The sequence below is a fragment of the Elephas maximus genome, chromosome 1 (assembly GCF_024166365.1).
Source record: "Elephas maximus indicus isolate mEleMax1 chromosome 1, mEleMax1 primary haplotype, whole genome shotgun sequence".
In the NCBI taxonomy this organism is placed as follows: Eukaryota; Metazoa; Chordata; class Mammalia; order Proboscidea; family Elephantidae; genus Elephas; species Elephas maximus.
This window is the reverse complement of record NC_064819.1, coordinates 183,807,411-184,095,768: the sequence shown is the minus strand read 5'-3', so window position 1 is coordinate 184,095,768 and position 288,358 is coordinate 183,807,411. Positions and strand designations below refer to the sequence as shown.

At 38.0% G+C, this 288,358-nt stretch overlaps 5 protein-coding genes and 1 long non-coding RNA gene across 19 annotated transcripts; 4 read left to right on the top strand and 2 right to left on the bottom strand.

Annotated features, from left to right (window-relative positions):
- The first annotated feature begins 584 nt into the window (after positions 1-584).
- On the top strand, positions 585-24,406 carry GPRC6A (G protein-coupled receptor class C group 6 member A). The gene is given in 7 exon segments (XM_049875552.1): positions 585-778; positions 2,147-2,450; positions 6,456-7,283; positions 14,941-15,153; positions 20,531-20,654; positions 23,293-24,321; positions 24,324-24,406. Coding segments are annotated over 7 exon segments (2,775 nt in total).
- A 45,501-nt stretch (positions 24,407-69,907) lies between these two features.
- Positions 69,908-83,682, top strand: FAM162B (family with sequence similarity 162 member B). 4 transcript variants are annotated; one of them, XM_049899797.1, is made up of 5 exons: positions 69,908-70,031; positions 70,638-70,746; positions 73,869-73,894; positions 75,726-75,834; positions 83,011-83,682. In XM_049899797.1, exons 1-5 carry the CDS (start codon positions 69,964-69,966, stop codon positions 83,107-83,109), a joined length of 411 nt encoding a protein of 136 aa, XP_049755754.1. In that variant the 5' UTR covers positions 69,908-69,963; the 3' UTR covers positions 83,110-83,682. The 4 variants fall into 4 exon arrangements, with proteins under 4 accessions (XP_049755754.1, XP_049755752.1, XP_049755742.1 ...); XM_049899795.1 differs by having other exon boundaries at positions 70,635-70,746; XM_049899785.1 differs by lacking the exons at positions 69,908-70,031; positions 73,869-73,894 and adding an exon at positions 70,074-70,458 and having other exon boundaries at positions 83,011-83,666.
- Positions 83,683-89,021: 5,339 nt separating this feature from the next.
- Positions 89,022-132,443, bottom strand: KPNA5 (karyopherin subunit alpha 5). 5 transcript variants are annotated; one of them, XM_049899752.1, is made up of 14 exons: positions 132,243-132,443; positions 126,569-126,702; positions 121,599-121,700; positions 121,387-121,486; positions 115,895-115,989; positions 110,341-110,472; positions 109,259-109,347; positions 106,202-106,301; positions 102,407-102,570; positions 100,301-100,379; positions 98,370-98,495; positions 97,619-97,746; positions 94,141-94,319; positions 89,023-90,014 (listed from the first exon to the last, which is right to left on the bottom strand). In XM_049899752.1, exons 1-14 carry the CDS (start codon positions 132,415-132,417, stop codon positions 89,962-89,964), a joined length of 1,656 nt encoding a protein of 551 aa, XP_049755709.1. In that variant the 5' UTR covers positions 132,418-132,443; the 3' UTR covers positions 89,023-89,961. The 5 variants fall into 5 exon arrangements, with proteins under 5 accessions (XP_049755699.1, XP_049755718.1, XP_049755709.1 ...); XM_049899723.1 differs by having other exon boundaries at positions 89,024-90,266; XM_049899732.1 differs by lacking the exon at positions 89,023-90,014 and adding an exon at positions 90,292-91,619.
- A 4,112-nt stretch (positions 132,444-136,555) lies between these two features.
- On the top strand, positions 136,556-165,962 carry ZUP1 (zinc finger containing ubiquitin peptidase 1). Of its 5 annotated transcripts, XM_049899679.1 has the most exons (11): positions 136,570-136,610; positions 137,025-137,178; positions 138,986-139,561; positions 142,905-143,015; positions 148,528-148,649; positions 151,256-151,424; positions 153,564-153,752; positions 154,212-154,377; positions 160,671-160,822; positions 161,829-162,049; positions 165,833-165,962. In XM_049899679.1, the coding sequence occupies exons 2-11, from the start codon at positions 137,025-137,027 to the stop codon at positions 165,878-165,880; spliced, it is 1,908 nt and encodes a 635-aa protein (XP_049755636.1). In that variant the 5' UTR covers positions 136,570-136,610; the 3' UTR covers positions 165,881-165,962. The 5 variants fall into 5 exon arrangements, with proteins under 5 accessions (XP_049755657.1, XP_049755627.1, XP_049755647.1 ...); XM_049899700.1 differs by lacking the exon at positions 137,025-137,178 and having other exon boundaries at positions 136,556-136,610; XM_049899670.1 differs by having other exon boundaries at positions 136,565-137,178.
- A 3,314-nt stretch (positions 165,963-169,276) lies between these two features.
- RSPH4A (radial spoke head component 4A) lies at positions 169,277-185,403 on the bottom strand. 2 transcript variants are annotated; one of them, XM_049899646.1, is made up of 6 exons: positions 184,604-185,403; positions 179,523-179,757; positions 173,639-174,376; positions 172,207-172,360; positions 171,206-171,323; positions 169,277-169,786 (listed from the first exon to the last, which is right to left on the bottom strand). In XM_049899646.1, the coding sequence occupies exons 1-6, from the start codon at positions 185,275-185,277 to the stop codon at positions 169,552-169,554; spliced, it is 2,154 nt and encodes a 717-aa protein (XP_049755603.1). In that variant the 5' UTR covers positions 185,278-185,403; the 3' UTR covers positions 169,277-169,551. The 2 variants fall into 2 exon arrangements, with proteins under 2 accessions (XP_049755603.1, XP_049755612.1); XM_049899655.1 differs by lacking the exon at positions 172,207-172,360 and having other exon boundaries at positions 169,764-169,786.
- Positions 185,404-185,636: 233 nt separating this feature from the next.
- LOC126084799 (uncharacterized) lies at positions 185,637-205,825 on the top strand. Of its 2 annotated transcripts, none has more exons than XR_007519069.1 (3): positions 185,637-185,737; positions 187,775-187,883; positions 205,255-205,825. It is a non-coding gene; the product is annotated as an uncharacterized LOC126084799 (long non-coding RNA). The 2 variants fall into 2 exon arrangements; XR_007519070.1 differs by having other exon boundaries at positions 187,775-188,626.
- Positions 205,826-288,358: the final 82,533 nt, after the last annotated feature.

The following is a 288,358-nucleotide window of genomic DNA, read 5'->3' as shown; positions in this document are numbered from 1 at the left end:
TTATTTTTAACACATATAAACTGGAAACTATAAATTCCTGAACTTAACTATATTTCATTTTTTTAAGCAGAACTTTTCAAGAAAAGTAAAAACAGGAAGTTATTTTTCTAATAAGTTTATAAACAACATGGGAGCCTTTGGATCTTGAATGTGATAACTTTGGAAATGTGCAACTGTCTATTTCTAAAGTGGGAACATTTTCCCAAACTGTTCCCTCCTGAAGGTTCTACATTCTGCCTCAAAAGGAATGTCAACATGACTCAAATCCCTAACCTATCAGTGGAGTAAAAAGAGTGCTATCACACCGTGGTGCTTGAGCTTCTGATTCTACCAGCATTCACCTAACGTTACTATTCTCATACATCTCCAATACTAGAGTGTTCAGAGACACTCTGACGTGTTCTCACTGGTGAAAAAACTGTTTTGACTATCATCAAGTATCTGAATATTCAGTGTTTCTGGCCCTTGGCACTGTCCTATACCTTGCCTGGTGTTTACAGGTGAAATAGGAACCATCTTTTTGGCCCTCTGTGAGCTTAATGATTCCTAAGAACTCTCGTGAAGTGAGCAAATGAGACAGAAACATGGCACTATTGATTATACTGATTACCTGCTTTGTGATTATTTTTGCTACTTCCCAGCCTTGCCAGACCCCTGATGACTTTGTGGCTGCCACTTCTCCAGGACATGTCATGATTGGAGGTTTGTTTGCCATTCATGAAAAAACCCTGTCCTCAGAAGAATATCCCAGACGACCAGAAATCCAGAAGTGTGTTGGGTGAGTAAAGCCTCAGAGAACACACTTAGATTTCAAGATTTTATCAAAGGACTAGGACATGTAATATGTTTATTTATATTAGCATCTGAAGTGTTTTAATAAAATGTAAACTTCTTGAGAGAGATAATATTCATTCCACATTGAACAACTATTTACTAAATGCTTACATTACCCAGGCCCTATTCCAGGCACTGAGGTTACAGAGGTGAATACACTAGACAGCTCCTGACTTCCATATGGCTTGCATGTGGAGGGCCCTGAAAATATTATAAGACTTAATTATCAGACAAACTATTACCTTAAACTGTCCCTCTTCTTTATTTTTTTTTAACCCAAAATGTTAACACTTATTTGCCAAACTTCGTATTTAGATGATCCACAATGATATTTTTATTCAAATGGTTTTATTTATCATTACTACCAATGAACTAAAAGGAAATTTCAGACTATCAAAGCCTGATCAATAATATCCTGCTTTCTTAATTAAAAAAAAAAAAAAATTAGTGAACCATTATTATGTATTAGGCAATGTTTGTAACCCTTTGTATACAGTGGTGGATGAGATAAACTTAACAGCAAATCAGTAGTCAAACAACCAAATGTTCTGGAATAATCACAAATCAAGAAGTAAACTGGAAAAGGCCTCTGAATGTGGAAACAGCTACGCTTCAAAACTAAAATAATGCATTTAATCTAGGAGAAGGTTGTTGGGCTTTTACCCAGAGACGTTTTACATGTAATTCTTAAGAGTCTTAATTTATCTGGTTTCCAAACACAGCAGATGAGAATCAGAAAATTAAAATAATGACTTGTGAGTCATAAAATTCAGGTACTTTTGCAGTAATAAAACGCTGACATCTAACTATAAAAAGAATTTAAAAATTAGATCCCTATATTGCAGAAGGAAACTCTGCTGACACAGTGGTTAAGAGCTACAGCTGCTAACCAAAAGGTCAGCAGCTTGAATTCACCAAGCACTGTTTGGAAACCCTAGGGTCAGTTCTACTCTGTCCTATAGGGTCACTGTGAGTAGAAATCAACTTGACGGCAATGGGTTTGGTTTAGATATTGCAGAATATTCTAAACTAATTGTTCAAAATGATCCCAGAATTTATCAGGAAAATGTTTAGTCCTGTCTCATGTACTATGTTTAAGAAACTGTGGCTTTCTATACTACCCTTTACAAAGATTTCTACCAAAAATTATTTTTAAATAAATAAAATTTATAGTCTTCAACAGATGAACTTCACTTATTCAGAAATATCTAATTAGAAACAGAGATGTGAATAAATGAGACATCAGCATGTCTATAAAAGAGTTCTGATTGCAAAAATGTTCTGATTCAAAAAAATACTTGTTTCCCAACAGCTTCGAAATATCAATCTTTCTTCAAACTCTTGCTATGATACACAGCATTGAGATGATCAATAATTCAACACTGCTATCTGGAGTCACACTGGGGTATGAAATCTATGACACTTGTACAGAAGTTACAGTGGCAATGGCAGCCACTCTCAGGTTTCTTTCTAAACTCAACTGCTCCAGAGAAATCATGGAGTTTAAGTGTGATTATTCCAGCTACTTGCCAAGGGTTAAGGCTGTCATAGGTGCTGGTTACTCAGAAATAACCATTGCTGTCTCCAGGATGTTGAATTTACAGCTCATGCCACAGGTAGGTCTTTTTCTATTTCCATACAGGGGTCTTGATCATATTCCTTATTATGAAAGAATCAGGGTAATCTTAGAAAACTAGTTAGGGGGTTGCTTTTACTTCAATATTTCTTATCAGTCAAAGAAAGGATGTGCCCTATTATGAACGGTATAGTGAAAAAAGTACTCGGTAAGTAGTTACCCCTCAATCTGTCAGGTCTAGTTTCCGACAGTTTTCAGCATAATTTAGATAAGATGCAAACGTCTGAGAGTATCAACACATTATTCATTGGATAATATGAAGAAAATATCAGTTGAATGATATGCAGAAAAATGAAGGAAGTAAGGGCTACAGGAGAATGATGGTCAAGGAAGGCCTCTTAAGGAAGTGACGTTGAGCGTGAAACTTGAATGAGAAGGGCAGTCAAGGGAAAATGGAGGAAGAGTGGAGAGTCTCTAAGCAGAGGAAGCAAGAAGTGCAAAGTTTGGAATGCCCAAAGAATATTTAAAAAGGTCACTATGGCTAAATCAGTTTAAGAAGAAAGGAGTAGAGTAAGAGAAGCATTTGTAGAGACAAGCAAGGACTAGGTCATAGAGTATCTTGAACACCATAGTACATTTTGCATTTGTTCTGAATGCGATGGGAAGGTTTTCAGCAGAGACTATTGAGCTGCTTATCTCCATATGATACAAGCCAATAATCAGGTTGTAAGCCAAAAGACTTCTGAATAACCAAAACAGACATTGGAGACCCCATGCGCTAAGTTCCTGCACACCACAATCATACGTTACTTAACATCCATGAGACGTTCTATGAAATAGAACATTCTGTGATTTGGATGTTGTGCAAACACCATATTATATACAGGCAGTCTCTGGATTATGAACGAGTTCCGTTCTTAAGTCTGTCTTTAAGTAGAATTTCTACCTAAGTCAGAACACTTAGGCACAAATTGTATCTAATGTCAGCTAGTCAAATGTTTGTCTTAGTATATAGTATATAGTGTGCCTTTCTACACATAAAAAACATTAAAGAAACACTTCAGAGACACTAAAACATCTTTAATAATATGGTAATAATAATAATGTTTGATGTGTGTCATGAAGTAGCACCCATCTGTTATTTTCGACCATTGTATTACCTCAAATTTTTAATATAATAGGCTTTATGAGGTTGATTCATAACTACAGGTTGTACATAAATTGGGCATTCTTAATCTAGGGACTGCCTTACTTAGTACCTATAAGGAGCTCTGGTGGTACAGTGGTTAAGCACTCAACTGCTAACTGACAGGCCGGTGGTTCCAATTCACCAGCTGCTCTTTGGGAGAAAGATGTGATAGTCTGCTTCCACAAAGATTTACAGCCTTGGAACCCAATGGGGCAGTTCAACTCTGTCCTACAGATCCACTATGAGTCGAAATTTAACTTGAATGGCAATGGGTTTGGTTTTGATTTTAGTGTGCCCGTACTGACGAAATAGCCACCAGGAAGCTATTGTTCACGACAGCCAGTTACATTCCATTCTCCAATTGGGATTTCTGAACTCTATCCAAACTTTATGGGACCACAGGCGTCTATGTCGTCGGACATTGCATGACCATACTCAAGAGTCAGGCAAGCCCCCCTTGGCTTTTATTTTCAGCCTACTTATCTTCATACCTGGGAGAAAGATGTGGCAGTACGCTTCCATAAAGATTTACAGCCTTGGAAACCCTACGGGATCGCTATGAGTCCATCCACTTGACGGCAGTGGGTTTGGTTTTAGTTTTTGGTATCTTCGTATTCAACCATTCTGTAACTTTCTCATGTCCCTGCTACCTAAAAAAAAAAAAAAAAAGTCCAAGGAAAATTAGAAGCCAAAGTTAGAAGGGAAAAAGATTTATTGTCATACTACCAAGAAATAACTATCTGGTAGAAGTGAGAAAACAGGAAATACATGTATATATGACATAATAAATGTGCATAAGAATTCAAAATATATAACTTTCTGGAACTTGAGTAAATAAATCATATAACCATAAAAAAGCCTGGTAATTCCATTATATTATAACCCAGTGAAGTTTTGTAATCAAAACCCCAAATTATCAAGAAATGTTAAAATTATATTTAATGATCTCTATTTAAAAAGACAAGCAGATAAGAAAATTATTTTTTAAAAGGCTGAAAGCTATACATAGGCAAAAATAATACTGTAGTTACTTTTCATTATAAAATAAAGAAGGGCTAGAAGTCCAATAAGATATAAACTACCAAAAAAAAGATCATTTAAAGAGATAACTGATGACTATGGTGTGTCACAAAAAAGTATTTATGTCATAAAGTTAATTGAATTTTATTTTAAAATTTTAATTAATTAAATGGTATATATGGTGAAAGATTGAAAGAGAAGAGGAGATAAGGACAATAGTTGGCATATTAGGATTGGTGCAATTTTAGATGATTATCTTTCTTTTATTGTTTTATTATACTTATACAACTCTAACAAGTAAAATGTAGAAGGATGAGAGTATAAGAGATTTTAGAAAGGATGCATCAAAAACAAAAGAACAGGAAGTTTAAGTCTTAAATGGCAAAAGCAAAAAGAATAATTCCCCAACCATATCAGAGATAAGGCTTTGGCTCAAAATTTCTAGAGTTATGCACAATGCTAGTTAAGTGATAAGTAAGAAAAGTAGACTAATTTAGCAATAGTTGGCTAAGGCAAAAAAGTGATTTCCGTGATACACAACACGAAAGGGAAGGGGCCCCTTTAGGCATAACACTGATTTTACACAAGTCCAGTCCTTACAACGCAGCTGAGCACAGCCATGTCCATACTGGGAAGATAACTAAGGTGCAGGGAATGTCCACCATGCTCTAGTATACATTCAAATTTCCTCCTTTAACAGTTAAAAAACCCTATGACTTTACAAGTAAATATATGTTCAGTAACTCTTCCAAATTAACTGGAACCAGAATGCTAACATTGTGTCCGACTCCAAATCCAAAGCCTAATGTCCTTCTACCATACTTTGTGGCTGCTGTAAACGGTAAATAAGAAAAAAAACAAAAAACTGAGTACTGACTGACTGAGCAAGTGACATAGTGCTATTGCAGCTAGGGAAGGTAATAATTCTACCTGGAATAAAACCACCAAGGATGTAAACCTGACAAAACTTTGCACATATCACCCATCACTGTCGAGTCGATTTCGACTCATAGAGCACACATTAGGTTTCCCAAAACGCCGATGCTTATTTGACTAGATCAGGGGTCAGCAAACTGCAGTCTGTGGGCCAAATGTGGCTCTCAAGTTCTTGAGTTCTCAAGCTACACGGACGGTTTTTTTTTACGTTTTTTAAAGCGTTATAAAAACAAAACAAAACACAAAGAATTTATGACAGAGACCACAAGTGACTCGCAAAGCCTAAATATTTTCTATCTGGCTCTACAGAAAAAGTTTTCTCACCCCTGGACTAGATGATTATTTGACTGGACAGTTTATTTTACCTGGAATAAAATCACCCAAGTTCTAAATTAGACAAAATTTTGAATTTTTCTCACCCCTGGACTAGATGATTATTTGACTGGATGGTTTATTTTATCTGGAATAAAATCACCAAAGTTCTAAATTAGACAAAATTTTGAACATATTAGGTGTTCCAAAATACACTTTGCTTACTTGTCTGGCTGCATTTTTTTCCTCTATTTACCTCTAAAGTATCTACGATTGGTCCTGGCCTGAGATGTTAGATATAGATGGATATAGAGGTACAGATAGAGATATAAGATAGAACCAGAACCATCAAGGGGCTTATACTGTACACAAAATGAAATGATTAGAGACCAGTGAATCTAAACCCATGACAAAGTGGTATCATGTCTTGAGCTATTTGTAAAGTAGAAGTTCATTGAAAGAGAAGGATGGAAAGGACCAGAGAATTTAGAGAAAGATATTTACAGAAATCAAAGAGAGGAACACCTATCACGAACGGTCACTTGGAACTCATGAACGCCATAACTAAAAGATTCTGTCAATTTCCAGGTGAGTTACGAATCAACTGCAGAAATTCTAAGTGACAAAAGTCGCTTTCCTTCATTTTTCCGGACTGTGCCCAGTGACTTCTATCAAACTAAAGCAATGGCCCACCTGATTCAGAAATCTGGATGGAACTGGATTGGCATGATAACTACAGATGATGACTATGGACGTTTGGCGCTCAACACTTTTGAAATTCAGGCTGCTGCAAAAAATGTGTGCATAGCCTTCAAAGAGGTTTTTCCAGCTTTCCTTTCAGATAACACCATTGAAGTCAGGATCAATCAGACACTTGAGAAAATCATTGCAGAAGCTCAAGTTAATGTCATTGTGGTATTTCTGAGGCAATTCCATGTTTTCAATCTCTTCAATAAAGCCATTGAAAAGAATATAAATAAGATATGGATTGCTAGTGATAATTGGTCAACTGCCACTAACATTGCCACCATTCCTAACATTAAAAGGGTTGGCAAAGTTGTGGGGTTTACCTTTAGAAGAGGGAATATGTCCTCTTTCCACGCCTTCCTTCAAAATCTGCCGATGTTCCCCAAGGACAAGAACAAACCCTTAAATGAATATGTCATGCTGTTGTCTGCCTGTGCATATGCCAAGGACAGTGATTTGAGTCAATGCATTTTCAACCGTTCTCTGAGGACTTTGGCCTACAAGGCTATAGAAAGGAACTTCTCCCTGAGAAATAACTTCCTGTGGGATTATACTGAGCCAGGAGTGGTTCACAGTATTCAGCTAGCAGTGTTTGCCCTTGGTTATGCCATTCGGGATCTGTGCCAAGCTCGAGACTGTCAGAACCCCAACGCCTTTCAACCATGGGAGGTACTAACTCATACATCCAAAAAAAAAAAAACCCCTTCCATCATTTTCCCCATTTCCCTCCCTTCCTTAACTCAAAATAGATTTATATTAACTATTCTTAATCTTATCCCTTTTATAACACCTTCAGTGTTTGAGTAAGCTGCATTTCTATCATAGCTCACTGTTCTTGAGGAAATAGAATTGTCATTTTACCTTCACCTGCTACTCTGATTCCTCAAAGTTGTGTGCTTTTCCTTTCCATGCATTTACAGATTTGTATTAGACCTTGCAGGTTTTCCAATGCTTCATATGAATTATTTCTTTCAATTCTCTTAACAAACATAGGAGTTAGACTAGGCAAGTTTAATGACCCTTTTTATTATTACTAGGTCTCTGGGTGGCACGAGTGGTTTGTGATCGGCTGCTAAACAAAGGGCTGGTGGTTTGAACCCTCCCAGTGGCATCGTGGAAGAAAAGCCTGGCAATCTGCTTCTGTAAAGATTCTGGACAAGAAAACCCTATGAAGCAGTTCTATTCTGTAACACACGGGATCGTCACGAGTCACAGTTGACTCAAGGGCAACGGGTTTGGTTTTTGGTTTTTTATTATTCCTAATTATTATGGATGAGGAAACTAAAGCTAGAGAGTACCAGAAGCAAGACTCCAGTCTGAGTCTTCTAACTTCGTGCCCACTGCTTTTCACTGTGCCATTGGTGGTTTATGGTAACTGAGGGTGGTCTCCCTAGAACACCAGCCTTCTTCAATGGAATGTTGTTGGGTCAATCATAGCAATGTCAATGACATACACATTCAAATGAACTATCAGTTGTGTGTAATAGAAGTCTTTCCTTTCTTCTCTCTGATTAGCCTGTTGTTGTTGTTTTTAGGTACCCTCAAGTCTGTAGCTTGTAGAAGCTCAAAGCTTAATGTGGTCTTATTTAATGAAAATTTTTCCATTGTGCTTTTTAATGTCTGTGAGCAAGGCATTTAAAAGTAAATTGCTTCTTTAAAAGATGATAAATTCTACTCATTAGAGACAAATAAATTTCTCAATAATGTGCATTCAAAGACAAACTTACATGTCTTAAGGGAGAATCATCTTCAAAAAATATATTTATTTTAAATCTGTAAGGGGCAAGAAGGTAAAATGGAATAAGGTTCAATTTTTCTGATGGTAAAAGTAGATATCCAGTACATATTATTTCTACCTTTGTCATTTTAACTACTAAAAAAAAAAAAACCTGTTCCTGTCAAGTCAATTCCAACTCATAGCGACCTGATAGGACAGAGTAGAACTGCCCCGTAGGTTTTCTGATGAGCAGCTGGTGGATTCAAACAGCCAACCTTTTGGTTAGCAGCTAAGCTCTTAACCACTGTGCCACCAGGCTCTTTTTTTTTTTTTTAACTATAAGCACCCAAAAACACAAGCTCCAAGGTTTGAGGTGACCAGTTTGGGTGGATCAAGTAATGGCCAGAGAGTGTTTTAAATCGCTCATTTTTAAACTAGTTTTCAGCTTCTAAATACCACCCACCACCAAAAATCTAAGAGGTTGTCGTATGCTGCTGAGTCAATTCCAACTCATAGCAACTCTATATAACAGAGTATAACTGCCCCAGAAGGTTTCCTAGGCTATAATTTTTATGAGAGAAGATCTCCTGATCTTTCTCCCACAGAGCTGCTAACCCATTGACACCCATTGCCTTCGAGTCGGGTTCAAACTGCCAACCTTTTGTTCAGCAGCCAAGCACTTAACCATTGTGACACCAGGGCTCCTTGATGAAGAGGTAAGACTAGAGATTAAGATCATATTTCAATTAAAACTCTCATATACATTTGCATATAATATAGTATTTTTAAAACACTTGGTTGAAAGAATACTTTTTAGTGTAAAACTTTAATAGAAAATGAGTATAAGCTATAAATTATCTTTCTCAAATCGCCAACACTCTTCACTAGCCTCTAAATTCAGCCAGACTTTTTCTAACATATTTCAATAGTTTTTGTCTGGTACACTGCAGAAAATCATGTTTCATTTTAAAATGTGGACTACCATACTGAAACCACCATGTGGAATTTTAGAAATGAGAGCTTAGGAGGAATGGAAGAAAAAAGACAATTATAGACACTGGTGGCGTAAAGAGGAGAGGATGTAACGAGCCTCATGAGGAAAGAGAAATACAAATAGCAAGAGCTTTCTTTACTTCCTAAAGATCAGGGAAAGTGTATCAGGAATAAGTCTTGAACATTCTGAGGAAAAGACTTGAGAAAGTATAATCTAAGCCAAATCTACTAAAACTTTTTATTTAAACACCAGGCGCCTGGGGTCACTCTTTATGCCCCTGAGAGCCTGTTTATCTAGAAACAAACAGAAACAGATTGGAAAGGAGGACTGTGGGTGACTAGCTCCTTTGATCACGATGTGCATGAGCCACATCTTTGTCAGATTCAGTGGGGCAAATAATGCAAACAATGGTCTTTTTATGAAGAAACCTGCATAGACATTAAATTTCAAAGATCATCAACTCAACAGCAACTGGCTTGGTTTTTGGTTTTAATCAAAGATATGTTCTTGAGGATTATTTTGTTCCCTAACAAAATTCACAAAAATTTAAACAACATTTTCTCAATGATTATTTGGAGTCAAATTATTTTGAAGGGGTTAGTTTTTCCCAGTGCTTAAGAATAATACTGTGGCTTGAGATTTCAGTGACATCTGTAAGCAGTACTCAGGGGTATCACAGTCACACTTGTTTTACTTCAATAGATTTTTAATGTTTCTCAGGTGTGTGTGAGGATACTACCCCCTTGCCACTAGTGATTTTGGTTTTATTTTTTGCCCTTCCACTTCTGATGATATATAGGGTAGTAGGTGATGTATATGAGAGAAGAGAATGTCAAACTGCTATTCATGTAATTATTTAGCAAATATATGTTGGGCGTTTCAATGTTCTAGGCACTGTGTTGAGTGTTGAAGTTATTATGGGCAATAAGAAAGAATTCCTTCCTTAATGAAGTTTCCTTCGCACTGGAGCATGTAATTGAACAACTAAAGGAGCTGGTTACAATGCAGGATGATGCATTACAATGCTTCATTTAAACACAAGATGGCAGAGAAGCACATAATTGAAGCAGCTAATTCAAAATTAGTGGTTCAGAAAACACTTTCCAAAGAACAATGGCATCTCTGATAAATATGATGAGCTGGTAGGAGTTAGCCAGGTAGGAGTTAGACAAAAAAAAACCTCTAGCAAAGTCCCAGAGAGGAGAGAAAGCATGGCGTTCTCAAGCCAGAAAATGGCAGCATAGGGCTGGAGTCTTGTATGGAAGCTGTAGGTAAATTGAGATTGGAGGGGTTAGTGAAGGACTTATCACTAGGGTCTTGTCAACCAAAGCATCTCAAACATTGATGTGCAGTTGAATTGCCTGGGAATCTTGCTAGAATGCAGACGCTGGTTCAGTAGTTCTTGAGTGGGACCTGAGAGTCTGTATTTCTAACCAGCTCCCAGTACTGATACTGTTGCTGACACTGCTGGCATTAGGTTCATCCTTTAAACAGAAAGATCGGCTCCTAACTGAAATGAGGGAAGTTGGACTTGATAGAGCAACGGGGCCCAATTAAAGATATTTTTAAGCAGAAGAGTGGTTTTCTATTTCAGAAACAGAATTCAGACTGCAATGTGAAGTGATTAAGGGACACAAGACTGGAGGTGAAAAGATCAATTTGATAATCCAGGTTTAAGAGGAGGGTGCCTTAAACTACAAGTGTGACACAGATGATGGGAGATGTACACATGGACACTAAGAGGAAGGATGAAGAGCATTTGAACGTAGATCGGATTTAAAGGATGACTGAGAGTAGCAAAGATGTTGCCAATGATTCCAAATTTGAGCAACTGCTATCATTTGTCCAGATGGAAATAGACATAAATGGCGATCTGGTGGGGAGAAGAAATATTAAGCATTCCATTTTGGATATGTTGAGTTTGAAGAATTTATGAGACATCCAAGTGTAGCAGTCTAATACTTGAATATTAGTTCAGTAGTCAGGAGAGATGTGTGCTGAGCTAAGCTTGATTTTGGATTAGTATGGATAAAAATAGCTAACACTTTTTAAGGCCTGCTGTACTACCAGAAGTAGCAGTTGCTCTCAAGTCGACTCTAACTTATGGCCACCCAATATATGTCAGAGGAAAACTGTGCTCTGTCGGGTTTTCAACGGCTGATTTTTTGGAAGTAGGTTTTCCAAGGAGCCTCCGGAGTGGAGCATGTTAACGGTTTGCACCACTCTTCTAGTCATTATAATATTATGGTAGGTCTACAGCACTCACGTTCTTTATATTCCATCCTAAAGAAGTGGCAAGAGAGAGCGCTGTTGGTGAACCAAACTTGCAGCAGTTTAGAGATGGAAGGGATTTTAGCCAGGAAGGGTTTGGCCCACATTTGCTCACATAGCAGTAAAGCTGCCCTAGCCTTAGTTCAGGGTGCTTTCTGCTACCCCTCAGAAAGTTTCACAAAAGAAAAGAGCATAGTCTGGGCGCTAGGACAGAGATGTAAGACTGCTCTCTCTGCTATTCTCTAATTCACTAACATAAATACTTCTTTCCACAAGCACAGCTCACTTGTGAGGATAGAGTGGATAGATAGGATAGAATGGATAGATAGAGCAATTAAGGAAATGAAAAACATCAACCACAAGAACTTAAACGGCATAGCCTCCAGGCCTTGCATTCTTAGAAGCAGGACATTACCATATATAGGAGAAAAACATAATAATGGAAACGTGAATACCATTCTCTTTGTTTTTCTAGTGTCAAATTTATAACGAATTTCAGTTGTCATGAAAAAGTAATAAAAGATTGACGAAAAAAGAATTTAACAGTTTAATAACTAGAGTGTTAATGTTCAAAATTTACCTTAATCCAAAGCAAATGTTCTACCGTGTTTAATGAGTAATGAAGGCTCTGTTTATTTGCCTCCACCTTCTTTCCTGTAAGAACAAGCATAGAATTGCTCTAGTTTATTTACACTATTCAATGTTATCGTTATTTACAGAATGTGTATGTGTCAGAACTTTACCCTCTAGAACCTAATTAAATGCAGGAAAAAACAGATGGAAATTATAGTTCAAACACAAAAGTGAAAGAGGATATGTTACTGGGGCTTAAATGTGCGTAGGGCTTAAGGAAGCATCAGAAGAAAAACCGGTATACAGGTGAAGGTGGAAACATTGCAGGCAGGCCCTTACGAATTTTTTCTGTTTAATTCTACTTTTTTCTTCCAGGCGATTGCTAGGGTAAGGTTTTGTTGGTTAATTTCACCATAGATGTTAGTCCACCGAGATGTTGTCTTGCTTCTTTAACGCAATACTAATTAATTTACATTTGTTAGAAGAACTAATAAAATAAATAGGCCCATTTAGAGATTTTGCTAAAATGGTATTCAGTCATTGACATGACTGTTCTAGCTAATAGATTTACCATAAAACATTACTTCATTTTCTAATATTCTATTCACTAAAAAAAAAAAAAAAAAAAAATTAAAGGAAAGAAACATTCATAAAAGAGTAAATGTGAAGGAAGCTAAACAGAATACTTTCTGCCTCATTCTGTAGATTTTGAGCCAACAACAGTCACATAGGATCATAGGTTTCAATAATCAGTGGACCCAAAGCATTCAGAAAAAAATCATTGCCCTCGAGTCAATTCCAACTCACGCGGCCATACAGGACAGAGTAGAACTGCCCCAGAGAGTTTCCAAGGAGCTGCTGGTGGATTTGAACGGCTGACCTTTTGGTTAGCACCCAAACACTTAACCACTGCGCTATTCAACTGGTAGCACCAGAACTGAAACCTGTTTTCCTATCAGTGTTACTTCACTGCAGCACAAGTTCATTACAGCTGCGTCATTTGTAAGTAAAACATTTCCTCTCCTAGCTGTATTGCATGTACGTTCTCACTACACAAATTGGGTAGCAAGACAAATAATTGTTCATCATATTTCTTGGCTCTTGGCTCTTGAGTTAAAAAAAAAAAAAGAAAATCATTTTATGAATTCAATTAGAAGTAAAATTTAGAGGCCACTGTAGTATGCACAGAAACCCTGTTGGCATAGCGGTTAAGAGTTGGGCTGCTAACCAAAATGTCAACAGTTCGAATCCACCAGGCACTCATTGGAAACCCTTTGGAGCAGTTTTAGTCTGCCCTAAAGGGTCACTGTAAGTCGGAATCGACTTGTGGGTAACAGGCTTTTGTTTGTTTGTTTGTTCACTATGCACCGGCCCCTGTGGTGCAATGGTTAAGAGCATAGCTGCTAACCAAAAAAGGTTGCCAGTTGGAATCCACCAGCCGATTCTTAGAAATCCCATGGGGCAGTTCTACCCTGTCCTACAGGGTTGCAATGAGTCAGAATTGATTCAACGGCAACAGATTTGGTTGGTTTGGGTTTATTGCGCATACTAGGAGTCCCTGGGTGGCACTGTTCATCACCATGATTGGAACCCACTCCATGGCCACTGTTTTGGTTTTTACGATGCACTCAATCACTGAAACAGACTTGAGACCCACTGGAGACAACAAGGCTCCACCTCCCACCAAATGGGTAACAAAGTATGGTCTTAAAGGGTGGGCACCAGCAGCTGCTTTACATCTACCAACTAAACTTCTCGGGTGGAGACATTCCTCAGGGTAGGCCTGAGGAGTAGGATGCTGTTTGTAGCTGTCTCTTCTGCCTTCATTTTGGAGATGGTGAACATGATAACTGCTGGTTTGGATTACCTGCTCAGACCAAGTCGTTTGTGACTCTAGAAGGAAAGGAAGAATTTTCCTCCCTTCCATAACTCCAGAAGGCATGTTGGTGATTACTCTGGAGTCAGAAAGAAAAAATAGTGAAGAAGATTTTGAATTAATGTGTTGTTAGATGTGTTGGAAAGACCCCAGAATGAAAGTCAGGATGTGTGTCCTCAGATAAATCACTTCGCCTCTCAGTGCCTGGGGGATCTCATCTAAGAAAGAGGAAGATAATCCCTACATGCCTGCTTCACTGAGTTGTTATGGGATAAAAGGGCATCAAACATATGACTATTAATAAGTAATAGATGAATGTTATTTATTTGCACAATGTCCTTATTAGATAATAATAATACCTATTAATACCTAACTTTTAATCTGTTCCAGATACTGGGCTAAACTCTCTACGGGTATAATTATATTTAATCCTTACAATACTGTATAAGGTAATTTCTACTATCCTCATTTTACAGATGATGAAGCTGAGGCCTAGAAAAAATATAACTGTCAAGATCACACCATGAGATAGAGAGCCAGAATTGGAATCCAGGATTCTTCTTTATAGGACACATTCTGAAATGCTGCCATGTGGATAAACACAGATGCTCAGATTCTAGTATTACGGGCTAGAAAAACCACCATCCATAGAAATTAGCTTGGTTTCTCAAATTCACATAGCAAGGCTTTGGCAAAAATGAGGCCAGAACTCATTCTTGAATGGTTACCGTATCGTTAAGAACCTCTCTTAACCAGTTAGTGCACTCACTGATCCAAAATGCCTTTTTTTCCTTCTAATTTTTAAGTGATATTCCTTGTAAGACTGCTCTAATTGGGATTATGAATACACTTACAGTGTGCATTCAGTGTTCATTTCTGTTTTTATCTTTTATAGTTACTTGATGTGCTGAAAAATGTGACGTTCACTGATGGAAAGAATTCATTTCATTTTGATGCTCATGGGGATTTGAATACTGGATATGATGTTTTGCTCTGGAAGGAGATCAACGGCCATATGACTATCACCAAGATGGCAGAATATGACTTGCAGAAGGATGTCTTCATCTTTACAGACCAAGAAACAAAAAATGAGTTCAGGAATCTTAAGGTAACTTTGTGGTAGACTGCTTTGTAGCATTAAGCTTGACTCATTCAAAATCAACTGGCCCCGCAACTGCAAAAGTACTTGACCCCACCAGGACCCTCAGTGATCCTTCAACCTCTTTACTGTACAATATGTACATTACATTAAACTGGATTACATCCACAGGTATAGGAGTAAATTCCAACACATATTTTGGGGAGACACAATTCAATCCATAACATCATTTTACTTCACTTACCAGATAATTATTCTCCTCCCCATGAAATGCTTTGTTTGCTTGCTTCTATAACACTACACACTCTCTCTCTTTTTTTTTTTTAGTACACATATTGTTTTATAACATTGGTTAACAACCCCACCACATGTCAACACTCTCCCTTCTCAACCTTGGGTTCCCTATTACCAGGTTTCCTGTTCCCTCCTGCCTTCTAGTCTTTGCCCCTGGGCTGGTGTGCCCCTTTATTCTCGTTTTGTTTTATGGGCCTGTCCAATCTTTGGGTGAAGGGAGAACCTCAGGAGTGACTTCATTACTGAGCTGAAAGGGTGTCCAGGGACCATACTCCCAGGGTTTCTCCAGTCTCTGTCGGGCCAGAAAGTCTGGTCTTTCTATTCCAGTTAGAGTTTTGCTCCACATTTTCTCCAGCTCTGTCTGGGACCCTCTATTGTGATCCCTGTCAGAGCAGTTGGTGGTGGTAGCTGGGCACCATCTAGTTGTATTGGACTCAGTCTGGTAGAGGCCGTGGTAGATGTCGTCTATTAGTCCTTTGGATGAATCTTTCCCTTATGTCTTTAGTTTTCATTCTTCCTTGCTCCTGAAGGGGTGAGACCAGTGGAGTATCCTAAATGGCCACTCACAGGCTTTTAAAACCCCAGACGCTACTCACCAAAGTAGAATGTAGAACATTTTCTTTACAAACTCTGTTATGCCAACTGAGCTAGATGTTCCCAGAGACCATGGTCCCCACAGCCCTCAGCCCAGCAATTCTATCCCGCAGGGAGTTTGAATGTATCTATGGAGCGAGCTTCCATGACCTTGCCTTGTACAAGTTGTGCTGTTTTCCCCTGTATTGTGTACTGTCATACCCTTCACCAAAGTTACCACTTACCTATTGTCTATTTAGTGTTTTTCTATCCCCACCCTTCCCCTCCCTTGTAATCATCAAAGATTGTTTCTTTTTGACACGACACTCTCTTGATTTTCTTCTTTTGCTGGTTCCTTATCATTCCCTAGAAAAATAAAAACCCCATTGCTATAGAGTCGATTCTGACTCATAGCAACCCTATAGGACAGAATGGAACTGCCCCATAGGTTTTCCAAGGAGTGGCTGGTAGATTCAAACTGCTGACCTTCTGGCCAGCAGCTGAGCTCTTAACCACTGCACCACCAAGGCTCTTATCATTCTCATTGCCTCTAAATATTGGAGTTCCCCAGGGCTCATAACTGATCCTCTTTTCTGTCTGCAGTTTTCCTTAGTGATCTCATCCATTCGCATGGTTTTAAATGCCTTCTATATGCTGATGCCCCCATCCCCTAGATTTTTAGCTCCAGGATTCTATCCCAAGTAAATATACAACTGCCTATTTGGCATCTCTACTTGGATTATGGTGTTAACAAAGAATATTGAATATATCATGGACTTCCAGAAGAACAAAGGACCCTGTCTTGAAAGAAGTACAGGCAGAATGCTCTTTAGAAGCGAGGATGGCAAGACTTCATTTCACGTACTTTGGACATGTTATCAGGAGGGACTAGTCCCTGGAGAAGGATGTCATGTTTCGTAAAGTAGAGGGTCAGTGAAGAAGAGGATGACTTTCGATGAGATGGATTGGCACAGTGGCTGCAAAAATGGGACCAAGCATAGCTTGAGGATGGCCAGGACTGAGCAGTGTTCCATTTTGTTGTACATGGGGTCACTGTGAATTGGAACTGACTCAAGGGTACCTAACAAACACAACATTTAAATATCTAATAGTCATTTTAACTTAATATCTCCAAAACTGGTCGGCTGATATTCTCTCCAAAACCTACCCGATTTCAACAAATGGCAACTTCCTTCCCCTAGTTGCTCATGCAAAAGCCTGGTAGAATCCTGGCTTCCTTTCTTTCTGTCACACCCCACGTCCAATCTAGGCTGTACTTTCAAAATGTGTCCAAAATCTGACCACTTTTTACCCTCTACTCCACTGCTACCACCGCACCCCAAGCCACAATTCTCTCTCATCCCAATTATTACAGCAGGCTTTTGACTGCTCTCTGCTTCCACTTTTATTCCCTTCAGCCTGTCCTCAAAACAGCAGCCTGGATAATCCTGTAAAATACAGTATTCTCAGAAATCCTTCTATGGCATCCTATTTTCTATTTGGGTAAAAGCCAATGTCTTTAAAGACTACAAGCCCTACATGACCTGCTCTCAATACCTCTCTGACCTTATCTCCTACTATCCCCCTTACTTTTGCCCATCTCTTATAACCCCACAGGTCTTCCTGCTATTGTATACCTGCCGTCCTTGCTCCGAGCTCAAGCCCTTTGTACCTCCTGTTTCCTTTGCCTGTAATAATCTTCAACGATGTCCATATGGTTTACTTTTTCACTTTCCTTCAATTTTTCTAAAATGTCACCTTTTAAGTGAAGCCTTCCCTGGCCACCCTAATTAAAATCGCAACATCTCACCATCCTTTCATATACACTGTCCTGTCTTTATTTTATCCTTAGCACTTATCACTATCTAGCATTCTGTACATTTTGCTTATTTTTATCTTGTTGATAAAAGAGGATGACTTTCGATGAGATGGATTGGCACAGTGGCTGCAAAAATGGGACCAAGCATAGCTTGAGGATGGCCAGGACTGAGCAGTGTTCTATTTTGTTGTACATGGGGTCAAACAGCCTTGCCAACTAGAACTTAAGGTCTATGTCAGCGGGGATTTTTGTGTTTCATTTCCTGCTGTATCTCCTACAACTAGAAAGCTTTTGTTAGCTGCCATTGAGTTGTTCCAACTCTTGGTGACCTTATGGACAACCTAATAAAATCTTGCCCAGTTCTGCTCCATCTTCATGACTACTGGCATGTTTGAGTTCATTTTTGTGGCCATTGTGTAGTACCTTCCAACCTAGGGAGTTCATCTTCTAGCACCATGTGGGCCAATATTCTGTTGTTTCCATAGGCTAATTTTCAGAAGTAGATTTCCAAGCCTTTCTTCCTAGTTCGTCTTAGTCTAGAAGCTCTTCTGAAACCTCTCCACCATGGGTGAGCCTGCTCATATTTGAAATGCCAGTAGCACAGCTCCCAGCGTTTAAAAAAAAAAAAAAAACACAACAAACCACCAGAGTACAGAACAATATGATGAACAAACAACTAGAATAGGGGCTGGCACATAGTAGGCATTCAACAAATATTTATTGTGTGAAAGAATGAATTCTGTTGTAAATCACTGTCCGTAGTCTAAGTTTCCCTGTCAGAAGTTTCAGTAAAACAAAATACTTTTCCTTTGGAAGACAGAAATTTAGCTTTCCTTCTATGCTCTCAAACTTTCATCATCATCTTTATTAATTCACCATTATCCCCACAAGCACCTTATGAACCCAGTACTCTGCTTTAACTTTAACTTAAACTGAACCTTTTTGGCTACGCTGTGACTCCTTTTCTTATTAAACACAGAAAGGATTCTGTATTATTTTTGTAGAAAGAACTGTTTTTAATTATTACTGAGACTTATCTCCTGACTATAGGGAAGACACTCAATGAGAGGGAGGTGACAAAATGACTAAGAACTGAATAGAGCTTTTAATAACTACATGGAAGGGGCTGACAACCATGAAAGAGGACAAGTCCTCCTTTCTAAAGGAAACACACACATATTTCAAGAATGTAGTGGAAGCTAACAATAAACAATAAAAACCAAAAATCAAACCCATTGCTGTCAAGTCAGTTCTGACTCATAGTGACCCTACAGGACAGAGTAGAACTGCCCCCATTGGGTTTCCGAGGCTGTAAATCTTTACAGAAGCAGACTGCCACATCTTCCTCCCCAAAGAGCCACTGGTGGGTTCAAACGGCCAACCTGAGATCAATTAGGTGGAATTTCAAGATCCTCTTATCAATCTACAGGCTAAATGGGAGTATTAACATTTCTGGTAAATCACCAAAACCCACAGTCCAAAACATGTGATAAACCTAAATCTGTTGATACCTCAGAGTTATCAATACCTGACTTTAGAATGTGTTTGCTGTCTCTTGATGTGGATGGAGAAAGGATATGGTGTTGCTGGGAAAGAAGATTGCACGTTTATCCCTAATGATGTCTGGCTTTATCTAACAGTCAAATCTTTTTGTGTCCTTTGTGCACCCTTCCAGAGAGTGGGTACTTCAGATTAAAATTTTGCCCTGGAGAATCCACAAGGCAGACATTCTCCTTGCTGAAAACCCAGGTCAACAATAATTATGTTGGGAAGAAGAAAGCAACTATTTGTGGACACAGGGCCCATGATCTTGGCTGCTTTTCTCTCTCAGATCTTTCTAATCTCTCAGAGAAAAGACTGGTGAGCTTAGAGCTTTGATTGTGTTCCAGCCTCAGCCTTAGCCGTTCAGAGAGTCTTGAGAAAGCCTCATTTAACCATTCAGCCCTGGCTTCCTAGGGTAAGGGTGAAACGATGACAGCGATTCATTTCACAATATGCCACAAGAAAGGGACTATGAATGGAAAATAGTAACATAGCTGAAGTGCTAAGAATTATTAGCTAAATAGGAAGCATAGGGTTCCATACAAGTAGAATGTTGCTGTGTGTGGTTCACACTGTGACATGCAGAATTATAACCTAAATTCTCAGAAGGATTTAAATATTATTTATATCTCAAAGGTTGTCTTGTTAACTTCCACTCTAGTAGTTTTAAATTAAATGTGGTCCATTGTTATGCTTTTTAGGTTTAAACTGAACATGGTCCTTGAACTAGGACCTTTGCACAGCATGATTACTTTCTCCTAAAGAATATAAGAGCCTGATAATTTCCCATTTTCTTATAGAGTTGAACTCCTTCTAAAGTACAGAATCAGAAATTTCCATACCATCATTTCCTTCTTTCATTCCACCACTACACGTTTCTCATTCTGCTGGGGACTTCTCAAATAGCTAATTTCCATAATTTGCTTACAGAAGTTTTTAGTGTGACAAAAACTGTGTTCTTCCTAAAGCAGTTACTCCATGAGAAACATTTCATATTTCTTAAAGTCGTTCACGTTCCTCCAGATGGCAAAAAAAGTCTATTCTCTGAAAAAAGATCAAAATACTGTTTAGTAAATACACCTTTATACTGTGTCAAAGTTCGTTACGATAATTCTTTTTAAAAAATCTATTTGGGATTTCTTTCCACTTTTAACATAGCAAATTCCATCTAAATGCTCCAAGGAATGCAGCCCTGGACAGATGAAGAAAACTACAAGAAGTCAACATATTTGTTGCTATGAATGTGTGAACTGTCCTGAAAATCACTACAGTAATCAGACAGGTAATTACAGTCACTACAACACAAGGTGGTGCACCTGAAGCCTTTCTCCTAGGATTTTTTTTTTTTTTTAAATTTTCCTTGAATCCTATTTTGGTTTATTTTTTCATTTGATAAAAAAGCTTCCCATGCTCTTGATAATTTAAATTACAATGAAATTTCATTCGATCTTAGAATCTGCTCTATTATATCAATAGCACAGCCAACTAAAAAAAAAAAAGTTAAAAGTAACTTCACTTCCAGGGGAAAATGTCATTCCCCCACCATCCCTGCTCCAGCAACTCTTAAAATACAAGGCAATATCTATGTGTTTCCATACAGACATGCCTGGCTTGTAATTGGACCACAATTAATATAAATAAAAAGAATGGCGAATTAACTAAACTCAGCATAACAGAAATCCAGAGGTTAAGAAACAGGTGTGCATACCCTGGAGATCTCACTACGCCTACTTACCAAAGAGCAAAAGTTAAGCCTGAAAAGAAAGAACCTTCTTTGAGACAAGAGTACCAACTACTGACAGAGATGAGGCGCTAGTGACTGATTGTTTGCCAACCCTATCTTTAACAGTTTTACCAGATCACAGCAAAATACACAAATTAAAGAACAGGAGTGAGGTCAGCAGCCTTAGGAGCCCTAAAAGGAGCTATCAGCACTTTCCCTAGAGTTAAACCTACTTTAAAAGCATTCCTATTCATCTTCTACAAAAGCTGAGCACCCCAGAGATGAAATAGGACCCAAATGGCTCTTCTTTTTTTATTAGCTTCAAGGATGCAGAAGTTTAACAAGATTCCAATATTCATGTTCTGTCACTGTCTCACAAAATGGCATTTACTCCAACCTGAGATGGATCATGCTGCCTAAATAATTAGATAATTGCGGGGGAATGGGGGTATTTCCAGGCAATAGAGTGATTAGCAACTATCTGCCAAGTGGGATAAATAAAAACGCTGAGAAGTATATGCCATTTATTTCCCAAAAAGATGTACAATAATCTTTCAAGATCTAAGCTGGGTTGTCTTCTTATAACCGGGAAAAATTGCTTTCATAAACAAGAATTGAAAACTGAGTACACTTTAGAGGAAAAGCAGTTATGATGATCTGAAATCTTGTTCTTCTCTATGTATCCAACACCAAACATGGCTCTAGTACATAGAAAAGTTTAGTAAGTACTCACTGAATGAATGAAACAGCAGATACTGGCAGCAGTGGTCAAGGGGTAGACAGGAGAAAAATAGTTATTTGTAAAAAAGTAGGTTTTGGAGAAAGGTCCCTCCTTGTGCAAATGGTTTGAGTGCAAACAGTTGGCAAGTCACTTCCACCCATAGGTGCCTCACAAGAATGGCCTGGAAATCTACTTCTCAAAGATCAAACAAAAAAACCCATTGCCAATTCTGACTCATAGTGACCCTATAGGACAGAGTAGAACTGTCCCATAAGGTTTCCAAGGAGTGGGTGGTGAATTCAAACTGCCAACCTTTTGGTTAGCAGCCATAGCTCTTACCCACTGAACCACCAGGGTTCCACTGAAAACCCCATGGGGCACAGTTCTACTCTGATACACATAGGGTCATCGTGCGTCAGAACTGACTCAGTGGCAGTGGGTTTAGGGTTTGGAAAGGGAAGTATGCTAGAAAGGTCATGAAATTTATAAATAGAAATACAGCCTGATTGTGAGGCTAATAAGGAAGGGAACATAGAAAATTTAAAAAGTTGAATGGGCACTGGGGAGTTTAATCACATGATGCCCTGAGATAAAATTTTTGGAAGCAGTTGGGACCCACCATTTTCAGGGGGTGGAAACAGGGAGAAAATGCAATCACACCCAGCAAGGCTCCACTCTAATACCAAGTATTCATGCCACACATGCAGTCAGAATCAGCATAAATAATTTTTGAGCTGATCAATACCAGAGTGAGACACTTAATTTTACTAGCTTCCTGGGGGAAAATAAACTTTAATTCTTCATCAGCAGCCATTAATTATAATCTTGTGGTATCTCACTTTCAGGAAGAGACTTCGAGCTTTTAGTGTGGTCTAGCTGTATGGCTCTTAGTTTTAAAAGACCAGCAACCTTATTCATAACAGCAGCTCCCATGTACTGAGTGCTTACCGTGCCAAGCTCCATGCAAAGCGTCTTATATGCATTATCTTATTGAATGCAACAACCCAATCTAGCAGAGTCTTTTTTTTTTTTTAAGAGATTTGGAAAGAGGCTTGCAAAGGTCAACTAGCTGTTTCAAGATCACAGAAATAGTAAGTGGTAGAACCAGAACAAGAACCTGAGATACATCTGATTCCACAGCTCACGCTTTTAACAGAGCCACCAGTAATAAATTCATAAAAGACTAGTGTCTATCCTGAGTATGTATATTAATTTCCTAATGACTAGCAGCACAGCTAAGGTTTGGTCTTTCTCTTTCTCTCTCTTCCCCTCCACCTTTTCTCTTACCTTTGGCCTACTCTCTCACTTTCTTTGAGTTCTGTGCACGCTTTATTTTAATATGTAATCAATATGACAATAACATATATCTGTTTTCAGTCAGGTCTACTACATACAAGGAGTCTCATTTGTAGTATTGTGAGCCATCACCTAGTTTAAATGTTCACAAAGTTAACTGACTTTCCTCTGTCTTTTTAGATATGGATCACTGCCTTTTATGCAACAACGAAACTCACTGGGCCCCTGTAAGGAGCACCACGTGCTATGAAAAGGAAGTAGAGTATCTCAACTGGAATGACTCCCTGGCTATCCTACTCCTGGGCCTCTCCCTACTGGGAATCATGTTTGTTCTGGCCATTGGCATAATATTTACAAGAAATCTGAACACACCCATTGTAAAATCATCCGGGGGATTGACAGTCTGCTATGTAATCCTCCTCAGTCATTTCCTCAACTTTGCCAGCACGGGCTTTTTCATTGGAGAACCACAAAGCTTCACATGTAAAACCAGGCAGACACTGTTTGGTGTGAGTTTTACTCTCTGCATCTCCTGCATTTTGATGAAGTCCCTGAAAATTTTGCTAGCCTTCAGCTTCGATCCGAAGTTGCAGAACTTCCTGAAGCGCCTCTACAAACCCATCCCCATTATCTTCACTTGCACAGGTATCCAGGTTGTCATTTGCACTCTCTGGTTAATTTTTGCTGCACCTGTAGTGGAGGAGAATGTCTCCTTGCCTAGAGTCATTATCCTGAAATGTGAGGAAGGATCCATGGTTGCATTTGGCTCCATGCTGGGCTATATTGCCATCTTGGCCTTTATTTGCTTCATATTTGCCTTCAAAGGCAGGAAGTTACCTGAGAATTACAACGAAGCCAAATTCATAACATTTGGCATGCTCATTTACTTCATAGCTTGGATTACATTCATCCCTGTCTATGTGACCACATTTGGCAAATACCTACCTGCAATAGAGATTATTGTCATTTTGATATCAAATTATGGGATCCTGTTTTGCACATTCTTTCCCAAATGTTATGTTATTCTTTGGAAGCAAGAGACCAACACAAAATCTGCCTTCCTCAAGATGATTTATAGTTACTCTTCCCACAGTGCAGGCAGCCTTGCCATGAGCCAAGCTTCGCTGGACTCCACCAACAGCAGTCTGGGAATGACCAACCCCAATGCTGACGGCAAGTCTGCAGCCTCACAGAAAAACAAAGCCCTTCAGCACAAGCATTTGCAGATATATGCAGAGAAAATATTCCAGGAGTATCTAAAACTTTGCCTCGAAAAAGAATTTCAAGTATATGAATGAGCCCCTTGGGAGCTGCCAAGTCCCTGAATAAAATGTTTTCAGGGTCTTCACATTTAAGATGTGCACCTACTTTCCCAGCAAATATGTCCTATGTGTGTCTTCAACTGCCACTATCTTCTCCAAATTTTGCTTGAACACTTACATGGTCCAATTGCTTGCTTAACAAAGAAATTAAGCCCCTCAACCTGAAACTCTCCCCATTCCCTACCACTTATATCTGCCTCTATCTTTACCTGCTTCCTCTTAGGTTCACAGTTAAAGGTATCTCTTCTATTCAAAGTTAATTCACACTATGTTATGTTTTTACTCCGTCCCTTACTGTCTCTTCTCAAACCTCTTTACATTTGCATACCTTCTTCTTTCTTGGGCATCTTTGCTTTCTCTTTCCACTGCTCAAAGCCCTAGTGGCACAGTGGTTGAAAGCTCAGCTGCTAACCAAAAGGTCAGCAGTTGGAATCCACCTGCTGCTCCTTGGAAGCCCTTTGGGGCAGTTCTACTCTGTCCTATATGGTCGCTACGTATCAACTCAATGGCAGTGGGTTTCTTTTTTTGGTTTCCCACTGCTCAGTCCAGTTCAACAAGCCTTGGAGTAGTTACCATGTGCCAGATAATTATGCTAAATACAATGGTGTAAGAAGAAGCAAGAAAAGAAATTTAGCCTTAAGGAGCTCAAAATCCAAGGGGCAAGAGTCTTATGTAGGCATTTTCAATTAATGTGGGGAATTCTATGATTGTAATGTGTAAGCACTACAATAGTATAAGTGGCTCTTCATCACGCTGGTGTGTGATGAAGGGTTTAAGAGTAGTTAGGTGTTGTGGTAGTCTGAATAATGGCCCCCAACGATATTCAGGTCCTATTCCCTGGAACCTGTGACTGTTACCTTATATGACAAAAGAGACATTGCAGACGTAACTAAATTAAGAATCTTGAGATGGGAAGATTAACCTGAATTATTTGATTGAGCCCTATATGTAATCACAAGTGTCTTTCTAAAAGGGAAGCAGAGGGAAATGTATCACAGAGAAGAAGGCAATATGACGACTGAAGGAAGATGCTACACTGCTGGCTTTGAAGATGGAGGAAGGGACCATGAGCCAAGGAATGCAGCTCTAAAAGCTGGAAAAGACAAGGAAACGAATTCTTGCCTAGAGCCTTTGGAGGGAGCACAGCCCTGTCAGCACCTTGACTTTAGCCCAATGAATCTGATTCCAGACTTCTAGCCTCCAGAACTGAAGAGAATAAATTTGTGTTGTTTTAAGCCACCAAGTTTGTGATGCTTTATTACGGCACCCATAAAAACCTAGCACAGGTGAAGTTCTGAAAAGTCAGTAGGAGTTAGCCAAACAAACGTGTTCCAGATAGAGAAGAAAAGCAGGAACAGTAGCAGAAAGTGGGAAGAGCTATGTTCGGGGAACTGCAGTCACGCTGGTATTAGTAGAGAGAAGTCCTCTTTGGGAGTGAGAGATTAGGTCATGAATGAATGCCACAGACTGGAGATCCTTGTTCAAGAGCTTAGATAATATCTTGTGTGTAGTAGGTGGTCATCTGAGGCAGGCAGGTGAGAGCCCCAGAGTCCCATTTTAGGAAGATCACTCTGAGGCAAGTTAGAGGCTGGACACCACTTAAGAGAGGATTAGGATCTGTACTTGAGAATAGAAAGAGGATATGGAAATGTATTTCAGCTACATAGGAGGTGGTCATTTATTTGACGTGGTTGGTGAAGCATGAGTTATAGGCTTCTAGTTTGACTTATTTAGAGGTGATACAGAATACACGAGGAATACAGGAGGTTTGAGAAGATGATCAAATATTGAATTTGGGTTGCCTGGGGTAATTTCAAGATGTGTTACGCATTAGTGTGGATACAAGACTCTGAAATCAGGGAATAGGTCCGGGCTAGTGATATAGATTTGGGTGCCATACTGACATTGCTTCCTTCCTTACAAAACAGAAAAACATACAAAATAGCATTGCTCCCAACCTTGACTTTAGCTACTGTTCTGTTTCTCTCTCCTTTTAATATTTGAAGAAATAATATCATTATTTTCTTGTGACCCATTAGTTCTAGACCTACTGAAATCTGGCTTCTAGTTCACTACTCTGCTGACATAGTTCATGGAAAAGTTACCTATGACCTCTTTCTATAAAATTAAATGATCATTTTTTTCTAAATTTTATGTTCTTATTGTTGTTGAGAATATACACAGGAAAACACACCAATTCAACAGTTTCTACATGTATAATCTAGTGATATTGATTACATTCTTTTGAGCTGTGTGACCATTCTCACCCTCCTTTTCTGAGTTGTTCCTCCCTCATTAGCATAAACTTACTGCCCCCTAAGGTTCTCACCTAATCTTTCAAATCACTGTTGTCAATTTGGTCCCACATAGATAGTTCTTAAAAGGGTATAATGCAAAAGAAAAAAAAAAAACCATAATGCTCAAGGCAGACTTTTTTACTAGATAAGCTAAACTACTGTTTGGTTTTAAGAAGACATCAGGGGATACTTTTGGTTTAAAGATTATCTCAGAGCAATAGTTTCAGGGGTTTATCTACTTTCCACGGCTCCAGAAAGTCTGGAGTCCGTGAGAATTTGAAATTCTGTTCTGCATTTTCTCCCTTTTTAACAGGATACTCCTACAGACTCTTTGATCAAAATGTTCAGTAATGGAAGCTGGGCACCATCCATTTCTTCTGGTCTCATGGCAAAGGAGGCAATTAGCCACACATTCCATTTCTTCCTATTCCTGACTCTCCTTCTTCCTCTGTTGCTCCAGGTGAGTAGAGACCAATTGTTGTGCCTTGGACGGCCACTTGCAAGCTTTTAAGATCCCAGGGAATGTTTAAGGGTTTATTTCTTTTGAATCTTAAGAGTGTTTGTGGTCTAATTCCTTCTTGGAATGCTCCTTCTTTGGCTCTCTCCATGATTTTTAAAGCCTTTAATGACTCAAACTCTTCAGCCTGATGCAAAGGCTTATCTGCTTCTACTCTGATATCCCTGACCATTCAGATTTTGGTCTCCTTTGGTGGTTCTTCTTCCTCCACTTGGCACTTTGATGTAGGAATTTCCCAGAGTTCTATCCTCAATTTGAATCTTTCTCTCTAAACACTCTCTTGCTACTTTATCCATCTTTATGTCTTAAACTTCCCCTGACACACTCCCAAAACCACATTTCTGGGAAAGGTTGGAAAAAAAAACTTGATGCCATCTACCAGGTTACTACCCACAAACTCACATTCTTGTCCCACTGACAATTTAGTCATTATGCCTAAAATTAAATAAAATATTTCCTCCTCCTAACTTCCTCCTGAGGCCCTCGTGGTGAAGGGGTTAACAGCTCAGCTTCATACCAAAAGGTCAGCAGTTCACATGCACCAACCATGCCTTGGAAACCCTATGGGGCAGTTCCACTCTGTCCTATAAGGTGACTATGAGACAGAATTGATTCAATGCCAAAGGGTTTGGTTTTTTGGGTCCTCCTAGGAGCCCTGATGGAGCAGTGGTTAAGTGCTCAGCTGCTAACTGAAAGGTCAGGAGTTTAAACCCACCAGGCACTCCACAGGAGAAAGATGTGGCAGTCCGTTCCCTTACAGATTGACAGCCTTAGAAGGTGGGGCAAAGATGGCGGAGTAGCCAGACACTTCCTGTGGTCCCATTTAAAACAAACGTGAAAAAACAAGTGAATCACTTACATATATGACAGTCTAGGAGCCCTGAACATCAAAGGCAAAGCTGAGGAATTGGACCGAGCGAGGGCGGGTGGGGGAGAGACGGTTCAGAAGCAGCGAGGAGTTGCCAGATCTGATCCAGCAGGAACCAGCACCTCACAGGATGGAACTGCTGGCACAAGTGCGGTGAGGCAAGCAGTGGCATTCGGGATGCGTTTTCCACATTAAGAGAGACCAAGCCGTGAAGAACCCACTTGCGGCTCCAGAGTCAGCGAAAAGCAGCACTCTCAGCAAAAGATAAGTGCGTGCCTCTAATCTACCACAAGGACCAAAAAAACACACCTTCGGGAAAAAACTTTCTCTCATTTACCTGACCCCTTCCTGCTCTGCACTGAGTCCCAAGCTGGCTTCAGTGATTGCTGCTTTTCCCGGGCCAGAAGTAGGACCCGTCACTCACCCGGAGCCATTCTCCTGGCCTTGGAGATGGAACAAATTAACAAATGGAAAAAATAATCTGCTGGCTTCCCTGAGCCAGGAACTCAGGGCAGAAGCAGCTCCTTTGCCTAGGCTCAGGCATAAGGTGTTCATGGACTTTGAATGCCTTTCACCCTTGCATGGACCCATGTGGGCCTATTTCAACAGCATAGGCCCTCATTAGCACAGTACGACAGGGTATATCCCTGAAGCTTAACTTCAACTCTTTCAGCTATATGGTGGAGAGACAGGTTGGTGATGTTTGATACCACTCTGCCTACTAAATAGGGTCTTCACCTAACCAAATCAGGGACCTGTAGGCTGGTGGCTCCACCCACACCACCTAACCACCTGCAACAGGGGTCCAAGGATAAGTGGTGCCTCCCAGTCATTACAGCCAACAGCACTGACTGCCCATAGTCTGACTGCAAAACCCACCCACCTATGTGATCTAAGGAACAGGGACATACTTTGCTCACAGACACTCAGGGGCAGTTGTCAGCCCCCTGCTTTGCTCAGCTCATGACTCCCTACTACAGCCAGATACCTGTGCCTACACCAATCCCCCCTGCTTGTCTAAGACTGTAGGTGAGAACCTGCACCACACACTTGGTGACTGACAACCTGGACACCTGAGCTGAATCCATACAAGAAAAATAAATGACTTCCTGGGCTCATAGCCCTAGTAACAGCTCTAACCACCTGTTGACATGATGTTAGAGCTTCAAAGGTGACAATAATCAAACTAGTTCACTCGAGCAGCCTATTTGAGCATATCAAAACAAAATAAAACAAGAAGCTAGGACATATTAAGCAAACTAAAATAAATAAATACAATATTTTTTTGATGGCTCAGAGACGACAGTCAATATCAAATCATATAAAAAGGCAGACTATGATGGGTTCAGCAAGCTCCCAAAACAAAGAATCAAGAAATATTTCAGATGAAAAGAACTTCCTGGAATTGCCAGAGGTACAATACAAAAGATTAATACACAGAACTCTTCAAGAAATCAAGAAGGAGATCAGGCAAAATGTAGAACAAGCCAAAGAACACACAGACAAAACTGTAGAGGAACTTAAGAAGATTAAAGAAGAGCATAATGACAAATTTAATAGGCTGCAAGAATCCATAGAGAGACAGCAAACAGAAATTCAGAAGATTAACAAAAATTCAGTTAGACAACTCAATAGAAAGTCATAGGAGCAGAATTGAGGAAAAGGAAGTCAGGATTAGTGAGACTGAAGATAAAGCACTTGTCAACATATTTGAGGAAATATCAGATAATAGAATTTAAAAGAATGAAGAAACCCTAAGAATTATGTGGGACTCTATTAAGAGGAATAACCTATAAGTGATTGGAATACCAGAACAAGGAAGGAGAACAGAAAATACAGAGAGAATTGTTGAAGATTTGTTGGCAGAAAACTTCCCTGATATTGTGAAAGACGAGAAGATATCTATCCAAGATGCTCATCAAACCCCACACAAGGTAGATCCCAAAAGAAAGTCACCAAGACATATTATAATCAAACCTGCCAAAACCAAATATAAAGAGAGAAATTTAAGAGTGGCTAGGGATAAAAAAAAAAAGCAAAAAGTCACCTACAAAGGAGAGTCAATAAGACTAAGCTTGTACTACTCAGCAGAAACCTAGCAGGCAAGAAGGCAATGGGATGGCATGTATAAAGCCTTGAAGGAAAAAAAATTCCAGCCAAGAATTATATACCCAGCACAACGTCTCTCAAATATGAAGGTAAAATTAGGACATTTCCAGACAAAGCAAGGTTAGGGAATTTCCAAACACCAAACCAAAATTACAAGAACTACTAAAAGGAGTCCTCTGGTTAGAAAATCAATAACATCAGATAACAATCCAAGACTAGAACGCAGGAGAAGGCAACTAGATATCAACCCAGATAGGGAAATCACAAAAATAAATCAAAGCTAAAAAACTCAAAACAGGGAAACAGAGACATCATTATGTAAAAGATGACAACATTAAAACAAAAGAGGGACTAAAAAATGTAGGCATAGATCTTTCATATGAAGAGGAAGTCAAGGCTGTATAAAGAAATAAAAGATTGGTTTAAGCTTAGAAAAGCAGGGGTAAACATTAAGTTTACCACAATGGAAGCTAACAATCCTACATATCAGAATAAAAAACAAGAAAAACGTAAAGATTCAGCAAATACAAAAGCAACAACAATGAGAAAGAGGAAAAGACAATATATAAAGAAAAATGACAGCACAGAAAATTAAGGAGAAAAAAGAAAATGTCAAGAGCATAAAAAAAAAAAAAGACATCAAAATGACAACACTAAACTCATACCTATCAATGATTACGTTGAATGTAAATGGACTAAATGCACCAAGAAAGAGAGAGTGGCAGAATGGATTAAAAAACATGATCTGTCTATATGCTGCTGACAAGAGACACACCTTAGACTTAGAGACACAAACAAACTAAAACTCAAAGGATGGAAAAAATATATCAAGCAAACAACAATCAAAAAAGAGCAGGAGTGGCAATATTAATTTCTGACAAAATAGGCTTTAAAGTAAAATCTACCATAAAGGATAAGGGAGGACACTATATAATGATTAAAGGGTCAGTATACCAAGAAGATATATAACCATAATAAATATTTACACACCCAATGACAGGGCTCCAAAATACATAAAATGAATTCCAACAGCACTAAAAAGGGAGCTAGACAGCTTCACAATAATAGCAGGAAACTTCAACACATCACTTTCAGTGAGGACAGAACCAGAAAGAAGCTCAATAAAGACACAGGAGATCTAAATGCCACAATCAATCGACTTGACCTCATAGACATACAGAACACTCCACCCAACAACATTCAAGTGTACTTTCTTTTCCAATGCACATGGAACATTCTCCAGAATGGACCACATATTAGGCCATAAAGCAAGCCTTAACAGATTCCAAAACATCAAAATATTGCAAAGCATCTCTTCTGACCATACAGCCATAAAAGTAGAAATCAATAACAGAAAAAGCAAGGGAAAGAATTAAACACATGGGAACCAAACACCTTGCTCAAAAACTACTAGGTTACGGAAGGCATTAAGGACAGAATAAAGAAATTCACAGAATCAAATGAGAATAAAAACACTTCCTACCAGAACCTTTGGGACACAGCAAAAGCAGTGCTCAGAGCTCAATTGACAGCAATAAATGCACAAATCCACAAAGAAAAAAGAGCCAAAGTCAAAGAATTATCCTTACAACCTGAACAAATAGAAAAAAAGCAGCTAAAGGAGCCCTCGGGTACCAGAAGGAAGCAAATAATAAGATTTAGAGCAGAATTAAATGAAATAGAGAACAGAAAAACAATTGAAAGAGTTAACAAGAACAAAAGCTGGTTCCTTGAAAAGATCAACAAAATCAATAAATCACTGGGCAAACTGACAAAAGAAAAACAGGAGAGGAAGCAAGTAACCCAAATAAGAAATGAGATGGGCAATATCACAACACACCCAACTGAAATTAAAACAATCACGTCGGATTACTATGAAAAATTGTACTCTAACAAATTTGAAAGCCTAGAGGAAATTGAACAAATTTCTAGAAACTCACTACCTACCTAAACTAACACAAGCAGGGATAGAACAACTAAATAAACCTATAACAAAAGAACAGATGGAAAAAGTATTTAAAAAACTCTCAACAATGAAAAAAAAGCCCTGGCCCTGACGGCTTCACTGGAGAATTCTAAAACTTTCAGAGAAGAGTTAACATCACTACTACTAAAGGTATTTCAGAGCATAGAAAAGTATGGAATATTCCTAAACTCATTCTATGAAGTCAGGATAGCCCTGAAACTAAAACCAGGTAAAGACACCAGAAAAAAAAAGAAAATTACAGATCAATATTCCTCACGAACATAGATGTAAAAATCCTCAACAAAATTCTAGCCAATAGAATTCAACAACATATCAAAAAAATAATTCACTATGACCAAGAAGGATTCATATCAGGTATGCAGGGATGGTTTATCATGAGAAAAGCAATCAATGTAATCCATCGCATAAATAAAACAAAAGACAAGAACCACATGATCTTATCAATTGCTGCAGAAAAGGCATTTGGCAAAATCCAACACCTAGTCATGATAAAAACTCTCAGCAAAATGGAAATAGAAATTCCTCAACACAATAAAGGACATTTATACAAAGCCAACAGCCAACATCATCTCAAATGCAGAGTCTGAAAGCATTCCCCTTGAGAACACAAAGCAGACAAGGATGCCCTTTATCACCACTCTTATTCAGCATTGTGCTGGAGGTCCTAGCCAGAGCAATTAGACTACAAAAGAAATAAAGGGCATCCAAACTGGTAAGGAAGAAGTAAAAGTATCTCTATTGGCAGATGATATGATCTTATACACAGAAAACCCTAAATAATTCACAAGAAAACTACTGGTAATTATAGAACAATACAGCAAAGCATCAGGATACAAGATAAACATACAAAAATCAGTTGAATTCGTCTATACCAACAAAGAGAACGTAGAAGACGAAATCACCAAATCAATACTGTTTACAATAGCCCCCAAGAAGATAAAATACTTAGGAGTAAATCTAACCAGAGATATAAAAGACCTATACAAAGAAAACTACAAGACACTACTGCAAGAAATCAAAGGAGACCTACATAAGTGAAAAAACATACTTGCTCATGGATAGGGAGACTCAACATTGTGAAAATATCTGTTCTACCCAAAACAATCTATAGATATAATGCAATCCTGGTCCAAATTCCAATGACATTTTTTAATGAGATGGAGAAACAAATCACCAGCTTTATACGGAAAGGGAAGAGGTCCCAGGTAAGTAAAGCATTACTGAAAAAGAAGAACAAAGTGGGAGGCCTCACACTACCAGTAGTCAAAACAGCCTAGTACTGGTACAACAACAGATACATAGACCAGTGGGACAGAATTGAGAATCTAGATGTAAATTCATCCACTTAGGAGCAGCTGATATTTGACAAAGGCCCAAAGTCCATTAAGAGTGTATTTAACAAATGGTGCTGGCATAACTGGATATCCATCTGCAAAACAAGGAATCAAGACCCATACCTCACACCATGCACAAAAACTAACTCAAAATGGATCAAACACCTAAATATAAAATCTAAAACTATAAAGATTATGGAAGGAAAAATAGGGACAATGCTAGGAGCCTTAATACATGGCATTAACAGTATATAAAACATTACTAACAATGCACAAACACCAGAAGAGAAACTAGACAACTGGGAGCTCCTAAAAACAAAACACTTATGTTCATCAAAAGACCACCAAAAGAGTAAAAAGACAATCTACAGACTGGGAAGAAAAATTTGGCTATGACAAATCTGATCAGCGTCTAATCTCTGAAATCTACAAGGTACTGGAAAACCTCAACAACAAGAAGACAAACAACTCAAAAAGTGGGCAAAGGATATGAACAGACACTTCACCAAAGAAGACATTCAGGTGGCTAACAGACACATGAGGAAATACTCTCAATCATTAGCCGTTAGAGAAATGCAAATTAAAACTACAATGAGATACCACCTCATCCCAACAAGGCTAGCATTAATCCAAAAAACATAAAATAATAAATGTTGGAGAGGCTGTGGAGAGAACAGAACGCTTATACACTGCTGGTGGGAATGTAAAATGGTACAACCATGTTGGAAATTGAATTGGCACTTCCTTAGAAAGCTAGAAATAGAGTTTCCATACTATCCAGCGATCCCACTCCTTGGAATATATCCTAGAGAAATAAGAGCCCTCACACAGATAGATATATGCACACACATGTCCACTGCAGCACTGTTTACAATAGCAAAAAGATGGAAATGACAAAGGTACCACCAATGGGTGAACGGATAAACAAATTATGGTATATTCACACAATGGAATACTACACAATGATAAATCCACAAAACATAACAGGGAGGAATCTGGAAGGCATTATGCTGAGTGAAATTAGTCAGTGGTAAAAGGACAAATATTTTATGAGACCACTTTTATAAGAACTCAAGAAAATGTTTAAACACAGAAGAAAACATTCGTTGATGGTTAGAAGGGTAGGGTGAGAAGAATGGTATTCACTAACTAGATAGTAGACAAGAATTATTTTAGGTGAAGGGAAGGACAATACACAATACAGGGGAAGTCAGCACAACTGGACTAAATCAAAAGCTGAGAAGTTTCCTGAATATAACCAAACACCTCGATGGACAGGGTAACACGGGCAGGGGTCTGGGGACCATGGTTTCAGGGGACATCTAGGTCAATTGGCATAACAAAGTGTATTAAGAAAACATCCTGCATCCCACTTTGATGAGTGGCATCTGGGGTCTTAAAAGCTCACAAGCAGCCATCTAAGATGCATCATTTGGTTCGAACCCACCTGGAGCAAAGGAGAATAAAGAACACCAAAGACATAAGGAAAATACGAGCCCAAGAGTCAGAAAGGGCCACATAAACCAGAGGCTCCATCAGCCTGAGGCTGGAAGAACTAGATGGTACCCAGATACTACCAATGACTGCCCTGACAGGGAACACAACAGAGAATCCCTGATGGAGCAGTAGAAAAATGGGATGCAGACCTCAAATTCTAGTAAAAAGACCACACCGGAGGAACCCCAGAGGACATGCCCAGCTCCCCAGTCTCTCTGTTGGCCCAGAACTAAAACCATTCCCAAAGCCAACTTTTCAGACAAAGATTAGACTGGACTATAGGACACACAATGATGGTGGTGAGGAGTGTGCTTCTTAGCTCAAGTAGACACATGAGACTATGTAGGCAGCTCCTGTCTGGAGGTGAGATGACAAGCCAGAGGCGGACATGAGCTGGTTGAATGGACATGGGAAATACAGGGTGGAGAGGAAGAGTGTGCTGTCACATTACAGGAACAGCAACTAGGGTCACATAACAATGGGATTATAAATTTTTGTATGGGAAACTGACTTGAATTGTAAACTTTCACTTAAAGCACAATGAAAAAAAAAAAGATTTACAGCCTTGGATACCCTATGCGTTAGTTCTACTCTATCCTAAAGGGTTGCTATGAGTCGGATTCAAACAGATGGCAATGAGTTTTGTTTCATTTGGGTAACTTCCTCCTAAGGAGCCCTGGTGGCACAATGGTTAAGCACTTGGCTGCTAACCGAAAGATCTGTGGTTTGAACCCACCAGCTACTCCATGGGAGAAAAAACAGGGCAATCTGCGCCTGTAAAGATTATAGCCTAGGGAACTCTATGGGGCAGTTCTACTCCGTCATTACAGGGTGCTTAGGAGTGGAAATTGACTAGATGGCACACAACAACAACAATTTCCCCCTTCTCCTCTTCTTTTTCATTTTGCAGTCGTTGCACCACCTTTGGACACGTCAGAAGCCAAGTGTGTCCTTGTCTCCACTGTCTGTTTTACCTTTTCTACCTTTACTTCTCATCTATCTTTTATTTTATAACTCTTTTTTTTTTTTTTTTTTACATTTTCTCTAAGCCTTGCCATGATCTCTATCCCTGCCAATACTTCCTTAATCTTGGTTTTCATCACCTTTTTCATAGATTTTTGCAATAGCCTCCAAACTCGACTCTGGTCCTCCAATATTTTATTCCTCTCCACCTTGTGCTCATTGCTACTCAATATATTTCTGTAGTAAAAAAATCTGTTCTTGTTACTCAAGTATTTTAAAACCACTTTAATTAATTCACTGGGTACAATTCAACAGCTCCTTTCTGATGAAGCCTTCCTTTCTGCCTCTATTACACTTTACCACATTTACTTTCTTTTATCTTCATTTATCGAGTGCCTACTATGTACCGGACATAATTGCGTGCACAAGGAATAGAATAAAGGCAAATAACAGATGAGGTCTCTGCTTTCAAGGGGTTTACCTTCTGGTGTTTTCACTAGTTTGCGGTAGCAGTCAATTCTTTAATATCAAACAACTCTTTCCTCTCCACTACCGCTACTATCATCACAGTACTGTCAGGCCGATATAGGCTTTTACGAAGTCACACCTTCGTTGTTGAAAGATTCCAAACTAGTGACCTACCCCAGGATTCTCACTCTAACAACAGAGTACGTCATCAAAAATCAAGCTTCCTCAGATGCGTCCCAATACTATAATTCTCCTATTTGGAAAAATTTAATAACCTCTTTTTACCTTCAGAATTATGTTCAGTTTCCTTATCTTATTAAGACCTTCCACAGTCTTATCTAAACATAGACTAAATGTTTTTGGAAAAAGAAGATATTAACCCCATTGTAGCCTCTTAAGCTAAATTTATTCACATAAAATATGGTGATAATAATCTCAAAAATTTTTAAGGGGATAAAAAATTCTGACATATATGAAAGTGTTAAGAAGTTAGTATTCTGTTTATGATTTCACTTACTCATTGCTCTGTTATTATGAAAAGAGTTTCTCCTATTGACATAAGAGCAAAGCTGTAGAAAGGCTTCCGGGCCCTTGAGTGTGGTCACACAAAACAAAAATCCCAGCACTATTGTGTCAATAGAACAATAAAAGAAATATTGTTTCATAAAAGTTGCTAGTTTTACTATAGTTACATAGCTTTAGACAATTATTTCAGAGAGGGAAAAATACTATTAAACATACGAAATTAAGTTCTGAATTCCTTGAAGCCAAAACTACATCCTTGCCGTGGTAGAAAGCAAACAAGTAAGAGAATGACTATTTCACATCTCATTTTTCCTTTAACTTTTGAAGCTTTTAAATTCAATTGTGTGGAAATAAATTATTTTTTACATTTTCTTGGAATAAAGATCCCCCTGTTTTTTAAAAAATAGAGACAACTAATAAATATTATAAAGAAACAAAAAAATAAAATCAGCCAGAAGGAACACACAAAAAAGTACGTACAACTCCTCTATTATGTAAATATTCAACTCTTTACAGAATGTCTTGGTAAAGTCCAAATCATTATTCAGGCAGAAACTTTCCCATTAAAAAAAAAAAAATCAAGATAAATTTATCTAGAGGGGAAAAAGTATTTAGAATTTAGTGTGAGACTGACTCATATAGTTATCCCCTTACCCTGCCCACAGAGACATGCATAATAAAATACTTTATTGCTAAAATGGAGGATAGGAGATAATACACAATATCCCACAGGCTTTATTGGCAGGATGATATCAGGAGCCAGTCAGCCCAGGTTGGGAGCATCTCAAGATCAAAGTCCAAGCATAGTTGCTATCTGTATCCTCTGGGTTTTGTACAAGGCCAGTCCAAAATTGATATCCAATAGTCAAGGAGTAACTTCATGTTCTCACAAAAATTCTTGAAATCTTGGTCAGCACAGTGACTCAATGACTTTTTGCCAACCCTAACTTCTGATCTTAGTGTCTTTAAGCCAAAACTTTAGATGGGCCCCTACTGTCATTGTGAGTCAAATAGGACTCAGAGAAATTTAAAGTAAAAAAAAAAATTTAATTTCACAATTCTCAAAACTGGGAGTGAAGGAGGATAGAGAATAAACATGTAAACAATTAAACATGGAAATGACTGGTGGAACATCCATCGTGACATTAAAAGGAAAGGAATATGCCCTCTGCTGACTTTATTTTCCCCTTCTTGCTGGCTCCTATGCTGGACCCTGTCTTAGTTATCTAGTCCTATTATAAAAGAAATACCATACATAAGTGGATGGCTTTAACAAAGAGAAGTTTATCCTCTCACAGTTCAGGAAGCTTGAAGTCTAAATTTAGTGCACCAGCTCCAGGAGAAAGCTTTCTCTCTCTGTCATCTCTGGAGGAAGGTCCTTGTCATCAATCTTCCTCTGGTCTAGGAGCTTCTCAGCATAGGGACCTGAGTCCAAAAGACATACTTTGCTCCCAGCTCTTCTTTCTTGATGGTATGAGGTCCCTCACCTCTCTGCTTTCTTTTTTTTTCTATATCTCAAGACACAACCTAATCCTGTAGATTAAGTCCTGCATGATTAACACAACTGCCTCTAATCTTGCCTCATTCACATCATAGAGGTTAGGATTTACAACACACAGGATAATTACATCAGGTGACAAAATGGAGGACAACCACACAATACTGGAAATCATGGCCTAGCCAAGTCAACACATATTTTGGGGGGGACACAATTCAATCTAAGACAGACCCCAAGATGAAATCTGCAAGGTGAGGATGGCAGAGTTAAGAAAACTGAAGAGACCTTGGTCCCCCACACTCTGAGCTGCTTTATCAGTCTTGTATTGCTTTTGCTTAGAGCATATGAAAGAAGAGGAAACAGCCTGTTAAACTCAGGTATGGACTGCCCATCTGCTTTAATGTGCGGCCAAGCCACTCATTCACAAAAACAATGTGAAAAGCTGGAAGGCTGAACACAGCAAGTAGGTGCATTCACGTCCAAGAGCCTCTTACAGGAAAATCTCAGGTGACTGAAATTTCTTACTTTTCTTATGTTCTTCTCTTACATAATTTTCCTGGTAATCTGATATTATGTTTCTAGCCAAAATTAGATGATCAGAAAGTGAATTTTTTTGAGAATTTCAGACCTAAAAACATGTTAATCAAACAGCTTTTCATTTTCACAAAAATAATAACTATTTTCTATATTCATAAATATGTGGGCTTGTTCTGTCTCATGCTTTTTAGACATAGAAGCGTATGACTAGAAAATGTATAAGCCTAAAATATGAAATCCATTCTGCCAGTGAGTCTACGTTGGAATTTTTCACATCTAAAGAGCTATCCATTGTAAATATCCAGACTAAGGGAAAACATAGGAGCCACATCCTGGAAGTTCCCAATGTAAAACCAGTGGAATCCAGCTTATTAGAAAAATAGCTAAGTCCTTTCATGATAGTGAATAGAAGTGAGAGTAGCTAAAAAAAAAAAAAATGGAGACCCATATGTCTTTCCTTTTTCTTCTCCAAGACACAGTGTGTGCTGTGCTCTGGAGCCAACAGTAAGATACTTAAGGCACAACTCACCCAGAGTGGATTTTGGAAGGTCTTAATAGTGCTTGTAATGAAGTTCTGGAGTCCTTGGATGGTGCAAACACTTAACATGATGGGCTGCTAACTGCAAGGATGGAGGTTCCAGTCTACCCAGAGGTACCTCCAAAGAAAGGCTTGCTGATCTATTTCCAAAAAATCAGCCATTGAAAACCCTGTGGATAGGAGCCCTAATATGTGGCATAAACAGTATATAAAACATTACTAACAATGCACCAACACCAGAAAAAAAAAAACAAAAAACTGGAAGCTTCTAAAAATTAAACACTTATGCTCATCCAAAGATTTCACCAAAAGAGTAAAAAGATTACCTATAGACTGGGAAAAAAAAATCTTTAGCAGCAACAATCCCAATCAGCGTCTGATCTCTAAAATCTACATGATACTGTAAAAACTCAACTACAAAAAGACAAATAACCCAATTAAAAAATAGGCAAAGGCTATGAACAGGCACTTCACCAAAGAAGACATTCAGGCAGCTAACAGATACATGAGGAAATGCTTTCACTCACTAGCCATTAGAGAAATGCAAATCAAAACTACAATGAGATTCCATCTCACTCCAACAAGGCTGGCATTAATCCAAAAAACATAAAATAATAAATGTTGGAGAGGTTGTGGAGAGACTGGAACACTTATACACTGCTGGGAAGGTAAAATGGTACAACCACTTTGGAAATCGATTTGGCACTTTCTTAAAAAGCTAGAAATAGACTTACCATACAATCCAGCAATCCCACTTCTTGGAATATATTCTAGAGAAATAAGAACCTTCACACGAACAGATATATGCACACCCATGTTCATTGCAGCTGTTTACAATAGCAAAAAGATGGAAGCAACCAAGGTGCCCATCAACTGATGAATGGATAAATAAATTACAGTATATTCACCCATTAGAATACTATGCAATGATAAAGTAAAACCATGAATCTGTGAAACACTTCATAATGTGGAGGAATCTGGAAGGCATTATGCTGAGTGAAATTAGTCAGTTGCAAAAGGACAAATATTGTATGAGACCACTATTAGAAGAACTCAAGAATAGTTTAAATACAGAAGAAAATATTCTTTGATGGTTACAGGATGGGGAGGGAGGGAGGGGGGTATTCACTAATTAGATAGTAGACAAGAAGTGTTTTAGGTGAAGGGAAAGACAACACACAATACAGGAGAGGTCAGTACAACTGAACTAAACCAAAAGCAAAGAAGTTTCCTGAATACAACTGAATGTTTCGAAGGCCAGAGTAGCAGGGGCAGGGATCTGGGGATTGTGGTTTCAGGCAACATCTAATTCAATTGGCATAACAAAATGTATTAAGAAAACTTCCTGCATCCCAGTTTGGTGAGTAGTGCCTGGGGTCTTAAAAGCTAGCAAGCAGCCATCCAAGATGCATCAATTGGTCGCCACCCACCTGGAGCAAAGGAGAATGAGGAACACCAAAGACACAAGGTAATTAAGAGCCCAAGAGATGGAAAGGGCCACATAAATCAGAAAGTACATCAGTCTGAGACCAGAAGAACTGGATGGTGCCTGGCTACAACCGATGACTGCTCTGACAGGGAACACAACAGAGAATCCCTGATGGAGCAGGAGAACAGTGGGATGCAGACCTCAAATTCTCATAAAAAAGACCACCCTTAGTGGTCTGACTGCGATTGGAAGGGCCCCAAAGGTCATGGTCCCCAGACCGTCTGTTAGCCCAAGACTGGAATGATTCCCAAAGCCAACTCTTCAGACAGGGACTGGACTGGACTATAAGACAGAAAATGATACTGGTGAGGAGTGAGCTTCTTGGCTCAAGTAGACACGTGAGGCTATGCGTGCAGCTCCTGTCTGGAGGAGAGATGAGAAGGGAGGGGGGAACAGGAGCTGGCTGAACGGACACGGGGCATACAGGGTGGAGAGGAGGAGTGTGCTGTCTCATTAGGAGGAGAGCAACTAGGAGCACATAGCAAGGTGTATATAAATTTTTGTATGAGAGATTGACTTGAATTCTAAACTTTCACTTAAGGCACTATGTGTGTGTGTGTATATATATATACACATATATAAAGAAAACCCTGTGGAGCACAGTCCTCCTCCGACACACATGGTGTCATCATGAGTCAGAGTCAACTCTACAGCAACTGGTAACGAAGTTCTGACAGAATTTGAAGAAACAGAGATTACAAGTCAGACATATAACAAACGCTTCCAGTCGTGACAGAGGGAGAAAAAATTGGACACTCCTACTTTCATAACAAATTATGGGTAACATTGAGAAGACTGGGAATTCCAGAACATTTCATTGTGCTGTGTGGAGCATGCACGAAGGCCAAGAGGCAGTCATTCAAACAGAACAAGGGGATACTGCGTGGTTTAAAGTCAGGAAAGGTGTGCGTCAGGGTTGTATCCTTCCACCATGTTTATTCTATCTGTAGGCTGAGCAAATAATACGAGAAGTTGGACTATATGAAGAAGAACACGTCATCAGGATTGGAGGAAGACTCATCGACAACCTGAGATATGCGCATGACACAGCCTTGCTGCTGAAATTGAAGAGGACTTGAAGCACTTACTGATGAAGATCAAAGATCACAGTCTTCAGAAGTCAAAAGACACATTGCATTGGGCAAATCTGCTGCAAAAGATTTCTTTATGGTGTCCAAAAGCAAAGTTGTCATTTTGAGGACTAAGGTGCTCCTGACCCAAGCTGTGGTATTTTCAGTCGCTTCGTACGTATGCCAAAGCTGGACAGTGAATAAGGAAGACCAAAGAAGAATTGATGCCTTTGAATTGTGGTGTTTGCAAAAAATATTAGATATACCATGGACTGCCAGAAGAATGAACAAATCTGTCTTGGAAGAAGTACAGCCAGAATACTACTTAGAAGCAAGGATATCTCACATACTTTGGACATGTTATCAGAAGGGACCAGTCCCTGGAGAAGGACATCATGCTTGGCAAAGTAGAGAGTCAGCGAAAAAGAGGAAGATCCTCAACGAGATGGATAGACACTATGGCTGCAATAAGGGGATCAAACGTAGGAATGATTGTGAGGATGGTGCAGGACCAGGCAGTGTTTCATTCTGTTGGTATATATGGTTGATATGATTCAGGACCAACTTGATCACACCTAACAATAACAACAGCATTTTCAGCAGGCATGGGTGGGATGAATTGCTATACACAGATTGTTCACAAATACTCAGTATTTATAAATACTTATAAAAACTTTAAAAAAAAAACACACATATTTTAATTATTTTCTGATAATTAAACTTTTCTGTATAACCTTATACAAAGAGTTGTGGTACAAAAAGCAGGGGGAGAAGGGTTGGCCACACACCTGATTTTGTCTTTTGCTTACAGTAAATTTCCTTAGGAACACTGGAAGAAGAAATACCATACACACACAGTATTTCCTGAAGCTCTTTGCCAGGAAAAACTTATGTGTTTCCTTGTCCTTGGTGTTACGTTTCTTCAGTACCTCTAACTTCTCACAGAAACTTTTCTTGATAATGTTACCAAACCTGAACTGCTTTAGTTTTCTTATATGAAAAATGATGATAAAAATGCCTACCCCGTCTACTATGTAAAGTTATTATCATAAAGATCAAAAGAGATAATGCACATTAAAACGCTTTGAAAGCTATAAATTACTATTCAAAATATTATTACTGTCCTCATCACTGTTATTATTTGTTTTCACAACAATCTTGTGAGGTTGTTATTAGTGAGGAGGAAATGAAGAAAAGTTAAGTGTCTTGCCTAAATCACACAGCTATTTTGCGGCCAAGTTGATATAAATTCAGACACCCTGACGTGCTACTGGGCCACCCCGCTTTGTGTATACCAAAAATCAGGAGGAAACAAGATTTCTTCAATTTTATATGAGTGTTTTTTTTCCAGGCCTCTAACCTAAAATAGGAGCCCTGGTGACACAGTGGTTAATTAAGTGCTGCTAAAAGAAAGTTTTTTCTTTTTTTTAACCAAAAGGTCAGTAGTTCGAACCCATGAGTGGCTCCACAGGAAAAAGATGTTGCAGTCTGCTCCTGTAAAGATTTACAGCCTCAACAACCCTACAGGGCAGTTCTACTCTGTCCTATACGATCACTATGAGTCGGAATGAACTTCAGGGCAGGTGGTTTGGTTTTTTGGTTGTTTAACCTAAAATGTTGAAAGAGAGAAAGAGAAAAGAAGAGAGAGAGAAAGAGAAAATAATCTTAGAGACAACCAAGCCAAAATATCAGCTTAGAATCATAAACTTGTTTCTCCAGTGAATCAGTCAGAATTAGGTATGGAGCAAGAGGAAAGGGTGTGTTCCACAGGGTGTTTACTCAGTCAGAAAGAGACATATTCTCAGACCTTCAAAATGTTACAGCTGCTAGCTTGCAAATAAAAATCACTATACTATAGACACAAGCATATTTCAAAACGATTTTTGGAGGCCCATCTGTCAATATTGGTAACAATTAGCAATTCCACTGCTAGGAATTTAGGCCTCAGAAATAAATTTCAAATAAGTACACAGAGATATATTTACTTAAAGAACGTTCTTCGCAGCATTGCTTATAATGTGACAACAATTTTTTTTCTTTAACTGCAAACAACTGAAATATCCATAAAGAATCAGTTAAATAACACACGGACATTTATTCAATTTATTCAGTGAAAGACTCTTCAGCCATTTAAACAAATGAGTTAAGTTTATGTGAACTGATATGCAAAGATCCTGCCATGTATTGTGAATGAATAAAAGCAGTTGCAGACTGATAAAATTTTTGCACTTGTAACTTCCATTTTCTCAGCTTCTGCTAGACCTTCATTATAAGCACCAGCTTCATGGTTGTTTGAATTTTCATTATAGTATGTTTCATTTCAGAATGAAAACTTAACTAAAAATGCCATAAGCAGTCCATTTACCGATTTGGTGCTATTTCAATAAAAGTAATAAAAAGATGCTTTATATTATAAAAAATAAATAAATAAACATTTAAAAGTATTCTAAAAAAGAATAATGATAAAGCTGGGAGAAGTGCCAGAAGACACTAGTCTTAAAAATTTTTTTTTTCCAGATTAAGTAGCGATAATTAAAAATGCAAGACTGATGTAAAAATAAAAAAAAGTAAAATAGAATTTTTAAAACCCAAGTAAACCCATTTAGATGTTTAAATGTATGATGAAGTAAGAATTGCCAAATTCCAGGAAACTGAGCATTATTTAATGAACAAAGAGGGATAACTATAGAGTTAATACAGAGAAAATGGATTTAGGTCTAAAACTTACCATACCCACCAAATGAACTCCATGTCAATTATTTCGTCATACAGATGCTTAAAAAATAAAAATCATTAGTTACAAAAAAGGAAGATATGCTAACATCCTCAGAATTTAAATGAAGTATGAAGAAATATCTAATTACTCAATTTCATTTTTCGTTTGAACTACCTACTTAAATCAAGTTCCCAGGGTAAAATTATTAACAAACACTCATGCACACACACATATACACATTTTCATGGTTCCTGACAGGTGCTGAGAATCAAAATCAAGACTTGTGTTTTGAAAAATATAAGAGTGTTTACAAAGAGAGTTAAACAAAATATCTTAACTCAAATCCACCGAGAACATCACGAGTTCTGTAATTAATTACAACAAACAAAATTAGAAGTAAATGAAATATCCACTTACATTGGAAATACAGTAAATTATAACATATCTTCTTAAATAAACATAAGATGCCGTTTAAATAGAAATATAAAGATTATGCTGCAAAATGGACATGGTTTATGAAATAATAAGTGAAATTTTAAAAACTGTTATGGATACTCTACAGCTCTGTATAAATGTGGATAAAGATTCTCAAGAATCATAGAGAAATGAGGAGCACTGTATTTGTGTTCAGGATATGGAAATATGGGATAATTTTATATTATTTTTAATTTTATTTTAACAGTACATAATATATCTAAATAACCTAATAGAACGTATTGAAATATAAATATGATAAGAGTAAGATTGCTCCCATGAACTTCCAATTCTATTGCCACTAACTATTGGGAGAGTAGAGTATAAAACGAATGTGATAAATGTGAGCTGTATGCCCTATAAGCATAATCATTTTCAGGTAAATAAATGCCAGCTTGAATTTTCTGGAAGCTGTAAAAAAAACACAACACCTGAAACCACTTATAATTTTAGTGGAAAGTCTGTCACTTGAATGGGGTTGGAGAAGGTTGGTATACCTCACAAATCATGATCTGACTCCCGGTAGGTCAGATAACCACTTGGTAGCTCAGATGCCACAGGGGCAAAAAACAGCCTCACTTCTTCTTCTAACACTGAAAAAACAACCAAACCCTTTGCCATCGAGTGGATTCCAACTAATAGCGACCCCATAGGCCAGGGTAGAACTGGCCCGTACGGTTTTCAAGGATGGCCTGGTGAATTTGAACTGCCAACCTTTTGGTTAGCAGCTGTAGCTCTTAACCACTACGCCACCAGGGTTCTAACACTTGAGAAGAGTCTATATTTAGAATTTTTAACTGAGAGATCAGTGAAAAGAAAAAGAACACAAAGTATATATATATGAGTTGCAGAATACAGACTGTGGGCTAGCTGAGGGCAGGGACACACAGCACATCCTCTTCACTTCCCTGGGACTGACTACAGAGCACCAGCTCTGCAGGTACTAGAGCGTTTGCAGAACAATTTGAAGATACTGCTGCCACCTGGTGGGTAAATTATATTTTCGCTTTTTATTAATAGAATACCAGTACCAGCTGCTGTCAGAGTCAGTTCCAACTCATGGCGACCTCATGCGTGTCAGAGTAGACTGTGCTCCACAGGGTTTTCAGTGGATAATTTTTTGGAAATAGATTTCCGGGCCTTGCTTCCAAGACTCCGGGTGGACTCAAACCTCCAACCTGTCAGACAGCACCCTGTATTCCTAGCTTAACTATTTGTGCTAATTCAGTACTAAAATCAAATGTTTCTTTGATGCTAAAGGAGTGCTTGTGCTTTCAACATATAAATGAAAGAAAAGTTAACAGTTCACTGTCTTTAAAATATTAGAAACTTTTGCACCATCCAAATTTGGTTTCCTAGAGCAATGCCTCAGTTGCCCCACCCTAACCCTAACTGTGACCCATGTGGCTCCCGGGGATGTGAAATCCTGGGGCTTTAGAGAAAAATGAGGTACGGTCCCCACCCGGGAAAAGTTTAATGAGAAACACATGCTACTGACCATCAGGCCAATAACGCGTTACGGTTACCGTGGCATTGGCCGCAGAGGATGCACCTGTTCTTAGCTTTGAGCCAGGGGCGGATTATCCAATAGGCAAGGTAGCACAGTGCTTACCTTGCTTGCCAGGTTATCTGTAGTGAACAACTTCACATTTTTTCACCACATCAAAGATTCTGCTTCTAGGTGTGGCCGGCTGTCTCTCTTCCAACCCCATAGCACCTTCCTACAGATTCAAAGCCTCTTTTCAAATTTTACTAATGATCCAGTAAACACAGTAAGCACGAGCTTACTTGTGCTTACTTACTAATCTGTAGTGAGCAATTTCACCACAGATGATCTGGTAAGCAAGTAAGCACCGTGCTTACCTTGCCTATTGGTTAATCCACCCCTAGGTTTGACTAGGTGACTCCTGCTGGGACCAGAAGGAGTTTGCATTCCCCAGATGAACACACTGCTCTTCCTGGAGTATGAGAAGATGAGAAGGACAGGAGCATAGGGAATAACAAAATGAAGAATAGAGTTGTCTAAAGTACTGTATATTTTCTCCAATGAATTGCAGCTGGATTCTTGGTGAGTAAATATGCCCTAGCGTTTGTCCCAGACTAAAGCACTAAAATTTAAGATTAAAAATAAAGTAACAGTTGTATATTCAATGTTTGAGGGATTTCCTGCTCTATCACCATATCTCAGTGATACTCTCTGTGCAAATTGATCAACGAGCCATATTGTCAATGTTACTCTTGAAACTCAACTCTATATTTTTCTTTAAGAAAATTTATTCTTAGGTATAAAAACATTGATTTCTAAACATTTCAGTGGCCTATTTTAACAATGGAAATGTTTTGCTTTTTTAATACATGTAAGATGAAATAAATGAAATCTCAATTAAGTTACCGTGAAGATCCTCGACCAGAGAAAGCTTAGCCAAACTAGGTACGATACACATAAACAAAAATATATACATACCTATATAACTGCCTCTGAGTCCAAATGATTTTAAGTAGATATTGATCCATTTGGGCCTAGAACTTCAAACATTTTTCATAGAATGAAGAGCAAAAATGATAAAACTGATAGAGAAAGTAAAACCAGAAAATTTTAAAAACACGTCTTACTACTGAAAAGTTTTCAAAAATATTAAATTAACATCTGATTGTATAATTAAATTATAATACAGAAAAGTTGGCAGATTAAACACATATTAATCTCTGTTCATTTCCAAACACCTTAAAGTGACAATTAAGAGAGAAACAAAAAGGTATAAATCAAAAGTTAGCTAAAATAGGAGAGGAGACAATAGCAACATAATTTTAGAAGCTAGAAAGCAGACAGTCAACTAGTAACTGATAAGTAGCCCTGAGGAATGTGAATGCTAAGCTGGCAAATTCAAAGCTGCCAAGATGCTACCCAACTTACACTGCAGAACCTTTTATGTGCTCAGGAATTTGTGGCAACAGGTATCTCCAGAAGTGGAGGTATAGATAGAGCCAAAACCAAGATCAATTGAAAGTTTTGCTTATGAAAAAATTAGACGCACTCCTCCCCCTTATCACTCTCAGTATGAGTACCTAGACAACCTTCCCTCCCCTCCTGCAGATGCAGCCTGGAAGTCCATTGTCTGAAAGGGTAAAACAAAACATGTCTGGACTAAGGGTCATGGGGACAGTTGAACCTGGGGTACCAACTTCCTCCAACTTAAGTAGATGTTTCTTTTCACTCTTCTTTGCTGGTTCCTCCTGTAATCCTTGATATCCTAATGTTGGGTTGCTCAGGACTCAGTCCTTGGTCCTTTTCTCTAACTACACTCACTTTCTTGGTCGTCTCATCCAACCTTTATTGCATAAAGGATACTCCTCCCAATACCCAGACCACTGGCAGAGAAGTGACAGTCTTTTCTGGGGAATCTGACCAGCCTGAGAGAAACAACCTAAAGTTGTTGATACGGGGTTCCTCACTGAAACAACACAGACAAATCATACCCCATTGGAAGCCTATTGTCACAAAGCCCCATCCCTGCCTAGAGAGCCACCCATCAATTTTTTAGTGACCATCTCTTAAATATTAGCTGACAGCCTAGGGTCATCAGATATTTGCAAAAAAGCATTCAATGAGGAAGATGGAAATGAAAATCAAACAATGAAAACATCTTCTTCCCACAAAAACAAATATGGAGGAAACAGACTATAATGCAATAAAGAAAAAGCTTAAAAAAAAAGATATAAATAACATATCCAAAGATTGAATGATAAGACATTACACCCATGAAAAAGAGTGGAAGAGATAATATTATTTAAAGATCATTTATACAGAGAGGGGACTCTTGGAAATTAAGATATATGAAATGAAAAATTTAACTATGTTAGCTTTTGCATCCCTGTCCTCTTTCCAGTACTACTACTATAACTCTTGATAATTTATACACAAACACTGATGAGCCTTCCAACATACTGGCCTCTCAGAAGGAAGGAGTGTGGCATCCCTGAAATCAAATACAGTACCTTAAGGAGGGACGGTGATCAAGTGTGATTAAATACTGCTGTAGGTCAAGTAAAATTAGGTCTAAAATTTAAACTCTTCTCCTCCAATGATCTTGTCCTCTACTATTCCTGGGGTCACAGCGTAGTTCTTGTAAAGACTCATAAATGTGACTCCTCCATCATCTCAATTTTGTTTTCTATTTCCCATCACGAACTCCCATTTTCCATTCTACTCCCTCTGGTATCCTAACTCCAGCAACCTAGAAGCCACAATCCATCAATCCTGCCACATTTTTCTGTCCCTCACATCCTTAATGTCCTCTCCTCCCATTTTATTCAGCTAAGATTCCATGGTCAATCATAATCATTACCAACACAGGTGAAGGAAAAACTTCACCTAGTCTGACTGACTGGTCTCAGTCATAAACTTCAAGTGGGGCTTCAATGTACCTGGTCCACATAGTATTATTTCCCTAGTTCACACAGTCTCACACGGTCCTAGATGACTGTTCATATCCTCTTTCCCCTCAAACACCTCTTCCAAGCATCTCATTCTCAATTGATGATTTTGCTTCCTACTTAAACAAGAAAATACAATCAGAAGAGAACTTCCGTAGCCTAACAACACCACACTTAACCCACCGACCAGAATCCGGCGCCAAAAGACTCTGAGTTCTTCCTTGTTACCCTAGATAAATTATTCCTCCTCCTATCTAACACCAGTCACTTCACGTGTGTTCTAGATTCCATCCCCTCTTGCCTCCAGCAATTCCCCCTTCTCTTTCCTACATCAGTCTCTTGCTCCCTACTAGATCATTTATGTCAGCATGCAAACATACTGTTCTTTCTCCCATCTTAAAAAAAAGTACCTTCTCTTCACCCTACTTCCTCGTCAGCTAGCATTCCATTTTTCTGTTCTAGTTTACAGCAAATCTCATTTAAAGAGATATTTCTATTCCTTGTGTCCAATTTCTCTCCTTCAGGGTGACCATATACTTTATCTTCAAGGAGGAGCCTTTTAAAAGTGAAAGAGAGCACTAATAAGAATTATTCCAGGACAATAAGCATACCAACTTTCCCAGAAAATCTAGGATGTGTGGTCATCCCACTCTCAGCCCATTCGCTCCTAAACCCACTTCGATCAGACTCAATCCCCACCAATACACCAAAAAATGCTCTTGTTAAGGTTGTTGTGTGCCATGGAGTCAATTCTGATTCAGAGAAACCACTGCGACAGAGTAGAGCTGCGCCATAGAGTTTCCTAGCCTGTAACATTTACAGGAAGAGATCACCAGGTCTTTTCTCCCGTGGAGCCACTGATGGGTTTGAACCACCAACCATTCAATTAGTAGCCGAGCTCGTAACCATTGCTCTACCAGGGCTCCCTTTGTTAAGGTACCATGTTGTTAAATATAACCATCAATTCTTAGTCCTAATTTTACCTGACCTACAGCAGTATCTTTAAGAGACTTTCTTTACTTGGCTCGAAGGACACCACACTCCTTCTTCCTCCAACTTAAGTAGATGTTTCTTTTCACTCTTCTTTGCTGGTTCCTCCTCTAATCCTTGATATCCTAATGTTGGATTGCCCGGGACTCAGTCCTTGGTCCTCTTCTCTAACTACACTCACCTCCTTGGTCGTCTCATCCAACCTCAGACTTTTTTCAATACCTCCTATGCTGAAAAAAGCTCTCTTATTTATTTTTTTTGTATGCTGAAAGCTCTCTTATCTCTTAAACTCTAGACCTACGTATTCACGTGTCTCCTTGACATCTCCACTTGTATATCTAATAAAAAAAAAATTTTTTTTACATCCAAAATTTAAGAACAGAAAAAAAGAAAAAAAAAAAACTTTTAAACCTACAGTCTTCCCCATCTCATTTATTGCCAACTACATCTTTCAAGTTTCTTGATTCTTAAATTCCCAATTTCTCTCATGCCCCATAGCCATTTCATCTGGACATCTTATTGATACAACATTTAAAATACACATCCAAAATCTGATCACTCCTCACCACCTCCACTACTAACATCACGATCCAAGTCACTGTAATCAATTGCCTGGATTATCTGGAGATAGACGAAGTGCAAAGACCTCCTGACTGGTCTCCCTGCTTCCATCTTTACCTCACAAGTCTATTCTGAACACAATAGCCTGAGTGATTTTGCTAAAATTTAAGCCACAGCATGTCACTTTTCTCTTCAAAATCCTTCAACGTTTCTCAATTTCACTAGAGTAAAACTTATACTGGCTTGAAAGGCCCTCCATAATCTTCCTCCTTCTACCCCAGCCCTCACTCACTCTGCTGCACACACACTGGCTTCCTTGCCATTAACTGAACTCTCCAAGTACACACCCTCCTTGCACTGGCTCTTCCACACAGAACACTTTTTTCCCCAGAAATCCTCACAGCTAACTCTCTCACCTCAACTCTTTGTCCAAATGTCACTTCTTCAATGAGTCCTATCTTGATCACCCTATGTAAAAATGCAATCTACCCCCGTCCAGGCAGCCTCACTTCCCCTCAATTTGATTTTTAAAATTTATTCCATACCACTTTTAACATACTATATAATTCTCCTATTCATAATGGTTAGTGTTTACTGTCTATCTCCTATAGCCTATAAACTCCAAGATAGCAGAGATCGTGTTTTATTTAGTGATATATCACAAGTTCCTAGAATAGTGCTTTATTACATACACACTCAATAAGTATTTTAAAATAAATAGTTCAGTTGGATTACAAAGTCGAGAAAATCTCAACAAAGTAAGTCAAAGGACAAATAAATGGAAAATAGTAGAAAGGAAATGAGAAGACCTGTCTAAGACGTTTAAGAATCCACTTCCAAATAAAGTTCCCCAAAATAAAGTACAGACTATAGTCCACAGAACAGATTTAAATGGATGGTGCAGGGGTTGGAGACAGGGGAGTTAGGAGAATAGTTACTTTAATATTAAGATCCACATTTTAACCTATAATGGACACAGTGACAATTTTCATTCACTTTGATCAGAAACTCCACTTTTGGTAAGTACCTCAAGACAAACTATGTACCCATAAGATGTGTCAAGAATGCTCACAGCAGGGGAAGGATTCTTCTCCCTCACCTCAAAGCAAGGGAGAGAACTTCAGAAAGAACCACTTGGAGAATCTGATACGTGTACTCTGGAGTTTTTACCCTGAGTTTGACCCATGACTGAGAAATCTAAAGATGAAAGGCTGTGAATAAAGCGGTCTGTCCAGCAACAGAGAACAGAGATGGCTACATCAGGAAGAGATCTATCTCCACTGCCTTGGTGGTGGTGGGGCAGGAGGGATCTCCCAGGAACCCACATAAAGCACTCCCTAAGAAAAACAATCTGTTTTCAACACCCACAGAAGACAGAGAGCTCCAACACCAGGTCACCAGAGATCTTTCTTATGCCTTTCTGTCTTCCCAACCCTTTACCCATCTGTATCTGAGGGAGCCAGAGAGGGTCTAGTGAAGGGGAGAGCAGTAGAGAGGATCAGAGGATAAAGAGAAGCATAAAGGGAGGAGGTGAGTGGAAAGAAACAGACCATACATTTCTTCTCCACCGTAGGCTTCCATCTTGAAATAGACATGAGCTCAGAGAGGGAGGCAATTTAATTTTAAATAAAATTCAGACTATTTACTATTACACTGAATTAGGTATTGAATTTCTAAAATGACACTAGTCTTAGGAATAAAAACAACTGTTGTTGGTGCTGTTGAGTCAATTTTCGACTCATGTTATTGTGTGCTGTGGAGCCTATTCTGACTCACAGTGACCCTATACGATAGAGATGAATTGACCCATAGGGTCTCCTATACTGTAATCTTTACTGGAGAAGACTGCCAGATCTTTTTCCCACGAAGTGAGTGGTGGGTTCAAACTGCCGACCATTCAGTTAGCAAAGAGCTTAACCATTGCACCACCAGGGTTCCTTTTCAACTCATAGTGAAACAGAGTAGAACTGTCCCCATGAAGTTCTCTTGGCTGTAACTTTTTTTTTTTTTTTTTATTGTGCTTTAAGTGGAAGTTTACAAATCAAGTCAGTCTCTCACATAAAAAATTATATACACCTTGCTACATACTGCCAATTGCTCTCCCGCTAATAAGACAGTCTGCGCCCTCCCTCCACTCTCTCTTTTCGTGTCCATTTCGCCAGCTTCTAAACCCCTCTACCCTCTCATCTCCCTTCCAGGCAGGAGATGCCAACATAGTCTCAAGTGTCCACCTGATCCAAGATGCTAACTCCTCACCAACATCCTTCTCCAACCCATTGTCCAGTCTAATCCCTGCCTGAAGAGCTGGCTTTGGGAATGGTTCCTGTCCTGGGCCAACAGAAGGTCTGGGGGCCATGACCACCGGGGTCCTTCTAATCTCAATCAGACCATTAAGTCCAGTCTTTTTACGAGAATTTGAGGTCTGCATCCCACTGGTCTCCTTCTCCCTCAGGGGTTCTCTGTTGTGTTCCCTGTCAGAGCAGTCATCGGTTGCAGCCGGGCACCATCTAGCTCTTCTGGTTGCAGGCTGATATAGTCTCTGGTTTATGTGGCCCCTTCTGTCTCTTGGGCTAATAATTACCTTCTGTCTTTGGTATTCTTCATTCTCCTTTGATCCAGGTGGGTTGAGACCCATTGATGCATCTTAGATGGCTGCTTGCTAGCGCTTATGACCCCAGACGCCACTCTCCAAAGTGGGATGCAGAATGTTTTCTTAATAGATTTTATTATGCCAATTGACCTAGATGTCCCCTGAAACCATGGTCCCCAAACCCCTGCCCCTGCTACGCTGGCCTTCGAAGCATTCAGTTTATTCAGGAAACTTCTTTGCTTTTGGTTTAGTCCAGTTGTGCTGACCTCGCCTGTATTGTCTGTTGTCTTTCCCATCACCTAAAGTAGTTCTTATCTACTGTCTAATTAGTGGATACCCCTCTCCCACTTTCCCTCCCTTTCCCCCTCGTAACCATCAAAGAATATTTTCTTCTCTGTTTAAATTATTTATCAAGTTCTTATAATAGTGGTGTTATACAATATTTGTCCTTTTGCAACTGACTAATTTCACTCAGCACAATGCCTTCCAGATTCCCCCATGTTAAGAAATGATTCACAGATTCATCACTGTTTTTTATCATGTGTAGTATTCCACTGTGTGAATATACCATAATTTATTTATCCGTTCATCCATCGATGGGCACCTTGGTTGCTCCCATCTTTTTGCTATTGTAAACAGTGCTGCAATGAACATGGTGTGCATATATCTGTTCGTGTAAAGGCTCTTACGTCTCTAGGATATATTCCAAGGAGTGGGACTGCTGGATCGTATGGTAGTTCTATTTCTAGCTTTTTAAGGAAGCGCTAAATCGATTTCCAAAGTGGTTGTACCATTTTACATTCCCACCAGCAGTGTATAAGTGTTCCAATCTCTCCACGGCCTCACCAAGATTTATTGTTTTGTGTTTTTTGAGTTTTTTTTTTTTGTTATTGTTGGAGTGAGATGAAATCTCATTGTAGTTTTGATTTGCAGTTCTCTAATGGCTAATGATCGTGAGCATTTCCTCATGTATCTATTAGCTACCTGAATGTCTTCTTTAGTGAAGTGTCTGTTCATATCTTTTGCCCATTTTTTTAATTGGGTTATCTGACTTTTTGTAGTTGAGTTTTTGCAGTATCGTGTAGATTTTAGAGATCGGGTGCTGATCGGAAATGCCATAGCTAAAAACTTTTTCCCAGTCTGTAGGTAATCTTTTTACTGTTTCGGTGAAGTCTTTGGATGAGCATAGGTGTTTGATTTTTAGGAACTCCCAAGTATCTGGTTTCTCTTCTGCATTGTTAGCAATGTTTTGTATACCGTTTATGCCATGTATTAGGGCTCCTAACATTGTCCCTATTTTTCTTCCATGATCTTTATCATTTTAGATTTTATATTTAGGTCTTTGATCCATTTTGAGCTCATTTTTGTGCATGGAGTTAAGTATGGGTCCTGTTTCATTTTTTTGCAGATGGATATCTGGTTATGCCAGCACCATTTGTTAAAAAGACTGTCTTTTCCTCATTTAACTGTTTTGGGCCTTTGTCAAATATCAACTGCTTGTAAAAAAAAAAAAAAAAACCCAGATGGATTTACGTCTGGATTCTTAATTCTGTTCCATTGGTCTATGTATGTGTTGTTGTACCAGTACCAGGCTGTTTTGACTACTGTGGCAGTAAAAAAAAAAAAAGTGTGGCAGTAGTAGGTTCTAAAATCAGGTAGAGTAATGCCTTCCACTTTGTTCTTCTTTTTCAGTAATGCTTTACTTATCTGGGCCACTTTCCCTTCCATATGAAGTTGGTGACTTGTTTCTCCATCTTATTAAAGAATGTCATTGAAATTTGGATGGGAATTGCATTAAATGTATAGATCACTTTTGGTAGAATAGACATTTTTATAATGTTAAGTCTTCCTATCCATGAGCAAGGTATGTTTTTCCACTTATGTAGGTCTCTTTTGGTTTCTAGCACAAGTGCATTGTAGTTTCCTTTGTATAAGCCTTTTACATCTCTGCTAAGATTTATTCCCAAGTATTTTATCTTCTTGGGGGCTACTGTAAATAGTATCGATTTGGTGATTTCCTCTTTGATGTTCTTTTTGTTGGTGTAGAGGAATCCAACTGATTTTTGTATGTTTACCTTGTATCCCGATACTCTGCTGAACTCTTCTATTAGTTCCAGTAGTTTGCTTGAGGATTCCTTAGAGTTTTCTGTGTATGAGATCACGTCATCTGCAAATAGAGATACTTTTACTTCTTCCTTGCCAATGTGGATGCCCTTTATTTCTTTATCTAACCTAATTGCTCTGGCTAGGACTTCCAGCACAATGTTGAATAAAAGTGGTGATAAAGGGCATCCTTGACTGGTTCCCGATCTCAAAGGAAATGCTTTCAGGCTCTCTCCATTTAGGATGATGTTGGCTATTGGCCTTGTATAAATGCCTTTTATTATGTTGAGGAATTTTCCTTCTATTCCTATTTTGCTGAGACATTTTATCATGAATGAGTGTTGAACTTTGTCAAATGTCTTTTCTGCATCAATTGATAAAATCATGTGATTCTTGTCTTTTGGGTTTTTTTATATGATGGATTACATTAATTGTTTTTCTAATGTTGAACCATCCCTGCATACCTGGTATGAATCCCACTTGGTTATGGTGAATTATTTTTTTTGATGTGTTGTTGAATTCTACTGGCTAGAATTTTGTTGAGGATTTTTGCATCTAAGATCATGAGGGATATACGTTTGTCATTTTCTTTTTTTGTGGTGTCTTTACCCGGTTTGGGTATCAGGGATATGCTGGCTTCATAGAATGAGTTTGGGAATATTCCGTCCTTTTCTATGCTCTGAAATACCTTTAGTAGTAGTGGTGTTAACTTTTCTCCGAAAGTTTCGTAGAACTCTGCAGTGAAGCTGTCTGGGCCAGGGCTTTTTTTTTTTTTGTTGGGAGTTTTTTGATTACCTTTTCAATCTCTTCTTTTGTTATGGGTCTATTTAGTTGTTCTACCTCTGTTTGTGTTAGTTTAGGTAGGTAGTGTGTTTCTAAGAATTGATCCATTTCTTCTAGGTTTTCAAATTTGTTAGAATATAATTTTTTCATAGCAATCTGATATGATTCTTTTAATTTCAGTTGGGTCTGTTGTAATACCACCCATCTCATTTCTTATTTGGATTATTTGCTTCCTCTCCTGTTTTTCTTTTGTCAGTTTGGCCAACGGTTTATCAGTTTTGTTGAGTTTTTCAAAGAACCAGCTTTTGGTCTTGTTAATTCTTTCAATTGTTTTTCTGTTTTCTATTTCATTTAGTTCTGCTCTAATTTTTATTATTTGTTTGCTTCTGGTGCCTGAGGGTTTCTTTTGTTGCTCTCTTTCTATTTGTTCAAGTTGTAGGGATAATTCTTTGATTTTGGCCCTTTCTTCTTTTTGGATGTGTGCATTTATTGATATAAATTGGCCTCTAAGCACTGCTTTTGCTGTGTCCCAAAGGTTCTGATAGGAAATATTTTCATTCTCATTGGATTTTATGAATTTCTTTATTCCATCGTTAATGTCATTTATAATCCAGTCTTTTTTGAGCCGAGTATTAGTCAGTTTTCAAGTCTTTGATTTCTTTTCCCTGCTTTTTCTGTTATTGATTTCCACTTTTATGGCCTGCTGGTCAGAGAAGATGCTTTGCAATATTTCAGTGTTTTGGATTCTGCTAAGGCTTGCTTTATGACCTAATAAAATGTGGTCTATTCTAGAGAATGTTCCATGTGCACCAGAAAAGAAAGTACAGTTGGTTGCTGTTGGGTGGAGTGTTCTGTATATGTCTACGAGGTCAAGTTGGTTGATTGTGGCATTTAGATCTTCTGTGTCTTTACTGAGATGTCCTGTCCTTCACTGAAAGTGGTGTGTAGAAGTCTACTATCATTGTGGAGCTATGTCACTTTTCAATGCTGATAGAGTTTGTTTTATGTATCTTGCAGCCCTGTCATTGGGTGCATAAATATTTTTATGGTAATATCTTTTTGGTATATTGTCCCTTTAATCATTATATAGTGTCTTTCCTTATCCTTTATGATGGATTTAACTACAAAGTCTATTTTGTCAGAAATTAATATTGCCACTCCTTCTCTTTTTTGATTGTTGTTTGCTTGATATGTTTTTTTCCAGCCTTTCGGTTTTAGTTTGTTTGTGTCTCTATGTCTAAGGTGTGTCTCTTGTAGGCAATGTATAGAGGGATCGTGTTTTTTAATCCTTTCTGCCACTCTCTGTCTCTTTATTGGTGCATTTAGTCCATTTATACCTGCTAACCCTGCTCCCATCGAGTTGATTCCGACTCATAGTAACCCTGTAGGGCAGAGTAGAACTGCCCCATAGAGTTTCCAAGGAGTGCTTGGCGGATTCGAACTACTGACCTTTTGGTTAGCAGCCATAGCACTTAACCACTATGCCACTAGGGTTTCCAGTCCATTTATATTCAGCGTAATTATGGATAGGTATGAATTTAGTGCTATCATTTTGATGTCTTTTTTTTGTGTGTTGCTGACAGTTTCTTTTCCCACTTAATTTTATGTGCTGAGTAGATTATCTTTATATATTGTCTTTTCCTCACATTCGTTGTTGTTGATGAGTCTCTATTTTTTTCCTGTATTTTGTTTTGATGTGTAAGATAGTTTGTCTCCTTTGTGGTTACCTTATTATTTACCCCTACATTTCTACATTTAAACCTAACTTTTATTTCTTTGTATCACCTTATCTTCCTCTCCATATGGAAGATCTAAGACATTTCTTAGTCTCTCTTTATTGTTTTAATGTCTTCTTTTACGTAATAACATTGCTGTTACCATGTTTTGAGTGTTTTTTAAAATCTTGTGGGTTTTTTTTTTTTTTTTTCCCTGTCTGGGTTGATTTCTGATTGCTCTGCCTAGTGTTCTATTCTTGGGTTGATACTTGATATTACTGATTTTTTAACCAAAGAACTCCCTTTAGTATTTCTTGCAATTTTGGTTTGGTTTTTATGAATTCTCTTAACTTCTATTTATCTGGAAATGTCCTAATTTCACTTTCATATTTAAGAGAGAGTTTGTTGGATATACAATTCTTGGCAGGCAATTTCTTTCTTTCAATTTTTTAAATAAGTGATCCCATTGTCTTCTTGCCTGCATGGTTTCTGCCGAGTAGTCCGAGCTTATTCTTATTGGCTCTCCTATGTAGGTGACTTTTCGTTTATCCCTAGCTGCTCTTAAAATTCTCTGTTTATCTTTGGTTTTGGCAAAGTTGATTATGTCTTGGTGACTTTCTTTTAACATCTACCTTATGTGGAGTTTGATGAGCATCTTGGATAGATATGTTCTCATCTCTCACGATATCAGGGAAGTTTTCTGCCAACAAATCTTCAATAATTCTCTTTGTATTTTCTGTTATCCCTCCCTGTTCTGGTACTCCAATCACTCGTAGGTTATTTCTCTTGATAGAGTCCCACATGATTCTTAAAGTTTCTTCATTTTTTTAAATTCTTTTATCTGATTTTTCTTCAAAGCTATTAGTGCCAAGTGATTTATCTTCAAGTTCAGAAGTTCTGCCTTCCACTTGCTCAATTCTCCTCCTCTGACTTTCTATTGAGTTGTCTACTTCTGTGATTTTATTGTTAATCTTCTGGATTTCTGATTGCTGTCTGTCTATGGATTTTTCCAGCTTATTAAATTTTTCATTATGTTCCTGAATAACCTTTTTAATTTCTTCAATTACTTTATCTGTGTGTTCCTTGGCTTGTTCTGTGTATTGCCTCATTTCCTTCCTGATGTTTTGAAAGGTTCTGTATACTAATCTTTGTATTCTGCCTCTGGTAATTCCATCTTTCATCTAGAAGATCCCTTGATTCTTTGTTTTGAGAGTTTGTCAAGGTGATCATGGTCTGTTCCTTTATGTCACTTGATATTGACTGTTGTCTCCAGGCCATCTATAAGTTATCATATTAGTTTATTTTATGTTTGCTTACTATGTTGTAGCTTCTTGCTTTGTTTTGTTTTGGTATGCCCAAATGGGTTGCTTGAGTGAGCTAGTTTGATTATTTTTGCCTTTGGAGCTCTGATGTCCTGTCCCCAGATGGCTAGAGCTGTTACCGGGTATATCAGTCTAGGAGTCCATTCACTTTTCTTGTATGGATTCAGCTCAGGTGTCCAGGTAGCTGATCATCAAGTGTGCAGGACAGGCTCTACAGTCTTAGAGGGGCAGGGGTGATTGGTGTAGGTACCATTATCTGGTTGCAACAGGGAGTAACATTCTGAACAAGGCAGGGGGCTGAGGATCATCCCCCACATGTCTCTGAGGAAAGCATGTCCCTGATCCCTAGAGTGTACAGGTGGGTGGGTTCTGCAGATGGATCATGGGCACCCAATGTTTTTGGTTTTAAGGACTGGGAGGTACCAGTTATCCTTGGACCCCTGTTGCAGGTTGCTGGGTGACCCGAGTGGAGCTACCAGTACTTAGGCCCCTGATGTGGGTAGGTGAGGGTCCTGTTTAATAGGCAAAGCACCCACCTCTCTGCTGCACAGCTGAAATGATTGTAGTCTACTAACAAGAGCCTATTCTCCTGAAATAGGCCCACACAGGCCCATGCAGAGGGGAATGGTACTCAAAGTCCATTGACTGTTTATGCCTGGACAGGAGCCACTTCTGTCCTGAGCTCTTCTGGTTGGTGGAGCTGACAAATTATCTTTTCCTCCAATTGCAATTTTTTCCTTCTCTGAGGCCAGAAGGATGGCTCTAGGCACTCAACAGGGCCTATCTCAGGCCCAGGGAATTCAGCCACTGAAGCCAGCTTGGGGGCGGGGGCAGGGGCAGGGTAAAATATATGTAAGTACTTAGCTTTTGCTGAGAATGCTGTTCTTCTCTGGTTCTAGAGGTTTGAGTAGGCTGTGTGGCTGGCTGCTTCTCCCTGAGGAAACTGCGGCCAAACGCTAGTACCAGCCTGCCTCCACTGCTTCCGGGAATGGTGCCTGAGGGCTCCCCATGATTCAGGTCTGGTAACTCCTCTCCGCTTCTGAACCGTCTCTTCCTCCCCTTGCCCCTCAGTTCATTTTCTAAGCTTGCCTTTGATGCTCAGGTCTCCTAGCTTGTCATAAATATACTTGTTTCACTTGTTTCTTTTTTTGGGGGGAGGCGTCTTTGTTGTAAAGAGGGCTCACTGAAAGCGTCTGTCTATTCCGCCATCTTGGCTCTGCCTCTTGGCTGTAAGCTTTATGGAAGCAGATCTCCAGTCTTTCTCCCACAGAGCCACTGATTGGGTTCAAACCACCAACCTTTCAGTTAGCAAACTAGCAAGCATTTAACCATTGCACTACCAAGGCTCCTTAAAAGTAACTTACTCACTGCCATCAAGTCAATTCTGACTCATAGTGACCCTATACAAGTAACTACTGGACTCTAAAAGTAAGCAAAAAAAGTACAGAGCCTGCCCACGATTTCATCCAATGGTCAGAGAAGAGTCCAGAGAATAGATTAAAAGATGGTATGGAAATTGGGAAGAAAGGGATTAGGAGAATAAAGTCTCTTGATTACTGGTCTCTATTAAGTTCCACTTTTTAACCTATAATGGACAAAGTGAAGATTTTCATTCACTTTGATCTGGAAATTCTGCTGCTAGGTAAATACCCCAAGACAAACTATAGCACATGGACTCAATAAGAATGCTCATTGCAGCATAGTTTATAATAGCAAAAAATAAGAAAACAAGGGACTAGATAAACTGTGGATGAACAATAGAAGGCTACAGAGTAGGCAAAATGAATGAACTAGCACTACAAGGAGACAGTCAAGTAGTGCTACAAGTAAATACATTTCAGAGATGTATTGTTGAGTAACGAAAGCATCTGTTAGGAGGATATGTATTCTATGACCTCACCCCAGAGAAGGAGGAGTGACTGAGTCTAAATATTGATTCTGCCTGGTTCAACTCCTTCTTCTATGGATCATGTAGCCTGCAGAGGGCACACAGCCTGGTCTGTTCCCCACATCATACATTTCACAGGGCAGACTGGCTCAGCTGGGAGGCCTGTCAGGTCCCGGTGGCCTGGGACTTGATGCGTTAGTCTATTTAACTCTAGGGTTCACTATTAGGAAGTCCACTTCCCGGAAGACAGATGCCATACCTTCCAATCAACTTTGAAAATAATAAAGGAAAAACTTTGGTCTCCCACCTGTAGGCTCTTTTGTTTTATTTCTCAACTGGTTTAAAATTGGAAGGAAATAGAGGTGTAATTTACTGAGCTTCCTCAAATACTCTAAAATTGGAATAGCCATAATTATGTATTTAGGGATCTATTACCAACTTCAAAGTTTTAAAATATACTAGGATTCACATCTGATTCTTTCTCTAAAATTTGTCCTTTTATTACACATTGTGATAGTCATCTTGTGCTTAATTGCAGCCAATTACTATATAACCCCCCCCCCAAAAAAAATTACTATCTAAGACAGGATAATTTTCACTTATATGGAACTAAGTTTATATTTTTTATAAAAGCAACTAAGATCACATACATAAAAATGACCTTACAATTAAATTTTTTAATAAAACTTTTACACAGCTGCACAGCTGCAAGCACTTCTTTAATGATCTCTTAGAGCAGTCTAACTTTTTATGAACTAGATTTCAACATTTTTGATGACTATTAGAGGAAGCTAGGAAGCACTTCAGACTCAGAACATAACAGCTATAATAGAAATAAAGACAATTTAACAATTAGGTGCATAAGCCACCATCCCTATTTACTCTTTTGTATGAACTACTTGAGGGCAGCGGGTTGATGGGTAAACATAACTTTATTATTGAATCAATATATCTTATCCTGTCCATGTGATAAATTCTCTTTTTAGAATTAGAAATTTAGTGAAAGTACACATAAAAATAGACATGCCAATAACAATTAAGTATATATTCAAGGATACATGTGCCTTTATATTTTTAATGTTTCATTTTTGGGTAGCCTAGCTATGGAACCTTGGTGGCACTGTGGTTAAGAGCTTGGCTGCTAACATAAAGGTCGGCAGTTCAAATTCACCAGTCATTCCTTAGAAACCCTATGGGGCAGTTCTACTCTGTCCTTTAGGGTTGCTATGAGTTGGAATTGACATGATGGCAATGTTCTTTGTTTGGGGGGTGGAAGGGTAATATAACTATTAGCAGCATAGAATAATTCAGTGTGACCTGCCTACCTGTGGTTAGTGACTAAGGATAAAATATTATTTTGAAAGTCTAAAAATGGGAAAAGGGCAGAGAATTTGAATCAGGCTATGCAAACTATCAAAGCAGGAGACTTTGACATTTGATTTTTGAAAGGATCCTCCTACCTCATCCTGATATTTTTCCACAACCGTTTTTGTAGTTTGTGGGTAGGGATATAGGGTACAGAGTTAAAGGAATAGGGAAGCGGTTGTCACTATGGAAAATTATACATGATTACATCTGTGTTTTAGAAAGCTATTTCTGGAGGCTATGCAGAGAAATGATTGGACGAAGAATTGACTAGAACAGGGGGAAATGGTTTGGGGGTCATTATAATAGGATGGCTGATAGAGAATAAAGACTGCAAACTGACGAGCACTGAGCAGTGAGTATGAAGAGACAAAATGGAGGCAGTAAAAATATGCTTCTTTTTTGACAACTTGTTCAGGAAGTATCATTCATTCATTCACTCCTTCGTCCAGTGCATATTTGAGAACCTGCAAACATGCTAGCATGTTGCTATAAGATTGATGCCGAAGACAAGCAGGTCCCTCTAGTTATGGAGATCACATCCTGGGGGCAGAAAGAAATTACATATACATGTATACGGAGTGGTGATTGCCAAGAAGAAAATGAGATAATGAAACAGAGAGTGACTATGCAGGGGAGAGTGGAGCAGAGGCAGGGCTACTTTTGCTAGGATAGACAGAAAACATCTCTATGAGATACTGGCAGCTATTCTGAGACCTAAAAAATGAGAAGGAGAAGGGCACGTAAGGCAAAAGGAAATGCAGAGACCCTGAGATGACAGCAAGCTTGGCCTGTTGAAAGGAGACCATTGTGATTGCACATGTGGAAAAGGGAGAGAGTGGTTGGAGAGGAGCTTGGAGTGGTAGGCAAGGCCAGATCATATAGGGCTCCGCAGACCTTAGAAACCTGTGATCCGTTGCTGTCGAGTCAATTCTGACTCGTAGCGACTTTATAGAACAGGGTAGAACTGCCCCATGGGGTTTCCAAGGAGTGACTCATGGATTTGAACTGCCAACCTTTTGGTTAGCAGCTGAGCTCTTAACCACTGCACAACCGGGGCTCCTGACCTTGATAAAGAGCTTCAGTTTTATTCTGAGCACACTGTGAAAGCACTGAAAGACTATCAGGATAGAGAGATTATCCGATATCCAATCTACGTTTTTAAAGACCAAAGGAGGCTTTGGTCTTACCACCAGCACTGGCTGTAAAAACCCAGCCAGATTCAGATTTTTGGCATCCTCAAGCATTGAATATGTTGTGGTCTTCTGAAATTCATGTGTAAATATATATTTACCACATAAATATAGACATTCAATAAACTTCTGATTTTTCCATCAGGAGATTTTTCAAAGTTCTAAATATTAGAACAATTCCAAAATGCTCCCCCATTTTTTGGCATCCCTTCTTTTCTGGTGTCCTAAGTGAATACTTAGTCCCTAGTGGGTCCTTGGAAACTCTATGGGGCAGTTCTACTCTGTCCTACAGGGTTGCTATGAGTCAGAATCGACTTGACGACAACGGGTTTGGATTTTTTGTTAGTGGGTAATCGGAAGTCCCTGGGTGGTACAGTACACACAGTTAACATACTCAGCTGCTAGATTAATGCTCTTGACTGTAAAGGCTGCTAAGTGGAAGGTCAGAAGTTCAAGTCCACCTAGAAGCCCTTCAGAAGACAGGCCCGGACAAGCTACATCTGAAAAATCAGCCATTGCAAACCTTAGGGAGCACAATTTACCCCGACACGCTCGGGCTTCCCGTGAGAGGAAGCTAGGAAGCACTTCAGACTCAGAACATAACAGCTATAATAGAAATTTTATAAAACCAAAACCACTAAGTCAAAACTTAGACTCTAGTGAGTAATCGAGCCTTTACCTGGACTGTCCACTGATAAGGTTGCTTGAAGCACTGGAGACTACTGTGAGCTGGGTCTGTAGGTAAGCTACCACTTTAGAGCTTTACTTATGGAAAGACTAGTAGGGAATTAGAAAATAAGTTAGTTCAGGTCTATCCTCAAACCCTCATGGGATCACAGCATTTCCTAATGAGGGAGCATCATCCCAGCCAGGTTTGGAGCTTCTTAGGGGCAGCTCTGCAGCTCCACCTTTACATCCACTGCCTTAAAACCCTTCGTAGTTATAACAATCCATCTTAACAAGTAACTAAATTAACTGTAGGAAATAGAAATGTAATCCATACTAATCAAGAACAAATCTTGAAAGAACAATACTAAAAACAGTATTTTATATATATATATATATATATATATATATATATATAAAGCACATAGGCAGCAGTCAAATTAATAGTTGTTGAATGCATGAACGAATGTGCTATCCTGGTTTAAAAAGTTTATACATATAAAGGAATACGATTAGTCTTTTTCTTCTGTTAGAAGTTGGTTGTTACTGGGGAAGCCAGCACAACCTGTACAAGGCAAGGTCATGGTAGCTCCATAAACATATCCAGACTCCCCGAGGGACAGAATTGCTTGGCTGAGGGTGGTAGGGACCATTGTCTTGGGGAACATCTAGCTCAATTGGCATAAAATAGTTTATAAAGAAAATATTCTACATTCTACTTTGGTGTGTAGTATCAGAGGTCTTAAAAGCCTATGAGAGGTCATCTAGGATACTCCACTGGTCTCACCCCTTCCGGAGCAAGGAATAATGAAGAAAACTAAAGATACAAGGGAAAGATTAGTCCAAAGGACAAATGGACCACATCTACCACGGCTTCCACCAGACTGAGTCCACTACAACTAGATGGTGCCCAGCTATCACCACTGACTGCTTTGATAGGGATCACAATAGAGGGTCCCAGACAGACCTGGAAAAAAAAATATAGAACAAAATTCTAACTCAAAAAGAAAGACCAGATTTGCTGGCCTGACAGAGACTGGAGAAACCCTGAGAGTATGGCCTCTGGACACTCTTTCAGTTCAGTAATGAGGTCACTCCTGAGGTTCATCCTCCAGCCAAGGATGGAACAGCCCCATGGAACAAAACAAGACTAAAGAGGCGCACCAGCCCTGGGGAGAGTGTTGACATGCGGAGTTGTTAACCAATGTCATACAATAATGTGTGTACTGTTTGATGAGAAACTAGTTTGTTCTGTAAACCTTCATCTAAAGTACAATAAAAAGGGAAAAAAAAGTTGATTATTGTTTTTGTTAGTTGCCGTTGAGTCGATTCCAACTCATGGCGACCCCATGTGTTATACAGTAGAACTGCTCCATAGGGTTTTCTGGGCTGTAATCTTAACAGAAGCAGATAACCTGGCCTTTCCTTCCACAGTACTGCTGGGTGGGTTTGAACAGCCAACCTTTAGTTACCAGTTGAGAGAAAACCATTCGCGCCACCTAAGGACCTTCAGAACTTGGTTAGAGCTTGTTTTTTTTTCTTTTTAATTTGTTCCAATTCCAGAGCTAAAGGATACATCTCTTATGCAGCTGTAAATTATTTTATGTAGACCATTACTAAATAGTGATATCTTAATCTCATCAGGGATAGAGAATAGAATGCAGATTGTTTGTTCTCTCATGACATAAGCCCTTTATTCTCTTGTCCTGTAGTTCTGCAATACCAGAAAAGCTTGAGAGAAACTCATGTGTAGATGCATGATGTTTGGTCTTTTCCAGGGAAATGAACTTACTTAGCTAGTTTAATATTCCTTGGTGAACTATTAATGATATGTTGTTTCTCAGAGATTTTTTTTCTAGCTCCGTGGACATTCCCTCTCAGTGACATTAAGAAAAATAAAATATTAAAAGAAAAATAACACAGTTGAATAGTGGGAAAATGTTCTAGTAGCATAATGCTGGAACAAGCAAGTATTATAATCAAATATCATATAACATACTTTCTCAGGCAAGAATTCATTCAATATTTATTTGGAGGTTAGTGTGTAAGGTATCATGATAGGCACTGGAGATACAAACTTGAAGGGGACACTCTTTGTCCTCAAGCATTTCAGTCCTTTCTTAAACCATCCCAGATGGAGTCCATTCTGTTTTTGAAGACTTGCATTCATTTACTAATTAATTAAACAAAGACTTATTAAGTATCTACCAAATGCCAATTTTCCAACTATATCCTGGGGATATAGTGGCAAATAAGACGAAATCCTTAATGTCAGGGAGCTCACAGCCTCCTACAGTTCCCTATGGGAGAACCTAAAAAAACCCATTGCCATTGAGTCGATTCCGACTCATAGCGACCCTACGGGAGAGTTCATGAATTAAAATACCCTTGTACTTTGGGACTAGTTAAACAGGCTATGTGAAGGGAAAGAAACTATAACTTCTTTTGAAGTGGTATTTGCCAGGGCAGGGGCGGATTATCCAATAGGCAAGGTAAGCACAGTGCTTACCTTGTTTACCAGATCATCTGTAGTGAACACAATTTCATGTTTTTCACCACATCAAAGATTCTGCTTCTAGGTATGGCTGGCATCTCTCTCTCTCCCAACCCCATAGCACCTTCCGACAGAATCAAAGCCTCTTTTCGAATTTACAATCCCTGATAGGTATGGATGATACAGTAAGTGAGGTAAGCACGGGCTCGCTTGCGCTTACTTACTAATCTGCACTGAACAATTTCACATGTTTTTGTGATGAAATTGTTTACTACAGATTAGTAAGTAGACACAAGTAAGACCGTGCTTACCTTGCTTACTGAGTAATCTGCCCCTGTGTTGAGCACACTTTTGCAGGAGCAACCCTAAACCTCCTTTCTAAAGTAGCTTCCCCACTCCACCTCTGCTTACCTTGCTTTATTTTTCTTTATTTACTAATAGCCATCTGACATTGTTCATCACTCTATCCCTAGCTCCCAGAAATAACTGGCTAGAGTAGGTTTTTCATAAGTAGTTACTGCCTGAATGAACCTAAAACCAAACCAAACCAAACCCAGTGCCATCGAGTTGATCCCAGCTCATAGCAACCCTATAGGACAGAGTAGAACTCCCCCATAGAGTTTCCAAGGAGCACCTGGTGGATTCGAACTGTCAACCCTTTGGTTAGCAGCTGTAGCACTTAACCACTACACCACCAGGGTTTCCTGAATGAACCTAAAAGGTAGGAATTTTTGTTTTACAAATGACACCAAGGCAGAAAGCTTAAATGACATGCTCATGATTATACAACTCTTAAGTCATAAGTATTATAAAGATTAGAAGTGTGGTACAAACCGCTAACACTCTTGACTCCTGACTGAAAGGTTGGAGGTTTGAGTCTACCCAGAGGTATCTTAGAAGAAAGGACTGGTGATCTACTTCCAAATAATCAGCAACTGAATGCCCTATGGAGCACAGTTCTACTCTGACACACATGGGGTCACCATGAGTTGGAGCTGACTAGATGGCAACTGGCCACGGCAAAGCCCATGCTCTTTCCACAATCAGTCCTTTAAATGCATATTTCTTTACAGCAGTATTAATCTGTCCTCTTTTGTTAAACATCACTATGTGAAAGACAGTCAGTGTTACAAAGAAGTTTCAGCCTTCAAGAGCCTGAAAGTGTAGCTAGAATGAAAAGAAATATCTGGAAATCAAGCTAAAAGTGTAAGACAGTGTCTAAGTATGGAAGGAACCTCAGAGGCAGTAAACAAGAGAGGATGCAGTGGGCCTGTGCTGGGCCCTGAAAGCCACTTTGCCCTGGCAGGGGTCTATTGGCATAAATTAAAAAAAAAAAACAAAAAACAAACCCAGTGCCGTCGCATCAATTCCGACTCATAGCGACCCTATAGGACAAAACTGCCCCATAGAGTTTCCAAGGAGTGCTTGGTGGATTTGAACCACCGACCCTTTTTTTTTTAGCAGCTGTAGCACTTAACCACTACACCACCAGGGTTTCCCTATTAAACACCAGTGAGTAAATTCCTTCAAAGTAGACAGCTTTTGTATAACCCTTTTCTCTCCAACCATTGTGTCTGTGTCCCTGTTGCCATTTAGATGCCAGAGAATTGAAGATTCTCACCCCCGTTACCAGATGGGAGATTGTGAAAAGTGGAAGAAAGGCACATTTTGAAGGGAGTTTGGAAAGTTCCTGGGCTTCTTAAGAGATGGGGAGATGAGCTTAACTGGCCGAACACCATTTTTTAGTGCTTTCTATTCTACCTCCTAAGTTCATTGCATAGTGCCAGGGTTCTTAAAAGCTTGCAAATGGCAGTCCAAAGTACAACAGTTGGCCTCTAGTCACCTGAAGCAACAGAGGAAAAAGAGTAAGAAATAGGAGGAAAAAATGAAATGTGTGGCTAATTGCCTCCATGAACAACTTCCTCCTTTGCCATGAGACTAGAACTAGGTTATGTCTGGCTACCATAACTGAACACTTTAATCAAAGACTCTATAGAGGAATCCTGATCAAAAGGGGGAAACTGTAGACCAGAATTTCAAATTGTCAAAGAATCCAGACTTACTGGAGCCGAGGCTAGATGAACCTCCCCCCCAAAAAACTATTGCCCTGAGATAATCTTTAAGCCTTAAACCAAAATATCCCCTGAGGTCTTCTTTCAGCCAAACAATAGTTTACCTAATTAGTAAAGCATGTCTGCTTCTAGCATTGTGCTCTTTCAAAGAACTAACTATGCGGGATCAAATTCACAACAGCAACTTGGAAAGAAAAATGCGGAAGTGAGAAAAACAGTTGTAGGAGCTGAGGTTGTTTTGCCAAGAAAAAAGTGTAGGGTGGGGAGCTGTGGGGTTAGGAGCTCATTTCAAACAATCTCTGGGAACACTCCAAGTTTGTTGAATGTCCTCAGACTTATCTGATAAACATTTGAGTGTTGATAAACATTAAGTTCAGTGTCATGAACTTAAAAGACTGTTGGATCTTCCTAAAGGAGAGGGTTTAGGTTTATTCTCCTGGGCACCAAACAGTAAGATCAAAGCCTAATGGAAATGCAAATCTACTTAACACAAAAACTTGATTTTAAAACACAAGCTGCGATCCGTCTCAGGAGGTGGGTGTCTGATACCTGGAGTTTTCAAGCGGAGGCAGAGGAAATCAATCCGTAGGGCTTTGACGCCCCAGTCAGGGTCCCCGGGCAGGGGCCGGGGAGCCAAGGATGTACGTGCCAGAGCCTCCTGCTGCTCTTTCTGGGCTCCCCTGGGAGCACCGCGGGGGCGGAGACCGGGGTCTGGAGCCTGGGACCGGGAGGGGCGCAGGCGGCTCTAGGGCTCTGTAGACCAGAGCCGGCGCCGGAAAAGGGTGCAGCATGCTCGCGGCAGTCGGGAGCCTCCGGTGCCTCCGCCTGGGGTTCAGCGTCCGCTGCTTCCCGGGAGAGCCTCCAAATGCCGCGCGGCGTCTGTTCGCAGCTCTGCCGCCCGGGGGCCTCCCCCGCTACTCCAGCAGCGGGGCCCCAAGCGACTCTGGACCCGAAGGTCCCGGTGAGCACGACTCAGGGTGGCCCACGAATACGGAGGGGCGCCTCGTCCAGCCGGAATGGCCTGGGAAGGAGGGAGGCGCAGCAGGGCGGGTGAAAGGCTTGAGGTCCGGGCGGGGGGCCCAGACCTGAGCGCGCGCTGATAACGCTGTGCCGTCGGTCTGTCGGTCCGTTTCTCAGCAGGGAAGGTTCGCAGGGCTCCCGCCGAACACAGACTTTCGCAATTCGACAAGAAAATCCTGTTGTGGACCGGGCGTTTCAAATCGATGGAGGAGATCCCTCTTCGGGTCCCGTAAGCGCGCCGGGAAGAGTCGGGTCAGGGCGGCGAAGGGTGAGGGGTACATCCACCGCCGACTGCAGCTCACCCAGGAACGAAGGTGGCTGCAGTGCTCCCAGTTCTTCCCTAACACGCCCCACCTTAATAAGGAATTTACCTACGACCCCCTATCCTATCCTATCCTAGTGCGGCTAAATATCCTTGTTCCAAGTCACTGACTGCATAGTGGGCAGCTGAGCTTGGAAGGAGATTGTTGAAGTTGGGTGGAAACTCAGAAGTTCACTGGACGCTTCCATCATTGCCCAGATGCCGGTCCCCAGCGAGCTCTGAGTGGCGACGCGGTGAGACACTTAGACCAAACCCAAGGCACCCGGGTGGGTGTAGGGGCGGCAGACAAGGAGAGAGGCTCTACGCCAGGGCAACTCCCTGCTCCACGTGAGGGCTATGGCTCCTGGGGCACCTAGCGGCTCTCCTGGAAGAAGCCGCATCCAGGCAGTCTCCCCTCTGGGGGTGGGAGACTCCAGGCGGACGAGGTTCTGCAGCTCTCTCTCCACGCGGTTTACTCCAGCTGGGACCCGCGGTCTCTTCAGCGTCGCTGGCCTTTTCACCATCCTAAACCCACCAAGACAGTAGTTCCTTAAATGATAAACTCAAGCTAACAACTTCACCTCCTGGCAAGTAAACCATTAAAAAAAAAAAAAAAATCCTAGAATTTCAGTTTATTCCAAGCCTAAAAAACTTCTTAGCAACTATTACTGTTTTTAAACTGAGCTTAAAAAAATAAACCCAAACCCACTGCCATCCAGTCTATTCCAACTCATAAAACTAAAAACCCAAACCCACTGCCATCGAGTCGCTTCTGATTCATAGCGACCCTATAGGAAAGAGTAGAACTGCCCCATAGAGTTTCCCAGGAGCACCTGGTAGATTTGAACTGCCAACCTCTTGGTTTGTAGCCATAGCACTTAACCACTACACCACGAGGGTTTCCTGCCAACTCATAGCGACGCTATAGGACAGAGTAGAACTGCCCCATAGGGTTTCCAAGGTTGTGAATCTTTATGGAAGCAGACTGCCACATCTTTCTCCCGCCAGCAGCTGGTGGGTTCGAAATGACCTTTTGGTTAGCAGCCAAGCGATTTTAACCACTGTGCCATTAGGGTTCCTTAAAAAAAAAATAGGGAGACTAAAATCAGGTCAAACAACATTTTCAGATGTTCTGTGTATTACGTTTGCACAGTGTAATCGATGACTGCTTAAAAAGGATCATGGAAACTGTACCTACATTTTATTTTGCACATATTGTCTACAGTTTTATTGGTTATTAGCTTAGCAGTTACCAAAAGCATCTGAAATAAATGGCCAGGAACATGTGGTAGAAAATGTTCACTTAGTAATAAATTCTTAAACATTTTTATTGTTTTCTTGGATCAGGTTAGTTAATAAAGAATGGCATATAACGTGTAATTTAAAATCTGCTTTTGGCATTTATTCAACTACAGAGACATTTTTGAAAATTATAAAATATTTTATTTGCTTTCCTTAACATCTACAGACTCCATAGAGTTAAACCATGTATATACATGTTCCTTTCTGCATTCGCCTATTGAAGAACATCTTGTTTGCATCCAATTTTTGGAAATTATGAATAAATTGGGCTAACTTCTTAGCCTAAAGCAGAAATTAGCCTCAGAAAAACCTTCATTATTACAAGCTCTGGCTATCAAATTTTAATTGATGCCTGAGGACTTAATACTTTAAATGCAAGATAAAGAAGAGGGCCTATACAAAATGCAAGATAAAACACCACCCTCAGTTTTTTTGGATTTTGGCTTCTAGTGCTATAACAGAGTGATCAAGAATGTACAAGAACCAGCATTATTGTAAACGAATGCTTATCGAGATACACCATGCCCAGTATTGCGTTAATATAGCTGTGTGTGAGAGAAAGATATATTTTAGAGAAATAATTTAATTTTCCTAGGATCGTAGTCAACAGTTATGAGGATTTAACCATGAAAACATGCCTATAAAAAGCATTGTGGTTTAGGGTTGAAAACATAAAAGTATTTAAATATTTTTCATTTTATAATTTTCTGTAATCTTTTTTTTTTTTTTAAGAATTGCAATTTAGGAGGGATCTTCCCACCCACCTAAGTGTTAGACTTACAGTGTAAACAGCTTTCACTTTTTATGTTCTTAATGGGCATATAATTAATACCAAAACCCAAACCCATAGCCATTAAGTTGATTCCTACTCATAGTGACCCTATAGGACAGTGTAGAACTGCCCCATACAGTTTCCAAGGAGCCCCTGGTGAATTTGAACTGCCAGCCTTTTGGAGTTCTCAACCACTGTGCCACCAGGGTTTCCATATAATTAATAAGTGACCTGTAATTTTTCTACCACACACTAATGACGTTTAATAATAATTGTAATTTTTCTTGAGGTTTTTTTTTTTTTTTTTTTGGTGCTAAACTAATTTGGTATAACAGATCAACCCCAGATGGATGGATAAAAAGATCAGCTCTTTTAGGTTCCATTTAGAACCAAAGTCAATAACTAATATAATCTAATAATGTCTTCATATTCACTAATTGAACCTGTTTTCAACTAACATCTTAAAACTTAAATCATTCTGCTTAAAATCTAAGGAAAACAGGCTAGATACTGGTTTTCTGTGTTCTTTGAACTAGTGAAAAAGTTAAAGAAACAGTTTTAAATTTTTAAGAGATCTTACAACGTATCTGTCGAGTATTTTTTTATGTAATTACTCTCAACTAGACATTAGATAAGAAAGAATGCTGCTGAACACATTCTCAAAAACCAAGTACTTTAATTATGTATATTTATAAACTGACATTTCATATTGTTGCAAGTTGTTAAAGTTTATTTCAGTATAAAAGCCCCACAGGTATGATAATTTTTGTAATGTTGTTGTTAGGTGCCCTGGAGTTGGTTCCGACTCATATTGACCTTATGTACAACAAATGAAACACTGTCTGGTCTTCCACATCCTTATAACTGTTGTTATGCTTGAGCCCATTATTGCAGTCACTGTGTCAATCCATCTCATTGAGGGTCTTGCTTTTTTTCGCTGACCCCCCAATTTACCAAGCATGATGTCCTTCTCCAGGGACTGGTCCTTCCTGATACTATTTTGTAAGTAATACTACTTTGTAAGTCATATTCCTAAAGTCTTGGATGTGCATATCACTTTATTAATAAATAAGACCACCCAATACTCAAACTTTGTTGTTAGGTGCCGTTGAGTCAATTCCACTGCTATTCATAAGGTTAAAAAAAAAAAAAAAAAAACCCAGGGCCGTCGAGTCGATTCCGACTCATAGCGACCCTGTAGGACAGAGTAGAACTGCCCCACAGAGTTTCCAAGGAGCACCTGGCGGATTTGAACTGCCGACCTTTTGGTTAGCAGCCATACCACTTAACCACTACGCCACCAGGGTTTCCATTCATAAGGTTAGCACTGGCTAATTTTTTTTCAGAAGTAGACTGCCAGGTCCTTCTTCCTGGTCTGTCTTAGTCTGGAAGCTCAGCTGAAACCTGTCCACCACAGGTGACCCTGATGGTATTTGAAATGTCAGGGGCATAGCTTCCGGCCTCATGGCAACACGCAAGCCTCCACAGGACAAATTGACAGACTTGAATAAGCATATCAAATTTCAGAATAATAACAGAAAGAGTGGGTGTTTTTGTGTCTTTTTCATGACAAATAGTTTTGATTTTTAACACTTCTTTTGAAGACTTCATGTGAAATCCATGAAGGAAATACCCTTTTTCTAACAGTCATTCTTACAAAATATATAATACCATCTTTACTTGGAACAGGATGGGAGGGAGAGAGCCATTAGAAACACGAAGTGATGAATATGAGTTTAAAAAAAAACTATTCAAAACTGAAAACAAAGCCTACTTAATAATATAGGGGCTAAAGGAACACTGCAAGTTCTGGGTGGCACTCGGCTACTAACCTAAAGGTGGGCGGTTTGAATGCACCTGGCAGTGCCACAGAAGAAAGGCCTGAATATCCGCTTTCCATAAAGATTACAGCCAAGAAAACTCTTTGGAGCAGTTCTACTATGTAACACATGGGGTCACCGTAAGATGGAATCAACTCAACAGCAACAGTTTTTTTTTTTTTTAAGGAATAAAAGTCACAGATATATATATGCCGGAACCTTTATGGTCAGTTAAAAAAAGGTTGGAAAGTCAGACCACAATCACTAGTGGTGATATTTTGAGTAATTAGAAACTAAATATACTACACTATGGCTTCATAGTGGCTAAGGTGGTGGAAACAGTTAACTGATCTCTGCTGTTAACCAAAAGGTTGGAAGAAAGGTCTGGCAATCTACTTCCGAAAAATCAGCCACTGAAAGCCCTATGGAGACAGTTCTACTCTGACACACATGGGGTTGCCATAAGTCAGAATTGATTCAACTGGCCACAGTTAAAATTCCATTACTGTTGTTAACCAGTGTCATATAACAGTATGCGTACTGTTCAATGAGAAACTGGTTTGTTCTGTAAACCTTCACCTAAAGTAAAATAAAAAATAAAAAGATTCCATAACTACCTGTTAACTGAAATTGTTAAAATAATGGGCTAGCATTTAGAAATCTTTCACATCTGTAGTTTGCATTCAGCGGGGGCAGATTAACCAGTAAACAAAGTATGCATCAGCTTACAGTAAGCAAGGTGTGCATGGTCTAAATTGTGTTTACTTACTAATCTGTAGTGCACAATTTCACATGGGTTTCACCGTGTCTTTGATGTGGTGAAAAACAGGTGAAAGTGTGCACTACAGATTAGTAAGCACAAATCAGCCCGTGCATACCTTGTTTCTTGGGTAATCCATCCCTGGCATTCAGGGAAGTTTTTGGAATGTTTGCATGACAAATAATTATCTATCATGCCTGTCAGAAGACCATATTACTTTAATATAATTAATAAAATACACATCTTGGTTTAGGCCAGAAATGATAGATGCTGCAAGAAACAAAGCTCGGGTGAAAGCTTGCTACATAATGATTGGGCTCACAATTATTGCCTGCTTTGCAGTGATTGCATCAGCCAAAAGGGTGAGTACCTCTTAAAATATAGAGTTGTGAATTTAAGAAGTATTATGGGCTTTGTTCTCAATTTGAGGATTATTGCTGTTCAGCCAATGTAAGAACAATTTAGTCTTTGGGACCTGGAATCACCCATGTCTGTCTATCATACTTGGTAACAAATTTGTTCATGGAAATTTGAGTCAACAAATTAAATAGATGGCCAGGAGGGACACAAGCTTGTTCCCACTTATAGGAGAAACAACAAAAATAGGACAGTTTAAATAACTTGGTTAAAATCTTTGTTGTGTGAAAGCTACCTAGACTAGATAACTTCTTAAATCATGAACTTAGGCTATTGCAGAAAATCATGAAATAGTTGGAAATGCAAAACCTGGAAATGATCACAGAGGCCCTCTATCTTTTTGTGTGGAGATAACACGAACAGCTTTTACTAAAATAGCAACTGAGACTTAAGTTCTGTGTATGGTGCTGGTTGTAATACCATTTCCTCCTCTCCAAAATTGTGATAGCAGACACATTGATTTTCAATCACTAATACAATGAAAATATTTTTGAGCATGCCAGGCACTATATGCTTGTTGCTAGGATACAGTGGGCAGAAAAGACAGGTTGGAGTTTATTTACTAGTAGGAAAAAATGGAGAGTAAACAAGTAATAAATTTAAAATATAATTGGGAGTTATACATGCAATAGAGGAAATGAACAGAATGATAAAATGGTGAGTAGGTGGGAGATGTTTACTTGTGTTTTATTGACTAATGAAAGGCATTCAACTGTGTGGATCATAACAAATTATGGATAACATTGCAAAGGATGGGAATTCCACAACACTTACTTGTGCTCATGAGGAACCTGTACATAGATCAGGAGGCCATAGTTTGCACAGGACAAGGGGATACTGCATGGTTTAAAGAAAGGAAAGATGTGTGTCACGGTTGTATCCTTTCACCATACTTATTCATTCTGTATGCCGAACAAATAATTGGAGAAGTTGGACTGTATGAAGAAGAAAGGGGCATCAGGATTAGAGGAAGACTCATTAACAACCTACGTTATGCAGATGACACAATCTTGCTTGCTGCAAGTGAAGAGGACTTAAAGACCTTACTGATGAAGATCAAGGACCATAGCCTTCAGTATGGATTACACCTCATTATGAAGAGACCAAAAATCCTTACAACTGGACCAATAAGCTACATCATGATAAATGAAGAAAATATTGAAGTTGTCAAGGATTTCATTTTACTTGGGTCCATGGAAGCAGGAGTCAAGAAATCAAACAATGCATTGCATTGGGCAAATGTGCTTCAAAAGATCTCTTTAAAGTGTTGAAAAGCAAAGATGTCACCTTGAGAACTAAGGTGCACCTGAACGAAACCATGGTATTTTCATTTGCCTCATATTCACGTGAAAGGTGGACAATGAATGAGGAAAACCAAAGAAGAATTGATGCTTCTGAATTATGGTGTTGGCAAAGACTATTGAGTATACCTGGACTGCCCGAAGAACTAACTTGGAAGAAGTACAGCCAGAGTGCCCCTTACAGGTGAGGATGGCGAGACTTCATCTCACTTACTTTGGACATGTTATCAGGAGGGATCAGTCCCTGGAGAAGGACATCATGCTTGGTAAAGTAGAGGGTCAGCAAAAAAGACCAAGACCCTCAATCAGATGGATTGATACAGTGGCTGCAACAGTGGGCTCAATCATAGCAATGATTGTGAGGATGGCACAGGACCGGGCAGGATTTCCTTCTGTGGTACATAGGGTTACTATGAGTTGGAACCAACTTGACAGGCACCTAACAACACCACCACCTGGGAGAAGCCATATTGGATGGGGTGGTCAAGGAAGCCCTCTCAGAGCATAAGCCAGCCATGGCAAGACCAGGGGAAGGAAGGAACAGAATATACAAAGCCCAGAAATGACAAAGGGTTTGTGCAAAAATGGCATAGCAGGGCATCTGTCCTCCTCTACCTTCACAAGGCTGAAGGGGAGTCAAGATCAACAGCCCTGATTTCTATGAGGTGGAGGTCAGACATACCTCTTCTTTCTAACTTTTTTACCAATTCTGTCACCAACCATCCCTCCCACAGCTCTCTGTACTCCTCTGCTGGGTTTGATAATTCATTGTAAAGGTCACATAGATCCCACAGACCATACTTATGATTATGGGGTTCATTAGGGAAGTAACAGGTTACAATCCAAGATCAGAAATGACTTGAGAATACAGTCCGTCGATCAGGATAGCTTCTTCTCAGCTGTGCCCACAGGATGGCCTCTCCCTGGCCCTCAGCCCCTCTGCACCTCCAGCTTGCCCGGCCTTTGCGCTGCTCAGGCAAGTGTTACAAAGATCTTTAGCTCTACCAGTAAGCACCCAGAGTCACCCCACTCCACCACTAAGCCTTGGCCCAAAGGCACCCAGCTCTCTATCTCCATAGGTCAGCAAGTCTAACTCCACCAAGTACCCGGAGACACTCTGCCAGCAAGCCTCCTCCTCAAAGGTGCTCTGCTTTCTCACTCCATGGGCTGGGAAGCCCACCACTGTGTCTGTTCCCAGTCTCCTGGTTCTGCTGCCTCTGCTGCTGTCATTACCCTGCTGCTGCTTCTGTCTCCAGGGTTACAGCTCTCTCTGTCTCCTGGGACTACGAAATCTCAGTGCAGGGATCCTGTGTCCAAAGGATATGTTCGACGCCTAGCTCTTTTTTCTTGGTGATAGTGTGATCTCTTCTGTCTGCCTCTGGGATGGCTCACTTTAAGCCTCGTGGAGTGGCAAAACTAACCAATCCTTCACTAGGGTTCCATATACTTCTTTTGCATGGTCCCACCCCTACAAGGGTGCCATGCACCTTATTTGCATTATTAGCAAGTTGTTGAGTCCCCTTGGTGGGCCACAAGTACCTCATTTGTACAGTCTCATCCGTCCATTTGGTGGGAGTTAAAAGACCATGTCGGGAAAAGCCATATAAAAGCGATCCATTGCACTGCAGTTTGCTATGTTAAGAAATAGAAAAGAGCTAGCAGGGATGGAGCTAGATGAGCAAAGAGAAGATGGTATGAGACAGGGAGGGTCCAGAGTCATTGCAAAGAGTTTGGGTTTTATTTTAAGCACATTAGGAACCCAATGGAGAATTTTAAGCACGAGACTAATAAGATTTTTAGAAATTCACTCTGCTGCTTATTCGACAGCCAGTTAGAAAAGAGAACAGAAGTAAAGGCCCCACTTAAAAATGCAGCAAAAAAAAAAACATAAAATACTTAAGAATAAACTTTTAAAATTGTGCAAAATCTGTATGATTAAATGCTATCAATGTCCACGAGAAAAGACAACCCAAGAAATTCCATGATGTTGGATCGAAAGACTCAACATCTTAAAGATGGCAGTCTTCTTTAAATCTATAAAATTGACAGGATTGCAATAAAAATAGCAATGAGATTTGTTTTAGACAGAAAAACTGACTCTAAAATTCAAATAGAAAAATATACAAGATATATAAGAAAATACTAAAAATATGAAATAGTGACTTTGTGCATGAGTGGAGAAAAATTACATTAGTTAATAAGTGATGCTAGGACATCACAACCATACTTTTTACTTCAAAATAAATTGCATTTGGATTAACAATTTAGGCATTAAATGTGAAATCATAAAAGAACCAGCAGAAAATATGTGGAAATTCTTTTTTATAATCTTAGAGTTGGGAAGACATTTCTAAATATGTACAAAATGCAGAAGCTATACAAGAAAAAACAAAAACCAAACTCATTGCCGTCAAGTCGATTCCAACTCATAGAGACCCTACAGGACAGAGTAGAACTGCCCCATAGAGTTTCCAAGGAGTGCCTGGTGGATTTGAACTGCTGACACTTTGGTTAGCAGCTGTAGCTCTTAACCACTACGCCTCAAGAAAAGACTGTTAATTAAATTTTGTAAAAATTTAAAAAATTCTGCATGGCAATAGATATAATAAATAAAGCAAAATGCAAATGGTAAACTGGGACTGATGCAAATTATATCACAGATCAAGAGTTAATTTCCTTAACTTAGAAGGAGCTCCACAGTAACACCAAAGAAAAAGAGACAAAAGAGACAAAGAGACAAAGTTCACAGAATATAGAATATTGTATTTTATGCAAATGAAGTGTGTGTTATAAAAAATTTTTTGCAAACTGCACAAATTCTTCATGCATTATTTTCCCAGGCCAGCTATGCACATTATATGTTGGGGTGTGTTATTTACATGGGCACGTAATTTGCAAAAAAATACAGTACGGATCTTTTTAAACACAGTAAAAGAAGCCCAGTCCTCTTAGACAATTTCAGGCCTTCTCTTTCCTCAGACTTAAGACCTCCACAGTTCTATCGGTGGATGACCTTTCATCCTACCTCACTGAAGAATGAAGCAGTCAAAAGAGAAGTTAGCATTCTCACCACACACAACTCATGTATTCTGCCTTTCTGGTTATTAAAAATATCCTTGCTCCAATTCATCCCATCTTGCCTTCTCAAAGACTTCATTCCAGGAATTCTCAGATTTCTGCTCTCATCATTAATTTCTCCTTCTAAGCTGTCCTGACTTCAAATATTGCCACTTCCCCTCTTCTATTCGCTGTTCCTACTGTGACTGTATATTGCAACTTCTAATCTCCATGTCTCTTAACATCTCTTTTCTAATTTTTTTTTTTTGGGGGGGGGTATCATTATCTCCATGCTGCATTTGGATGATTTCTTCAGATCTATTTTCTAGCCAGAATTCTGACTTCTTAATTATGCATGCTTAATATCTGTTCTCTGAACAGGGGACTTTCCCCCAGATAAATGGCTAGTTTACTCGCCAATTCCCTAGGCTGGCGAGATGAGTTTTAGTCATTTCATAGGAACGCCTTTTCCTGATTCCTCCAGCTTTCTAAGGGCTGTTATTGTTGCTTGTGCCATCAAGTCAGTTCCAACTACAGCAGCCCTGTGTACAACAAAACGAAACACTGTCCAGTCTTGCACCATCCGTACAATTGTTGCTATGTTTGAGCCCACTGTTGCAGCCACTGTGTCAGTCTATCTTGTTGAAGGTCTTCCTCTTTTTTGCTGACCCTCTACTTTACCAAGGGTGATGTCCTCCTCCAGGGACTGGTTCCTCCTGATAACATGTCCAAAGTAAGTGAGACTAAGCCTCACCATCCTTGTTTCTAAGGAGTATTCTGGTTGTACTTCTTCTAAGACACATTTGTTCCTTCTTCTGGCAGTCCATGGTATACTCAATACTCTTCGTCAGCACCATAATTCAAATGAATCAATTCTTCTGTCTTCGTATTCATTGTCCCACTTTCACATGCATATGAGGAGACTGAAAATACTATGGGTGGTTCAGATGCACCTTAGACCTCAAAGTGACATTGTTGCTTTTTAACACTTTCAAGAGGTCTTTTGCAACGGATTTGTCCAATGCAATGCATTGGTTTCTTGACTATTTCCATGGGCATTGATTGTGGATCTAAGTAAAATGAAATCCTTGACAACTTCAATATTTTCTCTATTTATCATAATGCTGCTTATTGGTCCAGTTGTGAGGGTTTTTGTTTTCTTTACATTGAGGTGTAATCCCTACCGAGGGTTGTAGTCTTTGATCTTCATCAGTAAGGGCTTTAAGTCCTCTTCAGTTGCAGGAACTTTGCAACATTATCTGTAATTTGTTATGATACGAACAGTCGAATGCCTTTGCGTAGTCAATAAAACACAGGTAAACGTCTTCCTGGTATTCTCTGCTTTCAGCCAAGATCCATCTGACATCAGCAATGACACCCCTTGTTCCAGGTCCTCTTCTGAATTTGGCTTGAATTTTTGGCAGTTCTCTGTCGATGTACTGCTGCAATCATTTTTGAATTTTTCTAAGGACGTTGAGTTTCATACGCAAGATTTGAATCCTGAATGCTCCATTTTGAGCAGGAACTAAACTCCCAGCCTACAACTGTTAAGGCCTATATATTTTTCCTAATGCCCCGACAGGACCACCCTGCTTCAGTCTCTCCCATTCCCTGCCAGTTCATGCCTTTGAGTTCCTTTAATTTCTGGGATTTCCTTTTCTTAATTTTGAATTTAATTTAGTATTTTAAAATACACCCACTTCTCACTTATCGACATGGTTAGGTTCCAAAGACCAGGTCATTATGTAAAAATAGGCCTTATGAAAAACTGTTTTTTTATTTAGAAAATATGATCATAGAAATAATAACAGCTAAAATAAACACAAAGCAGGATAAAAAGCAGGCTATGTGACTAGAGGGCCCACAGCTTAACCACTTCACCTTTCTCCTGTGTGGGTCAGAACTTCTGTCCTGGAGCCACCTCTAAGGGATTACTCTTACCCCTGCAAGCCCTGCATTCTTGATCCGGTAGCCTGCTCTGCTTGCTGGGCCTGGCAAGTCACAGAGACTTGGGGAGTCCTTCAAGGGAGCTGGGAGCCTGGCCATGCACCTGGCCCACCGAGGCAGAGGCTTCAGGTCTACTTTGGCTCACTTTGGGGTGTCATTAAACACACATGCATTTCTTCCAAACACTCTCTCCGATGCCTCTTTCTTTCCTCCCTTCCCACCCCACAGCAATTTTGAGCTACAGGGCCTCAGGCCACATGGGAGCTGAGAACCCAGAAGCACTCACTGGCTCACGCTGCCTGGGCATCCACAGAGGAGGCTGGCCCCTCGCACCAACTGGACACAGTACCCCCAGCAGCAGGGGAGAGCAGAGGGTGCAGGGCAGCGCGGCCCAGCTTCCCAGAGACCTTGTTTGAGGGAGGGGACACTCTGCAGCCTTTTCCTATGTGCCCACCGCCTTGTTTGTGCACAAAATAGTCGAATAGTAGCTTTTTCTAAGGTCGTTAATGGCAAATGTCGGGTATCGAGATAATTGATAAGTGAGGAGTAGGTGTATTTTTGTTATATTTTATGTATTAGAAGTTGCAGTACCCAGCAAGCATGCCCATGTGTTAAGAGGGGCTGGCGGTGAATTTCCAATGTAGCTGTCCTGTTCACTGTTAAGTCAAGCAACTTAATTTTTTTACATACCATTTTCTTTCGATATTATCTGTGACAGATGTTTTATTTTTCTTCTTCCTTTTCCACAAAGTCTCTCCTATCTAAAATACAGATTCTTTCCAGAGTCACAATGCTTTGCTTTTTTTTTTTTTGCAGGCTGCAGAACGACATGAGTCCTTAACAAGTTGGAACTTGGCAAAGAAAGCTAAGTGGCATGAAGAAGCTGCATTGGCTGCACAGGCTAAGGCTAAATAATGTTCTGAGTGACCGTGTTCACTTGAATATCATTACCATTATCAGCAACAATAAAAGATAAGCAAAATATTTAACATATCTGCTATGGTTTTATTTTGGTGAGTTTTTTTTTTAAGTAAACATTTTATTAAACTATGAAACGTAATTCAGAAAAGCACACAGTCTATATATACACTGTGATAGATTTTGACAAAGTGAATACACCTGTGTAGCTACTGTCCAGGTCAAGTTGTAGAATAGCAACAGGACCTCAGATGCTTCCTTTCTATCCTTAGTCATTACCCCCCAAAGGTAACCACTATTCTGACTTTTATCATCATAAACTAAGTTTGCCTGTTTTTGAACTTTATATAAATGGAATCACACAATATGCACTTGTGTATGTGAATTGTTTTGCTCAATATTATGTTTGTTAAATTTATCTACAAATTGTATGTAGCAGTAGTTCACACATTTTCACCGCTGTATCGTATTTCACTGTATGAATGTCACAATTTATCTGGACATTTGGTCCAGGTTTTGGTCATTATTCACTCTGTGCTAAAATGAGTACTTTACACCTATTATTAAAATGAGGTTGAGCTAAATCACTAAGGGCTCTTTCAATGCAAAACTCATTTCCAAACAAAGTTCTACTATATTGGTAATTGGGTTGTCCCTCTTGTCATTTTTTCCATGGCTCCCAGCTAGGTGAAAAGTCTTACAAATTAAGAACTATTAATTCAAAAATCTATTACTAAAATGATAATATACTAAAACAGTAATTTTAAAAGGAATTAAAAAAAGATAAATACTAGAGAAAGGAAAAAAATAGTATAAATCATTGGTCTTCAAATTTAAGTAAAGCCTTAAAACAACTTTTAAAATTAAATATACCCTCACACAATTTTAATTTAGCATTTACCTTAGTTTCTTAGGGCTGCCATAACAAAATACCACCAAGTGGTGGCTTTAGGGCACTGAAATGTAGTTTCTCACAGTTCTGAAGGCTAAAAGTCTGAATTCAGCGTGTCATCAGGGCTATGCACTTCGTATGTTGGCTCTAGGGAAAGATCCCTGTCTTTTTCAGCTTCTGTTACCCCAGTCGTTTCTAGGCATCCCTTGACTTGTAGATGGATTCTCACATGCTGTCTTCTCCTGTGTGTAACCCTATTTCTGTGTCTGTTCTCCTGTTTTATAAAACCACTCAGAAGGGATTAGGATTAGAAGCCACCCAACTCTAGTATGACTTCCTTAACTGATAACATCTGCAAAGAAAAACTCTGTTTTCTCAAACAAGGTCACATTCACCTATGCAAAGCTTAGGACTTCAACTTATCTTTTCTGGGACCACATTTCAATCCATAACATTGTTTGTGATTTTTAAAATCATAAATGTAAGTAGGATACAATTTCCAGTGTACTGTGAATTACACATACTTAAAAAAAAAATTTATCTAATTTTTTTGTTGAGAATATACACAGAACATATGCCAATTTGTTTATACAGGTACAATTCAGTGACATTGATTATATTCAACTTGTGCAACCATTCTTACTTTCCTTTTCTTAGCTGTTCCTCCCCCATTAACTTAAACTCACTGCCCCCTAAATTTCCTACCTGATCTTTAGAGCTGCTGTTGTCATTTTGATCCCATATAGATCTTAAAAAAGCATAATATTCAAGACAGACATCCTTTACTAATTAAGCTAAATTATTGTTTGGTTTTAAGAAAACTTCAGGGGTTTAAGGTTTAAAAGATTATCTCAGGGCAACAGTTTTCAGGGTTCATCCACCATCTGTGGCTCCAGAGCACCTGGATTTCATGGAATTTTAAATTCTGTTCCACATTTCCCGTTTTGATCAGGATTCTTCTAGTATACGTAATAGTTTAAAAAAATATGTTAACCATAACTGAAAGGAAATAAGAGAACTCCTTCAAAAATAAAGTTATTCACGAGTTTGAAACATTCAATTTTCAAATACAGGTCCCTTTGAGCATTACACATTAGACTTCCTAAATTGCCTATTGTTCCCAGTTTCAAATGTTCGTGCATTAACCACTGTGCATTTCAAGCTCTTTACTTGGTGGGGCTGCCTCCAATCAACATCTGAGTTCTGACAGCGCTGTACAGCAGTGCTTGCCAGTGCAATTATTTTGAGAACTTTATTTCATTTTATAATGGAGTAGAAAATTGAAATGTTAAAGTACTATTAGTAATGATCACAACTATGTCTCCTAAAACAAACTACTGAGACAAACCTAAAAATCATTAGATGTGCTAAAAGTGAAGCATCCTGTGCTCACTGAACTCAATAAGTTGTGATAGTTAATTTTCTCTACCAACTTGGCTAGGCTATGGTGCCCAATTGTTTGGTCAAACACTAGTCTAGATACTGTTGTGAAGGTATTTTGTAGGTGTAATTAACATTTACCATCAGTTGACTTTAAGGGGAAAAAAAAAAAAAACCCCACTGCCGTCGAGTTGATTCCAACTCATAGCGACCCTATAGGACAGAGTAGAACTGCCCCATAGTTTTTGGTTAGCAGCCCGTAGCTCTTAACCACTATGCCATCAAGGTTTTCATGTATAGGAAAATACCCTCAATAATGTGGATGGGCTTCTAATCAGTTGAAGGCTTTAAGAGCAAAAATTGAGGCTTTCTAAGGAAGAAATAATTATGCTTCAAGATGGTGATAAAGAAATCTTACCCAGGTTTCTAGCCTGCTGCCCTGTCCTACAAATATCAAACTTGCCAGAGCCCATGGTCATGTCAACCAATTCCTAAAACAAACAAACAAACAAACAAATAAAACCTACTGATCTGTTTCTCTGGAGAACCCTGATACTAGTCAACTGTTCAAATATGAAGGAAAAGAAAATTAGAGAACATACATAAAGTTAAGCAAATACATTTTCCAAAAACGTCTTAAAGAGTGTACTTAGGGATTTCTAGGGAGGGAATCCCACTGCACATTTATTATTTGACCTACACATCGTATTTCCATATATTTTCAGGAATTCATTTGCTAATAAAATCGTGGACTACCTGTACTCACAGCAAAGTATCAAACCATAACTGATCCGATTATTTCCACTACTCTAACATAGCTTCAGATGCTGAAGGTAATGAAGTCTGTCAAAGCAGACAACATTGTAGTGGAAATAAAACACACGAATTAAGCTAGGGAAGCCTAGCCTTGATTACGGGACTAGCTGTGTAGCCTTATGTTGCAGAGTTCACTGAGAAAGTTAAACCAGACATTTTCTCCTTTAAACTGATTAGGTTTAAAAACTACTTAAATGCATTGCATTGAAGTAACAAAAAGAGAAAATGTCATCTCAATTAAAACATGTGAATGTCCACTAATTGCCAAGACATGAGATACAAACATAAATTAGACATGTTCCCCATTACAAGAGAGTATATAAGTTCTAAAATAAAAGCAACATACTGCTTTATCAGATATGCTACAAACAAAAATCTTAGTGGTTTTGGAAAGTAGACAGAATTTTAGTCAGTGAAGGCATCTATTTTTGCTGCCTGTTAGGCATATACAATTATAAGTGAGAACAAATAAGACACATTTATATAAATGCAATTGTAAAATAGTATTTTAATATAATGCTGTAACATTTCATAATATTGCATACTGCTCAAATGTTAGTTTATTCAGTTAGGCAAGAATACCCTCCCTTCATTCCACTCCCCAGTGAGGTTTTAAAGATGCACCATCTCTTTCGAGCCCTATCATACTGATTCTTAGAATGTCAGATTACATGAAACAGTTATACTATCAACTGAGCAAAGGTTAACAATTATTTGATTTCACAACTTCACAATTAAGCAGCTAGCAGATTGCCGAACTTATAATAACAACAAAAATTCAAGACTGTTTTACTTTTTCCATAATGCTCCATTTTAAGAAAGAAAAAAATAAGAAGGGAAAGGTAATGCTTATTTTAGTCCTTTATCCAACAAATCAACCTTAAACTGCACATGGGTATTAAAGTTATGAAGTTACTTCTGTGCCAGCAGATTTCATTATTAATGTGATTTTTATTTGTTTTGCTTTATTTTTCTGGTGCTTCTAGTAAGTGAACAAATGGCATGAAAAAATAAGGTCTAGGAACAACCTTTCAAAATAAAATTTAGGTAAAAACACCAGATCAGTGAGTTGAGCACATACTAAAAAAAAAAAAGCAAGCACAATTGCATAGATTAACTTGTAAAAATTTAAATCCAGACAAAATAAAACACTTTAATCAAATGAACAGAAAGGACTCTTTCAAGTATTTTTTCTGATTTTTGCATTATTGTTCCATGCATGCCCCTTTATAATACTTTTTTCTTTTGAGCATAGTTTATGATTTAAATAAACCTTAGAAAAGCAAGTTAAAAAAAACTTTTTTACAAGGTCAGTAAAAATTAATAAAAATACATTTTGGGAGCATTTTAAATGGTACCGTTGAAAAGAGTAGCCGTATTTAAAAAAATTTTTAAGAACAACGTATTTGCTAGTCTTGATCCAATAAACTCATCACCAAGTCAAGAGCTGGTCCCAACTACTAGATAGTGCCTTTTGTATTCAACTCTAATCAAATTAATTGCCCAAGAGACCCAAGAAATCAAATATAATTTTGTATTTCAATGCTTAAAGAATAATATTCTGTATTAAGAGATAAAGTTTGTTTTACCAGCAAAAATTAAAAAATCCTCCCTTCAAAGACATTCTGTGTGTACACATACGTATGTATTTTTTCCTCCTATAACAGCTATTTTGTTTAACAGATTTGGCTTAGAGATTTGTTACAGTGACTACCCATTCCATTCCCATCGAGTCAATTCCGACTCATAAGGACCCTATAGGACAGAGGAGAAATGTCCCATAGGGTTTGCAGGGTTGTGATATTAACAGAAGCAGGCTACCACATCTTTCTCTCCTGGAGCACCGAGCAGCTGGTGGGTTCAAACCACCAACCTTTCAGCTAGCAGCTGAACACTTAACTACTGCATCACCAGGACTCTTAACAGTGACTACAGGGTCCTCAAAATAAAAGCAGGCACAGCTGGTTAGTTTTTGAATTATGCTACATTATCAAAATTAAATTAATTAGAAAGAGTGGAATACCCTGTTACCTGACACTTAGAACCATCTGTACCACAAAGTGTTTATCTGATAAATTCACCATCAATGTGGTAATTTTTAATATAATTACCCTGTTCTTTAGAGTGTACATAATGTAAAAGAGAAAGTGTTTACACTAAACATCATACTTCCACTACAATAAAAAGGGCACAGATACAATCCTCTACTTAAGAATATAAAAAATGTTTGGCAGATGCAGTCAGCATTATGGACACCACTTAAACCTGTATCTGATAGCTGTAGGTTTTAAGTGTCTTGCCAAAAGCTTAGTTTCATGATATATAATTTACAAAGTGTCATACTATATTCATTTTCCACTTGTAACATGCCTCTGATTTCCAGTAGAAACATTATAAATGCTTTCATAGATGAAATCTTTCTTTACAGAACAGACTATGAATCATATCAAAACTGCTTTAGTTTCCACCATGAACAGCTGTAAACTATATTTTGAAATAAGTATTCTAGGTATATAATTGGAGATGTAAATAGCCTGCATTAATAACTTTAAATTAAGATTTGAGTTCAATAATACTATACCTGCTTAGAAAACTGTATTGAGCATTGTATTGTGAGAATACTACACAGACACACATATATATCTAAATAAATAAATAAATATGTTTTCTATTGTAACTTTTTAAGTTTCATAGTTTGAAGAGGTTTTGCTGTTAAAACATGAAACAACACACATTATACTGATCAATCTGATACAAATGTAATTCAATACGCTGTTTTGTAACAAGCAGCAGAAAAAATTCTAATACAGATGTCAACAAAATTAAAGAATTCTTAGCCACGTTCATTAATATTATTTCGTGTCCAAACATTAAATGCATTTAATAAAATTTGATAAATAACAAGGTGATTTCTTCAAAATAATTTGTCATTGAAATACCTAAGTTCATCACTACACAGAAAGTGAAATTTTTCAATTACTAGTCTGAAAAAACTCAGAGAAAGAATTACAGTATTATTTTTGCTATGCAGCACTACTTTAGATTCATGACCGCATCTCTGTCATGATGCTCTTTAAAATGAAGAGTGAAAAAATAATAAAAAAACTATTTCAAAAATGAGAGTATATTTGGTCAAAATACAAAATATACTAATATAACAGCATTTATTAAGTTAAAAACAAATATTTAAATGTTTTATAACATTTTAATGTGTTCACCATGAAGAACAGCTTCTCTCTTCACAATTGCCACATTTTAATAGATATCTGATTATCAGTACAATATTTCTTCTGTTTTATAAATAAATTTCACAGGTTTTCTTTTTTTTGCAAAGTATAATCTATAGCACAGTGATTTATAATTTAAGGTAATAAATATTTTCACATTCTAATTGAACTTTTATGCTATTTCATGCTTCTGAAGCTTTGCTATTATTATTATTTTTGCTTCAAGGTAGAGGTAGATTTAGTAGAGACTGGGCATGTCAGACATACTGCCAAAATGCAATTATCAACAGCTGTACTGCTAATGTGCAGCTTCCAAGAATGCTTGAAAAAATTCAGAACCATTATGTAATACTTTACCAAAGTTCTCCTTTTCAAGCTAAGTTACTAAATATATAATGTATTTAATTATTCACAAGTCAGATACAAAACTCCAAAACAAAAGACATAAATAAACATACATACCAAAAAAAGTTATACTGGAAAAGTTGCATCTGAATGGAAATTTTGTTTCATTTTGCTTTTTTTAAAAGTGCATCAACTGCCTTCTTTTCTGTTCTGTGTAAAAACATCCAACATTCCTACTGACACTGGCAACAAAGAAGAGATATCTGAAGTTACCGTTTTTAACTATTACTCTGTAGCTCCAAATAGTTAAAGCTGAAACCCTTCCATAGGTGCTTCCTGCTGCTGAAATACAAACTGTTGTTGGTTTTCATCCACCTGAGGTACAATGCTAGAGTCTTCTTCTTCTACACCAAAATAATGTTCAATCAGATCAAAAGCCTTTTGGTAAATTTCCTGATTTTCATGGCTTTGCAGAAATTCAATTTTGTCCAGACCTATTATATAAAGCATATATTTAAAAATAAAATTGCTACCCAAGTTTCAGCATATATTTAAATCAAAATACTGTATCAAAAGCATACATTCAATCCATTAGCAATAGGACAGTTATTTTTATCTAATTTTTGCGTACTGAAAGCTGACACCTATACCTTATACTTCAAGAATGAAGAATATGGGGAAATGTGGTATACTGGAAGGAGCACAGGACTGGGAGACAGAAAACCTGGATCACAGACCCTACTCTGCAATCTGTGTGATCTTGACCAAGAAAGCCGGGTACCTCGTATTTAGTTTCTCAATTTTAAAATGACAGTTTTAGATTAAGCAACTTGAGAGATCCTTCTCAGAAATAATTATGCTAAGTAACAAAAGCACAAAAAGGGAAAGCAAAAAACACAAAATGAATGAACAAACCAAAGCACGCACACACATACACACAAACACATACACACAATCACGGAATGAGCCAGAAGATACCAGTATGGAATAAATGATTTATAAAACCATGATTCTTTTTCACAATAAAGTACTACACATAGCTGCTATATGATTTACCAAAAGTAGATTTTCTAAGTGAAATTTAAAAAAGCCATTTTGAAAGGATGAGAACAATCTGTAGCACTTTGTATTCTACTGCTTATAAGAAAAAATTCTACACATAAATCTGGGCTAATGCTAAAAATATTTCTCATTTAATTAGAGATTAAAAAAAAAAAGAAAGAAAGAAAAACCAATCCTGTTGCTATTGAGTCGATTCTGACTCATGGCAACCTTACAGGACAGGGTAGAACTACCCCACAGAGTTTCCAGGGTGCACCTGGTAGATTCAAACTGCCGGCCTTTTGGTTAGCAGCTATAGCACTTATCCACTACACCACCAGCGTTTTCTACTTAGATGAACCTCTTCAATTGAACGATTATAGGCTGAAAGAAACCTAAGAATAAGAAAAGTAATATCTATACATAAGTTATACTCTAGTATAACCCAAGGTGAAAATAATGAATACAATAAAGAAATATTCTTAAATCAGGGTTTATTTATGTAATGTCTTGACCAGTGATATTATGTAATTTGAAATAAAGGTAAAGAGAAATCCAAGGCATGGTTTAGAATCATAAATAAAAGCTTGATACAATGTGATGTTAAAAAAAAGACAAACCCATTGTCATCGAGTTCATTCTGACTCATAGCAACCTATATGACAGAACAGAACTGCCCCACAGGGTTTCCAAGGAACAGCTGGTGGATTCGAACTGCCAACCTTTTGGTTAGCAGCCACAGCTTGCTGTAGTTCTTAACCACCGTGCCACCAGGGCTCCATATGATGTAAGGGGGTTAAATAAAGCTAGGAAAACAGAAAAATGAACATTTAATGAAAAAAAAATTAGAAGTAAAAAAGAGTAACTTAGATTCATGCCTTATCCCAAATTAAATTTCATGCGAGTTCATTTAAATATTTTAAGACTCCAACAAACAAACAACAAAAAAAATCTATCAATAAAAATTAATTTTCATCAAATTTTTATGGGGGTAACTTTGAAGGAAGAGATTAGTCTGAGTTGTTTATTAAGAATCAGTGAACAGCCTGGGGACCATAGTTCCAGTGGGGACATCTAGGTCAACTGGCATAACAAAGTTTATTAAGAAAATAAATGGTTTACATTCCACTTTGGTGAGCATGTCTGGGGACTTAAAAGTTTGCGAGTGGCCATGTAAGATACACCAATTGGTCCCATCCCACATGAAGCAAAGAAGAATGAAGAAAACCAAACACAAGGAAAATATTAGCCCAAAGGACTAAAGGACCATACGCACCAGAGACTCCACCACCCTGAAACCAGAAGAACTAGATGGTACCTGGCTACCACCAATGACTGCCCTGACAGGGAACACAACAGAGAGTGCCGGACTGAGCAGGAGAAAAATGCAGAACAGAACTCAAATTCACATAAAAAGACCAGACTTAACGGTCTGACAGAGACTGGAGAAACCCCTGAAATTATGGCCCCTGGACACACTGTTAACCCAGAACTGAAACCATTCCTGAAGCTCATTCTTCAGACAAAGATTAGACAGGACTATAAAACAAAAAATAATACAAGTGAGGAATGTGCTTCTTAGTTCAATTGGATATACAAGACTAAATGGGCAGCTCCTATCCAAAACCAGGATGAGAGGGCAGGAAGGGACAGGAACTGGTTGAATGGACACAGGGAACCCGGGGTGCAAAGGGAGAGTATGCTGTCACATTGTGCAGATTCCAACTAATGTCACAAAACAATATGTGTACAAAGTTTGTATGACAAATTAACTTGAGCTGTAAACTTTCACCTAAAGCACAATAAAAAAAAGTATCAATGAACATGGTTTGTTTTATTAAAATAAAAAGGTAAAAACTAGGGGAAAAAGCCACATCACAATAAATAGCTATGAAATAAATTCAATTTTTTACAAAAAGATCCAAATATGTAACTGGACAAAGTTCAATATTAAAATTCTGATGAGGAAATACACTAACATGAAAAATGCACACAGGCCTCTACGTGGAATAAACCAGGAAAGGCAGAGAAAAGACCAGGAAAGGCAGAGAAAGGCAACTGTGAGGCACCACTTTACATCTGCAAAACCAGCAGAACAATTATGAGGGTGTACAGCAGGTTCACACACTGCCAGCGGCACTGTCAAGTAACACAAGCCTTTGAAAAGCAAAACGAGAAGACGTATTAAAAGCTTAAAAACAAGTCTGCACTCAAGACTTGGCAACTGCATTCCTGAAAATTCATCCCAGGATATTAATTCAACAGAAGAAAAAAGATTTTATGCGGGAAGATGCTAACTTTGGCATATGTAAAAGAGTAAACGAATTGGAAATAAACTAATAGTATGGCTAAAACTGTGGTTTTGTCACTCAATATAACATTGTGTGGTTATTACAAATCATAAAAACCAGGTAGAAACGTAAAATTTCTCCAAAGTGTCAATAAGTAGATAGTCATGCGTCGCTTAACGTCCACAACACTTTCTGTGAAACAGGACGTTATGTGAGTTGAATGTTGTGTGAACATTCCTAAATAGCAAGCAATAGCATTCACTGATTTTCCACCTTCCTGTAACTTTTGGTTTCACTTTGAAAACAATACTTCTCCTTTGCCTCTTGCTACTACGAACTTCTCAGTGGAAATTTCAAACCTCCACTTTCTCAAACATTCCATTTGTAACTCTCTTCCACTTCTCAGAGTAAAGAGAAGCCATGAAACCAACAACTGCATAAATTTCTTCTAGTTACAGTGAAAGATCCGCAATTCCTCCTGCCTTAAGCCAGTTTCTTCACCTATACTCTAAATGCCAACTCTTCTCATCTTCTCATGGGAAATTTACACTATAAAGGAAAGACTAGAAAATAGCAGATGTCAAGATATGCATGGACACTGTGTCAAGTAAATGTAACAGGTTTTTTTTTTTTTTCCCCATATTGCTTGAACTTTCGGCAGCATTTGAAAGCGCATTTCTGGAAAAAAAAAATCATGCATCTCCACTTATCATTCTGACTTCTCAGGCTTTTACATGTTTGACTACCTCTATTTACTCTAGTATGGGCCAAGGAGGACATTGCCTGAATGGACATTATGCAGCACATGACTGTATACTACATTGCAATTAAATCAATGTAAAATATTTGTGCACAAAGACAATGTAAAAAAATAGATGAATAATGAAAATAAATTATTAGGGATATAAAATTAAGCTTAACTTATTTAAGAACATTTTAACTTTGACAAATAATTTTAAGTAACTAAAGGGGGAAAATTCCTATGGCAGATCATTAAGAATTGGCTATAATTATACATTTTTAACCGATTGCTTACCATATGCTTCTTCAATGAGAGCACAGTATGGATTAATGCCTATTCCATTCTGCTTAGATTCTTGTTCTCCAAGGCGTAAAATATTTTCAAGTCCATTTAAAGCCACTTGGACTATTTTGGAGTCCATAACAGTCAAAAGGTCACAAAGTGGTTTAATGCAACCTAAGGCTACCAAGTACCTTCAGAGAAATTAAAAAAATGTGTGGGGAAGGAAGACTTAAATACTGTTTGTAACAACGGCATGAAAATACTCTTCGTAGTGAAACTGTTCTATAAAAAAGTAAGTACTCCTATATATACTCAAACATTACGAACATTTAATTTCTCACATAAGAACTTGAAAACCTAATTCTTTATTCTCTTATCCTCATAATTTAACATAATTAGCACTAAATGGTATTATAACTACTACAAAACACGTACTTGACCTGCTTTTGCATGGCATGTGAGCATGAAGCCTAGTGGGTTCATGGATTTTTTTTTTTTTTTTTTTAAAGACAAGCCTATGTACACACACCGGGGAGGGGTCATATGAGATAGAAATGAAGAGGGAGGAGAAAGGACATCTAAATCAAGAAATTTCTCACAAAACAATCATAACTAATGTTCTGAAATCTTTGATGTGTTTTAGAAGCACAGGTTTCTAGGAGTAAAACAGGCCATCTTGTGAAAACTTTCATAAATTATATTCAGAAAAATTATTCTATTCATTTTCCAACGCTTTGTCTTTTTCTAGTTGCCATTAGCTATTTTCCTAATGTCTATAATGCAAATGAAATAAGCTGCTGATCTGTTCTCCTAACAAAAAGTCCATACTAAGCATAAAGGTTAAAAATATGCTCTGAAGCCAGACTAACCCATTGCTGTTGAGTTGATTCCAACTCACAGGAGCCTGTAGACAGACTAGAGCTGCCACATAGGGTTTCCAAGGTTGTCCCCAACTTACAACGTATTTGAGTTACAACAAACTGCACTCACAACTGTCTGCTTTTTTGTTCTGGACATCTTGTTAGTAATGTGTATTACGTACAATGTTGCAGCACGTAATTTGTTGATGTCATCACTCTCAGATGTTTGATGTTATGATTTATAGACATTGATAATAAAAAGCAATAATAATGAAAAAAAAAGGTATTTGACTTATGTCAGAACCAATACAACAGACCTCTGTCATAAATCTGGGACTACCTGTAATCTTTATGGAAGGAGATTGTCACATCTTTCTCCTGCTGAGTGGTTGATGGGTTCAAACCACTGACCTTTCAGTTAGCAGCCTGTGCTCAACCACTGCACCACCAGGGGTCCTTGAAACCAGAATGCATGGGTTCAAGCTCAAATTTCAGTTCTTACTAGATGTGTGACCTTGGGCAACCTCTGTGCCTCACTTTCCCATCTTAAACTGGGGATAATAATAGTACCAACCTCAGATGGTTGTTGTGAGAATCAAATGAGTAAACACAGTGTAAACATCACTGAAGTCAGTGCCAAAATATCTGGGTTTAAATTCTGCTATGCCACTTACTAGCTAAGTGACCCAATTAACTGTGTAGGTATTAGGGAAATTACTCTCCCTAAGTCAGAATCAACTTGACAGCAATGGGTTTGTATTTTGTCTGGTTTGAGACTCAGTTTCTGAGTTTATTAAAGAAAGACACTAACAATTTAACAGATTTGTTATGATAATTAAATAAGAAAATGTACATTACATAGATTAGTATGTGGCATGCAGGAGGAATTGAACAAAAGTTTCTATCCCTCTTTTTTTAATAAAACGTGCATACTTCACTGGAGTACTTGCCATACACTGTACTGTAACTGATCAAAAATATTTACTGAATGAATAACTAGCTCACAGAGTTGTGAGACTAAAGGGATAAAATAAATGAAAATGCCTGATATATTATGGTACTCAATAACGGAAATGATTTATCTAGCACAACAACTGGCAATACTAGGCAGTCAACAAGTAATAGTAGAATGCATGCTGAACCAAATCTGAGATCTAGAAGTCCTTTCCCTATGTATGTAGAGTTAATGAAGTAGTTAAAATGGTTAGAAAAACTACTAACAAATTTAAGGAACAACACATGGAATAGACATAATTATCAAAATTACGTTTGAAAGGTGAACAAATAAATTTTGGGCTCAAGAACAGATAAAATTAACACTAGGTTTAAGGAAAATGCAAGCTAAAACAAAGAAAAGGTTTTGTTTTATTATTGCTTACATTCATGACAAAAATAAAGTGGAAATATTGCTTAAAACAAAGAGATGGAATACAAAATTAAAAAGCAGATAGATGTTATCAATATACAGAGCTACGAATAACTCAAGAAAGCAAGATAATAGTATAAAGTGAAGGCAATATAAAATAATGATCTTGAGCAACAGGTAGATTTCAAAATCCTGTGATTTGTAAAACAGCATTATAATTTGACTTCTTGCTTTATAAATTAAAAACCAAATCAAAGAAACATTCATTAGAAAATATTTCCTAAATAGTCACTTCAAGAAACCTAAAAAGTCTTGGGTTTCATGGAGGGATATTCGGAACAAGAAAATTTTGTAGGAAGTAAGGGTTTTATAAAGGTGCAGAGTAGAACTTTGCAAAGTGAGGGAAAAAGTGTAAACCATGTGATAAAAAGAGAAACTTAGGCATCAATACTGGTAATAAAAATTGTGATTATTACAAATAATAATGATAACAGCAGCTAACCTTAGTTGAGAACCTGATATTTAACGCACTGTGCTGAGCACTTTAAATGCATAAATTTCTCTTAATTTTCAAGATAGTACAAGATGCTGTGATTGAATCCATTAAGAAAGGAAGAAACTGTAGATTTGAAAGGTTAATTTGTCAAGGTCATGCATCTTTTACTGAGAAATCAGGATTTGAAACCATGCTTACTTCAAAGTCCATGTATCTACTACTTATAGTTACCAAAATAAACAAACAAACAATAAGGCATAGATTTAAAAGGCTACCATAATAAAGAAAAACAAGATAACATCTAGAAAAATAAAGGTATGATACCATTCACAAAAAAGGCTAACAACTACATAGTAGAATATCACTATATAAACAAATGTCTATTTCCATTTTAATTTAAATAACTGGATATTCAAATGTATTAGCCCACTTCTATATAATAAAGGTACATGTCTTGTGATTTTAGTGGTTCAAAAGATATCAAACACCTATGATAGTATATCTTACAAGTTAACATAGACTATTCTCTTGAGACTTTTGTTTTTCCAAAAACAGTCTGTCAAGAATGATGTCAATTACACTTTAAATTAAAAAAAATTATAGACATATAATTGATATAATAAATGCTGTCATTTCACATTAGAAATGCTTATCAAGCTGACTTAGAAATAATGTTTTTGTTTCATCAATAAATAATAAGTATGTTTTATTTCAAAATTTGTCCCATTCATATTTAAAAAAAAAAGTTTTCGAAGGCATGCAGCATACCTTATTTGTTCTGAAGTGCCTCCTGATGTTGCATTAGTTATAGCCCAAGCTGCTTCTTTTCTGGTGCGAAACTCCGCTTTCTGAAGAATCTCAATCAAAACAGGAAAAATATTTGCATCTATTACAGCCTGAAAAAAAGGAAAATGGTACAGCAGAATCACTGCAAATAGTATTTTAAAATAATACGAAGTAAAGATGTGTTGAAACTTAATGGCTTTAAAATGTCAGGGCTTTTGGAAATATCTTATTTCTACTCTGTCCACAAACTTCCACATATTTTTTCCCTTTTAAAAGAGGAAATTAGCTTTTTAAAGATAGAAGAACATAAATCTTAAAGATGACAAAGCACAAAACATATGATTTATCAATATAGATAAGTAATCACTGACTCAAGGAGCTTCACAGGACCTCAATAAGTCAGTAAGTGCTTTTAGAGAAAGCTCACTGCCTAACTTATTTTTAACTAATGAAAATCAATCCTTTTTAAAGACTGACCATCATAAGTTAGGTACCATGCTAGGTATTTTTACATATAAAAGTGCTATTCTTATAAGAATAAAAAAAAAGAATACTATAGGTAAATTATTATTTTAGAGGAGAAAAGGCCATGTTCTTTAAAATTCCTTTAAAAAATCTTTTCAGAAACTTTTTTAGTAATTCACTTAAAAACATCACTGATAAAATACTGACTTCTGTCCAAACTGGCTGCTTAGACCTTCCTGTTCTATCCTCAGATCTGAAAGGTGCTTACCTGAATCTGAGCTCTATTTCCAGCAGTTATATTAGAAACAGTCCAACAGGCTTCTTTTTTAATTGACTCTTTTGGGCTACTCAGTAAGTGTAAGAGACAGGGTAATGCAGAGCAATTCAAAATTACCTAAAACAAAAGAAGTAGAAACAAAAAGTTTTATAACAAATAAACTATACAAAACTCTACTAATGAATTATTTAGAAATACAAAAATCACCCTGAAAGAGTGAATTAAGAGAAATTTTTCTCAAAGTAAAACTTAGGCACTTGCCATCTTCTACCCTCCTGCTGTTGCCAAAACTTGTCTAACGCTGGTATAGTGAAGTAGTGCCCAGTTCCCACTAAAATGCAAAAAAAAGCAGGACACTTAGATGTGCGCCCTTCAAGTTTACAGCTACACTCAGAGTTCAACTATACAGCTATTTGAGGGAAGATCTGGTAACTCAAGTCAGCAACCAAACCTCTAGCTTTGCCATATGAATTAATGGAAAAAAAAAAAAAAAAGACTACACAGACACACACACACATATGAAAAAAGATTATGTATATATAGAAACAGTCTAAATATATTTAATTCTATAACCACTAAGAAACTTTAAGGTTTAGAATAAGTTTACTTATTTCATTAAAATTTTTATTGCTCTTCTTTTATAAAGAAGTAAATTCTGCTTTATCTCCATATATTCTTTATTCCATGGTAAGATTAATTTATGTACTTATTTTCAAAATACTAAAAAATGATTTTCATTAGATTAATTCACTTGGTAAAGAAATGTACACAACCATGCACTGGAAATTCAGCTGAAAACTACAGTGCATGTTTATGAGGCCATTTCCATCTAAATAGTTACTTGAAACGAATGATTATCAATTACTAAAGACCAACTAATAACTAAAGTATCTAAATAGGACTTTAAAGATTAAAACTGAAAGAAAATATGTAGGCTAAAATGAAAAGTATACTTTAGTTTCTATCTTCAAGAAAGGCTGTAACCCAAATCTGGAGTCAATCTTGGTATCACATCTTTTTTGTTATCTCACCATCCTCCAACACACACACACACGCACACACGCACACACACACACCAGTACTTAGAATCACCAATCCTGGAAATGCTTCCTTGTCATTTTTCCTTCCATTCCTACTGACAATTTCATAATCCAGGTCTTCAACCTAATATAAAATGCCCTTCCATTTTCAACTCCACTTCTAACCTATTTCTAATCAATGAGCCTCTGACATTAACAGTTCCTATTCTAGTCAAATTCAATGCCTCTTAAACATTCCTCACACATTTCTGCCTCTGTATTTACAGTCACATAAACCTCAAGTTCTTTTCTACTTTCAAGGTCTAGGTCTAGTTTCAACTATTTTATGGAATCTACACAGATTTTACACATATTTTCTCAGCCCACTGGAATATTTTTTAAACGTTTATAGCACCTCTGACTGATTAGCTCACAACCATGTTGAATAATTTGCTATATATATCTTTTTAAATTCCCTATTTAGATTATGGAGCCCTGGTGGCGCAGTGGTTAAGAGCTCGGCTGCTAACCAAAAGGTTGGCAGTTCGAATTCACCAACAGCAACTTGGAAGCCCTATGGGGCAGTTCTACTCTATCCTATAGGGTCACACTGAGTCAGAATTCACTCAACAGCAATGGGTTTGATTAGATTATAAATTCCTCAAGAGCAGAAAGCCTATTTTGTACTTCTTTGCATCAGTAAAGGTCTAGGACAGTGCTTACATGTAGAAGTGTTTGAGGTTGATCACTTATAAAGAATACGCTTACTCTCACATTATAGTTTCTTGTACAATTATGGTTATGCAAAAGTACTGAATAACATGTAATCAAGTGGTATGAAACATGATAAACTTCTTAAAGCTCATTACGTTAACAATTTATCACATTAAAGTCTAAACTCACCTGTGTTTGAATATCATCACCAGTCACGATATTACCAACTGCTCTTAATGCAGGTGACACCACTTTATAATCATTGTGCCTAAAAATAATGAAAATGTGAACTTATATACAAGAATTTTAAATTTACAGAGAAGTAGCAGAAATAGTACAAAAACCTCCCATATGCTCTTCACTCAGCGATCTCATTCAAGTTTCACCAATTGTCCTAGTACTGCCTTTATAACAAAAACTGTAATGCAAGATCATGGGTTGTACCCAGTTGTCATGTCTCTCTAGTCTTGTAATCAAGAATAGCTCCTCAGTCTTCCCTTGATTTTCATGATCTTGACATTTTGAAGAACATCAGCCAGTTATTTGGGTTTGTCTAATATTTCCTCATGATTACAACCCAGGTTCTGTACATTTGGCTAGAATATCACAAGTGCTATATTTTTCCTTATACCCTGTTGGGTAGCACATGGTGTCTACTTTATCCCACTATAATGGTGCTGATTTTGGTTACTTACTTCGAATGGTATCTGCCAGATTTCTCCACTGTAACATTATTGTTTTTCCCTTTGTGATTATATTTTGTGAGGGGATACTTTGAGACTATGTAAAATCCCATTCCTTAACAACTTTAACTACTAGTTTTAGCATCTCTTGATACTTATTGTCTGAATTATTAGTAAGCGCTTGGCTGCTAACCAAAAGGTCGGTGGCTTGAACCCATCAGCCACTCCATGGGAGAAAGATGTGGCAGTCTGCTTCCATAGAAATTACAGCCTTGGAAACTCTATGGGTCAGCTCTACTCTGTCCTCTAAGGTTGCTATGAGTCAGAACTGACTCAACAGCAACAGGTTTGGTTTTGGATTATTGGTATGGTATCCAATGATGATCTTCTGATAACATCATTCCATCTATCTATTTATCTATACCTACCTACCTTCCTATTTTACTTAAATTAGTTACAACACATTAATTTATTTCAATCCATGCTCAAATTGTCCCAGGTTTGGAAAGTGGGAGCCCCTTCAAGTGGGCTTCTGTGTCTTTTTGACATTTCTCCATTCTCTGGTCACATCTTCCTTTCTGGGTTCATACTATTTTATCTCAGTCCTAGCCCTGGAAGAGATCATTTCTCCAAAAGCCTCAGGTTCCTTTAAGTGGAAAGTAGTGTTTAAAAACAAAGACTTGGGCACTCAGTGAACTTGGCGTGTTACCAGAGGGGTGTCACGGCTCCCATGCCCTTTCAAAGGGTATATACACACATACGCATTTACACATACATTTCTACATTTGTCTCTTTATGTAAAAAGCCATGAGTTCACGTTGATACCTCCAACCCTAATCTAATACCACAGGATTATTGTGGCTTCTCCCCTTCCATATTTATACCTCCATTCTCTGAAAGTAAGAAATCTGGCTGCCATTATCACAATCTCCCTGTATCTGGCCAATCTCCTGACCCAGCTAGGCTGCTATCCTATCATGTGCTGGCTCCAACTATCCTGGTCATCTGCTGCTCTGGCAGGGGCCACCCTAAGCTCTGTGTCCTGATCCCTCTATGGACCTACCTAATGGTTTTTTGATAAAAGAAGGAAGAAAGCCAATAAATGTTTTTTAAAGAAGAGGACAAAAAAGCTGTAATACCTTCTTAAAATAACTTTTTAAATTTTTTTGTGTAGAAAAGCCTTTCTTTTTAAAGTAGCAGTAACAGTTCAGCAAACAGAAATATTTTATCTTTAATACAGTGAAATAATAAATGACTTTCACTAGATGAACTTTTACACAAATTGAAATGAATAATTAACTAGACCATAGGTTATTTGAGAGCAAGCCCTATGTTCTACTTCACCAACAATATCTTACACAGCATCCCGGCCTCTCTCATTATTTTAAAAAAAAAAAAAATCACATAAAACCACATTCATTTTTTTCTTATTAGATATAAAATACAAGTTTAAGAGTCATCTCAGGATTGTATCTGTTCTGTAAAGTGTGAATTTGGTTTCTTTTCAACCCTTCCTAAAGATAGTGACTTTTGAGATGCTTTATGAGGCTGCTACTCCAATTGCTAAATTTAATACACAATCATACAATTATTTAGAATAAATTATAGTTACATTAAAAGTTCTACCAATCTTCGACAGACGCCAGAATCAATGACTGCCTGAATTTTATCGTTGGGACCATCGGACAGATAAGAAAGGGCCCAACACACATCTGCTAACACATCTGGATCACTGCTAAACAACAATCGGGACAGGACATTTAAGCAAGGTGAAACCTGGAAGGGAAGAAAAAAGGAAGTTTAAATTTTTTCCTATCTAAAAACAAGTTTCTTCAGGAAAGTATAAAAATTCATTTTAAAACTAAAATTCAATGCCATAAAAATACCAGAGGAAAAAAAATCATTCTATTTTTTTAAGATTATGATTAGATTTATGAACTTGAAACTGATTATGATTCCTATTAATCATATAATGACTAAGATACACTGATATGGTATCTCAAGATTTTTTTAAGAATAATGAAATATGTTTGAGATCCTATGTCTATACCTAAATTATACATACCCACAGCCCCCCCAAAAGGCATACCAAAACTGAGAGAAGTCAAAATGTTTCAGCTTTCAATTGAATATGATCTAACTTAAACAATCCTCATTTTACTCATGTTATTTTAATAGAACTTTATCAATCATTTGAGGAGTAAAAATGTAGAAAGTACAAAAAATACATTTCTGAAGGATCATGAAAAGGGTCACAAATGGAAGTCACTAAAACTGTATTTCTCCTTAATGTAACGAAGCCCTAAAACTTCAGCTAAAAAAAATACTACACAACAAGAGAGATTTTTAATCTCTCTAGCATTACACGATAATTAATTTAGTTGTAGGGGTAAACAAGTCACTTCATCTCTCTGAGACTCCGAGGGGCTGAATTCTTCCAGCCTTCAAATCAGACAAACCGAAGTCCAAACACCACTTACTCAAATGTTGGCTCTTTTTAGTGCCATGATCATTTTTAGCCAATGTTCCTTAATTTTTGTTTTTTAAATCAGCGACCTAACATATTCCTTACTCTCCTCAGATACTAGCTGTTAAATGTTAGACATGTCATATACAAAAAGTGTTAATGGCTTTTTTATGCTCTGATATTTTTAGACGCATTTTCTGTTTACCCCTGTTTACCCTTACCTTCTGTTTAACCTTCTGAAAATACTTACCTTCTCTGCTGTATCCCTCCTCTAAGGATGACCGTAGGGTCCAGGTACAGAAGTCAGTTAGCTTACAAAAAGATGGCCCATCTCTAAGTTACTAAACACAATCTGCACACTAGATATTTCCCTAACAATCATATACCCACCTTTGCTGCCAACTCTTCCTTGAACAGAGAAATATTTGAAGCTTTTTTAAGCAAATACAAATTTCTGAGTTAAAAAATCAGTGTAGCTGATAAATATTTTCTTACTGAGTTAAAGTACTATAGGTTTCTGGTTTAAAAGAACGAAGTAAAATATGTCTGCCCCCATCATCTTCTCATAAACAAGGAAAAGAAGAAACAGAAATATACATTCCATTTTTGAAAGTGAATGAAGGAAAGGTAACTTGTAGAAGACAAGAGAAAGGTGGAGCCTCAATGTCTAAAGAGGAGCTACCAATAAGTAGGAAGCTAATTTGGTACCACCACCCTATCACAAAATGCCTTAGGAATCAAGAGACACCAAGTACCACAGACGGCAGGGGAGAGACACGGTGCTAAAACAGAGGGAAAGATTCAAAGTTTGAATAAGAAGTAGTTAAGAAGACTCTAGTTCTCTACTGCACAGATAGGCAACTACCACTCCCAATCTCACCAAAGACTGAAAGTTTATTTTAAGGAGAAACTGAGTAACAGAGTGAACCACAAAAAATGAACTTTGGGATATTAGGCAGAGTGGAGGCTGAAATGAAGCACTGGATTGAAAACTAAGGAGATTAAGTAAAAGTCTACATACTGATTGGTGAAAACCTCCAGCCCTGTTTCAATGCCCAGCTCTCAGAGCGCCAGTGGCCAGGTATACTACCTATGCCACACTGCAACCTAATCTACCCACCTTCCCGTAGGAGACTGAAAAATATGTCTCTGGAGAAACAGAGTATTCCCAGAGAAGAAACTGGTAATTGGAGTTCTTCAAAGAAAATACCGTTTTGCTGCCCAATTACCCTACAATGAAGTCCATAATGAAAAGCCCCAACCACATACTCATTTCTTCCGATCAGCTTTTTAATGTCTCTCTCCTAAATATATCCAGACGGCCAACGATCACCAGAAATATGAGGAAAGCTTCCAGTAGGAAAGACGGAGACTAAAACAAACAAATGAATCATAAATAAAACCAAAAAAAGTACAAAAAAACTGAGACACAAGAAAACTTCAAACTATAAATCCTCAGATAAATAATACAATTTGCTAGACTCATAAAAGAAAAATACAATCCTACATAAAGATAAGTGGTTAGAAAACAAGAAAATGAAATGTTGGAAATATAAAATGTGATTGTGGAAATAAAAACTTCAAAAAAATTAAAGATAAGGAAAACCTCTCAGAAAATTTATATAACAAGTCTTAAGTCCTATAATGTTACACTATTCTGAGTTTGAAATACATAAGGTAAACAAAAGTGACAAAGATTTCTCTCTAAGCAGTTTACATTTTAGTGGAAGATACTTCCTAAAATTAATATGCACAATAATAAGAAAAGCACATGTTGTGTTAGAAAGTACAAAGCACACAAAATCCTTTTAAATTGAATAAAGTATTGGCTGTAACATTATTGGATGCTCCCCTTGAGGAGCCATAAAGTACAGCTTACTCAAAACTTTTTTCTCTAAGATATATAACTATTAAATCAAATTTCTGGTTCAAATAATAATTTTGTTCCCTCTTTTACTCTTTTTAGCATACTTTACAATATTTTCAATCAGCTTCTTCATATTATCTACTTGTCAATAAACATAGAACACAGTAAGCATGGAAGTTGTGCAAAAGTTTTATGAACTATGATTGAACCTGTAACATGCTAGGGAGTATGGTAAAAGATCAAGGGTCCATGGTAAGATGAGATCTAGAAGTCATGGTTTTGGGTCAGATGAAGTGTGTTTAAATCATGAATACTTAAAACTGGAATGGTGAAAGTTTAAATGTGAAGGCATACTAATTCATATATCATCTTTTTTGCATTAGAGTTTATTATATTTTGTCCCCACACACTTTACAACTAGGGTTTTTTTTTTTTTACTAAATTTTAAGCTTTTGTTAGTGCTGTATTCATTGCTTTAATTCACATAGACACTAAATGCCAAAGAAGTAAAATATCCTAAAAATTTATGCATGTAACTTTCTGTTATTGACAATGTAACGAAGACATCAGAAGTAACTTGGGGATTTATTCATAATCTACCCTTCTAGCAGAACAATATTAGTAGATGGGGAAGAAGACATTGCAACAGATAAAACGTACCATGGGAAAGCACAAACCACCCTGGGCTGTTACTTTTCCAATTTTACAAGTAACAGAAAACCTAGATGAATACTCTTAATCTTTTGGGGAACTTCAACATCCTATACATTAGAAGAACTGGACTACAAGATTTTAAAAGACAACTCCAACTTACATAAACACCTAGCAACAGAGGTTGTTGTTTCTGGGGAGAGATGTGGGTTGTAGGTAGGAATGGAGGTAGGAGGGCAAGAAAAGGGAGACTCCCTTTTCACTGTACACCTTTTGAATTTTGTATAAGTGGCAAATATTGTCTAGTCAAAAAAGAAAATATTTAAAAAAAAATGAAGGCCATTCCACATCTAAAACTCTACTATAAAGAGCCTTAAAAGGTTACAGAGATAAATTTCTTAATTTGTGTATTTTATTCCTACCTTACTAAAGTTTGGAGGAGGGTTTTTGCCTCTACATAAATTTGAGAGGGCCCACACAGCATTTCTGGTTGTCGTAAGTCTGTTTGAATTTGTTAATAACCTGTCAAGAAAAAGAAAAAAGGAATTGTCATTTTACATTCATTTCTCTTCTTTAGCAATTTTCTATCACAGAAATTATCTTCGATATATTTTGAAAGGTGTTCAAACTGATCTGATGGAATAGGAAAACCCATAACCCACTGTTATCCAGTCAATTCCGACTCATAGTGACCCTGTAGGATAGAGTAGAACTGCCTCACAGGGTGCCCAAAGAGCAGCTGGTGGATGTGAACTGCTGAACTGTCGATTAGCAGCCAAGCTCTTAACCACTGTGCCACCAGGGCTCGGAGAACAGGAAACAGGAGTCTTTAAAATTTATTACATTTTCAGAAACAAAAATAAACATATTACAGCTCTAGTCTTTTATTTAAATCTATGCTCTGAATGGATTCATAAAAAATAAACAAATATGTTCAGTTAAAATAAAGGCTGTCATGGGAAATAGACTTATTTATTTCTATATACTCTAAATAGTGTATTAGATTACTTTCACTTGAATCATGAAAATAAATATATTATACAAATTCAGAAAGGAGGGAATTCAGGGTCAAATTAAATGAAGATCAACTGTTGAGAAGGGGAAGTTTTTTTGTTTTTTAACAGATTGCCTGTCTTAGTATTTTTGATCTGGTCTGCAATAAACTCTAGTATCTGCTAAGAAACTGAGCATCTGAAACACGTATTTTTGTTCTTAGCTTTTAAGGAGTTACTACTTACAAGTTTTTCACAACATAATAAATTACATTTTAGTTATATTTAAATTGGACTATTTTTTTTTTTTATCCCTCTAAAGAGGTAGTCCTTAAAACTTTTTGGTACTTGTGGACCCCGTTCAGACCACAATGGACTCTCACCATAGAATAAAGCACATGCACCAAAAATTGTGTGTGCAATTTCAGGAGTTTGTTCACCATTTAAAGACCTCCACAAACCTGCTAGAAGTATAGAAAACCAGGTTTAAAAGATCCCTATTTTGGAGTGATGTCAATGACAAGGGTGGAGTAAAAACTCTGGGGGCCCACCCCACCCCAGAAACACTGAAAAAATTAGCCAAAACTAGTTGTCAGAATCAACTTTATCGTAACTCTGAAGGTGATTCCGACTCATAGCAACCCTATGGGACAGAGAAGAACTGCCCCATAAGGTTTCCAAGGAGCAGCTGGTGAGTTCAGACTGCTGACCTTTTGGTTAGCAGCTGGGCTCTTAACCACTGTGCCACCAGCGCTCCCCTACAGGTATAGGGGTTAGGATTTACAATACATACCTTTGGGAGATACCATTCAATCCATAACATTCCACCCTTTGGCCCCCCAAAATTCTTATCTTTGCCACATGTAAAACACGTTCACCCTATCACATCATCCCAAAGGTCTTATATCAACTCTAAGCCCAAAATTTCATCTTCTGAATCATATAAACCAAATATAGGTGAGGCTCTAGGCGTATTCCATCCTGGGGCAAAATTCCCCTTCATCTGTGCACCTGTGAAATCTAGAATAAGGTTATCTGTTCCCAAAGTACAGTGGTGGAACAGGCACAAGGTAGACATTTCCATTACAAATGGGAGAAATTAGGAGGGAAAAAAGGGATAACAGGCACCAAGCACCTCCAAAACCAGCAGAGCAAATTACATTAGCTCTCAAGGCTTGAAAAGAATCCTCTGTTCTTCTGGACCATCTGGGCAAAGGGCCTACCCTCTAGACTCTGGGTAGTGGCCATGCTGTCTGGATCCTGGGTGGAGGCCTCACTGTACTGGGCTTCAGCCCACCTTCTAGGTCCACTGGGACAGCAAATCTGCTTCCTTGGCTTTGGGTGGCCCCCTTTTCCTAGTCCATCTGAGTGGCAATCTGAAACCCTTGGCCCCTGCAGGCCCTTGCCCCTTGAGCATGGAAGCCCCACCCCCTTAGCTTTGGGCAGCAGCCCCATACTATTGGCCCACCTAAATGGCAGCCCCACACTCCAGAACTGGATTGATAGAGATCTGAATCTTTGAAACCTAGGAGGCTATGGCTGCACCCTTTGAAACCAAGGCAGCCCTGCTTCCCCATGCTCCTTCTAACAGTTCTTGCTGATCTCCAAGCTGCTCCAAGGATGGTCCTTTTCTAGGAGAACAATCAGATGTAGCTCCTTTGGCCTTTTTCCTGCCTGTAGAACTCCAAGAGGCAGACAGCTTCCTCCTTTTCTTCCTATCTTTGCCCCCTTCAGTCTAAGGTGATGGGTTTTCTGCTGTGGTAGTTGATTAGATCCACCAGTCACAGGCTTACTTTCTTTAACAAGATTGTATAGCCATGTTCTTGCTTCTAGGACACGTGTCCTTAGTTTGTACAACAGAATTTTCCAAATCTTTAAGGTCTGTTTTCATTTTGCACAGTTCATTTTAAGTCCATCTCTTTCCTCTCTCATTTTACTTTAAGTGGCAAGGAAAAACCATGAGGCCCATTAAAGATCTTGCTTAGAAATCTCTTCAGCCAAATACTCAAGTTCATCACTTAAAAGTTCTACCTTCCATCAAACACTTGAACATAATTCAGAAAAGTTATTTGCCATTGCATAAAAAGCATCGTCCTTCCTCCATTCTTTACCTGCATATTCATCATTTCCTTTTAAAGTCTCACCAGAAGCACATTTAATGTCCACATCTACCAACATTCTATTGATGGTACCATACGTATTCTCTAAGATGACAGATACTTTCTCTATGGCTCTCCTCACTTCCTTCCAAGCCCTCATCAGAATTGCCTTTGATGTTCGTAATTCTACTGACAGTCTCTTCGAGGTAATCTTGGCTTGTTTTTTCTTGTTTTAACCTACTTTCAAGCTACTGCAGACATGGCTAAATATAAGAAATTTAAAAGCATCACTGAAGAACTTAATGTCTATACAGAAATATAATGGCAAATATAGTTTCCTTTTCCAAAATTAGTACTACCTTAGTTGTGATAAACTTAAAGTACTTACTCTAAAAGTGGTGGAAGTATTTCACAATTCAAAACAAAGTCTCTGCATTCTGCATTGTCACCAGCAATATTGCCAAGTGCCCAAACAGCCTTAGAAAAATAAGAAAAAAAATATTCTAAGACAGCATGTACATTGTTAAGCCAATGTCAACATACATTTCCAATAATACGTACAATATCTTACATAAAATGAGCCCTGGTGGCACAGTGGTTAAATGCTCAACTGCTAACATTAAGGTCAGCCATTTGAATATACAAGCTGCTCTGCAGGAGAAAGATGTGGCAGTCTGCTTCTATAAAGATTTACAGCCTTGGAAACCCTATGAGGCAGGAAAGATGTGGCAGTCTGCTTCTATAAAGATTTACAGCCTTGGAAACCCTATGAGGCAGTTCTACTCTGTCCTATACGGTCACTATGAGTAGGAATTGACTCAAAAGCACACAACACCACCACCACCACCATCTTAAATAAGACGCTCTCTCTTAAGAATGAGACCTTAGGACAGAATGATCAAAATGATAGTTTTCAGCAACATGAGAAAAAAAAAAAGAAAAGAACATGCTAATAGGGTAACAACATTGACAACAATAGGGCAATAAAAAAATGAAATTTTAAAAATAGTTTAATAGTATTTTTAACAAATTGAAAGACAGGGTTTTTTGCTCTTTGTTTTTTAATTTCCTTACATACCAGTGAAATGTTTATCCTTTTCAATAAAAAGCATAGTTTGTCAACTCTGAATTTACACGGAGTTGGACAGGCCCAGTTTTAAAATCTGGTTCAGCCATTTACTGTGACTTTGGATAAGTTATTAAGTTGTCTGGGTCCCAGTATGCTGCCTTATAAAGAGGAACAGTAATTCCTATCATAGATGAGATCATACTTACAGAGAACCTAGGATTATGCCTTAGACAGTTCATTTTCCTCCATTCTAATTTGACGTTGAAAACAAATGACTATTTTAACAAATGCAATGTACAGACAATAAGGCACAAAACTGAATGTCAAAACATAATCACAAATGGTACTTTCAAGAAAAAATTAAGACCTAGTAAATAAATCAGTTCAAATTAGAAAATTACCTGTTCCTGAACATCTTCATGTTCTGACTTAAGGAGTCTGATAAAAATTGGAACAGCCCCAGTTTCAATCACTACTTTGGTATGTAGAAAAGTTCCAGATGCTATATTAGTTAATGCCCACGCAGCTTCAAACTAAGGAAAAATAAAAGCAAAATAAATAAATAAATAAAGACAGCAAAGAAATGTCAGAGAGGAGAAGAAGGCATGAAGAGAGGAAGAAAAGACTTAGCTTAAGTTTTGGAAAAAAGATTGACATATTAATAAGATTAAACATTAAGTCAGATTTCATTGATTAAAATCCTTAATTTAAAAAAAAAAAAAAAAGGACCTTCCCTCTGGAAAAACAAGAACTGAGAAAGGATATAATGAAAATTTATAAAATCACAAACAATATATGAAGAACAGTTGAACTTATAATTCACAGAACTACCAATGTCTACAATTAGAGAGCCAAGTGTTCTAAAGAGAGCTGTTTAAAAACACCTAAGAGGCGCTGCTTAACAGAGCAATAGGAAATTTATGGAACTTAGAATCATAAAAGGTACTTTGGTTTCCCTACAGATCATCTAGTTCTGACCTCATTTAAGAAATAAGAAAATTGTAAAATGGTACAGGTGCTGTGAAAAACTGTTTGGCAGTTCCTCAAAAATTTAAGCATATGATTTTCACATGACTCAGCAATTTTACTCCTAGGTATTTATACCCAATAAACTTGAAAGCAGGGACTCAAATAGATTCTTGTACACCAATGATCCTTGCATTATTATTCACAATAGCCAAAAGCTGGAAACAACTCAAGTGCCTATCAGCAACAACAATGACAAAAAAGAAAAGTAGAAGTCCAGAGTTACGTGATTTGTTTAAGGTCAAAAAACTCTTTATTAGCAGAGCCAGGGCTAGGACTCCTGGTTTTCCTCTAAGCAGCAGTCTCTGGGAGATTAATCATAACAATTCAATTCTAATTTGGATATACTTTTATCTGATGGATTCATACAGAAGCAACTGAGAAAACTCAACCCATGGTTCCCGAACAGTAAACTAGTAAATCATTGAAAGTGGCCTGCAAATCCACAGGCAAGCTAAGTACTGACTTAGAGTTTAAAAAAATATCTGGTATAAAGACATAACTTTTCACATAAACATAGATGTCATCATGATAAATACAATAAAAATGTACCTAACAAGTGTTACCGAAAGACATGAAAAGTACAATTACTACTATGTGTGGGACTACAAAATTTTTTAATTTAGAAAGAAACTTTAATTCAGAAACAATGGAGACAATAGTTCTAGCCAAATGTAAATAATGAAATAAGTTAAAAGACAACTATGAGATTTCTGCATAAAATTCTCGTGAGGAAGTCATAAATTCAAAATGCCTACAGGGTAGACAATTAATATAAAAAGAATGATATGAGCAAGTGGGAACTGTGGTGAACTGGAGAACACAGTCATTACTAAAAGAGGCAGAACTCCTACTCAGGTCCACTCCATCTATACCACGTAGCAACCATGCCAACTCTTCTGACTTGTGAAAAGAAGCCAAAACTGGATTTTCATTTGAAATTTCCCAGCTATTTCCTCTAACTTTTTAATCAGCATCTAATTCATATCTTTTAAAACATGTGCAGGCCAAACAAAACTCATTTTTGGGCCAATCTGGCCTGTAGATCCCCAGTTTAAGGCCCATTAGTCACAGATAAATGGTCTGAACTAGCATATTTCATATAAACTGAGGTAACGTGGCACAGCTTATAGCTTATAGCTGTTGAACTCCACTGCTGCTGTTGTTGTGTGCCATTCCAACCCATAGTGACCCTATAGGACAGAGTAGAACTGCCCCATACAGCTTCCTAGGCTGTAATCTTTATGGGAGCAGATTGCCGGGTATTTTCTCTCATGTAGCCACTCTGAGGCATCTCTGGGTGGACTCAAACCTCTAACCTTTCTGTTAGCAGCTGAGCACATTAACTAACTGTACTACCCAGGGGCTCCATGGTTTTACTTACATTTTTGTTAGGTGGTTTGTCAAGCTGATTTCCACTCATAGCAACCCCATGTGACAGAGTAGAACCATCCCATGGGGTTTTCTAGGCTGTAATCTTTACAGGAGCAGATCACTAAGTATTCCTCATGTGAAGCCGTTGGGTGGGTTCAAACAACCACCCTTTTGGTTAGCACCCTAGCGGTTAACCACTGCACCACCAGGGCTCCTAATTATAGTGATCAATAAATGCTCAAGCCCCAATGTTCGTGAATACACTGTGCTTGCCGCACATGCTATTCTCTAAACCAGAAATTATTTTTTCCCTTTTCTGCCTGCCAAACTCATTTATCCTCAAGACTAGCCCTGCATCACTACCTTTGTGAAGTCTTCCTTGACTTCCCCTAAACAAAGTTGCTAGGTTCTCAGTGCTCCCAAAGCACTCTGTTTATAGTTGTTACAACAGTCACAGATCTACTTATATGTCTAGACACTCAAAGTCCTCAGTTTCAGGGTTTAAATGTCATACAAGGTCTGAATTTTATAATCCAGTCTTTATCAGCACTAACACCTGAAGAAATCTGAAAACTAACTGCCAATAAAATTGTAACACAAATAAAACGCCCCTTTCCTCGGAGACCTTTATTGTAAACCGTCTCAATAAAATTTGGCCATAAAACTGATAGATAGCATTCGCTTGTGCAACACATAGCTTTGTTTATACCTAAAACGTGAGGGCCCTTCCCAAATTATTCAGATAAATGAATACTTACTACTTACTACACTAAGTTATAATTTTAGCAATAGCACTGATAAGCTAGGTATGTTGCTAGCTGCCACCAAGTTAGCTCTGACTCATGGCGACCTTACTTAGAACAGAACAAAACATTGCCTGGTCCTGAGATATCTTCATGAACATTGGTATGTATGAGTCCATTGTTGCAGCTATCGTGTTACAGCTATTCCCTTGTCTTCACTGACTCTCTACTAAACATGATGTGCTTTTCAAGCAACTGGCTTTCCTGATGATGTGTCCAAAGTAAGCACTACGAAGTCTTGTCATCCTTGTTTCTAAGAAACGTTTTGTTTGTATTTCTTCTAAGACTAATTTTTTCATTCTTTGGGCAGTAGATGGTATATTCGATATTTTTTGCCAACATCACAATTCAAATGCCTCAATTCTCCCTTCATCTTCCTTGTTAACTGTGTAGTTTCCACATGAGTATAAGACAACTGAAAAGGCCACGGCTTAGGTCAAGTACACCCTAGTCATCAAAGTAGCATCTTTATTTTTTAAAACTTTAAAGAGGTCTTTTACAACAGATAAGTCCAATGCAATAAGTCATTTGATATGTTGACCCCTGCTTCCATCGTCAATGATTATTGATCCAAGTACACTGAAATCGTTGACAACTTCATTTTTTTTTTCTTCATTTACCGTGATACTGCTTATTGGTCCCTGTTGTGAGGATTTTCGTTTTCTTCATGTTCAGGGCTAATCTATACTGAAGGCTATGTGGTCTTTGACCTTCATCAGTAAGTGCTTCAAATCGCCTTCATTTTGGGCAAACGAGGCTGTATCTTCTGCATATCATAGGTTGTTAATGAGTCTTCCTCCAATTCTGACACTGTGTTTTTCTTCATATAGCCCAGCTTCACAGATTATTTGTTCAGCATACAGACTGAATAAGTAAGATGAAAGGATACAACCCTGTCACACACCTTTTCCAAACTGGAACTGCACAGTATCACCTTGACTGCCTCTTGATCCATGCATAGGTTCCACATGAGCACAATTAAGTGATGTTCTGGAATTTCCATTCTTCATAATGATATACATAATTTGTTATGATCCACACAGTTGAATGCCTTTGCACAGTTGATAAAACACAGGTACACGGCTTTCTGGTATTCTCTGCTTTCAGCCAAGATCCATCTGACATCAGTATGATTTCCCTTGTCCACATCTTCTTTCCGAATCTAGCGGGAATTTCTGGCCATTCACTGTCAATGTACTGCTATAGTCGTTCTAGAATTATCTTTAGGAAAATTTTGCTCATATGTGATTTTAATGATATTATTTGATAATTTCTGCATTCTGTTTGATCACCTTTCTTTGGAATAGGCACATGTATGGATCTCTTTCAGTCAGGTAGCTGTCTTAAAAGTTTCTTGACAAAGATGAGCAAGTGCTTCTGGCATTGCATTCATTTGCTGAAAAATCTCAACTGGTATTCTGTCAACTCCTACAGCCTAGTTTTTTGCTAATGCCTTCAGTATAGCTTGAACTTATTCCTTCAGTTCCAGTGGATCTTGATCATATGCTACCTCCTGACATGGCTGAATGTCAATCAATTCTTTTTGGTACAATGAGTCTATGTATTCCTTCATCTTCTTTTGATGCTTCCTGCATCATTAAATTTTTTGCCCATAGAATCATTCAGTAATGCAATTTGAGGCTTGAATTCTCTCTTCTATTCTTTCAGCTTGAGGATTGCCAGTCGTGTTCTTCCCTTTTGGTTTTCTAACTTCAGGTCTTTGCACATTTCATATTTTACCTTGTCTTCTTGAGCCACCCTTTGAAATCTTCTGTTCAGCTCTTTACTTCATCATTTCTTCTGTTTGATTTAGCTACTCTGCTTAAGAGCAAGTTTCAGTGTCCCTTCTAACACCTGTTTTGATATTTTCCTTCTTTCCTGTCTTTTAAATGACTTTTCACTTTCTTCATGTATGATTTCCTTGGTTTCTTCACACAACTCTTCTGGTCTTTGGTTATTAGTGTTCAGTGTGTCCAATCTATTCTTGAGATGATCCCTAAATTCAGGTGTAATGTATTCATAGTCATACTTTGGCTTTTGTGGCATTGCTTTGATTTTCTTCAGCTTCAACTCGAACTTGCACATGAGCAGTTGATCTGTCTCACAGGTACACACAGCAATAGATACATAAACACATAGTAATGAAAGTGAGAGCAATCTTTTTTTTTTTTTTCTCTAACTGCAAAATATTTATAAACTTCCATAATTTATAATCAGTAGCAAATTGTTTGGAAAACATCTTAAAACTCCCTACGGCCTGGTTGAGAAGCAACGTTCTTAGTCACGTTTTAGTACATTATACTGATTTGTTCTTTTTAAAAAAAACAAAAAGAACTAATCAATCAGATAAAAATGTTTTAACAGCTAAGAGTTTATACTAAAGTCACAATCCCAGTTACTGAACAGCCAAAATAAATTTAACCATTAAATTAACATTTTAGTTTGAGGTTTTCTAAAACAAACAAAAAAAAAGTTATTAAAGGTTGTCAACTACAACAATTTTATTAACATCAGGAATCATTTTACTTACTTTTCCAAAAATGTTTAATAAATTAACAGCTTCTAGAAAAAATTAACAGTGCAACCATGCATGACCAAGGCCAGAAGGCAGTACTACCTTTTCCTTTAATCATCAGGTAGGTCCTGAATGCTTACAATTTATTCAGTGTAACAGAAGTTGCTTTCACCACAAACTTTAATCACATAACACTTCTAGAAAGAGATTAAGAAATAAATTTTTAGAACAACTCACTTGTAAAGTGCAATTTTCATTTCTTTCAAGAAATTTCACAAATCTCTGTACGACTCCTGGTTTCTGTATAACTTGATCTATTGGTGGATTAGGTTCTAAAAATTAAAAAGAGTTTTCTTTAAGTTATTACATAGGTACAAAAAGACAATGATCCGGTCCCTGTGTCAATTACAGAACACACAAAATAACTCTTTCTTAGGTTTTACTGATTAGAGTTAAAAACCCTTAACTGGGTGCAAATGAAGATATATGTTCTCATAATTGCAATGTTTACTGTAAAGCAAATTCTATTTTTCGTTAACCATAATGATAAGAAATTTCTAAAGTATTTCTTACAGAAATGCTTAATTTCATAAGTTTAAGGTTATCTGGTGAGGAAAGTTTTCTTAGGTCAGCTTTATAACATAAGAGCATTTTAGTACAATACTCAAAAAACCAACTTAGGGATAAAGTTTCCGCTAACTTTTCATAGCACTCAATTTCCAAAGACGTCTCCATAACTTTCAACCATGAAGTGCCTGATGTCTCTTAGGTGAGGTTCTATTTTCTCAGGGTATTATTTATAGAAATACTATTGGGCTATCTAGAATTTCTGATAAATTTTCATGAAATGCAGAAGCTTTTGGGAATAATAAAATCTTTATGAAATTAACATAAAATTAAAACAAAGACATTTTAGATATTGGCAATCTAAGTACAAGAACTCTTTCTTCTCCCTTGGCTTCAGCAAAAAGTGCCCTCTTGTAGTTCTCCAGTAACTTCTCTAGGTGTTCTTTGCAGTAGTTTTCTTCCTATTTACCCATTTTGCTAATCTAAGTATCACATTAACTTTTGCTCATAATTCATAAATCTAACCTCCATAGCTCAATTCTTCTTTCCTGGATTTCAGGCTATATTTCTAAGTGTCTATTAGACACATTTTTGTTGCCACAGCTTCTTTAAAATGTAGCAAAACCAAGTTTATTATATCGCCAGACTTAATCCTTCCCCTTGACCTGTACCTACCACCTAAATCTATTACAAAGTTATCTGTCCATCTAGGCACACAAAAGATAAATCTCTTTTATACTCATGACTCTTCTTTTTCTTCTTACATCCTCTGTTCCTAATCAATAATTTATAAATGCTGACGTATTGTGTTTAATCAATAAGAGCAATAAACGAATTGTAATCATAATACTTTTGTACAAAACCTGCTTATTGGTATACCCAGTGCCGTCGGGTTGATTCCAACTCCTTATTGGTATACACAACCTTATTATTAAGTTTTAAGTCAATTTAGATCTTAGAAACCACGTTGTCAACTGGTAATAAAGGTTTACTTAGGAATGCATTTCTTGTTTTTCTTTTATTTTTAATACAAATTTGCTATTCTTCTTAATTTGATGAAAATTAGGAGATCTCTGCAAAGTTAACATAACTATACCCAAAAAGTTTTGTTTGGGTGTTCTAAACAAAATAGTTCAGATTCTTCAAAATGTTAATTACAGACCCTAGCTTAAATTGTTGTTACAGTTATAAACCTTCAATGGGATAAAACATATATTTTTAAACCTTTCCCTCCACCTTTAAAAAAGTTAAATTTATTGGGTCATAGTGGCACAGTGGTTAAGAGCTTGGCTGCTAACCAAAAGGTCAGCGGTTCAAATTCACTAGCCACTCTTTGGAAATGCTATGGGGCAATTCTACTCTGTCCTATAGAGTCACTGTAAGTCAGAACTGACTCAACGGCAACAGGTTTAGTAACCACCTTTGCCTTCTGGCTTTTCCCTTTTTCTAAAAGAAAACTCTACATTTTCTCTTTTTTTAAAAAAGCAAGAAATTTTGTCTCATTCTTTTTATTTAAGAACAGATGGAGAGAAGGTCGAGAGAAGGAAGAAAATGTAGGTTTTTCTGGGTGTGGAGAACTGAGCATTGAGACTGTATCTATATATCTATCTCTCTGTATGTATATATGTATATACATACAGTAGAGATACAGATGTTTTACATATACATATAAACATAAGAACCCACAGGTGGTCTCTTCCTGAAGAATTAAAAGCAATACATTTATGGTTGTCTTCATCTACCAGAAAAAGTAATTAAAGCACACTTGAATCATTAGCTAATATAACAGGTACCATGAACTGTTAACTTTTACTGACATTACATTAAATGACAGAATCTTAACAGTCTGTATAATCTCATTAAAATTAATTAACTATTATACAGATAGTTATACAGACAAATTAGCCATATGTCAATGAAAACAAAAGCAAAGTAAGGGAATATCTGCTCCAGCACTGAAAACTAAGCAAGGGTTATCCACAAACAAAAAAGCTTTTGAGAAATTTCTATAAAAATGGGATTGAAGGAGACTACGTGTGATTTATATCACAAGAGCAGCAATGGTAGGGAAGTATATGGGAATTTCTAGCAGGTCACTATCACGACTTATATCATGAGTTAAAGGCGAGTGCTAGGGGTAGTCTGTGGAGCAGCCAGGGACATATTTATATCTCCCCAATGCCACCAGTATGTAGACTAATTACAGTAAAGAAACTTTTCCAAAAGAAGCAGTTTCCTACAGATTCTGCTTTCAGTTCTAGTACTAACTCCTTGCCCAAATTTCCTACACGGATCAAGAACAATTACAATAAGGCTACAATTTTTCTAGTCCTGATAAGATTTGGCAGAAACTTAGAACAATCAGTAAAAGAAAACATCTGTAACTCCTACAATATCCCTAACCTGCATAATCACACTCCCATTACATAGAAAAAAGAAAAGTCACCGGCTCTATGAAAAGATACTACTGTTTAAAAGAAAGAGAATCTTCCAAGGAGTTACAGCAGATGAGGATAAAATTTTATGACCAAGGAAATATAAACTTAAACAACTTGCTAAAACAAGGGCATCAGAAAGTATTTTTAGATGTGTAAAAGCTTAAAAAGAATTGCATCAATGCAACTTTGATGAAGGACAGGGAGGAAAGAAAGGAAAGGAAAATCCTTCAAGCTCTGCTCCACCTTAATAACAAGATGAATCAAAATTAAGAATTCAATAATGGGGACATATGGTATAAAAACACTGATGGCAAACTCTAAAACTCTTAAAATAAAATCAAATATAAACTAATGCTGTTAATTGCTTATGATACAATACATACGTTAAAAAAAAATCTTGAAAGAGAATATGATAATGTAAAAAAAAGAATTTAAAAATACTAATCTGAGTCAAAAAATCTCAAGTACAAAAACAAAAATGGTGAAGAATAGGGAGAAAAAGGAAGTCATTCTTGACTGTAGAAGGATTTCTTAACACCGCTAAACTACTGTTCTGGATTGAATTGTGTCCCCCCCAAAACGTGTCAACTTGGCTAGAATTATGTGATTGTGTGATTGTCCACCATTTCCTCATCTGATGTGATTTTCCTATGTGTTGTAAATCTTACCTCTATGATGTTAACGAGGTGGTATTAGTGGCAGTTATGTTAATGAGGAAGAACTCAATCTACAAGATTAGGTTGTGCTTTTAGTCAATCTCTCCTGAGATACAAAAGAGAGAAATAAGCAGAGAGATGGGGGACCTCACACCACCAAGAAACAAGTGCCAGGAAAATAACACGTCCTGTGGACCACTAGTTCCTGTGCTGAGAAGCTCCTGGACCTGGGAAGATTGATGACAAGGACCTTCCCCCAAAGCCGGCAGAGAGAGAAAACCTTCCCCTGGAGCCGGCACCCTGAATTCAGACTTCTAGCCTCCTGGACTGTGAGAGAATAAATCTCTCTTTGTTAGAGCTATCCGCTTGTGGTATTTCTATTGTAGCGGCACTACGTAACTAAGATAGCTACTTTAGCTTGGGAGATGAAGAATGAAAAGCAAAAGTTAAATTTATTTATGCGCAAGTACAATAATAAAAAACTAAAGGTAAAAAAGTTATAATCACTGCTCACCTGACTACAAGATTTTTCATTCTTCCTATGTTACTAAATTTGTCTCTCTCAGAAAAATAAGGCAGCTGAGCCAATATTAAGCTTTAGTTTTGAGGTAAATCTAATGAATAATTAAACCAACAAGAAATAAGGCCCTGCAAACGGTTTGCAATCAGTTGCTAACCTAAAGGCTGGAGATTCAAACCCTCCCAGCGGTGCCACATAATAAAGACCTAGTGATGTTTCCATAAAGATTACAGCCAAGAAAACCCTACTCTGTAACACATGGATTCACCATCAGAATCAACTCGATGGCAACGAATTTGGTTTTTGTGTTTTATCAGTGTAACCACCACTCATCTGTTCATCATACTGTGGCGGCTTATGTGTAGGTGTGATGCTGGAAGTTATGTCATCAGTATTTCAAGTAGCAGAAGGGTCATCCACAGTGGACGGGTTTCAGCAGAGCTTGAAGACTAAGACAGACTAGGAAGAAAAGCCTGATGGTCTACTTCTAATAATTAGGCAGTGAAAACCTTATTACCTTATCTATCAAGTCAAGTTGTGTAGAGGGACTATTTATGAGAGGATAAAGCCCTGGTTATGAGGCATAACTTCTGGATGATTATTCTGCTTGTTCAGATAATAGATGGGGATCTAAGTCAACTCTTTTCACTTTAACAGAACACGCATTTTCAGCAAGCATAGTCAAGTGACTGTCTAAGAGGAGTAACAGACATTAGAATTGTCATCTGCTGTGTCAATACAGAAAATGGCCCACTAATCAGTGGGACTATGCTATATACTATGAAGACCACACGTGTCTCAGGCTACCAAAGGATAAGCAAAGACCTCATGAGCATTTTCCAAATCTTATCAGTTCGCATACACAATTCAATATAATTAGAATTAGTAATTCTACAAATTTCAAATATGAAACACATGATAGACTAAGGGGTTAAATTTTTAATAGGAATTCTTACAAAATCAATATAAAATTGGATAAAACACAAAAACTGGGAACTAAAAATTTAAAAAAAAAAATTACAAAGGTTTAATAGTTATAGAAAAATATTCAACCTCACTAAATATCAAAATTGAATGATAAACAATGAGCTACACTATTACTAAGGTTTTCTTTTTTAAAGATAACTGTCAGTTTTGATAAAAATACAGTGAAATAAATATTTATACAAACCAGAGATGGAAGTGTAAATTAATACACTGCTTATTCCTTCTGCTTCACTATTTCACTTTTATGATTTTATACTAAAAGTTTTAGACTACAAAATATTTCTACAAAAACTAAAAGATTTATACCGCTAACCTTGTTTCTTAGAACTGGTACTAATGAATTTTTTCATTTCTTTAGTTTACATTTCACAATTGTTAAATATACATATGTGTTACTTTAATAATGTTTAAAAAAATAGATGTCATTTAAAATACATATTAAAAGAAAAAAAACTAAGACTTACGCCTGGCAGAAAAAAGTGTCTTAAAATTAAAAAAATATATATAGAACTACTACAAAATCTTTTAATATCAGATAAGCATACTGAAAGTAATTCTTGCCTTTAGAGAGTAGCTTTCGAAATTTCTGTGTTGCTGTTAGCTGTTGATCAGCGTTGTTAGAAAAAATCATTTGGACCATATCTGTGGTAATAACTTCTTCCTAAAAGAAAATATAATTTAACATTTAAATATTCTGTATGAATATTTGCCGTATTCCCTATCTTTGAAATATTGTTGACGTATAATTCAAAACATATTTTTATAAAATCTACCTCTGAAATGGGTACAGTAGAACTGATATCTGGATCCTGGATAGGGCTTTCTAGCATAGATTCATCATTTCTGGGGAGAGAGACATTCCTACGTTTGAACAACTGTAATAAAGAAAATATCAGTTTATACACTGAGCTTTCCATGAAACAGTGAATGCCCATAAAATTACATTTTTCATTTAAGCAAAGAAAACAAATGAACAACTTTACAATTCAAAATTCTGGACTTATGAGTATTTCCCAGTCCTTATACCAAGAAGACTTAAATGATCTGTGAGAGGTCAAACTTTCAGGAATAGGTTACCTCCTGCCCTGCACAGACTGCTTTGGGCCATTCTTAACCTCAGGTCTTTTACCACTGACTCATGTTGAGAATACATACTAAATATGTGCCATGTTCCAATCTCTATACAAGGTTGCAGGAATATAAAAATGAAAAAGAAATGGTACTCAGTGCTTAAGGAAGTCACTTTCCAGTGGAGGAATCAGACACTATTAATTTTAAAATAATGGGATTCTTCCTCATAAATTACATTTAAATTCCATTCTAAAATTCTATAACCCTACACTACATTATTTCATGAGATCTTATCACAAACAGGAGAACACTCCCTCATCAGTCACTAAAAATGCACCGGATTCCTGAAGTCTGGTAAGTTAGACTCAGTTCCTCCATGCATCTGTCAGTTTGGCATACTGTGGGAGCTTGTGTGTTGCCGTGATGCTGGAAACTACACCACTGGTATTATTCAAATACTAGCAGGATCACCCATGGTAGACAGGTTTCAGATTAGCTTTCAGACTAACACAGATTAGGAAGAAGGATCTAGCAGTCTACTTTTGAAAAAAACTAGCCAGTGAAAACCTTATGAACAGCAGCAGAACAATATCTGATACAGTGCCAGAAGATGAACCCCTCGGGTTGGAAGGCACTCAAAATAAAACTGGGGAAGAGTTGCCTCCTTGAAGCAGAGATGACCTTAATGACATGGATAGCATCAAGCTTTCAGGACCTTCATTTGCTGATGTGGTATGACAGAAAACGAGTAGAAAAATAAAACGGGGGAAGATTGCCTCCTCAAAGTAGAGGCGACCTTAATGACGTAGATAGAGTCAAGCTTTCAGGACCTTCATTTGCTGATGTGGTATGACGCAAAACGAGAAGAAACAGCTGTAAACATCCATTAACAATCGGAATGTGGAACGTATGAAGTGTGAATATAGGAAAATTGAAAATCATCAAAAAGGAAATGGAACTTAGTATAAGCATTGATATCTTACACATTAGTGAGCTGAAATGGACTGGTACTGGCATTTTGAATCAGACAATCATACGGCCTACTATGCCTGGAATGACAAATTGTAAGAGGAATGGCATCATGATCATCGTCGAAAAGAACATTTCAATATCTATCCTGAAGCACAACACTGTCAGTGACAGGATAATATCCATATGCCTACAAGGAAGGACAATTTATACGATGACTATTGTTCAAATTTACGCACCAACCACTAAAGCCAAAGATGAAGAAAGTGAAGATTTTTACCAACTTCTGCAGTCTGAAATTGATCAAACATGCAATCAAGCTACACTGATAATTAGTGACAATTGGAATGCAAAAGCTGGAAAAAAAAAAAGAAGGTTTGCAGTACATAATACTGGGGAAGCCAGCACAACTTGACCAAGGCAAGGTCATGGAAGCTTCAGAGGCACACTCAAACTCCCCGAGGGACTGAATTACTGGGCTAAGGGCTGGGGACCATGGTCTTGAGGAACTTGTAGCTCAACTGACATAACATAGTTTATAAAGAAAATGTTCTATGCCCTACTTCAGTAAGTAGCATCTGGGGTCTTAAAAGCTTGTGAGTAGCCATCTAAGATACTTCACTGGTCCCACCCCATCTGGAGCAAAGGAGAATGAAGAAAATCAAAGACACAAGGGAAAGATTAGTCCAAAGGACTAACGAATCACAACTACCACAGCCTCCACCAGACTGAGTCTACCACAACTAAATGGTGCCCGGCTACCACTACCAACTGCTCTGACAGGGATAATAATAGAGAGTCTCAGACGGAGCTGAAGATAAATGTAGAACAAAATTCTAACTCACAAAAAAAAAAAAAAAAAAAAGCAGGCTTACTGTTCTGACAGAGACTGGAGAAAGCCTGAGAGTTGGCCCCCAGACACCCTTTAAACTCACTCCTGAGGTTCACCCTTCAGCCAAAGATTAAACAGGCCCATAAAACAAAATGAGACTGAGCAGACACACCAAACCAGGGGCACGGACAAGAAAGCAGGAGGTGACAGGAAAGATAATGGGGAACCCAAGGTCAAGAAGGGAGAGTATTGATATGTGGTGTGGCTGGCAACCAACGTCACAAAACGTGTATTAATTATTTAATGAGACACTAACTTGCTCCGTAAACCTTCATCTAAAGCACAGGAAAAAAGAAAAAAAAAAAAAAAAGGATTGGTAGTTGGAAAATATGGCTTTGCTGATAGAAACGATGCCAGAGGCCACATGATAGAATTTTCCAAGACCAGACTTCTTCATTGCAAATGCCTTTATGAACAACATAAATGGCACTATACACTTGGACCTCCCCAGCTGGAATACACAGGAATCAAACTGACTACAACTGTGGAAAGAGACAATGGAAAAGCTCAACATCATCAGTCAGAAAAAGGCAAGGGGCCAAATGAGGAACAGGCTATCAACTGTTCATATGCCAGCTCAAGTTGAAGCTGAAGAAAATTAGAACAAGTCCACAAGAACCAAAGTATGACCTTGAGTATATCCCACCTGAACTTAAAGACCATCTCATGAACAGATTTGGCACACTGAACACTAATGACCAAAGACCAGGTAAGTTGTGGAATGACATCAAGGACATCATCCATGAAAAAAGCAAGAGGTCACTAAAAAGACAGGAAAGAAAGAAAAGACCAAAAGGGATGTCAAAAGAGACTCTCAAACTTGCTCTTGAAAGTAGAGTAGCTAAAGTGAACAGAAGAAATGATGCAATAAAAGAGCTGAACAGAAAGTTTCAAAGGGCGACTTGAGAAGACAAAGTAAAGTATTATAATGAAATGTGCAAAGACCTGGAGACAGAAAACCAAAAGGGAAGAATATGCTTGACGTTTCTCAAGCTAAAAGAACTAAAGAAAAATTTCAAGCTTTGAGTTGCAATATTGAAGGATTCTGTGGCGAAAATACTAAACCATGCAGGAAGCATCAAGAGAAGATGAAGGAATACACAGAGTCACTGTACAAAAAATAATTGGTCGGCATTCAGCCATTTCAAGAGGTAGCATATGATCAAGAACCAATGATACTAACGGAAGAGATTCAAGCTGCACTGAAAGGCACTGTCAAAAAATAAGGCTTCAGCAACTGACAGAAAACCAAGTGAGATGGCTGAAACAAACGGATGCAGCCCTGAAGTGCTCACTCATCTGTGCCAAGAAATGTGGAATACAGTTACTTGGTCAACCAACTGGAAGAGATCCATATTTGTACCCATTCCAAAGAAAGATGATCCAACAGAATGCAGAAGTTATGAAACAATATCATTAATATCACACGCAAATATACTTTCACTGAAGATCATTCAAAGGTGATTGCAGCTGTACTTCAACAGGGAACTGCCAGAAATTCAAGCCGGATTCAGAAGACGACATGCAACCAGGGATAGCATTGCTGATGTCAGATGGATCATAGCTGAAAGCAAGGAATACCAGAAAGATGTTTGCCTGTGTTTTATTGACTGTGTGGAACATAACAAATTATGGATAACACTGCAAATAGGAATTCCAGAACACTTAATTGTGCTCATGAGGAACCTGAACATAGACCAAGAGGTAGTCACTGGAACAGAACAAGGCGATATTGCATGGCTTAAAATCAGAAAAAGTGTGTGTCAGGGTTGTATTCTTTCACCATACTTAATCTATACGCTGAGCAAATAATCTGAAAAGCTGGACTATATTAAGAAGAATGGGGTATCAGGATTGGAGGAAAACACGTTTACAACCTGTGTTATGCAGATCACACAACCCTGTTTGCTGAAAGTGAAGATGACTTGAAGCACTTACTGATGAAGATCAAAAAAGACCATAGCCTTCTGTATGTATTACACCTCAACATAAAGAAAACAAAAATACAGCAGACCAATAAGCAACATCATGATAAAAAGAGAAAAGACTTCAGTTGTCAAGGATTTCTTTTTACTTGGATTCACAATCAATGCCCTTGGAAGCAGCAGTCAAGAAATCAAATGACGCCTTGCACTGAGCAAATGTGCTGCAAAAGACCTCTTTAAAGCATTAGAAAGCAAAGATGTCACTTCAAGGACTAAGGTGTGCCTGACCCAAGCCACGGTCGTTTCAATCACATCATATGCACATGAAGCCTAGGCAGGGAATAAAGAAGCCTGAAGACGAATGGATGCCTTTGAATTATGGTGTTGGTGAAGAATATTGAATATACAACGGGCTGTCACAAGAAGGAACAAATCTGCCTTGCAAGTACAGCCAGAATACTTCCTAGAAGCGAGGATGGCAAGACTGAGTCTCACATACTTTGGACATGTTATTAGAACGGATCAGTCTCTAGGGAAGGACATGGTGCTTGATAGGGTAGAGGGTCAGCAAAAAAGAGGAAGACCCTCAAAGAGGTGGACTGACACAGTGGCTGCAACAATGGGCTCAAGCATAACAATGATTGTGAAGATGGCACAAGACCGACTGGGCAGTGTTTCATTCTGTTGTACTCAGGGTCACTATGAGTTGGAACCAGCTAAACGGCACCTAGCAACAACAATAAAATAAAGAATATATTTAGCTATATTTGATTTCCTAAAATACTTTTCAATTTAAAATTATCTAAAAATTAGCAGTAATAGAGTTCTAAAACCTCTATATGATAATAAATTTGCATCAGACAGAACTGAATATTTAAAAACTTACCTGTTCTTCCCTTTTTTGTTTTCGAAGCTGTATTCCTTCCTCTTCTCTCCTTCTACGCATCTCTTGGGGGTTTAGTGCTTTATTCTTGTAATTTTTCATTCTGTAGTTATCTTTTCCTGAACTAGTCATGGTATCTTAACAGAAGGAGGGAAGAGAACACAGATAGCTCTCAAAACAAATATAAGGTGCTTACTCTGGAGCTAATAAATTCACGCTCATGAATTAGACCAATAAATCTCATTCTGGAAATTATGTACAAAGAATACATTCCCTCACTCCTATATCAAGATTGGAGAAATATGCCCAAATATTTTAGGAATAAAATGTTAAGTAAATAATATATTTTGGTTTAAACACAAGGTCATTACCCTAATTTCACTGATTGTAAAATGTCATCCCCTACCTCATCTCCAGCATTTTAACCTCTGTGAAAGTAGAATGTATCTTACAAATTATTGTCACCCAGAAAATAATCATAAAATTTGGGGAAAAAACTTCTCATTTCAGCTCTGGCAAGATGAAGAAACAGCGAACAGTGAAATGTCTTATTTTCAATGAAATTTGGTTTTTTTGGTTTAGGCTTCAGTAAGCATACTCAGATATTTATTGGCATTTGGCTCCTTTCCCATACTTAAGACACTGTCTTAAGAACTGAGGCCACAAGGGTGAATGAGTCATGACTACAATACCAGTTTTTGGTAATTCAGTATAATTAGTTCTTTGTAAGTACTGTAATACTCAGACACTTTATTTTTAAATATTATAAATGTATTTAAAAACATTAACACACAATATTTTCTCGTGCTGTTGTTAGCTCCAACTCATGGCAACCTTATGTATACAGAATGATATATTGTCCGGTCTCGTGCCATCTTCATGATCATTGGTATTTTTAAGTACATACAAAATGTTTTACGTAAAAATGAAATTTTCTATTTGAAATATACAGAATATCTAGTTCTACTTTTATAAAATGAATCATAAAGTTGTTAATAACATATCGCCATCAATGCTGGTATTTTGATATTATCTGAGATGAATACTGAAATACCGGTATTACCTATTCTGGATTTATGACGGAACAACTAGTATATGGCAGGGCTTCAGTTTAATGTGAGAAACAGTGGCTGCCTAAAGCGTTATACTGATAAATTCTGAGGATGCACCTGCATCTAGCCAGGACAGTGTGTTCAATTAGCACTTGTAAAGTAGACACAAAAGGAGAGGGTGGGATTTATCTGCCATCCCTGAAGTAAGGAGATAGACAGGTGAATTGGTAAGTTATATTGGAAGTAGTAAAACGCACAGAAGACTGAGCAACTAACCATACCTTAGGGAACTCTGAAAAGCTTCAGTTATCCTATCTCAAAGGTTGAACAGGAATTTGTCAGGGAAAGGATGGAGATCAAAAAGGGAAGAAGCAAGCATTTCAAGAAGGAATACAGGCATAGGCAGAGTTCTTGAAGAAGCCAGGCATAACTATGGAACAGTAAGAAATTCAGTGTGCCCCAACACCAGGATGAGTGGGAAAAGTGACGTGAGATAAGGCTAGAATGCCCATATATGGTGCTGCATGCCAGTTGAACTTGATCCTAAAGAACAGAATAAAAGAAATTAAAGAGAAAGCTGTTTCAAATGGTCAAGGGAAAGATAGGGAGAGGATGAGGACCTGCACTAAATTAGCAGCTGCCGTGGAAATATACAGAGCAGGCTGGAGTCCAGAAACATTTCTGCAATTGATTCACTAAGAATTTGGGGCCAAGTGAACCTAAAGGATATATAGTGAGGAAGAAAAGGGTGTTGAGGTTGACTCCATGGTTTGTAGCTTGAGCCATTTTAGTATGATGACAAAATAACACAACACAGGGAAAACAGATGAAGGATCAGAGTGGTAGTTTCGTTTGTTTTTGTTTGCATGCTTGTTTTTGAGAAAATAACGAATTCAGTTGTTTTAAAGTTATGTTTTTAATTTACATACAATAAAAATCAGTCTTTTGGTATATAGTCCTATAAATCTGACAAATATACAGACATATAACCACCGCAATCAAGACAGAGCAGTTCCATCACCTCCCAAAAACTCCCTTATGCTGCTCCGTTAGCCCTCTCCCAACCCTTAATCACTTGGCAACCACTTAACTGTTCCCCAGCCCAAGTTTTGTCTTTTCCTTAATTTGATATAAATGGAATCATATAGCATGTAGTCTTTCAAGTCTGGCTTCTTTCATTTAACACAATGTGTTTGAGAATCAACGATGTCATCGGCGTGTTTCAATTGTTTGTTCCTTCTTATTTCTGAGTAGTATTCCACTGTATGGATACACAAGTTTATCCAATCACCAGCTGAAGGCCATTAGGGATTTTTCCAGTTTGGGGTAGTTATGAATAAATCTGTTATTAAGATTCAACAGTTTTTATGTGAAAATAAATTTTCATTTCTCTCAGGTAAATATCTAGGAGTGGGATTAATGGGTAATACGGTAAGTGTACATTTTACTTTATAAGAAACTGTCAAATTTCTTTCCAAAGCGACTGGACCATTTTGCATTCCCAATACCAGTATGTGGGTTCCTGCCTATGCTTAGCATTGTCAGGTTTTTGTTATTGTTGCTTTTCTTAATTGTATCCATTCTAATAGCTGTATAGTGACTTTCATATTAATCATGTTAAATTCGTAGTACTTGGGGCACACACAGAGGAGACTCTGATCTATAGATGACTGAAAAGGTGGATCAGAACTCAGGAGAAGGTTCCTCATGATTACCCAAGGTCATGTAGAGAGCTACAAAAGAAAGATGATCAAAGAAGAAACTCTGAAAATGTTCACATTTTAATTTGTGGATAAAGGAAAGGGTGAAGGAAACCAAAGATAAATAGGTCAGAAATGTAGGAGAATCACAAGAAATTAAGAGCCCTGAAGGAGAAGGAAATTCAAGAGATAAAGGAGCATTTAAGAAATAGCAGCAGTATAAACAGGCCACTCCATTCATTCATTGATTCATCCAGTACTTGGTACCATACCAGGTACAACTCATTCATCATTTGGTACAACAAACCAAGTATCATACCAGGCATCAGATTTGGTAGTTAGGTGACTGGGAAAGACTGTGAGAAAATTTCATTAGTGGAGCTAAAGGTAGAATGGAATGAACCAAGGATTTCAGAATGATTTAGATGTACTTTGTGCCTTTGAAATTATTACACGTATTTTAGTAATTAAAACACATTTATAATTGACCAAAATCCCTCTGTAACACACCTAATGAATTTATTTCAGGAATATTGTGTGCACCTACAAATATTTATCATTAGAAACAGTTCAGTCTAACTTTAATAATAACAATGTCCAGCATTATTCTACTATTTCATATATAAAACACATGTCTCATACATAAGTATTCTGTTTCCTTAATAAGAGCTCTTAGAGCCTTCCAATGCCTATGGAAGGGAAGACTATAGATCAGAGCTCATTACAGAGCAAACTGAGTCTCAGCATTAATTGCTGAATTATGGTTAAGAAGTATAAAATATTTTAGCAAAACGAAATGTTCACAGAAGCTTTTAAAAGTATTTACCACTTAAGCATTCTGTAAGCCACTGGCCTCTAAACTTTTTGTTCATGTATACTTATACATGCAAAAAATATTTCAATATTCATCCTCAATGTTTATTTATTTACACGCATGTATTACTTGCCTAATATAGGACCTCATTATAAAATTCTCGAGAGTTAAAAAAAAAAAAGGAATGGCTTTTAAAACAAAAACAGAAGTTTCTGACATTTTCTTGTCACCTCTGCTTAGATCACCTGTTGCCTCCCTACACACATGCAGTCACTTCTGAAAGCACTAATCTAGGTAACTATAACCTTTCAATATAAATTTGTCAACCAAATAAAATCTAGCCCCAACAACTCATATATCATTTATTTTTCTTTTATAGCACTAACTTCTTGCTTCTTATTTAACACCTGCATCCTACAATTTCTTTAAAGGGGACCTAAAGAAGGAGTTTTTAAGGAAGGAGCAGGAGCCCTGATGACACAGTGGTTAAAGCATTTGGGTGGTAACTGAAAGGTCGGTGGTTCATATCCACCAGCCACTCCACAGGAGAAAGATGTGGCAGTCTGCTCCTGTAAAGATTAGGGCCTTGGAAACCCTATAAGACAGTTCTACTATGTCCTACAGGGCTGCTATGAGTTGGAATTGACTTGATGGCAATGGGCTTGGGTTTTTTGGTTTTAAGGAAGGAGTCCTTGGGTGGGGCAAACAGTTAACACGCTTAGCTGCTAAGCAAAAAGCTGGAGGTTTGAGTCCACACAGAGGCAGCTCAGAAGAAAGGCCTGGCAATCTACGTCTGAAAAATCTGCTACTGAAAACTCTATGGAACGCAGTTGTACACTGACACACATGTGTTCACCATGAGTCTACTGGATGGCAACTGGTTTGTTTACTTGTAACTGGTAAGTCTACCGACGGCGGCACTGGGTTTTTTGGGTAAGTCTAAGGAAAATAATCTTTTCCTTAACCAATGGAATTGCTTTGTTCACCGGTAAATAAATTTTAAAAACCTTATTTCAAAGGCTGCTGTCTCATAAGTCATTTTAAACATAATAAACACTATCCAGGCACTTTAAAGCCGCCCAATACAGGAATGTCTTATCAATCATTAGCTTATTTTTTACCCAGCTCTCTGAAAAGCAGTGTTGAGGTTGAGCAAACACTTGGAACCTGAAATTAGAGTTTTCATTTTCTAATATTAATAATTCAACTAATGGAATTTCTTATGCTAGTAAAGCCTCAGTTTTTATGGTTTTGGGGGTGTCGTTAGTAAAGTTATGAGATTGTACAAAGAGGCCCTGCAACCAAACAAGCAATACTTAAAGGTCTAAAGGACAGGGTTGTTACTTGTTTACCAAGAAAGCAAGCCATTTTCCTACAAAACATGAATCATAAATTACACTGGATGTTGTAATTAAGAGACATCAAGTCAGAAGCTTTTTTAAAACATATTCAAAAAGCCCGACCGTCAATGCCAGTGCCATATTCTTTCGACGTATCACTATGCGGTTTCACAGCTTTCAAATCCTGTTATTTTTCACGCATTATCCATGAAACAATATTAAGTTTTCATCTTGGAATGGGGCTGACAGACTATTCGAAGCTCGATGGAGTCGGACTGAGCATTTCGAGGCACCTGCATCCAAGTGAGGGAGGGCAGCTGGCAGAAGCCCCCAGGATGAACGCTACCTACCCCCTTTCCGGACACTGTGGAATTTTAATAAGCTGGACACAGACAATAGCTGGGTCCCAGGAGTGAATGACAACGTTTGACTATACTATCTACCGAGAAGTGGAACTACCGAAAAACGGAGATTGAACAGCGAGACGGGTGAGATCAGCTGCCTAATAGCTTCTTCCGATGGCCAGCCTGGCTGTCTGAGAGGATCTGGACCCCCTTTGCCCCCCGATCCGCCAAGGGAAAGGCCTGGCTGCCACGCCCCCCACGATCGCCGTCTCCCTCAGGCGAACCAGAGACAGACCCTGGCATGGCCTGGTCCTGAACCTTTCGCAAGTTAAAAGAGTAAATAAAAACAGTGACCCCAGGAACTAGCAGCTCCAAAAGGGGCCATACCCGAGGCCCACCCAACCTGGCCTGTGTCATTCCCACTTACCCATTAACGTGGTGCTATTTGGTACCCCGACTTCCCAGTCCCTGGAGGCGGCGTCTGCTGCTGGTAACAGGGGCTTGGCAATCCGCCCTTTGCGTGGAACGTAGCGACTAGGTTCGCAACTCAAAATGGCAGCCACCGGCGCCCCTTCCCCGGGACCCCGAAGCTCAGCGCCCATAAGCCCTTGCGCGTGGCGGCGGCGGCAGCGGCGACGGCCGCAACACCGATTAGCAGAGGGGCGGAGAGGAATGCGCTTCCCCAGCCTCGCCCACCGGAGGAGGAGCCGGTGCTTGCGCAGACCCCAGGATTTTAATCCCGGCTCAGTGGCTGCTGCGAGAGTTTGACCTCCTGGCTCTAGTCCTCTCTGTGCCGAAAGCGCGCTGTCATTCTCATTCATTCATTCGATCAAGCATTCATTCACCGTACATCATAGTGTTGATTCATTCTCATTCATTCATTCAATCAAGCATTCATTCACCTTACATCATAGTGTTGATTGAGGGCCTAGTCTATGCTAGCCCCAACAGTGAACAAAACGGTTAAAAATCCCAGCCTCACGGAGTTCACAGAGGCTCTTCTTCAGCTTCATTACCTTCTTCCTTTGTGTTCATTTGTTTCAAACTTTTCAGATTGGCGTTTATTTATCATTTTGGATTCTATAATATCTGTGAATATTTGACAAAAATGTGGTCACTAATATTTGAAATAACTCCAGATAAATTCGTACTGTAAATTATTATAACACACCTGTAATCTGTAATCCACCCTGGAGCTCAGCTCAGCAAACATTGAAAACAGGTTGGATTGTTTTCTAGATGCAATGCTAGGAGCAGAAGATATAAGAAAATTAATGCATGATTCCTGCCCTTAATAAGTTTACAATTTATTAGGGGGAAAACATGAAAACAATAGTTATAAAAAGTTTGCTATATTCAACCATTGAAAAACAAACAGGAGGGAAGGGATTGGTTAACTATGGGTATGGGTGGCTGAGAAGGGAAGCAAGGCCTGGCAAAGAAAACCCAGACAGAACTTTTGAAATATTAATAGCAGTTTATTTGACTCAATCACCTGAGAACCCACTGTCCTCCTTATTTCCCTACCTCTTCTTCCCTCCTAAAGAAGATTCCTGCTGTCTAGGTATAGCTTCCTCTCCAGATAGATGTTGCAGAGGCAGTGGTAATGGTGTTTCCCGGATCATTGCTCAGCAGGCTCTGGGACTGTGCTTTTCCTTTCCAGGGTAAAACTGGAAGAATAGTTTTGGTATCAGGATGTCAGCTTCGTTGGCTGTATAACATGCCAACCACAGTAATTTCAGTCCAAAATCTGCCATTTTATGGCATCCTTCTCAACTCTGCCTATCAAAATAGAAGTCACCTGTCAGTGGTCTCTTTACCCCATATGCTGTTGCCTCGAAGAAGTAGGGAGTTTATTCCCTCATTGGCATACTTACTCCATAGGCCATGGAAAAGGAAAGGGTTCCAACCCCTTTTGACTATTTTTTCTCACTTGGGCAGCTACATTTAAAAAATCAGAACATACTTATTCCTAGATCCTTTTGACCAGTGCAAAATCAAAATATGATTTACTTAATTATACTATGACTCCATAAACTAGGGGAAACTGAGGCAATAAGAAACGTATAAGTAAAATTCCTAGTCAGTACTAGTAGGAGAAGCAGGTGGAATACTAAGTAGCTTACTTCGGAGTCTGTGCACTTAACCACCACAATATTCTGAATGAATAACTTCTTATTAATGAGAACTTAATCAAGGCTCAAAAGTTAATAGTAGTGAGATGATCATATAACCTATTCTCTGAACCAGAATGTTTTTGAGAGGGAATGGGATACTATTAATAACTTTTCTGAAACAATAGGCAATAATTAGATTGTCCTGGGCAAAGTCGGACACATGGTCTTTTTTTTTTTTTTAATTATTAGATTTGGGAATTATTATTAAACTCTCCTTATTTCTGTAATAGGTCATAGGTCTGTTCCTGGAAAATGTACTGAGATTCAAAATATATCTCCAGGTGTTTGTTGGAGAACACTCTTCAGGAATTATAACTGCAAAGGTTGAGGGAAGCAGGATTCCACAAGAAGATAGATTGAGCTATGATGCAGTTGCACCAAAGTCCTCAGACAATCTTACAGGAAGCACTGGACCTGGGCTGGCCCTTCAGAATTGTCCCTATTGAAGCTAGCAGCTGGCATTTATATCCCTGATTCAAGCTGGTGTTAGAAATGGGTTATCCCTAGATCTGGGACCTAGTTTAGGATGAGGCAGCTTCCTTGAGCTGGAGGCAATTCCTAGACAGGAGCTTGGCCTGGAGCTCTCAGTAGTCAATCTTCCAACAGCTGGTAGATAAGAGCCCCAGTGTTGAAAAGAGATCTGAGCATTGTACTACAGCTTCCACCACACCTGCTTTTTCAGTTCTCTTGAGACAAAGAAAACACATGGCTTTCATTCAATTCATGCCTGCTCTTTCTCTTCCTTCTTACTTATCCCCACTTCTCTAAGTAACCCTTAAATATTGAATCCCTAGGCCTCTTGCTTTTCTATCTGCATTAGCTCCCTAGGCAATATAATTCACTCTTGTGTTTTTAAATGCCACCTACAAGCTGTTTTCTCTCAAATTCACATCTCCCACCTAGACTGCTCCTCTGACATCCAAACTCGTATATCCAATCTCTTTTTCAGTGACTGACAGGCATCTCAAACTTAATAAGCTAAAACAGAACTCTTGATCTTGCTCACCCCCTCCCAACCCCACTCTGTTCCTGTCTCAAGTTTCCCTACCTTTGTAATTATACACCATACAGCTAGAAGCTCAAGCTAAAAAACCTAGCAATCATCCATTATATTTCCCTTAACAATGCCCTCTGGCTTCTGGTTTTACCTCCCCAAATAGTTCTCATATATGTCTGGTCTACCTCTAGCGAAACCACTTCCAAGCTTCCATCACCTCTTCCATATATTATAGCAGTGTCCTAAGAGAGCTTCCTGTATCCACCCTGACTCCTCTACAATCAATACTCTGCCCAGAAGACAGAATAATTTAAAATTAAATTTTTATTTTTTTAAATCAAAGTAATACAGGTACATGGTTTAAAAAGTCCAATAATATTATAAAATCTGTAATAAAAATTAGCAGTTCTCTGAATTGCCACTCCTCGGAAAGAACAACTTTCGACTACATTTATAGTTCTAAATCATGTACTTAAACTACTATATCTTGGCTTTTTAAAAGATGCTAGACATTATTATTATCCTTCCAGGAAAGACGAAGATTTATCACTCTTACAACCACACTACCTCCCACCACACACACACACACAAGAACACACATGCTTCTTCATCTCACATCCTCATATAGTTCTATCAAAATTATTTTGGTTAAATCAATATTTGATGTTTATATAAGTAGTATTATATAGTGTTCAGAGCTGAGCCTCGTGGTATACTATACTTTTATTTTCTTGGTGTTGGTGAAGAATATTGAACAAACTAGGAACTGCCAGAAGAACTAACAAGTCTGTCTTGGAAGAAGTACAGCCAGAGTATTCGTTGGAAGTGAGAATGGGGGGACTTCATCTCACGTATTTTGGACATGTTATTAGTAGGGACCAGTCTCTGGAGAAGGACATCATGCTTGGTAAGGTACAGGGTCATTAAAAAAGGGGAACACACCCGGAAAGGGTTGGGTTTTTGTGTATTTTGATTACTGTTGCAGTCTCAGTTTCAAAGTAGAATGACATAAATACTCAATCATAAAAATAAGATACTTATGAACTTGTAACTTTGAGGAAAAGAACCTGCTTTAGTAATCCTTCATCTGCAGAGCTTAGTTTGGGGCTTGATAGTAGCATTATAAGACTTATTAATACTAGAATGGAGTGCACAAAGGATTAAGTGCTCAAGTACTAGCCGAAAGGTTGTGGGTTGGAACCCACGCAGAGGTGCCTGGAAAGACAGGCTTGGCATATGCTTCTAAAAGGTCACAGCCTTACAAACCATATGGAGCAGTTCTACCTTGCACACATGGGATAGACATGAGTTGAAATTTACTCCACATCAACTAACCAAGTCAACGGAGTTTTAGTCCGCCAAGCCCTGGACAATGGGCATTGTAGACGCGTGTATGCCCTAGTACCTGTTCTTGGAATTCATTCAGCTCACGTTTTAAAGACTTGAGTCTAGTTCCCTTCTGGTCATCAAAAGTGGAAAATTACGGTGTATGCGACTGAGGCAAAAATGACTACAACCCCCAGAATGCATTACAGCCCAGACCGGCTTGGAACTGTGCATGCTGGGATTCCTTCCCTTCCGGGGGACCGAGGAAGAGCGATTTTGAATGTGATTCAGGAGAGTAGGTTTTCTGGATCCGTTGATGCTTTACTTGGTTAACTGTGAATCTCCGGGTATTGCGAAGTACTGGCCTCAGCTGTCAGGCCAGGAGGGGTACTAAATACTGTGCTTGCACTCCTCTCTCGGTGGGGGTGGAGGCGGGTAGCTGCGGGACCCGAAGAGTAAGGCAAGCGGAGCGCCCTGTGTTGGCGGTATTTCCCGGCCGGTAGGATCTGGTGGTCCCAGCCCTTTGATCCTGTTAGCTTCTGGGCTGGCTTCATGTTCCAGCTTAGGACTTGAAGCGGGACTTTAGGCAGATTCGGCCTTGCGGCATTCCCGCCCTTAAGACATTCCAGCCCTTTCGGCCTCGCAGTCTCGTACACCCTCCGGCACCTGCCATGGGCCTCTTTACATCTCTCACCCACTTTTGACGCAGATGTTTGGGAGTCCAAGTGTTTTCTTCACTGTCTGGCCGTGTCGCAACCAGCAGAAGAGAAGAAAGCCTCTGGGTGTGACGTTCTTTCTACTAGAGGCTTGGAAGAACTTCCTTCTAAAATCAGACTTTCGCTTCTCTGAAGAGAGTAAAAAAAGTAAGGACAATGTAGGGAGGTCTCATAAAGCTGCATTTACTTAATTGAAGAGACTAATTTTTTTTCGGTGTTTTTTGTTTCTTTGTTTAATCTTACCTGAACGATGAACGATGATGTTTAGTGGAAAGATAGTGGCGGTGGTTGCTTATTAAAAATTGTTCTTAGCTAAATGACTTTATGTTGGTAGCCAGTACTTTCTTAATCCATAAAATCTAAAAGTGCTTGCTGATCTAGTATAACTCATTTTACAGACCCTACTTCAAAGAGGTGAGGTTTTTTTCTAAAATTACTAAATCTGAGATTATGACTCAAATCAGCATGCTCTACCATGCTACTTTTATTCTTTAGGTTGAGCATACAGGCTCTGGAGCCTGACTGGGTTAACATTTTGGCTTCCATGATTTCTAGCTGTGGTGACCTCTCTGAGCCAGGGTTTTGTCACGTGTGGAATGATGTTGTTAGTTGCCTTGGAATCAGCTTCTACTTATGGGACATTATGTATTAACAGAAGGAAACGTTGCCCAGTCCTGCACCATCCTCATGATCTTTGATATGTTTGAGCCTATTGTTGTGGTTCTTATGTCAGTCCATGCCATCGAGGGTTTTCCCCTAGTTTTAGCTGACCCTCTAGTTTACCAAACATGATGTCCTTTTGTAGGGATTGGTCAAGCTCTTTAAGTGTTGTTAGGTGTCAACCAGTTGGTTCTGACTCATAGTGACTGTATGTACAACAGAACGAAACACAGTCCGGCCCTGCACCATCCTAATAATCGTTGGCTATGTTTGAGCTCGTTGTCGCAGCTGCAGTGTCAGTCCATCTTGTTAAGGGTCTTCCTCTTTTCCGATGACCTTGCCAAGCATGATGTCCTTCTCCAGGGACTGATCCTTCCCGATAACATGTCCAAAGTACGTGAGACAAGTCTCACCATCCTTGCTTCTAAAGAGCATTCTGGCTGTACTTCCTCCAAGACAGACTTGTTCAAGGTGTAACCCATACTGAAGGGTATAGTCTTTGATCTTCATCAGTAAGGGCTTCAAGTCCTCCTCACTTTTAGCAAGTAGGGTCGTGTCATTTGATTATCTTGGGTTTTTAATGAGTCTTCCTCAAATCTTTATGCCCCATTCTTCATATAGTCCAGCTTCTCAGATTATTTTTAAGATATGTTTACTTATATTCTCTATTATCAACTGTAAGTGTCTGTATTTAGATATATCAATTGATAAATAAGTTTCTTTTCTACGTTTTCTCTAACCTGACTTATGTGGGCAGTTTTTTAAATGTTGTTTTTCTCTACTTTAGGCCAGCACGCTTTTTGAAATATTTTATTGTAGATTATTTATTTCAGTTTGCATTATTATTACCTTTGTTTTATTGAAACAGTAAACTTAAAATACAGCAGTGAAATTTTGGTTGAGACTTGTAGATAAGTTATATATTTGACAAATACCGAGTATATAGAAAATTAAAACCAAAAACCAAACTCAGTACCATTGAGTCAATTCTGACTCAGTGACCCTGTAGGACAGAGTATAACTGCCCCATAGCATTTCCAAGGCTGTAAATCTTTAAGGAAGCAGACTCCCACATCTTTCTTCTGCTGAGTGGCTGGTGGGTTCAAACTACCGACCTTCCGGTCAGCAGCCAAGCACTTAACCATTGTATCACCAGGGTTCCTTATATGGAAAATTACTTCATCAAAATAATCCAATGTTAAACACTAAGAATCATTGTCCCAAATTATAAGATGTATCTTATTTTTTTCAACTCATACTTTTAAACTTAGAATAATACTGTGTTCTTTTACAGCTACCCGTGGTACCATGTTTTCCTGTGATATTTGTGGTGAAACAGTAGCCTCAGAACCAGACATGAAGACTCACCTTCTAATTGTCCATATGGAAAATCAAGTTATCTGCCCATTTTGCAAATTGTCAGGTGTGAATTATGATGAAATGTGTTTTCATATTGAAAGTGCTCATTTTGAGCAGAATGAACTGGAAAGAAACCTTGAGAGGATCAATTCAGTGCAGTATGAAACTTCAGATAACAAAAAGGACAGTACTCCACAGCGTAGAACAGAAGTTAATTCAAGTCTTCATTCAGCTTGTGCATCTAATCATCCAAAAAGTTCAGCTCAAAGCCTGCCTAAAGATAGTACTTTGAAACACAAAGCCTTTTATTCAGAGAACTCAACTGAATCTAGAAAATTCCTGAAAAGTAGGGAAAAACAATTTGACCTAGCCGAAATAAAAGGATCAATTTATGAAACAATGTATAGTCCTCCTGAATGTCCATTCTGTGGGAAAATAGAAGTTTGTAGTCAAGATATGGAAACTCATGTGAAAACGAAGCATGCCAATCTTTTAGACACTCCTTTAGAAGGTAAAGTATTTTATATTATAAATAATGGTAGTCTCAGTTTAATAGTTGGTATTGTAAAAGTTGGTTTGTAAATCAGATTACTACAAATGTTTTAGAATTTAGTCTACGTATATAAAATTGTTCATCTGCCATTATTGTGATATAAAAATTGAGTAATTGAAAAAATTTTTGCTGCAGTAAAATGTTTCAGCTACGTTGAGAGTAGGTTTGGAATCTTTCTATGGAGAAATATACCCAAGAATCCAGTTTCCAGGGGCGTGCTCTTTCATTTACCACAAACCTGTTAGTACCTGAACAGCCCCTACTCTGGCTTTTTGTTATTGATTTCTAGTTTGATTCCATTATGATCAGAAAACACATTGTGTATGATTTCATTTCTTTTAAATTTGTTGAGATTTATTTTATGGCAGAAGATACGATCTATCTTGGTACATGTTCTATGGACACTTTAGAAAAAAAGTGTATTCTGTTGTTGGATAGTGTTCTATATGACGTCGTGTTTGATTGTGTTGTTCAGATCTTCTATATCTTTGCTGATTTCTTCTCTAGTAGTTCTGTCAGTTTCTGAGAGGGGGTTGTTGGATCCCCAGTTATAATTATGGATTTGTCTATTTCTCCATTTCAGTTTTGCCTGTTTTGCTTCATGTGTTTTGAGGCTGTATTGTTGAGTGTAGTCCCTGGATGCTACAAATGTGCTCTGCTTCTGAAAAAAGGTTGGAAGTTCTAGTCTACTCAGAGGTGCCTCAGAAATAAGGTCTTGTGATCTACTTCTGAAAAACCAGCCTTTGAAAACCCTATGGAACACAGTTCTGCTCTGACGCGTGGGGTTGCCATGAGTTGGAGTTGACTTGATGGCAACTGTTTTTTGTTTTTTTTTTTTAATTGTTGGGTGTGTGCACATTTATATTAATATAACCACTCCTACTTATAAAAATTTATGTTTGCATGGTGTATCTTTTTCCATCTTTTTACTTTCAACCCACCTATGTTGTTGAATTTGAAGTGAGTTTCTTGTAACTGGGTCATGGTATTTTTTAACCCACTCTGCCAATCTCTGTTTTATGATTGGTATGTATACACCATTTGCATTTATGTAATTATCGATACGTTAGCTTTTAAGCCTACCATTTTATCATTTGTTTTCTTTGGTTTCCTTTGGTTGTCATTCCTCTGTTCGCCCCTGCCGCCCTTGCCTTTCCTTGCCTGCTAGAACATTTTTTAGGATTCCATCTCAATTTATGCTTCTGAGTATATCTCTTTGTATAGTTTTATAGTGGTTGCTTTGTGTGTGTAGTTTTATGTGTGTGCGTGTATGACTTATCACAATCTACTGGTATCAACATTTTACCATTTTGAATGAATAGTGAAAACCTCACTTTCATTTACCTTCTCCATTTTTAAATACCATTGTCTTGAGTACCAGATGGTGTTAAAATTTTTGTTTCGATCAAATATGATTTATAAAACTTGATGTGGAAAAAGTCTGTTTTACGTACCCATATTTTTGTTCTTCCTTTTGTTCCGTCATCCTTGCTAATGCTCCAAAATTCTTCCTTTTGTTTCATTTTTGTTTAAAGACCTTCTTTAGTCAATCTTCAATGGGAGGTCAGACAGTAACAGATCCTTCTAGTTGTTCTTTGTCTGCAAGTGAATAGTTTCACCGGATACAGAATAAGCAGTTGACAGTTATTTTCTTTCAACATTTGAAAAATTTTGTTCCGGTTCCTTCTGGCCTCCAGGGTTTCAGATGAGAAATTCCCTGACATTTGAATTGGTGTTCCCCATATTTTTTTTTTTTTTATATATAATACTTGTTTCTCTCTGGCTGCTTTCAAAAACTTTTTTGTTTTATTTTTAGTTTTCAGAAGTTTAGTTAAGAATATTTCTTGGGTTTATCCTATTTGGGGCTCGCTCATCTTCTTCGAGGTCTACAGTTTTGTGTCTTTCATCAGATTTTGGAAGGTTCAGCCGTTATTTCTTCAGATACTCTTTCAGCCCTGCTGTGTTTCTCCTCTTTTTTTTCTGGGATTCTGATGACGGGAATGGTCGGTGCTTGAGGCTCTGTTCAAAAAAATTTTTTTCAGTCAGTTAAAAAAGAAGTTGATTTTCTCTCTTTTGTTCAAATTGGGTGAATTCTTTTATTTGCCCTTTGTCATCTATCCAGTGAGATTTAAAAAAAAATTTTATTGTGTTTTTTTATTTCTATAATTTTAATTTCATTGTTTTTTATAACTTCTTTTTTTATTTTTTGCTTAGATTCTCTATTTTTTTTTTCATTTGTTTCAGGAGAATTTGTAATTGATTGTTCATGCATTTTTTATGTTGGCTGCTTTAAAATCCTTGTCAGATAATTCTCATGTATGCTTCATCCTAGTATTGACATCAGTTAATTGTCTTTTCTCCTTCAAGTTATAATTCTCTTGGCTTTTCATATGGTGGGTGATTTTTTACTGTGTCCTGGTTATTTTAATATTAGGAGACTGTGGGTCCTATTTAAATCTTTTATTTTAGGAGGCAGTCATCCTATTTAGATTTAGCATGCAGGTCCTGGCCTACGTTGTGTGCTGTAGTTACTATGACAATTTTCAGATCCACAAAAACAAAGAGGCATTTTGACAGTGACTAGGTTCCTCCTCCTGGTTCCTCTTACCCCGGTATCTCCCAGTGGGAAAGGAGATTTTCAGCCCCGTGGAGGCTTTCTTGTATAGGCACTTGTTATAGCTGTTCATTTTCCACTTCCAAGCCAAGCCTTACATGTGTGGATTATTCAGTGCTTTTGCTCTGTGTATATGCACAATTCTGGGTCCCTCTTTGGTGCTCAATATAGGGAAGGTCTTGGTCTTAAGAGATACTGCTGCATCTGTCCTGGGCAAGCTGCAATTTTCTGTCTGCAGTGCTGGTTGATGCAGCTTTTAGATCTCCTGTTCTCAGATGAAGAGTATGATCCCCATTCCCAGCTTATGCTGGATGCTTGAGTTCAGTACCTTACAGTCAGTTTGGTGGGTGATGAGACTTTAGCCCCCAAAACCCATAGCTGGACTGGCCCCTACTTATCACTTTGATTTACCTTTGTACTTTTTTCTTTTGTTCTTGATTACACATCTGATGTTTACTGTTAATATTTCCTTTTATTTATAAGTGTTGGAGTAGTAAGAGAGGTTTATGTTTATGTTCAGTTTCCTATCTTGACCCTAAAAGTAGAAAAAAGCTTTTAAATCCAATTATAAAGAGCTTTTACTTGCATAATGAAGTTAGTGGGTAGTAGACAGTCTTTGACATGGGAGACAGGGTGAAAAATCTAAGATTCAAAAATAAAGCCAGCTGATTTATGTCTCTAATACAGACCGTGATCAACCACTCTATGACTGTCCTATGTGTGGGCTCGTCTGTACAAATTACCATATTCTCCAGGAACATGTTAACTTGCATTTGGAAGAAAGCAGCTTTGGACGAGGTATGTTTATATGTTTAAAGATTAGAATGTCATGATTTAATATCCATGTCCTAGGACACATATATAACTTTTAGATTAGTGATGTAGAAGAAAAAATCATACAGATTAAAAACCTATGTCCCTTTAAATAATTCTTATCTAGCTGCACCTTTTTTTTTTAATTTTGTTGTTGTTGTCGTTGAGAATATACACAGCAAAACAACCGTTTCCACGTGTACAGTTCAGTGACATTGATTACAGTCTTTGAGTTGTACCGCCATTCTCACCCTCCTTTTCTGAGTTGTTCCTCCCCCATTAACATAAAGTCACTTCCCCCTAAGGTTCGTATCTCATCTTTCCAGTTGTTGTTGTCACTTTGATCCCATATAGATAATCCTTCAAAGAATATAATGCTCAAGGTAGACACTTTTTAGTAGTTAAGCTAAGCTATTGTTTGGTTTTAAGAAGACTTCAGGAGATACTTTTGGATTAGGATTTAAGGGTTATCTCAGGGCAGTAGTTTCAGGGGTTTCTCCAGCCTCTATAGCCTCAGAAAGTCTGGAGTCCATGAGAATTTGAAATTCTGTTCTACATTTTCTCCCTTTTCATCAGGATTCTTCTATAGAATCTTTGATCAAAATGTTCAGTAATGGTAGCTGGACAGCATCCAGTTCTTCTAGGCTCATGACAAAGGAGGCAGTTATTCATGAAGGCATTTAGCCACACATTCCATATCCTCCTCCTATTCCTGACTTTCCTTCTTCCTGTCTTGATTCAGACAAATAGAGATCAATTGTCTTGCCTTGGATTGTTACTTGCATAGCTTCAACTTTTTCTTAGAAGTTGTTTCATAGAAAAATTGTAAAGGATGAACCACTGTGACCTGAACTAGGGCTATGCATTCAGGGTTTTTCTCCAGAACACCAGTATCTAGAGGGTACAGATTTTTAATACAATGATTTTTAAATAATATACAATTAAAAAAAAATCTTTTTTATTTACAAGTTGAGATCACACCCTCAGCAGCTAGCAGAAATTAGCATCTAGCCAGCAATAATTGGTATTGAAATAGGATGCTGCCATATGACACATATCATTTTTTTGAAAGTGTAAACTATATGATTTAAAAGTATTTCAGGTGCATTTCCAGCTGCTTGCCTCAGGTTCTTAAACTACCACTTGTTAGTTTTATAGTGACTTTATGAAGTTTTTCTTTGTATTCTATCTTTTTCGTGTTGTTGTTAGGTACTGTCAAGTTGGTTCCGACTCTTAGTGATCTTACATAAAAATAATGAAATGCTGCCCTGTCCTGCGCCATCTTCACAGTCGTTGCTAGGTTTGAGCTCTTATTGCAGCCACCGTGTCGATCCATTTCATTGGTGGTCTTTCTCTTTTTTGCTGACCCTCTACTATGCCAAGCATGATGTCCTCCAGGGACTCATAATACGTCCAAAGTACGTGAGACAAAGTCTAGCCATTCTTGCATCTAAAGAGCATTCTGGCTGTACTTCATCCAATACAGATTTGATCATTCTTCTGACAGACCATGGTATGTATATTCAGTATTCTTTGTCAATGCAGTGATTCAAAGGCATCAATTCTTCTTCAGTCTTCCTTACTCATTGTCCAGCTCTCATGTGCATATGAGGTGTCCAAAACCACCGTGGCTTGAGATAGGGCACCTTCGTCCTTAAAGTGACATCTTCGCTTTTTAGCACTTTGAAGAGGTCTTTTGCAGCAGATTTGCCCAATGCAATGCATTGTCTGATTTCTCAACTCCTGATTCTGTGGGCGTTGATTATGGATCCAAGTAAAATGAAATTCTGGACAACTTCAGTATTTTCTCAGTTTGTCATTATGTTGCTTATTGGTCCCGTTGTGAAGATTTTTGTTTTCTTAGTGTTGAAGTGTAACCCATACTGAAGGCTGTAGTCTTTGATCTTCATCAGTAAGTGCTTCAAGTTCTCTTCACTTTCAGAAAGCAAGGTTGTGCATTTGCATATCACATGTTGTTAAATGAGTCTTCTACCAATCCTGATGCCACGTTCTTCATGATACAGCCCAGCTTCTTGGATTATTTACTCAGCATACAGATTGAGTGTGGGGAAAGGATACAACCCTGACACATACTCTTCCTGATTTTCAACCACTCAGTATCCCCTTATTCTGTTCAAACAGCTGCTTCTTGGCCTATGTACAAATTCTGCATGAGCACAATGAAGTGTTCTGGAATTCCCACTCATTCAAGAATTTCCACATTCTGTTGAATCCTCTTTCTTTGGAATAGGCGTAAATATGGATCTCTTCCAATAGTTTGGCCAGGTAGCTGTCTTCCAAATTTCTTGGCATAGATGAGTGAGCACTTCCAGCATTGTATCTGTTTGTTGAAACATTTCAATAGTGTTCCTTCAATTCCTGTACCCTTGTTTTTCACCAGCGCCTTCAGTGTAGCTTGGACTGCTTCCTTCAGTACCATCTGTTCTTGATCATATGCTACCTCCTGAAATGGTTGAACGTTGACCATTTTTTTTGGTACAGTTACTGTATATTCCTTTCATCTTCTTTTGATGCTTCCTGCATTGTTCTATATTTTGCCTATAGAACCCTTCACTACTGCAACTTGAGGCTTGAAATTTTTCTTCAGTTTTTTCAGCTTGGGAAGTGCAGAGCGTATTCTTTTCTTTTGGTTTTCTAACTCTAGGTCTTTGCACATTTCATTATAATACTTTATTTTGTCTTCTGGAGCCACCCTTGAAATCTGTTCAGCTCTTTTACTTCATTATTTCTTCCATACACTTTAGCTACTGTACATTCAAGATCAAATTTCAGAATCTCTTCTGACATCCATTGTGGTCTTTTCTTTCTTTCCTGTCTTTTTAATTAATTTTTGCTTTTTTCATGTACAGTGTCCTTGATGTCTTCCCACAACCTGTCTGGTCTTTGGTCTTCAGTGTTTAATGTGTCCAATCTATCCTTTAGGAGTTCTCAAAATTTCAGGTGGAGGTACTGAAGGTTGTCCTTTGGCTCTTGTAGACTTATTTTAATATTCTTCAGCTTCAACTTGAACTTGCTATGAGCAATTGATAGTCTTTTCTGCAGTCAGCTCCTTGCCTTGTTCTGACAAATGATATTGAGTTTCTGTCTTGTCTCTTTCCACAGATGTAGTTGATTCGATCCCTGTGTTTTCCATCTGTTGAGCTCGACATGTATAGTTGCCGTTTATGTTGTTGAAAAAAGGTATTTGCAGTGAATAAGTTATTGGTCTTGCAAAATTGTATCATGTGATCTCCAGCATCCTTTCTATCATCAAGGCTATATTTTCTAACTACTGATCTTTCTTGTTTCCAACTTTCACATTCCAATCATGTGTAATTATCAATGCATCTTGATTACATATTTGATCAATTTCAGATTGCAGAAGTTGATAAAAATCTTCAATTTCTTTGGCATTAGTAGTTGGTTTATAATTTGAATAATGGTTGTATTAACTGGTATTCTTTGTGGGTGTATGGATATTATCCTGTAACTCAGAGTTGTACTTCAGGATAGATCTTGAAATTTTTTTTTAATGATGAATATGATGCCATTCCTCTTCAATTTGTCATTCCCGGCATAGTAGACCATAAGATTGTCTGATTCAGAATGGCCAGTACAGTCCATTTCAGCTTACTCATGCCTAGGATATCTATCTCCAAGCATTCCATTTCATTTTTGACAACTTCCAATTTTACTGGATTCACATGTCATACATTCCATGTTCTGTTTGTTAATGGACGGTTGTAGCTATGTCTTCTTATTTTTAGTCATGCCACATCAACAAATAAAGCTTTTGAAATCTTTACTCCATTTGTGTCATTAAGGTTGACCCTACTTTGAGGAGGCAAGTGTTTCCCAGTTATATTTTGAGTGCCTTCAAACTTGAGGGGCTCACCTTCAAGCATTATGTCATACAGTATTCCATTGCTATTCATAAGGTTTTTCCAGGCCAGTTTTTTCGGAATTAGACTGCCAGGTTCTTCGTAGCCTGTCTTAGCCCAAAAGCTCCCCTGAAACCTGTCTACCATTTGTGTCGCTGCTGGTACTTGAAATACCAGTGGCTTAGCTTCCGGCATCACAGCAACTTGCAAGTGACCACGGTCCAACAAACTGTCAGACAGGTGGTGAATCTTTTTAATAGTGCCATTAAATAAGGACTCATTAAGGTCACTTAAAAGTAGAAAGATCATGTATAAATTTCTTAATCCCTCTGAAGCAAAATGTAGACTCTAAAAGAAACTGATTGCTTTCTACGTGGTTTCATTTTCCTAAGGAACATAGCTATCTCCTGTTGATGCAGGGCTCTTTAGTGTCCAATATCAATGATCCTATTACCAGTTTCGGAAACCCTGGTGGTGTAATGGTTAAGAGCTACAGCTGCTAACCAGAAGGTCGACAGTTAGAATGCACCAGGTGCTCCTTGGAAACTCTGTGGGGGCAGTTCTACTCATCCCATAGGGTCACTACGAGTCAGAATCAACTTGATAGTAATGGGTTTGGTTTGGTTTATTCCAGTGTCAATGATCTTCATGTACACTGTTACCTGCTTACTCACCCTAACCCCACAATGAGAATTCCTGGAGCAAAGATAGAGCAGTCCTCTATTCTGGTAGTTCCCTACTAACTACTACTCCACCTAATGTGACATCTTTCTTTGGACAAGATAACTAGAGAAGACTATGGGAGAATAAACCTTTCGAAGTTGAATGTCTGATAGTTCTTACTCTTGTTTACAATAGACCTTGTATGGTACATTTCTTATTCTGTAAGCCTGTAGTGGGTAATGAGAGAAAGTTATGGTCTGAGTAAGCCACTGTACGTAGTCTCAGAAGTGCACTGAAAATTAGTGTGAATTGAATATTCCCAGGAATAGAAGGGGGGACCAAGTAGGAAGACGTAGCAGAGACTTAAGGGGTTTGAAAATAAAGAAATACATAATACATAATTAAAACATCAAGTTGGGAGGTCAAAAGACATGATGTTAGCTAGAAGCCACTGACTAATGGATCTACAGGACTCTGGATAGAGGAAGCAGGGAAAGATGTTACAAAGTACTGTTTGTTTGGAGCCAGGCTATAATTAAGTTATGATCTAACACCTGTACTTTACAAATGTATATTTTATGCTCTTTATTTCTTTTTCCCTCCTCTTAGTATTTCTTTAAAATGAAAGTCTGCCTTCATTGTATTAAGGAGCACTGATGAAGAATATTACTTAACCTCTCTAAGCCCTGGCTTCCTTATGAGATAATTAATGAACAGCGCTTGTCACAGCTTAAACACTCAGTGGATATTAGTTGTTATTTGAATGGAGGCTATTCCCTTAGAGAAGTAGTTCTAAGTTTTGCTGAATTTGTACTTAGTGGTTTCATGACATAAGAGTTGTGAATAAATGCCAAAATAATAGCCTTTACTCTATTTTAAAAATATGTATTAATTGGTAAGTAAGCTTTGATTGCAGCAGTTACTTTATTCTAAACATTAAAAATATCTAATAGATATGGATAGAGCCCAGTGTTCCAGGGATCTAGAATTGGCTCACCAGCTTCAACAGGAAGAAGACAGAAAGAGGAGATCTGAAGAATCAAGACAAGAATTGGAAGAATTTCAGAAGCTGCAGGTACAAAGTTGAATAGCAACTATAATATTTTTGTTTGGTAGAGTTCTTGTTTTTTAAACATGCTTTCAAAACTTCAGTCTGTTGTTTTTTTGTCCTTATCATTCAAAATTTCTTTTACATATATATTCTATAATTCTTAACAGCCAACACTTGTAAGTACTCAAGTCTGATCAGATACTGATGTAAGCACTTCATTTATAGCATCTTAAAATCCTTCCAACAACTGGTAATGAGTAAGTCACTGGTAATGAGTAAGGGTCTGAGTAAGTCACTGTACATAGCCTCAGAAGTGCACTGAAAATTAGTTGTGAATTGAATATCCCCAAGAATAGAAGGGGGAACCAAGTAGGAAGTTAAAGAAGTTATTTTAACCCATTTTTTACAGATGAAGAAATGGAGACAAAAACTGGTTAAGTAAATTGCTCAGGGTCAGGCAGCTATTAAGTGGTAAAGCCTGAGCTTAAACCCATGTAAGTTGATGAGGCAAATGAGGAAACCAAGACTCAGACCTTAAGTGTTTGTACAGATACTTAAACAAGAAACCTATACTTAGAATTAACATATCCCATTTAAGTCTTACAGAATCTTGAAGATGTCAATTTCAGGCATTTAGAAAGAACTCTTTAATGGAAAATGCTTTTTGATGGTATCTGAGATTTCAGTTATCTTAAGTGGTGATATCTATTGAACTAAATTGGCAGCGTCTGTTACATTATTAATGTATTTAAATTTTTAACAGACTTTTCTACGTTTTCAGTCCTAATTTGCTGTGGACTATGGTGTTATCTGTGCTAAGAATGCTCGTAAAGTTTTTTAATGCTTCTTTTCTGTGTGAGTAGGATTGTTGTTATAAGGTGCCATCAGATTGGTTTTGACTCATAGGAACCCTGTGTACAACAGAACGAAACACTTCCCCGTCCTGCACTATTCTCATAATCATTGCTGTGTTTGAGCCCATCCTTCCAGCCACTGTGTCAGTCCATCTCGTTGAGAGTCTTCCTCTTTATTGCTAACTCTCTACCAAGCGTGATGTCCTTCTCCAGGGACTGGTCCCTCCTGATAATATGTCCAAAGTACTTGAGAGAAAGCCTTGCCATCCTTGCTTCTAAGGAGCACCCTGGCTGTACTTCTTCCAAGACAGACTTCTTCATTCTTCTGGCATTCCATAATCAGTATTCTTTGCCAGCACCAGAATTCAAAGGCATCAGTTCTTCTTTGGTCTCCCTTATTCATTGTCCAGGTTTCACATGCATGAAAACATGGCTTGGGTCAGGTGCACCTTAGTCCTCAAATTGACATCTTTGTTTTTCAACACTTTAAAGAAATCTTTTGCAGCACATTGGCCCAGTGCAATGCGTTATTTGATTTCTTGATTGCTGCTTCCATGGGCATTGATTGTGGATCAAAGTAAAATGAAATCCTGGACAACTTCAGTATTATCCCTGTTTGTCATAATGTTGCTTATTGGTTCAGTTGTGAAGATTTTTGTTTTCTTTGTGTTGAGATGTAATCCATACTGAGTTAGTAGATAAAACCTGTTAAACCTGTTGTCGTCGAGTTGATTCTGACTCGTAGGTAGTATGTGAATAAATAGGATTTATGATCACATAGGAGCCCTGGTGGTGCAGTGGTTAAGTGATGTAACTGCTAACCAAAAGGTTGGCAGCTTGAATCTACCAGCCGCTTCTTGGAAACACTACAGGGTAGTTGTACTCTGTCCTATAGGGTTGCTGTGGGTTGGAATCAACTCAGTGGTAATGGGCTTAGTTTGGTTTTGGTTATGGTCAGATAGGTTTGGATACTTCAGTACTTCTCAGAGCCTTTGACGTGCTAATGTGCATTGTACATATTGTAATATTCCCAAACTTATTTGATCTGTATTTTTTTCTTAGACATCTCACATTTTGTTATTGTTCCTTGGAGTCCACTTTGGAATATCTAATTTAGACTATTTTTCTCACTGGTGATTCATTTACGTGGAAAATAGTCACTCGCCTGGATTCAGAGGAAGAAGGAAATGTGATTTTTTCCTTAGCCTTTGTCTTATGTAGTTACGAACATCAGTACAAAAATTTCCAATGTTTAAGGGGGTTTTATTACATAACTTTGCTAGTTGTTTAGAACTGGCTCTCAGAAAGCTTTTCCGTAGAAGTTTTATGCATATTCTTTGAGATTCTCAGTCCAATTTACAAAATCATAGTTCATTTGTTATATAAAATGTTTGACTGAATACATTACGGATTTAGTAGGCATTTGTGGGCTAGCCTGAGAAGAACAAAGACCGACAAGTTTCCTTGAAAAAATTGGTAGTATATTTGGAACATGTCTGCCTTCATAATGTCTGTAGTAGAAAGACAAGATCCCCTATTTTCTCTACTACAAGAAAAACAAGTTTCTTGTCACAGTGATTGTTTATATGAAAGGGCCATTATTGAGTCAGGGATTATTTTATGACATATTTTTCACAAAAATATTTAAGTTGTATAAAAATCTGTATGTCAGAATGTTTCAAAATACATTTCCAAGTAAATAAAATTATAGTAAGTTTCCATCTTCACTGAGGTACAGGGACATAAAAATTAATCATTCTTTCTTCTGCTTGATAGAGACAATATGGTTTAGATAATTCTGGAGGATATAAACAGCAGCAACTACGAAATATGGAAATAGAAGTAAATAGGGGAAGGATGCATCCATCTGAATTTCATAGAAGAAAAGCTGATATGATGGAATCATTAGCTATTGGTATTGATGATGGAAAAACAAAAACTTCTGGTAAGTACTTAAATATCAAAATTATGCTTTCAGTATTTCATATACCTCTGAAATAATAATAAGAATTATTTGACTTCTGCTTAATTTTCATAATCCATGGTTTGTATAGATTTAGGTGAGCCTGTTTATTTAAAAAGTAACTTTGTGTTATTTTGAAACTTGGAAACTCTTAGTTTTACAGCAAATAATGCACTTAAAAATAATTCACTTTTACATTGTATTAATTTACTTGACATTTAAAAATGAACCTTTAAGAAAAGTTTTTATTGAGTGCTTACCATGCAAACCAGTGCTCTATGTAAAGTGAGCTGTATGTGATTTCTGATTTCTGGTAGCCATATTAGTAAAAGTAAAAAGGGACAGGTGAAATTAATTCTAATATTTGAAACCCAGTGTATTCAAAATATTATTTCAGCATTCAGTCAATGTTAAAACTATTAAGGAGATAGTTTACATTCTTTGTACAGTCTTTAAAATTCTGCAAAACCTTTCACATGTATTTGAAGTCCCTTGTATACCCTTTCTGATCCTAATCCCTCCTCGCACACAAAGGTAACCATTATCCTGAATTTGGTACTTATCAGTCCCATACGTATTTTAATATTCTTGCCAGATATATATGTATGTGTCCATAAACAATATGTAATATCTTACGTGTGTTTAAATGATTATACTACATGTAAGCTATAATTGGTTTTGTTCAAATATGTTGATTTTTATAGCTGTGCTTCATTCCATTTGACCGCTATATAGTACTTCCTTGTGTGAATTATACAACATTTATCTGTTTTCAGGTTGACAGTCATTTAGATCATTTCCAGTTTTTCACTCTTACAAATTATGAACCAGTTTCCTTTAGAGTTTCTCTAGTGCATCCAGGACTGGAAATGCTAGGTTGAAGGCCACGTACATTTTTGACTTTATTACTGTATTGCTGAATTTTTTTCCAAAGTGGCTGTACTCATCTACATTCACACCGATGTATTCTCACATATACTTTATAGGGTGACATTCTTTAATTTTTGTAACTTAGTGGCATGTGAGATGAGGCATATTTTAAATTCTATTTCTCTAATTACTCTTGAGTTTCTTCAACGAATTATCTGTTCCTTTCCTTTGTCCTTTTCTCTATTGGGTGGTTTGCCATCTTTTTTTTTTTTAAATTGGTTCGTGGAAGTTCTTTAAGTATTCAGTGTACTAATTCTTCGTTGGTTATATGAGATGTAAATATCTTCTTCAGGTCCTTGGTTTGCCTTTAAATTTTGTATGTGGTGTTTTTATTTAGAATTTTTAAATTTAAATCATACCTCTCAATCTTTTATTTGTGTTCTCAGAGTCGTGTTTAAGATGTTTCGTTATCTATGAAGTTGTAAATCTATTTCTTTATATCTTCTTTAAATGTTTAGAGTTTACTCTTCATATTTTTTATTTTTAATCTTCCTGGAATTTATTTCTCTGTGTGTGTGTTTATGAGAGAGAGACATAAGGTAGGGATGTAATTCTGTTCCTTATTTATAGCAATACTTAAAATAAATACTTATTGTGGTTTTTTATCTGAGTAGTATTTATTCCATATACCACTGGAACTGAATTAAAACTCGATGGACACAATCATGTTTAATGTGTTAAGTTAGGCCACAGCCAAAATTATGACAAGAAGAATGGTGTAAAATAAAGCAAGTTTGAAGTTAGCTTGCTGTAGGCTTTATAGACAATGGATTAAGACTGTTCCCTAGGTAATAGGGAGCTACTGAAATTTTTTGATTGGGAGCAATTTAATTTAGAACTAAGCTTCAGAGAAAGAGAGCTCTCTGACAGTATGTATAATGAAGTGGAGAGACAAGAAGAACATTCATTCAACAGTTATATGTGCTTTCCCCTGCAGATGCAGAGATGAAAGATGCAAACAATTTCAATTCAGTGTAATAAGCCATATGCGGGAGTAAGGAAACTTGGATAGTAGTAATAAGCAAGGACATGAACTAAGGTTGTAGCGGTAAGAAGGTAAAGAAGAAGATGTAATTGATAGGATTTAGATGTGGAACTTGAGGGAGAGGTTGATATTAGAAATTTAAGACTCAGCCATTTAAAAGTGGTAACACATCATTCTAAATCTTCTAAATCTCTTTTCTACTTTAGGAATTATTGAAGCACTTCATAGACATTATCAGAATGCTGCCACAGATGTGAGACATGTGTGGTTTTCTGCAGCGGTGGATCACTTTCATTCCTCTTTAGGTGACAAAGGTTGGGGTTGTGGCTACAGAAATTTCCAAATGCTACTTTCATCACTTTTACAAAATGATGCTTATGATGACTGCTTGAAAGGTATGTGACATACAGTACTCTAAACTTGTCATCTGATCAAGTACATATGATATGAATGAATTTGTGTATAACCCAAACCCACTGCCGTCGAGTCGATTCCGACTCATAGCAACCCTATAGGACAGAGTAGAACTGCCCCATAGAGTTTCCAAGGAGAGCCTGGCAGATTCAAACTGCCGACCTTTTGGTTAGCAGCCGTAGCACTTAACCCCTATGCCACCAGGGTTTCCGAATTTGTATATAGCAAGCACAATTAATAGCTTTAATGACATAGTGGGTATTTACATTAGAAATCCGAATTCTGCTGGGAGGAGAAGAAAATGATATACTACATGATGTCGGAGGTAACAGTCTTAAAAACTGTGTTGTAGGTTATTTTTTTAGTACGTGGTATACTGCTGGATGATATTATTGAACACCTTACTAACTCATGTAACATGTTTGCTTGTATAATTTTAGGTATGTCAATTCCTTGCATTCCTAAAATTCAGTCTATGATTGAAGATGCGTGGAAGGAAGGGTTTGATCCGCAGGGAGCCTCTCAACTCAATAACAGGTTACAGGGAACAAAGGCCTGGATTGGAGCATGCGAAATATATACACTCCTGACCTCTCTCAGGGTAAAGTATGTACCTAAAAACAAAAGTTAATGTGATTGTCGTCCCTGGGAGACTACTTTTTCTTATAAGGATTTATTTTAACTGTGTATATAGATAGTTAATTAAAACTAAGTAGCACTGAAAGGCTTATAATGAAAACCGGCAACTCACTCCCTGTCTCATGCTCCTCTTTACTCTCAAATCCTATTTCTGAGAAGCAACAGTTACTTCCGTTGTTTTTAAATAGCATGTTTTCACAGTTGTATCCTGGTTTATCAATTTTAAACATTGTGTATTGCATTCTTTTTATATCTTCCACCTGCCCACTCTCCATCCTTCTACTAAGGTTTTATCTACGTTTGTATTAAAGTCAGAGTTTCCATCATCCTGACTGTAAATACTGTTCATTGCTGATTTTATGTCCTTTCCTGAAAAGCTTTTACAAATTTTCTGAGTTAGTACTATGTGCTTTTATCATAATCTTAAGTTTTTCCAAACACTCTCCTTATCACCTGATCTGAGGCTCTCCTTGCTCCTGGAGACCTCCTCGGAGTTCTCTGTTCTCCTTGCTCTAATCTGGATTATTTGCCTTCTGGTTTCTTGCACAGCTATCATCATGTAGTATTTCTTCACTGTTTTCTTGTGTTGAAGCCTGGATTTTTCCTTAACTCCTTGTCTTCCTCCTTTTGGATTATCCCCTTTTACTCGAGTGCTTTGTTCATTAGCTCCGTAAGAAAGGATGGCTAGTCCTTATTACTTAAATGATAGTTTGGATGGACATCTGATGCTAAATTCAAAGTTATTTTCACATCAAATGAAGTTGTCACTCCATCAACTTTTAGCTATCAGTATGGCTGTTAAGAAGATAAGATGCCATCTGATTCTCATTCCTTTAGATATAACCAATTTATTTTCTCTTTGGATGTTTTTTCAGATCTTCTCTTCGCCCAGATATTATGAAATTTTACCATGAGTTGTGGAACTTTGATTTATTTTGTTGGACATTTTCTTTATTTGAATTTGGTATTGTGAGTTTTAAGATCTTAGTATAGTGGTTAAGAGCTGAGACTTTAGAGTCAGACTGCCTGTGTTTGCTTCTAGCTCTTCTACTTAATAGATGTATTACTTAACCAGTCTGTACCCTACTTCCACCGTTGATAAAAGAAGATATTAATAGTAGCTACTTTATAGAGTTGCAGTGATTATTAAATGAGATAATACTTCTGAAGTACTTAAAACTGTGATGGGCACGTAATAAGAGCTCGTGGGTGAACTGTTGTTAGTGGATAATTAGGATGCCTCTATTTTTTCTTTATTTTTCTTTCTGGAACTCCTGTTGGCCACTGAATTTTGATCTTTTAAGTTTATTGCTAATGCCCCTTATTTATTATCTTTACTTTTTGTTTTACTTTCTAAGTTTACTCAACTTTATATCTCAGCTTCTCTTGAGAAGTTTTATGTTAGCAATCATATTTCTTAATTTTTAAGGGGTAATTTCATAGCATCATGTTTTGTTATGGTTGCAATAAAATTTTTCCCAAAATTTTCTTTCTGTTCCCTGCATTTTTCTGTTTTCTCCATGTTAATTTGTTTTCATGTCTGCTTATTTTATCTTTTTCCCTTTTGAAAGGTTTCTTCTAACTCTTGTACATACTTAGTTGTCCATTCAGTAAGGAATGAGGCATTAAAAAGCTGATTGAAAGTGCTGTAAGTGCTATTTGACTGCGTGGAGCTTGTAGATTAGCAGATTTCATTTGAACGGTTTTAGTTGGAAGCTTGCCATTTGGTTGGGAAACTCTCAGGTATCAGTCTACAAATGTCTTTTGTCAAAGGGCATTCAGAAAAGTGCTCTCTACTCTCCTTCCTTGAGCTCCTGTATTGGTGGAAAGGGCAATTGGAGGGTGATCTGCCTTCTTTTCAGACTTGTCAATTAATATCATATTTTAGCCCCTTCGCTGTTCTTCTCAGTATCTGGTGCTTCTAAGCTTCCAGCTTCTCTGGGGTTTTGTGAGACAAATTGTCTGTTTTCTTTTTGTTCACTTTTATGTTTCTTCTTCTTTTGCTTTCCAGTTTCTAAAAATGAGTGGCCATTTCTTGTTTGTTTGAATTCCCTTTTTCCTTAGGTGTTTAAATTATTTTTTCCTTTTGGATTATGTTGTTGGGCTTTCAAGAGGAAACAGAGGTAGATGCTTGTGTTCACTTTTAATGGGAAGTTTGCCTTGAGTTTTGTGGCTTTATATTTCCTTTTATGTTTGTTTCTAAGTAATGTAACCAGTGTTTATGTCAGTTTTACCACATTAATTGATTAGATTTGGAGGTAAAAATATTTCTTACATTTTAAATAGAAAAAACCACTGTTGCATATATAATAACTTTCTTGAATTACTTAAATTTAAAGGGATATTTTACTGCCTTCTAAATTCATTTTTGCTTTTCTTTTTACCAGTTTAATCACACTTTCAGGTTATAAACTATGTCATGTTTGTGAACTTTTAAGTGATTTTTCAGGAAATGAAAATTTTCTTCTAAAATGTCTGGTATATTTAGCTTCTTTCTTGGTGCCTTAAATAGTTTTGTCCTTAGAAAAGCTTTTTTATTGTATCATGAGTTTGTTTTCTAGTTATTTAAATATCATTCTTTTGCTGTAAGGTACAATTCAAATTCTAAATCTAAACGTGCAAACCCATAAGCGCTGTTCCTACTTCTAAACAATTTATACAGAAATTCACTTGAGCACTTAAAATTGAGCCATTAGTTATAAGTTGACCAAAACCAAACCAAGCCCAGTGCCGTCGAGTCGATTCTGACTCATAGCGACCCTATATGACAGAGTAGAGCTGCCCCATAGAGTTTCCAAGGAGTGCCTGGTAGATTTGAACTGTCACCCTTTGGTTAGCAGCCGTAGCACTTAACCACTATGCCACCAGGGCTTCCAGTTATAAGTTATCAACATAAAATTTTCTGAGGCTAAAGTTAACAACCACTACAACTTGGGCATATTTGGAGATTTTATTGTTAAGAGAGATGAGAACATGGTATCTGTGCTAGCTTGAACTGATAGTGAAGCTATTCATTGCGTTTGGTTTTACCTGATCTTTTCAAAATGCTTGTTGAGAAGTGTGAACAGTGCTTCTGATTAAAAATTTTTTTCCATTTATTCAAGGTTGACTTCTATTATGGATTGAATTGTGTACCCCCAAAGTATTTGTTGTAAATCTTAACCACTGGATTAGGAAGGCTGTGGTTATAATCCATGGAAATGGGTTGTCTTTGTTATGTTAATGAAACAGGATTAGTGTAGGGTGTGTCTTGAGTCAATTTTTTTGAGATATAAAAGAGATTTAACAAGCAAGCAAGAGAAGCAGAGATGTGGGGAGAGAGATGCCAAGCCACGTGAAGATTGGCCTGGAGCAGAAGCTCAAAGAGATAAGGACCTTTGTCCACAGCCAAGAAAGAGATAGCCTTCCCCCAGAGCTGGCACTCTTGAATTAAGATTTGTAGTCTTCTAAACTGTGAGAAAATAAATTTCTATTGGTAAAGCCACCCATTTGTGGTATTTCTGTTATATCAGCACTAGATAACTAAGATAGAATTTGGTACTGGGAATGGGGTGCTGCTATAACAGATACCTAAAAAATGTGGAATCAGTTTCAGAGCTGGGTAATGGGTGGAGGCTGGAAGAGTTTTAAGGTGACTAATAATAAAAGCCTAGATTGCGTTGGAGAGAGTGTTGGTAGAATTATGGATGTCAAAGATGATTCTGGCTCAGAAGGAAGTGAGGAAAGTGATAGAGAAAGTCTCTGTCCTCTTAGAGAACACATATGGCACCAGCAACAGAAGGTTGCTAGAAATGTGGCTGTTAAATGTGTGTCTGGCATGGCTTTAAAACGATGAACCTGGGATTAGACAACAGAGGAAGGGTGATGCCTTTTATGCAGTGGCAGAGAACTTGTCTCAGTTATGTTCACATGTTTGGTGGAAGGTAGAACTTTTAAGTAATAAACTTGGATTTCTGGCTGATGAGATTTCTAAGCAAGGTCTTAAAGGGGCCGTGTAGTTTTTACTTGCCGCTTATAGTAAAATGTAAGAGGAAAGAGATGGACTTAAAAATGAACTGTGCAAAATGAAAACACAACTTAAAGATTTGGAAAATTTGTACAAACTAAGGACATGTATCCTAGAGTGTTCACCAAGGATATGGCTACACAATCTTTTGTTAAAGAGATTAAGCCTGTGACTGATGGGTTTAACCAGCTATCACAGCAGAAAACCCATCAGCTTAGACTGAAGGGGACAAGAGAAAGAACAAAACAAAAGAACGCTGTCTGCCTCTTGGAATTCTACAGGCAGGAAACAGGCTAAAGGAGCTGTATCTGTTGTCCGCCAGGAAAAGAAAAGGACCATCCCTGGAGCAGCTCAGAGATCAGTAGAACTGTTGGTAGAAGCATGGGAAGCAGGGCCCTCTTGGTATCAAAGGATGAGGCCGTGGCCTCCTGGGTGGGGGCCACAGCCTCCTAGCTTTCAAAGAGTTGGATCTTTGCCAACTCAGTTCTGGAGCGTGGGGCTGCTGTTAAGGGGTGTCAGGGGGATGGAGTTGCTGCCCAGAGCTGAGGGGGCAGGGCTGCCATACCCATAGGCAGAAGAACAGGACCTGCCAGGATGAGGGGGTGGGGTTGCCACTCAGATGGACTAGGAGAATGGGACTGCCCAAAGCCGATGGAATAGATTTGCCATCTCAGAGGGCCTGGAAGGCAGAGCTGAAGCCCAGGGCTGAGAGGTCTCCATCCGGAATCTAGACAGCTGGACAACACCCAGAGTCTGGAGGGCGGGACCATTGTCCAGATGGTCTCAGAGCGCAGAGGATTATTTTCAAACATTGAGAGCTAAAGTCATTTGTTCTGCTAGATTTTAGATTTGCTTGGTACGTGTTATCCCTTCTTTCTCTCTCGTTTCTCCTATTCGTAATGGAAATGTCTACCTTGTGCCTGTTCCACTGTTGTAGTTTGGAAGCAGATAAATTTTATTCTAGATTTCACAGGTTCACAGATGAAGAGTAATTTGGCCCCAGAATGGAATTTGGACTCGGAGTTGATTTAAGACTTTTGGGATGATGTGATGGGGTGAATGTGTTTTACATGTGGCAAGGACATGAATTTTTGGAGGCCAAAGGGTGGAATGGTATATACTGAATTGTATCTCCCCAAAATATGTGTTGTAAATCCTAACCTCTATGCCTGTGGTTGGAAAACCTGGTGGTACAGTGGTTAAGCGCTATGGCTGCTAACCAAAAAGTTGACAGTTCAGATCCACCAGGCGCTCCTTGAAAACTATGTGGCAGTTCTATTCTGTCGTATAGTTTGCTTTGAGTCAGAATTGACTTGAAGGCACTGGGTTTTTTTTTTTTTTTTTTCTTTTTTAATGCCTGTGGTTATAACCCCATTTGGGAATGGGTTATCTTTGTTATGTTAATGAATAGAATTAGTATAGGGTGTGTCTTGAATGAGTCTCTTTTGAGATATAAAAGATTAAACAAGCAAGCAAGACTAGCAGTACTGAGGGAGAGAGATGCCACGCTGCATGAAGATTGTCCAGGAGTGGAAGCTCAAAGACACAAGGACCTTCCTCTAGAGCCAACAGAAAGAGAAAGCCTTCCCCTAGAACTGGCACCCTCAATTCAGACTTCTGTCTCTTAAACTGTGAGAAAATAGGTTTCTGTTTGTTAAAACCACCCACTTGTGGTATTTCTGTTATAGCACCACTAGATAACTATGACAGCTTCCTTTTGAGGGAAGAGTACCACTATGATCTTCTTGTAGTTGGGAGATAGATGTATAGGTGTCGGTGAACACACGTTTTTCTAAGATCTTTACAAGCATTCTTTTCTTGCTTGTTATTGGAATCTTAGCTGATGGGAAAAATTTTCAGGATATTTTTGATAACTGTAAGTGGCTTTCAAGGTGTTAAAATGAGAAGCCAGCTTCTAACTTATCATCAGGTTTAGAGACTTTAGAATAAAAGCTGTAATCCATATGTAGATGACTTTTAAAAGTCAAGTATAGTTCTCCTTTACTATTCATGGAGATTTTATATATTGGAATATGTTTGTCATCTACCTTTTTATGAATAGTTATCTAGTAGTTTATTTCCTCCACAAAAATAGTTTTCCAGGCTAATTATAAAAGCTTGTATTTAATTTCTTTCTTCTTAGGAAATAAAATTAGTCCATAACTGAGAATTTTTTTGTATTATTTGGTAATACCCTTGATGGAATTATTTTTAAAATATTCTCTAAGTAATCTAATTCGTCAATTTTTTATAGGTGTCATATTGTTGATTTTCATAAGTCGACTGGTCCTTTGGGTACACACCCTCGCTTATTTGAGTGGATATTAAACTACTATTCTTCAGAGAGGGAAGGAAGTCCAAAGGTCGTGTGTACATCTAAGCCTCCTATCTATCTTCAGCATCAAGGTTAGTATAATCACAGATAATAATGTTTATAAGACGAATGAATTGGCTTTTGCTTTAGGACAGATTAAGATTCTGATAACAGGGATAGAACAGGGTGAGGTATTGTAACATTAGTCTAATTTCCAGAGCTACTTTGTCATTACAATAGATATCTGGGTAACAAAGGATGATACTCTTGGAATCTTCAGGTTCTTTTACTTGGTTCACTCTTCCCTCGTTGTTCATTCCTTATCTTCTTCAGGTTTTTACCCATATGTCACCTCAGTGAGGTCTTTCCTGACCACTTTATTTAAAATTATACCCCCTCACTGCTAGCATTTCCTACCTCTTGCCTCTGCTTTATTTTTATTTCTCTGGCATAAAATATACTTTACTTATTTACCTTGTTTATAGAATGTCTCTTCCTGTTAGAATTCTCTAAGCTCCATAAAGCAGGCATGTTTCTATGCTTTGTTTATTGTTTTATCCATAACTGCCCAGAATGGTGCCCGTTAGGGGCACTTGATAATTTTGTTGAGTGGATAATTTGGACTGACAAATATAAGGAGATGTAAATGTGAGAAATTTAATTGTTTAGGAATACAAGCCCTCCCCAATAAATTCTAGTATATATAACTTTTGTTTACCTTTGGAACCAGGAGAGTTTTTGTTCTAGGGTAGATAAATTTCAAATCCTTGCATTTGAGATAATTTTAATAAAAGGGATGTAAGGGATTGGGAAAGAAAAAGTAGAATATATGGCAGAATAGACGTAGAATTTTTTTGTCATGAAGGCTTTAGGAAAATAAAGTTGAAGGAAAGACAACTGAAGTTTAGGAAGTAGAACTAAACAACTCTTGTGTCTTAGGAGTGAGAGAGCTCAGCTACATATATGTAAGAGGGGCTGACTATATTCTAAACACACACTATACATGGGGGGATATGTGTATATATAGTAACATATCTGTGTATGTATAGCTGTATTGTAGATTCAAATGATATATGTATAGGTGTTATTTTTTGATAGGTCATAGTCGAACAGTTGTTGGAATTGAAGAAAGAAAAAACCGAACATTATGTTTACTAATATTTGATCCTGGGTGTCCTTCTCGAGAAATGCAAAAACTATTAAAGCAAGACATCGAGGCTAACAGCCTCAAGCAACTTCGGAAATTTGTGGGAAATTTAAAACATAAGCAGTACCAGATAGTGACAGTAGAGGGTGTTCTTTCTCCAGAGGAGAAAGTTGTAAGTATCTAAATATTTATTATGAGAAGCTTCAAAATCAGTGTAATCCCTTTGTATCTCCCCAATGTCTCCTTCTGTTTCATTAAGTTGGCAAATACATTTTGTGTTTATGCCATTTAATTTCTGGAATGGGCATCTTTAAATTCCAAATGGCACCTAATTACTTTCATTTACTTAGAGCCTCACAAATATATTTAATTTTGTAATATTTAATTTTTAATGTCAGGTGAGTGACAAGTAATGAAAATATATATGGTAAGAAAAACCTCTTAATCCAGGGAGAACTAACCATATAGGTCTTAATTCCTGTTTATTAAAATGCGGCTCTTGTGATTCCTGAGGTGCTGTTTTGTGCACTTGGGCATATTGGATATACTTAGCTCTAGAATTTAACTTCAGTAGATGAGTCGACCTTGATCTGATGGCAGTGGGTTTGGTTTTTGCTTTTCGCGTTGCCTCTTATTTCTTTGTTGTTATTTTTTTATTGTGCTTTACATCAAAGTTTACAGCACAAATTAGTTTCTTATTCAAAAATTTATGCATAGATTGTTTTCTGATATCGGTTATAATCCCCACATTGTGTCAGCACTCTCCCCCATTCCCTCTCTACCCTGGGTTCCCCATGTCCGTTTGTCCAGTTTTCCTGTCCCTTCCTGCCTTCTGGTCTTTGCTTTGGGGCAGATGTTGCCCATTTGGTCTCATAAACTTGATTGAATTAAGAAGCATGTTCCTCATGTGGGTTATTGTTTTTTTAATGGGCCCGTCTAATCTATGGCTGAAAGGTGGACTTCTGGAGTGGCTGTAGTTCTGAGTTAGCAGGGTGCAATTAAGTGTTGAGTGGTACATTACAGACACAATTGTAAGAATTGAAAACCCTCCACTTGGTCTGAACTGAAGCTATGTGACGGTATATAGCAAGTTTAGAAAATGCTCAGGTCCTGGAATCTTAAAAAAACAGTACCTGTATTTGAATATTTCACTTTGATTTGTTTCTCTAAAGAGGAAAGAGACAGAGGAATAGAGACGAACAGTTATGTAGAGAATAAGATCTTAGAGGAAAGGACTAAAATTGTTTGATATGTGAGATGGAACTATTGTTGTTATTGTTAGGTGCTGTCGAGTCAGTTCCGACTCATAGCGACTCTATGCACAACTGAACTAAACACTGCCTGGTCTTGCACCATCCTCACAATTGTTATACTTGAGCCCATTGTTGCAGCCACTGTGTCAGTCCATCTCGTTGAGTGTCTTCCTCTTTTCTGCTGACCCTCTACTTTACCAAGCGTGATGTCCTCCAGGGACTGATCCCTCCTGACAACTTGTCCGAAGTATGTGAGACTCAGTCTTGCCATCCTTGCTTCCAGGAAGCATTCTGATTGTACTTCTTCCAAGACAGATTTGTTTGTTCTTTTGGCAGTCCATGGTATATTCAATATTCTTAACCAACACCACAATTCAAAGGTGTCAGTTCTTCTTCAGTCTTCCTTACATTGTCAGCTTTCGCATGCATATGAGGCAATTGAAAACACCATGGCTTGAGTCAGGTGCACCTTAGTCCTCAGGGTGACATCTTCGCTTTTTAAATGAGATAGAGCTGGAGTAATCTTTTCAGCCTCATAACTTGGGATATAAAGGTATCAATTGTTTAAGAGATTCTTCAATTTAATTATGATACAGTAAAGGTTTCTTTGCAATGATTTAAATACCAAAATTGCATTTATTTTGCTAACTAAAAGGTTGGTGGTTTGAACCCACCCAGCGACTCTGAGGGAGAAAGACCTGGTGATCTGCTTCCATAAAGATTACAGCCAAGAAAACCCAGTGGGGGAAGTTCTGCTCTGTCACATGGGGTCACTATGAGTTGGAATAGAATCAATGGTATCTAACAACTGTAACAACAAGAACATTAATTTGGCCAGATAAAGTTAGAGGTTAATTTAACTATTACTAAAATCCCAAGACATTTGCTCACAGATTGTGGAGAGGACTTTTGAGAGAATGAATGGGGTTAAATTATCATGGAGTCTAGCTGAACATTTTAGTTACCCATTATCTTTGTAGTTTTGAAACTGAGAGATAGGTGGTGTTAGAAGACTGAAAGTGTGCTTCCCATGCTATGTAATTGCTGCTGTTTGATTTTTTTGAGTCATGGAGAGTAGCTGTGGCTTCGAGGATAAGAATCAACTTGGAGAATAATGCATAATGCTGTCAGGTGGAAAAGGAATAATAACTATAGTTATTGTAATTATAGTAGAAATAGCACTTGCTTACTTTGTGCTAGGTGTGATTCTATGTATATTAGTTTGTATATTTATGTATATTAGTTTAATCTGCACAAAAACATTGTAAGGTAGGCATTTTACAGGTACAGATGATGAGGCACAGAGAGGTTGTTATAGTCCAAAAATTACGCAGGACTCCAGGCAGTGTGCAAACAGAACTCTGTGCTCTGTTGCCTCTTCTGTGAGGATACACGGCTTCGTAGTTTAATGTTTGCTAAGCTTTTGGGGAACAATTTTATATTTATTGTTTAAAAAAATATGGTATTGCGTTTTGAAAAACAAAAAAAACTAATATAACAAATTTAACATACCTTATTACTGTATTATTTTTTCTGGCTGCCGTCAGGCTTTTGTTTTTGTTTATGTTTTTCACCATATGTGACTTAAAGTTATTTTGACCTTTTTAACAGTGCTTTATCCATTGTAGGAATTCAGCAAAGATTGGAGTACAGACTAACCTGCTGATATGATTGGAACAAACTGTAAATAAGGACAAAATATTAATTTTACATTCATTTTGTTTAGTATTTATATCTAATTTTTGAAGTGTGTTTTTCCTTCTAGATGATAATGACATTTCTTTTCAATTGTAGGAATTTTAGAACAAATTTGATATTTTAAAGTATCCCAAGATGTAGATATTTATAACTGCATTTTTTATTCATCAGATTTAAATTTAAGATTAGTTATGATATTTTAATAATCTATGCAGCTGTTATTCAAGGGAGCAATTATTTTTAAATATATATATTTTTTATTTTAGCCAAGTGTCTTGTAATTTGCCACAGACATTTCTGCCATAAATATTTTTTCAGCATCCACTAATTCCAGACTGTTCTAAATGTTAGACCACTTGTTTAGTTAATGGATTTATTTTAGAAAATGTCTCCTAATGAAATTCACCTAAGTAATAAAAATGTATGTAGCCGCCATGTTCTTCAGTTCTCACATTTTAATAGGTTGTGAATTACATCACTGCATTCTTAGTTCTCTGTTGTTTAATCCTTGCACTCTCAACTCAGTTTAACTTTAATTTAGCTTTGTTTAATATGCCTTGATTTGTAAGTAAAAATAGCTCAAAAATTTGAAAGTTTTTCAAGTGCCATCTTTAAGATCATAATGAGGGTTTTTCTTTAATTTTCTCAAAGAATCTGCCTCTTGTTGTTTATGGCCTTGTCTCTATCTAGCTTTCCTTTTCTGTTTTTCCCCAGTGTCTGACTTTGAGCCATCATTTTTACTTTTGATTCATTTTTCCATTAAAAAATAACATTTTCTTTTTATTTTATTCTGTTTTATCTTTTTCTGGACTTTAATTTCTTTATGGCTTGGCTTTAAAAATTTACATTCCTAGTATCATAAATTTGAATTTGTAACTTTAGTAATTTTTATTGTTGATTTTAAAATTTCAGGTTTTATTTTTTTAAATATTAGAATGAGAATTAGCATATTTGATAATTAATTGACTTCTAGTTTACAATAAAGTTTTTTCTTTCTTTTCAAGGCTAGAAGACAAGCTTCTCAAGTCTTTACTGCAGAGAAGATTCCTTGAAGAACTGAGCATTTTGATGATTGTAGAATTATACTTTGTTTCTCAAATTCACATATTAAACTCCTTAATAAAATTTATGAATCTCAGTTATCTTATGTATTCAACTGGTAACATAATTTCATTTCTAAAATTTCTAAATTGCAGTAATTAAATTATACCTTTAGTACTTTATGTTTAATAATTATTTCAGTAAAATATCTTGTATTGTTGGTTTTATTTTCCTTATTCATGTTTCAGAAACAGGTTTTCTATTATAGCCATAAGCTGATATTTATTGGGCCTTAACTGTGTTAGTTACTCTTCTCAATACTTTATATATACTGATTAGTTTAACCTTCAAAATAATCCTGTGAGGCAAGTACTATTATTAGCCTTCTGAGGAAGCTAAAGCTCCAAGATTTAGTAATTTGCCCAGGAAATGCAGTTAGAAAACGATCGTGGTCCAGGATCTGAACCCAGGCTGTCTCACTTCCAAGCTCCTACTCTTTACTATTATACCATTCAGCTTTCTTTTGTTATAGAACATATAGGATGTTCTATAATGTACTCCTCACAATTTCACAATAACTTTGACTTTTAATAGTTACAGCTCTTTAAAAGAGAATTTGCTTTTGTTAAATATTTACACTATTATTTACTATCCTAAATATTTTGTTATTTATTTAGAATCTCATATTTAATATGCCCTGTTGAAGAGAAGCTTCCAGATAGATGTTGATAAACATTAGATATGCCACATATATCAGTATAAATTCTTTGGTTGCAAGTAAGAACACTATTCTGGCAAACAAACAGAAGGGAATTCATTGAAAGATTATCAAGAGCTCACAGAATCCAAAGGTAACTGGAGATTTGGACTGAAACCAAAGCAGCTCTAGAGGCTAGAATATGGTCTAGTTTATAGCAGGAACAATCTGCTTAGGAGCTGAGGTAGAATGTGTGCTCAAGATTCAGATTCCAGAGAAGGTACAAGACGGTACCGTAATAGGATAAGCAGTTCCTCAAAAGGAAATCAGGGCAGATGAGTAAAGGGATACTCAGCAAAAAAAAAGAAAAGCAAGAAGTGTCTACTACACCATGAAAAAATGAGCAAAAACCTTGCTTGAATGAAGTGTTATAAATTATAGGTACTCCAATAAAAACTCCCAAGTTGCACTCCAAGAATGATATAGTATTGCCAATTGTCCTTCAGAATGGAAACCAGTTTTCTACTTCCTATCTTCCTGCATTTATCCTGTTTCATGCCACCATTATCTCTTACTTAGATTCTAAGGTTATCTCCTAACTTGTCTCCCTACTTCAAGTCTCGATTCTGTCAATCCATCTTCCACACTAAAGCCAAGACCTTCTAAAATACAAATATGATTTTGTGATTTTCTAGTTTAATCCTCTTCATTGCTCTTGGATAAAATCTAAACAACCTACCTGATCTGGCCCCTGCTTCTCTCTGCAGTCTTATCTCTCACCACTCCTTTCAGCCAAAAGTCCTTTGCCAAAATACAGCTGGTGCTACCTGGAACACTTCTCCCCATAGCACTCTACCTGATCACTCTTAGAAGCACTTCCTGGACTGCTCAAGCCTGGATTGAGGGTACCTTTCTAAGTGCTTAAAAGCAATATTACACCAATGCAGATCCGTGGTCCATGAACTGTTTGTCCGTCTGTCACAGCATAAGTCTGTGACAATTGAGAGTTGCTGTGACATTTTTATTTTCTTTTACAAAAGTAACTGTAATGAATTGCATTTTTTTTTTTTTTTTAAATTGGTCCTTCAGAGAGAGTGAGAAACACTGTTCTGTAATACCTGGTGATATTTGTTTCACTAGCTAAATTACAATCTGCTCTAATTTTCTACTTGTTTTCATATTCCCTCCTTGAACATAAGCTCTGTGATTGCAGAGGCAATGTCTAGTTTTTAGTGGTAGCCTCAGGGTGCCTGGAAAATAGAGGTCTTAGAAATACTTTATAAGTAATTGAAAATAATTACTGGCTTTAGAGAAGCAGTGGTAGAAAATACAAGTCTGAGGTCTCAGATATCCCACCTAACCATTTGCAAATCATTTTTCCTTAGTCCAGACCGGTTTCTATGGGATAAAGGAGGAGTCAGATTAAGAAAGTTCTTTGAGAAGTAACTAGTAAAAGATAAAAGTTTGACTGTTCCCACAGTCTTTGAACAGGTGATGGAATTATGAACCCTCTGCTGAGAGAGAAGAAAAATTTAATATATGCACATACAGTATTTGCAGACCATATCACTTGTTAAGAATAGATACTCTAGATGAGTAGTTATTAATTTTTGGCCTCAGTATCTCTTGACACTTAAAAAATACCAAAATCACCAAGAAGCTTGTGTGAATTACAGCTTTTGATATTTACTGTATTAGAAATTATACGAGACTTTTTTTTCCACAGAACTAAAAAAAAATTTTTTTTAATTGTACTTTAGATGAAGGTTTACAGAGCAAACTAGTATCTTATTAAACAGTACACATATTGTTTTATGACATTGCTTAGCAACCCCACGGCATGTCAACACTCTCCCTTCTCAACCTGGGGTTCCCTATTACCAGCTTTCCTGTCCCCTCCTACCTTCTAGTCTTTTGCCCCTGGGCTGTTGTGCTCCTTTAGTCTTGTTTTGTTTTATGGGACTGTCTAATATTTGACCAAAGGGTGAACCTCAGGAGTGAGTTCATTACTGAGCTAAAAGGGTGTCCGGGGGCCATACCCTCGGGGTTTCTCCAGGCTCTGTCAGGCTAGTAAGTCTGATCTTTTTTTGTGAGTTAGAATTTTGTTCTGCATTTTTCTGCAGCTCTATCTGAGACCTTCTATTGTGATCCCTGTCAGGGCAGTCAGTGGTGGTAGCTGGGCACCATCTAGTTGTACTGCACTCAGCCTGGTGGAGGCCATGGTAGATGTGGTCCATTTGTCCTTTGGACTAATCTTTCCCTTGTATCTTTAGTTTTCTTCATTCTTCCCTGTTCCTGAAAGGGCGAGACCACTGGAGTATCTTAGATGGCCACTCACAGGCTTTTAAGACCCCAGACACTACTTACCAAAGTAGAATGTGGAACATTTTCTTTATAAACTATGTTATGCCAGTTGAACTAGATGTTCCCTGAGGCCATGATCCCCACAGTCCTCAGGCCAGCAACTTGGTCTCTCAGGGAGTATGGATGTGTCTATGGACTTCCGTGACCTTGCCTTGTACATAAACTTGAGACATTTTTAAAACGTAAGACTACACAAGCATAAATTCTATAGCTGTAGTTATCAAAACAATGATGTAATCACATGCCATTTAGCCTTTGGAAAATCCATAAGCATCTAGTAGTAGTTTCAAATATAAAATTCCAAGTTTGACATTTTTAAGGAATAAAATTCTGCACATGAATATATATATATATATGTACAAAACCAAACCTGTTGCCCTCGAGTCAATTTTAACTCAGCAACTGTATAGGTCAGAGTAGAACTGCCCCATAGGGTTTCCAAGGAGCAACTGGTGGATACAAACTGCTGATCATTTGGTTAGCAGCTGAACCATAACCACTGTGCCACCAGGGGTGTGTGTGTGTGTGTGTGTGTATGTATATAACAATTCCCACATAAGATGTGTGTTTGAGTGTGTATGTATCAGCCCCACATAAGATACTGGGCTAATTTTATTCTTGTTAGTCATCATCATCATCCTCATCTTCATCTTCAGTTTCCTCATTTTTCTCAGCTGCAAGTGCAGCTGCTTCTTGTGCAGCCCTGAAAATCTGCTCCTCTTCCACACTTGGGTCATCCATTTCTGTAATTTCTGGTCCACTGGGATACTCTTGATAAACTGGTGGTGGAACTGGTGGCGTATAGTTGTGAGGACTATACTTATGACCCCAGCCTATGTAGAAATTTTCAAACTTTCTGTAAGTTAAAAAAAAAGTGTAGATGATCATTATATATTTTTTTGGTAAGAAAAATTGATCCATAAAGATAAAGTACCTCAACTTTATCAACCCATAATTTTTTAATACAATCCATTAAAAAATGCCAGAGGTGAAATATCTCCCAATAATTCTTGATCACAGGGAGTTATTTTGTTCCAGACTACTTAAGCTGATTGAGAAAACCATGGGGACAGACTCTGTCAAAACATACCCTACACCTAGACCACAAGAAAAAGGCCCTCTTTGATCATTTATGTCATGGATTGAATTGTGTCCCCCCAAAATATCTGTCAACTTATCTGGGCTATGAGTTCTAGTATTGTGTGATTGTCCGCCATTTTATGTGATTTCCCTATGTGTTGTAAATCCTATCACTATGATGAAATGAGATGGATTAGTGGGAGTAATATTGATGAGATATACAAGATTAGATAGTGCCTTAAGCCAGTATCTTTGAGATATAAAAGAGAGAAGCAAGCAGAGAGACAGGGTGACCTCATACCACCAAAGAAAGGAGTGCTGGGAGCAAAGCGTGTCCTTTGGTTCCTGCGCCGAGATGCTCCCAGACCAAGGGAGGACTGATGATGTGGACCTTCCTCCAGAGCCAACAGAGAGAGAAAGCCTTCCCCTGGAGTAGTCTCCTAAATTTGGACTTCTAGTTTACTGGACTGTGAGAGAATAAACTTCTCTTTGTTAAAGCCATCCACTTGTGGTATTTCTGTTATAGCAGCACTAGATGACCAAGACAATTCATTTTCAGAAAAAAAAAAAAAAAAAAGAGTGCAAGAGTACTTAAGAGTTAAAAAGGTACAACTTCGGGAGAGTTAAAAAGAATTTAAAAGCTACTAATCCATCAAACTCTTGTCTGGATTATTAGGTAAGGCATATGGAAGCATAAGACAAATAAACGTTTATGTCCTAGATGAGAGATAAAAGGGCATTAATATCCTCTTCACCCTAACTCCCTTGAAAATGATAGCCTAAATAACTCATATTTTAACTGTTTTTATGAAAATACCTAACAAAAATGATCAAATGATCCTAGACTGAAGAAAATTTAAACATGTCTTAGTGTTTTTTTTTTTTTTTAGTGTTACCACCATAAATCCATTGAAGTGAATGAATAAGTCAATTATCCAAATAATCATAGAGGAAAAAAAGAAATATTTTAGCTTAATTAACTGGACAATTCAGATGAAAGGGCAGAAGCCTAAATTACTCTGATTTCCTGACTTTAATGCTTTACTTACAATATAAATATCATTTTAGTCAGTCTTATGCCATACCTGACACAGCTAAGAGGAACATGACAGTAGCTTAACATTCCAATGATAATTCATAATTTCCAGAGCTTAAATAGTCACAACAATGGCTTTGTAAGTGACCAGATACTTACTTGCCATTGGAAAAGGCATATGCTCCAGGCCAAAGGTTGGAACGAAGGACTGCGATAGCATATTGAGGAATGAGATTCGAGGATAGCCGTGTTGACCATGGGGGTGTAGTCTGAATCTCTATAGACCAAAGAGAAATTTAAAAGCTTAGTTCCTAACAGATCTAAAACAAAGCTGTGTGTAAAAGAGAAGTCGATTTTCTAAATCTTAAAAAAAGAAAATGCCCATACGTATTATACACCGAAAAGTTAAAACATTAACAGCTTAACATAAAATCAGGAGACTACTATATGTCATTGTTCTGGAACAATGAAATTTGAATGGAGGGAGTAATATTTAATGACCAAATGAAAGGTCAAATCATTATGAAAGAGACAAGCACATATACTCTAAAATTGAATAGGAAGAAACAAAACATGGGGAAGGTAGTAGATAAAAAACAGTACTTCATGTGATGTTTTATTGTAACTAACAATGCCAAGTGTTTATGGCCTGTAGAATGCAAGACACACAAGGATGATACACAAAATAACCATCAGCATCTCCAGTAAGAGCTACAACCAGCTTATGTTTCCTCCCCTGCATCATTCCTTCGACCTCTGTCAGAGAAAGTTGGTGTAGCCAACTGCATGCTTGGCTCCTCACCATCCCAGAACACATGAAGTAGAAAGGGGATGGAACCTTGGCTCCTGTTAGCTTTTCAGAGATTTCCAATTCTCATTTATTTACCATTAAATATACATAGCATATTACATAGCCCTGGTGATACAGTGGTTAAGTGATCGGCTGCTAACAAAAAGGTCAGCAGTCGAACCCACTAGCCACTCGGTGGGAGAAAGTTGTGGCAGTCTGCTTCCTTAAAGATTTACAGCCTTGGAAACCTATGGGGCAGTTCTACTCTGTCCTATAGGGTCGCTATGAGTTGGAAATTCGACTCAACGGCAATGAGTTTGTTTTTTGGTTTTATATTATATAGTTTATGCATCGGGTTATAGAAAATCACCTAAATCTTCAGAGATTGGTGTCAGAAGTGGAGGCCCCACTTCCTGTTCTACGTAGTCAGGCTCTTCTCCTTTTTCTTCTTCTTCTTTTTCGTCATCTTCTTCCTCCTCTTCTTCTTCACTTTTTTGTGTGGGGTTGAACCAATTACAGCGACCCTGGGAACGAATGTTGCAAGATTTAATTTTTAATGAAGACCTTAAAATCTCAGGCTATTCACTTGGAGTAAAGGCAGTTATCAGCATGATTCAAGCAAAGGTCCCACTGTATGAGAATTTAAACCATTCATTCATCTATCCATTCATTCAACACATTTACCAAGTACTATTTCAATCTAGGTAAATTTGTCAACTTCTTGAAGTTAAAAAACATTTATATTTTAAAATTAGCAGGACCCTAATGAAAAGAGTAATACATTTTCCAACCCTGTTGCCACTGAGTTGATTCTGACTCATAATGACCCTATAGGACAGAGTAGAACTGCCCCATAAGGTTTCCATGGAGTCGCTGGTGGATTCAAACTGCCAACCTTTTGGTTAGCAGCCATAGCTCGCTATAGCTCTTAACCATTGCACCACCAGGGAGGTCGTAATAAATAGTTTTTGTGAAGGAGGTTATTATACATTATATATGATTATTAATACAATAAAAATGTAACAAGGCTAGGTGTGGAGGTTATGTTTTCTTTTAATTATCTTTTATCTAGAGATGTCTAAGGGTATCTCTTACCTAGATCTAAGTATAATGATTTTCTACTTGTGAATGAGGGCCAAGATAGCAGATTGTTTAGAAGACTCTGGACCTGTTCTGCCTGGCCTCGCATCTGACCTTGCTACATATTAGCTGTGTTTCTTTTATCACATTTCCTAAACTCTGCATCTCAATTTGTAATATAAGGGTAATAATAGTGCAACTTTCATACTGTTATTGTGAGGATTAAATGAAATAATACATATAAAGTGTTAGAACAGCACCTGGCTCAATTGGGGCTATATAAGCGTTATACAGCACAGTTTGCTTGTTTTTGTTATAAACCTTTACTGTTCTTGATAAAACCTCCCTTACTGCCACTGTATTATAGAAATAGAATTAAATAACTGTTTCTAAAATTAATGCACCCGTATATATTTAACATATAAAAATAGTAATTTAATAACATACATACATATACATACATACAATCTTTATGTCATTTGTCAAGTATTGCATATAAACAGTTAATTTTATTCTCCATTTGAAAATAAAAATCTCTTTGAAAATGTCTCATCCATACTATTTGGCAATTACATAGTACTCTGTGGTCTTACTTGATTTTTTAGGTCTTTTTCTCTGTCTAGAGTTTGAGGGCTTCATTTTGTTAATCTTTGTGCACTGTAGAGAGAATTTAATAAATATTTCCTGATCAGCTGATAGACTGAGAATTGTAAAGCACCTACCTGAGGGAGAATATGTTGTACATGATGAACCCAGTTGGATAGGGATTCTACTAGATCAGTCACTGGGATGCCTTCGAAATCAGAGTTTTCCTCAAAGCTCTCTCGTCCACCTTCTACCTCTTCTTCCTCTTCTCCCTCTTCCTCTCCAAACTGATAGAATCCTAGAGGGCTGACGTGGGTCCCTGCTGAAATTCTAGCTATTTGTGCTCTTAAGTAATTGCTCTCATTTCCTGGGAAAGGTGGATAACTTACGACAGGGGCATCCAATCGCCCAGTGAAAAATTTCTTGATTTTTCTTGCAATAACAATTTGTGCGGGTGTAACTGATGGTAACTTAATCCATGGTCTTCCTGGTTCACTGCAGACAAAATAGACATATTTGTTGGCACCTGTTCTATTTTCTTCTTTTGGTACAGCCTGTGGGACCTTGTAAAAGGACTTTGGTAATTCATTGTCCTCCTCATCAGCCTCACTTTCTCCATTGTCCTTCTCTTCAGCTACATCTTCCTCTTCCACCTCTTCTTCATCTTCTCCCTCACGAAATTCTACTTCAGCTACAATGTAATTTATTTCCAGACCCAGGATCTTGCCCCAGAAACGACATCTGTGGATTGGGTGAGTGTCAGTGAGCTGCTTGAGGGCGAGAAATATGCGGTAAGTCTCATCTGTGCCCAAACCGACTCCAGCTTGCTCGAAATAGAAAGCTGACTCCATTACATTTGAAAGAGGGTTTTCTGCCTGGGAATACGAACACTGTAGTTAAAATTTTATCCATAAGAGAACTGCTTGCTTCCCTTTTCTTTTCTGCACATGTTGATACTAGCTCTACTTTCTCACTCCACTAATTGTTCAACATTTCTATAAAGATTTAGATCAAACTGGGATAATTCATGAATTTAAATTCCTCTCATTACTTCTACCACTGTATTTTATACTCATTAGTATACTGTAGTAGTTATTTTATGTGTATATTTTAGGCAAAAATAATTTAATAATCATTATTAATAATAACCATTCAACATCCCTTTTTTATAAAAAAAATATTTAACTCCCATGTATGGACTCCCATGTATATATGTATATACACACACACACACACACACACAGACACTCATGGCATATCTATATCTATCAAGTTGTTGGGTGTGCAAATGGTTAACAGGTTTGGTTATTAACTGCAAGGTTGGTGGTTTGCGTCTACTCAGAGATACCTTGGAAGAAAGGCCTGGGGATCGACTTCTGAAAAAGCAGAAATTGAAAATCTTAAGGAGCACAGTTCTACTCTGACACATATGGGGTAGCCATGAGTAAGAATTGACTCAATGGCAACTGATTTTTTACTGGTTATGTCTATATCTGTATAGATATGTGGTATCATTTTTTCTCTGTAATGCATATTTATTTTCCTAAGTACATATATCTCATATGTAGGTGATATATAAGGTAAATAAAAAGCAATATGCTGCCCTACATTTAGGGTAAATATATAATATACATTAAAAGGAATATATAATAATTGCTAAGGCATGACTTTCAGCAAGCAACCTTGCTGAAAGTGAAGAGGACTTGAAGCACTTACTAATGAAGATCAAAGACCACAGCCTTCAGTATGGATTGAACCTCAACATAAAGAAAACAAAAATCCTCACAACTGGACCAATAAGCATCATCATGATAAATGGAGAAAAGATTGAAGTCAAGGATTTCATTTTACTTGGATCCACAATCAACAGCCATGGAAGCAGCAGTCAAGAAATCAAAAGACACATTGCATTGGGTAAATCTGCTGCAAAAGACCACTTTAAAGTGTTGAAGAGCAAAGATGTCACCCTGAAGACTAAGGTGCGCCTGCCCCAAGCGCATCATATGCATGTGAAAGCTGGACAATGAATAAGGAAGACCGAAGAAGAATTGATGCCTTTGAATTGTGGTGTTGGCGAAAAATATTGAATATATCATGCACTGCCAAAAGAACGAACAAACCTGTCTTAGAAGAAGGCCAAACAGAATGCTCCTTAGAAGCAAGGATGGCGGACTGCATCTGACATACTTTGGACATGTTGTCAGGAGGGATCAGTCCCTGGAGAAGGACATGATGCTTGGCAGAGTACAGGGTCAGCAGAAAAGAGGAAGACTCTTGATGAAGTGGATTGACACACAGGCTACAACAAAGAGCTCAAGCATAACAAGGATTGTAAGGATGGCTCAGGACCAGGCAGTGTTTCATTCCATTATGCATAGGGTCGCTATGAGTTGGAAACCAACTCGACGGCACGTAATAACAAGAACAAGGCATGACTACACTTGAAGACAATGTAGTGATCAGATACTTGCCCTTACTTATAATAAATAAGTTTAGATTTAAAATAACGAAGAAAATAAGAAATAATTCCGTAAAAGAGGTACAGGGAAATGAATAAGCAGAGTCTCAAGTGAACACTGGAAATTAAAAAAAAAAAAAAAAAATGTGAGAAAGTAGGAAATAACTTTAACTGAGGGAGGGATAACTTCAGGACAAATCCTAGATTCTCAAGGTGGAGAAACTGCAATTCTTCCCAATGACCTGGTCTTATTTATAACTATAGTGTCAAAATAGGTGTAAAGACTTTGTCAACTCTCAGCTCCTTGATATAGGATTGTAAAACTCTTTCTTTGGCATCTGCCGTACCACTCACTATTGATCCTCTAGGACTATTTCTTCTTAGTTTTTTCAGTTGCTTCTTTTTTTCTTCATTACCTCTTGAAAGTTGTTGTCCCTCAAATTTCCTTTTCAATCATCTCATCTCTCAATATCTTATACTTTGAAGATTTTTTCCCACACCACTTCAGTGATAAGTGTTTTAAAAAATTTCTCTCTTTAACTCTGATTTTTTTCTCACATGTTCCACACTTGTAGTTCCAGCTACATACGAGAAATTTCACAGACACGTTGAGTTAAGATTGTATTCATATTTCTCTCAAAGTCTTTTATGTGTATACCTTATCTTTGCCAATGACATCACTATTCACTCAGTTTCTCAAACTGAAAAGTTCAGTCATCTTTGCTTTCTCTGACTCCCTTGAACTTTCATATTTAATTAGTTGGTGCCTATTGGCTCTGCCACCTTAAAATTTCTTGGCATCGTTCCCTTCTGTTCAACTCATTGCCACCACCCTAGTCCCCATCCTTACTGATTGTCCTGTTACAAAAGCCTTCTAATGCTCTCCTTACTCCTACTCTAACTCCTTTCGTTCTCCTCCACGTTACTACCAGAGTTATCTTTCTAAATCCAAAGTCAGACCATGTTTTTCTCTATTAAAAACCTCTACCGGCTTCCCACGGTATACAAGAAAGAAATTTCTTATCAATGCAGAAAGAGTAGAGTCTGGCTTTCACCACCTTGTTTGCTTCATTTCTGTCACTCACTCCCAGAAACTCATGATCTACCTTTCTAAATATTAAGTACTATTTCCCAACTTTTTATTGATCCTTTTGGCTGGAATTTTATTCCTTATAGTCTTTACCTGGTGGACTCCTACTTATCCTTATCCATCATGACCTAAATGAAATATCACCTCCACTACAAACCCTTTCCCAATTCCAAACAGCACAGTTATAGCTGTTGTTAAAAGAACGTAATAGTTACTACCTTTTAGTAACTTCTTATTATGTGTCTCTTTCTCTCATTCTCATTCAGGTTGTTGATACCTGATTACCCCTGAGGCTTGGAAAGGTTTAGTCACTTGCTGAAAGTCACACATTTAGCAAGTTATTGAGCTAAGATTCTAACTCAGGTCTAACTCCAAAGGCCATGTTCTTTCCACCACATCAGGCTATCTCTATCGCCACACTAATCAAATGGCTTTAATTTGTTGCCTCTTTCACTAGATTGTGGGCAACTTACGGTCAGAAAAACCTTTATCACGTGTGTATCTCACTACTTGTCATGAAATAGGTAGTCACAGATGTTGGCAAATGAATGAGTGAAGGAATAAATGAATGCTGAAGACTAAGCACAGGAATTCTGCCGCAGCCAAAGACAGGAATAGAAACATGATCACTCTAAGCGTATAAGTCCAGGACACACTTGGTCACATAGCTCATATTTCAGTGCTTCTGAGACTTGCCTGTCTTCTTGTTGCTGTATACTTCCTCTCTCCGAGATGAAGTTTTCAATGTCCTCCTGTTGACCCAGATCTTGTAGGCTCTAAAACCAATCCTATCCTTTGTTAGGAAGAATTTATTGAATCCATTTGGGGGTAGAGGCTTCAGGATCAAAAGAGATTATTTGTGTTCTCACTCCATAACCTAGTTCTAGGACACAGATCCCCAACTTGTAATGCTGTGCCTGGTCGAAAGCCCAATGCTCCATTCTTATGCTGGAGCCTGACCTTTCTTTGATTAATTCCTCCACGAGATTGCCTGCCTATCTGCCTAATACCCACATGCTGTTTGCTTCCAGACTCATCATCACTGTACGTGGGTACATACAGTGCCAAATGCCACCTTGCTGAAACAGTCCGATGAAACAGTCAACTGAAACAGTCAACTCCTTAACGCCTATCATCTGTTCTCTCTAAGTACTCTGGATCTCACTGTGTCAAGTGGGCCTCCCCCAAAGGCTGCCAAGCCCTAGAAGGTTCACCTACTGTCTAGGTCCCTGCCCTTCCTAACACTAAGCCCTTTTCTGACAATATCTTATCCCAAACAACAAATTCGCAAGTATATAGACAGATTTAACCCATGTAGTGGTAACAAATCGTGGAAGCTCAGTCAATATGTATAAATTACAAACATACAAGGCATTTAGGAAACAGAATATTGGGTTTTATTTTGAAACAATTGAATCTAAGGTTTCAGTGATTCAACACATTTTATTCTCTAATTGTGACTTTTGTCCTCTGTCAACAGCTTTCTCTGCAAATACTTTTAACAATTTGCCTATAGAGGATAAAAGAAATATTTTATCCTTCTCTGCTTGCATCATATCCCATTGATATGATGTGCATAATATCAAGAATAATATGAACACATAATGTGCATATTATCAAAAAATAATATGAAGAGCTCACCTTGGAAGAGAATGCAAATGACATTTGGAGTACTTCTAACTTTTCCAGTAAATTAAAGGGAAAAATATGCAACTTGATATAAAGCCTAACTTTCAATTATTTGACATTCATTCATTCATTCATACAACAAATGTTTAATAAGAAAGAGCTTTAAGCCCAGATCTGTCCTAGGTCTGCTGGAGATTATAAAAGATGAAGAAAGCATTTTCTCTGATATCAAGGAACTTAGCCTCATAGTCATACAAGAAACAACTAAGGCCTGTAAGATAATAAAACACAATGTGAAAAAATGAAAAACCCCTAAACAAAGAAATGAGTGTTATGAAATGAGGTTGACTGGAAAAGCTTGAGAGATTTAAGAAAAAATAAAATTCAAATACTGTTTCCAAAAACCAAACCCATTGCCCTTGAATCAATTCTGACTCATGGCAATCCCATGTGTTTCAAAGTTGAACTGTGCTCCATAGGGTTTTCAAAGGCTGTAATATTATGAAGGAGCCCTGGTGATGCAGTGGTAAAGAACTATGGCAAGCTACGACTGAGCCAAAAGGTCAGCAGTTCGAATCTACCAGCCACTCCTTGGAAACTCTATGGAGCAGTTCTACTCTGTTCTGTAGAGTTGGAATTGACTTTATGGCAACACTTTTGGTTTGGTTTGAATTTTATGGAAGTAGATCGCCAGGCCTTTTTCCACAGCACCACTGGGTAGATTCCAACTGCTAAACTTTTAGTTAGTAGCTGAGTGCAAACTGTATTTAGGAGGTTATAAAAGACAGTTGGCATGAATTTAAAACCCCAAAATTGAACTACTCAAATTTATAGAGTAACTTACTATTTCATCTTCCAGATCTTGATCAGCTCCTTCCAGATTTCCCTGGAGAAAAAGAGCCTTTTGCTTCTCTGCTATTTCATATGTTGGGAGCATCTCATTCTTATTTTGGAGTGTATCTAATTTTTTACTAAAACGTGCCATCTTCACATCTTGGCTAATATTTTCAATGATTTCGACAGCATTTTCAGGACGCTCGTCTAAGATCTTGGTCAGCAAGTTAGAAAGATGGTCATATCTACCCCAAAAGAGAAAATTACAGAGAATATCCATGTCAAGCACATTTGAAGAACCATTTTTTTTTTTTTTCTCTCAGTTAAAAGGCTTTTAGGGAACTTCAACAACTTGAAGCCTTCTGAGATTTTAAATTGATAAACATTTAGGTTAACTTCTAACACTACCAGGAAGGACATTTTCTAAAATTTCCCTTAGGAAATGTTTTCAATATGATATATTTTTTAACTTATTAAAAAAAATATTACACCAAGACATGAATTCTACATTAGCTACTACATTTTCACACTTTGTATCTGAGATTAAACTCTCTTGGTTATATATTTAAAAGTAATCAATGTTATTTTTCACTTTTTTACCTTAAGTTTTTTCTCATCCTCCTTCCCTGCCTTCACCAAATCCATTTTGATTTCTCAATTCTGTTGACTCTAAGATTTGTTCTCTTCCTTCCCATTTCCTAAGCCAATGATCACGTCAGTGTTTTCCAGACATATAAGAAATACACTTCATATTGCAACCCCCCTGCCCACACACAACTGAAAGAAGAGTGTCATCAGATGCTGCTCACTTTTACTGAAATGTCAGGTGTGCTAATATTGTTTCCTATTCCATGAAAAACACTGACTAGCTTTTTATTTTATGCCTGGATTAGTGAAACTATCTTTAATCTCTCCTTAATTCATTACATTCTACACATAACTGCTAGACTGCGCTTTTCCAGATACCAGTTTTACAATGTGACTTTGCTGTTAAAGAACCTAAAATGTCTGTTAAAATATTCTCTTGTTAAATAGGCTGCTAGGAGAGGTTCTAGAAGAACAGAATCTTAAGGATTTGTTGTCTGATTTGGTTCCGAGGTTTCTGGAATTGGTTTTCAAGTCTGGTTGGATTTAAAAGCACTAGTGGCTCCATCTACACTAGTAAAGAGGGCACCGTTAGTGCATGGTGTGATGTGGCTATAGAGATATGCGAAATACTGCCATTGGACAAGCCTAATCATAAGAGACAAAGTTCTGGGTGATTGTATATTTGATACCTTAGAACATTTTTGTCAAACTGACGAGTATAATGATGTTAGCTGGTTATACCTACTTTCACTGGGGAAAGAAAAGAATGAGCTAAGGGCGTCGACATCCCGGCTCCAGAGTGCAAATACTGGGGAAGACAGATGTCACCTGAGGATCACCAAGAACCCAGGAGTGCCGGGGGCCACCAACAAGGAAGGAATCGACACTGCTGAGACCAGACTTCTAGCCTCCAGAACTGTGAGAATAAATTTCTGTTCTTTAAAGCTACCCACTTGTGGTATTTCTGTTACAGCAGCACTAAGACTGAATTTGTCCAATATCTGTCCAGTGTTGAAACTTGCATAAATTGCCTGACTGGTAGACATGCATTATATCTCTCCAACTTCATTTCTAATTATTCATCCATTTAGAACTTCTGCCACAGTGAGGTAAATATACTGAAAATCGCTTTCATACAAGTGTTGTGTCCTCCCTAGGAGTTTTTGCTCTGGGTATTCCCTGCTGTGTCCCATACATATCATTTATCTCAAGAAACAATTTAAAACCCATTTCATCCTCAAGGCTTTGCCACTGAAATCATTCCCCAAAACCAATTTTCCTCAGACTGGATCTTTTTGAGATCACTGATATGCTACCATGTAATTAGGCACATTATCTACTTCCTATTTCAGCAACTGCATTAGGCTCTTCCATGGCAGAGATGAGGATTTTATTTTTCATATGTCTCCTCCCTTATGTTAAACAAAATCGATGCTCAATAATTGCCTACTTTTCCATTAATTGACCCTACCTACTATTTTATGTGTTTTCTTTATTGTCTGCATTTATCTAATGAATTTGAGGAACTTCAAAGATGTAGATTATGTGGGCAACCAATGTAAAAAAAAAATACTATGTTTTGAGTATTGAACTCAATTGAACAGTACTGAAACTCTTGGAGAGCTTCTCCAACTGAAATTATTACTGCTCACTAGACAGTAGCTGGGTTTCTAACTGGAGTGTTTAATTTTCTCCAATGTAGGCTATGTTTGACATCAAATTAGGGACACGATGTCCAAATTTAATTTTACTTTCCAGGTGTCAGTATAACATCTATATGTGCTTTAGATATAGTTCTTCAGACCAGATATGGTATGTATATTTTTAAAAGAAGACCATGTCTGAAAATGCCTTCATGTCAAGTTATAAACATATTTATTATATTTTAATTCATAACTATAATTAAAAAAATTTGGATTTATGAATACTTTGTTTTAATAGAATGGCAGAAAGGATGGAAGCAATTTTTTTCTGAAGACTTTTTATTCAGTGATGCAAAACTAATACTAGATCCTGCGTTTTAGCTATTGTTATAATTGAAAAAAATAGCTTTTATGGTTGTTAAATAAAATCTGCATATAAGTAAAGCCATCCTTTACCAAGCAGTGTTTAACTGTAGTTTCTGAAGTATTTAGAGGATGACAGTTAATATTATGGAAGATATTCATTTATTACCTCAGAGGCTTAGTATTTGGAAATGAAATTATATCTAGATATTTAAGTAATATCAATTATAAAATAATTCAGTAAAGGAAATTTTCCCATTTTATGTTTTGTATTCAGGTTTTAAATTATTAGTGAATTCCCAAGTATTAAAGTGAGCTCCTTTGGAATTTTAACAAAGTTTGTAAATTCATGCTTGTTACTTAACAAGCATTAAATGACAAGTAGTTTATACATGAAATTCAAGTAGAATCCATTAAAAAAAAAAAAAAAAAACAGTTGTTGAGTCCATTTTGACTGATAGTGACCCTATAGAACTGCCCCTAGCGTTTCCAAATTGCAGCTGGTGGGTTCCAACTGCTGACCTCTGGTTAGCAGCTGAACTCTTAACCACTATACCACCACGGCTCCATTTACTGAGTAGCAAATCACATCCTTTTAGCTTAAGTAAATTGTAGTTAAAAAAAAAAAATGACATAAATAATATTTTAGATTGTTCAATCTTGGGTTTGGTGAAAGATTTCTGACCTCAAACATTAATTGCTTTTTTATTGTTTAGACCATAGAGTTTTATCTCATACTTTTAAAAAGCCTATTAATAGCTTCACACATTTGCCACATGCTGTGTATTCAGTAAGCACTCAGTGTTTACTGGTTAGTCAGGAAGCACCTCAGCAGAATACGATGAGAACTGAATTAGATTCAGAAGGTCTGAACTGTATTCCCCGTGTTGCCATTTATTTATTCATTATTTCTTTGCTTTATTCAATAACTATTTATTGGACTAGGCTTCCTTGAAGAAGGACATCATGCTTGGTAAAGCAGAAGGTCAGCGAAAAAGAGGAAGACCCTCAACAAGATGGATTTACACAGTGGCTGCAACAATGGGCTTAAGCGTAAAAACGATCGTGGGTATGGCGCAGGACTGGGCAGTGTTTTGTTCTGTTGTACACAGAGTCGCTATGAGTTAGAACAACTCGATGGCACCTAACAACAACAAGAGGCACATAGTATATAGTGATGTATAAAACTGACACGATACCTCAGCTCTTAAGGCTTGCAATCTAGTGGGGGAGTCAGATATTATAAAATAAGTCTATAAACATATACAAAATTATAAATGGAATTAAGTGTTATGAAGAAAAAGAATAGCAGGTTATAATAGAGTTACATGGAAGCTGGGTTCTGAAGGATGAGGACTGAGGAAGACTTAGACAAAGACTTAGGAAGACTTGGGGAAGAAGCCTTCTGGGCAGAGGGAGCAGCATAAGAAAAAAAGAGGCCCTGTGGTTGGAGCATAGTGATGGAGGGCATGGTGAGAGCCAGTGAGTGCTGTGAGTCAGCAATCTTGAAAAAATTAATGAATTTCTCTACGTCTCAGTCCCCTCATTTTAAAAACAAGTAAGTTGTATTAGATGTTTTCTTCTAAGACGGTCCCATCTTGCCCTGAAATTCTGTGACCCTGTCTATGATTATGGAACTCTGGAAGCAAGAATCTCTAAAAATCTGTACTCAGTTTTGAGTTCTGAAATTAAAGCAATAATGGGATGACCAGAACATGCCTGGACTATTGGCTACCACATTTTAAGAGAGATTTGGGTAAAACAGACTGTATTCTGAGTGATCTGTAGTGACTTACTGCCCCAGTTTGCCTAGGACTGAGAGGTTTCCTAGGATGTTTACTGCCATCACGATTAAAAAAAAAAAAAAACGCAAACCTGTTGCTGCCAAGCCAATTCCAATTCATAGCGACCCTATAGGACAAAGTAGAAATGCCCCATAGAGTAAACATCAGGATAGTCCAGGGAAAACCAGGATGGCTGGTCACCCCAGTACTAGCCTGTGTTGCAACACAAACCCAAGTCATGCAAGGACTAGAAGGCTTAGATTGGAGATATGAGCTCCCTTTCGTGGTGGACAATTTTTTTTTTACAAGCATCTTGGCGATATGCTTGGACTTCAGTATTCTTATTGTCTTTTCCAAGCCTCAGACCCTGTAATTCCTAGGGTTTATTTCTGTGTGCCTAGGGTGCTTCCATAAAGATTACAGCCAAGAAAACTTTATGGATAATTTCTAGTCTGTAACACATGGGTACACCATGAGTGGGAATCAGCTTGATGGCACAAGATAAACAACAAGCGTATTTAAAGAAGCCAAAAGAATCCCCATCAGCGATCTGTTTTGAGTAGTGTGATAAAAAGAGTTATTAAGTCCCTAACTTCTTTTTGCTAATACAATCTTTCCAAATATATATTTCCATTCATCCACAGAAACCCACCCTCACACGGTGATACTCACGCCCCATTTTGCTTTGCAAAACTTTTCTCTCCAAGACTTACAAGTTTAAGCCCGACTTGCTACTGGTCTTCAGTAGGTAAGCCTTAGCATTCTGAACAGCAATCTCAAGCATGCTGGGAGCTGCTTCAGAGACCTCAGGCTCAGCCTGATCCAGGTCATAGTTACTGCTTGCGTCTTCCTCCTGGAAAATATTAAATCTCAGCTCTTTTTGTTCAGACTTGTTATAGCTCACATGCCCTGGCCCATGTAGGTGAAGATTTGGTTGCTGAGACTGTTGAAAGGCTTTTCCCTCTAACTGGATTGTTTGATGAGTTGATTCTTCTTTATCAGGTGTTTGTTCCAAGCGATCAGAGTGGGGTGTCCCAGCTTCCGGAATCACACTAGTGGTCTTGTCTGATGGCCATGGTGTGGCAAAGTCCTGTCTGGCCAGATCCAGGGGAGGAGGACTGGAAGAGAGCTCCTGAGGAGGGGCTGGGACAGGCAATGCGCCTGGTGCTGTGAGATCATCTGCAGGTGTCCTGGCTCTAGACTGGGGGCTCCAAGGCAGGCTGCTCCTGGGCTGGGGTCCTGTTTCTGGCCTCTGCTTGAATTCCAAAGGCTCAGGTGACTTAGGCTCTGGATCATGGGAAGAAGCTGCTGTCATTTCTTCCCATGGCCCCCCTGTTTCCCGTTCTTGGTTTTCTTCTTCCTGCTTCAGGGAAGTTGAGTCTTCCATGGAAGGAGTCAAGAGAAAATGCTCTGGATGAGGGGGCGGTAGATATGCAAGGAGGCAAAGCAGGCAATCAATCCCTTTGCTGAGGCCTCCTAAGTGATCTCAGGGCTCAGGTTGCCCAGCTAGTTGCAGCGTCCTCTCTCCATAGCAACCACCGGCAGGGATCCTCTAAAAAAAAACAACGCATGCCTGTTGCAAGAATTCTAGAGAGAAGACAAAGAAAGATGAAAATGCTTGTCTTGTGATTTGATGGAATCCCTGCTCCTCTTCTTAACGCAGCCAATCCGCCCTGCACTCGGCCGGCCTCGGCTGGAAACCTGAGAACCCCGAGGCCTACGCCCCAAGCCGTTTGTAGGAAGAGCTGCAATCCCCTGCGCGAGGATCTTAAGGGTGGGATGGTTCGATCCAAGTTCTGCAGAGAGGGATAAAACAGAGTGGCGTCCAGTCGATTCCGCAGAGAGGGGTAGGTCTTGCATTAATGGAGGAATAACGCATTTATACAGGGTGTGTGTGTGAGAGTGGGTGAGAGAGAGAGAGAGAGGGAGAGAAAGGAGAAAGAGGAGGAGGGAGAGGGAAAGGGACTCCTTGGGAATCTTGGAGGTGCAGGTGCCAAGAGGACCACAGTGTGCTGAGGTACAGAGCCCAAGATTGACAGAGCTCTCAAAGATGTCTCTCCTGTGCCAATGAAACTCGAGGGGCATTTGGAAAATGGACGAAATCCCGACTTTTGCCGTTTCCCCTTACATGAAATCCACCGTGTGAGTAGGCAGAATACTACCTTTAAGGAAAAAGCAACAAAGAACGTTATCCCATAAAAAGAAAAAGTTCATGAGTACCTGTTTTCTAATCATTGAAATTCAAATTAACCCTAAAACTATGTTGGCATAATATAACCTTTTTTCGGTCATAAAATGTGAATTCATAAGTTTGCAACGATTTCAGGTCATGGTTATGATTATTAATTCATATTATATAGTCTCCAACATAAAGGACTAGAGGATTATACCATATCGCTGTAAACTAAAGTTCTTAATTTTAATTTTTTCTGTATTTCTCTCTTTTTTCATAAACCAACTAATACTTGATATTTGACACTATGTATGGTTTCCAGTAAGCACAATGTCAATAATAAATTCTAATTTCAAGGAAGAACATAATACTTGCCCCCTCCTCCCCAATTTCATGGAGAATCATGGAATCCTTGAATAATTTCATAAAAGCTGTGAACTTTTACCCCTCCCAAAATACACATGCTGTGCACACACACAAAACGTTGCACAATTTTTGCTGGTATAGGAACTTATTGAAATCAGATTCCCTAGATTTAGAACACTTGGAATAGAGCCTTGGACAAAATGAAAGATCAACTAGAACTGTAAGTTAGGGATTTCCAGTAATTGATGTAAGGATTGAAGGGGTTAACATTTGTTCCCCCTTGGTGGTCCTTTCTCTTGTTTCTTGCAACTAGCATGATATGGTAGAGGCTTTTTTTTTTTTTTTCTTTTGAAGGGTGGTATGGTCAGGAGAAAGGACACGTGAAGGAATAGGCTTAGAGCTTGCCTGTCTCTTCACTTTAGGGGGGGAAATCAAATGAAATGTTACAAAGTGGTATATGCACAATGAATAATCTAATAACCTATTCCTTATTTCAGCTTTATGTTCAGCCTAAAGCTCTAGCTTGACTGACTCTAGTAATCCATCATTCTTCTTAAGCTAAGAACCAAAGGTCTTAGAGTATTTATCTTTCCAGCTTCATCTTGAACCACTCACCATTTCTCTTTCTGCAATTCTGTCAGTCTGATTTTTCTTTCAGTTTGCAAATGTCCTATGTTCCTTCTTACCTCAGACCCTTTGCTCATACTGTGTCCTTTACCTGAAATGTTTTACCCTTTTCTTTTACTTAGAGAAATCTTTCCTGATCCCACAGATGATCCATTTTCCCTGTCATGTGCTGTCATAGCACCCTACACTTTTCATTCATGGCATGGATCACTATTTGTAATTGTAATGGACTGCCAGTGTTTTTGCTAACCATTATTTATTCAGCCATCTCCTAGTACCCATGCCTTGAATTACAGCCTGTGTGTTTCTAGTGGATTATGGCGTGCAGACCTCAGTTAATTAGGTGAGTTCATTCACAGTAATTGGTGATTTCTTGGTGATATGATTTCCCCCCTCTCTGCTCACTTTTCTTTTATCTCATCTAAGATAAAAGGTGGTGCAGGCAACACCCCAAGGAAACTCCCTTTACATTGGATCAGGGCTATGACCTTAGTAAGGGTGTTACAATCCTACCGTAATCCTCTTTAACATAAAATTACAATCACGAAATGGAGGACAACCACACAATATTGGGAATCATGGCCTAACCAAATTGACACATATTTTTGGGAGACACAATTCAATCCATTACAATTCAGGTAGCTAATACCTGTTTATCTTACTCATAACTGGGAAAATCTGTTCCTGTTACTAAAGATTTTCCTCTCCCCCGCTTCAGGTCCTCTTGAACATTTACAATTGGATTTTATCCAATTACCTCCAAGTATGTCTTATCATCAGGAGCCCTGGTGGCACAGTGGTTAAAGCACGCAGCTGCTAACCGAAAGGTCAGTGGTTCGAACCCACCAGCCTCTCCATAGGGGAAAGATATGACAGTCTGCTTCTGTAAAGATTACAGCCTTGGAAACCCTATGGGGCAGTTCTACTCTGTCCTATACAGTTGCTATGAGTTGGAATGTATGCAATGTGCTTGATTTTTTGGTTTTATGCCTTATCGTTATGTACTAGTTATTGTTTGCAAATTTTCTGAGTAGAATGAAGCTTTTTCATGTTGAAAAGCCGAAAATCTTACCATGGCAAAGAGGCTTCTAGAGAATGTTTTTCCTACTTGGTACACTCCAGTCAATATTTCTAGCGATGGGGGTACTTAACCTTACTGGACAGGTTATATGGACACTAACCAAAATTCTGCCCACTAATTGGCATTATCACTGTCCGTATCACCCTAAATTATCTGGTAATATCAAAAGAACCAATGGAATCCTCAAATTAAAACTTTGCAAATCAGTGGAAACTACTGGACTTCCCTGGCCCAGAGTTCTTCCATTGGCCCTTATGGCCATTTGCAGTATCCCTTTTGGAAAAGATAAGCTGATCCCTTATGAAATTGTGACTGGAAGACCCGTGTCTTTAGGTATTGTGCCTACACTGCACCTTATGATGCCTCATGCTGAGATGACTCAATATTGTAAAGCCTTGCTGCAGTATGCTAAAAGTTATTCCCAACAAATCATGGAAGTCTTCCCTGTTCCTGACTCAGAAGATCAAGTTCACCATTACCTATTTCCAGGTAACTAGGTATTCTGGAGATGTCGTAAAAGAAAAACAGCCCCTGAGCTGTAGTGGAAGGGGCTTTTTCAGGTTCTTTTAACTACTGACACTACTGTCAAACTGCAATGTATTGAACTATGGGTAAATATTTACCAGCTTAAATTGGATTCACCTGACTCATAGTCCTGTATGCCAGTTGGAGACCTGAAAATCAAGCTAAACAGGAAGAGAAGTAGATAATGTCACAAGGTGGACAGCTTCCTCCCAAGATCAAAGACCAAGAACCTTTGAGATTCCCCTTTCTCATCCCTACCCTTGTCATTCTCAGTTTTTTTTTTTTTTTTTTTAATACCTTCCTTTCTTGATATTCTGGTATCTATAGTGAGGATTTTCTTTATCTTTAATGCATTTTCCCTTTGCCTGGCTTGGCCTTGGAAGATAACTCTGTAATTCACATCTTTGAAGCCATAGCCAAAGGAGAAACCTTACCAACTGCTGGACTTGTCATTATAAGCCCCATTCTATTCATGACTCCCAATACCCATTGGCCCTTCCCATTACTAATTTTCACCTTGGAAAATATTGCAGAGTCCTCTGCTAAGGCAATAGGAGTCCAGGGAAAGTCTTTAGACTCCTTGGCCAATGTTGTTCTAGACAACAAGATAGACCCTGACTATTTCCTTGCTGAATAAGGAGGAATCTGTGCACTGGCTAATCTAGAAAACATACTGGGCATTGATACCTTGCCTGGATTCTCCTTACAACAGTAGGAGAGTTTTCGCTTGGATTGTGGGCTAAAAATGTAAAACTGGTTCTGTGAGATTGGACTAAATGTTATTGTCTCAACCCTGGAGAACACCCAACAAAGGCAAGAGCAGTTGCCAGAAGCCACAAAAAAATAATAGAGACTTTTTTTTTATAATAGAATTAGAAGAGGTAAAATCATCCTTGGGGTCATTTTTGATCTGTTTGCTTTCAGTGGGTTTGGGTCATGGGGACCTTTGCTCTGAAGTGCACTCCAGACAGTGGGTACAGGCAGTCCCCAGATTATAAACAAGTTCCATTCCTAAATTTGTCTCTAAGTTGAATTTGTACGTAAGTCAGAACAGTTAGGTACAGTTCGTATCGAAAGTCAGTTAGTCAAGTTTAGTCAAGTGTTTGGTGTATAGTATACCTTTCTATGCATAAAAAGGGTTAAAGAAACACTTCCAGATACACTAAAACATCTTTAATGTAATAATACAGTAGCAATAATAATAATAATAATTTTCAATGCATGTCACAAAATAGCACCTGTTTGTTATCACGAACTTTTTCAGGTACCTGAAGTTTTTAATATAACAGGCTTTATGGGGGTTCGTTTGTAACTATGGGTTGTATGTAAGTTGGACATTTGCAACCCAGGGACTGCCTGTATTGTTTTCCTAGTAGTTATAGTCTCTCTGGTGCATTGCCTCTCAAAAGTCTTAAATGTGTGTTCAGAGCCTCTAATGTATCTGTAGACAATCTTGCCAAGGCTGGAAAAACAAAAGAGATGTGAAACACATTGTGCACACACATTGTGACTTGCAAATACTGTGCCAACATCACATTGGAGCAACAATGTGGTGACTGAGAGTGATGCTCTGCCTTAAATTTTGATCATATCTCTCAAGGACTTGAGAGATATGATCAAAACTCAGGAACTGATAATCTAAATAATTAACTCCAGATGGATGCATTCATGCTGAGTCCACATCAGCACACCAGCCAAGACCAAGTAAAACCAGTAGCATTTCTGTTTGCCAGGACCCCCCACCAGTTTACTGTTTGTCAGGACCTCACTGATTTCCCATTTTTAACAAAAAGCAACTAGACCACTGAATAAGCAGTTTACACTCAAGCCAACAAATCCTCACCTGCCATCCAAGTAGTTAAAGTGTCCTAGATGCTTATTACCCTGACTCTTTGTTCCCCAGAAGCTCCAGACCGACTTTCGGGCCGTTTATACATAAGTGTAGTTGCCCGCTGTGTATACTGTTAAAACTGTGAAAGTTCCTTTCTGATAAATAGTAATATCAGAAAAGTCCCCTACGTGGAGCGTGTATTGGCCGGTGGCAAACAAGAGAAATCAAATCCTAATCTTTTGACAAACTTGTCAGGAAGCAGATGATTTGAGCTATGAGAAACTGAGCCTACTGAGTTCAGAAAGTTGCCTAGGTGTTATTCCTATAAACTCCTAAAGGGTGGGAGTCCAAGAAAAATGCCCTTTTTTCAATTTGGTCCCTCAGGGGGTTTGGACGTGTCTATGGAGCTTCCATGACCTTTCCTTGGGCAAGTTGTGGTGGCTTCCCCAGTACCCTGTACTGTGTTACCCTCCACCAAAGTTATCACTTACCTATTGTGTATTTAGTGTTTTCCCATCCCCACCCATTCCTGCCCTCGTAACCATCAAAGATTGTTTTTTTGTGTGTAAACCTTTTCATGAGTTTTTACAGTAGTGGTCTCATGCAATATTTGTCCTTTTGTGATTCATTTATTTCACTCAGCATAATGCCCTCCAGATTCCTCCATGTTTTGAGTTGCTCCACAGATTCATCCTTGTTCTTTATCGTTGTGTAATACTCCATTGTGTGTATGTACCACAGTTTGTTTATCCATTCATCTGTTGATGGGCATCTTGGTTGTTTCTCTTTTTGCTATTGTGAACAATGCTGCAGTGAACATGGGTATGCATATGTCTATTCGTGTGACGACTCTTATTTCTCTAGGATATATTCCTAAGAGAGGGATTCCAGGATCATATGGTATTTCTATTTCAAGCTTTCTAAGGATGTGCCATATTATTTTCCAAAACGGTTGTATCATTTTTCATTCCCACCAGACTGCATAAGAGTTTCGGTCTTGCTGCAGCCTCTCCAACATCTGTTATTTCCTGTTTTTTTAAAATCATGCCAGTAATGCCAGGGTAAGATATTGTGGCTTTGATTTGCATTTCTTTAATGGCTAGTGCTGGAAACCCTGGTGGTGTAGTGGTTAAGTGCTATGGCTGTGAACTAAAAGGTTGGCAGTTCAAATCCATCAGGCACTCCTTGGAAACTCTATGAAGCAGTTCTACTCTGTCCTGTAGGGTCGCAATGAGTCAGATTTGACTCGACAGCAACGGGTACAATGGGTAATGGCTAGTGATCGCCAGCATTTCCTCATGTGTCTATTGGTCGCTTGCATGTCTTCCTTAGTGAAGTGTCTGTTCGTTTCATTTGCCCATTTTTTAATTGGATAATTTGTCTCTTTGTTGTAGAGGTGTTGGATTTTCTTGTAGATTTTAGAGATTAGAACTTTGTTGGATTTTTAATAGCCAAAATTTTTTTTTCCCCAGTCTGTGGGTTCTCTTTTTACTCTTTTGGTGAAGTCTTTTGATGGGCGTTAAGTGTTTAATGTTAGAAGATCCCAGTTATCTAGCTTATCTTCTGGAGTTTGTGTGTTGTTGGTTGTGGTTTGTATCCTGTTAATGCTGTGCATTAGGGCCCCTAGCATTGATGCTAGTTTTTATTCTATGAACTCCATAGTTTTGGGGTTTATAGTTAGGTCTTTGATCCATTTTGAATTAGTTTTTTGTATATGGTGTGAGGTATGGGTCCTGTTTCATTTTTTTGCAGATGGACATTCAGTTTTGCCAGCACCATTTGTTAAAAAGAGTGTGTTTTCCCAATTGATGGGTTTTGGGCCCTTGTTGAAGATCAGGTGGCCATAGGTGGATGGATTTATATCTATGTTGTCAATTCTATTCCATTGGTCAATGTATCTGTTGTTGTACCACTACCAGGCTGCCTTGACTACTGTAGCTGTGTAGTAGGTTCTAAGGTCAGGTACTGTTTGTCCTCCTACTTTATTCTTCTTCTTCAGTAGTGCTTTACTTATCTGGGGCTTCTTCCCTTTTCATATAAAGTTAATGATAAGTATTTCCATCTCTTTAAAAAATGTCATGGGTATTTGGATTAGGATTGCATTGTATTTGTAAATCGCTTCGGGTAGAATTGTCATTTCAATAGACAATGCTGAGTCTACCTATCCAGTAGCATGGTATGTTTTTCCATTTATGTAGATCTCTTTTGGTTTCTTGCAGTAGTGTTTTGTAATTTTCTTTGTAGAGGTCTTTTACATTCCTGGTTAGATTTATTCCAAAGTATTTTATTTTTTTAGGGGCTATTATAAATGGTATTGTTTTCCTGATTATCCTTTTCATCATTCTCTTTGTTGGTGTATAGGAATGCAAATGATTTTTGTGTGTTTATCCTGCTCCTCTGCTGAATCTTTCTATTAGTTCCAGTAGTTTTCTTGTGGAGTCTTTTGAGTTTTCTATGTATAGTATTGTATCATCCGCAAATAGGGACAGTTTAACTTCTTCATTACCAATTTGAATGCCCCTTATTCCTTTTTCTCACCTTATTGCTCTAGCTAGGACTCCCAGCACACTGTTCAATAGGAGTGGTGATAAAGGGCATCCTTGTCTTGTTCCTGTTATCAAGTGGAATGTTTTTGGCCTCTCTCCATTAAGGATGATGTTGGCCATTGGTTTTGCATAGATGCCCTTTATTATGTTGAGAAATTTCATTTTTATACCTATTTGAGAGTTTTTATCAGGAATGGGTGTTGGACTTTGTCAAATGCTTTTTTCTGTGTCAACTGAGATGACCATGTGATTCTTTCCTTTTATCTATGTGGTGGATTATGTTTGATTGATTTTCTAATGTTGAACCATCCTTGAATACCTGGTATGAATCCTACTTGGTTGTGGTGTATTATTTTCTTGATATGATGCTGAATTCTATTGGCTAGAATTTTGTTGAGAATTGTTGCATCTATATTCATGAGAGATATTGGTCTGTAATTTTCTTTTTTTGTGGTGTCTTTGCCTGGTTTTGGTATCAGGGTTATGCTGGCTTCATAGAATGAGTTTGGAAGTATCATTTCCTTTTCTATGTTCTGAAATAGTTTGAGTAGTACTGGTGTAAGCGCTTCTCTAAATGTTTGGTAGAACTCTCCAGTGAAGCCATCTGGGCCAGAACTTTTTTTAATTGGGAGGTTTTTTTAAAATTACCTTTTCAATCTCTTGTTATGGGTCTGTTCAGATTTTCAACATTATATTGTGTTAGTTTGGGTAGGTGGAGTGTTTCTAGAAATTTGTCCATTTCCTCTAGGTTTTCAAATTTATTGGAGTATAGTGTTTCCTAATACTCTGTTATGATCCTTTTTATTTCATTGGGGTCTGTTGTAATGTTCCCCATTTTGTTTTTTATTTGGGGTATTTTCATCCTCTCTTTTTCTTTGGCAGTTTGGTCAGGGGTTTTTTGATTTTGTTGATCCTTTCAAAGAACCAACTTTTGGTTTTGTTGATTCTTTCTATTCTTTATTTCATTTATTTCTGCTCTGAACTTTATTATTTCGTTTCTTCTGGTGGCTGTGGGATTCTTTTGCTGTTCTCTATCTGTTGAAGTCATGTAGCTAAAGTTTTGATTTTGTCCCTTTCTTCTTTTTTAGATACGTGCATCTATTGCTATAAGTTGACCTCTGAGGGCTGCCTTTGCTGTGTCCCAAAGGTTTTTGTATCATGTGTCTTCATTCTCATTTGATTCCAGGAATTTTTTTTATTCTACCTCTGGATTCTTCCGTTACCCAGTGGTTTTTAAGCAGGGTGTTATTCAGTTTCAATGTAATTGATTTTTTTCCCTTGCTCTTCCTGTTGTTAATTTCCACCTTGATGGCCTTGTGGTCAGAGAAGATACTTTGTATTATCTCAGTGTTTTGGATTTTGTTGAGGGTTGCTCTGTTGCCTAAGATGAGAATGTTCCATGTGCTTTGGAAAAGAATGTGTACTTTGCAGCTTTTGGGTGGAGTATTCTATATATGTCTATGAAGTTAAGTTGGCTGTTTGTGCCCTTTAGCTTTTTTGTGTCTTTGCTGAGTTTCTTTCTAGATGTTCTTTCCTTTACCGAGAGTGCTATGTTGAATTCTCCTACTATTATTGTGGAACTGTCAATTTCTCTTTTCAGCGCTAATATTTTGTTTTATGTATTTTGGAGCCCTGTCATTGGGTGCGTAGATGTTTATTATGGTTAAGTCTTCATGATGGGTTGTCCCTTTAATCATTATATAGTTCCTTTCTTTATCTTTTATGGTGGATTTTGTGTTAAAGTCGTTTTATCTGAGATTACTATTGCCACTCCTGCTCTTCTTTTGAAGTTATTTGCTTGATATATTTTTTCCATCCTTTGATTTTTAATAAATTTACATCTTTGTTTCTAAGATGTGTCTCTTGTAGACAGCATATTGATGAATCCTTTTTCTTTTTTTTTTTTATTCTTTCTGTCACTCTGTGTCTCTTTATGGGTGCATATAGGCCATTTACATTCAGTGTAATCATTGATAGGTGTGGGTTTATTCCTGTCATTTTGTAGTTTTTTTTTTTGTGGTGCTGATATTTTCTTTGTTCCTCTTACTCTCTTATGCTGAATTCCTTTTGTTTGTGGATTGCTTTTTCATTTCTCTTGTTTTTGTAAATTTTGTTTTTATTGAGACTTTATGTTTTTTCTTCTTTATTTCAATAGTAAGTTTGTTAACTTTCTTTGCGATTACCTTGAAATATGCCTTTATCTTCCTAGGTTTGAACCAGAGTATTATTACTTGGTATCGCCTTGCCTTCTTTTCCATTAGAAGTTCTATACCTATACCGTTGATTCCCTCTTTTATTGTTCTGACATTGCTGTCATTTACAGATTAACCTTTCTGGTTCTGTGTTGCAAATCTTTTGGTTTTGGATAGTCCTTGAGAGTTCATTTCCTACATTGGTATCTGGCTGGTACAATCTTGCATCCTAGATTCAGGCTGAGGTCTGATGTTGTTTGTTCTCAGACCGAAGGACTCCGTTTAATAATTCTTGCAAGTTTGGTTTGGTTTTTACATATTCCCTTAATTTCTGTTTATTTGGAATTTTCCTAATTTCACCGTCATATTTGAGTGAAAGTTTTGCAAGATACATCATCTTTGGTTGGAGTTGTTTTTCTTTCAAGGTTTTATATATGTCATCCCATTGCCTTCTTGCCTGCATGGCTTCTGCTGAATAGTGACAGCTTAATCTTATTGTTTCTCCTTTCTACGTAACTTTGTTTTTCTTGAGCTGCTCTCTCAGGATTTTTTTCTTCATTTTCGGTTTTAGTGAATGTGATTATGATATGCTTTGGTGATTTTCTTTTGGGGTCTATTCTATATGGGATTTGTTGAGCTTCCTGGATGGTCAGCTTTTCATCTTCCATGTTATTAGGGAAGTTTTCTGTCAGCAATTCTTCAATGATCCTCTCTGTGTTTTCCATTTTCTTCCCCTATGCTGGAACTCTGATCACTTGCAGATTTTTGCTTTTGATTGTATCCCATATAATTCTCAGGGTTTCTTCATTTTTCTTTGTTCTTTTCTCTGATTTTTCCTCAAATAGAGTTGTATCCAAGTATTTGTCTTCAATTTCACTGATCCTGTCTTCCATCATTTCAGACCTGCTCCTCAGCCATTCTATGACACTGTCCATTTCTGAAATCTTGTTTATCTTTTGGATTTCTAATTGTTGTTTTTGTATGATTTCTAGTTGTGAATTTATTTTGGCATTTTGTTCCTGCATCATTTTCCTGAATCCTTCCATTTTTTTTTTCATTTTCCATGAATATGTCTATTTTTTCCTGATTTTTGTCTGTTTTTTGCCTCAACTGTTGGATAGCTCTGAACACTAGAGATCTGAATTCCCTTTTGGATAGTTCCAGTGCCTTTTATTCTACTGGAAAGTCATCTGGTGTTTTATTTTGGATGCATACTGGATTCATCCTGTCCTGTTTTTTAATATGTTTTTATATTGTCTGTTGTCTTTGGGACATTTAGTTGTTATTTTCTTTGTTTGTTGATGGTAGATTTGTTTGCTCCATCCTGCTTTTTTGTTTCATTTTGTTATATCTCAGCAGGCAGGCTGTGCATTCTTTGTTGTTTGCTTGTCTGTAGTTATGATACTTTTCACCTCCGTGTCCAATGGGCAGGGCCTGTCTATGATGCAGGACGGTAGGTCTGGCTGAAGGGGAGGGGCTGGGATGCATTGTTTGTGGCATGTACTAGGACCAACAGGGAGGGCCAGGAATCAGTGCTGGGAAGGTTCCAGTAGCTGTGCCTGTGCTGCTCAGAAGTGTGATGTTCAGTGCATGGTACAGATAGGCAGGAAAGAGGGGGGAGGTTGTGATGTGTGAAGCAAAGATGGGTATGGGAAGGAACAGAGAGAGGAGAGAGAAGCAGGAGCCAAAAACAAAGGAAAAAGAAAAAAAAAAGTGCTAAAGGAGTTTGCCACTGGAGTGGAGAGATGAGAAACTGATAAATGGAGAAAAGCAAAAAGGGAAAAAGAAAAAAAAATGTATAAAAATTTGAAAAAAGAAAGAAAGAAAAGCCCATAAGGATCCCACTGCTGTGGCCATGAAGACCGGGGAAGTGACTCCCAGGCTGTGCAGTATAGCCTGGCTAGAGGGGGTATAGATGTTACACAGCACCAGGTATTCAGGAGACAGGAAAAGAAAGTAAGTGTGGAGAGATGAAAACTGAGAAATGAAGAAAGTCAGAAAGGGAAAAAGAGAGGAAAAAAAAGAAAAGAAAGAAAAAAATAAATGCCCCTAGGGATCCCACCTATGTAGCTGCACAGACTGAATAGCCCCTAAGCCGTGCAGTGTAGCCTGGCTAGAAGGAGCTCCCAAACTGTGAAAGGAAAAACAAAACAGGACAGAACAAAGCAAAACAAGCAAAAAAAGAAAGAAAAAAAAAAAGCCCTAGAGTTCCCACCAGCATGGTGTCGTGGGCTATGGGAGTTGTTCCCTGGTTGAGTGGGGCTTCACAGCCTTTCAAGAAGAAACAAAGACGATGCACAGATCCAGGTGTTCAAAAGAAAGGAAGGGGAGCTGGTGGGAGGTACAGAAGAAACCAAAAGAAACAGAAAGAAGCAACACCAGCGCAGGGTCCCGGCCAGTGTGGGTGGGGTGAATCCAAGCGTCCCAGGGCAGAAACAGTTGCCTCCCAGCCAAGAGACTGTGGCTGGTGGGGAGCAGAGGAGGCTGAAGGGGGGCAGGAGGAAGTGTAGGGGTTAGGAAAGTGCATATCACTCATTAGTGGGTTCTCTGTCTCCTGCTGGGAACTTCATGAAACTGCTTTCCCATACCCCATCTGCCAATGTGTGATGTGGGTGAGGCACATCCAAATAGCATGGACCCTGCAATTCTCTGCCAGACAAGCCACTGCAGCCAGCCAGGAAGCTCAAAAGTAGAGCAGTGGGGAAAGGATTGGTGGTGGGAAAGCATGTATCGCTGGGTACCAGGTGCTCTGTCTCCTGTTCAGAGCTCTGTGAAGCTGCTTTCCCATGCTCCCTGACCACCAATCCCTAACAAGAGTCCAAGATGTCCAATCCATGCTGTGTTAGCTGATATGTAACCTCCGCATGTCTCCTCACTCTGTCCTCTGTCAGTTCCTTATACCATTCGATGTTTGGCTGAGTTCTTTATCTCTTCATTTGATACTTTGGGTTCCAGGAATGTTGTTTGTCTCTGTTTTACTTAGTTTTTTGGACCTTTGCTGTGGAGGGACGTCATGGTGCCTCTGTCTATGGTGCCATGTTGGCTGGAAGAGTATGCTTATTTTTATCTACTGCTGAGTTCTGTTGCTAATAGTTCAGAATTTTTGTGCCTATGTTTATGAGAGATATTGGTCTGTTGTTTTCTTTGTGTGTGTGTGCAGTCTTTGTGTTGTTATAAGGGTAATGCTGGCCTCATAAAGTGAGTTGGAAAGTTCTCCCTCATATTTTCTGGAGGAGATTGTGTAGAATTGGTGTTATTAAAAAAATATCCAGTAAAATTTACAGTGAACATGTCTGGGCTTGAAGAGTTCTACTTCAGAAAGTTTTTAAATACAAAGTAAATTTTTTAAATAGTTAGAGGACTTTTCAGATCATCTCTTTCATCTTGGGTGCATTTAGTACTTTGTAATTTTAAAGACTTTTTTCCATTTTTTTCTAAGTTGTTGAATTTATGTGTGTTGAGTTCTGAATAGTATTTCCTTCTTATGCTTTTAATGTTTGCAAGGTCTATACTCATATCTCCTTTTTCATTCCTGATACTGATAATTTGTGTCTTCTCTTTTTTTTTTCTTTTGTCAGCCTTGCTCTTAGTTTATCAATTTTACTGGATTTTTTTTTTTAACAGCTTTTGGTTTCATTTATTTTCTCTATTACTTTGTATGTTTTTAGTTTCATTGATTTCTGCTCTTATTTCAATTACTGCTTTCCTTCGGCTCACTTTTGGTTTATTTTAATTTCCTTTTTCTGTTGTCTTGAGGTGAAAGTTTCGGTTACCAATACGAGATTTTTTTTTTCTAATATAAGCATCTAGTTTTACATATTTTCCTTGAAGCACTCCTTTAAGTGTACCCCACAGATTTCGATATGATTTATTTTTTTTCAGTTGCATATATTTTTAATTTCCCTTGAAAATTTGCCTTTGACCCATAAAATACTTGTTTTATTTGCAAAATATGTTGATTAATTTCCAAGTATTTGGAGATATTTTTGCTTCTATTTGTTGTTGATTTAATTTCATTACTGTCAGAGAATATACTTTGTTTGATTTACACTTTTTAAACTTGTTAAGGTTTGTTTTTGACAGAGGATATGACCTATTGGTGAATATGCAATGCACACTTGAAAATAAGTACCCTATAAATGTCAATTCAATACCATTGGTTGATGGTATTGTTCAAATGTTCTACAATTTCAATGATTTTATGTCTAGTCAATATTATCTCTCAGTCAGTTATTGAGAGAGAGGTATTGAATTCCCTATGATTGTGAATATGTCTGTTTCTCTTTCCAGTTCTGTAAATTTTTGCTTCACATATTTTGAGGCTCTGTTGTTAAGTGTATACACATTTGAGATTATTATATCTTCCTGGTGAATTAACCCTCTCATCACTGTGCAGTGTCCCTCTTTGTTCCTGTTAATTTTCTTTGCTCTAAAGTTTACTTTGATGTCTTCACCATGCATGCATCCTTGCCATGATGATGGATCAGGCTTGGACATCACGCTTGGTAAAGTACCAGGTCAAGAGAAAAGAGGAAGACCCTCAAAGAGATGGATTGACACAGTGGCTGCAACAATGGGCTCAAGCATAACAACAATTGTGAGTGTGGCACAGGACTGGGCAGTGTTTCATTCTGTGGCACATAGGGTTGCTATGAATCAGAACAACAACAACAAAGTTTACTTTGTCTGATATGAAAACAGCACTTCTATGTATTTTTGCCACCACTTGTCTGTCATTTTGTCATACTATGGTGGCTTATATGTTGCTGTGATGCTGGAAGCTACACCAGTGGTATTTCAAATACCAGCAGGGTCACCCAGGTGGACAGGTTTCAGCAGAGCTTCCATTCTAAAACAGACTAGGAAGAGGGACCTGGCAATCTACTTCTAAAAAAATAGGCCAATGAAAACCTTATGAATAGCAGCAGAACATTGTCTGATACAGTGCTGGAAGATGAGCCCCTCAGGTTGGAAGGCACTCAAAATACTACTGGGGAAGAGCTGCCCCCTCAAAGTAGAGTTGACCTTATGACATGGATGGAGTAAAGGTTTTGAGACTTTCATTTGCTGCAGTGACATGACTCAAAATGTGAAGAAACAGCTGCAAACATACATTAATATTGGAACATGCAGTGTAACCAGTATAGGACAACAGGAAGTTGTTAAAAATGAAATAGAACACTTAAAGATCCTACGCATTAGTGAGCTGAAATGGATTGATACTTTCCATTTTGAATCAGACAATCATATGGTCTACTATGCTGGGAATGAAAAAATTGAAGAGGAGTGGTGTTTTCTTCATTGTTAAAAAGAACATTTGGAGAACTATCCTGAAAAACAGTGCTGTCAGTGATAGGACAATGTCCATATGCCTACAAAGACTAGTTAATACAACTATTATTCAAATTTATGCACCAACCACTAAGATCAAAGATGAAGAAATTGAAGGTTTTTACCAAATTCTGCAGTCTGAAATTAATCAAACATGCAATCCAGGCACATTGATAATTATTGGTGATTGGACTGCAAAGTTGGAAACAAAAAGAATCAGTTGTTGGAAACTATGACCTTGGTAAAAGAAATGATGCCAGAAATCACATGATAGAATTTTGCAGGACCAACAACCTATTCACTAGAAATACCTTTTTCAACAACATAAATGGTGATTGTACACGTGGACCCAACTGGACAGAATATATAGGAACCAGATCGACTACATCTGTGTAAAGAGATGATGAAGAAGCTCAATATCATCAGTCAGAACAAGGCCAGGGGGCAACTGAGGAACAGATCATCAATTGCTCATATGTGAGTTCAAGTTGAAGCTGAAGAAAATTAAAACAAGACCATGAGAGACAAAGTACCACCTTGAGTATATCCCATCTAAATTTGGAGACCATGTCAAAAATAGATTTGATGTGTTGAACAATAATGACCAAAGACCAGACTAGTTGTGGTATGACATCAAGGACATCATATAGGAAATAAGTAAAAGGTTATTAAAAAGACAAAAAGAAAGAAAAGACCAAAAGGATGTCAGAAGAGGCTCTGAAACTTGCTCTTGAATGTAGAGTAGCTAAAGCAAATGGAAGAAATGATGATGTAAAAGAGCTGAACATAAGATTTCAAAGGGTGGCTTGAGGAGAAAAAGTAAAGTATTCTAATGAAATGTGCAGACTCAGAGTTAGGAAACCAAAAGAAAAGAACATGCTTGGCATTTCTCAGGCTGAACGAACTGAAGAAAAAATTCAAGCCTTGAGTTACAATATTGAAAGTTTCTACATGGGAAACATTGAACAATGCAGGAAACATCAAAAGAAGATGGAAGGATACACAGAGTCACTGTACCAAAAAGAATTGGTTGACATTCAACCATTCCAGGAGGTAGCACTTGATCAAGAACTGATGGAACTGAAAGAAAAAGTCCAAGATATTGGTGAAAAACATGGCTCCAGGAATTGAAAGAATACTAATGGAGATGTTTCAACAAATGGATGCAACACTGGTGGGGCTCCTTGTATGCCAAGAAATTTGGAAGACAGCTACCTGGCCAACCGACTGGAAGAGATCCATATATATGCCCATTCCAAAAAAAGGTGATCCAACAGAATGTGGAAATTATCATACGATATCATTAATATCACATGTGAGTAGAATTTAGCTGAAGATAATTCAAAAATGGTTGCAGCAGCACATCGACTGGGAACTGCAGAACAAGGAATATCATTGCTGATGTCAGATGGATCTTGGCTGAAAGTGGAGAACAGCAGAAAGATATTTACTTGTGTTTTATTGACTATGCAAAAGCATTTGACTGTGTGGATCATAACAAATTATGGATAACATTGGGAAGAGTGGAAATTCCAGAGTACTTAATTGTACTCATGCAGAACCTGTACATAGACCAAGAAGCAGTCCTTTGAACAGAACATGGGAATATTGTGTGGTTTAAAATGAAGAAAGGTGTGAGTCAGTCTTGTATCCTATCACCATACTTACTCACACTGTGTGCTGAGCCAGTAATCCAAGAAGCTTGGCAATATGAAGAAGAATGCGGCATCAGGATTGGAGGAAGACTCATTTACAACTTGAGATATGAAGATGACACAATCTTGCTTGCTGAAAGTGAAGAGGACTTGTAGCACTTACTGATGAAGATCAAAGACCATAGCCTTCTACATAAAGATGACACCTCAACATAAAGAAAAAAAAAAAAAAAACCCTCACAAAGGGTCCAATAAGTAACTTCATGGTAAATGGAGAAAAGATTGAAGTTGTCAAGGATTTCATTTTACTTGGATCCGTAACCAACACCCATGGAACCAGCAGTCAAAAATCAAAGACATATTACACTGGGCAAATCTGCTGCAGAAGACCTCTTTAAAGTGTTCAAAAGCAAAGACATCACTTTGAAGACTAAGGTGCACCTGACCCAAGCCAGAGTATTTTCAATTGCCTTATATGAATGCAAAAGCTGGACAATAGATAAGGAAGACGAGAGAAGAATTGATGCCTTTTAATTATGGATGTTGGTGAAGAATATTGAATATACCATCAACTGCCAGAAGAAGATACAGGTTCGTCTTGGAAGAAGTACAGACAGAATGCTCTTAGAAGCAAGGATGGTGAAACTTTCACATACTTTGGACATGTTATAAGGAGGCAGCAATCCCCGGGAAGGACATCATTCTTGGTAAAATAATGGGTCAGAAAAAAAGAGGAGGACCCTCAATAGTGACTACAACAATGGGCTCAAATATAGCCATGTTTGTGAGAATAGTACGTGACTGGCAGTATTTTGTTCTGTTGTATATATGGTCCCTATGAGTTGGGAGCGACTCGACAGCACCTAACAACAACATTTATTTTTGAATTATGTTATCATGGTAGAGCTTGTCCTATTTTCTTTTTTTTACTCCTAACCTTTTTATATCATTATATTTAAAGTGAGTTTCTTATTGATAGCTTGCAGTTGAGTCATGTGTATTTATCTATTCTGTGAAGTATGCTTTTCATGGATTTTTAAAACAAATTTTATAAGTCTAAATAAAAAAATGTTTTTCTGTAAGTCATATTTTTAGAAATAAACATGAATCAGTTAAATAATGTTATCACAAAAGATTTCCAAGCCAGTGTGAAGAACTAATATTAAACCTTCAGGTATAATATAAAATAGAATTGGCCCACTAGATTCTATGCAGGCTTCAGCAATTTCCCACTAATATATTTATGAAGACTGAAAAAAGAGACTGAAATTATGATACCAAATGTATGACTGAGAATTTCCCTAGTGTTACAACCCAGGAAGTCATTTTCATGTACAAAAAGTTGTCTACAGAGTCTTGGATTTGGGGAACACATTATAACTTCCTTATAGGGTTTTCCTCACCAAATGCATAATAAAAGAAACAAAAAATCATAAAAGGTAGTAAAATAATTCATCAACACCAAGCAAACAGGGACAGTGGCAAATCTTGTGCTATAGCTAACAATAAGAACAAGAATCACAAATGACACCACGGACAGAAATATAAGATTCTGGAGTGGCGCAAAGAAGCACTGCACAGAGAGGTGGCATAGCACAGCTGGACTTCTAAATCTAGTCTGCCTTCTTAGCACCACACTAAGCTACATTACTGAATAGATAAGCTTCTCAGAATTCTTAGTAATATAATCAGTTCTGGAGATATTTAAGTGGTTATCTCTATAGTTTTGCTCTTCTGACTGAGGAGTGCTGTGGAAATTATTGATGGGTAGAAATGCCAAGGACATGTGTAAAATGCCAGCAAAGGACCTAGGGTTACTGTGTCTTCCTGCAGTAATGGTATATCTCTTGCAACCTCATCATAATTAGGAAGTGTGAACCCTGGCATATGGCATTCAAACAAATCTGTGAAGCGTGATGAGATTGTAAGCATTGTAAGACAATTACACACAGCAAGTGTGAGTCCCCCATAACCCACACTGGGTCTTGCAAAGGCCTGAAAAATGTTTCATACATCAAATATTTAGCCCTTATAATTTTTTTTTTTTTTTTAATATGTAGCTGGGTCAGGGTAGGGGAAGGGCTTATGAAAGTGGGAAATACACCAGTCAATACATAGTCAAGAAACCATTCACACTCGGTCAGAGCCCAAGACTGAAATGGAAGAAAAACAAACAAAAGCCTCAACAACAACAGAATAGTAAAATGTGTGGGAATTATGTACTCATACTAAAATATGAACAACAATGAAAGAAATTAACATAGTGTCTTAGTCACCTAGTGCTGCTATAACAGAAATATCACAAGTGGATGGCTTTAACAAAGAGAAGTTTATTTTTTCATTGTCTAGTAGGCTACAAGTCCAAATTCAGGGCATCAGCTCCAGGAGAAGACTTTCTCTCTCTGTTGGCTCTGGAGGAAAGTCCTTGTCATTAGTCTTCCCTCTGTCTGGGACCATCTAAGTGCAGGAAGCTCAGGTCCAAAGGGAGTGCTCTGCTCCTGGCACCACTCTCTTGGTGGTATAGGTTCCCATGTCTCTCTGCTCGCTTCTTTCTTTTATATCTCAAAAGAAATTGGCTCAAGACACTACCCAATCTTGTAGACCTCATCGGTATAACTGCCATTAATCCATCTTATTATATCATAATGATAGGATTTACAGCACATAGGGAAATCACATCAGATGACAAAAGTGTAGACAGTCATAGAATCATACAAGGGAATCATGACCTAGCCAAGTTGACACATATTTTTGGGGGACGCAATTCAATCCATGACACATAGCATGCAAAGGATAGGCAAAGAGCCCGATCAAAAAATAAATACATCCCAGAGAACAGAAGAAAACCTTGCTTCACATGCTTGAGGATTCAATAGGAACATGAATTTTTTAAAAAAAATAGGTGAAAGAAAAAACAAAAAAATAAGCAAGGAGACCTTTCAAAACCATAAAATCTGAAACAATTCATACAGAAATAATAAATACACTAGGAACAGCAAAGAACAAAATTGACTGCTGCGTTTTTCTCTCTGTTTAGTGCACAGGTACAGACAAAGGAATGTGAAGAGTTGGACTGAACAAGAATTCTGGCTTAACCAAAGGAGAAAATGATACAAGAGAAGGCAAAGGAGTAGGAGGGACATGCAAGGGAATGATTATAATGTTTGTCCATGGAATTTTTGCCAGCTAAGGTTTGTTTTTTTGAGGAGGCAATTGAGGCTATAATGGGCTGTTAGGCCAGTGAAAGATGATAAAGCAAATGGATTTTAGGTTTCCGGAGAGGTCAAGGGTGGTGGAATTGGGCTCTTACCTCAGCAAATTTCCTCTTTAGTCATGTCTTGGATCTTGTTATTACCAATAAGCACAGCCCTTACATGGTCTCGATGTCAAATATCTCACCCTCTGATCACTGCTTTCTATCATCATATCTCTCTGTCTTCTTTTTTCTCCTTCATTACACAATCTGTTTCTGAGAAGTAACCCTTCATTAAAAATGATGCAAAATTGGAGCTTTATATCAGGAGAATCACATGCAATTATGATTTAGTAGCCTGCCCTTTGTGCGTTAAGGAGTAACAAACCTAAATAGGTAGGGAATCTGGATGACTGAGGGGCTGGGGTGGGGCAGGGTGTTGTTAGAATGTATGAAGAATTGACACTCACGTATATATGCATTTTATGCCTGCCTCTCTTCACCTGTCATTAATAATTTAATTCATCCTCATCATTTATGTTTATTAAAAAAAATACACATTCAGCCAAATTCTGCTCTAATACATGTGTTGAGGCATATAATTAAACATTAAAGTTTCCTCATACTGATTTGTGAGACTCCTCACCAGAAGTCCACTTGTTTATTTTGCTTTAGTAACTACACCACTTCTGAAGGTCAGGAGAGGGGACCTTCTGTTAGAGTGGTGGCCAAATGGGACCAAATGTTACCCTTACCCAAGAGACAGAGTTAGAGGGCAAGTTTTATAAAACTTATATAGAATGTCTTTCCATCAAAATGATAGAAATATTTTTTGTCTTTGTGGCTTGTGCTTTTGGTATCATATCTAAGAATCCATTGCCAAAAACAAGGTCTTAAAGCTTTAAGCCTGTGTTTTCTTTTAAGGGTTTTATGGTTTCAGTTCTTATATTTGGGTTATTGATCCCTATTGAGTTAATTTTTGTATGTGGTTTGAGGTATGGGTCCAACTTTATTCTTTTCCTGTGGAAATCCAGTTGTATCACCATCATTTATTGAAGAGATCTTAATGGTATCTTTTGATATGCACAGAAATTAGAAGAACAACTCAGAGAAATTGGAAGAAATTAAATGTTAAAATAAAGAGCAACAATTAATAAAATATGTGGCAAATATTCAAAAGAAAGGAAAACAAAATCTAAAGTCCATTTTCTAAAAGGTCTAAATAAATTGATAAAAATCACTCTAGAAGTTTGGGGGGAAAAAAGTACAAAAAGTACAAGTAAACAATATATAAGAATGAAAATGGAAACCTAACTACAGATGTAGAGAAGAAAATAAAAGATATCACTAGAAATTTACATTTAATAAATTTTAAAAGAGGTAAAATTATTAAATTCCTAGAAGTAATTATGAAACTCACTCAAGAAAATGTAGAACATCCATAAAAGATCTTATATGTATAAAAGAAAATGAATCGTTTTTTAAAATTATTTCCACAAAAGGATACATAGAGTTGTCAGGAAGTAGCTTCTAGGAAAGTAGCATTTAAATTGAGTCCTAAATGATGGTGGAGGGAAAGAATCATGAAGTATTCCACTTCAGAGGGAACCAAACCAAAAAAAAAAAAACCAAACCCAGTGCTCATAGCAACTCTATAGGACTGGGTAGAACTGCCCCATAGAGTTTTCAAGGAGTGCCTGGCACATTCCAACCGCCAACCCTTTGGTTAGCAGCCTTAGCACTTAACCACTACGCCACCAGGGTTTCCTCAGAGGGAACAGCTACTGTCAAAACCCTATATGGAAAATGGCTTGTGGTATTTGAACAGAAGCAAGTATGGGTGTACATGGCATGTAGTGAGTCTGAGTGAGAATATCTGGAGTGTAGGTCAGAGAGACAGAGAGGAGACCATCAGATAGAGTCTTTTATAGCAAGGTTTACAGTAAGAATAAATGCTTTCTATAGGAATTTGGTCTGCAAGCAATCAAAAGTCATTAGAGGGTTTAAGTAAAGAAATATGTTTGATATATATTTTTTAAAAAATCAGTTCTATTTCTTCTGAATACACTGTAGAGGAGAGGAAGTAGAGATATGAATTGAGAGGCTTTCACAATATTCCAGGTGAGCAAAGATAGAGGTTTGTTCAAGGGTCTTAATCAGGACTAGATTACCCAATAAGCAAGGTATGCAATGCACATGAAAGATGTGGTAAAACCCATGTGAAATTGCTCACCACAGATTAGCAAGTAAATACAATTAAGCTAGTGTGTACCTTGCGCAGTGCAAGCCAGTGGATACTGTCCTTGACTGGTGAATCTGCCCCTGGTCTTAATGGAAGAGGGTTAGACATTCGGGGTACATTTTGGACTTATAGGTGACAGAAAAATTGGGTTATGAAGGTTGCAAAATGAGAAAAAAAGTGAGATAATAATTTCAAATGTGTCTAGAATTTTTAAAAAATTTCCAAGTGTTTGATTTATGTATAACAAAGGCTGAATATGTTTGAATTAGTTTGAAAAGGTAGGAAAAATCAGATAATAAATGACTTTTGCATCAAGTAAGTTTACAAACATTTGCAAAAGGTATAGATAGCTATAGCTGAAACAGAAGAGAGATGAATTTACCAGGTCTTAAGATCAAAGATTCAGTCTTGGAGGAAGTAGGGACCTGACAGTGTTTTCTAATGTTACATGTAAGGTCGGATCTGGCTGGACAGCAACTAACAACAACAAGGTGAAAGAATGCAAGAACCTAGAGAAAAAGAGAATTTACTAAAATATACTAAAGAGAACAAAACTAATCACACATAAATGATCAGGAATCAAATTTGCATCATTCTTCTTAATAGTACATGGAATATAGAAAACAATTCTGAGGAAAAAATTATTTCCACCCTAGAACTCTTAGGCAAATTATAATTAAAGCAGAGAAAAAAAGGAAGCATAGAAGAATCAGGGTTGTAAAAGACAGCATGAATTAGGATTGTTAAAAGAAATCAAAATTTAGTTATGCACCACATCATGTCCGTTCGGGCAATACCTGACCGCCTATAGGCCCATGGTCTCATTAGGTTATAATAGAGCTCAGAACTCCTGATTGGAGAAAGGGATATAGTGGACATAACCAGACAGAGAGCACACAACACACGTATCTCATGTCTCTAGTATATAAAGAGATTGTGCAGCCAGGTGTATAATGGTACAGCAAATAACGTGGTGTTCCCACAACGTCTAAATCATGTAACATTCTATTTCATGGAACACATCGTGGATATTAAGCGACACATGATTGTATAAGAATTTACTTTAAAGGCCAGTTAAAAGACAGAAAACATAGAATAAATCAACATCCTAGCTATATGCTGTATACAAGACACTGCTATTAATAACAACAGTAAAGCAATACCTGGAATTTCTATGCCCAACTTTATTCGAAAAAATCTTGAAACATAAAATTAGAGAATAAAAAATATTTGTTAAGATGTGTGACTTATTGAGCCAAAAAGTATGACTCAATCAATTTCAAAGAATGATAGCAACAGTGCAAACCAATTCAAGATTTAAACTTATTGTCTACTTTTCTCCTTCCAGAAATAGTTAAGATACTCAATATTATGAACTGAATTGTGTCCTCCAGAAATATGTGTTGTAAATCCTAGCCACTATGCCTGTGGTTAGAATCCCATTTGGGAATGGTTTGAATTTGTTATGTTAATGAGGCAGGATAAACCCAGGGTGTGTCTTGAGTCAATCTCTTTCAAGATATAAAAGAAGCGGATATTTTTTTAGGGGAAGATAGATGCCAAATCAAGTGGAAATATCAAAGGAAAGGGAAACAAGGACCTTGCCCCAGAAGGACAGAAAAAGAAAGCCTCCCCCTAGAGCCCACACCATGAATTTGGACTTCTAGCCTCCTACACTGTGAGAAGATAAATTTCTGTTTATTAAAGCCATCCACTTGTGGCATTTCTGTTATAGCAGCATTAGATAACAAAGACAGTAAATCATAGAATTATCCCCGCTTCCTGAAAGTTACCAACTCACAAGCCCATTTACTTAAATTCTCCTCAGAATCATTTTAACAAAGCCCTAATCCTATAATAAATTCTTCCCAATGGTCTCTTACTGAGCATCACATTATTCCCTGTGGAGTGTGGTCTCCTTCACTGCAACAAGTAATAAAACAAATACTCAAAGAAAGGTGTGTTCCTGGTGTTCTTCAGCTGAAAGATGTTTATATTTTCATTAAATTAATAACAAACCAAGGAGACTTTAAAATATATAAATTTTATTTAATGAATTTAATTAATTTATTTAAACATATACTTATTTAAAAATATATTTTATATATATTGGTAACATGTATATATTATTAGTTGCTATTGAGTTGACTCGACTCATGGAGACCCCACGTGTGTCAGAGTAGAACTGTGCTGCATAGGGTTTTCAATGGCTGATTTTTTGGAAGTACTTTGCCAGGCCTTTCTTCCAAGGCACCTCTTGATGGACTTGAACCTCTGAACCTAAAACTCTTTGGATAGCAGCCAAGCTCCTTACTGTTTGCACCACCCAGGGACTTCAAAGCAAGATTACTATGCAGCAATTGCAATAAAAGGGAAGAAGAAGGAATACTGTAAGAAAACACAGGCATTCAACACCCTTGGGATGATAATAAACAGAAGCAGCTGGCAGATTCTGGCATTATTTTGTTGTGAGAACAATTCTTCCTTTACCATGGAAGGAAAAAAAACAGGAAGCAGAGTGAAGGGCTCCACTGGAAAGAGACTGAACTGTAACCAGAGGGACCGTTCATTAAAGGGTGTGTCTTAGTCTGGGTTCTCTAGAGAAGCAAAGGCAGTGAAGAGTGTGTATGTATGTAAGTGTATATGTATATGTATATGTATATGTATATGTATATGTATATGTATATGTATATGTATATGTATATGTATATGTATATGTATATGTATATGTATATGTATATGTATATGTATATGTATATGTATATGTATATGTATATGTATATGTATATGTATATGTATATGTATATGTATATGTATATGTATATGTGTGTATATATATATATATAAAGAGCTATGCCTGCTAACCAAAAGTTCAGCAAATTGAATCTACCAGCCACTCCTTTGAAACCCTATAGGGCAGTTTTGCTCTGTCCTATAGGGTGACCAGGAGTCAGAACTGACTTGATGGTAACAGGTTTGTTTTGGTATATATATGTAGAGAAAGGCAGAGAGAGAGATTTATCTCAAGGAAATGGCTTATGCAATTGTAGAGGCTGGCAAGTCCCGAGTCTGTGGATCAGGCGTCAGGCAGGAGGCTTCTCCTCACTCACATAGCTGCAGGGGCTGATGGATCCAAGACTGGCAGGTCAGACAACAGGCCTCTGGCTCACAGGCTACAGAGGCTGAGAATCCCAATATTGGCAGGTAAGCTTCTAGCTCAAGTCCAAAAAACCCAAACCCATCGCTGTTGAGTCGATTCCAACTAATAGCAACCCTATGGACAGAGTAGAACTGCCTGAAAGGTTTTCCAAGGAGCGCCTGGTGGATTCAAACTGCTGACTTTTTGGTTAGCAGCCATAGCTCTTAACCACTATGCCATTGGGGTTTATATATATATATATATATATTTGTGCCTAGGATTTAAATCAAAATGTAAAAGAAGCAAAAACGGAACAAAAAAGTAAAATGAACTCTGTTGGTCCTGTAATTTTAAGTCATTCTAATGCATACATTTATAGGTGATTTTCTACTGCCTCGGATTTGAAGTTCTTCATTAATATCCCAGATAAATTTAGTAGGAATATCATTTATCTTTTCCTGAAATACATTGTCAAATCTCTCATTCTGTGAAACTATCATGTATTTTTTCAATTGTGCCTGGAAGAAGAAGAGAAAAAGCGAATTTATCAATTTATCATCATGTAGAATGGAGTGAACTGAAACACACATTAACACACACACACATTATTTACAGAAGGTAAGTGACAGCTCTTTTAAAAAATTAAAAAAAAGTTTTTAGTTACCTATAATGAATCTGCAGCCCTGGTGGCACAGTGGTTAAGAGCTCTGCTGCTAACCAAAAGGTTTGCAGTTCAAATCCACCAGCCACTCCTTGGAAACCCTATGGGGTAGCCATACTCTGTCCTATAGGGTCTCTATGATTCGGAATCCATGGCAATGGGTTTGGTTTTGGTTTTTATAATGAATTTGTTCTGTATGCTAAGCATTAGAGGGGGACACTCCAGTAAAACATGATTTTCTTGCTTTTAGTTATCAATGAATGTAAGTTATAGTGAGGGGTGAAAGTGAGTTTCGAGTTTCAAGTGAGTTTTGCTTAAATAACGTATATTTTGTTGAGTCTTCATATTTCTGGTCAATGTTATTACTACTCTTCCACTTTGAATTTTGGAAAGTTTGAGGTAGTTCCTGAATCAGGTCCTAAAACTCAATATTTCCATTAATGATCTCACATAACAATGGACTAATGGTCAAAAAGCCTCAGTAAAAGAATATTGACATTACTTCTATTTCCATCTTAAAGATTCTTTAGTTATATATAAAGAAAATGAACTATGTTACTGAAATGACAACATGGGTCACTTGAGTGAACGTAATATAATGCATCAAAGTCGAACTATTTGAAATATATTTCTGTGATGAATTATCAGACTCATCTGTACTCTGATATGTCAGCATTGCTCTACAGCCCCGCTCTTCACACCATTTCTTCTTTGTTACTGGCTTTCCAGCAGCATAATTACACTCTTGGGCACAAGAGTCCTTTGCACCAGTAGGATCTCAACTGAGACAGGGGCATATATCTGAAGACTAGCGTGGTCACAACTGTATTACCCTATCTCTGTTCAACTCTCACTTCTTACCCAGATCTTGCCTTTTGATAAAGCAAAGGTCCTATCTCAGCAACCAACCCGTAACTGATAGACCTGAGACCCTACTTTATCTTCTAATTCATACCCAGTGTGATCATAGGTATAAAACACAATAATCTGGAATGAAATCAAGTTGCAACTCCTTTACAAATGATTTTGCCTCTGGCTCTTAATGGCTGGGAGATTCTTTATATTGACCTTGTCCTTAGCTTTGATATTAACTAGCTCTGTGGCCTTGGGGCCAGTAATACCAGCCCAACTTGATATTTCTGAGGTATGTTGGGGGCAGGGATTGTACACAGTAAATGCTGTATAAATAAGGGTAAGATTATAATTTAAGTTTGAATAGTAATAGGGAGAACTATCTTAAGTAGTATACATTTGTAATTTGTAGTAACTTTTTTTTACACAACAACACTCAGTTTATGAAAGACAATTGGATCACCTATAGGCACTCTATGGTTTAGAGAGTTTGAAGAAATATCACTACTTCCCTAAAGAAGTTTAAACTGTAGTTTGGATAATCAGGTAACTCCAAATATAAAAGAATACATAAAGAAATAGAACTCACTGGTCGAATTTAAAATGCATGTCCAAATGAGGTTCAATTGAATTAAATGTCAAGATGAATGTTGTAGGTGGTAAATTTAAAGATGAACTGTAAAGTTCTAAGGGGAACTAGATTAGTAAGAAGCATGGAGCATGAGAAAGCGGAGAAACAACACATTTGACTAGTAAAGATTCTTGAAGCAGAGGCCATGGCTCAGGTTCATAAAATTAAAAGTTGAGAGAGAACAAGGAGGTCTCCAATTCAACCTCTCATGATGTGGGAACCTCCTTCACAATAGGCTAACAGAAGACCACACAGTTTCTGATTAAACCCTAGCATTCCAAAGGGTGAACCATTCCTGCAAGAGTCAATACAGTTTTCAGGCAATACAATTTGCAGGAAAGCTTTGATCTATTACAATGAGCTAAAACTTAGGCATGAAAGACCTTGAAGTCTTTGAACAGCCCCTTGTCCTTGATCATGTTAGGAACTGAGTTCCATGGAGGGTACCTGCTGTGTTCTAGGCAGGTTGCATACTTCATTCAGTAAATATTCACAATTTGATTGAGCAGATATTATTATGCCTATTTTACAGAAGAAACCAGGCTCCTAGACATGCACTAAAGCCAAGTTTATACAGTTAATATGAAGTGAACCCGGAATTTCATGCAGGTTTGATTCTGAAACTAACAATTTCTTTCCCGAGTAACATTTGAGGCTGATCAAATTAGCTTACATTTGCTGCATGTAAGACCAATGGAAGAGAACAGAGGCCAGAGTGGAAAACAAGTATGAAAATGTAAAGAAAATGGAAATACTAAACAATTGAGTAATGAGCATAATCTCGTGAACGTAATGTAATCGAACTGATGTAAAAATTTTAATTATAAAGGAATCTGGGAATTTACTAGAACTAGAACTGGTCTAGGAAAAGAACAAAGAGCAGCAAAAGGAGACAAGAGAGCATCAGACTATCTATCAAAGTAATCACTACTTTGCATGATAAAGGAAAGATTTCATCCAGAATAGGAAGTCTACCAGAAACACTTACATAGGGGAGGGAAATGAATGAGAGATACTTTGAAAATGGGCTGCTTGGACCCAGGAGGTCTTTGGGTGGATATGCCTGGGCCTTGACTGCCTCTGTCCCCTTTGCACCTGAAGAGAACACCCCCACTGTCTCTGTGAGTTGTGGTGTCCACTCATACAATGTGGCTACTGGAATCCCCAGAAGCAAAGTGGAATATTTGAAGCTCTCCAGTGCAGACAATGGACACATTAACCTTTAGAAATTAATTTTACTTGGTGAATCAGCTTTGCATTCAAAAGATGCCCATATGTTGTGAAAGGTCATTTATTATTAAAGTTTAAGAAAAATTCTAGTAAGATCCCTTATGAAGCCACTAGGTGCACTAGTATGCAGTGTTTGATTGGTACCTTTCTCATTATCTCTGACTGCCTCCTCCTGGTGGGCTACATCAGCAAAGTGGGGGCCTACTGGGTTGTTCTCTTCCTGGTCACTGGCATCCTGGTGTTTCTGCCAGCGGTTTTACCATCTGTTCATCACCTTCAGCACTCAGAGAGGCTGTTGGGGCTATGCCTACCATGACCTTCTGACCTTCTGAACTGTGACCAGCACCCACCTCAGCCAGGAGGAGAGGAGTCATAGATGGGACTATGACCATAAAGCATGGACAGATGTGGAAGAAATCTTAATGTAAGGATTAAGGACTTCTGCAGTCTCACAGATGCTTAGTAAACTATAACCACATTTTCTAAATCCATCCCAAGAGACCAGTGCATAATTAACCAGAGAGCAAATTAGGCCATGCTCTCTTTTTCACCTTCTGGCCCTGGCAAAAACTTCTGACAACTTTTTCCAATGGACATGTATTGTGGAAGAATAGCAGTATTAATTGTATAAAAAATGAAACAAAACAAAGTCATTTCTGTCCATGCGATTCTGAATCACAGTGACCCGATGGGACAGAGTAGAACTACCCCATAGGGTTCTCAAGGAGTGGCTGAGAGATTCGAACTGCCGACCTGTTGGTTATCAGCCAAGCTCTCATCCACTGGGCCACTGGGGCTCCGTTAATTGTATAGGGAAGTAGAAAATCATTCTGCAGAGCAAAGTGTTGCCACCAACACCTTACTTACAGTTGTACATTGATTTAAAACAGTCCTCATTGCCAATTTGCTCTTCAGGCAAATTTTAAAATGCAGTATGTCTGATTTCATATTTAAGTAATTTATTTTGATAATTACTGAGTATCTTATACAGCACACTTTGTATTCTCTCTTTTCATTCTATGAATGGTGTTCGTAAAATCAAATATCAATTTAGAGAAAATGAAAATAGACCACTACAACTGTGTTGTGCAGAGGAAATCATGAGCTTTAGCGTCACACCGTATAGGTTCTGAAGCCCAGGTGCAAACTTTCAAGCTTGAAGACCTTAGGAAAATTACTTCAATAATCCTAGACTAAGTTTCAACGTAATTCTTAATGTTTGGTGTCAGTAAGTGTCAAATAAAGTATTTTATGTCAAAAATACATAAAATTAGGCACTCCTGAAAGCATTAATCCCTCACTGTAAAATACGGTCCTGTAGAAGATTGCACATAACATTGCATACAGCCAGAAGCAAATGCAGATATTTACTGCAAATTAATCTAGGGAAGTTGGCCACTCAAGAGAATTAGACAGCTCATGTGGAAAGTTATGATCTGGTTTAAATCAGGGTTACTTTTTATTTGTATTAGACTTCCCCTCTTAAGACATGTATAAAGGTAGGATAGTCTCATGATTTGTGGGGCTGAAGCATGTATAATTTGGAGGGCCCCCCTCAGAAACAGAATACAAAATGATGACTATAAAGTTAGTATAGGGGCTAGCAAATGTTCCGTGCAAGGCAGAGCCCTAAAGCTTAAGCTTCATTAGATTTATGGTAAATCTGGCTCTAATGGAGAAGGTGGGAAAAAGATCTAGAGAAGTACTGAATGTGGAGATATATTAGCTGTTCAGTCTCTAGCTCCAGATTAGGGGAAACAATTGATAAAGTAGCAATGTTTTCTCAGGGGAAAGTTACCGTCTATAAAAAAAAGAACGAAGCTACTTGTTAAAGCATTGTGTTCTCTTAGATAAAGGATTCAGCCTTGGATTTGTGAAAGATAAAAAAATAATGTATTTTCTTGGGTAAAGAATATTGGCAATTCATAAAGGAGAAGAAAGATACTCTCAAGGTACACTTAGGATAAACAAAAAGTACCCAAGTTAGGAAAAGTGTTGGGTAGTCTTCCATGAGTACTATGTTATGTAGTACCCAGGCACATAAATGAATGAGAAAAAGTGATAAATTTCTAAATATTACTTTAAAATTTTTCAAAATTAGCAAGGGTAATAGGAGCATGATCATACTGGACATGATACTAGAAAAGATTCTAGAAGATACTAGAAATCAAGAATTGTTTTAATTCCAGACACTGTATCCATACTATATATGATAACTTAAAAATTTTAGTTTACCTGGTCATCTATTTGCCCAGTCTTGCTAAATTATAAATACATATATTTGCTATTCTTGTGTTAGTCAAGGATTGCAGCAATTTTCTAGAACAACATCTTTTGAAACAATTAGAATTCCAAGTATTACCCAATAGCTGTCAAATCATAGTGAACCGGCTTACCAAAGTGAGTCACTGGGCACAAAAGATTTGGGGAGAGAGTGAGAAGACTTCAGCAAAACTCATCTACATGACAGAAAAGATTTAAAAGAATATTTTGATAGTAGGCCAATATTCATGATATTGAAACAAAGCACAACAATTTATTAGTAACTTTTTGGATCTAGTAGTCTTCTGTCTGTTTTTTTTCATGGCCCATATGGACATAATTTGCTTTGAGATCTTCTTTCATGTTTTTGAAAGCAGCATGTTTCACTTCAGATTTCATATCCTCATTAGTCAATTGCTTTCCAAGAAATTTGCTAATTTTTAACACAGCACTTCTGAGGTCCTAAAATTAAGTAGATCATGCGTGAATACCAAGACAAAGATAATATGCATATCAGAGTAAAGGCCCATATGTAACTGGATGTGTGACTAAGGATTCTGAAGGGCAAAATATAGGTCAAAGACATAGGAGTGCATCCAATACAACTGAAAAAATGTAAGGAAAATACTGAGAAATCAAGATGAAATACGAGAAGGAGCTCTTAACAACACATTGCGTTCATCTCTGCCTACCTCTGCATGCATGAGGCCTACCTGACTACCTATTTAATAATGCAACCTGCCCAACACCCCTCCTTGCACACCTAATGACCACTGCCTGCTCTATTTTTTTTCCCCAGGGCATTCATTTCTTTCTAATAAATTGAAGCACTTACTTTATTACATTTATTCTACAGTGTATCTTTCCTTACTAGTATGTTAGCTGCAAGAGAAAGTTTTATCAGTTTTGCTCAGTACTTAGTACTGTGCCCAATATATACTCAGCACGAAATAAATATATGTTAGATGAAAGAATAAATTACTGTTTTCTAACAGAAAGGGAAATATGGAGGCATAAGAATAAATTTAAACAATGCATTTTTTAATCTTCTAGTCATGTTTCACTCATTGACAACCTAATTTTTTTTTTTTTAAATCTAAAAGGCATTCAAAATCAAACCCATTGCTGCTGAGTCAATTCCAACTGATAAAGACCCTATACGACAGAGTAAATTTTCCCCATAGGGTTTCCAAGGAGCAGCTGGTGGATTTGAACCACTGGCCTTTTGGTTAGCAGCCAAGCTCTTAACTACTGCAGTATCAGGGCTCCAGAAGGTCTTCCAAAAAACCAAACCTGTTACCATCGAGTCTGACTCATAGTGACCCTATAGGACAGAGTAGAACTGCCCATAGAGTTTCTGAGGAGCACCTGGTGGATTCGAACTGCCAGCCTTTTAGTTAGCAGCTGTAGCACTTAACCACTACACCACCAGGGCTTCCCCAAAGGGCCTTAGGCGAGTATAATTTAGAAGTATGTGCTCTGGTAATGGTTGCACAGTATAGTGAATATAATTAATGTCACTGAACATGGTTGAAACTACAAATGTTTTGTTATATATACTTTACAAAAATGAAAAAAAAAAAAAAGTATGTGCTCAGTCAATATCCAAAAGTTACAGGTTGTATAATTATACTTGTATAACATTTTTGAAATCAAATCATGCCACTGAGTGTCAGGGATTATGGTGGTGGATACATAAAACTGCGCAAGTGATAAAATTCCATAGAACACACACACACAAATATGTGCTTACAGTACTGATGAATTCTCAGTAAGACCTAGGGATTTTTCAATGTCAATTTCCTGGTATGGGTTCAGGTACTCTAGTTATGCAAGATGTTACCTTGGGGGAAGCTGGATTAAGACTGCATGGGACACCCTGTCCATTTATTTTGGCAACTTTGTATAAATTTACAATTATTTCAAAATAAAAATTAAAAAATGCCAAATTTGTAAATATGCCATAGTAAAATATGAGTTCAAATATGTATATATTTTATTTCCATGTCACTAGGTGATTTGCAAATAATTTTGTCAGAGTCCACTCAAGCATATTACAAACCTTCATTTCGTCATAGGTGATAAAGAGAATATCGAAGTCATACTTATGGGTGTGCCACCCTCTAATATGATCATATCAAAGTCATATTTATGGGTGTGCCAGCCTCTAATATGATCAAACCAGGAACTGCCCAACACTGGTAAAAACAGACATAAATAAATCAGAAATTCAAAAATCTAATAGCAAGACCTGCAGGTCAGTACAATTCATGCTCACTATCCAGATAGCCTTTATCTTTCTGATTTGTGTTCAACCAACCAATAGTTATTCTACCTGACAGAGAAGGCCAAATACAAACTCTCACTGGTCAAAAATGCAGCAGAGACACAGGAGTGAGCAAAGACCCAAGCAGGCCTTTCACAGTCACAATCTACCTGCTGTGACCCTGGTCGATGGACTGATCTGTGTTGAAATCTCATTTCCTCATGTACCTTGAGGTAGTAAGGATATCTGCTTCTGAGGAGGTGGGGAATAAACTATCACAGAAGTAGTATCAACTTGCACTCATCACACCAAGATGGCATTCAATATATACTTCCTGTGCTCATTATTTAAACAACTAGAAGTAGCTTGTTATAATGCTTCTCCTAATTTTAAGGACATGGGATTTCTGTGAAGTCACTAAATTATTTTTTGTCTCCACATCATGGCCTTTTATCCTTGTCATCATTTCCTTCGAGGGTCTCTTTCATGGTATGGAATCCTGAATAATGTCATAAACGACATATATTGTGTCCTCTGATCATGTTACTTTCTTCCTGAAAATCTCATTGCTGACTACATGAAAGTCACCAAGCTGGATGCTCGTTATATTTCGTTAATAGGTTAAATATTACCTTCACCAGTGAGAAATATTTCCATAAATCCCTCCTTTGTCTTTGCCTCCAAAATTAGTGGGACTCTTTTTGAAAAGTGAAAATATGATGTCATCACATCTTTAGGGTTTCCAATACATACAGAATCTGAAAGTAAAACAAGGTAATTTTAGCTGTTCTAGGTATACAAGAATTCTAAATGTTATTAAACAGATTACATTTGATGAAACTTTTAAGAAGTTTTAAGTACTAAATAGGGATATTCAGGCAAATTCTCCTAACCCAAATAAGGATTAAAATACACCAGCATAATTCCAAGTTTTACACTTATCAGCCATGCTTCCTCCTCCCAGGTCCTCTAAGGATCTTGAGGATGTGGTACTAGTTCAGGACTGTCTATAACCTACTTCTGATCCAATTCTTTAAAGAAGATAACAGATCTCCATATCTGGAAGATATTCTTCTTGACATTCTGGGCATCCCTTATACTTTGAAAAGAAGAAAGAGGTAGAGAAAGATATATAGAGATATATGTAGGGGTTTGATCTTTTATTCTGGCTGCAGCACCACAACCCTACCTGAAGGTTTCAGACCTCTGACCCCATGCGTTGCCCTGTGTTTCCCAAGACACAAGGCAGAGTATAAAGTGCTCAAGATGAGCCTTGACAAGGTGTTATGAGCCACTGTAGAGGACACACAAAGATAAAATGTTAAAGGCTGTTGTGCTCTCCTAGGATGAGGAAGAGGGACCCATCCAGCACATTCACATTTCAGTATGACAGCATTGCATCTGAGGTGTCTCCTCTTAATCACTGGCTACTTTCTTGTATGGTGTAAGCAGGCAATCAAATGGAAAACTAGAAGATGGAATAAAGGAGAAGAAACCCACAGGAGAAGACACAAGATGGATCATTTGCCATTAAGTTATTTTACTAGCGAAGACACAATCTTTGCTAGTAAAGGCCGGTTTTAACTAATTGAATCTATGTAAATATAGCTGTCAGGATTCAGTTTTTATGCTTATTTATTCCAGAAATAGAGTATGGCTCACTCAGTTAATAAAAACGTGTCTCTTTGAACCAGGCATAATACAATTGCAACTTGCTTTTCCCTTTTTGGCTTTCAAACCTTTGGGAACCAAGTAATAAGTTATGTGGCTGGTAAAGAGATAGGTAAAATGATGGTCTGTTGTAATAATCAATTTCCTGATTATTGTGTTAAATCCATGGAGCTCTCTTAGAGTTTATCAAATTTTCAGTTCCATCATGATGGCCATCATGCAAAATTAAGTTCACTACCTGCTGAGTCCAGCTAATACCTGCCCCCCTCCAAAAAAAAAAAAAAAAATCCCAAACTTTGCATTATTACCGAATTTAAAAATAAGATAGAAGGTTTAAATATTATCTCTCCCTGCAGTTCTTACACTGGTTAAGTTTTTTAATGGCAAATAACAGAAACTCTGGCAGCCAGTTTTTAGAGAAGGAATGTATTTCAAGAGTCTTGGAAAAGCTCAAGGGCTGGAAGAAAGAGCTAAGAACCAGGAGAGCCCTAGAGTCCTCAAGAACGAACTCGACAAGTTTTAGCCTCATTCTCTCTGTTAAAATTTTAAACTTCAAGGGCAGGAAATCTCATTAGCCTTGCTTGGATCAGAGCCCGTGTCCTCAATCTGTGCTGTAACAAGGAGCACAGGTGGCAAAACCATCCCAGTGCAAGGCCCTTTGTAATCTTGGTAGAACTTGAGTCCAAAGTGATATAAGTACAGTGTTTCTCATTTGGCCATTAAAAATTATTGCTGGAAAGAATATACAAGAGTATAGAAAGCAACATTTAATGAAAGATTGTATACTGTAAAGGGGGATATTTTATGAGAGGGAAATTAAAAGTGGGCGGATGATGGTAACTTATCCCTGGCCGTTCTTTTCAGTCTCAAAGGCTTTTGTTTTGGCTCTGTTATGGATTGAATTGTGTCCCTCCAAAATATCTGTCAACTTGGCTAGGCTGTGCTTCCCAGTATTGTGTGATTTCCACAATTTTGTCATTTGATATGATTTTCATGTGTGTTGTGAGTCCTGCCTCTTACGATCTGAATAAGGCAGGGTTAGAGGCAGTTATGTTAATGAGGCTGTACTCAATCTACTAGATTAGGTTGTGTTTTAAATCATTCTCTATTGAGGTATAAAAGAGAGAAGCAAGCAGAGAAACAGGGGGACCTCATAACACCAAGAAAGTACTTTCAGGAGCAGAGCGTGTCCTTTGTGCCTGAGATCCATCTGCTAAGAAGAACCTAGACCGGGGAAGACTGATGACAAGGATCTTCCTCCAAGCCAACAGAGAGAAAGCCTTCCCTTGGGGCTGTGCCCTGAGTTTGGACTTCTAGCCTCCTAAACTGTGAGAGAAGAAATTTCTCTTTGTTAAAGCCATCCACTTGTGGTATTTCTTTTACAGCAGCACTAGTTAGCGAAGACAGGCTCCAAATATATTACAGACTAAAATTATATGATCTAGGTAAGCTAACCAGATCTAGGAATAATATCCACAAGCCAGAGGCAGTGAGTGAGGAAACAGGATCACACAGAACTGAGTTCAGGAAAAAGGATGGGAATCAGAAGACAATGTCTGCATCCTAGAGTAGTGCCAGCTCACATTCTAAGGTCTTTCACGTCAATAATCAGTGACTGGGAATTCTTAGCCTCCCTCAATGCCACAAAAGAAAAATGATTTGTACTTTTGAAAATGAAATGAAACCTTCTATTCAAACCAATCAGGGTGCACACAAATTCACACATCCTTCCTCTTTTGGGGTATTTTTTTTGGAAATAATTATCTTAGCAATTATTGATATATACATTAACATGTGTATTGAAAATTAAAATAATCATGATTTACCTTATTTTAGATAAGAAATAACAAACACATCACTGTCTCTGATTTCAAAACCTTCCAGGACGGTTATAAAACTTGAAACAGCTTTTGGGTGTCAAAAGTTATAGTCTTTAAAGGGTAGCAAACGATGATGATTTTCCTTTATTTTTGTCTCTTTTGCCATTGTTTGCTGCTCTGCTACCAAAGCTTAGTAATATTTTGGAAAAGGTAGAAACTTGATTTTTCTATTTGATTAAAGGACTTCAAATTAGATACTGTCTTAGGCTGGGTTCTCTACAGGAACAAAACCAGCGAAGCCTATATATATATATATATATATATATATATATAGCTATTATTATTGTTATGTGCGGTTGAGTCAGCTCCAACTCATAGGGACCCCAAGTGCAACAAAACGAAATGCTGCCCAATCCTGGGCCATCCTCACAATTGTTGCTATGCTTGAAACCATTGTTGCAGCCACTGTGTCAATTCATCTCATTGAGGGTCCTCCTCTTTTTCGATGACCCTCTACTTTATCAAGCATGATGTTCTTCTCCAGGGACTGATCATTCCTGACAACATTTCTGAAGTATGTGAGACGCAGTGTCACCATCTTTGCTTCTAAGGAACATTCTCACTGTACTTCTTCCAAGACAGATCTGTTTGTTTTTTTTTGGCAGTCCATGGTATATTCGATATTCTTCACCAATACCACAATTCAAAGGTGTCAATTCTTTGGCCTCCTTATTCATTGTTCAGCTTTTGCATGCATATGTGGCAATTGAAAACACCGTTGCTTGGGTCAGGCACAACTTAGTCCTCAAGGTGACGTCCTTGCTTTCTAACACTTTAAAGAGATCTCTTGTAGCCTATTTGTTCAATGCAATGTGTCTTTTGATTTCTCAACTGCTGCTTCCATAGGTGTTGATTGTAGGTCTGAGTAAAGTGAAATCCTTGACAACCTCGATCTTTTCTGTTCATCATGATGTTGCTTATTGGTCCAGTTGTGAGAATTTTTGTTTTCTCTGTATTGAGGTGTAATCCATACTGAAGGCTATGGTCTTTGATATTCATCAGTAAGTGCTTCAAGTCCTCTTCACTGTCAGCAAGCAATTTGTGCCATCCGCATAATGCAGGTTATTAATGAGTCTTCCTCCAATCCTGATGCCCTGTTCTTCATATAGTGCAGCTTCTCGGATTATTTGCTCAGCATACAGATTGAATAGGTATGGTGAGAGGATACAACCTTTACGCACATCTTTCCTGACTTTAAACCATGCATTATCCCCTTGTCCTGTTTGAACGACTGCCTCTTGGTCCATGTACAGATTATATTCGTTGTCCATAATTCTCCCGACAGTTTCTTCGAGACATTCTTGGCTTTTATTATAAAAAAAAAAAAAAATTTTTTTAGGTATCTTAAAAATCTTCCAGCCTCCATCAATCACTCAATTCCAAAACCATTTCACATTTTAGGAATTTATTAGAGCAGCACCCGATTTCAAGTATCAAATTCTGCCTCATTTATCTAGTGCTGCTATAATAGGAATACCCAAGTGGGTGGCTTTAACAAACTGAAATTTATTTTTACTCAGTTTAGAAGCCTAGAAGTTCAAATTTAGGGGACCTTCTCTGTTTTTTTTTTTTCCTCTGGGGGAAGGCAATCTCCCTCTGTTTGCTCTGAGGGAATTTTCTTGTCCCTTTTCAGCTTCTATTTTTATATTCCTTGGTGATCAGGTGGCGTGCACCTCTGCCTCCATTTTTTCTTGCTTGCTTGCTTAATCTGCTTGTTTTATGTCTTAAGACACACCCTACACTGATATGACCTCATTAACGTAACAAATAAAACCCTATTAAAAGTGGGATTGCATCCACAAGTATACCAAATCAGAAAACCAAAACCCTTGCCATAGAGTTGATTACCACTCATAGTGACCCTATAGAATGTAGTAGAACTGCCCGTTAGGGTTTCCAAGGCGCAGCTGATGGATTTGAACTGCCGACCTTTTGGTTAACAGCTGAGCTCATAACCACTGTGCCACGAGGACTCCTTCCACAAGTATAGGTTTGAGAATCACCGGACATATTTCGTGGGGAACACAATCCAATTGATAACAAGTACATATAAGAATCACACCTTAATGCAATAGTTTTCCTCACTCAAATTTAAAATGAGGGGTGCTGAGAAGCTATGAACTTCCTAAAATTAGGATAGTGATTTGCTTTCATATTTTGACTCCAGAGTTAATTCACTGTACTTGGAGGCAACTCACTTTTGACCTCTAGGCCTGGTACCCTCCCCCCTACCCCGCCTTCCTACAAAAGGTGCCACCACCAGCCCTCCCAAAGTTGTACAGGAATTTCTCTGCTTTTTTCACTCAGGGGTTTGATAGAGGCCTGACTAGATTTCAGATACTATGCTATGAACTTTATGTATATGAATGTGGTTGACTTTCACAACAAGCATAGAAAATTGTGATTACTTCTAATTTTACAAAAAAGATTGCCGAGAGAGATCAACATGCAAGTAAGCGATAATTGGCAGAATGCAAATCAATGTCAGTCTTAATCTAAAACCTAAATTTCAGAGCCTTTCCTATAGATTTCAGAGCCTTTCCTATCAGTTGTCATGGCCTCCCCTGCCCTTTAGATATGATAATGGTTTGTCCTATTATATTTACTATGTTGCTCTGTGGAAATGGACAGTCCTTGCCTGGGCTGTGTTAAAATTAGACTGAGACAGAAAGACGGTATCATGAGCAGGTCAATGATCTAAAACTCCAAACGTAATTAAGAAGAAAAGCAGCTAGAAATTTGTAAACTCAACTCTGTAAGAATTCTGAAAAGCAAGCAGAGGGCTACAGCAACTATCCATACACTTAAACAATAAAAAGATACCTTTTAAATAGTACAAAAACTTCTCTTTAATGTTTCTGCTCTTCCCCCTCCCAGCCTGGCAGCAGCCATGACAATAACTGCAGCAGAGACACACTACAGTCAACTTTCTCCGTAGGGGGCCTGATCTCTGCCTCTGGAATGAGCAGTGCAGGCTTTCCTGGCAGACTGTTTAGTGTGTCTGTTCTGATCTACCTGGTCGCTGCCTTAAGGACCAAAGCCTCAGTCTGGCCTAACTCAGAGTTTACACAGGACAGGGGAAAGAGCAGTGAGAAACAACTGAAAGCTGTGACTCTCCTTAATTGCCTAGGATTAAATGGTGCAACTGAAGCAGACAAGTAATTTCTAAGAACTGAAGGGAGAACCCAGACTTAGAGTTTCTTGTAGAAATAGTGCTTTCAAAAGCACCATGTATATGAAAGAATTGAGAATGCCACACACAAGCTCAGAGTTATCACAGTGTAGTATTCTAAGACCCTAGTTTTAACAACAACAACAAAATACAAAGAAACTGGAATTGGTGACTGAGAAATCGTTTCTATGGAAGGCTGGATCATGGACAGAATGTTGTTATTATTCTTAGCTGCCATTAAGTTGACCCCCAAATCATGGTGACCCCGTGCACAACAGAACAAAACACTGCCCAGTCCTTTGCCATCTCTATGATCAGTTGGGGATTGGGCTGTTGTGATCCATAGGATCTTCACTGTTTGATTTTTGGAAGTAGATTACCAGGCCTTTCTCCCTAGTCTGTCTTAGTCTGGAAGCTCTTCTGAAACCAGTTCAGCATCACAGCAACATTTAAGTCTTCACTGAGAGGTGGGTGGTAGTTGTGCATGACGTGAATTGGCTGGGAATCGATCCCAGGTTGCCCACGAGGAAGGTGAGAATTCCACAAATGAGCTACCACTGCTCTAAGTGCAGAGATGGTCATTGTTGTTGGGTGCTGTCAAGTCGGTTCTGACTCATAGAGACCCTATGTACCACAGAATGGAACACTGTCCAGACCTTCCCCATCCTCACAATCCTTGTTAGGTTTGAGCCCATTGTTGCAGCCACTGTATCAATCCATCTCATTGACAGACTTCCTTTCTTTTGCTGACCATCTACTTTACCAAGCGTGATGTCCTTCTCCAGGGACTGACTCTTCCTGATAGCATGTCCAAAGTATTGGAGACAAACTCTCTTCATCCTGCCTTTAAAGGAGCACACTGGCTGTACTTATTCCAAGACAGATTTGTTCGTTCTTTTGGCCATCCTTTGTGTATTCAATATTCTTCACCGACACCATAATTCAAAGGCGTTAATTCTTCTTCAGTCTTCCCTATTCATCTTCCAGCTTTTGCATGCATATGAGGCGATTGAAAACCATGGTTTGGGTCAGGTGGATCTTAGGCTTCAAGGTAACATCTTAGTTTTTAACACTTTAAGAGGTCTTTTGCAGCAGATTTGCGCAATGCAATGTGTCTTTTGATTTCTTGATTGCTTCTTCCATGGATGTCGATGGTGGATCCAAGTAAAATGAAGTCCGTGACAACTTCAGTCTTTTCTCCGTTTATCATGACGCTGCCTATTGGTCCAGTGGTGAGGAGTTTTGTTTTCTTTATGTTGAGGTATAATCCAAACTGAAGGTGGTAGCCTTTGATCTTCGTTAGTGAATGCTCCCAGTTCTCTTCAATTGCAGCAAGCAAGGTTGTGTTAACTGCATAACTGAGGTTGTTAATGAACCTTCCTCCAATCCTGATGCACCATTTCTCTTCATATTAGTCCATCTTCTCGGATTATTTGCTTGGCATACAAATTGAAAAGCTATGGTGAAATGATACAACCTGATGCACACCTCTCTTGACTTTAAACCATGCAGCATCCTCTTGTTCTGTTCAAACTACTACCTCTTCATCCATGAACAGGTTCCTCATGAGCACAATTAAGTATTCTGGAATTCTCATTTTTTGCAGTGTTATCCGTAAGTTGTTATGATCCACACAGTTGAATGCCTTTGCATAGTCAATAAAATCCAGGTAAAAATCTTTCTGATTTTATCTGCTTTCAGCCAAGATCCATCTGACATCAGCTATGATATCCCTCGTTCCATGTCCTTTTCTGAATCCAGCTTGAATTTCTGGAAGTTCCCTGTTGATGTACTGCTGCAGCCCCTTTTGAATAATCTGCAGCAAAATTTTACTTGTGTGTTATTAATAATATTGTTCTATAATTTCCACATTTGATTGGATCATCTTTCTTGGGAATAGGCATAAATAAGGATCTCTTCTTTTTTCCAGTCAGTTGGCCAGGTAGCTGTCTTCCAAATTTCTCGGCATATGTGAGTGAGCCCTTTCAGCCCTTCATCTGTTCACTGACACATCTCAGTTGGTATTCCATCGATTCCTGGAGCCTTGCTTTTCGTCAATGCCTTCAGTGCAACTTGGACTTCTTTCTTTAGTACCATCAGTTCTGGATCATATACTACTTCCTGAAAAGGTTGAAAGTCAACCAATTCTTTTTGGTATAGTGACTGTATATTTCCTCCATCTTCTTTTGATGCTTCCTGTGTCATTTAATATTTCCCCCCTAGAATCCTTCAATATTGCAACTCAAGGCTTGAATTTTTTCTTCAGTTCTGTCATCTTGAGAAATGGCAAGAGTGTTGTTCCCTTTTGGTTTTCTGTCTCCAGGTCTTTGCACACGTCTTTATAATATTTACTTTGTTTTCTTGAGCTGCCATTTGAAATCTGTTCAGTTCTTTTACTTCATCATTTCTTCCTTTTGCTTTGACTACTTAATGTTCAAGAGCAAGTTTCAGAGTCTCTTCTGGCATGCATTTTATTCTTTTCCTGTCTTTTTAATGACTTCTTGCTTTCTGCATGTGTGTTGTCCTTGATGTCATCCCACAGCTTGTCTGCCTCCTGATTGCATGTTCCATGTTTTTCAAACTGCGGACATTGATAAAAATCTTCAATTTCTTCAACTTTGCCTTTAGTGGTTGCTGCATAAATTTGAGTAATAGTAGTATTAACTGGTTTTCCTTGCGGATGTATGGGTATTATACTATCAATGACAGCTTTGTACTTCAGGATAGATCTTGAAATGTTCTTTTAGACGATGAATACAATGCCATTCCTCTTCAAGTTGTCATTCCCGGCATAATAGGCCATATGATTGTCTGATTTAAAATGGCCAATACCGGTCCATTTCAGCTCACTAAAACCTAAGATATGGATCTTTACACATTCCATTTCATTTTTGATGGCTTCCAGATTACCTAGATTTATACTTTGTACATTCCACATTCCAATTATTAATGGATGTTTGCAGCTGTTTCTTCTCATTTGAGTCATGCCACATCAGCAAAGAAGGTCCCAAAAGCTTGACTCCATCCACATTGTTAAGGTCAACTTTACTTTGAGGAGGTAGCTCTTCCCTAGTCATGTTTTGAATGCCTTCCAAACTGAGGGGCTCATCTTCTGGTGCTATATCAAACAAAGTCCTCCTGCTATTCATAAGGTTTTCAGTGGCTAAATGTTTTCAGAAGTAGACTGCCAGGTCCTTCTTCCTAGTCTGTCTTGGTCTGGAAGCTCAGCTGAAACCTGTCTGCCGTGGGTGATCCTACCAGTATTTGAATACCAGTGACGTAACTTCCAGTATCACAGGAATGCACAAGCTCCCGCAGCACGACAAACTGACAAATAGTAGGGTAGTGAAAGAAAATAGGAGTAACTATATAAAATAGATTATATTGGTAATATCCATGATAATGATTAAAATGGTAGTATGCAACATGCGTTTTTAAAGTGTTGAGAAAATATTGTAAATATTATGTATTTTTCAATTCCTTAGTTAGATATAAAGAGTTTCTGGATGGCACAAATTGTTAAGTACTCAACTACTAACCAAAAGGTTTGCAGTCCAAACCCATCCAGAGACACCTTGGAAAACAACCGTAGTGATCTGCTTCAGAAAGGTCACAGCCTTGAAAACCCTGTGGAGGAGTTCTACTCGGCACACATGGGGTCGCTGTGAATCAGAATCAACTCAAGGGCAACTAACAACAATAGCTAAGATCAAATACCAATAAAATATTGATCCATTCACATTATATTAAATTATAATTACTATTAATCCAAGGTAATCCATGTAGCATTTATAAATGTAATAAATTACTTAAATAAAAGGATGTAAACATTTCGGCATAGTGAAAACTTAGAAATTATGTTTAAATTTCAGTTTTACAAAAAGATGGTGACATCAACAAGGTTAAATTACATGTAATGACTGACATTAGAAACAATGCTATAAATATAGCCCCAGGCTTGAAGAATATAGAATTTTTGCTTATAAAATTTTCTGATTTTCTGCTATAGACCTCATGATAATGATAACCAAATGATTCATTTTTGTGTAATTTATATCCCATACAGATTTTACAAAAATTACAATAAAATTTTATTACAGACTTATTTATTACTGGTTCTGTAAACAATGAATGAATTAGGTCCATTCCCTTGGAGGAATTACAATTAAACTACAATTACAATTGAATTACAATTAAAGTTTAAGTGGGAGGAGTGTGTGTGTATTATATATAGTTTCTACTTGTCAACTCATTCAGTCACAAATACAGGAAATGTGGATTATGGGCAGTCTTCTCCGTCAGGCCTGAATGAAATTCTTCTTTGTCTACTAATGTAGTAATAATCTTGATGTATTGCAGTGCCAATAGTCAATAAGCAATATTAAAATATTGATTAACTAGTATGGAACCCATTAGAAAACAGAAAAATCAAGATGGTAAGAAGTCATGGTCCATAATGATGCTGAAATCCTGTGGACAAGAATTGTGAACACCTTCTACCATTAAGATAAGGAAAGTTCCTTAATTCAGCTCTGATTCTTCTCTCTGGGAAGAACTCCTTTGTCCATCCTTAAACACATCTTAAATGAGCATTGAGGAGCATGCCCTCTTTAGAGGTTGTACTATCTTTAATTTCTGTCTTCTGTTTTTCACAGGATATTGGAGGTCCAAAATTTGCTGTGGTGGTGGTGGTTATTGTGGTGGCAGGCAAGTCTAAAATCTGTAGGTCAGGTGACAGGCTGGAAACTCTGCAGTCTTCCGTCCAAAATTGGTAGGCCATGTGGTGTGCTGGAAATTCTAGCAAGATGTATATGTTACAGTCTTGAGGCAGGATCCTTCCCTCTTCAAAATCTCAGCTGTTGATCTTAAGGCCCTCAACAGATTGAATGACGCCTGTGCACAATATGGAGGGTATTCTGCTATACTTATGGTAAGCTCATTTAAATGTTAATCACTTGTATACATCTTCATAGCAACATCTAGAGTAGTGTTTGACCAAATAACTGGGCACCATGGCCTAATGAACTTGATATATAAAATTAACCATCACAATCCACCCCTGTGCAAGTTGGCATCCATACACATCTCCTTAAACCATATTTAATGTCGAAATAAATACAATAACAAAGTCATCCTTCCACCTAACATGATGAAGCTCTCCTGCATACAAACAAAAACATACTAACCCTCTTCCCAAAAGAGGATACAAAGCCCTTGGGTGATGTTACTCTTCTTCTTGATACACTGTAACTTAAAAACTATGATGTAAAGTTAACACAACTTTTATTATATGGTAAGTAAAAGAATAAGACAGAAAACAGAAATTTTGAGATATGTACATATGAACATCAAGATGTAAGAAGTTACGTGCATATGTATATGTACACATATATACATAGGTTCACATATTTATATATACATTTTTAAATATGTATATAGAGATATGTATATATATAAATTCTTAACAAAATAAGGAAGAAATATTCATAACAATTACAGTCTTCATTTCTGTAACTGGTCACATGATCATAGCTGGTATTTATACCTACCTCTTCTACTAGCCATTCCACAAACTCTTTGTCACCAGCAAGCACCTCAGCTGGTTATGGTTCTTTGTCTGGTGATGACTCAAACTTTCATTCCTAAAGAATTTGAGCCATTAGTAGTTCTGCTTGAATTGAATTTTTTTTTTCCATTGACTTTAATCACAGGAAATGATTACTAAGAGACACCCTAAGGTACCTCCTGTATTCTAGATATACTCTTTCTTACCCTCATTGTGTAAAAGCAGTCCAATTTCCCCTTGATAATGAAGAATACTCACACAAGCCAGTACAGTAACTCTCTTCTTTAGCTGCTGATTCAGAGCCATAAGGAGTCCAAAGTGGCCAGATGGCATCCTTAACTTCTAGTTCAATGAAGTTATTTTTGTGACTCCTGGTGGAAGTATTACTCTCTTTGGAACTAATACCTCTAGACCAGCAGAACATAAGGTGACATGGAGAAGAGGCAAAAAATTTGCTAGTAGATTACTAAAGGTAACAGAGAGTAGTGCCACTTCCATTTCTGACCATTTAAACCTAGACTTGTGAATCTTGGTTATGAGAGATATAGTACCAAATATTGAACACTGATTTAGAACATATACTGCTTTTTAGAAACCATTGTTTCAGTCCAATAAAGTATTTCCACCTAGCTGGTGCCATAATTATATCCTCAAAAGGTCATTTCACAGTTTGATTAAACCAGCTGCTTCAGGATGATGGGGAACAGGGTAAGACCATTGAATTCCATAAGCATGTACTCATTGCCACACTGTATTTTCTGCTAAGTGTATTCCTCGATCAGAGGCAATGCTGTGTGGAATATCATGATGGTAAGAAGGCATTCTGTAAGTCCATGGATGGTAGTTTTGGCAGAAGCACTCTGCAGGGAAGGCAAATTTGTAGCCAAGGTATGTGTCTATTCCAATAAGAACAAAATGCTGCCCCTTCCATGATGAAAGCAGTCCAAAGTAGTCAACTGACCACCAGGTTGCTGGCAGAAGAGCCAAATGAATAGTGCCATGTCAGGGACTCAGTATTGGTCTCTGCTGCTTACAGATTAGGCACTCAGCAGCGGCTAGCTATATTCAAGTCAGCTTTGATGAGTGGAAGTCCATGTTGATGAGCTCATGCATAATCTCCATCTCTTGCACCGTGGACACTTTGTTCATGGTCCACTGTGCAATGACACTAGTGGCTGGGAAAAGAGGTTGGCTGGTAATGACAGAATGGTCATCCTATTTACATGATTATTAAAACCCTTCTCTGCTGAAGTCACCGTATGGTGAGTACTCACATAGTTCACAAATATCTTCATGTATTCTGACCATTCAGAGAGGTCTATCCACATACCTCATCCCCAACTTCCTTATCACCAGTTTTTCAATCATGTTCCAAATCCCTGACCATCCAGCCAAATTACTGGTGAAAGCCCATGAATCAGTAAACATTGCACTTCTGGCCATTTTTCCTTCCAAGCAAGGTGAACAATCAGGGGCACTGCTCAAAATTCTGCCCATGGAGGGGATTTCCCTTCACCACTGTTCTTCAAGGAAATCCCAGAAAGGGACTGCAGTGCTGCCGCTGTCAATTTTTGAGTGGTGCCTGCATATTGTGATGAAGAACCATCTGTAAACCAGGCATTAGTTTTCACTATCTTAGTCAGCTGATCATAAGGAACTCCCCATGAGGCCATAGGTGCAGATTGGGAGATAGAAACTAATGTGACAGGAGTGGAGACCATAGGCATTTGGGCCACTTCCTCATGCAACTACTTGTGCCTTTAAGTCCTGCTTGGACACGATCTTGTATATACCCACTTCCAGTTAATGATGGAGTGCTGCTGTGCACACCCAAATTTATGACTTTATGGGTCAGAAAACACCCAGATCATGATGGGCAGCTCAGGCTGCATGGTGACTTGGTATTCCATGGTTAATCATTCAGTCTTTACTAAGGCCCAGTAACAAGCCAAAATGAGAGCAGTTATCTGCAGAGGATGGCAGAGCTTTGCTCCAAAACCTTAAGGATTTATGCTGTGGTTCACAAATAGGGGCCTGCCAAAAGCCCCAAACATCATCTCTATCAGCCACTGACACTTCAAGCACCATTGGTTCAGCAGGATCATACAGCCCAAGTGGCAGAGCAGCTTGCATGACAGCCTGAACCTGTTACAAAGCCTTCACTTGTTCCGGGCCCCACTCAAAACTAGGAGCTTTTCAAGTCAGTTGATAAATAGGCTGGAGTGTTGTTGTTATTAGGTGCTGTCAAGTCAGTTTTGACTCATAGCAACCTTACATCGGAAACACTGCCCAGTCCTGCACCATCCTCACAATTGTTGTTATACTGATGCCTCCTGATAACATATCCAAAGTGTGTGAGACATAATCTCACCATCCTTGCTTCTAAGGAGCATTCTGGTTATATTTCTTCCAAGACAGATTTGTTCGTTCTTGTGGCAATCCATGTTATATTCAATATTCTTTGCCAAAGTCATAATTCAAAGGCAAATCAATTCTTCTTCAATCTTCTGTATTCATCATCCAGCTTTCACATGCATATGAGGCAATTGAAAACACCATGGCTTGGGTCAGGTGCACATTAGACTTCAAGGTGACATCTTTACTTTTTAACACTTTAAAAAGGTCTTTTGCAGCAGATTTGCCCAATGCAATGTGTCTTTTGATTTCTTGACTGCTGCTTCCATGGGTGTTGATTGTGGATTCAAGTAAAATGAAATCCTTGACAACTTCAATCTTTTCTCTATTTATCATGATGCTGCTTATTGGTCCATTTGTGAGGATTTTTGTTTTCTTTATGTCGAAGTGCAATCCATACTGAAGGCTGTGGTCTTTGATATTCTTCAGTAGGTGCTTCAAGTCCTCTTTACATGCAGTAAGCAAGGTTGTTTGATCTGCATTATGCAGGTTGTTAATGAGTCTTCCTCCAATCATGATGCTGCATTCCTGTTCATATAGTCCAGCTTTTTGGATTATTTGCTTGGCATACAGATTGAATAAGTATGGTGACAGGATTCAATTTCTGAATGCAGAAATTATCAAACAGTATCATTAGTAGCACACGTAAGTGAAATTTTGCTGAAGATTATTCAAAAGTGAATGCTGCAGTATATCGACAGGGAACTGCCAGAAATTCAAGCCAGATTCAGAAGAAGATGTGGAACCAGAGATATTGTTGATGATGTCAGATGGATCCTGGTTGAAAGCAGAGAATACCAGAATACCTGTGTTTTATTAACTATGCAAAAGCATTTGACTGTGTGGATCATAACAAATTATGGAAAACATTGTGAAGAATAGGAATTCCAGAACACTTAATAGTGCTAATGAGGAACCTGTACATGGGTTAAGAGGTAGTCATTCAAACAGAGGAAGGGGATACTTCATGGTTAAAAGTCAGGAAAGATGTGCATCAGGGTTGTATCCTTTCACCAGGCTGGAGTAGCACACTCAAAAGAGAGATGTTGCCTCCAAAATCCAAAGAGGCCCACTAGGCATTGTGCCTCCTTCTTAGTTGTGGGAGGAATATCTCCACATGCCCCGCACCACTGGATCTCTAGAAATTTCAATGAGGTGGAAAGTGCCTGAATTTTTTTTTTTTTGATTAATTTTCCACCCTCTAGCATGCAAATATTTTACTAATAAGTCCAGAGTCATTGATACTTCCTCTTTACTAGGTCCAATCAACATAATGTCATGAATGTAAGAGACCAGTGTGATGTCATTAACGGGAATGGCAATTAAGGTCTCTGCAGACTAAATTATGACATACGGCTGGAGAGTTGGTATAGTTCTGAGGTAGGACACTGAAGGTGTATTGTTGGCCTTGACAGCTAAAGGCAAATTGCTTTAGGTGGTCTCTTGAAACTAGTATGGAGAAAAAGGCATTAGCCAGATCGATAGCTGCATACCAGGTACCAGGAAATGTGTTAATTTGCTTAAGAAATGAAATCGCATCTAGAACAGCAGCTACAATTGAGGTCAACACCTGGTTAAGTTTTCAGTAATCCACTGTTGTTTTCCAAGACCCATCTGCTTTTTGCACAGGCTAAATAGGTAAGTTTAATGGCGATGTGGAAGTAATCACCACCCCTGCATCCTTCGAGTCTTTGATGGTGGCAGCAATCTCTGCAATTCCTCCAGGTTTACTATTTTCCTAGGTAGGGATAGTTTTAGTGGCTTCCACTTGGCTTTGCCTACCAAAGTAGCCCTTACTTCATTTGTCAGGGATCCAATGTGGGGGTTCCACCAGTTGCTCAGTGTATCTATTCCAATTATACATTCTGGAATAGAGGAAATCATTACAGGATGGGCTCGAGGACACAATGGGCCTACTGTGAGATGGACATGAGCTGAGACTCCACTAATAACCTGACCTCTGTATGCCTCCACTCTGACTGGTGGGCCACAGTGATGTTTTAGTTCTTGTGAAATTAGTGTCATTTCAAAGTCAGTATCCAAAATCCTTGAAATTTCTGATTATTTCTTTTTCCCCAGTGAACATTCACTCTAGAATAAGGTTGTAGATCCCTTTGGGGAAGGCTGAAAGACTAACAGTATAGTTTTTGGCAGTGTAGTAGAGTCCTTCTTCAAGGAGATCTAGCCTCCCCTTCATTCAAGGGTTTGTAGGTCTGTAAACTCACTCAAGTCTGGGAGTTAATTGAGGGGCCATGGCTCTCTATTATGGCAATTTGAGTTAGACTACTGTTCACTTGACCCAGAATTCATCCTTTTGTACAGATCAGGTAAATATTTAGTAGATTTCCTATCTATTTAACTCCTAGGGACACCATGGCTAAGTAGACAATGTGACAAGTCTGTAAGAGTCAGACTATTCTAATTATTCTTTTTACTCTGCTGTCCATTAAAGCAACCACACGCAACCTGTGTTTGTCGATCGAGTGCCACCACTAGACCCCTACTATCACAGGGTCCAATAAGCCCTATTGTAGTTAGGCATCTTAATTCAGTTAGGGCAACTTCCACTGTCAAATCTGACTTACATAGAATAGCAATCACAGCAGTCTTCAAGGATGCTGGGGCTCCTTTCACAAATTTGTTTCTCACTGTTGTGGTAACAGGTATGTCCTGTGGCCCCTCTATGTGTGGGTCTGTGGGTCTAACCTGATAAATCTACTCTAATGAGCCAATTTTTTTAAGCCTGTGGATACATTCTACTGTATACCAAGGCAGGTCTGGTACTTCAACTTGATTTAGTGTAGGCTATAGCTTTTTTTTTTTTTTTAATAGCATAATCCATGCTTTGGCAACCCATCTAAATTAACTATTAGGTCCTTTCCTCACTTCTCCAGCTGAAACATTTAATGAAGGATCCGTGCTTAATGGGACCATATCAATAAGCTCAGGCTGATTTATCTTTATGTTCCTTACACCACTATCCCACATCCTTAATAGCTGCTCCCACACATATTCTCCAGGTTTCTGTTTGTATATATTAGAAAAGTCGTGCAGTTATTTTACAGTGTAGTGTAACTGCTTCTCAGTCACAGTTTGTAGTTCATCTTTTGGGCTTACTGGGACTTAAGAATAGTTATAGGCCTAGAAGCCTAAATGGGTGGTGAGGATGTTTTGAGGACATTCGTAATTGTCTTGTAAGGCATCTGCTTCAGGTGATGCCCCAGGTAATGACTCAGGCAAATGTTCTTTAAACACAGCTGGGTTAATCTCATTAGATGGGTACAGAGGGGGTAATGGTTTTACTGTGGAGGGTGGCTTCGCTGACAAAGATTGAGTAATCTCTTCAGATGGAAGTAAGAAGACTGGTTCTGTTGACAGGAGTGATTCAATGGAATTTAGGGACTCAGTGTCTCCAGCTTCCTGATTATCTATGCATATGTCCCCATCCCAAGTTTCAAGATCCCATTTCTTCCCAATCAATCCCCTCACTTTAACTTTAAGACATAACTCAAGTTTGACTATTCAGTTGGCATTGTAATTCAGCCACTCTTATGGTAAGCCTCTGTATTTGGTTTTCAACAGTATTAGCTCTGTCACTACAAGAAATAAGGCTTTCTCTCAATTCACAAGTGGAAACTTTGAGGTAGTTTATGTGGTGCTTGATTTGCCTCTGAAGACGTCAGCTCATCTCTTTCTTTCACCAATTTTGTCTAGTGAAAGTAGGACCAACCAACCAGCTTCCTTATACTTCTCATTATGACAACATTGTAGAAAGGTGTCAATCATGCAATCACCCAGAGCCTTGCCTTTCACCAATACCTGATCTATCGTTGGTGATGTTTTGCGTATTTCTATTGTCACCTCATGCCATGGATTATAAGTGCCCTCTTTACTACTGGAAGCAGAGTCATCAACCTATTTTAGGCAACCAGACTTGAGAACCAATTTGGAAAACTCATCTTTACAATTTTGTTTCTCTAGAACCACTCTCAGTACCAAATGTATTAAGCTGGGTTCTCCAGAGAAGCAAAACCAGTATATCATGCAATTATATAGAGAGAGATATTCTTATCAAGGAAATGCCTCATGTGGTTGTAGAAGCTAGGACATCCAAAGTCTGTGGGTCAGGCTGGAGGTTTCTCCTGATTCACATAGCCACAGATACTGGCAAACCCAAGAATGACAGTTCAGATGGAAAGGCTCTTGCTCATGGGCTGCGAAGACTGATAAATCTCAAGACCATCAGGCAAGACAGCAGGTAAGCTGCTAGTTGAAGTCCCAAGAACCAGTGGTCAGGTGAACAAGAGACAGCTGCAGGATCCAGAGCCAACAAAAGCCCGTGTACCTTACCAGAAAGTCCACCTATATTGGATGCAAGCCAGATCCTCAAGGAAACTCCCTTTCAACTAATTGCCTGATCACAACAGATCTCATCATGGAGGTGTTCACATTATACCAGATCTCATTATGGAGATGATTACATCATTAGAAATCTACAAAACTATATCATAACTGCCAAACTATTGAGGATCATTGCCCAGCTGAGTTGACAACAACTTTAGCCAACACACCACTGTAATATCTTACCTACAGAGAAGAATGGCCACAATACTCTTCAAAAATGCTGGGATTCCCCTTCACAAATTTATTACTCACTGTTGTGGGGAAAGTTGTGTCCTGTGGACACTCCTTGCATGGGTGAACAGGTCTTACATGATAAATCCATTCCAACCCTCCAAGCTTTGTAATCCTTTGGATACCTTTTACTATTTGCAGTTTCTGCAGGTTTATTTATTTATTTTACAGGCCTGGGAAGGGACTCTATGTCCCAAGAACACACTCCCTTCCTGGCTCCTGTCTACTAGGAGGCCCCTGAAAACCTCCACATTTCACAGTTTTATATATTATAGTTCCTGTCAGTTACAAGGCAGGACCTCTCTCAGCAGACCAGAGTTCAACCAATCCTCAATTACCCATAAGACATCCATCAACTCAGGTCTTGTACAAAAGTAACTTTTCCTGTAGGCATAGACTAGCTCCTCCCTAGGGCAAAAGAGACAAATCCTCCGAGGTAGAAAGCACCTTGGTAGGTTCCTCAAGTTGCTTCTCAGTAGTACTAGGGCAAAGGTAACAACAACTCCTCAGGGTTAGGGGAAAAACAACCCAAGATGTTTTTCCTAAGTGCTAAGGCAAAAGGCTACATAAAGGAATTCAGTACACAGACAGAGAGAAGATGTAGCTCCACATGGAGAACACAGAGATGAGAGACCATGAAGTCCCACAAAAAGTGAGAATAAATAAAGGTTGAGAAAATACATGGATCTCTGACAGCTTTGTAGTTCTCAGTTCCAATTCTTCATGAAGCCCAAGACAATTCATTTTCTCTTGTTCCACGAATCATTTTAATAAACTAAAATTTTTTGCGTAAGCTGCTTAGAGGTAGATTATTTTATTTATTTAATGTGGTTCAGGTGAAAGTTTACAGCTCAAGTTAATTTCTCATACAAAAATTTATACACATATTGTTACCCTATTAGAGTCTGTGCCCTGGAGCGGTTGAGCCAATGAAAGGTATTCCGAATCAGAAAGAGAGAGAACATTTATTAGGAGGTGACACCAACGGGTAGTCCAGCAGCGATGCAGGATGTCTTTATGGAGTCCCCAAAAGTAATTTCTATATCAGAGCTCATATATCATTTTTACAAGGATTACATAATATTTTCAAGCACATAGCTCACAGATTCGTGGAAGAGTACACATCACAACAACAAGAAACTCTTTATTAAACTGAAGATATGTATGTTGGACATCTGGACTCTAATCTGTGTGTTTGTAACAGGCAAAAATAACTTATATAAAAATCTCTTGGCTAGTGGCACTGGCCTGCGAAGTTTACTCTGACTGAGATAAGGAACGAGAAAGAAAGTTGCAGATCAAAAGTGCCAGGCAGCTTTCCTAGCTGCCGACTTACAGACTGAAGGCCATCTCCCAAGAGAACAAAGAAGAGGAGAGAGACCAAGGCCACAAGAGCCAAAAAGGCCCACACCCCTTTGGAAAGAGACCAGTGCAGCTGGTGCAATGAAAAAAAAAAGCTTATAGGTTACTTAGAGTGTCATTATGATGTTAGTTATACCAAGTTCTCGATCACCTATTTTGAAAAGGAGAAAACATGTTGCAAGATACTAGGGTCACATATTCTCCCCTTTTGAAGCTTGAGTGGCCATATACATCTATCCCAAGTTTCAACTTAGTCCCTTAAATCAGAAAATTTCGAGTGAAAGATTGGGCCTTTTGCCTGTCATGGGTTTGCACCATTCAAGACACAGAATGCCATTCCACATATAGGCATGAATTAGAGGCAGCAACAGATTAATAGGCCTATAGCAACCAATGCGATTCTACTAATGAATAAGATTTTTACCCAGGTAAGATTAGAGGTTGACCAAGAAAAATCAAATCCTTCATGAATTTTTACTTTTTGTAGCTCAGTTTTTACATAATTCACCTTTTGTTCAATGAGTTCAGAGTTACCAGTAAGGTTAAAACAACACATTCCTTTGAACTCTTACACCTGTGGTTGTGTCATAGAAGCAGGTAGTCTAAGGTGGCTCTATTTTCTAAAACAGTTTCCCTGACTTGTCCTAGTTCCTGGCTAATAGTGTCTATGGCTTGTGATGTGGCATTCAGTGATTTTGTAGTGAGGCAAGTGAAATGTTCTATTTCTCAATAAACCCTAACTGTTAAACGTGGGATACCAACAAAGATTGTAGCAAGGGAGATATATTTAGCCTTACTTAACAAGTGTAGATCATCATTACAGGTTGCATGTAGGACAAGTTCTCTTGTGACCCTATTTCAGAGGAATCTCTTTTGAGGCAAGTTCATAGCTAAATGCCCCATTGAACAGGGCCCATTGGTAACATTAGCAGGGATATAAGAATAAGCAGTAGTTGCACAGAGTAGGAGCCAACCTGAAGGAAGCTTAACATGAGTAGTTGCTTACGTTGCTCTGTCAATGAAACCACAATTCATGTGGTTGTTTCTTCCTAAATCAACACAGCTTGTTTGACATTTTGAGAACATCACACAGTTAGAGGCATTAGTTACCAAGGAAACTTAAAGAGTATACACCTGTCTTTGAACCTCATAACAGGACCCCCCCAACTATAAATATCAGAGTATAGTAACTCTTTCTTTATGCTTAAAAATGGTAAAATTTCTCAAAGTCTCTAGAGGAGTGCAAACCCTGATGAGACAGGACTTGAGGGCAGAGTTGGCATGCAACCACCCATCCAGACAGAAATCAGTAATATTTAACACTTCTTTAGTAATATAGATCCAAAAATTTTCATCCCTTAACAAGGGTCAGGGGGAGTGTCTATTTCAGGGATAGGGATTCCCCCTACGGAAGTCTCTCTGGTACCTAACAGTAACCCCATTCAAGCTAATATCAAAAACATTTTTACTTTAACTCTAGAAAGTCTTACCTTCAGGCTGCTTATAAGTTGGGTTTTCCTCTGCTTCTTGTCACTATAGGCTGGGTAGGGTTTGACATGGGAATGATGGATCCATGGTTTAACTCTTGCAAGCTTCACAGCTGTGTGAGTGCTGAGTAGTATGGTGAAGGGTCCAGTCCACTTGAGCTATAAAGGGAAGTCCTTCCAGGCTCAAAGAAGCACTTGATTGCTGGGCTACAAAGAGTGCGTAGCTATCTCAAGAGGAACATCTGCCAGATCCACAGTGTCTGATGTAACTGGGAAAGAATTTTGGTTAGAGAAAGCAAATATTTAGATAGCATTACGTTAGGGGACTGGGTGGAGGATTGTGGGGAGAGTTGGTAGAGACAATATGGTCTCCCATAAAGTATTTCAAATGGACTGATTTTAAGTTTTCTCTGGGGTGCAATTCAGACTCAGAGGAGGCCAGTGACAGAGCATCTGTCCAGGGCAGTCTGGTCTCTTGACACAGTTTTACTAAGATGATGTTTTTTGGTCTGATCCATTTGTTTAACTTTTCTACTAGATTGGGGTCTCCATGCTGTGTGGAGTTTCCACTTTATTTCTAAAGCAGTCGAAACCTACTGTGCCGCTCTCTAGCCATCTTGGTCCGACAGGGAAAAGCCTCTACCTATCCTGAAAAAAAAAATCTATACACAACAGTAAAGATTTCATCTGCTTTTTAGTTTTGAACACCTCATAAAAGTCAATTTGCCATATTTCACTTGGAAAGGGTCTAATTCCTTCAGGGCCAGAAATCTTGCACCCATGAGTCTTTGGATTATTAACAGTGCAAATTACACAAGTATCTACCACATGGTGAATGGCTGTAATGAGCTTTTTTCCCAGGATAAGTTTTATTACCCAATCAAATATGGTTTCTTTCTCAAAATGTGAAGCCTGATGTAAATGAAAAATCAAATTAAAAACTCGATTGGCAGGGATGAAAATTTTACTGTCACAGGTGTGTTTCCAGCCCTGAATCTTTTGGGTGGCACCCCAGTCTTAGTTAGGTGATCTGCTCTAAGTCCTGTTCCTAGCGGATTCCCAGCCGGAACCTTACTTCCCTGGGTACCTACTTGCAATGGGAAACTCGCTGGTCTGTCATCCAACCTCACAGGGCCTAGTCACCCATTCTTGGAGGAAGTCTATGAGAACTGACGCCACTCTGGTTTTTATGGAGAGTTTACCACCCGATGCTCAGTTGCCTACCATGGCAGACAGAAACTTTCTCCCTTTGTCTGGAGCTTACTGCTGTGGGGTCCTCCCTCATTGCCAAACCTCTGGGCCACCAGAGGTTGAGAGACCTCCACTACCTGAGGAGGGGTGCACATTCTGTCTTCCCGGGTCCTTCCCAGGGCTTGATCCTTAGGGAGATGGAACCAGGGCCAGAGTAATTTGAGCCCCTCTTTGGGCGCTGAAATTTGTTACCTGAATAGGGTTCATGCCCAGAGCAGTTGAGTCAATGAAAGGTACTCCAAGTCAGAAAGAGAGAGAAAGTTTATTAAGAGGTGATACCAATGGGTAGTCCAGCAGCAATGCAGGCTGTCTTTATATAGTCCCAAAAAGCATTTTCTGCATCAGAGCTCATACATCATTTTTGCAAGGATTACATAATGATTTCAAACACATAGCCCACAGATGGTCAGATAAGTATACATCACAACTAAAAGCAACTCTTTATTAAACTAAAGGTATGCATGTCAGACATCTGGACTTTAATCTGTATGTGTGTAACACGCAAAAAAAAAAAAAACATACAAAAATCTGTCGGCTAGTAGAACTGGCCTGCCAAGTTTACTCTGCCCAAATAAAGAGCAAGAAAGAAAGTTATAGACCAAAAGCACCAGGCAGCCTTCCTAGCTGCTGTCTTGCAGGCTGAAGGCCATCTCCCAAGAGAACAAAGAAAAGGAGGGAGAACGAGGCCACAAGAGCTAAGGCCCTGCACACCTTTGGAAAGAGACCAGTGCAGCTGGTGCAAGTAAAAACTTACAGGTTAATTAGAGTATCATCACGGTGTTAGTTATGCCAGGATCTCAATTGCCCATTTTGAAAAGGAGGAAACATGTTGCAAGGTATTTAGGGTCACAATATTGTTTTGTGACGTTAGTTGCAATCCTTGTAATGTGGCAACACACTCCCCTTTCCACCCTGGGTTCCCTGTGTCCATTCAACCAGTTACTGTCCCTTCCTGCCTTCTCATCCTGCCTCCAAACAGGAGCCACCTATTTGGTCTCATGTATCTGATTGAACTAAAATGCACATTCTTCATCTGTTTTATAGCCCTGTCTAATCTTTGTCTGAAGAGTGGGCTTCGGGAATGGTTTCAGTTCTGGGTTAAAAGTGTCTTGAGGCCATAGTTTTGGAGGTTCCTCCAGTCCCTGCCAGACCATTAAGTCTGGTCTTCTATGTGAATTTTAGTTCTGCTCCACACTTCTCTCCCATTCTGTCTGGGACTATCTGTTGTGTTCCCTGTCAGGTGGTCATTGGTGTTACCCAGACACCATCTACTTCTTCTGGTCTCAGGTTGGTGGAGTCTCTGGTTCATGTGGTCCTTTAATCTCTTGGGCTAATATTTTCCTTGTGTCTTTGGTTTTCTTCATCGTGGTTTGCTCCACGAGGGATGGGACCAATTGATGCATCTTAGATGGCTGCTTACAAGCTTGTAAGTCCCCAGACGCCACTCACCAAAGGGGGATGCAGAACATTTTCTTAATAAACTTTGTTATGCCAATTGACCTAGATGTCCCCTGAAACTATGGTCCCCAGGCTCCAGCCCCTGCTGCTCTGTCCCTCCAAGTGGTTCGACGTGTCCAGGAAACTTCTTAGCTTTTGCTTTGGTCTAGTTGTGCTGGCTTCCTCTGTGTTGTGTGTTGTCCTTCCCTTCACAAAGTTGATCCTTGTCTACTACCTAGTTAGTGAATTCCCCTCCTTCTCCCTCCTCACCCTCGTAACCAACAAGGAATGCTTTTTTCTGTGTTAAAACCTTTTCCGGAGTTCTTGTAATAGTGGTCTCATAAAATATTTGTCCTTTTGTGACTTACTAATTTCACTCAGCATAATGTCCTCCAGATTCATCCATGTTGTGAGATGTTTCGAGGATTTGTCATTGTTCTTTATCATTGTGTAGCATTCCATTGTGTGTAAGTACCATAATTTATTTATCCATTTATCTGTTGCTGGGCACCTGGGTTGTTTACATCTTTTTTGCTATTGTGAACAGTGGTGCAATGAATATGGGTACACATATGTCTATTTGTGTGACAACTCTTATTTCTCTACGATATGTTCCTAGAAGTGGAGAGGTAGATTGTTTTAATTTATAATAAAATGTTTGATGAAGGTGCCAGGACAGAGTTTTTTAAATAAGATAAATCCTCAGATTTTTTTTTCTTCACAAAGAATAAATAAATGCTGTATCTATGCAGTAAAAATAATCCAATTGCACAGCCATGGAAAATCATGCTATTTGAAATAAGAAATATAATTGTCCCAGAGGATTTTATCACTACAATAACTAGATGCTCAGGTTTGTCATGCATAAACTTCATTTAGCTTCTTGCAAGGTAGTCATGGCAAGGCACACAGGTAAGACCTCAAGACATTCATTTAGCAATGGAGAATCAGAATTAATAATTGCAATGTTAGTTTAAATGTTAGAGTCCAAATCTTTAGACTTTAGGGTTCCACCTTTAACGAGTGGTCTCGAGAAGGATGCTCAACTATCCCTCTAACTCAGACGAGGTCTCCCTTATCTAAAGACAGATAGTCAGAGGGACATTTGCTCTGTCTTTTTCTCCAAAAAGAAGCAGAAATCCATGGGTTTATATATCCTGTGTGCTGTCATGCTCAACTATAATTGGTATGTCTTATTGCCAGTTTGGAAGCCTTGGCGGTGTAGTGGTTAAGTGCTGCGGCTGCTAACCAAAGGGTCAGCAGTTTGGATCTGCCAGGTGCTCCTTGAAAACTCTATGGGGCAGTTCTACTCTGTCCTATAGGGTCACTATGAGTCGGAATCGACTCAATGGCACTGGGTTTGGTTTTTCGGTTTTATTACCAGTATTTTTTAAGGGCATTGTTGTATGACGTATTGACGTGCTTATTTACTACATGTTTCAAGGTCAATTTACTTAATTAAAAATTATGGGAATTGCTTAGTGACACAGTTATGTTTGTTAATTTATAGAGATTTGATGTTACATTCTGTTTTCACAGACTGCAGGTGCAGAGCACAATTTTCAGAAAGTTATTTATGACTCACTTCACTTCCTTCTATTAGGTATTTTCAAGGTGAGAACAACTTTCTAACACTTCCAGTTAATGGTTATAGAACAGTATAGAAATATATATGTTTCTAATTCTAGGTCTAGAAATTCTCAGTTTAGAACTTCACATTATAAGTGACTTATCCATAGGTATTTGGAAGCATTATAAAAACATCAAGACAGTGTAAAAAGCATTGGAGAAGTGTGTATAATAGTGACTTACACATAATGTGCTCTAAGAACATTACAGAACCGGATGTGATTTGAGAGCATACAGAAAGGATACGTAACAGTACTGAAGGTAAAGTGATTATTGTAGAAGACTGAATTAATTAAATATCAATTTAAAAGTTTCCTAGAAGTAAAATTACAAAATCAAATGGTGTGGATTTTTTAAGATTTTTGTTTCGAAATTTCTATAAAGAATATTTGAACCGTGTGAAGAACTTTTAAATATTGAGGTGCCAGTAGGTCTAATTGGGGAGATTTCAGAACCAGAATTAAGCGCTCCATTCAGAAATTAAACTGAAGATTTTGCATCTATGCTGCTGGTAATCATTAGGCTTCTGTTTAAGTCGTCCTTTGAAAAACAAAGCTCAGTTGCCTTTGTTAAGAGTGTTACTACAGCTGGCCTTAGAAAAAGTTTCATTGAGTTGTTAAAATAAATTAGAGCCTATAGGTAAACACGTTGTTTTGACTACTATTAAGAAGTTCCCCAGTAAGTGCCTAGGCATTCTCTCTTTTAGCTAATTAAACAGAGTTTATCCACACTTTCCTAACTAATGGTCAGTGCTGTATCCAAAAACTCCAATTAAGTTAGCCCAGCTGCAATTATATCACTAACTTCCATATCACTAAACTTTCATATTGAAATTATTTATACTTTTCATTTAAGAAATATTGCCTTAGTTAAAATGTATCAAGGATGACAGATTTGTTTAGACTAGGAACTGATGAAAAGTTTCACAGTTAACAGCCACCCTTATAAATCTCACCTCCTTTGCTGCCATTTCTTTGATGTGACAATGTTATCTGTTGTGTTAGTCATAAAATACTGCTATAAAAGAGATACCACAATTGGAGACCTTTAACAAAGAGAAGATTATTCTCTCACAGTCTAGTAGGTTACAAGTCTGAATTCAGGGCATCAGCTCCAGGGGACTGCTTTCTCTCTCTGGAGGCTCTGGAGGAAGGTCTTTCTCGTCAATCTTCCCCTAGACCAGGAGCTTTTCTGTGCAGGAACCCCAGGTCTAAAAGACCTGCTCTGCTGCTGGTGCTTCATTCTCAGTGGTATGAGGTTCCCAAGTCTCTTCTTGCTTCCCTTTCCTTTTATCTCTTGAAAGATAAAAGGTGGTCCAGGCCACACCCCAGGGAAATTCCCTTTACATTAGATCAGGGAGGTGGCCTCAGTAAAGATGGTGTTACAATCCCACCCTAATCTTTTAACATAAAATTACCATCACAAAATGGAGGACAACCGCACAGTACTGGGAATCGTGGCCTAACCAAGTTGACACATATTTTTGGGGGGACACAATTCAATCCATGACATCTGTACTAACTCTACTTGTTAAATATCCTTTGTTTGACCTGTAAGGCAGAGCATATAATTATAGCCAAGCTGAACATGTGCTCTCCAGAGATTCATTCTTTCTATTAATTTAATTTGTTTAAATAAAATACAGAGTGTTGGTCCAGTAACCTCACGAGGACAATTCTGGTTTATATTTCCACCAAAATATAAAAGAATTTTTATTTCACCTTACTCTGTCTAACATTTGGCATTCCCCAGTTTTTCAACTTTTGCTCACTATAAATTAACTTGTTGTCTAACAATCTGTAGGTTTTCAGTTTGTCTATTCTTAAGAAAGTTTTCATGTTTATGAGTTTTTTTTTGTAAAAATTATTGGAGTATGAAAAAAAGTACAGAAAAATGCACAAATCTTATATGTACAGCTCAATGAATATTCACAAAGTGACCATACCTATGCAGCCAACAGTGAGACTAAGAAACAAAAAAATTACCAACACTCTAGTGACAGTCTCATTTACATGTCCAGTTACTTCCCCATCCCTCAAAGGAAAACACTTTTCTGACTTCTAGAATCATTTTTGGGGTGGGTAGAATCATAGATTACTTTTTTTTCTAAGCAATTTTTTTTTATTGCACTTTAGATGAAGGTTTACAGGACAAACTAGTTTCTCATCAAATAGTTAGTACACACATTGTTCTATGACATTGGTTAACAACCCCATGACATGTCAACACTTTCCCTTCCCAACCCTGGGTTCCCTATTACCATCTTTCCTGTTCCTTCCTGCCTTCCAGTCCCTTTCCCATTGCTGGTGCGCCCCTTTAGTCTTGTTTTGTTCCATGGGCCTGTTCAATCTTTGGCTAAAGGGTGAACATCAGGGGTGACCTTTTTATTGAGCTGAAAAGGTGTCCAGGGGCCAATTACTTTTGCCTGGATTCAAATGTTAGAAAATGAATCATACAATCATAAGTGCCTGTATATGCCTAAATTTTTCCACTTAATATTGTTTCTGAGATTCATTTTTTTTTCATGTGGTTTGTATTTATTCATTCTTATTGATGTGTAGAGTTCCCTTATAAGAAATGCCGCAATTTACTCATTTATTTCGCTGCTGATGGACATTGTATTTTTTTCTATTTGTTCACTTTTATGAATGGTGTTGCCCTGAAATATTACGACTGTAAATAAACTTTTCCTTTTTGTTTTTTTTCTACTGCTTTTGTGCTTTAATAGTTTTTCTTCATTTCGGAATTGTAAATGGACCCATCTTTTTTTTATACTTATTAAGTATTGATCATAAATATTTAAGAAACAAATACAGGATTTGTTTGGTGAATGATATGTTATGGTTTTCTTCTTCTTTTTTTCTTTTTTTGTGAATAATGCTCCTTGGAAACTCTACGGGGCAGTTCTACTCTGTCCTATAGGGTCGCTGTGAGTCAGAATCGACTCGACGGCAGTGGGTTTTTTTTTTTTTAATGTGCTTTATAGCCAAACGGTTAAATAATTGAACCATTAAACTTAAGCAATCCATCCCTCATCCACTGATCTTTAGTGAAAACTTTGTGATCTGGTATTGTCATAAAGATACATGTGTTTACATTTGGATTGTTGTTTGTTCTACTTACTGTAACATTTACATTCACAGAGATTTTGAAACTAAATAAAGTTTAAGAAAAGAATAAAATAATTTTAATGTTTATTATTCAGTTTAATTACAGATAAAGAAATAAATGCATACTACAGAAAAATTTCTCAGAATACAATTCATGCTGCATATTTTCTATTTTTCTCATTGCCATGCAGGATGCCAATGTAGCTATTTATCTCCCAAATGATTGAAATGTTTTGAATTTTAAAAGACTTAATCAAAGTCATCTCAATTAATCTAAATTTCTTCATATTTGTCATTAATAATGAAGTTATTAAATTGATAAATTGACGAAATTTTATAACAATTACATGAGAAGCGCGAATTAATATGTTTATTAAAACATGTTTTCTGGTTAGTAGATTTTTATGTGATTATTTTGGGCTATGATTAGAATTCTCCTCCTCATTTATATCCCAGATGAACTTCAAGGGGAAATCTTTCATCTTTCTTTGGAAGACCTTGTCAAACATTTCACTCCGCTCCACAGTCGAGTGACGCTTCCAGTCTCCAACTATACCTAGTGGGACACGCACATGAACATCAACTACATGAGGAAGTAGCATTATAAAGGCAAAGGCACCCCCAACCCACTTTAGTCTCTTCTCTAAGCCAAGTTAAATATCTGTGTTAACTCTTCACAGGTTTTTGGCACTTCATCTTTCCTTATATAGGAATGAGTGAAGAAACTAACTTGGGAATGCAATAACCGAGTAAATACAGTTAATAGTGTGCTGCCCTATCTTAAATTTCCACCACCTACTACCATTGAATGCTAATCTTTCTTTAGAAGAAAAAATAACTCTAAAATATATGAAGAGATTAGATTTCTAAAATTTTTACTATGTGTCAGACGCCATACTAGACAGACTACATACATCATATAATTAAGACAACAATGCAATGTAGATATTTCCTGTTCCTTAAAACTGAAATAAAGAAGCTTAAAGAGTTTTCAAGTAATTCAAGGTCACAGAGGTTACCCAGAGCTGTCATTGCTGCAGCTTTACTTGGTAGAAGTTTGAAGCCACCCTTAAGCCAATTGTTTTAAATGGAGACTAGTAATCTAGCATCGTCATCTATCAGATTTTCTTTTGGATACATTCTTATTGGCATTTATGGCAAGCAGAAAACTCTATGGGTATGAAAATTGCATCATGTCAGATTTAGTTGGGCAATGAGAAGTGAGTTAATGATACATGGGGAGGAAGAAGAAACAATAATTTTTTAAAATATCAATATCTGAAACAATTTCAATTAAGGCCGTTAGATAAGTAAGTATAAATGAATGTCCATCATCATGATTTTAAGTTATAAATAAATTAGAGAATAAAATCTGAATGCAATAGAGAAGTATGAGTTATGTTTCCGAATGATGTACATTAAAATTACTAAAATACAGTGTTGAACGTAAGGGGCATCATTTAGGAGGAAAATACATTCATTCTTAGCAATACCTCATGATACACAGTAGATGCACAAGAAAAATGTATTGCATGCTGTTAAATAATTGAATTCACAGCAGATTTTGTTAATAAGATATCACTGTGCTTTGTATGATGAAGAATCTAACACATGAGAAACAACAGTAATCGACTCCCCCCCGACCTACACACAGAGGACAGCAAAGTATGACATTTACCTTTTGGAATGTTCTAGGGGTGATATACCAAGCCAAAACCAAACCCACTCCCATGAGTCGATTGTGAGTCATAGCGACCCTATAGGACAGAGCAGAACTGCTCCATAGAGTTTCCATGCAGCACCTGGTGGATTCCAATATAAGGAAGACAAAAATTGGAGCTCTCATGGTCACATACATCCATTACCTTCAGACAAAACTTTGCTAACAAATTTGAAAGAGGGGCATCACATGGCTTAGAAGGAAGGGCCTAATATTTATTAAACTGGCTTAGGAGTCAGTCTCTGTACTAATGCAGTGTTAGGCTTTCTGAGACACTCTACAGGGTCATTTTTAGTTAGCACCTTAGATTGTCTCTAGAGCGCAGAAGCCAGTATCGCTTGGAGAGGCACGTTGGAAATACCCCATGTTTCCCCTATGGGCCACGGACTCAAAAAAAAAAAAAAAAAAACAACTCAGCACTTTTGCTGTTATAAACCCTGGGAATCACCTTTGCGTAGGAAATGTCCCTCATCTGTTCTTCTCCCAAGTTCATTTTTTAGAATTCGATCGTAGTTTGCTCGCGGATCGGACTTCATATTCTGAAAAGTAGCCAGTCTCACAATAGCATCCACGGCCTCGTCACTTAGCTCCTTCCCAAGAAAACTGCAGATTTTAAGCACAGAACTTCTGAGATCCTAAAGGAATTGTGAATATGAGAAACTAGTCAGCTTACGGATGAGTTACAGAATAACATTTTTACCACATTTTGAAAAAGTGATGGTGCTTGGGCTCGTTCTAAGTCTCAAATTCGACAACGATATATCACTTCCTTACCCCTTCTTTGAAAATGGGTGCTTTGGTTATCAGCTCTTTTAGAGCTTCCCGTTGTTTAAATTGGCACCGTGGTGGTGCAGTGGGTAAGCAATTGGCTACTACCAAAAGGTGGGGCAGTGATTAAAGCACTCGCCTGCCAGCTGAAAGGTCTATGGTTCGTACCCACCACCTGCCCCGCTGGTGAAAGACCTGTTAGTCTGTTTCTGTGAAGATTTACAGTCTTGGAAACCCTACGGGGCAGTTCTACACTGTCATACAGGGTTACTCTCAGTTGTAATCAACTACACAGTGGTGGGTTTGGTTTTTGGATATTATTTGAATTTAGAAGGATAGCTCATTTTCACTCATCCATGAAACCAACATTTTTGGGATTCTATGTTTCAGAAACTGTGCTAGATGCTGGAGAACAATAAAATATCATCAATGCCTGTTCACAGTTCACAGTGTCATGAAGAAATTAGTAGAGAAAGTAATTACATTGGGGGAAAAAAAGCTACCAGAAACAAACACACTGTGCAATGATAGTTCATAGGAAAGAAAGATTAATTTTACCTTGGAGGAGTTACTACAATTTTCAAGAAGAAGAAACATTTCTCCCAATTTAAGAAGTAAGGATAAGAAATGAGAATCCATTTCTGATTGTAAAAGTAAGTCCCGAATTACGGAAGCTTATAACGTCTTCCATATTCAATGAAAATTAAAGCTTAGTGTGCTTGGTTCTTGAGGGACTCAAGAGAAATGAAACTGGAGAGCTTTGCTGAAGAGAGGAGAAAAAGGGCTTTGGTAAGCCAGCTGAGTATCTTGGTCTATATACTTGTAGGTAATAGTGGAGGTATGTTGAGTGTGGGGGTGAGTAAAATAATAGGACTCTAGTTATCAAATAGGATCTCTGTGTGATGTAAATGGTTAAGTGTTCACGTAGGAGCTAAAAGGCTGGCAGTTCAAACCCAGCTAGAGGTGCCTCAGAAAACAGGCCTAGTGATCTCCTTCTAAAAGGTCACAAACTTGAAAGCCCTATGGAGTAGTTCTACTCTACACATATGGGGTCCTCATGACTTGTAACTGACTGCGTTCTCTATAGGAACAAGGACACCACTGTAATCCAAGGCACTATTGTTTTTCATTGAATTAATGCTCTGGTCTTTACCTGGTTTGCCTAAATTCACTATTATCACTGTCAACACACTAATGAAAATGTTATTCTAAAACTATCAGTTTTATCACATTTTAATCCTTGTTTATAACTCTTAAAGTTCTCCTTACCGTTTTAAGATTTAAAACAAACACTGTTACTAATACAACCTATAGGCCTTGCACAATCTGGCTCCTACACACCTCTGTATCTTCATCTTTCACCATTTCCATCAAGTTCTCTTAAGTTCGTCCTTCAGTTCCTCAAAGGAGCTGTCTTAGTTATCTACTGCTGCCATGACAGAAATACCACAAGTGGATGGCTTTAACAAAGAGAAATTTATTTTTTCACAGTTTAGTAGGTTAAAGTCCAAATTCAGGGTGTCAGCTCCAGGGGAAGTCCTCTCTCTGTTGGCTCTAGTGGAAGGTCCTTGTCCTCAAACTTCCCCTGGTCGAGGAGCTTCTCAAGCGCAGAGACCCCATGTCCAAAGGGCACACTCTGCTCCTGGTGCTACTTTCTTGGTGGTATGAAGTCCCCAGCTCTCTGCTTGCTTCCCTTTCCTTTTATCTCTTGAGAGATAAAAGGTGGTGCAGGCCACACTACAGGGAAACTCCCTTTACTTTGGATCAGGGAGGTGACCTGAGTTAGGGTAGTGTTACAATCCCACCCTAATCCTCTCAACATAAGATTACGATCACAAAATGGGGGACAACCACACAGTACTGGGAATCATGGCCTAACCAAGGTCATACACACATTTTGGGGGGGAGGGGGGATATAATTCAATCCATGACAGGAGCTATGTACTTTACGGTTTCAGAAAATTTGAAAATTCTATTTCTTTGGCTTGGACTATTCATCTACCTCTTTTCCATTTCTTAACTTATGTTTGTCTAACTTGCAGTTCCCATGTTACCTCTTCCAGAAAACATTCCCATTACCCTTGATATCCCCTTGTTACATAAACTGACAGCATACCTGTACTTTTCCTTTGTAACACTTATCAAAATTTTTAATTATATATACTTTCTTGATGAATTTAGAGTATGAACTCCATGAATAAAGGGTACAATCCTCTTTTTCTCATGAATAACTACTGCCCAGTAGTAGGCATGCAATAATTTTTGAATAAATAATACATAAACGAGTTAACATATGAATCAGAGATCATAAAATAGTGAACTTCAAATGTGTTTTGTCTGGTTTACACAATATTTAAAACGTCTTTGAGTTGGTTGATAACATATAAATCCTGCGTGATTTCACATGAAATCTATATTTCAAGATTCTGTTATAAAACAGGAAGTATGTGCATTATAGGGCACACGTTCACCTGTGAAAATAATTAGCCATGTCTTTGGAGTGGTTTCTCATCCCAGTGCTCCACAGTGTTCTCCCTCTATATTTATGTCCTGCTGCTCCAGACATTTAGGTTTGTCTTTATTGTGACAAGTGGTTACATGAGAAAGCTTCACTATAAAAGACTGAGTACAGTGAGAAGAGACCTGGAAGTGAGTGCTGAGGAAGACTACTAATAAAGGGATGAGTGGAAAATTTAAGCCCCAGAAGAAGCCTGAGGAGTACGTAATTAGATCCAAAGACAACTAAGAGAATGTTGTTCATTGAAACCAGGAGATAAAAGGATTTTAAGGAAAGAATAATAATAAAATAACCATCTCGTCTTACCTTCTTCATACATCATGAACAGTATATTGAAATCATGTTTGTGCTCATACCAACCTCTGATGTGATCAAACCAAAGGCTTCCTACCACTGTGGAAAAATTAGTAAGTGACAAGGTAAAGATGTTGCAGTTTTTATGAACAATAAACTATACTTTTTCTGTTTTTAGAGTCCTTGGGCAAAAAATAAACCTCCCACTCGTGCACATCCATGTTACCATCTTTTATCATGGTTAGTGCTAACTGGACTAAACTAAAAGCAAAGAAGTTTCCCAAATAAACTGAACGCTTCAAAGGCCAGCATAGCAGAGGCGGGGTTTTGGGGACCATGGCTTCTGGGGCCTTAAATGCTAGCAAACGGCCATCTCAGATACATCAATGGGTCTCAACCCACCTGGAGCAAAGAAGAGTGAAGAACACCAAAGACACAAAGTAATTATGAGTCCAAGAGACAGAAAGGACCACATAAACCAGAGACTACATCAGCCTGAGACTGGAAGAACTACATGGTGCCTGGCTACAACCAATGACTGCCCTCACAGGGAACACAACAGAGAATCCCTGAGGGGGCAGGAGAGCAGTGGGATGCAGGTCCCAAATTTTTGTAGAAAGACCAGGCTTAATGGTCTGACTGAGACTAGAAGGGCTCCAGAGGTCATTGTCCCCAGACCTTCTGTTAGCCCAAGACTGGAACCATTCCCAAAGCCAACTCTTCAGACAGGGGTTGGGCTGGACAATGGGATAGAAAATGATACTGGTGAAGAATGAGCTTCTTCGATTAAGTAGTCACATGAGACTATGTTGGCATCTTCTGTCTGGAGGGGAGATGAGAGGGTGGAGTGGGCAGGGGCTGGCCGAATGGACACAAAGATAGAGAGTGGAGGGAAGGAGTGTGCTGTCTCATTGGATGGGGGAGGGGGAGAGCAATTAGGAGTAAATAGTAAGATATATATAAATTTTTGTATGAGAGACTGACTTGATTTGTAAACTTTCACTTAAAGCACAAGAAAAATTAAAAGAAAAAAATGGGTAGTGCTTTGGGAAACAACCACATGATTTTAATAGGGATTTTCCCTATGAAAAAGTACTCTTTATATGTAGGAAAGCAGCAATGCAGAGTTAAGATGGCCAAATATCTACTTTTGAAGATTTTTTTAAAAGACCCTTCGTTTTCCTACTTCCTCTACCTGAAAACACGTTTCTATTTGCCCTCCTGTTCTCTATTCTAGGATCTCTGGACAGTAATTTTAGGTCTACAATGGGGCAGATGTAAGTATAATCTTCTAAATGAGTGACAGCCCTGATTCTACATTCTGCAAACTTATTGCCCCAATCTGCATTCTTCAGTGATGGAATGAAATTTCATAGCTGCCATATGAGATCTACCACGGATCCATAACAGGGCACACAAACTACTCACCCTGCACAGTAGCTATCCTGGAGCATGTAGAGCTATGGGCCTAACCAGTTTCCATGGAGTTGATTCTGACTCATGGTAACTCCATGTACATCAGAGGAGTAGAATTCTGCTCCATAGGGTTTTCAATGTCTAATTTTTCAGAAGGAGATTGCCAGGTTTTCTTCTGATATGCCTCTGAGTGGACTTGAATCTCCAACTTTTAGGTTAGCAGCTGAGTGTGTCAACCATTTATACCACCTAGGGAGTCTACTATGGGTCTAGTTAATATAAATTAATATCAATTGCTAGAATGGTTGTGATTCTTTCATGGTCTGGTCAAAATATTTCCTAAAATATATGCCTTCACAAACTTGACATCCCTTAAAGTGGTCCTTGCAAAGATAGAAAGGCCAGTGAGTGATAGAATAAAATCATATACAGTAGTAACTACTCACGTGCAGTCCACCTTCATTTATCTCCCTTCTCCATCCCCAAAATGTATTACCTAACTGAGAATTTGGCTAAATATCAACATTACCTCATAAGCATGATATTTGATTAATAAATTCGTAGTTACCTTTTCCATCTAGAAACTTTTTCATGAATTGTTCTAAAGTATCTGCAGCTTCTAACACAACTGTAAGTTTTGAATGAAGAAAATATGAAACCAAAACATCCTTAGGGTTTCTGTAGATGTAAACAATCTGCAGGGACAATAAAGAAACAATTTTAACAATTCCTTTGTTATCTTTTCAGAATGTTTTTAACATTTGCTTTATATTTTATTATATGAATGCACAATAATTTATTTACCCTGTCTACTATTTATGAATATTTAGGTTGTTCCCATTTTTTTGCTATTTCAAAGAGTGTTGCAATAAATAAATGACTTTATTTATCAGACTTTTCACATCTGTGCAAGTACGTGAAATAAATTTCTAGACTGTAATTGATTACTTGTAAGGTTGACAAATATTGAAAACTGGCTTCCATAGAAGTTGTATTAATTGACTCTCCACCAGCAACATGTGATATTTTATATATAGCCAAGGTAGCATTGGAGATAAATGAGGAAAAAGTAAACCATTCAATAGATGGTGTTGGAGCAAATGATTATCTATATGGGAAAATAAATGAAAATGAGTATCTCATACCCTACTCTAAGGATTTAAATATGACAAGAAAATTTGTCATTTAAAATATATATGGAAGGATACATTTCTGGTCTCGGAGCAGAAAAACTTCTGAAACAAGAAAAATTTACTTAAAATACACAAAATTGACCAGTTGGACTACATTGAAATTAAGAATCTTGTTCATTAAAATGTACTATAAATAAAGTTACACACAACAAAATGTGATGGAAGGAATACATACAACCTAGAGTAGATTAGTATCCAGAATATATATAAAACAAAGCAATAAGAAAACTTAATAGAAAATTGGGTAAAAATCAAAAATAGTTATTTCACAGAAGAAGAAATAATTAAGGCAAATAAACAAATGAAAAAGCACTTAACCTTGTCATTGACTAGGAAAATGCAAATTAAGGTCAACTTCAAATAGCATTTGTTTTATAGCTATCACACTGACAAAAATTAAAAAGTGTGACAAGACAAACTTTTAGGGCATGAGGATCAGTATGAACTCATAGAATTGCCTCGTTAAGAAATGATAGCACCATCTTGTAAAATTGCGTGTTCCTATATTTGTGGCTTTACCATTCTATTCTTGGGTAGATATCCTTGGGAAACTCAAGCAAATGTGTGCCAGGGGACATGTTCATGAATGTCGATAGCAATGTGTGCCATAATACAGAGTACTACAATAACCTAGTTATTTAATGAAGGAAATTATAGATAGATAGTGATATAATCACACAACTTGTGAAATACAGCAGTGAAAATCATATTGAAAATCAAGAACAAACAAAAGCATACAACCAAGCTTAGGGCAAAAAGAAGACATTCATAATAGAAACATAAAGTTAAGAAAAATTTAAGACCAACTGATGACAATTTGTTGGCAATGACCAATAATAGAACAGAGAAATTTAAATGGTACAAATTCTGGTAAGTGCATAAAGATTTTGATTTAACAATAATCATATAGACAAACTTACACATACTTTTTTCAGACATAAGGAAAAGAAGATGTGAATAACAATTAATAGAGTTAATTTAACATGTATGTGTATTAATATCTCACAAAGAGAATATGCATAAAACTGGCCATAAAAATTCATAATCAATTTCAAAGATGAGGACTCTTACAGCATCATAAACTGATGATAGTCCCATAGTAGTACTAGTTAGCAGCAACGAAGATGATACAAAACACAATATAAATGCTCAGAAACAAAATATTATAAAAATAACTTGGACCAATTAAAATGGAAATTATAGATTATTTAAATATTAACAAAATTATATCAAAAACTATACTAAAAAAAAAATAGCCTTGTTGTCGTTAGGCGTGGTAGAGTTGGGACCCACTCACAGTGACACACTAAGTACAACAGAAAAAAATAATGCCGGCCCTGTGCCATCCTCACAATCGTTGCTATGTTGAGCCCATTGTTGCAGATATACAGACTTAAAATAGTAAAATTTTAAAAATAAATTTGGAAGTAAATAAAGTCTTCTTGTTCTTGTTAGGTGCCAACCAGTTGATTCCAACTCACAGCAGCCCTATGTACAACAGAACAAAACACTGCCCGATCCTGCAGCATTCCCATATTTGGTGCAGCCGCTGTGTCAATCCATCTCATTGAAGGTCTTCCCCTTTTTTGCTGGCCCTCTGCTTTACCAAGTGTGATGTCCTTCTCCAGGGACTGATCTCTCCTGATAACATGTTCAAAGTATGTGAGACGTAGTCTCGCCATCCTTGCTTCTAAGCAGCATTGTTCTTGTACTTCTTCCAAGACAGATTTGTTCTTTTGGCAGTTGATGGTATATTCAATATTCTTCCCCAACACCATAATTCAAAGGCAAAAATTCTTTTTCTGTGTTCATTATTCATCACCCAGCTTTCACATGCATATTAGGCAATTGAAAGCACCGTTTTTTTGGGTCCGATGGGCCTGAATCTTCAACGTGACATTTTTGCTTTATAACACTTTTAAGAGGTCTTTTGCAGATGATTTGCCCAATGCAACGCATCTTTTCATTTCATGACTGCTGTTTTCATGGGCGTTGATTGTGGATCCAAGTAAAATGAAATTCTTGAGAACTTCATTCTCTTCTCCATTTTTCATGATGTTGCTTATTGGTCCAGTTGTGAGGATTTTTGTTTTCTTTATGATGAGGTGTAATTCGTACTGAAGGCTGTGGTCTTTGATATTCATCAGTAAGTGCTTCAAGTCCTCTTTACTTTCAGCAAGCAACGTTGTGTCATCCGCATAACACAGGTTGTTAATGAGTCTTCCTCCAATCCTGATGCCCTGTTCTTCTTCATATACACTAGCATCTCGGACCATTGGCTCAGCATACAAATTGAACAGGTATGGTGAAAGGATACAATCCTGACACACACCTTTCTTGACTTTAAACCACGCAGTATCCCTTTGTTCTGTTCAAACGACTGTCTCTTTAAGTACAGGTTCCTCTTGAGCACAATTAAATGTTTTTGGAATTCCCATCCTTTGCAATGTTATCCGTAAGTTGTTATGATCCACACAGTCACATGCCTTTGCATAATTGATAAAACACAGGTAAACATCTTTCTGCCATTCTCTGATATCAGCCAGGATCCATCTGACATCAACTATGACATCCCTGGTTCCAGCTGCTCTTCTGAATCCAGCTTGAATTTCTGTCAGTTCCCTGTTGATATACTGCTGCAGTCACTTTTGAATGATCCTCAGCAAAATTATAGTTGTGTGTATATTAATGATAAAAAAATAAAAAAAAAAATTTTTTTTTTTTTTTTTTTTACTGTTCAATAATTTCCACATTCAGTTGGATCACCTTTCTTGGGAATAGGCATAAATATGGATCTCTTCTATTTGGCTGGCCAGGTAGCTGTTTTCCAAATTTCTTGGCATAGATGAATGAGCACTTCCAGAGCTGCATCAGTGTGTTGAAACATCTCAATTGGTATTCCATCAGCTCCTGGAACCTTGATTTTCACAAATGCCTTCATTGTAGCTTGAACCTCTCCTTTCAGGACCATCAGTTCCTGATCATATGCTACTGTTACAGGGTAGGGCTTCCCAGCTCAGGACTGAGCCCTGCTTAGGTTCTTACCTTCTTCTGACCAAGAATGACCAGAAGAGGCTCAGAGATTCCACACGAAAAAAGGTTTATTAGAGACAGAGTAAAAGGCTCATGATGGAGAGAGGGAGAGGGGTTTCCGCCTACGCTAGCCTCCAGTCTCTCCCTGGACAAAGAATTTCATACGGCTTATAAAAGTTCTTAGGTGGGAAAAAGGCATTATACTTATTCATTAGAAGGGTGGAGATTTCTAGGAGAAGGGGAGGGATTATGGAAATCACATGCACATGCAGTTAGAATTCAAGATGGACTTCCTTGCAGAGGTTGCTGGAACTAAGATGGAGTCTGTCACAAAGGCTTCCGGGATGTCGAGTAGGGCTTATTCTGGGATGTTGTGCATGTGTGATGCCTCTGAATTTTGGTTCAAGCCCCCGGCGAGGGGTCTCTGTTCATGTTTGTCTCATGTGGAAGGACATCCATAGGCCACGTTGATCTTTACTGCGTATGCTTTGCACCTGGTGAGGCGTTGCAAAAACAACTCAGGAAGAGTATCAATAATTTATAGCTGGTGAAGGGCCTTGAAATGTAGCTTGTTACCTTGTCTAAGCACTTAGTTTGTTAATTATAAGTAGTTTTCAGGTGCCAGTAGCAAAAGCTATAAGGTGGTTTATACTTAGGTTTAGATTCAGAGACTATTTAATTATAGCTGGTCAAGCACACAGGGCCTTGAAATGTAGCCTTTATTTAATTCAGCCAGCCTGATCTCTTCCCTGTCTCACTATCTCCTGAAATGGTTGAACATCGACAAATTGTTTTTGTTACGGCGACTCTCTGTATTCCTTCAATCTCTTTTGATGCTTCCTGCATCATTTAATGTTTTCCCCGTAGAAACCTTCACTGTTGCAACTTGAGGCTTGAATTTTTTTTTCTGTTCTTTCAGCTTGAGACATGCTGAGCGTGTTCTTCCCTTTTGATTTTATATTTCCAAGTCTTTGCACGTGCCATTATAATACCTTGTATTCTTGAACTGCCCTTTGCAATCTTCTGTTCAGCTCTTTTACTTCATCTCTTCCTTTCTCTTTAGCTACTTGATTTCAAGAGCAAATTTCAGAGTGTCTTCTGACATCCATTTTGGTCTTTTTTTTCTTTCCCGTCTTTTTAATGGCCTCTTGCTTTCTTTGTCCATGATGTCCTTGATGTCATTCCAGAACTTGTCCAGTCTTCAGTCATTAGTTTTCAGTGAGTCATATCTATTCTTGAGATGATCTCTAAATTCAGGTGGGATATACTAAAGGTCATACTTTGGCTCTTATCAACTTGTTCTAATTTTCTTCAGTTTCACCTTGAACTTGCATATGAGCAATTGATGGTCTGTTCCACAGTCGGCTCCTGGCCTTGTTCTGACTGATGATATTGAGCCTTTCTATCCTCTCTTTCCACAGATATAGTCAATTTGGTTCCTGTGTATTCCATCTGGTGAGGTCCACGTGTATAGTTGCCATTTATGTTGGTGAAAAAAGGCATTTGCAATGAATACGTCACTGGTCTTGCAAAATTCTATCATGCCATCTCTGGCATCGTTTCTATCACCAACGTCAAATTTTCCAACCACCAATCCTTCTTTGTTTCTAACTTTCACGTTCCAAACACCAGTATTTATCAATACATCTTGCTTGCACGTTCGATCAACTTCAGACTGCAGAATTTGGTAAAAATCTTCATTTTTGGCCTTAGTAGTTGGTGCAAAAATTTAAATAATAGTCATATTAACTGGTATTCCTTGTAGGCTTATGAATATTATGCTATCACTGACAGTGTTGTATTTCAGGGTAGGTCTTGAAACATTCTTTCAATGATGAATGCAATGTCATTCCTCTTCAAGTTCCTGGTGTAGTAGATCATGTGATTGTCTGATTCAAAATGACCAATACCAGTCCATTTCCACTCACTAATGTTTAGAATATGGATGTTTATGTGTTCCATTTCATTTTTGATGATTTCCAGTTTTTCTAGATTCATATTTCATACATCCCACATATTGATTATTAATGGATGTTTGGAGTCATTTCTTCTCATTTGAGTCGCATCAGCAAAGAAGGTCCTGAAAGCTTGACCCCATCCAAGTCAATACGGCTGACTCTACTTTGAGGAGGCAGCTCTTCCCCAGTCATCTTTTGACTGTCTTCCAATCTGAGAGGCTCATCTTGTGGCACTATATCAGACAATGTTCCAGTGCTATGTTTAAGGTTTTCACTGGCTAATTCTTTTCAGAATAGACCACTGGATCCTTCTTCCTATCCCCTGTTAGTCTGAAAGCTCAGCTATTTAGCTAAAAATGACAAAAAGTAAATATAAACAAATTATGAGCAAATAAATGAAAACAGAAATTAATAATGTAGAAAACATTAAATTTTGTTTCAAAAAAGAAGGTAGCTGTAGCAATGATCAATTAAATGAAAATTCTTTATAATTCTGAAAAAAGTAAAAATGAGATAATTAAAATTTTTCATCGTTACAAATGAATGAAAAGGATAAAATTATATAATTAGAGAAAATTCATTAGATCATGAGAGAATATGTTGTAATTTGATTAAAGAAGTTTTGAAATCTAGATGAAATATGGATGATTTATTTTGAAAATAAATGATAATACTGGTTCAGGGAAAGGAAACTAATTTAAATAAATGGATGAGAAAAAATGAAAATGCTAAAAATTTCCACTAAAATCCTAGCAGGCACAGTTATATAAAAAATCAGATATACTTTAACAAAATTTTCCCCAAAATTCCATTAATTTGTATTATTTTAACTACCCTAGGACTTTGTAAAAATACAAAACCTTTGAAATTTGTTTTACTGAAACCAAATAAAGAACTATAGAAAATCAGAGATCAACTTTTTAAATAACTATTGACAAAGAAAACCCGGGTAAACCTGGGTAAACATTAGCAAAAGCCCTCCATCAGGATGTTAAAAGAAGTATCATACTGTAAGCAAGTAGGATTTACTACAGAAATGGAAGATTATTAATTACTGGATTTCATTGCATGGTAGATTAAAAGGAAAATAAAATGCACAGTATCTTCACATTTGATATTATCAGCCCTTCTGTGAATAAAATAAAAATAAAATAAAAGCTCAAAGTAAATTAAGAATAAAAATATTTTTCACCATCATGTGCCTTAGAAATCCATAGAAAAAACAACAAAAAATTTAAGTAGAAATTTAGATGGTCAAGGAGGAGAAGAATATTTCCTGTTACCTTTGTTATTCTTTTTTTTTTCTGCAGATTTTAGATAATGAAATAGAAAAAAATTTAAACATTGGAAAGTTAAAAAAAATTAGATTTATTATTATTCAAGGTGACGAAATATATTTGAGAGAATAAAGGGAAAATTAATAAAGCCAATAAAGAGATTAAAATCAGTGGTTTTTTCCTCATAAAAGAAGCAATTAAATAGAAAACCATTAGGGGAAACAAATTTCCAATTCATAATAGCAATAGAAAGAATAAAAGAACAAACAAAAAAAGAAAAATTGGGAATTGGTTCACTAGAAAAATGTGTAAGATGTATATGAACAACAAAATGAAAAACATCTGAAAGACATAAAAGTAGACCTGATAATAAAGAGTCATAGAATGACACTAGATGGAATGTTGGAATATTGCAATGCTAACAATTTTCCCAAAATTAATTCATGTATTTAATAAATTTCAGTTAGCATCTAGAAATCATTAAGTGATTAAAATATTAAAAAATAAAGCTGATGGAGGATTTGCCTTATCAGGTTAGAAAAGTTTTATGTATTTACAGTATTTAAAACAGTAAAGAATTGGCACAGATTAAAAAGATCTATCAATATTTGGGATAAAGTATGCAAAGTCAGAAGAGAGGGAACTATGGAAATTCAGCATATCAAAATGTAGACCTGAAACACTGGGGAAAGAGTAGATGCTTTAATAAATCATGTTGGGGCAATGGGCTAACCCGCTGGGCAAATATAATGCAATATTCATGCCTCATATCATGTGCAGTGTCAGATATAATATATAACTAAATGTACAAAATAAAAGTGAATTAGAAAAAAACCTGGAGAATATTTGCATAATTTTTGTGGTGGGGCAGTGTTTTCTTAGCAACACACCAGAGGCAGAAGCCATGAGGGACAGATTAACAGATTGGTTATATAAAATTAAAAGCTTTCAACAACTTTTAGAGTTAAAAGTTTTAGGGAAAATATTTGCTCCATGAAAGTGCTTCTACCCATTGCCATAGAGTCGATTCAGACTCATGATGACTCCATGTATTATAGACTAGAACTGTTCCATAGGGTTTTCTTGGCTGTAAATTTTATAGAAGCAAATCACCAGGCCTTTCTTCCTGGGTGCAGTTGGGTGGGTTTGAATCACAACCTTCAGGTTAGTAGCCAATCTTTAGGTCAGTAGTTGAGCACAAACTATTTGTGACACCCAGGGACCATAAATGCTTCTAGAAAGTAGCAAATAAAAGACAAACTAAAGACAAATGGGCAAAGACTACAAAGGGTATTTAAAACCCTAGGAACATATAAAAGAGATACTCAATTTTATGAAAAATTAAAAGGAATGCAAATTATTCAAGAATGAGATTCCTTTTTTAACCTAGCACATTAGCAAAATTGATCATTCCAATCACTGGGAAGCATGTGAGGAAAGAAGAATTCTTATATGCTATTTGAAGGAATATAAGTTGATACATTACAGAAAGCAAGTAGGCAATATTATCAACATTTAAAGTATTTGGATACTTTAACCGAAAAACTTCACTTTTAGGGAAACATTTCACTAGAATAGAAATGTCCAAAGATCTATAAGAATGCTTATTTGCTTATTTCTATGTAACATACACCTTTGCTACCTATCAATATTAAATACATAGCTTACATTGAAATGCTATCAAATCATTAACAGAACGAAGTTTTATGTGCTGACATGAAAGATATATTTCTATATAATTACACTGAAAAACAACATGTGAATTATATACTTAAAATTTCATATATATTTTTTCATCATGATATAATAATCAAAACACTTGAAAGAATTTGGATGAGTATGGCCAAAGAACAAGACATGTCTGGGGAAAAAGTCCATAAGATATCTCTATGTGCCGGGGGCCAGCCTCAGCAATGAACAGGGTTACCAGAGGAGGGGTAGAGTTCGGCGAAAAAGAATGAGAGGTAGTGTGTCTTATATTTTCATTTTGCAGAAAAGGAAAAGCCTCTGCTCTTTATTTTTTACATGGTCTTTTATATCATAAGCTTACAAAAGCATAACATCGCATGATCAATAAAGGGGCAGTACAAGATATAATCATAAACATCATTTCCCAGAGACATAATTTTCCAAGTGACACATAGTACAGTTCCGCATACACACACAAGTACAATGAGTTTTTGTTTAATTGAAGAGAATATTTTGTTGATATATTTTTACACAAAGTAACAATTGACTTCATACTGCTTTACACTTTATGCTTAATCTTGCAATTCCTTCCACAGTTTTTATAATAATTAATCTTTTTGCAAAAACTGTTGCCACATAGGCTTTGTCCATTTTGTCCAGGGTGGCCAAATTTTTGAAGTCCAGCCACTTTGGGTTACGTCATATTGTCCACGATTATGCCAAGGACAATTAGCCCAATCTCTATACCCAAAGACCAGTCAAGCGCAGCAGTGAGCGGGGTAGACGAGAAGGTTGACCTGTAATTGGCTGAGAAATTGGCTGAGAGAACTCACTGCCTTTTGTTTTTCCATTTTTATGGGATCATGTGTGGGTGGTGGTTTAATCACAAAAGGGCCTCGGTAAATACCAGGATTCCACCATCCTGTTTTTGTTTTCCATAGTCGAGCTATTTGTTTTTCCCCTAAGACAACTTCATGTTGACCCCCAAGTAATACATGGGCTGTCCCTACCCGGGATTTCACCAGGGGATTATGAGTAGGATGCCCCCCGTCCAAAGGTCCCTAAATCTATAATGGAATTTTATGCTTATACATTCTGCTATACACAGGCTGAAAATGAAATAGAAACATAACACAGATGACAGAGATATTCCTGACTTTTCAGGAATTCTTCGATGTTTATGCTAGGGGCAGTGGGTGCAGAGGGGCCGCCCTTGCAGCCTGGCTCTTCCTGACTTTTCAGGAATTCTTCAATGTTTATGCTGGGGGCAGTGGGTGCAGAGAGGCTGCCCTTGCAGCCTGGCTCCTCCTGACTTTTCAGGGATTCTTCAATGTTTATGCTGGGGGCAGTGGGTGCAGAGGGGCCGCCCTTGCAGCCTGGCTCCCAGCATCTATGACATACTTTAGCTTTTTTGTTCTTGAGACACCTTCAGTACTAAATAATATGGAAGGTGGGAAGTGAAGAGACGAGGACATGGTCGGTTCAGAAAGTCCACTTTGCGTACATTATACTCAAGGAAAGGGACCCTTTCGAGAGTTTCCACATGCGAAGTTCTGTTACGATGTTCCTCGAAATAAATCAAGCTTAATATCTGCTGAGTCCAGATTGTACCTGTAAAAATAAATAACTTTGTTTTCAACTCTGAATTGATTTCTAATAGTAAATGTAGATATGCCCTCTATCTTCCCCCTTCCCCGCTTTTAACCTCTCTAAGGATCAACAGAAAAGAGGAAGACTCTTAACAGAGATGGATTCACACAGTGGCTGCAACACTGGACTCAGACATAACAAGGATTGTGAGGATGATACAGGACATGGCAGTATTTCCTTCAGTTGTACATAAAGTCGCTATGATTTGGAACCGACTGAACGGCACCTAACAACAACCACCTAAGTATGTCCATGAATTTGTCCAGGTGTTTTGTTTTTGTTTGTTTGTTAATTTGTCTTCTATTTTATATTAAAATCAGTAAAGCTAAAATCAAGGACTGTTAGTTCCTTTTTCACTTCGAAGGGTCACTTTTTCAGTTTCCATGGTAGTGCTGATTCAGATTAATGTTTCAGCTCCTTCTCTCTGTTTCCTGTACTTAGTAGTGTAAGGTCCCTTTTTACTATCTTCTTTGGTTATACCTGTTTTTACTTCCTTAGTGTCCATCTCAAAAGTCTCCATGCTTATCTTTTAGAAGTATAGACAAATTCAGAGCTCAAGGCCCAAATGCCTCCTCAAAAGTGTGTTCTGTTTCTCACCCTCCTTTTGCTTCCTGTCATTTTTGGCTTCATATTATGATTTTTTTTTTTTTTTTGAACACCAGATGCCCAGGGATAGTCCTTGACTTCCTATACACACTTTATGGGGGAAGGAGAGACCAAAAATTTCAGTGTACTTATAGATTCTTGGTTCCTGGTTGAATCAACCCTGGTCATTGGCTATATATAAAGGGCTTTGGGGAATCATGGAAATGTTTTGAATAGTTCCATTTTGATTTAGAATGGACACAGGTGTGATAAAATATAATGGTACTAATGTTTGGTCATATTTAGTAGTGATTATTGTGAATTATTTATTAGTGGTAATATAAGGAGTTGAAAGCACTATTTCAACTATCCAGGAAACAGCCAGTACTGCTTTTATGAATCCGAGGCTGGCATTGAACCTGGCACTTTGAAAGAACTGGTTAGGCTATTTAATCACAGGCTCCAGGGCTGTTAACAACGAAAGTTCCTGGTATCTTTTCTGCTCCTCTGTAAATACCCATCACCCACTCAGATCTTGGATCAGGACCTCACCTCCAAGAGCGCCTAATTTTAATGGTGGCTTTTTTTTTTTTTATTATTGAGCCCTTTGGTAGCCATACCAGGCAGGTGACCATGTAAAGGTACTCGCTTTGCACTTTTCTCTCATTGCCAAGTCTTAATCTTGCTTGGGAGAATGGATTTTGGCCAGTGTAAAAATAGCTTGGGAGGTGACTGACCTCCTTCGACCCCACAAGGGGGAAGAGGAACCAAGATTAACAGTGAGGCAGAGGCCAGACAAGCCTCCTCTCTCTGCCATCTTCACTAATTCTGATACCAACCATCCCTCACACAGCACTCTCTACTCGGCTGGCTTTGATAATTCATTGCAATGGCCACACAAAAATCAAAGACCATACTCAAAAAATGAGGTTTATTATAAGGGAATTAACAGTTACAATTCAGGCTTAGGAACACTCAGGGTACAATTCTTTCATCAGGACAGCTTTTTCCCAACTGTGCTCACAGGCATGCCTCTCCCTGGCCCTATGCCTCTCCCCAAAGCACTCAGCATTCTCACTCTGTGGCCAGTAAGCCCACCGTGCTGTCTCTGTCTCTCTCGGTCTCTGTTTCTCTGTCTCTGTCTCTCTCTCGGTCTCCCGCTTCCAGAAGCATCTCAGTGCGGGGATCCTGGGTCCAAAGGATGTGATCTTTGTTCCTGGTGGCTCTTCCTTGGTGGTGGCAGGATCCTTCCTTCTGTTCTGAAATTGACTCTCTTTTAAGGCAAAACTGACCAATTCCCTTTGTACCCTATAATTAACCTATCACACAGTCCCATCTAATCACTTCGGTGGGAGTTACAAGACCATGGCTAGAAAGGCCACACACAAAGTAATTAATTGCACCACAGCTAGGCTATCAGAACTGGAGTTGGAAAGTCTATGGAAATACGTTAAGAACCTCAGCTGGTTCTTAATACAATAAACAATGACCTCAGATATTGTTGCAGTGACCTGGGTCTTGGTGCGATCACACTTTAGGTCTACTACAATTCATTTCAGACAAACTATTGTGTCTCATCAAAATAACACAAGAAGAGCTTTCAATGTGTTGGGGATCCATGAAGATGATAATCAGTACTGCTAGGCAATTCTTCAAAGGGAATCAATACAGACGTGAAGTTAATGCTGATTGCTGTGCCTGAGTAGTGAAGTCCTTTGTCCCTGACCCAAGAGTCTCATGTTTTTCATCATCTATGAAACTGTGGCAGTCTTTTTGTTAACTTGCATGCAGGACAAATCTAAGACCCTTCACAGAACTTGACAATCAGAACCCTGGGTTCCAAATAAGACAAAATGACCTACTTAAGTTCCTCTTAAATTCTATATTTATGCATTCCAGAGTCACAAGTGTAAAGCAGGAGGTAAAGTCAACAAAGTGATCTATTTGAAAAACATCTTTATTTACACTTGTGACTGAACCACAGATGACCAACTTGTTCATAGTGTTCTTGATCACCCACACCATGAACAAATATAAAACTGTATGCAAGAGTTTAACAATTCCAGCTTTACTTCTTAGCCTACATCAACCAAGCCTTCCACGTTTCACCCTGTGCTGAAGTAGGCATCCCCATCATGAGGAAAACAATATGTTTGCCAACCTGGAACAAAAGGCCAACCTGGTAAATCCAAAATATCATGTTTACATATCAAATGATGGAGTTTACTGGATTAGGTTCCTAGATTTTATTACACACCTGTCATATTCCAAAGCCATAATGTAATTCTAACACTAAGGATACTGTTACTAAGAAACCATTCTTCCCTATTTAATCTCCCTGACTACTTATTTAACTCTTTTTCTGCATAAAATCTCTAGCCGTAACATTCGGTCCAATGACCTCAGACTCCAGGTTATCTTACATTACTGCAGGGCTCCCCTCCAGGTTCTGCCTATCCAGGTGACTATGTTCCTAAATTGCCAAATCTGATGTACCAATATAACTCCTGTTAATGTTTAGCAAGTGTAGATTCACCGTTTAGTAAGCATAGATTCTCCTCCTAGTCTTCTCTTTTGCAAACTTAAAAAAACCTTGGTATTGTTTTCATTTGAGATTACAAACAACATATATTCTTGCTCAATAAACTTCAAGAAACAGTTAAATATATAAATTTAAATAGGTGGAAATTCCTCCTACTCACTCAAAATTTACTCTACTCTCAGGAATAAATGCTATTAACAGGCTAAAGTGTAGCCTTCCAGACTTTGATATGCATAAGTAAATAATATGAAAATAGTGTTTTTTATTTAAAAAATAGGCTCCTGTTAAACCTACTGTTCTATAATTTGCTTTTAAAAAAACCAACCATATAACAGATATTTCATTGTCATTACACGTAATAATCTCTATACACACCAAGGAACTACGGACTGTTAACTAGGGCAATTCATTATTTTGTCCCTGTGGTCGATACAATATTCTTCTTCCTGAAGATACTTCCAGCCATAAGGTATACTTTAAGATGCATTGATCGCTCTAGGGCCACAATACATTCCTCTACCTAACATCCCTATCCGACAACATCAATAGTTTAAGCAAGGGCTTGATGTGATGCACGTGCAGAGTCCATACACCCATGCTAAGGAATCATTCAGTATCCCATATACTGTGAGAAGCACTAAAGTAAGAAATAGTTACCAGGATGATGACCCTGTATTCTGTACAGAGTCCCATCCCTGCTGCCACAGGAAGCTCTGATTCAGCTTCAGAGAAGAGTGACAGAAAGAGCACATGGAGCTTTTGCAGCTGCCCTGGACAAGGAGCTGCTGGCAACAGGCAGGATGGGTCAGTTTAGATGAGATACCAACAACATGTGCTCCAAGGGCTCTCTAACCATACCTCATCTTCCTTAAAGTGAAATGTCCTGTTGTAACGACATTATTTTAATTATTTGTTTGCCTTTACGTTGGCTTTGCTTTTATCACTTTTTTTTTTTTTTTTTTGCCTTTTTGTCTTGCTCCTGATTTTAAATGAAATATCTTGTATGCTTCTCTGTTGAATGTGATACTTGCTGTAGTCTTTTGGTAGATACCCTTTATCGGGTTAAATACGTCCTTTTTTTTCCCAAGATTGCTATTAATTTTCATTATGAATGGATGCTGAATGTTGTTGAATGCTTATTCTGTGTCTGTTGAGATGTTAATGTGGGCTTTCTTCTAAGCTAGTAAAGAAAGTGAACTATATTAATAGGTTAAAAAGTTTTTTAACCAGTCTTAACTCCTGAAATAAATCCAACTTGGTCATTATATATATATATAATTACTAGATTTGGTTTCCTTTGTATTAGGTTTAGGATTTTTGCATCTATGTTCATCATCTTTCTAACATGATTTGAAGTGTCAAATTCTTGCAAATGTCACTGCATAACTGACTCATCTACATGATGGATTTGACACAATGTGTTTTGAATCCTGGGAGACTCACTGATATCTCCTCCAAAATGAACAAGAACCCTGTGCAATGGACTGAGGACTGGCATGTCGTGTCCCAGAGGCTTCAGCCTGGTTTAGGGAAAGGGACAGACTCTTCTATGGACTGCAGTGATCGACCTAAACCTAAGCAAACTGAGATGCCACAAACATCTAAGGGAGGAAAAAATATAACAAATTTCAGCTTTATGGGTTTGAATCATCAACTCAAAAAGTTTTACAGAGTGAAAGGCTCCAGGGATAAAGCAATGTGTTTCTAACTAACCAAGGCTGTGAATTGTAAAGAAGAGGGTAAAAGAGAAGGACTGGAGAAATTCTATGAGCACAAGGAATAGTTTCTATTATACTGACTTAGACTCCACTATAAGTTTGAATAACATTAACCACTCTGGACAACACTGCTTCAGTGGCACCATATATCCTGTGTTCTAAGAATTTAAGAACTAAGCTTTTGGAATAGAATATTTGAGAGCAATTCATTTGACTTCAAAATTACTTCATTACTATAGATAAATGTAAAGCAAGTAGCATGAATCAAAAACATATTAGGAATTAACTCTGACTCAGATATATATTACTAACAAAAACCCTGCTACTTTCTCAAATATTTTTTCTCCCCTTCTAAGCCCAAATCAACAGGTCATCATTTGCCAAGTATTCAATCTTGACTCAATTTTCAGTTGCTTTATGTTTGCCTTCAGAAATAACAATATATGCATTGTAAATGGCCTTATATCATAGAGACTTAAGTTTCTTTTAAGTTTTTTCTTCTGTTCCTCAGTGATGTCTATATATAGACTGGGCTGTTGTCGATGTCAGGGAAAAAGGCACATGTGTACACACGCGTTAACAAACTAAAGACAGATAACAGGATCCCTGGTTCTCACACTTACCAGATTTTAGATATGTGATTAGGAAGACATCTTCATCTCTAATTTCGAAATTATCTAGATCTTCTAGTACGTCAACATCAACCAAAGGGCGAACAAAATAATAGCCTTTAAATTCCAATAAATATGTGTCTGAGTCACCCATAATTATTCACCTACAAATAAAAACATGAAATTCTTATCAAGCTCTCAGTATTTTATAATAATGACTAATAAGTTGTTTTTGGGTTTAAACTCTATGGGGCAGTTTCACTCTGTTCTATAGGGTCGGTATGAGTCAGAATCGACTTGATGGCACTGGGTTCTGGGTTAATACTTATTGAATGCTTAATATGTGCTGGGCACCACTGAAAGGTTTTTTTCAACTCATTTACCGTTATCAACATCTTAAAAATATTAATTTACTTAATCTTCACAGCAAGCTGATGAAGTAGATACTGTTATTACTACTATTTTAAAGATGAGGAAAACTGAGATTCTAGGAGGTTAAACAGCTTTCTCTAAAATCCACTGAATGAGGTATTATCATAATTTCAAACACAGAAAAGAAGAAATTAAGGCCCAGAGTGGTTAAGCAAATTGCTCAATGTTGCTCTGCTAGCAGAACACAGAACCAAGATTTGATGAAGCAGTCTGGTAGAAATCTGATTAAAGGCAAAATAAAAATGGAAAACAAATATGCTTTGCCTGAGAAATCTATTCTGGAATATTAAAGTTGAGGAATCTCAGAAGTTTTAATAACAGGTTTAGGACCAGCAAATAAATTAGACTTGTTATTTATTTTTCAAAAATCTGTATTCATACAGAGAAACCAAATTTTTAAAAAGCTTCAAATATGGCTTTGTCTAAATTGCATCTCAAGAAACAATATTTAGCTCCTTTACAAACAACTTAACCACGTGAATAATAGAAGTCAGGGGTTAATGTAATCACTTTTATTAGACTAGCCTGGGTTTCTCAGTAAAAATTCATGGTTGTAGTAAAGACTCATAAAACAAAAAAACCAACAACGATGAAAAAGATGAAAAGAAAATACATAAAGAAAAATGACTCAGCCCAGAAAATTAAGTGGAACAGAGAAACTGTCAACAACACACAAAAAACAACATCAAAATGACAGCACCAAGCTTATGCCTTTCAATAATTACACTGAATGTAAGTGGACTAAATGCACCAATTAAAAGACAGAGAGTGTCAGAATGGATGAAAAAAAAAAAAAACAGTGCATCCACAGGTTGCCTATAAGGGACACATCTTAGACTTAAAGAAACAAACAAACTAAAACTCAAAAGATGGAAAAAAAAAATCTAGCAAACAAGAATCAAAAAAAAAAAAAAGGCAGGAGTGGCAATACTAACCTCTGACAAAATAGGCTAAAGCAAAATCCACCACAAATGACAAGGAAGGACACTATATAATGATTAAAAGGTCAATATGCCAGGAGGACGTAACCATAATAAATATTTACATAACCACCAACAGGGCACTAAAATACATAAAACAAACTCTAACAGCATTGAAAAGAGAAATAGCTCCACAATAATATAGCAGACTTCAACACACCACTTTTTTTTTTTTTTTTTTTTTACATTTATTGTAACTTAACTGAAAGTTATAAGCTAAAATTGTGCCCTTTTTTTTTTTTTATAATAACTTTTATTAAGCTTCAAGTGAACGTTTACAAATCCAATCAGTCTGTCACATATAAGTTTACATACATCTCACTCCCTACTCCCACTTACTCTCCCCGTCTTGAGTCAGCCCTTTCAGTCTCTCCTTTCTTGACAATTTTGCCGGCTTCCCTCTCTCTCTATCCTCCCATCCCCCCTCCAGACAAGAGTTGCCAACACAATCTCAAGTGTACACCTGATATAATTAGCTCACTCTTCATCAGCGTCTCTCTCCCACCCGCTGACCAGTCCCTTTCATGTCTGATGAGTTGTCTTCAGGGATGGTTCCTGTCCTGTGTCAACAGGAGGTCTGGAGAGCATGACCGCCGGGATTCCTCCAGTCTCAGTCAGACCATTAAGTTTGGTCTTCTTATGAGAATTTGGGGTCTGCATCCCACTGCTCTCCTGCTCCCTCAGGGGTCCTCTGCTGAGCTCCCTGTCAGGGCAGTCATCGATTGTGGCCGGGCACCAACTAGTTCTTCTGGTCTCAGGATGATGTAGGTCTCTGGTTCATGTGGCCCTTTCTGTCTCTTGGGCTCTTAGTTGTCATGTGGACTTGGTGTTCTTCATTTTCCTTTGCTCCAGGTGGGTTGAGACCAATTGCTGCATCTTAGATGGCTGCTTGTTAGCATTTAAGACCCCAGACGCCACATTTCAAAGTGGGATGCAGAATGATTTCATAATAGAATTATTTTGCCAATTGACTTAGAAGTCCCCGCAAACCATGTTCCCCAGACCCCCGCGCTTGCTCCGCTGAGCTTTGAAGCATTCATTTTATCCCGGAAACTTCTTTGCTTTTGGTCCAGTCCAATTGAGCTGACCTTCCATGTATTGAGTGTTGTCTTTCCCTTCACCTAAAGCAGTTCTTATCTACTGATTAATCAATAAAAAACCCTCTCCCACCCTCCCTCCCTCCCCCCCTCGTAACCACAAAAGTATGTGTTCTTCTCAGGTTTACTATTTCTCAAGATCTTATAATAGTGGTCTTATACAGTATTTGTCCTTTTGCCTCTGACTCATTTCACTCAGCATAATGCCTTCCAGGTTCCTCCATGTTATGAAATGTTTCAGAGATTCGTCACTGTTCTTTATCGATGCGTAGTATTCCATTGTGTGAATATACCACAATTTATTTACCCATTCATCCGTTGATGGACACCTTGGTTGCTTCCAACTTTTTGCTATTGTAAACAGAGCTGCAATAAACATGGGTGTGCATATATCTGTTTGTATGAAGGCTCTTGTATCTCTAGGGTATATTCCGAGGAGTGGGATTTCTGGGTTGTATGGTAGTTCTATTTCTAACTGTTTAAGATAACGCCAGATAGATTTCCAAAGTGGTTGTACCATTTTACATTCCCACCAGCAGTGTATGAGAGTTCCAATCTCTCCGCAGCCTCTCCAACATTTATTATTTTGTGTTTTTTGGATTAATGCCAGCCTTGCTGGTGTGAGATGGAATCTCATCGTAGTTTTAATTTGCATTTCTCTAATGGCTAATGATCGAGAGCATTTTCTCATGTATCTGTTGGCTGCCTGAATATCTTCTTTAGAGAAATGTGTGTTCATATCCTTTGCCCACTTCTTGATTGGGTTGTTTGTCTTTTTGTGGTTGAGTTTTGACAGAATCATGTAGATTTTAGAGATCAGGCGCTGGTCGGAGATGTCATAGCTGAAAATTCTTTCCCAATCTGTAGGTGGTCTTTTTACTCTTTTGGTGAAGTCTTTAGATGAGCATAGGTGTTTGATTTTTAGGAGCTCCCAGTTATCGGGTTTCTCTTCATCATTTTTGGTAATGTTTTGTATTCTGTTTATACCTTGTATTAGGGCTCCTAGGGTTGTCCCAATTTTTTCTTCCATGATCTTTATCGTTTTAGTCTTTATGTTTAGGTCTTTGATCCACTTGGAGTTAGTTTTTGTGCATGGTGTGAGGTATGGGTCCTGTTTCATTTTTTTGCAAATGGATATCCAGTTATGCCAGCACCATTTGTTAAAAAGGCTGTCTTTTCCCCAGTTAATTGACACTGGTCCTTTGTCAAATATCAGCTGCTCATACGTGGATGGATCTATGTCTGGGTTCTCAATTCTGTTCCATTGGTCTATGTGTCTGTTGTTGTACCAATACCAGGCTGTTTTGACTACTGTGGCTGTATAATAGGTTCTGAAGTCAGGTAAGGTGAGGCCTCCCACTTTCTTCTTCTTTTTCAGTAGTGCTTTGCTTATCCGGGGCTTTTTTCCCTTCCATATGAAATTGGTGATTTGTTTCTCTATCCCCTTAAAATATGACATTGGAATTTGGATCGGAAGTGCGTTAAATGTATAGATGGCTTTTGGTAGTATAGACATTTTTACTATGTTAAGTCTTCCTATCCATGAGCAAGGTATGTTTTTCCACTTAAGTATGTCCTTTTGAATTTCTTGTAGTAGAGCTTTGTAGTTTTCTTTGTATAGGTCTTTTACATCCTTGGTAAGATTTATTCCTAAGTATCTTATCTTCTTGGGGGCTACCGTGAATGGTATTGATTTGGTTATTTCCTCTTCGGTGTTCTTTTTGTTGATGTAGAGGAATCCAAGTGATTTTTGTATGTTTATTTTATAACCTGAGACTCTGCCAAACTCTTCTATTAGTTTCAGTAGTTTTCTGGAGGATTCCTTAGGGTTTTCTGTGTATATAATCATGTCATCTGCAAATAGTGATAACTTTACTTCTTCCTTGCCAATCCGGATACCTTTTATTTCTTTGTCTAGCCTGATTGCCCTGGCTAAGACTTCCAACACGATGTTGAATAAGAGCGGTGATAAAGGGCATCCTTGTCTGGTTCCCGTTCTCAAGGGAAATGCTTTCAGGTTCTCTCCATTTAGAGTGATATTGGCTGTTGGCTTTGCATAGATGCCCTTTATTATGTTGAGGAATTTTCCTTCAATTCCTATTTTGGTAAGAGTTTTTATCATAAATGGGTGTTGGACTTTGTCAAATGCCTTTTCTGCATCAATTGATAAGATCATGTGGTTTTTGTCTTTTGTTTTATTTATGTGATGGATTACATTAATGGTTTTTCTGATATTAAACCAGCCTTGCATACCTGGTATAAATCCCACTTGATCAGGGTGAATTATTTTTTTGATGTGTTGTTGGATTCTATTGGCTAGAATTTTGTTGAGGATTTTTGCATCAATGTTCATGAGGGATATAGGTCTATAATTTTCTTTTTTTGTAATGTCTTTACCTGGTTTTGGTATCAGGGAGATGGTGGCTTCATAGAATGAGTTGGGTAGTATTCCGTCATTTTCTATGCTTTGGAATACCTTTAGTAGTAGTGGTGTTAACTCTTCTCTGAAAATTTGGTAGAACTCTGCAGTGAAGCCGTCCGGGCCAGGACTTTTTTTTGTTGGGAGTTTTTTGATTACCGTTTCAATCTCTTTTTTTGTTATGGGTCTATTTAGTTGTTCTGCTTCTGAATGTGTTAGTTTAGGTAGGTAGTGTTTTTCAAGGAATTCATCCATTTCTTCTAGGTTTTCAAATTTGTTAGAGTACAATTTTTCATAATAATCTGAAATGATTCTTTTAATTTCATTTGGTTCTGTTGTGATGTGGTCCTTCTCATTTCTTATTCGGGTTATTTGTTTCCTTTCCTGTATTTCTTTAGTCAGTCTAGCCAATGGTTTATCAATTTTGTTAATTTTTTCAAAGAACCAGCTTTTGGCTTTGTTAATTCTTTCAATTGTTTTTCTGTTCTCTAATTCATTTAGTTCAGCTCTAATTTTTATTATTTGTTTTCTTCTGGTGCCTGATGGATTCTTTTGTTGCTCACTTTCTATTTGTTCAAGTTGTAGGGACAGTTCTCTGATTTTGGCTCTTTCTTCTTTTTGTATGTGTGCATTTATTGATATAAATTGACCTCTGAGCACTGCTTTTGCTGTGTCCCAGAGGTTTTGATAGGAAGTATTTTCATTCTCGTTGCTGTCTATGAATTTCCTTATTCTCTCCTTGATGTCTTCTATAACCCAGTCTTTTTTCAGGAGGGTATTGTTCATTTTCCAAGTATTTGATTTCTTTTCCCTCGTTCTTCTGTTATTGATCTCTAGTTTTATTGCCTTGTGGTCTGAGAAGATGCTTTGTAATATTTCGATGTTTTGGACTCTGCAAAGGTTTGTTTTATGACCTAATATGTGGTCTATTCTAGAGAATGTTCCATGTGCGCTAGAAAAAAAAGTATATTTTGCAGCAGTTGGGTGGAGAGTTCTGTATAAGTCAATGAGGTCAAGTTGGTTGATTGTTGTAATTAGATCTTCCGTGTCTCTGTTGAGCTTCTTACTGGATGTCCTGTCCTTCTCCGAAAGGGGTGTGTTGAAGTCTCCTACTATAATTGTGGAGGTATCTATCTCGCTTTTCAGTTCTGTTAAAATTTGATTTATATATCTTGCAGCCCTGTCATTGGGTGCGTAAATATTTAATATGGTTATGTCTTCCTGATCAATTGTCCCTTTTATCATTATATAGTGTCCTTCTTTATCCTTTGTGGTGGATTTAAGTCTAAAGTCTATTTTGTCAGAAATTAATATTGCTACTCCTCTTCTTTTTTGCTTATTGTTTGCTTGATATACTTTTTTCCATCCTTTGAGTTTGAGTTTGTTTGTGTCTCTAAGTCTAAGGTGTGTCTCTTGTAGGCAGCATATAGATGGATCGTGTTTCTTTATCCAGTCTGTGACTCTCTGTCTCTTTATTGGTGCATTTAGTCCATTTACATTCAGGGTAATTATAGATAAATAAGTTTTTAGTGCTGTCATTTTGATGCCTTTTTATGTGTGTTGTTGACAATTTCATTTTTCCACATACTTTTTTGTGCTGAGGCGTTTTTCTTAGTAAATTGTGAGATCCTCACTTTCATAGTGTTTGACTTTATGTTAGTTGAGTCGTTACGTTTTTCTTGGTTTTTGTCTTGAGTTATAGAGTTGTTATACCTTTTTGTGGTTACCTCATTATATACCCCTATTTTTCTAAGTAAAAACCTAACTTGTATTGTTCTATATCGCCTTGTATCACTCTCCATATGGCAGTTCAATGCCTCCTGTATTTAGTCCCTCTTTTTGATTATTGTGATCTTTTACCTATTGACTTCCATGATTCCCTGTTATGTGTATTTTTTTTTAATTAATCTTAATTTGTTTGTTTTTGTGATTTCCCTATTTGAGTTGATATCAGGACGTTCTGTTTTGTGACCTTGTGTTGTGCTGATATCTGATATTATTGGTTCCCTGACCAAACAATATCCTTTAGTATTTCTTGTAGCTTTGGTTTGGTTTTTGCAAATTCTCTAAACTTGTGTTTGTCTGTAAATATCTTAATTTCGCCTTCATATTTCAGAGAGAGTTTTGCTGGATATATGATCCTTGGTTGGCAGTTCTTCTCCTTCAGTGTTCTGTATATGTCGTCCCATTCCCTTCTTGCCTGCATGGTTTCTGCTGAGTAGTCAGAACATATTCTTATTGATTCTCCCTTGAAGGAAACCTTTCTTTTCTCCCTGGCTGCTTTTAAAATTTTCTGTTTATCTTTGGTTTTGGTGAGTTTGATGATAATATGTCTTGGTGTTTTTCTTTTTGGATCAATCTTAAATGGGGTTCGATGAGCATCTTGGATAGATATCCTTTCGTCTTTCATGATGTCAGGGAAGTTTTCTGTCAGAAGTTCTTCAACTATTTTCTCTGTGTTTTCTGTCCCCCCTCCCTGTTCTGGGACTCCAATCACCCGCAGGTTATCCTTCTTGATAGAGTCCCACATAATTCTTAGGGTTTCTTCATTTTTTTTAATTCTTTTATCTGATTTTTTTTCAGCTATGTTGGTGTTGATTCCCTGGTCCTCCAGATGTCCCAGTCTGCATTCTAATTGCTCGAGTCTGCTCCTCTGACTTCCTAGTGTGTTGTCTAATTCTGTTATTTTATTGTTAATCTTTTGGATTTCTACATGTTGTCTCTCTATGGATTCTTGCAACTTATTAATTTTTCCAGTATGTTCTTGAATAATCTTTTTGAGTTCTTCAACAGTTTTATCAGTGTGTTCCTTGGCTTTTTCTGCAGATATCCTAATTTCATTTGTGATATCATTAAGCATTCTGTAAATTAGTTTTTTATATTCTGTATCTGATAATTCCAAAATTGTATCTTCATTTGGGAAAGATTTTGATTCTTTTGTTTGGGGAGTTGGAGAAGCTGTCACGGTCTGCTTCTTTAAGTGGTTTGATATGGATTGTTGTCTCCGAGCCATCACTGGGAAACTAGTTTTTCCAGAAAATCCGCTAAAAAAAAAACTGCAGTCAGATCCCTATCAGAGTTCTCCCTCTGGCTCAGGCTATTCAGATGTTAATGAAGCCGCCTGGGGAGGGTGGGGGAGGGAACAGAGAGATAGGAGAGTAGCACTTCAGAATATAGCCAGAGTTGCTTGTCTTGCTTGGAAAGACTATTATATCTGAGATTCCCGCGGGCGCGTCGCCTATGTGTGCTGTCTGTGTGGAGATTGCCCCCGGGGGGTCTGGCCCGCTGGAGTCACGGTCAGATCCTCCGCTTCCAGCCCCACGCCCAGCGTCAAGGCTCCCCTACTGGGACGGTGCACTCTCGACTCCAAAATCAGTCGCTGCCTCCCGGGGACTTCTCGTCCCTCCAGCCGCGTGGCCGTGCCGTCCCCGTGAACCAGGTGGGCCCCCTCCCGGGGTTAGTTCAGATGGGTGGAGTAGCTCCCCGTGCTTGTGCCGCGACCGAGTGTCCCGGCTGGAACGCTGTTCTCCCCGCTCCAATACCAGTCGCTGCCTCCCGGGGACTTCTGCTACCGGCTGCGTCCCACGCCGCCCGCGCGACCCGGATGGTCACCTTCCCGGGGTTAGTTCAGGGGGTGGAGCAACTCTCCGTGTTTATGGCGTACCTGCGTGCAGTCCAAATCCCTGTGGGACGGTTCCCCGGCTCGGGTGCTGCTCTTTCTGCTCCAAGATCAGTCACTGCCTCCCGGGGACTTCTCCTAACGGCTGCGTCCCACGCCGCCCGTGGAACCGGCTAGTCCCCCTCCCGGGGTTAGTTCAGGGGGGTGGAGCAGGTCTCTGTGCTTGTGCCGTACCTGACTGGTATGCTGGCTCCAGGCTCTGGAAACAATCGCTGCTTCCCCGTATTAGTTCGTTCTCCGTCTCTAAATCTGTGTTTGTTGTTCAGGGTTCGTAGATTGTTATGTATGTGATCGATTCACTTGTTTTTCCGTGTCTTTGTTGTAAGAGGGATCCGAGGTAGCGTCTGCCTAGTCCGCCATCTTGGCTCCGCCTCCTGACACACCACTTTTGATGATGGACAGAACATCCAGAAAGAAACTCAATAGAGACATGGAAGATCTAAATGCCACAATCAACCAACTTGACCTCATAGACATATACAGAACACTCCACCCAACAGCAGACAATATGCTTTCTTTTCCAATGCATATGGAACATTCTTCAGAATAGACCATGTATTAGGCCACAAAGCAAACCTGAGGAAAACACTGAAATATTACTCAAGCATCTTTTCTGACCATAATGCCAGAAAAGTAGAAGTCAATAATAGAAAAAGCAAAAAAAAAAAAAAAATCAAAAACATGGAAACTGAACAACACCTTGCTCAAAAACTACTGGGTTATAGAAGATACCAAGGACGGAATAAAGAAGTTCATACAGAAGTTCACAAAATCAATTGAGAATGAAAATAAATCCTACCAGAATCCTTGGGACACAGCAAAAGTAGTGCTCAGAGGCCAATTTATAGCAATAAATACACACATCCAAAAAGAAGAAAGGGCCAAAATCAAAACATTAACACTACAACCCAAACAAATAGAAAGAGAACAGCAAAAGAAGCCTTCAGGCACCAGAAGAAAAAAAAAAAAATTTTTTTTAAGGCAAATAATAAAAATTACAGCAGAATGAAATGAAATGGAGAGTAGAAAAACAATTGAAAGAGTTAACAAGACCAAAAGATGGTTTCTTAAAAAAATCAACAAAATCGCTAAACCATTGGCCAAACAGACAAAAGACAAACAGGAGGGAAGCAATAACCTGAATAAGAAATGTCATGGACAATATCACAACAGATTCAAATGAAATTAAAAGATTCATAAGAGAATACTATGAAAACCTAGAGGAAATGGACAAATTTCTAGAAAACACTATCTACATAAACTAACACAAACAGAGGTAGAACAAGTAAATAAACTCATAACAAGAGAAAAGAGTGAAATGGTAATTTAAAAACTTCAGACAGAAAAATCCCTGGCTGTGACGGCTTCACTGGAGAATTCTACCAAACTTTCAGAGAAAAGTTAACAACACTTCTACTAAAGGTATTTCAGAGCATAGAAAAGAATGGAATACTCCCAAACTCATTCTATGAAGCAAGCATAACTCTTGTTACGGATTGAATTACATCTCCCCAAAAATGTGTGTTTCGTTTGGTTAGACCATGATTCCCAGTATTCTGTGGTTGTCCTGCATTTTGTGATTGTAATTTTATGTTAAGAGGATTACGGTACAATTGTAACACCACCCTTACTGAGGTCACCTCCCTGATCCAAGGTAAAGGGAGTTTCCCTGGGGTGTGGCCTGCACCACCTTTTTTCTCTTAAGACGTAAAAGGAAATGGAAGCAAGCACAGACTTGGGGACCTCATAACAACAAGAAAGCAGCACCAGGAGCAGAGCACATCCTTTGGACATGGTGTCCCTGTGCCTGAGAACCTCCTCGACCAGGGGAAGATTGAGGACAAGGACCTTCGTCCAGAGCTGACAGAGAGAAAAAGCCTTCCCCTGGAGCTGATGCCCTGAATTTGGACTTGTATCCTACTAGACTGTGAGAAAATAAATTACTCTTCATTAAAGCCATCCACTTGTGGTATTTCTGTTACAGCACCACTAGATGATGAAGATAACTCTGATATTAAAACCAGGTAAAGACACCACAAAAAAAGAAATCTACACACCAATATCCCCTATGGGGCAGTTCTACTCTGTCCTATAGGGTCCCTATGAGTCGGAATCGACTCAACAGCACTGGGTTGGGATCCTTCATGAACTTAGATGCAAAAATCCTCAACAAAATTCTAGCCAATAGAATTCAACAACACATCAAAAAAAAATTCACCATAACCAAGTCGGATTCAAAACAGGTATGCAGGGATGTTTTAACATTAGAAAAACAATCAATGCAATCCATCACATAAATAAAACAGAAGACAAGAACCACATGATCTTATCACTTGATGCAGAAAAGGCATTTGACAAAGTCCAAACCCATCCATGATAAAAACTCTCAGCAAAATAGGAATAGAAGGAAAATTCCTCAGCATAATAAAGGGCATTAATACAAAGCCAACAGCAAACATCATCCTAAATGGAGAGAGTCTGAAAACATTCCCCTTGAGATTGGGAATCAGCAAAGGACAGCCTTTATCCCCACTCTTATTCAACATTGTGCTGGAGGTCCTAGCCAGAGCAATTAGGCTACATAAGGAAATAAATGGCATCCAGATTGGCAAGGCAAGTATCTCTATTTGCAGATGACATGATCTTATACACAGAAAGCTCTAAGGAATCCTCAAGAAAACTACTGAAACTAAAAGAAGAGTTCAGCAGAATATCAGGATACAAGATAAACATACATAAATCAGTGGGATTCCTCTACACCAACAAAAAGAACATCTAAGAGGAAATCACCAAATCAATACCATTTACAATAGTCCCCAAGAATTAAAATACTTAGGAAGAAATTTTACTAGAGATGTAAAAGACTTATACTAAGAAAATTACAAACGCCACTGCAAGAAACTAAAAGAGACCTACACGAGTGGAAAATCATACCTTGCTCAGGGTTAGGAATACTCGACATTGTGAAAATGTCAACTCTACCCAAGGCTATCTACAGATACAATGCAATCCCAATCCAAATTCCTACAAGTCTTTTTAATGAGATGGAGAAAAAAATCACCAACTTCATATGGAAGAGAAGAGGGCCCAGATAAGTAAAGCATTATTGAAGAAGAAAAACAAAGTGGGAGGCCTCACACTACCTGATTTGAGAACCTACTATACCACCGTGGTAGTCAAAACAGGCTGGTACTACTACAACAACAGATACATAGACCAATGGAGCAGAATTGAGAATCCAGACATAAATTCATCCACATATGAGCAGCTGATATTTGACAAAGGCCCAAAGTCAGTTAAATGGGGGAAAAGACAGTCTCTTCAACAAATGGTGCCAGCATAACTGGATATCCATCTGCAAAAAAATGAAACAAGACCCATACCTCACACCATGCACAAAAACGAACTCAAAATGGATCAAAGACCTAAACATAAAATCTAAAATGATAAGATCATGGAAGAAAAAATAAGGACAATGCTAGGAGCCCTAATACATGGCATAAACAGTATACAAAACATTGCTAACAATGCACAAACACCAGAAGAGAAACTAGATAACTGAGAGCTCTTAAAAATCAAACACTTAGGCTTGCCCAAAGACTTCACCACAAGAGTAAACAGACAACCTCCTACAGACTGGAAAAAAAGATTTGGCTATGAGATATCCAGTCAGGGTCTAATCTCTAAAATCTACAACATAAGCTACAAAACTTCAACCACAAAATAACCCAATTAAAAATGGGCAAAGGATATGAACAGGCACTTCACCAAAGAAGACATTCAGGTGGCTAAAAGATACTGAGGAAATGCTCATGATCACTGGCCATTAGAGAAATGCAAATCAAAACTGCAATGATGCCGGGGGCCAGCCTCAGCAAAGAACAGGGTCACCAGAGGAGGGGTAGAGTTTGGCGAAAAAGAATGAGACGTAGTGTGTCTTATATTTTCATTCTGCAGAAAAAGAAGCCTGCTCTTTATTTTTTACATGGTCTTTTATATCATAAGCTTACAAAAGCATAACATCGCATGATCAACAAAGGGGCAGTACAAGATATAATCATCATAGATAACATCATTTTCTAGAGACATAATTTTCCAAGTGACACATAGTACAGTTCCACATACACACACAAATACAATGAGTTTTTGTTTAATTGAAGAGAACATTTTGATTTATTTTTACACAAAGTAACAATTGACTTCATACTGCTTTACACTTTGAAGTCCAGCCACTTTGGGTTACATCTTATTGTCCATGATTATGCCAAGGACAATTAGCCCAATCTCTACACCCAAAGACCAGTCAAGCGCAGCAGTGAGCGGGGTAGACGAGAAGGTCGACCTGTAATTGGCTGAGAAATCGGCTGAGAGAACTCACTGCCTTTTGTTTTTCCACTTTTATGGGATCATGTGTGGGTGGTGGTTTAATCACAAAAGGGCCTCGGTAAGTACCAGGATTCCACCATCCTGTTTTTGTTTTCCATAGTCGAGCTATTAGTTTTCCCCCCTAAGACAACTTCATGTTGATCCCCAGGTAATACACGGGCTGTCCCTACCCGGGATTTCACCAGGGGATTATGAGTAGGACGCCCCCCTCCAAAGGTCCCTAAATCTATAATGGAATTTTATGCTTATACATTCTGCTATACACAGGCTGAAAATGAAACAGAAACATAACACAGATGACAGAGATATTCCTGACTTTTCAGGAATTCTTCGATGTTTATGCTGGGGGCAGTGGGTGCAGAGGGGCCACCCTTGCAGCCTGGCTCCTCCTGACTTTTCAGGAATTCTTTGATGTTTATGCTGGGGGCAGTGGGTGCAGAGGGGCCGCCCTTGCAGCCTGGCTCCCAGCACAATGAGACACAATCTCACCCTAACAAGGCTGGCATTAATCCAAAAAACACAAAATAATAAATGTTGGACAGGTTGTGGAGAGAATGGAACACTTATACACTGTTAGTGGGAATGTAAAATGGTACAACCACTTTGGAAATTGATTTGGCAGTTCCTTAAAAAGCTAGAAATAGAAGTACCACGTGATCCAGCAATTCCACTCCTTAGAATATATCCTACAGAAATAAGAGCCATCACACGAATAGGTATGTACACATCCATGTTCATTGCAGCATTACTCACAAAAGCAAGAAATGGAAACAACCTAGGTGCCTATCAGCAGACAAATGGATAAACAAATTATGGCATATTCACACAATGGAATACTACACAACAATAAAGAACAACAATGAATCTGTGAAACATCTCTTGACATAGATAAATCTGGAAGGCATTATGCTGAGTGAAATTAGTCACAAAAGGACAAATATTGCATGGTACTACGTCATGAGTTGAATTTTATCCTCCAAAAAATGTGTGTATCAACTTGGTTAGGCCATGTTTCCCAGTATTCTGTGGTGGTCCTCCATTCTGTGGTTGTAACTTTATGTTAAAAGGGTTAGAGTGGGATCGTAACATCCTTACCAGCTCACATCCCTGATCCAATGTAAAGGGAGATTCCCTGGAGTGTGGTTGCACCACCTTTCATCTCTCAAGGAGATAAAAGGAAAGGGAAGCAAGCAGACAGCTGGGGACCTCATAACACCAAGAAAGCAGCACTAGGAGCAGAGCACATCCTTTGGACCTGAGGTTCCTGTGCTGAGATGTTCCCAGATCAAAAGAAAAGTGATGACAAGGACTTCCTCACAGCTGACAGAGAGAGAAAACCTTCCTCTGGAGCTGGTTCCCTGATTTCGGACTTTTAGCCTACTGGACTTTGAGAGAATAAACGTCTCTTTTTTAAAACCATCCACTTATGGTATTTCTGTTATAGCAGTACTAGATAGATAAGACAGAATTTGGTACCAAGGGTAGGGTGCTGCTCTAAGAGATATCTAAAATGTGGAAGCAGTTTTTAAACTGTGACTGGGTAGAGGACCAGCAGCAGCAAAGGATTGGCAGCTGCAGAGAAGCAGGAGCAGCAGAGTAAGGAGACTAGTGCAAGATGGTGCTGAAGCCAACCTATAGAGTGAGAGAGGTGAGTGCCTGTGTGAAGGAGGCTTCCTGGCAGAGTGGGGTACCTCTGGGCACTTATCCGTGAAGCTGGGCTTCCTGACTCATGGAGCAAGAGAGCTGAGTACCTTCCAGGCAAAGTTTACTGGTGGAGTAATGTGTTTCCAGGCACTTATCGGTGGAGATACAGAGCTTTGGAACACTTGCACCAGCAGGGCAGATGCGGCCATGAGGCCTGAGGAGCCGAGAGGCCAAGAAACCAGGAAGCAGAAGCCAAGAGACAAGGAACACAAGAAGCCAAGCTGTCTTGGTCTCAAAAGGTGTGGCCAGGACCTCTGAGGTTTCAAAGGGTGGACCCAAGGCCTCAGGTGTTCCTAAGGGTGGAGTTGTCACTCAGATGGACTGGGGGAATGGTGTGCCTAAAGCCGAGGGAGCAGAGGTGCCATCCCAGTGAACCTGGAAAGCAGAGCTGAAGCCCAGAGCTGGCGGGCCTCCACTCAGAATCCAGAGAGTGTGGCCAATACCCAGAGTCCGGAGAGCAGGCCATCGTGTAAATGGTCTCAGAGGACAGAGCATTATTTGCAAAGCCTGAAGGGCTAATGTAATGCGTTCTGCTGTTTAACTTGGTGCCTGTTATGCCTTTTTTCCCTCCAGTTTCTCCCATTTGTAAGGGAAATGTCTAGCTTGTGTCTGTTCTGTCCTTGTACTCTGGAAGCAGATAACTTGTGCTCCAGTTTCACAGATGAAGAGGAATTTTTGTATTTTGGAGACTTGGAATTGAATTAAGAATTTTGCTATGAGATGCCGGGATGAATATGTTTTGCATGTTGCAAGGATGTGGTTTTTGGGGGGCCAGAAGGTGGAATGCCATGGGTTGAATTATATCTTCCAAAAAATGTGTGTATCAACTTGGTTAGGCCATGATTCTCAGTATTCTGTGGTGGTCCTCAATTTTGTGATTGTAATTTTATGTTAAAAGGATTAGAGTGGGATTTTAACACCCTTACCAGTTCACACCCTGATGCAATGTAGAGGGAGTTTCCTTGGGGTGTGACCTGCACCACCTTTTATCTCTCAAGAGATAAAAGGGAAGCAAGCAGAGAGTTGGGGACCTCATACCACCAAGCAAGCAGCACCGGGAGCAGAGCTCATCCTTTGAACCTGAGGTTCCTGCTCTGAGGTGCTCCCAGACTAAAAGAAGACTGATGACAAGGACCTTCCTCAGATTTGACAGAGAGAAAGCCTTCCCCTGGAGCTGATTCCCTGATTTCGGACTTCTAGCCTACTGGACTTTGAGAGAACAAACTTCTCTTTTTTAAAGCCATCCACTTGTGTTGTTTTCATTACAGCAGCACTAGATAACTAAGACAGATCACTATTATAAGAACTCAAGAAAAGATTTAAACACAGGAGAAAACATTCTTTGATGGTTATTGGGGTGAGGTAGGAGAGAAAGGGGAATTCACTAACTAGATAGTAGACAAGAATTATCTTAGGTAAAGGGAAGGAAAACACACAACACTGTGGAAGTCAGCATAACTGGACTAAACCATAAGCTAAGAAGTTCCCTGAACACAACCAAACACTTCGAGGGACAGAGTAGCAGGGGCAGGGGCCTGGGGACCATGGTTTCAGGGGCATCTAGGTCAATTGATAACAAAGTTTATTAAGAAAATGTTCTGCATCCCACTTTGACAAGTGGCATCTAGGGTTTTAAAAGCTATCAAGTGGCCATCCAAGATGCATCAATTGGTCCCAACCTACCTAGAACAAAGGAGAAGGAAGAACACCAAAGACACAAGGAAAATTCTAGCCCAAGAGACAAAAAGGACCACATAAACCAGAGACTCCATCACCTTGAGATCAGAAAAACTAGATGGTGTCTGGGTACCACCAAAGACCACCCTATCAGGGAACACAACAGAGTCCCTGACGGAGTAAGAGAAAAGTGGGGTGCTGAACTCAGTTCATGTAAAAAGACCAGACTTAATGGTCTGACTGAGACTGGAGAAAGCCGAGAAGATGTGGCTCCCGGACTCTCTGTTAATCTAGAACTAGAACCATTCCTGAAGCCAGCTCTTCATACAAACATTAGACTGGGCTATAATACGTACAATAATACTCAGGAGGAGTGTGCTTCTTGGTTCAAGTAGATACACAACAGTAAATGGGCAGCTCCTGTCAGGAGGCGAGATGAGAGGGCAGAAAGGGATAGGAGTTGTTTGAATGGACACGGGAAATCTGCGGTGAAAGGGAGGAGTGTGCTGTCACATTACAGGGATAGAACTAGGGGCGCATAACAACGAAAGTATAAATTTTTGTATGAGAGACTGACTTGAGCTGTGAACTTTCACCAAATGCACAATAAAAAAAAAAAATTGCTGGGATGTGGTACCAGGGAATTTGCATTTCAACAATATCACCATTCACACTTAAAAATGAGAAGCAAAATAATGTAAAGT

What these genes read in the sequence shown, in the direction of transcription:
- KPNA5 (XM_049899723.1), bottom strand. Translation starts at nt 132,417, where the DNA reads ATGGGCGCTGAGCTTCGGGGTCCCGGGGAAGGGGCGCCGGTGGCTGCC. An exon ending in ATGAAGATGTTCAGGAACAG is followed by an intron (nt 109,348 to 110,340) that starts GTAATTTTCTAA and finishes TATTTTTCTAAG; the next exon opens with GCTGTTTGGGCACTTGGCAA. An exon ending in GTGATGATATTCAAACACAG is followed by an intron (nt 98,496 to 100,300) that starts GTGAGTTTAGAC and finishes CTTTTGTTTTAG; the next exon opens with GTAATTTTGAATTGCTCTGC.
- FAM162B (XM_049899776.1), top strand. Translation starts at nt 70,287, where the DNA reads ATGCTCGCGGCAGTCGGGAGCCTCCGGTGCCTCCGCCTGGGGTTCAGC. An exon ending in CTCTGGACCCGAAGGTCCCG is followed by an intron (nt 70,459 to 70,634) that starts GTGAGCACGACT and finishes TCCGTTTCTCAG; the next exon opens with CAGGGAAGGTTCGCAGGGCT. An exon ending in GAGATCCCTCTTCGGGTCCC is followed by an intron (nt 70,747 to 75,725) that starts GTAAGCGCGCCG and finishes ATCTTGGTTTAG; the next exon opens with GCCAGAAATGATAGATGCTG.
- RSPH4A (XM_049899646.1), bottom strand. Translation starts at nt 185,277, where the DNA reads ATGGAAGACTCAACTTCCCTGAAGCAGGAAGAAGAAAACCAAGAACGG. An exon ending in AGCAAGTCGGGCTTAAACTT is followed by an intron (nt 179,758 to 184,603) that starts GTAAGTCTTGGA and finishes CTTTTGGGGTAG; the next exon opens with ATATGACCATCTTTCTAACT. An exon ending in TATGCCTTTTCCAATGGCAA is followed by an intron (nt 169,787 to 171,205) that starts GTAAGTATCTGG and finishes TTTAACTTACAG; the next exon opens with AAAGTTTGAAAATTTCTACA.
- ZUP1 (XM_049899670.1), top strand. Translation starts at nt 137,025, where the DNA reads ATGTTTGGGAGTCCAAGTGTTTTCTTCACTGTCTGGCCGTGTCGCAAC. An exon ending in TGGAAAAACAAAAACTTCTG is followed by an intron (nt 151,425 to 153,563) that starts GTAAGTACTTAA and finishes TTTCTACTTTAG; the next exon opens with GAATTATTGAAGCACTTCAT. An exon ending in TATCTATCTTCAGCATCAAG is followed by an intron (nt 160,823 to 161,828) that starts GTTAGTATAATC and finishes ATTTTTTGATAG; the next exon opens with GTCATAGTCGAACAGTTGTT.